Source organism: Rattus norvegicus, chromosome 6 (genome assembly GCF_036323735.1).
Source record: "Rattus norvegicus strain BN/NHsdMcwi chromosome 6, GRCr8, whole genome shotgun sequence".
NCBI lineage: Eukaryota > Metazoa > Chordata > Mammalia > Rodentia > Muridae > Rattus > Rattus norvegicus.
Window position 1 is genome coordinate 127,536,962 of NC_086024.1, and position 243,793 is coordinate 127,780,754.

Below are 243,793 nucleotides of genomic sequence, written 5' to 3' on the forward strand. Positions count from 1 at the left end.
GACAAACTCCAGGTTCCAGGAGATCCTACCTCAAAAAATACGGTAGAGAGTGGTCAAGGAAGATAGCTGACTGGCATCTACCTCTGGCCTCCACATGCACAAGGATCTGCATGCACACACAAACAGAGCATGTACACACAAACAGAGTCAGACACCTACACAGGTATACACACAGAGAAAGAGAGAGGGGAGAGACAACAAAGTCATCTTAAGAGTTGTAAAAAACACAGCCAGACACAGTGCCACACACCTTTTAATCCCAAACTTGAGAGGCAGAAGCTGGCAGACAAATATTCTACTGGATAAAATAAATCTAACAGAAGTGAGTTCAGGGCTGGAGAGGTGGCTCAATGGTTGAGAGCACTGACTGCTCTTCCAGAGGTCCTGAGTTCAATTCTCAGCAACCACATGGGGGCTCACAACCATCAGTAATGGGATCTGATGCCCTCTTCTGGTGTGTCTGAAGACAGCTACAGTGTACTTACATATAATAAACAAACAAACAAACAAACAAACAAACAAACAAAACAGAAGTATGTTCAAGGCCAGCCTGGTCTACATAGTTAGTTCCAGGACAGTCATGGCTACTATGTAGAAACCTTGCTTTAAAAAAAAAAAAAAAAAAAAAAACTGAAAAGGAGCAAAAGCCCAGTACCTAAGGGCCAAGTTAACGAACAGTCAGAATGCCTACATGCCATGCTTTTGTCTCAGAATGCCCACTCCCAGATGGCTACGAAAAAATCCACATGGACAAATGTGAAGACCCGGAACTCCTGTGGAAAGATAGGGATTGGCTGTACAGTGGTGGGCATGCCCACCTACCTCAGAGAGATATTGGGAAGCCACCAAGATGGCAGCAAAGAGGTTTGGTGGAGACATCTGCTGTGGGAAACTGGAATAGGAAGGAGGAGCAAGTCCCACCTCCAGGATACAAAACAGCATAGCCCCTGGCTCACCAGGACCAGGAGCAATGAGCTCCGGCCATTTGGGAGGAGGTTTAATGAGTCTCCCACCTTCCCTGATGGCCCTGTCACAGGTGGAAGGAGCTTGGGGGAAAGGAGGGGGTGTCACTGTTTCAGTCTCCAGGACCTCAGGTCACCTGACAACCCAGAACTACATATCCACCTGACTGATAAGCAGGAAGTTCCCCCACTCCATCTCTTCCTTCATTTACTGAGAAGAAAGACACGTTCGATCTAGCATGTGGGGGGCCTTGTGGGGTTTGGAGGCGCTTTTAAAGCTATAGTTTGGAATCTGGATAGAATAAGGCCACAGAGATTTATCCTGTAAGAAAAGAATACTTCCTGACGCTTAAGGATCATTAGGCTGAAAACCTGAACAAGCCACACATGAACCTGGCTGTTCTACAGCACTCAGGAAAGCCCCACAATCCCCTCCACCTGCCTGCAAGACCCTGATGGCAGCCATTTTGGCCTAGAGGACAGTTCATCTTGTTGCTGTTCATGGGACTCAAGACAGCATGATGGGAAATAACACACATACACACACACACACACACGCACGCACGCACACACACACACGCACACACACACACACACCCCAGGCAATCTCTCCCTGTCCTGAGGAAAGGCACACATCACAAGCTGGCAAATACAGACAAGACCTAGCAGCACTATCCAGCATGCAGGGAAGTCACAGGCCACATCCAGGTCTAGCTGTCCTCCGAGTGTGCACTGGGAGACTGGGACTGGAGAAAGGCTTCTGGGGTCCTCTTACCTCAGCTCCCTGACAATTATCTTCCTTCCGAGCCACCCCAGGCACAAGGTGGCCCCTCCCAAGCAGGAGGACACTAAAGGATCAGAGAGTGGGGCTGAGTGTCTGGATGCACACAGGCCCAGGCCTAGGGAGAGCGTATCCTTCACCCTCAGACTGGTTTCCTCACCTGCAAAGGGAAGATAAGGAAGCATCCTTCCACAGCACATACCAGACATCAGGCAGTCACTCTGGGCAGAGCCAGCCCACCACGCACAAGTCAGTGGCAGGGATTTCAGCTGAGATCACGTGAGGATAGATTTTTTTTCTCCAGCTTCAATGTAATCCTTGTTGGCTGTCTGCCAGGACGATCCACGTAATCCCTTCCCCAGAACTACAGGAGCCTGGCCCCATACCAGGTGCTGAACCGAGCAAATCACACATATTATTTCCCCTAATCTCCCGATCTGAAGCAGCTGAGACCCAGTGACCATTTTTATGTGAGGTCACTCACATAGGAAGAAGATTCCAGAAGCCAAACAGTAAGCTGAGATTGGATAACCAATCAGCAAGAGGAACGGCCAGCCTCGGGTTCTGTCCTGTGCTCCAAAGAGCAGTTTCAGACACCTTCTGCTCTCCTCAGGTGGTGGTGGCTAGACACTTTTCCTGGAAGTGTCAGGCGGTAACAACACAGCCCGAAGATTATGTCTGAGGCAAGTTCTTGCCTCCTGGTGGTAAGTTTGATGGGAATCTCAGCCAGTCTTAGAGCTCTAGACTGGAAACTCCGGTAGGAGGGAGTGACATCTCCAGCAAAACACTACTTCCCGATCTCTCGTCCCCAGCCCTCCATCCCAATGGAGGTATCCTGTAGCAAGCACAGCACTGGGACTCTTGAGTTTCCCAATCTTGCTGGCAAGCCAGCACACGGGGCATTATTTTATAACCACCCAAAATTAATAAATCAAATCCACCGAGACGGGGGTAGTTATATATCAAGCTGCCATAGAAAAGCTAGGAGGTGATCCAATGCAGTATGCTGTGGAGTGTGTGGGCAGAGGGGAGCTCCAGACATCCACCTCCCTATGCCCATAGCATCTCAGTGTACCCCAAGGGACCGATGTAAGTGATAATCTCCCCTGAGGAGAGCAGAGGGGGTTCCTACGGGACTAGTTAAGATGAGTCTTCTCATGCTGTGCTACTAGAGGGTTTCAAACCAGGGTAGTATCTTGTTTTTCTGACTTTATGTTATCAGGTTAGCAGTATGTAGAATGGGTGTAGAAGAAAAGGGTCTGGGTTCAAATCCAGCCAGTATCTAACATCTATTGGAATCTGCTCTATGCCAGGCACACCTACAAGCACTGTACCTAAATCATTGCATTGATGAGTCAGAGGGTCTCTCACTGGGACCCCCATGACGGTAGTGGCCTTTGTATCTTGGTGACTCGGACTACAATTGATGAAGGAGGGCAGATAGCTGTAGGCAGTGACCTTCAGCCCATCTAAGCCTGTTTCCTCATCTGTCTGATGGAGCCCTGGCATCGGCTCCTACATTCCTCATTGGACAAGGCGACATTGGCAAAGCTTCAGCAATGAGCCGGCCCAGAACAGGCTCTCAGGAGGCCCCACCCATGGAAGATGCCAGCTCGTGTCCTGGGGCCTCTCTGTTCTCAGTCCCTCTAACACTTCATTAGTCTCAGTTCTTGGGGGCGCCTCCACTTCCAATGACAAACAGGAAGTGGCTTTTTGGTTCAGGGGCCTGGGCATGATGCCAGCTCTCCAAGGCACCCTCAGCCTCCTCTTTCAGAGAGGCTGACATAGTCTGGCTTGGCCAATCATGCCCACTGTGAGCTGTAAAAGGAGTCCTTGGCCTGCCTCTGTGACCTCTCTAAGGTCACATCTGTGACTGGTTGCTCCCTTTGGCCTTGCATGGCCTAGGAGTGCCTGCTTGCCCCCAGGGCATCAGAATGCACTAAATGAGTAACTGGGGACAGGAGAGACTTGCAACATGGGCCCACCCGATGCACCATTCCACCCATCCCTCCACATAACCGGTACCAGACATGGCACGTACACGACCATAACTCCAAACAAGTGTTACCCTATCGTTCTCAGGGGGGAAAAAAATGAAGCTAGAGAAAGATTAGGTCAGTCCTAAAATGTCACCGCCAGAAAGGGACAGACCCAAATGCTTTCTGATCACAAATCCTTACCCACTACCTTCTGATCTGCCTATATTCTCTCCATAACACTCGCAGATCTGGACCGCTGCACTGGGCTTGGGTGTACGGGTGGGGCTGAGGTGCTTCTCTGTCCGTCCTACCAGAGAAGTTAACAAACTTGAGTCCAAGGTGGCTCCAGAGTGAGTTGCAGACTCCAGCCTAATGAGGGCAGAAGATCCCAGGATTTTCTGGGCTATGGAGCAAACAAGGACTTGGGAATTACCTTGTTCCAGTCCTGTGGCCATCCTTAGGAAGGAGACACGGCCACCGGTGTTCAAGAGGCCCAGAGATTTTCTACGGCAATGCTCGGTGCCCACTAACAGCTATGATCCTGGCTCCCACAGACATAACAGAAGAGCACACACAGCAGCCTGGCCTAAGTCTTGTCGCTGCGGGCCAGCCATGAATATCTGGGGAACACTCCCTCTCAGCATCTGTCTGGAAGACTGGACTGTGTCACACACATACAAGACAGGGTAACAGAGCAAGCAATCAGCAGTCCTCGGGGTCGCAGCTTCCTCGACATAATCAACTGTCAGAGTGAACACGTGGGTCATGGTAAGCCGTGTACTTCAGTCCCTGGCCAGATAAACTCAGGATGGGCCATATAGACTCCGCTCTATACAAGACTGCCTACCTTCCCTACTACCCGTCCTCTGCAGCCTCACACAAACCACACATATTCTCGCTCCGGTTCACCAGGAGGTGCAGAGACTGAGGTCAAGGGACACCATGTGAAAGGACGCCATGTTTGTACTGAGCATGCTCCTGGAAGGCGTGCACAATACTAATCTGGAAGGGGGTCTGTGCCCACCGGATGAGCACTGGGAACATCGAGTGTTCACCGCAGCAGCCCTTTCGCTCCCGACCTCTGTCTAAAAGGCACAAAGTAGAAACACTCACGAGTCGCACAAAAGACGATGCTGTGTTCTGCTTTTTCTGAATCCCAGTACCACCCCTGGGTGGCTGCTTTGTGCTGGCACTGCCCCAGCGCCGCAACTCAAGAGGGAGGGTGTCAGCAAACAAGGAAATATGGTAAAGTTAGAGAGCCGGGGTGCTTGGTAAGGAGAGTGGACACACTCATCACAGAAGGCCTAGTCCAAGTGGAACTGGCTCCACGAAAACAGCTTGTCCAAGGCCTCACCTCCATTATCCCAGAACGTGGCCTTGTCTGAAAGAGCACTTGCATATTTGACTATGGTGACATCATGCTGGAGTGGCGTGGACCCTCAATCCAAAAAAAACTACTATCCTTGTCAGAAGGTGACACGCTGGGAGAGCACACTGGGAATATCCTGGAGAACACACTGGGGACATTACACTGGGGGGGACACACTGGAGACATTTGGGAGAACACGAGTTGACAGTGAAGGCAAAGATGGGGTGTCACATCTGCAATCGAGGAAGGCCAACAATCCATCAGAGCTGAGGAGGCTTCAGAAAGGGCCTGCTGCAGGCTCCCCTCACAGTTCAGGAAAAAGCCTGTGCCTTGACCTGTACTATGGCCTCCTAAGCCTCGGAACATCCTTATTTCAGACTGTGGCTCTTTGTCAGAGCAGCCCCAACAAGCAAATGCAGGCCCCTTTATGGAAACAGCACTTGACAGAGACCCAAAGAGAGGGATCCAGATGAGACGGGCACATCTGGGCGCTTTTGGAATGACATGGTGAACGGTGTGGGTGTGAGGACAGGGACATGAAGGGGTAAGAAGGGTAGGAAGCTCAGAGCTGAGGACATGATTAGAAGTTGACTAGACAAACGTGGTGGCACCTATTAGCCCAACATTTGAGAGGTGAAGTCAGGAGTACTTCCTTGAGTTTAAGGCCAGCCAGTGCGATACAGTGAGACACTCTCGAAAAATAAAACAGCAGGCCAGCGAGACGACTCGGCCTGATGGCTTGAGTTTGACCTTCAGGAGAGAACCAACTCCTGAAAGCTGTTTCTTTTGAGTGCTGTGTGTACATACATGCACACAAACGTGTACCGACACTAATAAAACATTTTTATAATTTTTTTAGATTTATTTTGAATTTCTGTGTATGCGTGTTTTGCCTTCATGTATGTCTGCATACCATGTGTGTGCTTCATTCAAGAAGAGGTACTAGACCTTCATGCGGGTGCTGGGAACTGAACTCAGGTCCTTTCCAAGAACAAGTGACTCTTAACCAGTAAGCCAACTCTCCAGCCCTAATAAGATATTTTAAATTAGAAAGTATTAACAGCTGGGCGGTGGTGGCATAAGCCTTTAATCCCAGCCCTTGGGAGACAGAGGCAGCCAGATCTCTGCATCTGAGGCCACCCCGGTCTACAGAGAAAATTCTAGGATAGTCAGGGCTACACAGAGAAACCCTGTCTCAAAACAAAACTGGAAAGTATTTACAAGCTGGCATTCCAAGGATGGTGGGAAGGTGCCGATGGCTCAGAGGGGTATTTGACAGTCCTGTTTCCAGAAAGTACTCTGGAAGCTGTATGAAGCAACTCGTGAGCTATGTGGTTGCTATGCCTCAGGTAAACACATACGAGCACGGTGCTCAGAGCTGACACTTCATGGCTCCATAGAACAGAGGGCCCAGATAAGAACCCCCAAACCGCAATGCTGTGAAGGTGGCAGCGGGCAGGGGATCCCTGTGTGAACCTGAACCACCATTGTCCCTGTTTATAGCCTGAGGTCTAAGCTTGAAGAGGTGGGTCCCCAGAGCATGTTCTGGGTCTGGCTCCAAGTATATCTGGTGGTATGAGAACAGCTAGCTGCCCATCCCCATCTAGATCCTGCTTCATGCTCCAAGCTTTCTCCCCTCTCCTCCGCCCTGGCTTCAGGCCCAGGATGCTTTTCTGTGCTGACGAGGGAAAGCATCTCAGTGTCTCAATGCTTCATTTATCTTTCCATGTTCCTCCCAGAGAGCAACTGGCAGCCCCCACCAAAGTGCCTAAGAACTCCCCAAGCCCCAGACAGTCTCCTTTTACCCTTGTTAACAATAAGGAGTGAAAGCTTGGGAGTCTAAGTTCTACAAAGTCTCCACAGATTCCTTCCGAAGCTTCAGGGTAATGCTCTTTCTATATTCATTTCTCACCAGTCCAAAGACAGCATCCCTTGAGGCAGTGCCAACCTGGTATTTGACATAATATCAAGGAGTATTAATGGTCTTCTTTAACAGGCTGCTGAACTAGAGACAGGCATTGCTGAAAACTGCCTCATTCATCTGGGAGAATTCCAGAGAATGAAGTAGAATTCAAAGAAATGTTGAGATCCAACTAAACCTTCTGCCACTTTGCCTCTCTAGGCAGGGAGGACCCCTGTGGAATAGACACAGACACACACAGACACACACAGACACACACAGACACACACACACACACACACACACACACACACACACACACACTCAGTGCTGTGAGAGCAACTTCCAATTAGCCTCATCCTAGATGACTCTTGTCAGCCTGGCTCTAGCTGTGACCTTGACAAATCACTAAGATTCATGGGGAGGAGGGTGACTGCTGACTCTACAGCCATGAGACAAAGTGTGGGAGCTCAGGGCAGCAGGTAACCAGCAACAATTGCGTATTCTGGGAAGCTAGTCCCTTTTCCTAGGAGTGGTCCCGGGGCCTTTGGTAAAGGCCCTGAAGGGTTCTGTCTCACTGGTCACTAGTGTGAGCCACTAAGAAGTTTTGACCCAGGGATGGTAACAACAGATGTGCTTGTGCCCTGGGTCATCACAATAGGCCAGGCTTGAGGTTCTCCGGGTCCACAAATGACATCCACATACTCAGCAGGAAGGGCCCCAGTTGACTCTGAGAGGTCTGTGACTACGTGTCATTTGTTGTCATGGCAATCAGAGTGTAGGACCTTGGTTGATCTCACTAAGCTGAGGGCAAGCAGGGACAAGGTAGATGGGTTCTCATGAATGGAAGCTGAACCAGCAAAACTATGCTGGGGGAGCCATGGGCCTCACCAAGAACTTGGGGAGCATGCCACAGAAGCCATAGGCCTCACAAGGACTGGGGGAGCATGCCACAGAAGCCATGGGCCTCACTTCAGTACAAGGAGATGGGGTGGCTTCCCATCCAAACAGTAGCTAGAGAAAACTGGAGCTGTGAGCACACTGGGAGGGTACAGCATCGTAACCACACTGACGACCAGATGAGATGCCCTGAGGAAGGGGGACCAGCCTGCAGTACAGGACAGGGGGCAGGAGGGCCCTCATGCAGCCTGGATAGATCTGGGACAAGAACACGAACAAGGGGAAGGAACAGAAAGGGACAGCAGAAACAAGGACACACAGTGCCCGCACGGCTAGAACTATGGGCTGGGGTCAGTGTGAAGGAGCTCAGGGCTTGCTCCAGTCATAGGCTGGGATACAGTCTGGCTCCTGGTCTTTCTCCACTGTGGTAAACTGAAGAGGAGTGGTCTCTGATGCTGGGGTCCCAGGTCCCCGTCCAAATGTGAAGGCCAAAAGTAGGCCAGTGCTTTCCAGTTTCCTAATCCATAGCTTCATGCCTTTCTCCCACGGCCCCTCTCAGAACCCTTCACCAAGCAGGCTGGAATGAACTGGGAGGTGGCTTCAGCCACACACCACCCGCAGAGACCAGGAGTTTCTATGGCAACTACCTTCCAGGGCCCTGCAGAAGCAGGCCGACGACGACGAGGGGAAGTCGGCTCCATGAAGGGCAAAACCATCATATTCACCGGGATGCAGATGGACTCCCAAGTTTCTCAATTCAGACTCAGAACCTCTCTTTCTCAAAAATGTTCCTGCCCTCTGGAGATTCTTCAGTTGCCTCGAGAAGGTGGCCTCAGTCCCTCCATCTTCTTGTTCACTTGTACGCTTGAGGGAGCTTTCCCCTAGGGTGGATGATGAGGCAGGCTCCTCCATGCTGGACATCGGAGGTACTGAGCTTTCTTTCCCCTGGAGGGCAGGGCCTGTTTCGGGGATGCCTTCGGAACCTTTGTGTCATGTAAGAGGCGGTGGCTCAAGGAATGTCTGTGCTGGCTGTGTAGACTTGTAGTGGCCCACCCACCAAGAAGGGCCAAAAAGTGAAATGGGTGTCACAGCACTCACATAAGTAACCAGTGCTCCCTCCTTACACCAGGAGGACGAATGGTGGGGGAGAAGGCTTCAGACCCTCCCTTCAGAGAGGACACAGTGTGCCATTGAAACAAACACTGAATGCCCAAGGATATGGTAGGAATAAGACAGCAATTCAAGCTGGGCTCACGTCCACTCAGGAGGTGGATGCTATTGACCACACTCACCATTAAGTCCCAAGTAAACATGGAAATGTTGCCTATCAGCCAGGAGGTTGGGGAGGTCAGCAGACAACTTAAAAAAAAAAAAAATCAGTGTTGCCTGGGAAACAGGAAGAAGGACAATCCCACAAGGCCACGCCAGACCCTAGTGAGTAGGAAAGCATGGTCTATCAGGCACATTCAGTGCTGCTGTGGGTGGGAGCAGGCCCAGCTGGTGGGAGCCTGGTGCCCTGTAGCACCACGTACTGGTCCTGCTTGGCACCAAGAGACGGCAAAGGCAGGGCTCTGCTAACTTGGAGTAGTCTTCTGCCAGAGCCTTTTTCTTTGGTTATTAGCTCCATTGTTCCCTATAAGAAACCAGAATGTGAAAGGAAAGAAGGAAGGAAGGAAGGAAGGAAGGAAGGAAGGAAGGAAGGAAGGAAGGAAGGAAGGCAGGAAGGGAGGAAGGCAGGGAGGGAGGGAGGAAGGAAGGAAGGAAGGAAGGAAGGAAGGAAGGAAGGAAGGAAGGAAGGCAGGAAGGGAGGAAGGCAGGGAGGGAGGGAGGAAGGAAGGAAGGAAGGAAGGAAGGAAGGAAGGAAGGCAGGAAGGGAGGAAGGCAGGGAGGGAGGGAGGAAGGAAGGAAGGAAGGAAGGAAGGAAGGAAGGAAGGAAGGCAGGCAGGCAGGCAGGCAGGCAGGCAGGCAGGCAGGCAGGCAGGCAGGCAGGCAGGCAGGCAGGCAGGCAGGCAGGCAGGCAGGCAGACCCGAACCAGCATGTGGGAGGGCCAGCATCTTGGGTCATGTGGGTAGTGAGCCTAGACATTTCAAGTGACCACATGGTTCTAAGTGGCCTCTTTGTCCCAGCTTACCTTGAACACTGGGGAGGCTAACTCAAAAATTTCTCCTTCCTAAGTAACATCCTTAGAGTCTGGAAATAGACAGCTGCCCTGGAAGGTGTCCACCAAGCCCAAATCCACCGCTTCCTAAGTGAACCTACCCTTCCCAGAGGAACCCATGTCCAGAGGGCTGTGAGAACAGATAAGAGAGCCATGGAGTCACTGCTGGGAGCAGCCATTCCTAGCCTGGGTCACCTGCCCCCATCTGAAATGGTCAGGGCTCCGGGATAGCTTCTCTAAGTCACTATGAGAAGAATTTCAGGCACCTCTTGAAACTCAAGATAAAACCAAAGATATCAAAAAAACAAAGGGTAACTAATGTGGGCTTGGGCTCCCAATATCAGCGCCTTTCAAACTAACATAGCCAAAACAAAATGTGACAACCACGATGCTGGCAGGGATACGGGCCCCATCTGGCCCTAGAAACCTGTCATGGCTGGTGACAGTCTCCCCATGCACCCCACCCCCAACCTACCCTCAGCTTTCTGAGACCCATGTGGCTCATGACTCATCAGACTCAGTCCCCGACCAGCTGAGGGCTCTCCCCGAGGAGCACTAAGCTGCTGCCCAGGGATCATCACAACAAACTGCCTTCTCTCCCACTCAGTGCCTCAGTACTGAGGCAGGTTGGGGAGGGGAGGAGCTAAGGAAAACCTCTCCAGACAGAGAGGGATTAGGGATGAAAGACGCTAGCTGGCACAAGGGACCAGAAGAAACCTTGCCACGGGGTGTAAGTTCCAGTGTCTCAACGACAGTCGGGAAAGCCTCCGGGCACACAATGCTTCCCCCTGACAATGCCCCTGTAAATTAACAATGCTCCTTTTTTGCTAAACCAATGACCCCTACTTATCAGAGGAGTCTGCAGGGCTAGGCTACCAGACAAGAGGACCCCTGAGGCTGCTGCCCTGTTCCCCTACCCTCTGGGTGGTTACTATACTGGATCCAGCCAGTCCCAGATACTGGGAACTGCAGAAGAAGCTCCTATCCAGAGTAAATCTCCTAACCACCTGCTTTACACTGTAAGAAGCTGACAGGAGAGGGGAAGGCCACCACTTAGCAGTGATGTGGTAGTGGTAGTGGCACAGGCCTTTCATCCATGCAGGTGGATCTCTGTGAGCTGAGGCCAGCCTCAAACACAGGTCTAGGTCTACATATCAAATTCCAGGACGGCCTGAGCTACGTAAGGGAGACCCTCATGTCTTTAAAAAAAAAAAAAAAGACATCAGATCCCACCTGCATGAAAGGGAGGGGACGGGGACCAAAACAATGACATGATGAACAGGAGAAAATATGCCTCTTTTCAGAGATGGCTATGGACCAAACCCATACTGACTTCCAATTAAAATTCAATGTCTACTAAAAATCATTAAAAGTATTTCAAGACCCACAGAGGTTGGGCCTCACAGTAGAAATGGCAGTCAGAAAATAAAAGCCAACAAGGCTCTGGGGCCTGGCTCTAGGCCCAAGTAACCGGGACTGGTAATACCCTCTGTGCCCACTTGGACAGTCATCTGTGAGTCAGCCAGTCCCTTGTGCCCTCAAGGAACTGAAGGCCAAGCTGGAACTCAATGCACAGGGCTGGGCTGAGATTCAAACCCAGCTCCCAGTTAAGGGCAGATCTGGGGGCTGAAGCCAGAAAGGACTCAGGTGCCACTTCCTCTGCAGGCCTAGGGCTCAGACCTGAGGTTTCTCCTGGGTTGCTTGGCAGAGTCCCATGCCACTGTAAGGAAATGCATGTTACAAAATGCTTTTCCTCCTCCTCAATCCAATTTACAGCTGCTGTAAGGGGTATAAAACCCCCACTTACCTATGCCAAACGATCGATTTCTGAGACCTTTGGTAACATCTTGTTATACATCCTTCCAACTCCTTTAACCCCCCCCTCCCAAGGGGAAACAGGTTTGGATGCCACTTCTAGATAACAGGCTGTGAGGAACATGTTCCTAAGATACTTTGTATCTTCTAAAGCGCTACCAGCAAAAGGTCAATACAATGTCATTTATTGAACCAATTCCCACCATTTAACATTTGGCTGCTTCCAACTGTACAATTATAATAACACAGGAAAAGGAAATTACACCCATATGCCCTTGTTAGAGGGGAAAAGAGAGTGGAGTAAGTTTAAGACTGAAAAAGCACTTTCCACAAAGGATCAGGCTCAGGGGGAAGGGGCGTCTCCCTCCAGAGCACAGCAGAAAATAAGGCCCCCTGAGAATTCTTCCTAAAAGTTATGGGCTATTTCCTGCCTTTTATTCTCACCTGAACTGAGGTGGCATCCTAAGGAAGACGTCCCCTGAGTTTTAGAGAATTCTCTGACACCCTCACCTTACCCCAGTGTCACAGTATGCCACCATGGTTAACACCACAGACTTTCCCTCTCTTACCCAATGAAGCCAAGGTTCTGGGTGCCAAAGTCTAGTGCCCCCCCCCAGCTCTGCCTTCACACCTTGCTCTTTGCTCATGGTTGTGTCCAGGAGAGTCGTCCCCCAACCTTACCCTCCCACACTGTCCCCTTTTGTCACCAGAGAAAGAAGGTCTAGAAGTGGTTAGGCTGTTCCTCCCACTCAGACCATAGGTATATTTATGAATCCCAGCGATGCTGATTTCCTTTGGGGCTGAACTGCCTTGGTTTTTAAAATTGCGATCTTCATTACCCAGAGAAAAATACAACACAGGATTCGTACCCATTTCATAGATTGGAAGACTGGGGACTTAGAGGATACATGTTGGGAGACACGGAGCTCAGACTGGTTTCATGAAGCAAAGTTGCTTTTCCCTGTCAAAGTAGGGTCTGGGGGCCCACGGCTCTCTGGAGGTACAAAGGCAACACAGGACTCGACAGGAAAGACAAACAGTTATTTGCCCACCAGGTCTACGGAGCGAGTTCAAGGTTAGCCTGAGTACACAGCTTCTCCACCATTCCTGCCCAGCCGTCTCACAAAGACACCAAGTTCCCCCGAATACCAGCATCTACACCACCCACACACCTGCCTCTCCGGCTTCAGCATGAGGTTCCTCTAGTTCTCGCCTGCTTGCTGCCTTCTGCCTCTCTGAGGGCCATTTCAATGCCCCCAGCACTCTGGGAAGCCGGAAGCTGCTTGGCACTCCCTGAGCAGGAAGTGGCTCTGTGCCTACCCTGGATCACTGCCACGCTCACTCTCTGTGACCGTCACCCTCTGGTCAGGCCTATGAAGTGGTGGGAACCAGCCAGGCCTGGGAGCCAGGAAAACTAAAAACAGCCCTGGAGGTGGCTACTGGCTGGCTGGCCTGGGAAGAAATTTACTAACTTCCCAAAACCACACATCCACAAATATGAGAGGAAACTGAGGCCCACTACACAGACTACACTGTAGGTGAGATGAGATAGGCACCCCACCTCATGCTGCCTGTCCCAAGCTACACAGGTACACAGGGCCTGACCCAGGGCTTAGGGGAGCCCAGGCTTGTCACTACAGTGTCATTTGCATTCACTGTGAGGAATGAGATTCAAAGAAGCTACTGAGCCAGGGCCAGGCTGGAGCTAGCAAGCTCGGATGTGAGGGGGTCTGACCCTACTCCATAACTTCTGTGAACAAATGAAGACCATGAAAGGAGCAGTCCTCTGTATGCACAAAGGCCGTGTTCTCTCACCACAATAAACAGGATCCAGCCTCTTCCATAACCCCCCTGGGGCTCTGAGTCCTTGTGCTACAAAATCCCCCTTCTCTCCTTCCCAAACCCTTCCATGATCTTCCCTGCTGGTTTGAAGGCATCCCTTCTCTCTGGACCGGGTTCCCTGTGCACAGCAAGTGTTATTCTAAATCCTAGGGGGTCAGCATCTAGGGTGTAAGCAACAGAGCTCACCAGGCTGGCCTGAGTAACAAGGGGCCTCACTTGAACGCTACTGTGCAGCTCAGGAAAAGCAGGGAGCCAGAAGAGGCCTGCTCAGAAACCAGGCACTTCAACAGAAGCCAGCAGGGCCCAAGGGTACGTAAAATTATTCCCAGCAGCAGCTAGTGAGGCCCAACGCCCTGCCCAAATCCAACCACAGTGTCCACCATTCTTCACCTACAAGTTTCCCGTGCTGTAGAGATACCATGACAAGTGTCCCGAAGAACCCACTGAAAACAAGGTCCTTTGGGTCTGGCCTCTAAGGCTAGAGGGGGAAAAAAATCTAGAATACAGAAGAGAATCCTTGCGTGTAAACTGGGAGGAGTCAGATGCTAGGAACCCCCAAAATACAGTGCACCTCTACTATAGTCCTTGACAATGTCCTCTAACCTTAATCTCCAGGAAGCAAGACTCTCATCTCACTGTGTCTGTGTCCCCCATTGCACTGAATGCTATGGTGCCTACAAATGAGAAGTGATGTCACCCACCCCACGAAGTGCCGAAGGTTATGACGCTGAACCTCCATGGATTTAATCTGTTCCTCTCATGCGCTGGGCATGGTAGTGCGCACCTTTAATCCCAGCACTTGGGAGGCAGAGGTAGGCAAATCTATGAGTTCGAGGCCAGCCTGATCTACAGAGTGAGTTTTAGGACAGTCAGGGCCTCACAAAAAAACAAAAACAAAACCCTGTCTCAAATGAATGAATGAATGAATGAATGAATGAATGAATGAAAAACAAAACAAAAATGTCTCTCTCTTTATAACACCCAATGCAACAGGGCTAGTTAGTCCTTTCCCCCTAAGAATGCAAATACATGTCCTGGATTTCACAGTAACAACCCAAGCTTCAAACACAGGCAACAACAACAACAACAACAACAACAACAACAACAACAACAACAACAAAAAAAGACACCTTTCTACTCTGCTATTCCCAGTGATCAGCCAGTCACTGTTCATCTGTGGCTAGTAACAAGCACAGGTCCTCTTGCCTGGATGACCTGATACCACAGGGACGTTCATTTTCAGGTCCCCTGAGGTGCCCTTGCCACAGAGTCATTTGCCAAAAAGATAGAGTGTGCAGTCCCACCATTTACTCAAACACACACCCTGGATGGGACAAGAGACAAGGCTGGGAACAGAAACAAGATGAGCTGGGTCCTGACAGCACAGAGGCAAAGATCCACACTCAGGCCTGTGCCGGCCATCTCCATCTCCCATTGGGGCTGCCAAGCCTGCAGTTTGTGGGAGATCCAGATTGGACAGGGAACTCGGAACAGAGGGAGCTGGTTGGGCAGAGCAGGGTCCCCCCCCACCACCTCCCTCCCCCCACCCCGAGGAACAGAACTTAAATCCTCTCTCAGATTTCACTTCAAAAGCAAACTCTCAGGCAGCCATGGCTAGCTTCCCACCAAAGCCTACACTTTGAGAACCTTTGACACACCTTGGCATCAGCTTAAACATTGACCTAGGATGGCCAAGTAGGCCACAGGTGAGTTTGTTGCAGTAATTATTAAAAAATGGTTCCCTCTTGACCTGCTCTGGTGCCCGCACCCATAGGGCCACATGGCACTGCAAGGTACTTTTATCTCAGTGACTCCACGCTGACCCCAAGTACTCTCTGACCCAGGTGGTCCAGGGGCCATACCAGCATGGCAAGGTACCACGCCGGTCCCTAGAGTTAGATCCAGCACCCATGGGGCCATATGGAACTATCCATGATTTATCTCTGGTTAGTATCTCTCCTTGCGGCTCTCTACTAGCCTCGAACTCTCTGGTTACAGCTACCTGGCAAAATCAAGACTCAACAATCAGATTTAGATGTTAAATTCTCAATTCACACAATAAACTCACAACCAAGTGATAAAGATATAAACCGCCCACCTAAATAAGGTAAGTTTGCCTACAGAAACCCATCCCAACTACCTTGGCAATTCAAGACCACCCAGATCCAGGTCATCCTTCCCCATCTCCATCTTGATTCTCCTTCCCCTTCTCTCCTGCCTTATAAAAGCTTTGTCCCCATTTTATTTTTTTATTGTCCAAACATGGCCTTGACCTAACTTGTGCCAGCCCTCACCTGCATATAGAAATCAACCTACATGAGTTAAGACACAAAGGCGAGAAACAGGAGCTCAGTGGATCACATGATCAGGGTGCCAGCCTGCAAATCTACCCTGGTATGCACAGAAAGGGTTCATGCTTACTCTTCTGACCACTCTAAAACTCCCAACACCCACAGTCGCCCCACCGACCACTTTTTCATTTAGGGGCGACTTCCAATAGGAAATCCACACACATCTGGCACACGGGCAATGATATCCGGGTACAAAATGCCCTCTCTCAGATGAACAGAGGGCACCAGAAGAACTATGTGCCCACAACTGGGCAGCCTCAACTAAGCGGTAGGTGGTAAGTCCCATCTAGGGCTCAATGGAAATCTGCCATCTGTGACCAATGAACCACAGGGCTGCAGGGCTGCTGAAGTGAGGCCCAAGTCACAGAAGAGTACAGAAATTCCAGGGGGCACCGTAAGCCACAGCGTCTCTTGACCCCCAACAACAGAGGGTGGTATCATGACTGAGCCCTGCAGGGAACACTCTCCAAGTTAGACTGCTTGTTAGTTCTTCTTTCTCTCTCTGACCCCTGCATGCACCTTGTTACCATCCTGGTTGAAGCTTTGTTCCTTAGATATCTCTAGCCACCAAGTCTGCTAACCCATACTCCTTCCCACACCCAAGGTTGGGACAAATAAAAAGCCTCCTCTATCAAACCCAGGTCCTCAGCTCTGGGGAGCAATCAGCTCTCACTTCTCCCTTCTGCTGCCTCGACACTCTGGACGTCAGAGCCAGAGGCTGCAGGGGCGCCTCAGAAGACCCGGAGAGCATCAACCTGAAATGGTCACAGCAGACATGGCCATGAGGCTGGCCAGCACAAGAACAGAACGATTGGTGTACATGTTGACAGTGAATTTAAAGAAAAACGTAAAACATTTGGTGGGGCAAAGGCCTGGCTCCGTCTGAGTCACCGGTCTGTAACAGAGTCCAACCCCTTCTGCACAGAAAGGGAAGCTGAGGCCCAGCCAAAGGGAAGAGGACAGTGACTAAGTAAGGCTGGTAATTACCAAGAAAGCCAGTGTGAAAACTTAACTCACAACCCTGGCCAACGAAGTGACTGCAGAAGGACTGACAGCTGCCGGACAGATTCTGGGGCTGGAGTCACAGGGCCCTGCAAACACAGGACTCAGAGCCACCTGGGGTCATTCACAGTATTAAATGACTAAGCACTACCATGTCGGGGCCACAGATCCTGGAGGAAAAAGAAAGGAGGAAGAGGAGGGGAGGAGCTGGCCCAAGGAACGCCAGCTCTGTAGAGTATGAAGAGGGGCGTGGCCTCTGGCCTCAGTCCAACCAGAAGAGAGTCTTGCTGAGCATGAAACCAGCCCCAGATCCAGCCCCAGATCCAGGGCAGGAGCATTAGACCCACCCTGGTGAGATCTACCTAATTTTAACAGCCCTAAATTCACAGCCCATGCCTAGAACCTTTGCCTAAGCTTACATTCCAAGTCCAGCAGTAGCCTGCCAGGCATCATGGCCTAGCTAGTCACACAAAGATAGTACAGAACTGAAGGATAAGCAGGGACCAGGTCCCTCTCTGCGCTCAGTCCCACTGAGTGCTGGACCCACCGGCCAGCCTGGAAGGCCAGAGGGCCAAGTCAGTGAGGCCTTTTAATTCAGCTCCCTTGAGGTCCCCAAAGGGCTCTGCTGAGGACAAGAAGGCCTGAGCTCCCTATGGTGCTCCCACAGGGCTCTGCAACCAATGACTAGAACACAGGGCGCAGAGAGGTGGAGAGTGGGCACCATAACGCTCAAACCACGAGAACACCAGGGTGTCTGCCTGTGTGCAGTCAGTGAACTGGGTCACAGGACCAGAGCTAAATGGAGGACTTATACTCTCTAGTTCAGATGTTTTGTGGTTGTTTCAGAACTAACTTCAGAATCTAGTCTCCACTTTGGGCAAAAAAGCCAGTCCACCTTGGGTAAGCACCGACAAATTACCTTTCCTCTTGAAAATGTTCTAAAGCAGCTCACTCCCCTGGGTGACCAGGACACAGCACACAGCGGGGTACCCGGCCCCAGGCTCTCCACAGTGCATACAAAGAGCTCTCGGCCACCAGCCCTTCCACTGGAGGGGGTCCACCCCCTCGGAGCAATCATTAGCTCAGGCCTGAACACTCTTGTGGCCTGTGCTCAGGCTCTGAGGTACTCATAAAGCAGCCTGCAGGACATCGACCCAGGGACATCCCAACCCCTGCACAGGCTGGGGGCTGTCCCATTTCCTGTTTGTAGGGAAGGAACAGGCATGGAAAATAACACTAACTCTGGGGCCCAATGGTAGCACCAGGCTCTGCGTGGGGCAGGCCTGGCTGCAGCTTCTTCTCCCACATGGCACCCCATGAGCTCTAAATAAAAGGAAATTGTGAGCCATGTCCTTGTAGCAAAGGTGATAAGGCCAGCATACAGGAAGTGGTAAGGGTGCAGAGCCCAGGTCATTTCTCAGGCTTGAACAAGAGCTCTGGTGCCCCACCCAGGACCTTCCATAGTGGGTTAGGTAGGAAGAAATAAAACCCAACAGCCAAATGTATCACCAAAAGAGTGCCCAACTGGAAAGGGAGAACCTGGGAACTGGGATTTTTTTTCCACCAGCTCCGTCACCTATACACCTGCCTCGTGGCATCTTCACTGCCTTCCGAGGTAGATGGAGACCACATCAATAAATAAGACTGTCAATGGAGTGCCCGTCAGTTTCCAGCTCTCTGATGACATCACCTACCCGGGCTCTACCGCAACAGCGCTCTTCAAGAGAGCACTCATAAGGTGCAAGGTGTACACGGACGCACACAGCACCAAGGCTGGCCTCGGTCCAGGCCTCAGCCAGTGAGGACAGGGCAGGGTTGGGGGTGGCATGAGAGGCTTCTACTGCGTTGGGCTGGCTTTCTTCTTCTGTCTCCTACCTAAGTGCCCTTTTCCAAGTCAAAGGATAGAATTGGGGGAGTGGACTATTCCAGGGCAGAAGAATGGGCTGATCACAAGAAAGATCACTCAAGCCCTCTCCCCCCCACAACACCCCCCCCATGCTGGTGACCCCTCCCTGCTGCTTCTAATAGCCTTGAAGCTGAGGCCTGTGGCCATGAAGTTCCCTCGGAGGGTCTTCCTCCCCAATTTAAAGGTATAGATACGAGATACAGGCTTGACCAATGAGAATATCACATTGCATGGACTAGTAACTGACACATGGGTTGAATAGTGTCCCCCGGCAAGACAAGCTAAAGTCCTCACCTCCGGCAGCTGAATACGTGACTGTATTTGGAAACAGGAACTTGCAAATATCAAGTTGAGGTAACGCAGGTCGTAGAAGTCATGCTAATCTAGGTCTCCTCAGAAAAGGAAAAATCAGGGCTGGAGAGACAGCTCGGGGGGGAAAACATTTGCTTTGGGGGCCCAGGACCTGAGTTGGATCCCCAGAATGCATGTGAAAATTAAAAGAGGGAGGGAGGGAGGGGGAGAGAGAGGAGGGGGTATGTGTTTATAATCCCAGCTCTGGGGAGGCTCCCTGCCAGCTACTTTTAACTAACTAACCAGCTATACAGGCCACCCCTCAAAAGGAGGTAGCCAGCATTCCTAAGGGCCTCTTCTCTTCTCTTCACTTTTCTCTCTCCCTCTCTCAAAATAGACCTACACACAAAAGATGGCTATGGGAAGACAGAGAGGCAGAGACTAGGCCAGGAAACCATGGCACCCCTCCCTTTGCAGTTGGAGGAGGAGAAGGAACTACTCTAGGAGGTTCTGGGGGCAGTCTGGTCCTGTCAACACACTGACTTCAAACTCCCGGCCTCAGGAGCTGAGAATAAGCTTCAGTTCTTTTCAGCCTCAGCTGAAAGTTACAGGACCTGTCAGATCAATCAGGGCCAACCACCCCAGCCAGCCTCGAGCCTCAAGCCGAGTCCTGGCTCAGGGAAGCTGATAAGCCAAGGGGATACAGTGCTGGCAGCCACCTTCTCCTGAGTTGGCAAGGGCTTACCCAAAATAATTTTCTCAGAGAGCCTGAAGAAATATTCCCAATGCGTCTTCAATGACCTGAAACCCCTCCGCCCTGTCTCTAGACCTTCTCTAGACCTTCAGCTGTTGACTGAAGCTCCCTTTCCCTTTCTACCTATGTTCAAGATAGGAGTGTCCGATGGCCTCTCCAAGACCTTTACACTTCTCGTGCACCGGCATAATTTGCCTCTAAAGCATGTCTAAAAGAGACTGACACCCAGCAGTCATCCCCCAAAGGACCTGAACTATCCACACTAGCACTGAGATCCTAAGTGCCAAGTTCTCTATGACCAGCAACTTCACCCTTCAAAGTTCTGCTTCAGTGATCGATAGCTAGTCTTCATCCTAATGACACTTTCTCTGCATAGCCGTGGCTGTCCTTGAACTCAGAGATCCGCCAGCCCCTGCCTCCTAACTGCTGGGATTAAATGTGTGCATCATCACCATGGCCAGATGGAATTTTCTTATAGCAAAAAAAAAAAAAAAAAAAGGTTCCTCCAAGCTCAGAATGGTAAAGTAAAGAGGTGCTTGGGTTTAAATGAAGACCCAAACCAGCTCCCGTCATAAAGCAAAGTCCTGGAGGTACGGATCTCAGGTGCTTCAACAGCTTGATATCAGTGAAAACTGAGGGTTTTTTTTTTTCAAGTTCCCATGCTGCCATGTTTTCTATGACATGGTCCACTTCTTGGTCAGAAAATGGCTGACTGCCACAGCTCCCTACTGGAAAGCTGAAGGTACCTGGAAAGGAGAAGGGGATGTGGCCAAGGAGCCGTGTTTTCTGTGAGACAGTAGATGCTCTTTTTCCTGCTACCTCATTAGTGAGAAGTAGGTGAAACAGACCACTTGGTGCAAGGGGGACTGTCTGCATGGAAAGCCAATCCAAAGCTGCCCAAAGGGGACGGTGAGACGGAAGGCAGGCTGGGAAGCTAAGTCTACAGAGAAGAACAAGAGGATCGCCAGGTTTGGACATCCCAGCTGCGCAGGACACTGAGGAGGGTCATGAGTTCGAGGCCTGCCCAAGCTACAGAGTAACTTAATGAGAGCTTGCCTCCAATTTTTACAAAAGGATTTGAGGTGTAGCTCAGAGCATTTGCTTAGCATGTGCATGGAAGGTCCTGGGTTCAATCATCCCCACCCAAAGAGCAAGCAAGCAAACAAACAAAAAAGAGTCAAGAGTCCACTAGTCCCTTGAAATATTAAAAAAAAAAAATCATTCTGTAGCTTCTAAGTTGGCCCTAGGGTAAAGTAAACAAGTTCACAAGAATCGTTTCCCAATGCTTCTTCTGTGCCAGGTCCTCTGCTAGGTACTGTGGTGAGTGCCAGGAGCCCACAAGACTTGCAGAGAGTGCTACAGGGCCGACTCAGGAAGCACCAGCAGCCAGGAGGCAGGAGAGTTGGATGCTCTGTGCCTGGGTCTACAGAGGGTGGTGTACTGGTACTGAGGTGGGTTCCGTGCGGCATGCAAATAGAGACAGTATGTTCCTGGACTGGTTGGGCTCAGGTACCTCCAAACCCAGCAGGTGTCCCCAATATGAGAAGCTTGCGGGGAGCGGTGGCTGAACCCCCTCCCCAGAAGGCAGCTCGCAGCTGCCTCACCCAGCCCCATATGGTCTCTGTGAGGAATGCTTTCCTTGGACAAAGCAAAAGCCAGGGCAGCAGGCCGGAGGAAGCATGCTCCCTGCCTTAAATAGAAGCAAGCCAGGGCTGGTAGAGAGTTTGCAGAGGAGGATGGGCTTCGGGCTAGAGTGCTTTAAAGAAAGCTCAGTGGTTATACTGTCTTACTGCCTATGCCCGTAAGGCAGAGGCGGGGCTCGGGGCTGTACATCTTACGAGAGATCTGAGGTGGCTCTCTTCTCCACCACAACCCTGCAGAGCGGGGGCTGGGTAGCAGCTTTCTCTCCTGCAAGCGCAGTGAAGTACCAATGTCTTGTAGGCATTGCCAGTGATGCCACACACGACAGCAATTAAGCAACACACCACACATTCCAAAGGAGTCTCCGAGAGCCCCAAGATGAGCAATTCCATAATATAGGAGAGGTTCGGAGACTGAGCCAGCACTGAAGGGTGACCGAAGGGTGACAAGGCATGGTGATGCTGGCCTCTGAATGCATTCAAGCACACTCTGAAGGCCTCCCTGGGGCTCCCTCCTGTCGGCTTCTTAGTTCCCTCATGCAGTCAGAAAGGTGGCAAGTCACGGTGTGGCTGGCTGAGCTCCACCACTCAGAGAAAGATGGGGTCAAATGAAGAATGCTGAGAGATGCTTAGCATAGAGGACATGAGAGGAAGCCCCCTCAAGAGGACCCATATGGGAGAAGTCAAAACGCTTTGATCAAAGTGTCCAGAAGGTGCTGACAGAGACTCCAATTTCACCCAAAACATTCTGGTCTCCTCACCAAAGTGGAAGTGCCCGGCGGAAGCCGGTGGGCCAGTCTGTGTATCTCCGCGCTACTGGGCAGTGAGCCAGTCACACCACTGACATTGCCCCCTGGGGTATGACACCAAGTAGGCTCCCAGCAGTTTACACACACAGGGAAAGAAGCCTTTTATCCTAGGACCCTACCTCTACACCACAGGACCCCTTGGTTTCTGACCGCAAGTCTTTCTTGACAGAAAACCCGGCATGGAGACTCCAGACCACAGACAGACCAAGAGCTGTCTGTTATAAGGGGTCAGGACACCCCAAGAATGGGTGCCTCCTCCAGGATCCACACTATCCCCTCTCGGTCCCCTCATCAATGAACTTAGAGAGCACTCAGGCCTACAAACTCCCCAGCTTCTTGACCGGCTGCAAAGCAGAGCAGTTCCCCGGTCCCCGCCACCGCCCACACGGGTACACACTTCCATGGGTCTCTGTACAGAGAGGTGTCGAGAACCACCACCACCCACTTCAAGAACTGTGTCACAAGAAATTCTACCACATCCCAGGCGAGAGAGCACCAGCCCCCTCAGCCTTCTGTAGCCAGAACAAACGTGGGCGGAGCCTGCATCCTGGCAGGAGGATGCCACCCAAGAGGCAGCCGAGTCCTGAGGCAGAAGGCAACAAGAGTCCTGGGTGCCAGTTCCACTCTGCCGTCACCACCTCTGTAATCAGGTGAATCTTTCTGAACTTCAGTATCCACAGCCACAAGGTAGGACAGCCTACTGTCCTTGGTGCTTGTGGGACCGGATTTGGGTTTATAGGAGGGATTTTTTTTTCAAGTGCTTTATAAAGCACTCTCAAATGTTAGCTATATTTACATTGATTTTATTGCTGGACTCCCAGGAGCCGACTGGGCATTTATTCAAGGCCTTTTGTGACTGATGCCAGGCACCCTCACAGGCTGGGCAGAGGGACAGGCTGCTGCTCTCATGGGACTGCCAGACCCCAGACACTGAAAGGTCCAGGTCTCGTGAATTCCTGGTTTCCACCCCTAATCAGGAGGACCTATCCTGATTAGAAGTTCTATCTGGGGGTTGGGGATTTAGCTCAGTGGTAGAGCGCTTGCCTAGCAAGCACAAGGCCCTGGGTTCGGTCCCCGGCTCCGAAAAAAAAAAGAAAAAAGAAGTTCTATCTGTCCAGGTGGGGGTGACAGGGGTCCCTAGTAAGCCTAGAGATGGCCTGAGGGAGACTCAGTGGGCTGAGGCACACCCCAAGTCTCACCTGACCTCCTGACTCAGTCTGCCCTGCCACAACCCTCCCCCCAAAGTAAGTTTCCCAGGACTGGTGACACAGGAAACACTGCTGGCTTGGTCCCCTACTAAAAGCAATGCAGGCTGGGCAAAGGCTCAGCTTCCAGACAGCAGGCCTGAGAACTTGGGAGGCGATGTGGAAGGAAACAAGCAGAAAGTGAGCCCGTCCTTCCCCACTGCTGCTCAAATCTGTCCTGAGGCAGGGCTGCTCAGATATGCAGCACCCTTACCTGGGAGTAGACAGAGACCCACACTCTGAGCCCTCACTCTTCCGTGCCGGTGCAGAGACTGGGGGGGAAAGGGGATGGCCACCATGTGAAACGTGTGCTCTGAGCCTTCAGAACCACACTCAGCTTAGTTAGAACCACAGCTGTAGTCTATGCCCTCCCTTCAGCTGCACAGCCGTTAGAACCTACTGGGAACTTTAGGGTACAACAATGTCGGGGTGCATTCCACAGAGAGGTACTCTACTGGTGCCCACCCCTCCGCCCTGTGCTCCTTTAAATGTTCTTGGAGAGAAGCAGGCATGGAGGATTCTCAGGACTGAAGAAGTCCTCTGTGGGACACTAAGATGGCCGCCGTGCGTCATTATAGTCCTCCCATGCCCACTGCACAGCACCAGGAGTGGACACTAAGGCCAACTGTGGACTCTGAATGACAATGATGTGTCCAAGAAGGTTTGTCCACTGACTGCAACTGCACTACTCCGGGAAGATTCTGGTAATGGGGGATGTACGCGTCAGGGGTTATGGATAGCAATTGCATGATGTACTATGTTCTCTCTAAATGCTGCTATTTTATTTAATCTGTTCTTTAAAAATCCCCCAGGTCAAAGGTTGCAGATATAGCTCTGCAGATAGTCTATCACCAATCATCCATGAAGTCCTGTGTTCAATCCCCAACACTATGTAAAACAGGTGTGGTAGTACACGTCTATAATCCCCGAACCTGGGAGGCAGAAACAGGAGAGTTAGAAATTCAAGTCATCCTTGGCTTAACAAGTAAATCAAAGGGCTAGCTTTGGCTACAAAAGATCTTGTCTTGGAAGGAAGGAAGGAAGGAAGGAAGGAAGGAAGGAAGGAAGGAAGGAAGGAAGGAAGGAAGGAAGGAAGGAAAAGAAGTAAGTAAGTAAAAGTAATCTTCCAGGTAATTCTGGTGTGTGAACCCTGGGATGACATCTGGAGTGTGGACAGGACAATCGGGCTTCAGAGACAACAGGTAAAAAAAACATCATGACCTTTGAGCTTAACTGGGATTCAGTCAGGCCCAGGATAACAAAGAACACGCAGGTTATGTATTCAGAGTGCCTGACAGGGATGAGAGGCAGCGTCTGCTGGATGGAGTGAAGCATCATCTAACTGACCGCCTCAGCTCCTGCCCGATCCAGGTTGAACTGGAGGCCGGACTGATACTGATACAAGAGGGAATTGTATTACCCACCACGAAACAGGGCCTACCCTCCCCAAAGGGGCAGAAGTAACTGGAACCCAGATCCCTTCATCCTGTAAATACTGTCCATTTGCTCCAAAGCAGGCACCAGGCTGGAATACAGGCTGCCCCTCCTGACTAAGACTTTCCCTTCCCGTCTGCAGAGAGCAAGAAGGATGCCTTGTGGCTGAATCTTGAGGAGGGGAGGGGCCTTCCCAGCAAGCAGCCTCAGGAAGGAGGCACCCGTGTTCTGATGGTGCCGGCTGTGTGAGAACCACCAGTACAAACAAGACTGTTCGACAACCATCGTTTCAGATAACCCACCAGTACAAACAACAGAAAACAGCACGCTGTCTCCAAGGGTTGCCTTGCCTTGATTCTCTATAAGCCTTTTACTGAAGTATACACATGTGATAAGAACAGGCCTCTGGGTTCAATCCCCAGTACCACAAGGAAATAAAGTGTGTCTTTTAAAGGAAGGAGGAAAAAAGAAAGCGTGTATGTAAGTGGACACCCAGGACCAAGACTGAGACACAAATATTTGCAGGTACCTTGTGTTCCCATGCAGCGCCCTCTCCCCACGGTGGTCCATTTCTGGCCTGCCTCTCACCTCCAAAGCACAGATCTGAAGGCCTCGACCTTCGCCTACATAGAAGGTACACTGAGTACACTCACTAGCTTAGGTCCTCCATTAGATTCTGTGAGACTCAGCTATGGCAGCAGACAGTTCACCCTCACAGATGCATCTCCTACACTCCTCTGATTGACATAAGCAAGTCTTTCCCTGGAGGCAGAATCACAGGGTCAGAGTGACCAAGCCACTCTCCTAAACCCCAGTCAGACTCTTACCCTGCTGGGCTCCCCTCCACCCCCCAGCCCTATATATCACATGCATTCATTACTGTTTCAGACTCTTGCCCTGTAAGTCATGCATGCTCCACAAAGACAGGGTGCTGTGCTGTGTTCCCTGGATACAGCTTGACCTAGAACAGATGCACCTCTGGCTAGCCAGAGAACTCCTGCCCTCACTTGTGCACACAAGCAGAGGGCTCTGCTCTCAGGACCCCCCGGCTGTCAGTGAGGCCTCTGTTGAAGCTGAGGGCCCCCAGTCACGCTTGCAGACACAAGAATCAGAGATCACAGTGGCTCTTGGGACAAGTCTAATTAGTGGTGGAGCACCAGGAAATTGGTATAGCACCCACTTAGGGGAGGTGCAGTGAGGAAGGTAGAGACGGAGACTCTGCTTGGAGAGGAACTCAGGCCTCGTGGGCTCTGGTGAGTAGCATTGGTACCTCTGGGGTTGCCTGTTCCAAAGCTCCTACAGAGAGAAGGCAGGGAGGGCAGTGCGAGCACACACTGGGACTGGACTGAAGGCAAAGACCAATCCTGGCAGACAAGAACGAAGAATGACTATAGTATATGGCAACGACAGAACACAGAGTGACAAGGCAAGGCCTGGGGTCGTCCTTGGCTGTGTGGCAGGTATGGGCTTCGCTGTGCCCATACTGAGAAGGTCCCTAGGTTACAGCCGCCAGGTCCCTGGTTCTTCACTGGTGAACTGACCGCACACGTGTTGGTTCTAAACCACACTGCTTCGGCAAGAACCTAGGGGACAGACCAAGCTGACAGTCAAAGCACCCAACCGGGGGGAGGGGAGGGGGGGACAGACAAGAGGGTCAGAGTTAAAATACTATCACACGGCATCTTAAACAATTCACTCACTCCAGCCAAGGCTGGCCACAGCGACACTTTCCGCCCAGAGCTCAATCCAGAACCTTCTACACCATGTGAGAGCAAGCAAGGCCTCTGCTTCAGCGCCTCAGACCCCAGTGTCGCTGTGGCAACGGGCCACAAACACGGGGAGCCCAGGCTTCAGCACTACAAACAACCCTGACAGATTCAATAAATAAAAACGCACTACGGCAATTCGTGGGGGAATTTATGAGAAATTAAAATTTCGACTTGGACAATAAACAACCCGTTTCAGAATCTGCCCCACTTAAAGCTAAATAAACCGCGTACAAGGATTTTTGGAGCATGAGGAGGTGAGGCTAAAAGCGGGCCTGGCGGGGAGTGCCTCGTGGCCCTCCACACCAAGAGCACTCTGCGGAGCACACATGCCTGCTTCTCCTCTGCAGCTCCATGCCTGGTCCTTCCAAAAGCCACCTGGGCCACAGAAAGGCGAGGACGAGGAACTCAAGTGTGCACGAACTCAATCAATCGGTGTCACGTGGTGAATGACCCAGGGTCGCAAAGCCCATCAAGGTCAGAGGCAAGAGGCAAAGCTGCAGGTCAGCCCGATTCCAATGCTCCCGTGTGCACAGGGGAGAGCCTCAAGCAGATCAAGGAAATTCTCATTCATTCACCACACACAGGCGGAGGGGCTCAGATCCCAGGATTCTGCGGTATGAGTACACACAGCATCGAGATGAAAGGCTGAGGGGAGACAGGGATGGATGGTTCTGTGGGGATATCTCCCACTCCTGCTTTCTGAAGAGTCAGAGACTCTGGAAAGGCACATCAAAGATGGGACCCAAGAGACACTGCACAATCCTCTTTACAGAGAGGAAACCAAAGGGCAGCCCACACTGCAAAGGCACTGGATAGGCTGTGGCTCAAGCAGGGAGCCAACAGCCTTGGCCTGATGCTTTCTCTTGTGGTAGGTGCCACATGCCCAATTCTCATCTAGGTTTGGTGCATAAGGTCCTTGATGGAGAAAAGGGATCATGACCTGAGGTTCAATAGACTGATGCCTAATCTCTTAAGGGACCACCTGATTGTGGGTGGGACAGATTTGCCAGCAGGTGCCACATGGTTCTGGCAAAGAGACCTGCTCAGCCACAGAGACATGGACCAGAAAGGAACTACCCTTCTTCCCAGCTCTGTAATGCAATCCTATGGCCATCCATGTCCCAAAGTCTCTGGTGAAGAGTAAGTCAGAGGCTTGGTCATCTCTGTCCTTACAGGACAGCAAAGGACCTGGCAGGGAGTCCTGGGAGGAATCTAGGAACAAAAGGATTGTAGGGGGCCAACTACCCATCACTGGTTCACTCCTCAGCTTGCAACCTGGCAACCCCAGGGGTCAGACGGAATTCAACTGTGAGAGACACCATGAGGGAAAAGCAAATGTCACATACATCCCTGTAGCACACGTGACAACAATGTGCTGGGCCTAGAAGGACAAACCCAATGCAGTGTTCAATTCCCCCAGGTACCCAGGCCATTTCCCCTAGGAACTTTGTAAAAAGTTGGTTTGAAAAGCTACAAACCAATAAATATTATTCATATTTATGGAGAGCACAGTAATCATCATAGCCCTGCCCCTACAACACGAGAGCTGGACACTCATGGCAATAATATTTACAACAGCAACAAAGGAGAAACCAGGGACAGCATCCACTCATGGCAGCTAGGTGCCATGATTTGCACCATAAGTTGTTTAAAATACAGCAATGAACAGTCTATCTCTGTTTACTATCACAGTAAAAAGGGACCACATGCATGCCCCGAGTATGAAGAAACATATTTTGCTTCTCCTATAGGTTACAAAGGAGGCTCTGGATCTTCTAGAAGGCCATTTAAAGAAGCCCTCTAGAAGGTCAGAAAATCACAAGGACAGAGAGACAACTCCAGAAGGGGCCCTGGTCCTATAGCAGCTTTGTGCTATCACAGAAGTAAAGGAGGTCACTAGCGGTCCAGCTGGAGGAGACCCTTAGCTTGTCTTTCCCCTAGAATATGGAAGGGCAGGAATCCCCATCCCCAGTGGGAAGAGAAGACACTGAGGTTGCGGGTAGCAAAGTAACAACGGCCTGTGCGATAGGCCCTGAGGCAAACAGCCTCAGACGTTGCTCTTCCAGGCCCTGCTGCCTGGGCTGAGAGGCAGCCCTGGTCACTAGCCTATCAAGCTCAGTCACTGTAGGCACCAACACCGTCCATCATGCCAGGCTCTAATTCTGCCCTACTCCTGGGCCCTCAGCTCAGACCCAGAGGCTAACTTGGCTCCTACTGATCTTGGGGAGAAGACAGCAAACCAAAAGACCTCCTCCCTACCAGAAAACCGTACCCTTTTCCCACCTGAGATGAGAGAAGCACAATCAAGGCCAAAATTCCCTATTAGTCAAGGGTGGGCTTCATAAGACCAGAATTATTCTGGTAGACGATGAGGGTCTACAAAGTCCTTGCCCAGTACAGCCCTGCCTGGCCTCCTGAGCGCCTCCTGGCACTGGAGCTAAGCTGCATAAGGGTCTCCCACCTGTCCTCATGTCATCTCAAGCTTTGGCCTTGCCACCATCTGATCAATGGGCCCCAGAAAGGTTGTACCCACTTGCCCAGAACTGTACAGCTATGAAAGGGTATGGCTGGAACTACAGCTGAATCCTAACTGATGGCGTGTGGAGTCCAGGCCTCAGGAACCCAAACCCATCTTTGCTGCAATTTACTGGACAGTAGACGGTAAAGCTGGCTCCACATGGGCAGCCAAGTCTTGCCTAAAAGTAGACAATATCAAAACAAGCCAGCAAGGGAAAGCGCAAACAGTGGATCTCTATTGCTACAGGGCTGGTCATGGAGGCCCAGCCCAATGACAAAGGCATTCCGGCAGCCCTACACAGGTATGCCCTAGCTCCCAGACTCCGACGTGGTCTCCTTCTCCCATATGTCTCTCCGCAGCCTGGACAGATTTTCCCTGCCCAGGCCCTGCACCTCATTTCCACTGGATCAGCAGAGCTTCCCAGGGAAGCTTCTAGAGTGTGACTAAGCCCCACAACACCAAGTTTCTGGGACACAGCTGCTGGCTGGGCCCCAGCAAGCCGGCATCGCCTTATAGGGCATGCTCTATGGCTGTTCTACAAAACTCAAGACTTGTAAGATGCAGACAGTGAAGCTAGAGAGCAGGCTGGGAGGGGGGGGGGGGGGCAAGAGCTCAAGTCCCTCGAGCGTCTGGGTCCAGAAAGGCTGTCCCGGCCTGCTGCCTGTACACAGCATCCGGGATCTGTGGAGAAGGAGGGTTCCCAAGGGAGTCTCGAGTCAGAGGCTGGGCAAAATGGGGAGAGAAAAGCACAGCCAAGCTACAGCTCGAGGTCTGCAACCCTGTTGTTAAAGAGACTAGACTTGTGATTCCCTGGGACCCCTGGGACAACCATCAACGGTATGTCGGTAAGGCTTACAGGCTTCCAAGGCTAGGGCCAGAGTCCATATCTCCCCGCCCCATCATTGCTTGACAATGGAAGAACCAGCGAGAGAGAGAATTGAACTGGCCTCTGCCCATCAACGTACCCCTGAGGAAAACCCATTCCAGTCTCAAAGGGTGCTGCAGGCCACACAGCATCCACACAAACAGGAGAGAAGGGACCAAAAGCCAGGGCCACTATGGAGAAGTCACCCCTGCGCATCCCTACTCTGAGAATGTGTACCTGGCAGGAGAGTCCGGTATGGGGATACCTCATACGGAGAGCGCGCTGTACCATGACTCATTATCATCTTCTGCAGGTCAGTGACAACAACTACATCAGCACTTGAGAACGGTACTAAACCACTGTTTCCAAGACGGTACACATACCGAGCTCTGCGCTCACCTTACCTGCATTGTCTCTACTCTACACTTAGAACCGGTGAGGCTGAGTCGATCGATACTGCCATTTTACGGAGAAGGAGATGGAGACTCAGGGACATAAGCTGCCTGGCTTTATGTGAGAGCCCCGGCAGGGCTTCATCTTCTGGAGGCTCACCAACTAAAACCCAACACCCATTCCCCACCTCCCCGCCCTTCTCAGTAACAGAACCCCGAGGTCATCCGGGGTGACAATGTGCTCAATGAAAACATCACACTCCTTGCCTGTTGACACCAGATGCGGCTCAGTTCTAACCCAGGCATGGTCAGAAGCAGTATCACAAGGGATTTCTAGGAAGGCCACCAAGGGAGAACAGACTGGGGCGCCATGTGGGGTCTGTTCCCACACTGCCTCCGCTGCTCAGAAAGAGAACAAATATAGCTGTTAGTCCCGACAACACGGAGCCACAAGGCCAGCAGAGAGGGTAGAATGTGACAGACAGCGGTGTGCCCTGTGCCGTCTACACCTGGCATCTTTGATGTGGGAGACAAACACGCCATGTTTTCTTTGGGCCACTGGCATTCTTAGTCCCCTATTGACAGATGGATTCAAATCCCACCAGTCCCCTAGTAAAGCTTCAGGGGTGCAGGATGTCGGAGAATTGAAGCTGGCCAGACCCAGCAGGAGAGTGCGGCTAGGACCAGGAAGAGCCTTGGCCCTAAGGTGCAATAGCCTTGCACAAGGGAACCACAGTGGAGGAGGCCACGGTCTCCTGCTTCTAGTATGTCTTCTCTTGTCACACCGGTGAGAACCTCCTCTCTGTAGCACGGCCGTGGTCCCTCAGTGTACTGAAGCCTCGATCGTTTTCATTTTGGGTGTTACGTTTCGTTCTGCTTTGGTGTTCTTCCTACGCCGTCCATGCTGGCCTGGACTTTGCAATCTTCCTGCTTCCTTCCACCACCTGACTCCTGGGATTACAGGCATGTGTCGACACACCCAGCCTGGCACACCCAGCCCTCTCCCTGGCTTTTGTTCTCCCTCCTGGGGACTTTCACCATGGCAGCTAATCTCACTTTCCCACACGCACCGGCTGCCAGGAGGTTCAGCTCACATCACTGCCCTGATGTGCACCCACAGCAGAGGTGTTCTTTTGCCCCTGCCCTATCATCACTGTATTTACTAGAGTTTCCTCGGGAGGAGGAGAAAGTGAAAAGTAAAACAGGCAAGAGCGCTGGAAACCTAGTCGTTCTAGACCAGAAAAGCTCAGGCACCCCCTCCTGAGTACAGTTAGATGCCAATTCACCTCACAAGTTAGAGCTTCACAAAAGTAAAGACATGAGATGGTTCAGTGGTTAGGACCACTGGCTGCTGTTGCAGGGGACCTGAGTTCAGTTCCCAGCATCCACATGGTGGTTCACAACCATCTGTAACCCCAGGTCCAGGGGATTCTACGCCCTCTTCAGGCCTCTATGGGCACTGCGCACACATGGTGTACACACACACACATGTACACACACACACACACACACACACACACACACACACACACACACTTTTTTTAACTTAAAGAAATAAAATTACTTCCAGTTCACAAATGCACTTGGCTCTCTGTGCTTGGCAGGCTCTGCATCCACGATTCAACCAACTTCAGATCAACATTATTTGAAAGCATGCTTACCACATACAGAATGTATCTGTTCTTATTCCTTACTTCCTACATAATGTGTATACTGTACTGGGTATGATAAGTAGCAAGAGCTGGCCAGAGTGCATTGGCGATATGCAAACACTACATACTCTTTATAAGGGACTTAAGCATCCCTGGATTCTGGCAACCACAGACATTCCTGGAAACAGTCTCCCAAGGGACGGACCTCTGAAAACGATGCCGGATGATACATCCACATCTGACCAGGAAAACAACAGCAAGCTTCCCCAACCCCAGGCTACACACTCACCAAGTACAGGCCACGGATTTCCCACGGCACATAGACACATGCCCACTATCTCCAGAACTCAAGTTGCTTTCCCCATGGCCCAGATGGTAGATCTGAACACCTCAATTTTAAATAAAATCACTGAAAGGCATAAACGGGGCATTGCAGAACCAAAGAGAGAAGGGAAAAAAGAGACGAGCTAGTGGAAGTACAAGCAAAGCAGAAGGAAATGGTGGCTGCTTTGAGGAAACGAGACAATGGAGGGCGTCTCCAGTTCGCATATCTCCGTAACATTAAATTATTTTCTGCTGACTCCCCAAGAGTTCTGTGCAAGACGCTTCTATATGCTAAATGTACGGTGGGCAGCCAGAGCCCCCAGAAGAACGAGATGCAACCCACGCCCCTGGAGAACTTACACAGAAGGGCAGGGAAAGGCTCTAGCCTGATGACACCCTGAGATGAGAGCTCGGATGCTGCAAGGCGAGGGCTCAGGGAAGACTCCTGGGACGGGAGAGCATGCAAGGCCTTGGAGCTGGTGCCTGTGACACTGAGAGACAATTCATACTCACCAGATGGAAGAGAGGGGGGACGTGGCCAGCTGCAGGAATAGAATGTCAGGGAACAGGGCATGTCTCCAGGATACTAAGGGACACCGGGGCTCTGCTCAGTGTGCTGTAAAGGCACACTTGGTTGAGGCTGGAACTGGGTTCCCTAGAGCAAACATCAACCACAAGGGTTCCACTGATCAATTTCAGGAAGGGGTCCATCAGTCGACACACAGCGTCGCAGGGGCCAACGGTGACAACATGGGGTTTGCATGAGAAAGAACATGTAAGTGGTAGCGCGGTGGAAGGGACCAGTGCAGGAAAGGGACCTCAATGCCTCCGGGAAAGGGGACCACGGGAAAGCACTGGTTTTCAAAAACGCAAAGCCAGCAGTGGAGTATGAAGATCAGGTGACAACTGGAAGACACACTAAGTCAGCCAGCCCATACGAGTGCGGGAAAGGCTGAATTAGCAAACACAAAGCCAAGTGCAGAGGGACAGAGCAGCAATGTCCACTTACGATCAAAGCTAGCCTCAGTCACTTAGGACCCTGTTTTACACATGGATGCGTGTGTGTGTGTGCATAATGGCTTTCTGAGTCCGTCTTTCATTCTGCGTGTGTGTGTGTGTGTGTGTGTGTGTGTGTGTGTGTGCGCGCGCGCCTCTCTCTCTCTTCCTCTCTCCCTCCAAGTAAATGTAGTACAATAAATTAATTAACTGAGGAACTGGTGAGACAGCTCAGTGGTAAGAGTTGCTTATGCTCAAACCTGATGATCCCACAATGACGTAAGAGTGAATCAACCTCGGAGAGTTGGGCTGTGGCCTCTACAGGCTCTCCCTGGCACACTCACACCGCATTCATACACACACATACACAAACCACACATAATACATTGAAAGTAAAAATTTGGGGTTTGGGATTTAGCTCAGTGGTTAGAGCGCTTGCCTAGGAAGCGCAAGGCCCTGGGTTCGGTCCCCAGCTCCGAAAAAAAAGAACAAAAAAAAAAAAAAAAAAGTTCACCCTGTGCTTCACAGCAAGTCTGAGACCAGCCTAGACTAAAGAATATAATTCTGTACCAGTATATACTTATATAATTATCACTACTACTGTCTTAAAAGGGGGCGGAGCGTAAAGACAATGTACTAGGTCTGAATGCCATGGCCTTCTTGCTGTAGGATTCTCTGCTCATCTGTAAAATGGGGGCGATAATGAAGCATTATCTACCAAAGAGAACGGCTTACGAGCGAGGCTGCCTGCACACTTGCTGGGGCCAACTCTCGCCACTATTGAGCAAACAAGTGTTCAGGACCCAGCGGCCCCACCAAGTCTCTGACTGCCACTCCAGGGGCCGGTGCAAGACATCATCCTCTACCTTCTTCCTGGAGGCAGGGCAGCCCCACCCCTTCCCGAACTGACGGCCCAGAGGTGAAGAGCAAGTCTTAGTCACTATCGTTCAGAAACATTTACAGGTGACAAGAAAGAATGCTGAGACCCCAGCGGGAGCGAGGTGTCCCTGAAGCAAGGCTGGCCATATGTGGAGACACGAGCTTCAGGGAGGAAACCTGAGATCCCACTCTCCCAACTTTGGAATGTTGCGTGGTTTTCCCATAATAGAAAGCTTTAATAGTAACAATGAACCAGCCTTCTGGAACCTTACTGCCTGCCTTCCATGACTTCTCCTCCACCTTCCCCTCTCCCCGACCAAGCAACTTTAGGTAACGACTTGCCTTTTCTGTTTCCTGGTTTATAACACAAGTGACAACCTTATAAACATAACTGGACTATATATAAGGACAAAAATAAATGTGTGTGGATATTTACACCAGAGCACAAGACACGTGCTCAGTCAAGGTCATTACACAGAGGGCAATGTGCTGGAGGTGGTGACTACAAGGCATCCTAGGAAGCAGCTGTTCAGTGCTGGCTTGTGTCACCCCGGGTTCTCTACCAATCTACTTCTAGTATAGAATCAGGCATGAGGCACACTATGGGCGTAACTGGCCTGAGACACAGCCTGTAGGCACTGTGACTCAATGCACAGATCTGCAAACAAGCCGTGGCCACCAGCAGACCTTAGGGCCTTTATGTCTCCAACTCAGTGAGGTCACTTCCAGACACCTATCCATAGCGAACACTGAGATGTGTTCTAAACCTACAAACACCTAGGTTCAGACATCCATGGCGACACTGTTAGCCACTGTAAGCCAGAAGCGACCTTTAGCTGAGCCAGACACATACATGGAGACGAGCAAAGCAGCCAGCCAGTGTAGCAGTCCACCTACCTCCCCCAAAGCAGGTCCCAAGTCAAGCATCCAGACACGCCATGATCTGTCTCTGGGTTGACATCCCAAGACTCCAGCAATGAGCACACACTACTTAGAAGTGCAAGGAGAATAAAGAGCTGCTGTTAACGAACCAGGGCTGGCATGGCCCGAGAGAAGCAATGGCTTCAATACCTATCCACTCATCCTGCAAGCACATACCAAAGGCTAGACCCCTGGAAGGACAGTTCTAGTTGCAGGGGTAGGGGGTCTGTGTGAGAAGTAGGGCGGGGTCACAGGCAAGAGCAGCTCTGAAGGCAAACAGCAGAGGGGCTGGGAAGAAAGATGCTGCCTTCTTACCTGATAGAAAGACAAAGTTGGGGGGTGGGGCTGGAGAGCTGGCTCAGTGGTTGAGAGAGCACTGACTGCTCTCCCAGAGGTCCTGAGTTCAAATCCCAGCGACCACATGGTGGCTCACAACCATCTGTAATGGGATCTGCTGCCCTCTTCTGGTGTGTCTGAAGACAGCTACAATGTACTCATAAATAAAGTAAAGTAATCTTTAAAGAAAGAAAGACAGAAAGACAGAGAGACAGAGAGACAGAAAGACAGAGAGACAGACAGACAAAGTGCTTTGTGTCCTCTGGAGGTGAACAGAAGGCTATGCATGTCTCTTGCCTGTGACTGTGATACCTGTCACATCAACACACCATTCCCTCAGCTGCACGGCTGCCCTACACTCCCCAGTGTTCTTAGCTCCAAGTGTTTCCAGTTGCAGCATGCGCCCAGATCACAGACAGATTCCAACTGGACTGGAGCACTCAAAGCCTCTCACAGTACCAAAAATGGTGGTAGCACCTCAGGAACCATCTTTTGAGTAGCTGTTTAACCCCAGAACTGGATGCTACCTGCTACCTTCCAAACGTCGTCTTTGCCTCTCTCCGTCCAAACCCTTTTCCATTCCTTCCTTTTCCTTTGTCTTGCTTCTCTTTCCTTCAGTCTCATGTGAACTTACTTGCCACGGTCCATCAAAGGACACCAGGAAGCTCTGACAGTAGATCCTGTGGAGGCTCCGTCCCAGCTCAGCTCAATGCAAAACAGGAAGGCCTGAGAGGGAGAACACACACACAGGCAAGCACAGGGAGCCTGCTTCCCTGGTCACCTCCGCCCGTCTAGATGGTGAAGCAGAACTTTTTGTTCCAAGGATTTGCTCCTGTTGCCTTGGTGAGTCAGAGGCTGGGGAAGAGACAGGCTCACAGAGCTGAAGCCTGCTAGCCACTCAGGAAAGCACCTATATGCATCCATTCAAGGAAGCCAAGAACAGGGGTAAGATAAAGGTGGATGTGATTAATGCATAATTCACTAGCAGGGCATCTGCTGGAATGATCAGATCCTGGGTCCATCCTGAGTCACCCACGCGCGCGCGTGCACACACACACACACACACACACACACACACACACACACACCCCAACTAGAACAGAAACTGCTTGGCAAGTGCTTCAGCACTCGGCAGCCATCTTTAGAATGTTCTTGTACTGTCTTCCAAAATGGGATTCCTGTTTTGTTTTGCTTTGTTTTTGGAGACAGGGTCTCACTATGTAACCCTGGCTGGCCTTGAGCACACAGGGATCCACCCGCCCCTTGCTTCCCAGTGCTGGTACTAAAGGTCTTCCAAAATGAGATGTTTTTAATGGCTACAAAAAACCTGATAAGAACAGACACTACTAATTTACATAACCTTCCCATCCCATGTGTCATTATTATTAAAAAGAAAAAAAAATCAATTCAACATATCCAAATAAGTGGCTGAGAGTGAAAATAATTGTCTGCATTTAGAGGGAAAAAAAAACCCTGTACCTTAGTTGGGAAAAAAATCCACGCAACTTGTCTTTTTAAAAAACAACAACAACAACAACAACAACAACAGAATTCGCTAGCTTAGTAACTAGAAATCCTAAGTTCTCTCTGCTGAGGTCGTACAGCCCAGGCCACATCTGTCCCTTCACAGGCCACACTGTCCACAGCAAATGAGGAGCAGGGACTCAGACTCCGTCAGCATTTATCGGGACAACAAATATCGTCCACTTTAAGATAAAGAGGATGAAATCCCACAGCCAGAAAACACAAGTTAGGACTCCTCAGAGAAGAGAGCTTTTGTGAGCACTGGCCTCTGATGACCACAGAAAACCTCCAGTGCGGAGCCAACCAGACCGCGGTGATCATCTTTGGAGGTAGTAGTCTGCTGAGGGCCAGCTGTGGTCAGGGAGTCCCCAGAAAGTCGCTGCTTACAACGGGGGTAACTTTTCCCACCAGCTCTTCCCACTCTAAGGGTCAGAATCCTATTTAAAAAGTCCATGGAGGGGCTGGGGATTTAGCTCAGTGGTAGAGCTCTTACCTAGGAAGCGCAAGGCCCTGGGTTCGGTCCCCAGCTCCGGAAAAAAAAGAACCAAAAAAAAAAAAAAAAAAAAAAAAGTCCATGGTACTTAGAGCACCAGAGAGGCAGGGAGAGCTAAGAGCTGAAAGAACGATGCCCCCTTTATCTGGAGACAGTCTACAAGACCAAGGCCAGCTGCTGGGGACACCGGAGAGAATGGAGCAGCAGGGGGACCTGACTGGGCTGGTCACTCTATGCCGGTAATAAACCTACTAACTACCAGAACTAGGCAACAACACTATACTAATTCCCACCCCTGGAACTAGGCAGAAAATGTTCTACAAGTAATGTTTGCAAAATTGAATGACTCGGCTCTGTGATATCTATAGAGAAGGGTATACTATGCAACCAGGCAACTGCCCCAGCTCTCAACTGGCCAGTGACTGAGGACTTAGTCTTTGTCCCCTAAATTCAGTACACCACTTTGTCTTCAGCATCTTTCTCTCCCTAGCTGGTCTCCCTTCAGCCTCTGGAACCCTGGAACCCAGAAAGAAACAAGGACCACCTGGACCTGACTCCTCAACTCTTTCTTCCTCCCAAATCCACCCAGGCACCACATCTGCCACCTGACCTACCTCCCTTCATTGCCGTGGTTAACTACAGCCCCACTATCTCCTCTTGCCCGGCTACAACCCTAACTTCCTGCTAGAGATCTGACTCTTTGCCTTCCAAATCAGCTTTTTTTCCCCCCAACAGCTTCTCTGTGCTCTCCAGGGGCCTCTTCCTCTCCACCACTCTCAGCCCACCACTTCCCTGCCAGACTCTGCCCCCACCCACATTTACCCAGCCCCTCAGAAGTCTGGGCTCTCCCATTCTCTCCAGCCTAAATTCAGGACCCAAAGTCCAGCCTACCTAGACCACTAATCATCAACAGACACCTCTCCCAGCCTCCAGGTCTGGATGCAGGCTACTCTATGCCCTATCATGCTAACCTGATGCTTTCCCATAAGAGTGCTCTGCTCATTCTTCTTCAAGAGATAGCCCTCTCTAGTGAGCCTCCAAATGCCACCTCCTCCTCCTCACATCCCCTCAAAGACCCTAACCCAGCAAAGAGAGCCGGCATGGTTCGCAGGGCTTGAACATCAGCTCCAAGCAGGCATCACCATGGTTACGCCCCACCCTGGAACTGAAAAGGTACAGCAGCAAGTTCCACTCCAATCCTGAGCACACAGCCTGCTCTTGGAGGTACACAGCCTGCTAATGTCTGCTTCTTACTTGTGCCTGTCCTTGGAGGCTTTATGTCTGCCAGCTCTTGGGGCAGGCTGGTTGCTGTTCTAGAAGACTGCAGTACAATTCCTGGCACCTACATGGTGGTTCACAACTATCTGTAACTCCAGTGCCAGGACATCCAACACGCTCTTCTGGCCTCCACGGTGCTGCCTGCATGTGTGGTGCGCAGACAAACACACAGGCCAAACACCCATATACATTTTTAAAAAATTATTTTTTTTTTATAGTACAGCATCTCAGTTGGGTTACAGCTCAGGAAAGACCAGCCCAGAAAGCCCGCTCCCTCTCGAATCTGGGGAAGTGACTTGCCAGCCTGAAAAACAGTGGCTGTCCCAAGACTACACTTCATAATGTCTGAATTTGCCAAGAATTTGGATGGAGGAATCTGTAATTGGCTACTGTACTTTTCACACTCGTGGCTTACTCATTTAAAATAAAAGCCCAGGCTAACAGCCCTTGCCTTCTCCCCCGTGGGGTGGAAGCCAGGCTTCTGCTGTGGCAGGGGCTTTGCCAGCATGTCGGCTGCAGGCAGGACGGGTAACAGCCCAGTCTTCTCCACAGGCCGGACCAGAGTAGCACAGGGCTTTTGATAAATCCTCAGGGAAGCCCAAGGCCCAGCCTCGAATCCAATAACTCTCCCCGAGCCGTTTCCAAAAAGGATTTGTTTCTCCAAGAAGGTGGCTACCGCTCTGTGTTAGCACGTGATCAACTCAGCAACTGTCTGGCTATGTTTGAGGCTTTTGGACTTGGCAGAGGGTTAAGTCCTGATGGACCCAGGGTTTGGACCAGGCCCCTCAGGCAGGCCCTCCTGGGTACATACAGCTTACCCACCCCACCAGCCAGACTCCTTACCTGGGCCAAGTTTCCTGTCTGACCAGACGGGGTGAAGACATCAATGTCTCTGATCCTCTGGGCCCCTGGTCACCTACTGGAGACTGGACACACAGGTGCCCAGGCTGCCACAGAGAGCGATGTCTGTTCAATCTGCACCTTGTACCTCGACCCTCGGGTTCTGCCCAGTGCCTCAGAGTTAGGCAGAAAGCAGGGTTCTTGCTCCCCACATCAGGCTGGCTGGCAGCCCCCTCCTCCTCAGTTAGGCTGAGCAGAGAGTGATACAGCTTACAGTAAATCATGTCATGAGAGGCCAGGAGGCCAAGGAGACCTCACGGGTCGGGTCCCCTGCGGGAAGACTTGCAGAGCCTCGTGATGGCTTGCTGCTGTCCCCCTTCAAGGAAGTACCTGGTTCTGAGATGTAAACAGCCTTCAAAACAAACCCCAAGATTAATGTTTAAAACTGTCTCCAACGGCCCGTTTCTAAGCTGACATCCGAAATGTCCCGCAGTTTAAACACTTGTGGAGGATGTCATATCCAACATGTTGTAAATTATTGACATTAGAAAATAAAACTGTTATCATTCCTCTTTTAAATGGCTCCAATGTGGTCTGAATACCCTGGTGATCTGCGATCCAACATCATCCATTTTCTGATTACATAATCAGCTGCTTCTTAGACAGCTGGAAATCAAACGCTGCTCCTTTTTCTTCCTCCCATCTTCCCTTGGAGACGTTCAAACTGTCAGGGTATCTTCCCCTGGAAAACCTCTTACTAATTATTCTACAGCACCGCTGAGCTAAGGAAGTATGTGCACAGAACTGCTCCTCCCTCAGACTTTTTATGTGGTAATAAAGCTCTCGCACACATCAGAAGTTTCCTCGGAACTACATCATTATTGGTTATGAATATATAATTGAGCAACGGGGCCAACGTACACTCAAAACTGCGCAAGTAACATGCATAAAAAGAAAACTTCGTTAGAGATGCAACTTTGAATAGGCAAATGGGACTTTTTAAAAAGTCATTTCCTGCATCTGCAGAAGAGTCCTACCTACTGACAGAAGAAAACAGTTTTAACTCCAGTTTCAGCTTTCAGTTTTCAAGGAAGCAAGTGTTAAAAATCAAGGGAATGGGGAATGGATGTCAAATTCAGCACCCATGTGCTAGCCAGTTGATAACTCCATCTGATCCTCTCTCTCGGTTTTGTCACTAGCATCAGGGAACTAACCCCAGTCACTGTCTCCCAGGGTTACAATGACCAGCTGCCTTTCTTGATGACAGGGCCTGTGTCCTGTGGTCCCACACCAAGGTACAGCTCTGCAGATCATCAGCCTCTGTGGGCCAAGCCCAGTGCCAGACACGTGACCTGACCTGACTCAGTCCTCACAAGCCTGGGACAGGCCTGCTGTCTGTCTCACTACAGACTGGCAGACTCATAGCACAGCCAGAACCTGAGCCCAGGCCACCTTGTCCTTTATCTCCACACACACTTCCCTGGCAGGAATGGCTGGGGCAAAAGAAGGGATCTGCCAAGCTCTCCCTGTTGTGCATCACACGCTCACACCGCACCACACCAACTAGGCTTTAGAATAAACAGCCACTTTCTGGTACACCACAGTCCCCATAAATGCCCATCACTGATGCTGCCACTGTTGCCAACGGGTAACGGGAAGAGAATTGACTTCCGTGACCTAGATAAACAGGCAAGATCGTCCCTGGGTTACTCATGCTTAGGTCTTGAACCCAGGTCTTATATCCACTTTGACAACAGCAAGAGGCCAGCAACACTAGGTGGGAAGCATCTCTTGTAAATGGGTCATTCGTGAGCACAGAAAGGAGACCACGCTGCTGTAAACAAGCCAACCCAAAGTCAACCCTAATTCTACCACCAAACAGCTGACCTCTCCAAAAGGCCACGACATCTTGAGCCTCGGTTTCCACATCTCTGAAAGAAAGATACCTCCTCCCATATAATCAGGACCTGACAGAGAAGGTGGATGCTGGGGTGGCTCAGATATGGTCACCCTAATTCTCTAACTCATTCACATACAACCTGATGACTGGCACCCTGCCTATGTCCAGCTTCCAGGAGCCCACATCCTGGAATGTGGTGAACGAAAAGCTCAACTGATTTTGAAAACCCAGCCAAGTGGTTTGCCTTCCAGTTTCTGTAGACTCTCTCCCAGTGTCTTCGAATCCGAAAGCGCTCAAGACTCTCCTGGATGCCAGGAGGAAGGAGGTACAGGGAGAGGCATGGCCATTGACTTTATTTTTAGATGCCAGAGTAGAAAGTGTTCAGTTTGGCTTCACTCGGTGCCCAGACACCATTTCCTCCCCCAAGTCGTCGTCCAAATGAACAACAGACACATTCTGAAAGTTTTCAGAACCCTTGTCTGGCACACTCTAAACAATGGCTGCAAGGCTCCTGTCCACCCCAAGCCAGGGCACCAGGAAGATCTGGGGCCTGCCAGGTATGGGCCGCCTGCCTTGGGAAACCCTTTCCCACAGCTGCTGAGTAGGGCCCTCCTGAAGTTGAACCATGAAGAGCTCTAAATATGTACGCCCCAGCAGGCTTTCTGGAAACTTCCTCCAGAAGTCCGCCATCAGCCTTGATCTGGTCCTCATCCCAGGCGACCTTCTGCTGCTGCATGAAGAGACAACCTTCAAAGCAAATCCAAGAGTGGACAGCTTGGTCCACAGCCAGATTCGTCTGACACGGGGACAGTGACACAGGAAACCTAGCCCAGTCCCTCACCATGGGTCTATAAGTCTGGGTTCACATGGACGTACCCACCATTTTACCGTCCATGGAAAGGCATAACCATGGGGGAATGGGGGCAGGGGGGGTGGAGGGATGTCTCCTATCAGAATATCAACAGGGAATCCGAGGCCCAAGCTCTCTCAGACAGGACAAACCTGCCAACCTGGAGATAGCGGCTGCTAGAGCCTGGGTATCCACTTTGAGGCCATCTCTGCATTGTTTCTTCTCCCTCCTTCATTGTATCCATGCTTGCTTACCCTCCCCCTCCTTCCCTTCTTCCCCCTACCACTCGTCCCTCTATCCAGCCATCCCTCCTTCTTTTCCAGCCAATGAGCACAAGACTAAGCACACAGGGGACGGGATGACAGCAGACATCCTTCCGAGCACAACCCGAGTGTCATGACCTCCGGGACCCCTGACCCTTCCTATTCCTCATCCACTGTCACTCTCCAAACATGAGCAGCCATTAGCCAGTCTGTACCCAGCTAGGGGGCAGAAGCTATGTCAGATCTCCAAGGGGATGTCACAATCCAGGTGCCCGTAAAAGGCAGTCAGACACCCAAACTCTCCCGAAGACAGATTAAGTGCACGCTTAGATCAGCACGAGGCAATGTGGAGAAGTGGTCTGGACTCACCTGCACGACCTCGATCCCTCGCTTCCTGCAGAGAAAACAAAAAGAAAGAGCATTACTTCAGCAGCAGCCAGGGAAACACCCTCTCCAGACTATCCACTACAGTCGCTGAGAACAGGACCAGTTGGAACGGCAGGCAGCATGGGGGTGGCTCAGGCCAGGCCTCTCCTGCCAGCAAACTCAGAAGAACCACCTTTCAAGGACAAGGTTTATGGGCTCTGAGCCCCCAGTTCCCCTCATAACCTAGAAGGGATGGCTGATTCTCAGGGGAACTCGGCTGGTGCCCTGTAGAACTGACAGCAGCTATCACCCCCAGCCCCAATCTGAACACTCTGTCCTGGTTTCCCGGCCAGGCACAGCCTGCCACACTGGCCAGCCATTTCCCATCTGTGCTAAACCAATCCTGGCCCCTTCTGCCACTCCCTGAACTCTAGCTGACCATCCTCCTGCCTCTGCCTCCCAAGTGCTGGGATTAAAGGCACCATACCTGCCACTAACTACTTCTCTGTGTAACCATTATAGCTCTTATAGTTTTTGTTTCAGACATGGCTTCTTGACATAGCCCTGGCTGTCCTGGAACCACCTCCATAGACCAGACTGGCCTCAAACTCAGAACTCAAGAGATCCATCTGCCTCTGCCTCCTGAGTGCTGGGATTAAAGGCCTCCTCCCCTGCCCAGCCATTATCGTGAACTCTTAACATACAAGGAAGTAGGTTTCACTGTGACATTTCACTACACACACATCATCATTCTTTGCTGCTAGCCCTTCATGCCCACTCCTGTCTGGTCACCTTCCTCCCTCAAACAGTCCCCCTTCCTGTTCCCATGTCACACGCATCCGGCTACCCTCACTACATGGCCTGTCCTTTCCCTCATCTAATCCTCAAGTGTAAGCCTGAAGGACTCCAAGTCAGCACACCCGAGTTTGTTGCTGCACCATTCACAGCAGGCAGGCCACGGGACCGATCTACAGCCCTGTCACCAGACAAATGCGTAGAGAAATATACGGGGTGGAATTTTATCACGCTGTGAAGAGGAAAGAGACCGTGGCACTTGCAGGGGAGTGAACAGAGCTGAAGTTCACTGTGCTAAATGAAAGAAGCCAGACACGGTAAGACAAATATCTTTTCTCTCACGGTGGAATTACCCTGGGCATTGTGTCCTCCATCTTTCTCCCACAGCCGACTATCCATCAACCCTTGCCTCGCTCACCCGGTTTACTCGAGTGGTTCTGTGCACAGCTTTCTGGAGCACACCACACTAAGGCTCCCTGCTCCATTCATTCATCAACCTGCCTCGTGCTTCGTACTGGAAGCCCCAGCTAGGACCCATCTCCATGAGCTCCAGCGTGCAGGGCTGTCTCAGTCCTCTCCGGGGTGTGTGCCCTCCCCATCCAACCTTCCCCCACCCACTCACACGATACAGCCATTCTTCCAGTCCCTGAGTATAGACAGTTGTCACTCAGGGAGAAATGGCAAAACCAAGACCCACGGAACCTCAAATGGTCCATGCGAATATTTACTGAGAAAGGGGCAGATGCTTACAAAAGGCTGGGTCCAAGCAAGGTCAGGGGGGCCTGCAGCTTACTCGCCTGGGTGCCCTGAGATGGAAACTCAGTAAAATTAAAAACTGTGCCCAGGCCTAGTCCTGGTGCCTACCAGCCAACAGCCGCTCATAATGGGCCGCTGTCCAGTAGAGTTATAAATATGGAAAAGCAGCTTAGCTCCTGGCCCTGGCACAGCAGTCAGAGGGCACAATAAATGCCACAGCCAGCCTGCATCCCCAAGGCCTCAGGAAGCAGGCAGGATCTCCCCTCAACTGAGGTCACCCTCATCACTTCTTACATGTTTACCAGCTGCTTCCTGAGGACCAACAGAGGAACTAACAGAGATGAGACGGTCGGGCTTAAGGCCACTAGAACCAGCTGGGTCAACTGGAGGAAGCGAGGGCTAGCGTGCCCTTTAACCCTATGTCCCAAAAGAACCTGGCCCCAAAGAACCCAATGAGGGAATGCTACGGTTGTTACCACTGTGGATTCTCGGGTCATTTCATCTCCCTGAACTTCCTGAAGGAACGGCAGACAATATTCACCTGCTCTCAAGACTGCACCAGGCACAGGCCAGAGACACACAGCAGCAAGGCCTCAGGTCACCTATGCTCACAGCAAAGGGACAAACAGTCATGAGGAGCCTCTGCAAACTGAGAGCCTAGATCACCTGGCCCCAGATCATTCCAGCCCAGTGGAGAGAGAAGAAAACTGTAGCTGGTCTCATGGGTGAGAGAAGCTGGCCAGGCAGGCCTTGAGCTGCTCAAAGATGAACTTTTAAACATCGACATATGGATGGGGAAAGCAAGTGACAGAAAGGCACACATCACCCACACCTGGAGGGGCTAGTTTCCCTATGGCCTCAGTTTCCCTCTGGGGAAATATTCTGATATCCAGATGATGTCAGCAGGTGGCTCTCACCGACTAAGCCTCCTGAAGTCACTTCCTATCACCCTGATCCTCGAACAGCAATGGGGAAGTCGCTAACTTTGAAAACAGATGGGATGCAAGTGAGAAAGTCTGACCAACTGTTTTCTCACAGAGGGCTGAGCTCCCGGGAGTCCAGGCAGCTTATCCAGCTCAGACCTCTAGGGAGAAGGACTTTTGAGAGGGAGTCCCCTCTCCTAACACAGGCACCTTCATTGTTCACTGGTAACCTGCAGCCCACAAGGACAAGGTCCAGGTTACTGTATTACTTGAAGGAGAAGCAGGAAGATGTTCAGAGGCCCGGGGAAGGTTCCAGACTGGCGTGACAGAGTTGACATGACCTCCAGGTAGGCAAGAAAAGTCTTCAGCCTCTGGGCAAAGTTCTTGAGCCTCTGACACCTTTACGTACTAGGGAGGAGGCAGGTGACTCGGGGGTTGTGGGGGATGGAGGGGAAGGGAGGAGAGCTCCATAGCAACCACATCTCCTTCCACCTCACAGGAAAATCAAGAACCTGTTGGGCTCACTTCGGTTCTTCATCAGGGAGCCCCAAAGAGCAGACCCCTAAGATCCTGCCATAACTGGAAAGTTCAGAAAGGAAATCACGGGCCTAAAGCAAGGGGCAAGAGAGGAACGTTAAAGGCGGGAGAGGGAAGAGAAATCAGGGAGCTGGCTGTAAAGTGACTACCATCCCACCTTCTCATCACCCAGACACACGATCGATCGTATGAAACATGTGGGCTCTGGGATGACAGCTGCCAAACTGGAGTGGGGAAGAGCTGAGTGAGGTACTTGCCGGGAGAAAGAACCGCCACTGACAAGCCACATGTCGCCCAAACATACAGCATGCATCAGTAGAAAGAATTGGGCGGGAAGCTGTGCGTTTCCCTAAGGAACAACACCAAGGCCACAAGAGAGCTTCGGGGAGCAGGACCCTGTGGACTTGTGTGTACAGAATGAATCCAAAAGCACCAGAAGATGACCTCAGCCAGGCCTCCGAGCAAGGGCAAGGGCAAGGGCAAGGGCAGCTGAGAGGAGGGCTGGAGAGAAGGCAGACTCCTCCTCCACTGTGTCTTTGACAGTGAATGAAAGACCAGCAGCCTCCCAAGTCCTTCCCAGAGACAAGCTGAAGTGACCCCACGGCAGGGTCACACAATGGTCACAGCAGACACTCAGAACTGAGGTTCTAGGCCAGGGTTAACATCCGGGTCCTTGCGGGGGGGCAGTCAGAGGGCCCAGGCTACAGTATTTACTGGGGCTACGGGGCTGGGGCAGCAGTGGGTGACCTAGAGGTGTTTCCTGCTTTCTGTGTTTCCTACTACTACGGGCAAATCCGTTGCCTTCAACAACACCGGAAAGTAGCAATAAAAGGTAAAGCTTAATAATTTAAATGTTATTAAAAGCCTGTACCTAGGGGACTCTTCTTGGTCAAATTCGGTAAGTCTAGGGCAGAGGCATACTCAAACTCATAATCTTGTCTTCCAGCTGGTCCCCTCCCCAGAACTCCAGGGAGGGTACACCCTTGGGGAGTTAAACATTTGCAGAAAGAGGAAGGATGGCCCCTCCTTTGGAGGAAGAAGCAGCTCCAGGTTCAAGATGGTGGCCGTCCACACCAGTAGTCCTCTTCCTGGACTCTAAGTGGCACTAAGGCCCCTCCCTTGTTCAGCCGTGGGCAATGAAACATGAACAGACACAGCATGTACTTCAGGAAGTAGCATTCGGCTGTGAGCACTAGACCCTCTAACTAGTCCTCCTGACCAGGGCAGCATCAGTCTGGAAAGGTGGTTAGTTACCAGGTGGACCCTCACCAGGTGGAAGGCTGAGGCAGGAGGATTGTGAGTCTGAGACCAGTCTAAACTGGAGAGATGCTGTTCCCTCTGTAAGAGCAGGGGACTATGCCATGGGGGCAGCGCCAGGGCATCCAGAAGACAGAGGCTCCACAATGTGCAGGATAGGATTACCTGGTCTAAAGTGATCAGCGTGCGCAGGTAGGGGGACACTGCGGGGGGAACATAGCGCTGGAAAGTAGGTGTAGCCAGAGTGGACTCTGAACAAGCTTGAGCTAGGTCTCTGGTGTTTCTTGAACATCTGTCCCTGCAGCCTGACCTAGCTTGTCCTGACTGACAACTGCCGTTCAGGAAGTAGAGTATGTCCTATCGCTACACCTCCTGGCCAGTAGCATATGAAAAAGCAGCTACAGGGTCCTGAACAGCAGTAACGCCAGACCCTTCCCTCACCCCCACACCCCCAGTCCCCTTCTCTCAGTCACCTAAGCCTTGCCTACATCTGGCCTCTCCCCCGTGTGAATGTCTGTCTTCATGTAGCGAGCTGCAGCTGGCCCGTAAGAACAGCTCTCATGCCACATACACCAAGGACCCTTCCCTCCTCAGTGGCTCTTCAGCTCACCACCAGCCAACATTGCCAAAGCTCCCGTGAGGCTGCAGGCAGTGAGGCCCTGGACCTAGAGGCTGGTCGTGATTTTTGCCTTCCACAGCCATGCCCAGTACACAGTACTTTCCAGACTTCCAGTGTCAGGAGCCGCCTGTCTGCCTGTTCCCTCCCCGGAATCCCCGCCGTTCCCTTGCGACTGCTCTGTGATTTGGACTGTCCTCCTGTTTAACGGTGCCAGGAACTGAAAATGGCCTGATATAAAGACAACATATGAACAGAATTTTAAAGCCAGTACAAACATATGAATTGTCTGGACAGCAGCAGCAAAGAACCAGATAAACTGGAAGCTGCCATCTGTCTTTCTTTTTCTGGGATGGGGGTTCAACCCCTTAACTGAAACTCAGACCCCTGAAGACCCTGCCCATATCGTGCGCCTCCCCCAAGGGAGGCAGTCAGGCCCAGGTGTGGGTCTCTCTCAGCACAGGTGAAGCAACCTGACTCGTCAAACCCTAGGACCTTGAACAAGCCCGTGGAGCCCGGAAGAGGCTCTTCTGGTGAAGCTACACGGGCAGAGTTGGGTGGCAGACTCACCCAACTTCCAGGAGTGGCAGCATCTAGGGATGCACTGCCCACGCAGTCCACTTTTGTGATTCCATGCTGGGGTGAGCCACACGGCCCTCCAGGATGTGTTCCAAGAGCATCCACAGTGTGGTCAATCCAGCCAGAAAGGTCTCGGGGTCTATCCCTGCAGAGCTCTGACACCCCTAAACTCTTAAGAGCCATAAGAAAAAAAAAATCTCACCTTGAAATCTTTTGGGCCCTCACCTGGGGGAAAACCAATGTGAGGAGACCTAACAGGAGGGCTCCAGGCTTCCCTCAACCTAGCTGCCAATCAACCTTACTGAGACCCACAGTGCAGCCTGCTTCCTGGATTCAGTACTCAGAGCCCCAGGAATGCAACTTTCTTGGCCTGGAGAGTAAGGTAAGCTTTGAGCAGGGAGGCTCTGGGGCTCTGAGAAGGAGAAGTCTGCCGTCCACGGTTCACGCTTTTCCAAATACCTACTTTCAAGGTGCACCCACTGTTTACGGAAGCAGGCCTGCATGTATGCAGCAAGCACGCAGGGTGCTGACACTTGGAAAGGCTACACACCTGTAGCTGAACTGTCCGCTGAGCAGCCAACGCACCATGTGACTATAAACTTCCTCCTGGCCCCCAATCCCAGGAACGCCTGGGGATTCTGAAGCCACACACATTATGGGGGCTCTTGGACATAGATTTCCCTCACCTGACTGTCACTATCAAATGCTGGGGTTCTCTGTACAACTCTGGCACAAGGGAGCCCCTAAACCATGGGTTCAGCCAAAAGATGTTAACAGTCCCGTGAAAGCTGGAGGAGTACAAACCATGAGCTGGTGCATGTGCCATGGAGTCCCAAGCTGAGCCAACACCCTCACCATCCTCACCAGCAGGAGGCGCCTGAGTGTTCACCGCAGAGCAAGAGTCAGAGTTGACTGACCCTGGCCACCTCAGAAAACCGTCTACATGCTACCCAAACCTTAGTCCCCAGGTGCACGCAGGCAGTGACTTTACCCTTTATCCTCTGGTCTGCCATAGGGTAGAAAGCCAAGAAGCCTGGCTCCAATACCCACATGACCACAGAGAGCTCTGACCTTGACCCAAAAACTGCTTCCTGAGGTAGCAGTCTCATCCCAGAGCCCAAGATGAGCATTGTGAATGAGTCCTGTATTCCTAGTCTATGGCTTCCGTAACGAATGAAACACCACAGCGGATAACTAAGAGCAACAAGAAACCTTCCACAATGTGGGTAGGTCCGGCCATTCTTCCTTCCGTGTGGGAGGACTGCACCCTGGCCTGGCCTCTCCAGTTCTGGAAACTGTCACACTCTCTGGCCCCCAGCCACATCGATGACTAGCCCCATCTCCTCTCTTTGGCACTCCCTCCTCCTCTTATCAGGACCTTTGTGACCGCCCTGGGTCCACCCAGCTAATCCAGGGCAATTTCCCTGTCTCGGGATCACCCCTGTCGTGGCACTGTGCCCTCTGACCACGCAAGGCAGCCGGGTCACAGAGTCTGAACTCAAGGGCCTGGCCATCTCTGGTAGGCTCCTTGTTCTGTCAGCTACAGCCCCAAGGATTCAGCAGTGTTGCCACCCTGTGACACTGGACACTCCCTCCAAGTGCCCAGGGTAGAGAAGGAACAGAGGAAAACCTACCCAGGAATTCAAGGGGAACCTAGATGTCCAAAGGAAGAGTTCGCATGGTTCCCACAGAGTCAGTGAGCATTACCAGACATTCCCATAAGGATTCCAGATGAGAACAGAGGGCTGGGGAACAGGAGGCAGGAGGTCTTGGACCTAAGAGGCCTAAGAACCCAGGCCTCAGACCTGGACTATGAACTAGGAAAAGGGGTAATAATATTGATTGAGGTCAAGGAAAGACATGAAGGCCAACCATGTCCAAATTCAGGGCTCCCTGCTCTGAGGCAGGACCCATCCTGGACTCTGCCAACACTGTGTAGTAACAGACTCTCCAAGCATGGAGCCAGTTGGAACCTAAGACTGGGCCAGCACCCAGGCATACCAGGGCCCTGCCAGGGCCAGTCGAGCTCACCATTTATAGGCCTGGGGGTGTAGTGACCTGGCCCCAGTCCCTGTCCCAAATGCACGGAGCCCCCTGTCCTAACAGGCAGCAACTTGATCTGATACCCGAGACCCTCCAGTTTCCAGAGATTCTGAAGGCCTGGATATGACTCAAAGAAATGCTAAGGCAACACCTGCAGCACCTAGGCGGCCTCATTCCCACTCGGCCTGCTCCCCAGAGCCAGATGAGGGAGGGGACGAGGAGGAGGTGAAGCTAGAGGGGCCTGTGAGTGCCAGGCACTGCTCACGTGCTGAACTTCTCCTCAAGCTGACCTCCCATATCCCCCTGGGGCACCCTGCTGCATGGGACTGACACACACTCGGGTCCCAAATTCACTTGTCCAAGGCTAGGAGCAAGCAGAGAGCAGAGCCACAGGTCTGAATTCAGGACTGTCTCTCAGCAATGGCCTCCTCAATCCACAGCAACAAAATGTGACCTGTATGGGACTGTTCACCTGGCAGAGGCTCAAATCTGCTGGGTGAGGCCTCGGGGATATTTGGGAAAGAGAGAGCGTTCTAGACAGAGCTGCCTCTGGTCCCTCAGCCCACCCTTACCCCAAGTTTGATAAAATCCTCTCTTGGAGCCTTGATCCTCGAGGGCAAAGTCCTCCACAACTGAGGACCAGCCCTGACTAAAAGTCAAGGGCACAGAAGACACTCCTTAAGGCGTGACCGGCCGCAAACATCTGGGCGTACAGAAGCCTGGGCATGACCTACAGCATCCAAGGTTCAGAATTAGGATAGACCCAGGTCCGCTTGGTCATCTCTCAGCACAGGGCTGGCTTCTCAAGCAGAAGGAACCTTCTAAGAAACAAAAGGGATGAGAAAACAACAGGTTTTCTAAACCACAAAAGAGATGGTTGTTAGCTCCCAGAACAAGACTGCCGGGTAAAAGGAGGGTGAATGCCCATGCTGAGAGAAGGCTGTGCATGCCAACAGTCAAGAGAAGAGGTAGACAAGATGACAGAAGTCTAGAGGGTACCACCCAACCTCCAAAGAAGCCTGAACCTGCTAACAAGAGAGAAATCAGCTGTAGGGCAGGACAGTGGAACAGGTGGGAAGGCCACTGGTGAGGACAAGCCTGAAGCCTCAGAAGCACCGCTACCCAGAGGCAAGCTCCAGGGAGCACATGCCCCCAACACCTCCTTCCTTCCAGTGTCCATGCCCTGCTGCCTTCAGGCTCTGCAGCTGGGAGTCATGGCAACAGGCCCCAAACATCTGCAGTAATCCCTCAGAGCCCCACATGGGGGTCACAGCAGCCAACACGGACCAATGCCAAGAACCAGGGCCCTGTGCAGAAGAAATGACAAAAACAGAAATATCTTTGTCCAACTAGAAGAGAGGAGAGGGAGAAATGCCTGCTGGGCATCAGGAGCAACATAGGCAAACAGCACGGACCTGTGTGCCTCGGGCCAGCCAGCGGGTCTCCAGACCGTCTTCCTGCTGCCCTGTGTTGTCCACCCTCCAGCCTGTGACCTTCCACTTCAGAAGCATGACTCACCTCACCATCCTGCCCTGTCATGCCTTTGTGTAACTTCTCACCACCTGGCCCTGAGGCCCCTTAAAGACGCCAGCTCCCAACCCATGGAGCATACCCAGTTTGCTGTGCCCTGCCTACAGGTTGGTTCACACACACACACACACACACACACACACACACACACACACACACACACCACCTGCCTGTATTTCACCCAAATGTCAGACACACCCCCTTTCTATAATCTACCACTAAATCCCATCCCAAAAAGAACCCATGAAAGGGAAGAGAAGCCGGGATACCATGGAGCCCAGGGGGCATGCTGGGGCCATCAGCCGGCGGCCTGCTCCAGATGTACCTCTTCCTCCTGGACCATGCATAGGTCAGCTGTGTCTTGCAACCCACTTAGGAAGCCAGTGAGTGTGCGAGAATGACCCCGGACATCAGAGTGCAGCTTGAGAGGGGGCTGAGAAGCCAGTTCACGGCAGGTCAATTAGTCTCGATTTCTCAGACTAGTATCCTCCACATGACTGGCCTTCCCCTTTAGTCCCTACATTAAGAGATGGTTTTACTCATCCTATACTTCCTATGTGCTTCTGAGGACCGGTTAGGGGCCGGGCGGTTTCACCAATGGGACCTACCAGTTAAAATAACAGGAAAGGCTCTTGATCTCAAGGAGGGTGAATAACCAAGCCCTGAGATGGGTACTGGCCGAGACCACGAGTCTGCAGGAGAGGGCGAGCCTGACAGGTACCAGAAGCCGTGGACACACACAAAGGACGGAAGCTAGGAAAAAGCTGGAGGTAGCAGAATTTGGACCTGAGGAGAGATCCCCAGTGGCTGGGCCACAGAAGGGAAGCACAGAACTAACAGTCTGAGGCCTTAGAGGCCAGTCCTTTTATGGCCAGACCGCCTGAATCCAGGAATTCACCTTCTGGCTTAAGCACATCTGAACTGGGCTTGTGGTCACCCGCCACTCAGCATCCAATGGAAAAGTCACCTGCCATCAGCTGCTCCACCAGCCTGCCTCCTGATGAAGACATACACCAACCTGGAGCCACGCCAGAGTCCAGCCCCATCCTCCCGCTTCTGTCTCTCATCCCTCTCTCCCGGAAAGGACTCACTGTGGTGTCCTGGCTGCCCAGAGCTGGAAGGGAAGGCGAGAGGAGAAAGAAAAGCAGGTGCCTCTCAGCTGAGGAGCAGAGGATCCCAAGAGCAATAGTTAGCAGACTGCACTAATTAGGAAGGGGGGTGGGGGGAGCTCTTGAAAATTAGCTTCCCAAATGCAGATATAATTGCAAGTGTCCTTGCAGAGTGATTACAGCGTCCGCCCAATAAGCGTTTTTACCAGCAGCCCAAGCCCCTCCCTGCAGCAGAAAGAATGGAGCCAAGGAAGGTGCCAGGGCCAGGCGGCACCTAGACCAGTGCTTCCAATGGCCCAGGGAAAAGCACCAGCACGGGAGCAGCACACACCCAGGTCAGGCCCTTCCCTAGAAGGCACCCGGTCATCTCCATTCTTCCTCACGGTTCCCTTCTTCACAAGCTCAAGCGCTACCAGCAGTCAGACGGTAAGAAGGCCAGCCTTGTCCCCTCCCCCCACATCTCCCACAGCCAGGTGTGCTCTATGCCTCAGTCTCCCTATCTGCAAATGGGTTTGCCGGAGGAACACAGCTCAAGACGTTGATGGGATCCGAATGAGGACCGACACAGGGGGCCACCAGCCCCTCCCACTCAGCTTCCGAAACAGCAGTAACCCATCCTCAAATATAGAAGATGGAGTCTAGAAAGGCTCAACAGCCATTAGGTCAGACAAGCAACATGGATGCAACCTAGATCTGTTCAAATCCAAATCCATGCTGTCATCACACCGGGTCCTTGTTGGGTTCTAAATGATAAGAAAATGTCTCTCTGGGCATCTGGGCCCAAAGTCAAAAGACCAGTTCACAAGGCCTCAGTGTCCTTCCAACCCTCCCAAGCCAGGGTACTTGGGCCTCTTCAAAAGTCTGGGTTGTGGAGTTGGGGATTTAGCTCAGTGGTAGAGCACTTGCCTAGCAAGCTCAAGGCCCTGGGTTCGGTCCCCAGCTCCGGAAAAAAAAAGAGAAAAAAAAAGTCTGGGTTGTTAGACTGTGGGTCTGGGCCTGTGGATTTGAGGTGCAGGGACACTCTAACTCTTGTGAACGCCTAGAATGAAGGGGTCCTGCCTAGACCATACCCTGAGCACCAGAGTACTCCTAGTAACCTTGGCCACCTTAGCAGCCTGTACCACAGCAGTGGCTCCCATCCTCAGCCTTGCTGTCTCACCTGTCCTCCAGTGGCAACAGGCTTTCCAGGCCTGCAACAGTTCTCCTTAGGACAAAGCCGCAGATCCACAATGTCCACAACCATAGTGAATGAGATACTGTGTAACAGGCTCACTCCAACAGACACTTGCTCAAAAGCCAAACTCCAGGCTGACTGACTAGGATACTCCCCCTAGCCCACATTCCCAGCATGGGGTGGGGTGGGGTCTATATCACTCAACTCCTCTGAGAAACCTTACTTTCCCCCACTGTGTATGGACTACCTGAGGACAGTCCCTGTAGGAAAGGACCAAGTTAGGATCTGGGATGGCCCAGCAACTCTGGAAGGAGGAAAGAAAACCAGCTATTGTCACCTGACTGGAAACCAACATGGGCTAGCTAAGGAGTCCGGGGTAGCCCAAGGACAACCTGTGAATGCCACAGCTAGCAGAGAGAGGCTGTCCAGGGGACATATCTCCCAAGATGGACTTATCTAGGAATATTTCATCTGTCCTCATACTGACCCAGGATACAAGGACCGTTTATCCGTATCCTGACCCCACGCAGGGCACTCAGGGTCGGTCTAAGCCTGACCCCATGCTCTTTGTCAGATGTTATGTGAGAACTACACCTGCCATTCGAGAAGAGGTTTCAATGGCACACTAGTATCTCGAGATCAGGGCAATAAATCGGGGGCTTTACACCTGCCATCTCCACGCACATTAAAAAAGTGGGAGAATAAGAATTCCCCCCTCATATCCTTGAATGCCTGTCCGCAGGAAATGGCACTTTTGAAAGGATTAGAAGGATTAGGATTTGTGACCTTGTGAGAAGAAGGCTGTCATTGGTGAGCCTTGTCTGCCTGCCATCCTCCCCACCAAGATGACAAGGACCAAGCCTCTGAGACTCTAAGCCAGTCTGTAGCAGTTAAATTTAAGAGTTGCCTTGGTTGTGGTGTCTCTTCACAACAACAGAACAGTGACACAGAAATTGGTACAAGGAGTAGGGTGTCGTACCCCCACACATGAATATGCACTATAAGTCACTATAAATTATTTGAAAATTGCATACATTGCATTTTGATCATATTCATGCCCCTTCCCCAAGTTCTCCTAGATCAGATCAGACTCGTTCCAAACTCACCCAACTTTTTTCGTTCACCTAACCCAGGTAGCCCTGCATGCATATGCATGCATGCATACACACACACACACACACACACACACACTCTTTGGTGTGTGGCCATCCACTAAAGTATCTTTTTTGACCTACCAAGTACCACATCCTTAAAGAAAACTAACACCAATATTCCTCAAACTTTCAACAAAATAGAAAGGAAAGGAACCCTATGAAGTTCAGTTACGAAGTCACTATGACCCTAATACCAAAACCAGGTAGACACAGCAAAAGTAGAAAACTATACAATATTTAATATCCCTGATGGATACATATGCAGAAGTCCTCACCAACCTTATTACAGAGAATAAGAGCTTACTAAGGCCTGGCATCGTGGCACAGGCCTATAAGTCTTAGCACTCGGGAAGCTGAGGTGAGAGGACTACCATGAGTTCAAGACCACCTTGTTCCAACCGAATCATGTCATCCCCAACACAACTGCCAGCTCCCCTGTCATATCTTGGGGCTCTTGAACTTAATGTCCCTCCTGCCTTGGGATGCCCCACCCCAGCCTTTCTGAAGCTGATTCCTCTCCTGCTACTCAGACAGCAGCAAGGATTCTAGTCTTTAGAAAAGCCTTCCTTGGCCTGGAGAGATGGCTTGGTAGTTAAGGTCACTGACTCTCTTTCAGAGGTCCTGAGTTCAAATCCCAGCGACCACATGGTGGCTCACAACCATCTGTAATGAGATCTGATGCCCTCTTCTGGTGTGTCTGAAGACAGCAAATCTTTTAAAAAAAAATCATTCTCTATTGTGCTTTGTCCTCAGGCAGGCCAACATCCCTGGAAATGGTTTTATACTTTTTCACAAGTATACATATGAAATACATGTGAAATCAGATGTCAGGATTTAATTCAAATATACCAGAGCAATAAAGTAAATCAGGCATCAGTTAATACTTAGTAGTTTTTAAGGCTGATCTCATCAATCTTTCTGTTTATGTTAGAAATTTTTATAATAAAAAAATGATCAAAATAAATTCTGTATTTGTTTTGTTGGTTTTTGTTTATTTCAAGGAGAGATCCTCACACTGTAGCCCTGGCGAACCTGGAACTCAATACATAGAACAGGCTAGAACTCAGAGACCAGCCTGCCTCTGCCTTCTGGATGCTGAGATTAATTAAAGTATGGTATGCAACTACGCCCAACCCTCAAAATAAACATTTAAAAGACCATTCTACTGGGCTGGGGCCAGTAGTTCAGTGGGAGATGGTTAGACCTCTGGTCACTAAGACACTTGCTATTAGACTATGTGCTTAACGTGTGCCAGCAGCAGCACCCGAAGGAGGGGGAGAAAAGAGGGGGGCGGGGGCAGGGCACTAAAGCCAGGGAGCAGGGTGGGGATGGGGGTGGGGGAGGAGCGATAAAGCCAGTATAAAATATAAATATGGACTCTGTTTATACCACAATGCCAGGTGCAGAAAGCAGAAACCAAAATGCTACATGTACAATGACTTGTGGAGTCTATGATAATTCTACGCTAAAAGAGAACACACGAGAAGGAAATGCGGACAGGCGGGTGGTTTGATGCTGTCTGCTGAGGGCTGATTCCAGGGAGGAGATGACACCCTCAGTCTCCTTCAGCTGGGGCTCAGTGCAAGCCGGGGCAGCTGGGGCCCTTCTCACAAACAAATGGGATAAGGGTGGAGAGGAGGAAGCGTTGGTGAAAGGGGGGAGGGGCACTGAGGAAGTCACCCTGTGGGTCTTCACCACAGGCTGTCTCTCCCTGAACCTTCCCTCCCCAACCCTCCACAGGCCTCAGCTCCCCACCCTGGCTGGCATAAGGCAGAAGACATGGCCTCCAGGCTTAAAGGGCCACACTAGCCACGGGCCTTAGACCAGTTCGGAGACTGGCGATAATAATCGAACGCATCTTCAGCTGGGGGAGGGGGAGGAGGGTTGGATGGTTAAATGAGAATAAATCAGAATCATACCCCCCACTGCACTAGAACCCACCTCCACCAGTTCGGTGGAGCCTCCTCATCCCCAAACTGCCTCAGAAGGACACTGATAACCCATTTTACAGAGCTCAAGTTTGGCCATGCCCTGCATGCTGGCCCGCCTCCCCCACAGGACCCAACGGTGATGAGCAGATCCTCAAGTCCCTCCCAGTCTGATGAAGGCAGTGTCTCAGCCGGCAGAGCAAGAGGAATGTCAGACTGAAAGCAGGTGTCCGGCCAAAAAGCCTCGGAGGTTGAAAAGCCTTACTCTTCACTGAGACAGCGTTGGACAAGTCTTTGGGAAATAATTAAGTTCTGGTGTGATTGTAAGGAAGGGATCCCACATGGGGTCAGCACCCTTATTTAACAAAAGGGAAAGATCAGTTTGCTCCTCCTGCTGACACCAGTGGACATACCTAGAAAGCGGCTGTCTGTGTACTAGGAAAAGGCCTTCCCTGAACTTCCAGTCTCCAACCAGGACAACTGTGTGTTTTGAGCCCCCAGGCTATGGTCCCCCAGGTTGTGGTATTTGTTACAGAAGCCAGAGCTGACTAAAACAAAGGGAAAGGGTGACCATGAACCCCTTGGGAGGTCAAGCCTCCAAAAGAGATTGACCAGAGCATGGCCAGGCCCAGTGTTACCCAAGAAGAGCAAAGGTAACCAACCTATCTTCCTGAGTTATTTCCTAGAGACACTGACAATTCAAAGTCAGCACAGAGAGGAAAAGTGCAGAAGAATCTCAGGTGCCTACACACACACAGACACACAGAGACACACACACACACACACACACACACACAGCGCAGCCAGGGACTGGGTTAGTATAACTCACTTTAGTGCCAGTTAATTTTTGAGCATGGGTAGTCCCCCCCCACACACACACACTTCCTCCCTCCCTCTTTTTTTTCCAGGTGAAACAGGGTCTTGCTACATTGTCCAGGCTGGCCTTGAACTTGAGATTCTCCTGCTTTGACCTCCCCAATGCTAGGGTTCCTGCATGAACTACCACACCCAACTTGTGGTGGTTTGTTAATGTGACCTCCACCCCCACCTCATCCCTCTTTCCTTTTGGAGTAGGACCTTTTAACAAAAGCTGTTTGGTATCTTTTCACAGTCTGCCTGAGCCAGGCCCCCAGAGGCTTCTCAGAACCGCATGGGCCAAGTCACTGACTTACTGAGCCTGGTTTCAGTTTCTAGAGCTCTGACTTCAGTTGATCAAGCTAGGCCTTCTTCAAGACCTCCCATGGCCTCCAACACCAGGGCTGAACCTGCCCTGGGGTTCTTCCTGACAGCAGGAAGCCCCATGGCTAAGCAGAAGTGACTGGCAAACTCCCTTCCCAGGACCTCTGAGTGGGTTGAGCTCTGACCCTAGTTTCTGCTTCCCTGGGCAGCTCAAGGCCCAAGAGGATTCTTCCCAGCCGACGGGACAAAGGTCGGGCCAGCCCTGCTGTCCATCCATGGTGGCCACAGTGAAGCCGGCTGGGAGCAGTCCTTTTTTCAGAGCTTCCCTGGCAGAGCCTCCGCTTAGCAGCCAACCTGGCCATTATCACAAAGGTCCACACCTGGGAATCTGGGCGGCCCGGTGGAAGTGCCCACAGAGGTTGAGCAAGCTTCAGAAGGGTTCCAAACAAGCCTCCTCTTCCTCTGGCCCCAGGAAGGACCATGAGGCCCCAAACTCTAACCAGGCCCCATTGGCCTGAGCTTCCCCGACTGCTACCTGCCCACTTTGCACAAGGTCCTCGGGTAGAGAGACTGCAGCCTAGTGGCCAACTTTTCCAGGCAGCAATGTTCCCGGGGGGCCTCCCACAGCTCCCATGGGACTTGCTCAGTAGCCAGATGCCAGGACCCGGCTTGACACACCATTGGAGGTGAGCGTCGGACAGATCACTGTCCCCCCCCCCCCCCCCAACCAGCCTCTCCTCTGGATCCAATGACCCAGTTGATTGGTCAAAGCTGCTCCTGGCTCAGGGATCCTCAGGGATCCTGGCAGACACATAACTCAACTCTCCCCAAGCACAGCCAAATGGCAACAGGCCGGCCTGTTTACAGAACACGTGGACTGTTTCACTCCAAAGCACTTCAGTGTCAATACCCCAAGGTCCGCTCAACAGCCTCCACTCTAAGGTGCTGGGAAGCCTCCCCTAGACCCTGTGAACACGGCAGGAGGAGACCAGCTCAAGGGCATCCATCCACCAGCCTTTGACCCCAGCTCCTTGAATGCACCTGTGTAGACTGACCATAGGGATAAACAGAACCAAGCTTATCTGAGGACAAAGGCAGCCAGTACTGAGGCTCTGACTTATGGGGGGCATTCATCTTTCTTTCTCCAAATGAAAGACCACTAAATTGGAGCAAGGCCTACGGCTCACCGTGGGCCCATCGACAAAAGTCACTCATCAATGGCAGGGATGGGGTCCACCAGCCATGGCCGAGAACAGAACAGAACTGACTCTGCCCCAGCACTGTTCGGGTCAGAAGAGGGACACCTGAGGACCCCAGAGTGGTAAAGGCCAACACCAGCACACAAACCTGCAAGGCCTGCCCCTCCGAGCCTGCACCTGCAGAGACCTCTTTGCATGTAGCTCAAAGGTTCTAAACCAGTGTTCCTCACCATCATGTAACGTGCCCTCCCCCCCCCACCCTTCACCCTGCAGAACACGGTGTGACTCGGGTGGCTCAGGGCAGCTCCTCCCAGGGCTAGCCTCTGGCCTGCAGGACACAGGAGGGAAGCCTACGAATGCTGAATACCTTTGGCACAGGTACCAAGAGCAAGTCCAACTGGGGAGGAAATGAAGACCCCAAGAAGACCTAAACACAGCCGAATCAGCCACCTAGAGAAGAGGTCCACAGGGGCTGCGATCCCCAGTGAGCAACATGCCCACTGTCCCCTGCTCTGACAGGAATCTGGCCAAGAGGCCTCTGAGGCTACATTCTTGATAGAGCTCCTAGAAAGCCTAACCTTCTTAGGCCGATTCCAGAGTAATCGTTCCTGCAGGGCAGTGGGGGTACATGCCTTTAATCCCAGCACTCGGGGAGGGAGAGTCAGGCAGATCTCTGTGGATCTGAGGCCAGTCTGATCTATAGAGTGAGTTCCAGGACAGCCAAGGCTACACAGAGAAACCCTGTCTGGAAAAATGAAACAAACAAACAAACAAAAAAGAGTTCACGGTTCCCACTGGCTGGCAGAGCAGGACAGTAAGATGCCCTCGCTCACCCCATCTGCACAGAGGTTAAGTCGGCAAACTCACACAGTCAGAAAGCCGTCCGTTGGCCAACCCAGAAACTGCCCTGATAAGAAATATTACCAAGAGACTGCCAAATTTGGGAGATCTTTGTCAACATTCCCCAAACTTTCTAAGGATCTAGTTTCAGCGGATAAGGTTCCAGGGTCCCCAAATCAACCCCAGAAGGAACACAATCAGGGCTTAAACAGAAAGTGGACCTATGGCCTATGCTTGAGCTCAGGTAAGGACACCAGGATCTCCCCAGAGTCAGAGTTCAGACAGAGCACTTCACAAACAGGGCAGCCATGCATGGCACCACAGGATAGCAGCTATACTGTTGGTAGGGCTCCTTGGCAGACCCAGCATCTGACCAGAGTGGATCTAAGTAAACCAGTACCTGTCACCCTCCGGGCAAGCAGTGCGTAGTCACCTATACGGATGTTAAAATTCCACAGCATGGAGGAACCAACCATGAACAATCTCCAGAAAGGGATCTTTCTGGGCCTCGCTTTCCAAAGAGAGGCTGAAAGCAATGGCTGGCACTGCAAGCATCCAGCTGCGTGGCTGAGAGCAAACGGAGGCTCTGTGAAGGGCCGCTTGTGTTCCAGGAAGCCCAGCTTCCAAGACTCCTGATCTCACACACTACAGGCAGCCCACGATGCCCCTACCACCCTGTGAAGGGACCACACGCCCGCAGCTGAGGCACCTTCAGATCTCCAAAATGCCAGAAGTTACCTACTGTAGGCCTCTCTACCTATGCCCACAGTCTCAGCCTTCCCCAAAGCCTTAAAGGGACTAGCTACCCAAACCTCCTTGAGCACAGGCTACGCGTGTGGCTGAATTCGGTTCAAGATAAGGAAAAGTGTGCATGAAGAACAACTTCTGTTTCTACACCGAACCACTAGGTAGGCTTGCTTCACAAGGAGGCAACAGGCCCGGGGGACCCCATAGCGAATAGGACCCCAATACAATTTTTAAGCTGTGTGGTCAGTCAGGTCAGGCTCAAACCCCCGCCCCTCCCACCGCCACCCGTGGCCACGGCCCACCAGCTCTATAACTGGTGGGACTAACGGCTCCATTCTTCAGAGTCTCCTTCACATTTCCGAGGGACGGGTGTGGTGCTTTAGGAAGATGCAGAAATTTCATCCAGCCCATGTGGCCTGACTCCTTGTAAAGCAGCTCTGATCCAAGGGTCTTAGGAGGCCCCCAGCTTGGAACACGGTAGTCAAACAAGGGCCCTAAAAAGACTCTCTCAAGCTGTTCTGACCCTGGGGTGGCTGGCATGCAGCAGTCAGTCATGGGTACCTATCCTATGAGCATGTAAAGGAGTGAATGGGATACCTTTAAAAGAAAGACACTGGGGCCCACCCCCACCCCCACTCCGGTCCATTCCAGAGGGAGGAATGGCCTGGGAACCTCACTAGGACAAATGACCCATTTTATTTGTCCCCTGTGTTCCCTCACCTCACTACAGGCCTGGCAGCTGAGTGGAATCAAGAGTGAAACAGAGAAACGAAAGTGGAACTGCTAGGCAAGAGGCCTCTGACCCCTGACCCCTGACCCCAACGGCCACCCTCAGCCCCTCTAGAAAACAGAAGACAGCAACACACACACACAGGCAAAAGCCTTCAGGAGAGAGGGCTGTCTGCTGGCCTCTTGTTTAGTCCTAGGGGAGGACACTCACATCTTCTCTTCCCCGAGCACCCCTGGGAGGCAGAGCACCCCTGGGAGGCAGGCGCAGAGGCAGGGGAGGGAAGAACAGCAAGCACAGTCATCAGAGCCAGCTGGCCAAGTCTTGAGCTCTGAGCTCAGTGCCATGCCCACCGCCCTCTGGGACGGCAAATGCACACCAACGATGCTCAGCTTGTAACACTTTGGTTTTCTTCGAAGCTGGGTACCGAGTGCATGGGGGATGGATATTACATTTAAGACAAGGTGACCCGGCGGCGGGTGGAAGCCGTGTGGTTTTACAAGAGTCAACCAGCCCCCAAGGGGGAATCCCGACTCTCTCTGAATCTAAATTCTCTCATCAGGCAAACATAGATGCACCGCCCACCTGGGAGAGTGGGTTTCCCATCTACAATCATGCCAGGCCTGTGGAGGTTCCCAGCAGCCTCTCTGATCCAGTGTGAGCTACTCACATACGAGGGAGGAGAGAGGAGGTAAAGTACAAACTTTCAGAGGCTTGGCAGCCACCTGTCCAGCCAGCTATCCCAGCTTCCCAGCTTGGGCCTAGGAGCACCGTGAGGAAAACATCTTGGGGCTGTGTCTCCCCCACCTCTCCCTTGGGCCTTGAGCCTCCTCTGATATCGGCTACTGCATGTGGCCAGGCCAGACCTCTTCCAGCCTGCCTCACCAGTATACTCCAAGGCAAACCAGCAGCCAGAGGCAAGAAATCTTAAAAGGTGTGGAGAACAGATTTCCCAGAAAGTGGCAACCTGGTGGCCCTGCCTTCCCTCTCTCCTGTGGGCTGGGGCTCCAACGAGGCATCAGATGACCGCTAGTTCATGGTAAGCCTAGTGTGAGCACCAGGGATAGAGACTTAGGCATCAGGAACCTGCAGCAGACAGCTGTGTGCACAGACCACCTGCCTGGGAATCTCTGCTTCCAATGGGCCTATCTGAAAAGGCCCCGCCTAAGAAGCAGGGCCCTGCCCAGCCTTGGTTTAGCCTACTTAACCCAGTGCTACCTACATGTGAGAGTTTTGTTATGACGCCCAGTAGCACAGTAAGTGAGACTTTTGTTTCTTTCAGAAGAATCAACAGGACATTCCACAAGATCCCCAGCCTGCTTTCCTGGAGAAGCTTCACCTTCTGGGATGGCTGGAGGAAGATGAAGACAGATGTGTGCCTGGCCAAGAGCCCAGGTGTCTTCCGCTAGGCAAGCTGACACGCACAGGCCGGTAGCAAACCAATGAGGACCCAAAAAGCACAAGCATCAGCTGGGTTTCCCACCAACCCCAGGCTCTGGGCAAGGCCACTGGCCTGGAGCCCACTCATCCCACCTGCCCTGGGCCCACAGTTCCTGGCTTCCTCAACACAAAGGCAGAACTGAGCCAGGCCAGAGGGGAGCAGGTCTTCTCCTGTCCTCAGACCGGAGCACGGTGGCAGCTCCTTCGGATGGTAGGAAGGTCACAGGGCCAGCCACGTGGCCTCCATCACACTTCCAAGGAACAGGCTCTGGATGCCGACATCCAACATCCGCCTGGAATTATACCCAAAGCTGCCCTTTCCAAGATGGCTGCCTTCAGTCAAGTGGGACCCTTCAGGGCTGTGAACGAGGCTCTGCACCCCTAGGCAGGGGACCCTGCCCACTCCGTGGGTCCTTCAGCATCTCCAGGGAGTGCTCAGTCCCTGTCAGTGAAAACCACCTCCCAGGAGAGACCTTCTCTGACCAGACCTCAGAGACCCCAGCACTATCCTCTCCAGTTTGCGAGCATCCAGACTCCTTAAACTTTGCAGTGTGTGTGATGTGCAGACAGACATGCTGGCTCACCTTCCCTTCCAACAGGCCCAGCAAAGGAAGGGCAGAACCCAGCACAGGGGCACTGGGCAGATGCTGGGCCAACGAGTGAGGCTAACCCGGGACTTATCCCTTCCTCCTTCCACCTCAGGTGCTTCTCTCCTGACCTGGAGGACTTGAGGGTCACGAGGCGCTTTGGCTGAGCCAGAGATCAGCAGGGGCTTCTGAAAGCACCAGGCAGCTCCTTGACCCCACCACATGCCTTTGCCTTTGGGTACCTGTGTTCATTGTGCGGTGTCAGCATTCCAAATCTCTCCCCCACTTTTTAAGAAGACAGACAGGATGCAAAGCAGAATTAGTCAAAGGAAAGACAAGCCTAGCAGTGTGTGTGTGTGTGTGTGTGTGTGTGCGCGCGCGCGCGTGTGTGTGTGTTTGTGTGTGTATGTGTGTCTGTCTGTCTGTGTGTCTGTGTGTTTGTGTGTGCGTATGTGTGTGTTTTGTGTGTGTATGTGTGTGTGTCTGTGTCTGTGTGCGTACGCGTGTGTATGTCTGTGTGTGTGTGCATAGCGGGTATCTCAGAACATCACAGAAGAGCAGAGGGAGCGAAAGAGGAGGAAAGGCATCTCTCAGTTCTTGGGGGGAAGGCCTTTGGCCTGTGTATCCTGATTCACCCTCCAGGGACAACTGGTGACTTAGCATAGTCCATTAGGTGTGCCCAGGGACACTCTGAGCACTTTACGGGGTGGAGCACCCAGCGTGCACAGGCTTGGAGGGGGAGGTGCTGAGGCGGGAACCTTGTGTGTGTGGGGGGGGGGTTCCCTCCTGGGAGTGATTCTCAAATCCTCACATATCTGGAGACAGAACCACCCTAGTGAACCTTAAAAACAGGTGGTGGCGAGAGGGTAATGTGGGGTGGGGGAGGGGGGGACATCACAGGCTTGCAGCTTGGTACCATAAGGGGCCCAGACACCAGCCTGTGAGGCCCTGCTGGGGAGGCGCAGGCCACAAAGGCTGCTTTCTGAGAAGGCTGGGAGCAGGCAAGACAAAGCCCCAGACAGATTCAAACAGGAATGGCCCAACCTTCTCTAATACAATCATGTCCTCCCTCGCAGCCCCCAGAAAGGGCCTGTTCGCTGGGAGACTTTAGTTCCAGACGTTAGGAGGGGACTCCGGCCTTAGAGCAGGACCTACTGTGTGACCTCGTACCAGCTACTTCATCCAGGAGGTCTTGGCTTCTCTCTCCAACACCTTCTCCAAAGCTGGCTCTCCAGAAGCACTGGACGGGGAAGGCTGGTAAACAGTTCAAGCAGAAAGGAAGGCCTTCAAGCTCTTCTGGTGAAGGACCTGCTTTCTAAATCCAGCATTACTTTCTAAAAGGATGTGCCCAAGCATTCTCTCCAAATGCAGGTTTACCGAGGTGAACAAAAACAAAAGCCCTCTTTAGATCCTACCAGGCAGAGACCACATCTCAAAGTTTCCACTGAATGCCCAAAACCTGCTAATTCATATGAGAGGAACAACCAGGGGAGCCTGGGGGACATGATGATTAGGAACAGGGAGGAGCAGGGTCATCAGCCCCGCCGTGTCCGGTACCTGTGGGACCCCTCAACCTCACTATTCACTATGGTGAAAAGAAATGCAACCAGGGTATTCCTTCTCACCCCTGCACCCGCCAGGCCACTGTGTGCTGAACGTGAGTTGTATCCCTCCCACCCTGTCACCCTCTGAAACTGAAACAGTAAAATTGTTTCAGGACTGCAAGAAAAAGTAGAATGTCTGCGGCCTCTGACCTAACACGTGTCAACGCACATCCAGGCAAGGGATGGGGGCACCCACTGTCAAACTGTCTAGGGCAGCAGGAGGAAACCTCAGGAGAAGAAAAATGTTCCGTCCTCTGGAGAGCTGAACCACAGTGCATATGCATAGATAGGTAGACAGGGCAGAGAGAGGGGGGGGGAGGGAGGGAGGGAGGGAGGGAGGGAGAGAGAGAGAGGGAGAGAGAGAGAGAGAGAGAGAGAGAGAGAGAGAGAGAGAGAGAACACACATGATACAGAAGCTCTAAAGGAAGCAGCAATGTGGAATTTCTCCAAGGAAGACAACCCCATGCATCAAGCAATTGTACCACTGTAAGGGGAGGCTGGCTGCATGCTCCCCTTTGGTCACATCAATGCCCGTGGAGACAGCCTGCTGGGTTCCCTGAGCAGCTGAACTCAGGGCCAAGAAAGGACAAGCTGGCTTTTCATCACATGCTTTGGGCCCTCTGGATTTTGCAGCACGTGCTTGTATTTTAAGAGGGGGTGTGGGGAGGGAGGCTTGCTGGTGCACACCTTAGATCCCAGCACTTAGAAAGCAGAGGCAGACAGGTCTCTGTACGTTAGAGGCCAGCCTGTACTACAAAGTGAAATCTAGGTCAGACACAGCCCAGGATGGCTTTGAACACTCAGGGGCGCCAACCTTGAACCTCTGATCGTCCTGCCTCCACCTCCATCGTGCTACGATTGCGGGGGCATGCACCACCACACCCAGTTTTATGTGGTGCGGAAGATCAACCCCAGGTGCTCATGCATGCTAGGTAAGCATTCTACCGACTGAGCTTCATCTCAAGCTCTAAATATTTAAAAGGGGGTGGGAGGCAGAAATGTTAGCTAATAACAGTAATGGGATTATTAACGAAGATGGCATTTTCACAAAGCACCGAACGAATGAATTCTTTGGAATGGCCAAACCAAAAAAGAAAGAAAGAAAGAAAGAAAGAAAGAAAGAAAGAAAGAAAGAAAGAAACCGAGACCTCCTCCTTGCATTTGTAATTCCCTCAGATTCTCCAGCCAGGAGGCTGCAGCACCCTGCCAAAGCTAGGTGGTAAAGAACTTCAGCCACCAGGCAGGGTGGGCCGCCTCTTCAGCCCGATCCAATGACCTGAAGTTCAGTTCCACAAAGCCCACCTCCTAGCAAGAGGATCAGTTAGTAAGTATCCCAGAGCATACCTGCAGAACAACTAAAACGTAGTCCAAGGTCACTAAATCTACAGAGCCAAATGGGCATCACATGGAGGGTAGGCTGTGAACCTGGCCCTGGAAACCTAGGAAGCTGTTAATCAAAGACTCGATGTCTACCCCCACAGCAAGTCCAGCCTGCACCCAAGAGCTGGAGAAAGGTTTATTTGCAAGGCTGGGTACATTTTTCGAGAGCTGCCGTAAAGTGAACCTGACCGGGATGTCTCTCTCCATTAGAGCTCTGAGATCACAGCAAAGCCAGCAGCTGAAATCTACAGAAAAATGCTGGGCTGCAGACCAGCATCATTCAACCCCGGTAACAATCCTCTTTTCTCTTCTTGCAGAATCTCCTAGAATTTCAGCCCAGAATACTAAGCTATTTCAGCAGAAAGCAACCTCCAGATGGCTTTGTTTTAAAGGATAAAATAGGGTTGGGGGTGTAGCTTAGCGGGACTTGCCTACCATGCACAGGTTCAATTCTCTAGCATGAACACAAAGGAAGACTGTCAGGTATGCTTGGGAATGCCTAGAAATCCAACACTGGGGAGGAGGCCAAGGCAGAAGAAACAACAGTTCAAGGCCAACCTAGGCTGCATAGTGAGACTTTGTCTCAAATCATGGGGGTGGGGTGGGATGGGAATGTACAACCTTAGAGGAAAAGACAGGCCCAGAAGCATTCTCCAAAACCAGGTTACAGCAGACACCAAATTCCAAGCCCCATGTGCACTATGCACCAACACTGTGCATTGTACTTCAACCTACTGCCTTATACCTGCCCTGGACTCCAGAAAGCACTTGGTGCACATAAGTATCGACACAGTCCTGGGTCCCTTCTGAGACAAACAGGGGTCTTGGTGGGTTAGGACACATAACTTGGTCTGAGATGTCCCCCATGAGTCCATTTCCCAAAAGCTGAGGTAGACCAGATGGCCCCCAGGTTTCTCAAGGACAAGAGTCTCCCAGATAGGCAGCGGGAGCCTCTGAAATGGTTCATCTTAGCTTGGTAAGAACACTGAACAAACACGGAGACAGCTTTCATGCAGTAAAGACTCAGGCTAAGCTCCCATAAGCCCTCCAACCAGTGGCACAGTCCCTCGCAGGTTCCCAAACCTCAGTTTCCCTGATTCTATTAGAGAGCTTGCAGGAGATAAGACATGTTACAATCTACAGTGTAAAGTTTGGTGTGGTGGTTCACACTTTTAATCCTATCACCCAGGAGGCCGAGGCAACAAAGTCATCAGGTGTTTGAGGCCAGAATGGGCTAGAGGGGACAATGTCCCAAAGTAAACAAAATTACAGAAGACAGGCAAGGCTCACCATCACCTTATGCCAAAGGATCTTCCACCTACAGCTCAGGTCTCCTAGAATAAGGGTCAAGGAGGAGAGGAGATGGAGGAGAAGCTTAACCACCAAAGAAGGAAACCCGGGCCCAGCCAGCTACCCTCAGCTGAACACTCCCCAAGGCCCAACCCAGTTTCTCCCCTTCCCCTGAGAACCTCAACTGCCCATCTTGGAAAAGCCACAGAGAGGAGGGATGAGGGAGCTTCCAAGTCACTTCTAGCTAGAGGCAGAGAGGCAGGCAAGGATAAATGAGCCTAACCAGAGCGTATTCTTGTACTTGGGAGGAGACACCAAGGATGGGTGGAAATAAACAAGGCCACTGGAGACAGGTTGGTCCAAAGCCCATCTGTTGGCCCCATGCTATCAGGGCACATATGTAAAAGGTTGGCTTTTGTACCTGCCTATGATAGGTAGGGAACCTCCCAGGAATTGGCTCCAATGGCCTATGGAAGGGCCCTGCTCACTCCCCTCGGGAAAAACAGAACCTGTTACATTGCAGAGGGCATAGCTTGACCTGGAAAAGGAAGGCACCCCTAGAGACATTTAGCAGCAACTGGACAAGAGTGTCTGAAAAGAGGCTCTGTTCTCTGAGCAAGTCTCAAGGTCTCGGGGCTGGACTGTGAGCTCTTAAAGGAGACATATGGATCATTCCCCCTTTGGTACCCCCAACCCCAACCCCCACCCCAGTCTGTAAACCAAGGGCTAAATGAGATGAGCTCCCGAGAAAGGAGTTTTACAAGGCCCGACCGTCAATTACACCGGTCATTCCACTGCCCTGGTGGATGTTGCTACAAATGCTTGGAAGACAGTTCAAGTCATTTCCCAACACCCCTGGCCCTTTTTGTCAGGAAATTCATCGACAATTCACCATCCATCAATACCCAAGCGCTGCACCCCCAGCTTCTGAATGTCAAGAACAGGACGGTACCCATTCACAGTGTCCCCGGAGCCACTTAGACCACTCCAGCGTTCACAATAAACAAAACACAGTAGAGGGAGGGGTGGGGGTGGGGTCACTATCTCAACAGTTGTTTCGTTAATAATGTGGCCACCAGGGGGCTCTGTCCTGAAAGTAAAGAAGCAACAGAAAAACTCTTTCTGGTGTTTTCTTTTCCTTCTTAAGCTTCAGCTACAATGCACTGAAAGCTATACTAATAAAAAAACGCACATTAGGACTCCTGGGCTGCTGAGACAGCCCAGAGACTTTCTGCCATCTCTCTGAAGCCTACCTGTGTGCAAAGGGAGGTCTGTAGACCTTGAATTTAACCACCTTCCTGAGAAATGAATGCTCAATAAAGATTTCCCTGAGATGGGCTGACACCCTGGGGTGCCCTGAAACACACACCCCCGCCCTCTTTAAAGGAGGGAGGTCCCACGGGAAGGGCAAGTCAACCTGTAGGTCTGCCAGTGAATCCTCATTTCTTAAGCCTCTGCTAGGACTCTCTTGCTACAGCCTGCTCACTACAGAGTAAAACACACCAGGCCAAGGACAAGCCTCGGGCTTAGATAAAGGTGACACAAACCCATATCAATAAAAAGGATGAAAGGGATGAACTGGGGTTTCCCAAGAATTATTTGACAGCAGGGGGAGCTCTGGTCCCCTCGAGTCAGAACTGGACTTCCAGAATAACCACAGAGGGGCTTCTCCAAATTTTTCTGCTGTCTAGGGCAACCTTTTCACAGTGTGTTTATTTACAGTACAAGCGTCCAACTGTCCTTTTTTAAAAAAAAATATTCCATAAGCCCTGGGCTTTTCCAAAGCTCTGGCTTCAAGTTCCTCTTGATTTCCTTGTGAATTCTGGGCTGCACTGAACGCCCTGCCAAGCGTGAAAAGCCTGCTTTCTCCTAAGAGGCCTGTCTGGGAGACTTGGCCAAACCCACAAGGGAACTAAGGGGTGCAGAACCAGGACCCCCTTATAAATAGGCATTATCCCATCCAGTTGTGGTCAAAGAGGGCCTGTAAGGCTCTCCTGGGGCAGAGAAGCAGCAGGCTCTTGGACAAGCAGCAGGCTCTTGAGGGGCAAGGCAGTGCAGCCAGGGCGGCCTCTATGTATCAGCTCAGACTGCTAACGAACCTCTGTGCACCAAGGGATATGGAAACCCAACTGTTCAATTCTCCAAAATTTGGGGCACCCACCAGGGACAGAACTACAAGTGACAAGTCCATCTCAAAAATCAAATCTACCAAGCGAAAAGACTACTTAACAAAAGGTTTCCGCCCCGAGTTTGCAAAAGGCTTTGGGGGCTGGAATCTCTAAGGCTTTCATTGAGAAGCAGTTACCAAGAGCTCTGCAGAGAGGCAAGGCACACATACCTAACTCAAGGCACTTCTGTAATGTATTAAGAGCAAGATCTACCAAAGCCCTGGGTCTCTGTCACTGAAGCACCAGTGCTGGGAGAACGAGGTGCTCAGCCCGGATGGCAGATGACAATTCTACCCTGCATGGGTCCACCCATCACTTTCTATGCTCTGCCACTCCTTGGCCCCGGGACCACAGGCAGGTATCCCACCTCTCTGCTGATAAGTGTCCCTCTTCTCAGACACGTGGCCCAGAATCACCACCCTGGCTAATTTGCGAGGCTGCTGCGAGGCTCTAATGAGACAGCAAATCACCACATACAAGACAAGTATCGCTACTCATTCCAACTGGCTTTAAGCCGGCTGATGTGCAATGACAGCTTCAGGAGCTGTGTACACGCGAGGCACGTAGTAGGCTCCACACAAACGCGGGTACCCTGTTCGACTAAAGGGAAGGAGAGGGAGGAAGAAAAACACACCGGTCCAAAAGTACCCTCAAGCCCTTGACTGCTGGCATGGACTCCCGGATTTCCCGGGTCCCACCACACTGGACGGACAGGGATCTCCCGGCACGACCCCAGTGCACCTGAGAGCCGCGGTCCGAGCCTAACGCCCACAGCCGCCACGCTCCCCTCGGACACAGCCCGCGGCCCCCCGCGGCCACCTTGCTGCTGCGAACCAGCCTCCGCGCGCCGCTCCTTCCCGGGTCGCGGTCGTCTGCCCCGCGCCCGCCGAGGGTAACCGGGCTCGGGCCGCCGGGGGTCCCCGAGTCGCGTCCCTCCTCACCTGCACAGCTCCGCGAAGGCCTGGAAATTGAGCTTCTTGACTTTCTTCTCGCTCAGCCAGTAGCCAACTCTCTTCCCTTTCAGGAAGGTCTGCATCTTCTTCCTCCTCGGCCCGGGAGCCTGGGTCCGGAGGAAATCGCCCACAGGCCGAGCGTGTGGGGCCGGCGCGCGCCGCGAGCGTGCGGGCACCTCCTCCGGCGGCGGGGACGCGGAGCGGGCTTCAGCGCGCGGTCCTACCGGGCGGGGCGGCGGGCGGGGCGGGCCGGGGCGGGGCGGCGGCCGGGGGCGGAGGCTCAGCGCGCCGCGCCACTGGCTGGGCCCCGCGGGTGGGCGCGCACCGCCGCCGCACCGCCCCCCTCCGCCCCGCGGGGCTCGCCCGCGCAGGGACGTGCGACCCGCAGCACCGCGCGACGCTCCAGGACTCTAGGGATCCGGGACCGCCGCCCGTGACCTCACCCGTGCCTCGAGCTCGAGCAGGAGCACGCCCTCCCGCGGCTCGCGTTCGCCCGCGCGTGCCTCTCGGGCGCGCGGGGAACCCCTCGTGGCGCGCGCCGCCGTGTCCCCCGCCCTTCCTGCCCCGGCGCCCGCGCACACGCCGCGCACACGCGGGGCCTGGGGCAGAGCTCCCGGAGGAGGAAACGCGGGTTGCCGCCAGGGGGCGCCGCTGAGTCTTAAAGGCGCCGCCGCTAGTGGCGGGGTGCTGGATGGTGGCCAGTGCAGAGTGTGGGGTGAGGGAGTCGTGGTGTGGGCGCCTTGTGTCTATCTTGGAAGGCGGCCAAACCATTGGGCTTCGTTGCTCCCTGGCAGCACAACGGGTTTGCCCCTGAGGCAATTCGTTGCAATTGTCCTGTAATATCTCCACTGCTGCCCCAGGTTCACTCTCTGGGGTCCCTTTCAACTGAGGGAGAGAAGCAAGCAGGCTGCACGTAGCATCTTCAGGAGAGCCATTTCTTTGCCAGGTGAAGGGGCATAGGTCGGCGTCTGCCTTAGTGCCTGGATCCTCCGAGCCACCTGCCCCACCCTAGCCTATGGTGCAGTACTTAGCATTCTAGCTATCTCCAGCCTCTGCTCCGGGCATAGGGAGAAGAAATTGGAGGCTCTCCCCAGACACAGTCAGGAAAAAAATGGGTTCCCATGTGTAAAGAAAGACATTTAATCTGACTTTAGAAATAAAGACAGTTTTTGAAGGTCTGATATGAGAAAAGGGTTGGATTGAAGGAGAAACGAAAGTTGTTAGTGGAGTGCTAGAAATAGGCCTTGACCAGACTTGAGTCAGACCAAGTCCCTTTTTCGACTTAGATCCTGATCTTGGGCGGCATCTTTGGTCCCCCTTAGTTCAGTTCTAGCAAGAATCCTGCGGAGTCAGAAAAGTTCACCATCCTTGGTATCAGATCACTTCGGCCTGTCTACAGTAAGAATGCTGTCAAGTGGGGCTGCCGAGATGGCTCAGCGGGATAAAGGAACTTGGGGCCAAACCTGACTACCAGAGTTCGAGTCTCCAGGACTCAACATCTTAGATGGAGAGAATTAAGTCCCGTGTTTTTCTGTGACTGACACTCGTGCTGTGGCATATGCACACACAGATAAATAAATGTAAATAATAATAATTCTGTCAAGTAAATTGAGCCGGAATCTCAGGAGCCCTGGCGGTTTTGCTCAGTAATTCTCCACCCACAGAGGTTCCACTCTGCTCCTTGGCAGTGACTTCCCATCTTTCCTTGTAGCCAGAGTGGAGCTGGGTTGCTCCCCTACTGTGGAGCCTGGGTGCTTCTTTAAATAAAATCCGGTGAGTTTAATTTTTCTTTAATTGGAGAAAAGGATGAGAGAGGATTAGAAGAAGCAGGGTGTCCACGTGGTCCTAGAAAGCAGGGAGTTTGTATTCTGGACCGTGGGAGAAGGCAAGGTTTTTTGTTTGTTTGTTTGTTTTTTGTTTTTCCGGAGCTGGGGACCGAACCCAGGGCCTTGCGCTTCCTAGGCAAGCGCTCTACCACTGAGCTAAATCCCCAACCCCAGAAGGCAAGGTTTAACAGCATCTTTTCAGCTCTGTGCCTTAGGAAGATTGCTTCTGTGGAACATCATGACCAGCCTAGGACTGAGGGAAGAAATGGGGACAGGAAGTCTAAGAGGGGGGAAAGAAAGAGGGCTAAGGAACAGACAGATGGCAAGTGTCTCACTGTGGAAGTCAACGGTAGAAATTCCCACACCCTGGCCTAGGCTGTGGGTTTCTCACCCACGTCTGGGTGGTTCAGGATACTTGCTGGGGTTCCTTCCTTCCTTCGACAGAAGCAGGGAACCCAGGGTGTGGCAGGATAGTGCTGGCCTTGGAGTCCAGAGATGAGTAAGGCAGAGGCACACAAACCATTGACTCCTGGAGCATGTGATGAGGCCCCGTGAGAGATGCAAGGGACAGGGCAGTCTGTCCTGCCTCGCTGAGTGCCTTGAGACTAGGACATTGAAAGATGAGGAGGAGGTTGGGGTTAGGGGTAGCTTTCTAGATAAAAAGTCAAGGAGATGAGAGGGATAACCAGGGGGATTGCGTGGAAGGGGGGCGGGCTGAGCGGCTGCCAAGCTAGACAAGTTACTATGTTGCTTTCATCTGTAAATTGGGCAGGAAATGCTCCACCTGGAGTTTCCTTGAAGACTGAACGTGCTAGCCCGGACCTGGCTTCAGGGCACGCGTTGTCCCCACTCACCCACCACCAGCCTCAGGACTTGCTGTCTTCCCCAGATCACTTTAGGACCCAAATGATCAAGGGAGGACCCACTGACTTGCTGGGTAACTTAGCGAGTCCCTACCTAGACTTTAGGGCTTTGGATCCTCTATTCTAACTGAAGAGAAGATCGTGTTTGTGCAGAAGCACTTCGGAATACAAAAGATTGGTTGTTGTGCTGTCTAAAAATGTGCCATGCGCTGACCGTGTAGTGGGGACGGGGTAAGCAAGGGGTGGTGTCCCCCCCACACCCCCCCGGGGCGATGGCTTCAGGAAAACCCATCTTAAGACTCCTAGTCCATCTCTTCTCAGCCTCTCCCATTGTCCATGTGAGAAAGAGGATGTTGGGCTGGAAGCACGGGGCTAAAGATTTGAACTGAGGTAGACACCATAACGAGGGGGATATTTGAACAAAAGTTCAAGAAGGTGAGTGGGCAAGTCATGCAGATACCTGACTGGGGTGAGGCTGAGGAACAGCAAGTGCTTGGGTCTAAAGCAAGGGGCAGGAAGAGCTGAGTAGGGGGGTAGTGGGGAGGGGGGTACCCAATTACTAAGGGCTGTGGGTCTCCTCTAAGTGTAAAGGGAGTCTCATAATGACAACAGGTCCTTGTCTGGTTTTTACCCAGATCTTCTCTGTCAAGGAAGCAAGACTAGGGGAGACAGAACAACAGGAGGCTGTTGCAGAAACCCAGGCCAGTAATGACTATGGTGAAGCGAGGAAGGTAGGGAAGAGCTGGAAGTGAAAGCCAGTGGTGTCGGCTATGTACGTGCAACTGCGAACGAGAGAGAAGGCGTCCGTGTTCAGGATCCTGGCCGGCCTGAATGACTGTAGAATGGAGTCACCCAGTGTATAGACAGGGAGACAAAAGGAGGCACCGGTTTGGGGCCTCAAGTCAGGAGTTCCACCAGCCATTCAGGGGAGAGACAGCACGAAAGCCGTTCGATGAAAGAGGCGGTAGTTTGGCCCGTGACTCAGGCAGGAGATAACATCGAGACGGGTGGCGTGAGTGTTGAGATGTTACTTGGAGCCACAAGACTGGATGAGATCACCTAGGGTGTAAAAGCAAGCAGAGGAAAGGTCAAAGATGGAGCCGGGGCACGGTTCAGAGGCCACGAGGAACGGAGGGACGGGCGAAGCAATGAAGAAATAAAAGGAAAGCTGAGAGAATATGCAGCCCAGGGAGCCACTTCTGGTAGAAAGGGGCCACCAGCTGGAGAACAAAGGACTGAGGGTGACTCTGGACCTTATGGCAGGAGGGCTAGTGGTGACCCGAGGAAGAGCAGGTATCAAAGTATCTCTCAGATATGTTATTTCAAAAAGAAAAACCTGGGGCCGGAGAGATGGCTCAGTAGTTAAGGGTGCTGGCTGCTCTTCCAGAGGACCAGGTTCAGGTTCCAGGACCCACGGAGCAGCTCACAGCTGTCTGTAACTCCAATCCCAGTGTTTCTGACACCCTCATGCAGGCATACAGGGAAGCAAAATACCAATGCCTGGAATATAAAAATAAATTTAAAAACCTTCCGGGCATGGTGGTGCACCCCTTTAACCCCAGCCTGGTCTACAAAGCAAATTCTTGGACAGCCATCGCTACACTGAAAAAACCCTGTCTCTAAAAAACCAAAAAGAAAAGGGGAGAAAAGAAAGAAAAGTCATTAAGTGTAATTGAAAGCCTGGAGTAGGCTTCCTATAGGAAAATCGAGGAAGGAGACTTAGGAGATGGCTCCGTTGTAAGGTGTTTGCCTCACAAGCATGACAATCTGAGTTCTACCCCAAAACCAACAGAAAAACAAAAACAAAAACAAACAAACAAACAGAACAGGTGTAGTGAAACATCCGTGTAATCCCAGGACCAGGGAGGCAGAGGCAAGAGGCTCCTGGGGCTCCTGAGGCTCACTGGCCGCCAACCCACCTAGCCTAACTTGTGGGTTCTGGCTTAATAAGAGAACCTGTCTCAAAGGATTTGGAGGGGTTTTTGAGGAGTCTGGTGGCCTCCACAAGCATGCCTGCACACACACACACACACACACACACACACACACACACCCTTAGTTTTTTTCAGGGAAACGTGAAACCTGATACAGAGATAGTCTCATTTCTGAAACAACAGAAGAGAATACAGACTGGGGTGAGAGGAACTCTGGTTTTTCACGGAATATTTATTGAACTATTAAAATATTTTGGAGGGCAGAGACGATGGTAAAAGTTCTTGGCTTGTACCATGTTCAGATCCCAAACATCCATAAAAGAGCCGGGCGTGGGAAGGGGCATCTGTAACCCCAGCTTTCAGGGGTGAAGATAGGAGGATCCCTGGAGTTTGACTGACAGCCAGACCAGCCAATTGGTGAGCTTCAGTTTCAGTGACGATGCTCTGCCTCAAAAGAAACAAAATGAGAAAGAGGTCATCTGGCACTGACTCAGGCCTACACACATGCACGCACACACACATGTACACACACATGAACCTGCACATACACTACATATACACAAATACATAAATAAGTAAAAAGTAATTTTTCATCGTATATTACTATGTTAGAAATAGAGCAAGGGGAAACACAGGGCTATCACAAAACAGGAAAGTCTGTCAAGGGCTGAGTACAGCGTGAGTCCAGGACACAGCTACTCTGCAGAATGGCCGTTTGTAGAAACATCTGAAGCACTCAGGTGTGCGCTTCTGTATCTTTTTCCCTTAAAATTTATTTTATTTTGCTTTGAGTGTAGGTGTGAGTGTTTTGCCTGCATGTATTTCTGTCCACCACCCGTGTGCCTGCTGTCCACAGAAGACAGAAGAGAGCATCACATCCTCTGGAAATGAATTTACAGACTACAATGTAGGTGATAGGAATCAAACCCAGGTCCTCTGGAAGAACAGCCAGTGCCCTTAGCCACTCAGCTGTCTCTCCAGCACCCCCTGTTCCCCCCCCCAAGATTTTACTTTTAATTATGAGCCTATGTGGAGGGATGATGTTGTAGTCATGAGAAGCAGAAAAGGTCACTGGATTCCCTGAACTGGAACTGTGGCTGGCTATGGAGGATGAGAACTAAACCTGAATCCTCTGTAGGAACGGCCCGTGCTCCTAACAGCTGAGCCATCTCTCCAGCCCACACCTTTAAACGTTACAAGCAATTCCTAACCATCATGCAGAACTTAATGGCTATCACCTACATTGAGTGGGTCCAGTGTGGTGTTGACTCTTTAGAGGGTGGAGCTTGGTGGAGAGTGACGAGGTCACTGGGGTGCTGACCTCTGAAGAGATTCAGTACCTTTCACTTGACCCTAGCTGGTTGCCATAGGAACTGCCCGCACAGAAGAAACATCTCCTTGGCCCTGAACCTCTCCTGCTTCCTGCTTCCTCTCTTCCCATGTGGCCTCTCCCTCTTACACGGGGCTCCCCCCATGATGCCATCTGCCACGTTGTGATGAAGCCAGAAGTCTCTTGCCCAAACCAGGCAGAAGCCGGTGCCATGCTTTTGGACCTCTGAAAGTATAAATTAAATAAATATCTTTCCTGATAAAGTGCACAGTCTCAGATATTTTGGAATAGCAACAGAAAATGGATGCGTAGATCAAATATCCCTCCTTGCCTTGAAAAGTTCTTGATAAAATACCTTGAAAAGTTACAACCGGTTTGTGCGATCTAGATCCCAAAGCTGTCCCTCTGTAGCACCTGTCATAACGTCTCCTGACTTCCTCTGATTGAAGCCGATTCTCCTTGGGAAAAAGACCGAATTGGCTGGACTGAAGAAGTTGCGTCCTTCTGATTTGGCTGACTGGCGTTTCCCAGCACTAATTAGCTAGTCTCTCTGTCCCCAACGCTTGCTGTAAATTGGACGTTGGAGCTAAAGTCTTAGTTAGGAACAAGTTAAATGTCTCTGACTGAAGGAAATGCAGACAGTATGACATCTGCTGGGGACTGCGTGAGGCCTGGTTGTGTAAGATATTTTGCTGTGCGGTGCTGGAAGCCCAATCCAGGTTCTCGACCACAGGGCTTCCCGCCTGGCTCCACGCTAAGGTGTTTACATAGGTAGCCATCTCATAACCACCGTTCCCGAGCTGGGCTCCTCCCTCTGTACTCCCTCCCACACCAAGCGCCTCTTCTCTGAATGGAAGGAGGTCAACCCTGTTCAAAAGTCACAGATGTGGGTTGGGGATTTAGCTCAGCGGTAGAGCACTTGCCTAGCAAGCGCAAGGCCGTGGGTTCGATCCCCAGCTCCGAAAAAAAAGAAAAAAAAAAGTCACAGATGATTTGCTTTCTTTTGTACTGGACGTGAGTGAGTGGACTTTTCACACCAAAGTGTCTGTGAGGTGCGATCATTACAGTGTTATTTCCACAAGTATGTCATGCTTTTCTCTTTTAAAATTTTTTAGATTCTTACATTTTATTTTATGTTTTGCCTACCCACACGCGCGCACACACACACATCACGTGCATGCCTGAAAAGGCCACCAGATCCCCTGAAACGGAGGTTACTGATGGTCAAGAGCCTTCATGTTGATTCTGGGAATCAAACCTGAGACCTCTGCAAGAACAGGAAGTGCTTTAAACAATCAAGCCATCTCTCCAGCCGTGTGTCACACTTTCCTATATTTCCTTGCTGACGAGAGTCTTGCTAATGATCTAAACCCCAATGGATAATGTTGCCTAAGTCGATGATTTCCCTGAAGGTAGCAAGACAAGGCAGATGCTAAAGTTATCCCTGAAAAGTGTGGGATAAGAGAGACTTAAATGGGCACTTGGAAACCCAGAGGGAGAAAGGTAAATTCGTTCAAAAGGTGATCATTTAAGGCGCTGGTAGGTGGAGATGTTCGCCTAAGTTCGAACTCCAAAAGCTGGTGAAAGGAGAGAGCCAGCCCCTACAATGTGTCCTCTGACTTGTCCTCCTGTACTGTGGCCCTCACCCACACAATAAACAAACTTTAAATAGGTGATTAAAGAGCATTCATTTAGGGCTGTGAATGTAGCACAGAGGTAAAGTGCCTAGGCGGGAAGGAAGAGCCTTTGCTGAGGCTGTCAGAGTATGCAACACACAGCCCTGTGCTCTTTCCACACAGAGCTTGACAGAGCCTCAAGCCCAGAGCCCAGAGCTCAAGCCTCCTGGGCTGCCGATATTCTGCCCTAACCACTGCTTTCAGCCTGAACCCAAAGAGAGCAGACATAGCAATGGAGACAGTTCTCCACAAGTGCTCCTCTGTGACTGATACCGTTCCCAAAGTCTGGGAAATAGCCCTCGCAAAACCGTCACTTCCCTCTGTGCCAAACATTTAGTGACATTCCTTCAGTCCTCTGTGGCACTTAGAAAACACAGTTACTGACTAACTATGTTAAGAAATACCAACTACTGCCCACCCCCAGCCAGCCCCATGGGCCTTGGTGACGTCTACCCTATAGGGTCATAGGGGAAAGAGGTCTCTGGTGGCCTCTTGGGTCCTAAATTGCTTTTCCTGGCAGAGCCCTGCCCTTGAGCTCTTGCAGACAGGCCTCTGCAGTTTCTCTTCACTTTATGAGAAAGTTAGATTCAAGAGAAAAGAAATAGAGAGGCTCACAGCTCACGAGCCTTGGTGATCAGAGCTTTAACTGGTACCTGCTACTGTCCAAACAGTATCCATTTGTAGCTATATGACTCAAACACTGTGTTCGGATTGGAGGCAGTCTGCCTGCGCCCAAGAGCTGAGTCTCTTCGCTTTCTTGGGAATCTTGTTACACTGTGGGTTTGGGGACCTACAGGTGGAGCACGGAGTTGTACACTGAGCCTGTTGCTGGCTCTATGGGCTCTAGAGACACACCTGGGAGAGAAGCCTTTAGGCATGACCGAGAGGAATGCTTGCTTAGGGCTATGTTGATTAGGTTAATTGGTGAGAAGACAGCACACCCCCAAAGGTGGGCAGCACCATTCCATGAGCTGAATTTGAGAGAGAGAGAGAGAGAGAGAGAGAGAGAGAGAGAGAGAGAGAGAAGAGAAGAGAAGAAGAGAGAAGTTTCCAAACACTGAATATAAAAAGAAAGACAAGGGGGCTGGAGAGATGGCTCAGTGGTTAGGAGCACTGACTGCTCTTCCAGAGGTCCCGAGTTCAAATCCCAGCAACCACATGGTGGCTCGCAACCATCTGTAATGGGATCTGATGCCCCCTTCTGGTGTGTCTGAAGACAGCTACAGTGTACTTATATATAATAAATAAATCTTTTAAAAAAAGAGCAGAAAAACTGCATTTAGTAGACCAACTATAAAAAGGACATAAGCAGGGGATGGAGAAGTTGGGAGGGCGTGTGATATGCTCGAAATTATTAAAAAGGAAGAAAGAAAAGAATCAGAGAGGTGGCGGCACACCCTTTAATCCCCAGCATTTAGGAGGCAGAGGTGGGTGGACCTCTGTGATTTTGAGGCCAGCCTGGTCTACTGAGAGTTCCAGAACAGTCAAACCCTGTCTTGATAAAACAAAAGAAAAAACAATGAAAGAAAGGAAGAAAGAAAAAAGGCAAATCCATAAGAAAGCAGGAAGGAAGGAAGGAAGAAAAAAAGGGAAATCTCCATGAGCTAAATAGAAAGGAAAGAAAGGAAGAAATCTCCATGGGCCAAAGCAAATTGGGAAAAAAAAAATAAAGGAAATTCAAGAGAGGCACCCACCACCAACGCCTCCCTCCACTTCCTGGCTGCAGGTGTGACGTGACCGGATGCTGCAAGCTCCTTCTGTTGGGACTCTTGTATGCCTGACAGAACTGAGCTCAAGCAAACCCTTTGTCTCTCCACTGTTGGCACAAACTTCCCCTGCTGTCTATGGCTTTCCTGCAGCCTTCAAGTTAAGAATGTTTTACATATTTAAATGGTTGGGGGTGGAAACCAAAAGTGTTACCATCAGCCCTAGTAAGGAAGATCCTGAAAGAGACCCCAACACGCACGGTGCCGGTGCCGAGCTTGTTCAATCAGCTCTTCCTTTAGGTCCTCTCTCGTGCTGATTTTCAGCCATAAGGGAAGAGGCCAGGGTGACTGGCAGGGCCTAGAATCTCTGGCCATCCCCACCTCCTCAGAACAGGCCTGCCATCCCTGCTGAAAACGGTTCCACTGTTCATTCTCGACCTTCCTCTCTCACACATCAGTGGGATGACAAACACTACTAAATTTGAACAAAGATAGATGTATAGAGTCGATCGGGGGCCAGCAAGATGACTCAGAGGCTAAGGATGCAGGCTTGCTACCAAGCCTGACAACCTTGTGACAATCACAGTCAGACCCCTGAGATCCACACCGTGGAAAGAGAGAACCGACCTTCAAGTTGTTCTCCGACCTCCACACACATATTGTGGCATGCATGTATCCATATCTGTACTTGATTGATTGACTAAAACAAAATAAAAATAATAATAATAATAACAAATAATAGCCAACTAGTTGAATGTCCAAGATCTTTGGTGGGTGAAATTGATTCCAGCAATACAAATGTTCTGAGTGTCTGGATTTATAAAACTAGGACACATTTACAACAGAACGAGGCCTCAGGGCTTACCTTTGTCATAGACACAGCATATGCTAGTTTCCCGCCCTGGAGTCTGGGTCCTACCAGAGTCAGGCAAGCAGCTGACTTAAAAAACCAAATGTCAAATGAAGGGAGAGATACTTAACCCCCAAGTTATGGGCACGCCTTTCCAGGGTCCAAAGAGTGCTGACTTAGCACCGTGGAGCCCATTTCACACTCTGGAGAGGCAGAGAAGGAGGGTGTCATCTCCAGAAGCTAATGGTCCAGGGGTGGGGGTGGGTGGGAATCAGGCAAAGGCACACTGAGCTCCATGGGACCCTGAGATTGGGGTGGTGGAAGACATCTTGTGCATTAAGAACAATTATGAGGGTTAACGGTGAAGCGCTGTGGCCCAAGTTACCCTTGAAGTCAGGCCTGTGTGTGTGTCTCAACTTCCTATCTCAACTGCTCTTGTTTGCAGGACCTGGTAGCTAAGAGGGCCTTATGAAATCTTACTTCGGTTCAGTGGCAGGAACAGCAAGGTAGGCATCTGGGAGAGAGCTGTAAGTAGATTCAGGATTCCATCCTGCTAGAAGGGAAGGAAGATTCTGGAAGCTGTTCAGTGTGTGTGTGTGTGTGTGTGTGTGTGTGTGTGTGTGTGTGTGTGTGTGTGTGTGTGTGCTGGAGAGTGACTCCAGGGCCTCAGGTATGCTAGGCACACATTTTTACCACTGAGCTGTGTAGACAGCACTTCTTCTGTTTTGAATGTTGACAGGGACAACGCATTCATTAAAGGATTCTTGCAAATGTGGGACTCGGAAAGTGAAACTTACCCAATGTGATTACAGTTAACAGGGTTCCTTCTGTGGCTTTTCTGTTAAGTAGACGATGTGTCTTTAATCTTATATCCTGCTTTCTCTCTTCTTGTTACTGTTCCTTGCACGTCTCCTGTGGCACAACAACCTTAATAATCATTAGCTTTAATGGATACCTAGTGTTTTTTCTTTTTTCTTCTTTTTAAATTACTCATTCCATTCGTTTACATCTCAAATGATATCCCACTTCCCAGTTACCCCTCCACCAGCTCCCCATCCCACATCCATCCTCCCCCCGCCCCCCCCCCGTCCCCTATGCCTGTATGAAGGTGCTCCCCTACCCACCCACACTCTCCTGCTCCAGCATCCCCCTACTCTGGGGCATCGAGCCTCCCCAGGACCAAGGGCCTCCCCTCCCAAGGCTGTCAGGCAAGGCCATCCTCTGCTGCCTATCTAGCAATGGGTCCCTCCAGGTACACTCCTTGGTTGGTGGTCTAGACTCTGGGAGAACTGGGTGATCAGGTGCCTAGTATTTAACCTGCTCAATTAATTCAGTGAATGAGGCCATCGTCTTACTTCTCTTGTCCCAGCATACTGAGCACCTGGCTGACTCCTGTTATTTCCATGGGCTGGAATCATGTGAGCTGAGCAATCGTTTGCAGCACAGCATAGCTCTGTGAGCGTGTGTGATTATTCTGGATAGTGTGGGTTGGGCACCTTGACCTGGTGTAGGTTACCTATGACTCCATTCTTGAAAATAGCTCCTCCTTCATGGATTACACGGTCAAATTCCAAGTCACAGGTATTCTCTGAAGGCTCAAAGTGACGCTGACTTCCTGAGTGGCCAAGCTTATTCAGCAAGAATCATTAACCGCTTCAGTTGCCCAGGGGTACCAACCCCACCCTCTGTGGTGCTCAGGTCCCTGTGAAGACACCAGCTATTCTAGGTCTCTGGCCATATTTATACGCAGCCCAGATGGTTGCAAATGAACGTACAAGAGGACCGGTTATATCTGAACTCTGATAAGCAAGGAATAATTTTTAAGCTTGAGTATATCCCCAACGAGAGATACTCACATTAGAAACGTCACTAAGGGGTTGGGAATTTAGCTCAGTGGTAGAGCGCTTGCCTAGCGAGCGCAAAGCCCTGGGTTCGGTCCCCAGCTCTGAAAAAAAGAAAAGAAAAAAAAAAAAAGAAAGAAAGAAACGTCACTAAGGGTAGGAGATTCAGATGAACTGGTCCTCGCGCACTGTTCCTGGCAATTCTGGTCTTGAAGACCCCCCATCCAACCTCTGACGCCTCTTAGCTTGAGTGTGACCTTCATGTGCCACCTGGGATCCGTCCCCTTTCCTCTCTTGGGAGTGGGATGGCCATGTCTACTGTGTCTCAGGGAACAGTCCGAGTTGCCATATTAGGAATGCCGGGCACGGTTTAGAGGAATTGGCCTGTTTGTTTTACTGGGTAAAGATATTGCCTGCTTACATTAGTGAGTAAAGTTTTGTTTTCTTTTGGGGAGAGACAGAAATATCCAGGCAGGCCTGGCCCCAGTACAGTTGGAGAAATAAATCACAGAATTGTCTTCCTTGCTGTCCTTACGAAAGCCACTCAGGGACTCGGAAGGGCCGGTCAGAAGAGAAGGCCTCTTACCCTTAAGAAACACGCAGGCAGCCTGCTCAGGAATGTCTAGGACCATCTGCTCCACATCTTGTTGACCAAAAGGACTTTAAAGACTTTACTAAAGCCCCTGGGCTACTTTCCTGACTTGACGGCCCAGCTCTTGTCACTACCAGGACAGCCCGTTCTGAGCCTACTTCCTTGGCTTCTAGAAAGTTCTTTCTACCTTTGCGCCCCACCCCTGGTTGGTTCCTTCAGGGTGGCACCAGATCTTTACACTTCTAACTGGAGGCTGAGGGCACTGTGAGGAGTGCGACAGCCAAGGTGTGGTCAGCGACCTGGAATCTAGCCAGTCAGGGGCCGTGACCACAAGCTCCTGTTCTGTGCACCCTTCCTACGGCCTCCACCTCCAGCCTTCTCTCTAAAGATTGGAATAAGACATTTCTGCCTTGGGGGCTGGGGAGATGGCTCAGTGGTTAAGAGCACCGACTGCTCTTCCAGAGGTCCTGAGTTCAAATCCCAGCAACCACATGGTGGCTCACAACCATCTGTAATGGGGTTGGGTGTGTCTGAAGACAGCTACAGTGTGCTTATATACATTAAGTAAATAAATAAATCTTTAAAAAAAAAAAGACATTTCTGCCTTGATGTTGTCCCCAAGCTCACTCTCAGCTCTCCTGGATATACCGTGAGCACACCTGGGCACATCTGGCTGACCCACGGCAGACCCCAGTTCTCTCCTAGTGGGGTGGATTTGCAGTGTTCGTGGCCTGCAGTCCAACTACATCTCTGAGTAGCTCTCATGCTTCACCAGCAAAGGGACTGCGGGTAAGTGACTTCTCAAAGCCACACAGCAACACGGAGGCAGAACTAATATACTGAATGCAGGCCTGGTACCCACAGCATAACCAAAGGGCGCGCATGGTCTTGGTCTCTGCTGGTGGACAGCGAATGCCTCAGGCATTGCACCTGAGTGTGTGACCCCAGTCTTGGCTCCCTCCAAGTGTAAATGGAACATGATGAATGCTAGACTGCAGGGGTTTCCTGAGGAAAAAGTGGGACCACTCATCGGAATGTGTGTGTCGGTGCAAATGCCAGTAACTATTACCACAGCCGAGCTAAAATATGGCGTGAACAAAGAGGCAGCTGAGGTCAGGTCAGCCTGTTGGGAAACGTCAACACTCAAAGTTAGAAGAAAAAAGAAAAGGACCTCAGCGTACAAAGCTAATGGGTGGGTTTTATTTTTGAGACAGGGTCTCACATATCCCGAGCGGACTTCAAATTCCCTAGGCCTCAGAGGATAACCCTGAACTTCCTACTCTCCTCCCCCCCCCCCCGGGGGCGTATACTAGAATTATAGGTATGTGTCACCGCGCCCAGTTTTCATAATCCCAAGAGTAAAACCCAGGGCCTGGAGAATGGCAGGCACTCTACATTTCCCAGCTTCCCCCCACCAGGGGGTGAATTTTTTTTTTTTTTTTTTTTTTTTGGTTCTTTTTTTTCGGAGCTGGGGACCGAACCCAGGGCCTTGCGCTTCCTAGGCAAGCGCTCTAACCACTGAGCTAAATCCCCAGCCCCAAGGGGGGGGGTGAATTTTAAAAAGGACTGAATGTGGGTCACCTTGTCTGCCAAATCTGGGGTCTCCTAGAGTTGAGTCTGAACCCTTTCTACACCGAGTTCTTAAGGAATTAACTGAGGCAGCCTCTCCTTCATTTAGTGCCCCCTGCCCCCGGCATTGTTCTAGGCATTGGGGTGCGCCTCCCGCTCCACCTCCCGCAGCTCACATTGGAGGTACAGAAGCAGGCAGCACACAAATAAAAAAGTGTTAGATACGGAGAGTAGTGGGTGGAAAGTGCGTGGGTGGAGGGGGGAGTGTTGGGGGGGGATATAGTGCCAAGACCTTACTGTTTTTCCCCCAGTGCAACAGCGCTACCTAGTGGGCATCCTGGAAATCTGCATAGGCTAGCCATTAATTACAGAGTATACCTGATGTTAAGTCACCAAACGTCCTGCGGTGCACAAGAGAGTTAAAAATATAAGGAATAAAACCAACCTGCTTTTGTCCCTCTAGAAAGTCTCAGAAGGTCAGTTTTGTCGATAAGAAGTTTGCTCACATTGGCAGAGCCCACCTCAGTTTTATCATTGATTATGAAGAATTTTATACTCACTGAGAGAATTCAAGAGTCGCGCACACGGAGGGAACGAGAGTTGTTTGCTGTTGTAAGGAAGAGGGAGGGATACTCAACCGTTCCCCAAGTCATGGGCACCCCTTTGCAGGGTCCATGAGCGCTCATTTAGCACTGCGGGTCCCAGTTCACACTCTGGAAAGGCAAACAAGAAAGATGACATCTTTCCTCAAGTTCAAGAAGCTAATGGTCGGGGGAGGGGGCAGCAGGTAAATAAGCACTGAGCTCCATGGGACTCTGAGGTTGGGGAGGTGGGAGACATCTTGTGCCTAGGGGCATTAAGAAGAGCTATAAATGTATAGCTATAAAGTGTATAGATGTAAGCTATAACCTCTCTATGGAATTTGATTACCTGTCAGCCCACCTGTGACATTGCCGTAACTCTGGGTACCGGTGTAGACAGCTGGCAGAATAATTATATGTAGAAATAGATATTCAGTCAAAGTGGATTCTTCTTCATCCTCGTGGTTTTTGAAGTGTGGGCCTGGGCGGCTTTTGTTGGCCGGGAATGCATTTCATGCTGGTGAAGTTGAGGGGTTTTGCAGAGTGTTTTGAAGAAAGAATATTCAGTGACTCTGACAGGAAAGCTAAGAAGCAGGGGCCAGGGGATCACAAGCTGAAGAAAGCAGGGAGCTGAGGGCCTGCCAGAGAAGGGCTCCCCCGACAGCAAGGATGGGTGCAAAGATACAGGAGGAGATGGGTGTGGGAGATGGGGCCACTGGTAAAGTGCTTGCAGCACAAGCAAAGGGACCAGAGTTCTGATCCCCAGACCACAGAAAAGCCAGTGTAGTTCCAACACTGGAAGGTGGGGATACGTGGATTCCACTCCAGCTGGCCAGTGAGCTCACCAGTCAGTGGACAACAGTTTAAAAATAAATAAAATGGTGACTGGAGTTGAATTCCTGAGTCCCACATGGTGGAAAGAAAGAACCAACTTCCCTAACCTCATTGTTCCCTAACCTCTACGTCAGTGTACACACACACACACACACACACACACACACACACACACACACACACACACACGCATAGTAAAATAAACAGAATTTAATCTTTTCTAAAATATAGGATATGAGGTAAGATGTTTGTTTTTTTTTTTTGTTTTTTTTTTTCTTTTTTTCGGAGCTGGGGACCGAACCCAGGGCCTTGCGCTTGCTAGGCAAGCACTCTACCACTGAGCTAAATCCCCAACCTCGATGTTAATTTTTTTTAAATGGCTGATACATGCACGGCCAGTGCTCAGGAGGCCAACCCTGGAGGCTCACAAGTTAAGAAGCCAGCATGAACCACATAGTGAGATCCTATCTCAGAGAAAAGCAGTAGTCAAAGGCCCCTCCAGGAAAAGGTGTCGGGGAAAGCTGGGTTCTACTTAGGATGTGAAAGAGCAAGAGGGAGAGATCGAGGGATCGGGGAGAGGGTTGGGAGAGAACAAGAGAGGAGGGAGGAGGGAGGAGAGAGGAGGGAGAGAGGCTGTGTGTTTTAAAAATAGCAGATGTCTAAAAATACAAAAGAGTAAATCCATTTTTAAATTTTTCTATTTTCTTTAAAGTTTTATGTATGAGTGCGCTGCGGACACACCAGAAGAGAGGGCATCAGAACCCATTACAGATGGTTGTGAGCCACCATGTGGTTGATGGGAATTGAACTCAGGACCTCTGGAAGAGCAATCAGTGCTCTTAACTGCTGAGCCATCTCTCCAGCCGCCCCCCCCCCTTTTTAGCCTATTTTTAAAAGAAAGATTCATTAGGGTTGTTTTTTGGTCTGTGGACTTGAGCTCCGTGTCTTCTGTATGTGCTCCTGTCTGTGCATATTCTATACATAAGTACCTTTTCATATGTATTCCATGGGTCCTGGAAGATGTCCCATGATTGAACAGAGGGAGGACTGTGAAGACTCTCACATAAGACTTGGGTCCTGGAGTCAGCCGATTCAAGACAGGAAACACGGGCTATTGTTAAACTAGAGGGTATCGTCAGGAGGGTTGGGTGGAAAGTTGGCTTTTAAGGAGCCACCAAGTAAGTTTAAGGGCCCTTGCAGTGGGGTTGGTGCTGCCCCAAAGTCAGCACTGCTGTTCATAACCGACTGCCCAGGTGCTTCTTTGGGGCTCTCTCTCTGAAAGGAGACAAACCCAATCAGGGATCCAGGGATGCAGTACTGCTTCTTTGGGGCTCTCTCTCTGAAAGGAGACAAACCCAATCAGGGATCCAGGGATGCAGTACAAACGCTTCTTCCAGGAGCTGGTTCTGGGGCCCAGAGTGTACAAGATGTGTTGACGAGCAGGCGCGTGAGGCTCGCCCTATGCCGCTCCTCCGGGCTCTTCCTACATCACTGGGTGGTTGGCTGAGGACCAGCTGGAGTACCAGTGAACTGTGAGATGAGGGTTGGCTCAGACAAGGGGGATGAGTGAGTGAGACGGCCGGAAGCAACAGGATCCAGCTTCTCACTGCCACATCGGAGAATCGACTTCCAGAGGAGGCAGGACTGTGGCGACCCCATGTGTGGGACAGACTGGAGATGTTGGCAAGAACTCTGGGTTTGAGAGATAGATGAATAATAGGCTTAGACACGGATATAGATGATGTGCAAACACACACGTACCACATACATTTCCAGTCCCTCCCTGATGGGGACCTAGGGGGAACAACAGCCCCGAGGAGCCTGTATAGCCTGGTGCCAGGTATTTAATTTTCGTTCCCCACTGACAAAATAAAATCCGCTTTGACAGAATGAAAATCCAAAATTCCGGGCCTGGAGATTTACAAGTTGGGCCCAAAACCCTGTCTGGGACAGAAAGTACTCAAAACACAAAAATGCTGTGTGGATGTCGGATTATAGCAGAGCCGTTGAAATGAATGTAGCCCTGGTCAACCTGGAACTCACTGTGTAGATCAAGGTGGCCTAGAATTTACAGATCTGCCTGTCTCTGCCTCCCGAGTGCTGGGATTAAAAGCGTGCACCACCGTATCATCTTGCTTTCTGCTTTCTTTTTGTCTCCACTCCAAACCCCATCTTTCCTCATAAACCAACATGGCTGCTCCCCTCCTGTCAGCATATCCCTGTTCTAGCCAGAAAGAGGAGAAGAAATTTTCTTGTAAAAAGGAAGATAAAAGAATGTGCCTTCGCTTTAAGGATATGACCTAGAATGAACACATATGTGTGTGTGTATATATATATATATATATATATATATATATATATATATATATATATATATATATATATATATATATCACTTCTGTTCACACCCCCGATGTCTAGAAATTAGTTGCAGAACGTGTCAATCTGTAAGGGAGACTGGGGAAGGACGCAGTAATTAAGAGATTCTGAACATGGCTAAAAATAATCTTACCATGTAAGAAAGGGGTAGCGGGATCTGGGAGAAAGTGAGCACTTCTGCTCCTGTGACAAATTCCTCATTTTGCTTTCCTTAAAGAGAGCTGTTTCTTTTACACACGACCAGAGAACACACACGAGTAGGCAAACGAGGCAATTTTACCCACCATCCTCGGTACCAGGCACTCCAGATTGACATCTCTGTCTTCTTTAGTTGTCTTTTTTTTTCATTATATATATTTAATTTTTAATATTTATTTATTTTTGAGACAGGGCTTTACTATGCAGTCTTGGCTGGCCTTGAATGCTCAAAGATCTGTCTGCCTCTGCCTCCCAGGGTGCTGGAATTAAAGGTGTGTGTCAACCAGCCCCAATCCAGTTATTTTACTTTTAAAATATTTATTTATTTATTTATTTATTTATTTATTTATTTATTTATTTATTTTTTTGGTTCTTTTTTTCGGAGCTGGGGACCGAACCCAGGGCCTTGCGCTTCCTAGGCAAGCGCTCTACCACTGAGCTAAATCCCCAATCCCTATTTATTTATTTTTTTTTTATGTGCATTGATGTTTTGCCTGTATGTATGTCTTTGTGGAGGCGTCAGATCCCCTGGGACTGGAGAATTGAACCCAGGTCCTCTGGAGAGGCAGCCAGTGCTCTCAACCACTGAGTCATCTCTCCAGCCCCAGACTTACGTAGTTTTTTTTTTTTTTTGTTTTGTTTTGTTTTGTTTTTTTTAAATCTTTATTAACTTGAGTATTTCTTATTTACATTTCGATTGTTATTCCCCTTCCTGGTTTCTGGGCCAACATCCCCCTCACCCCTCCCCCTCCCCTTCTCTATGGGTGTTCCCCTCCCCATCCTCCCCCCATTTCCGCCCTCCCCCCAATAATCACGTTCACTGGGGGTTCAGTCTTAGCAGGACCAAGGGCTTCCCCTTCCACTGGTGATCTTACTAGGCTATTCATTGTTACCTATGAGGTTAGAGTCCAGGGTCAGTCCATGTATAGTCTTTAGGTAGTGGCTTAGTCCCTGGAAGCTCTAGTTGCTTGGCATTGTTGTTCATATGGGGTCTCGAGCCCCTTCAAGCTCTTCCAGTCCTTTCTCTGATTCCTTCACCGGGGGGTCCTATTCTCAGTTCAGTGGTTTGCTGCTGGCATTCGCCTCTGTATTTGCTGTATTCTGGCTGTGTCTCTCAGGAGAGATCTACATCCGGCTCCTATCGGCCTGCACTTCTTTGCTTCATCCATCTTATCTAGTTTGGTGGCTGTATATGTATGGGCCACATGTGGGGCAGGCTCTGAATGGGTGTTCCTTCTGCCTCTGTTCTAAACTTTGCCTCACTATTGCCAAGGGTATTCTTGTTCCCCTTTTAAAGAAGGAGTGAAGCATTCACATTTTGGTCATCCTTCTTGAGTTTCATGTGTTCTGTGCATCTAGGGTAATTCAAGCATTTGGGCTAATAGCCACTTATCAATGAGTGCATACCATGTATGTTTTTCTGTGATTGGTTTACTTTACTCAGGATGATATTTTCCAGTTCCATCCATTTGCCTATGAATTTCATAAAGTCATTGTTTTTGATAGCTGAGTAGTATTCCATTGTGTAGATAGACTTACATAGTTTTAATTTTTATGTGTATGCGTGTTTGCATGAATGTATTATGTTCACTGAATGTGTGCCTGTAGTCCATGAAGATCAGGTTTCCTGGAACTGGTGACTGTAAATGAACATGTGGGAGCTGGGAACCCAACCTGGGTCTTCTGCAATAGCTATGACCCAATGGGTCATCTCTCCAGGCCCCCATTTAAAATATTAAAATATTTATTCATTCAGGGGGGCAGGGCACACATGCTATAACATCCTGGTCGGTAGTCAGGGGACAACTGGAGTCAGTTCCCTCCTTCCCACTCGTCTCTCCCAGAGATTGAATTCATATTGTCAGGCTTCGCTGCAGGCGTATGACCCACCGAGCCATCTTACTGGGCCATCTTTTATAGTACTAATAGCAATTCAGTAAAAATAGTTTGGACGAGTGAGGAGATTGATTATCAGGGTGACAGCGTGACTTTCTTTTAGTCTCCAACCATGGGGCATCTAGAATGGGAGCCAAGATTTCTAGGAGCCTCACCTTCGAGTTCTTGGCATTGCCCTTGGCCTGCAGGTTCTCTACCTGTAACCCCAGTGCTGGGAATACATCATCCATCGCTATCCCCGGTGTCCGTTTTCTGCTGGTGCCAGGCCTGTCTGTGGGCAGCATCTTCCTTTAACAACGTCAATGCCATCCTGGGTGACACACCTTTATGCTTAGCCAGCAGCTCCACCCTGATCTCACGATAAGCACTTGCGGTTGGGGACACATCTTGTCATCCTTCAGTCATCCGATGCCCAGAGATGTGGCAGTGCAGGCATCCCCTGAGGAACCCCCAGCAGAGTGAAGATTTAAAGAGGGACATTGTTAGAATTCTGTCTAAGCTCCACCCCCACAGTTACCTAGCAACAGCCAGGTATGCCTGACACTATAAAAGGGGCTGCTTGCCCTCTCCTCACTCTCTTGCTCCTCTTTGTCCCCTCTCTCCCCATTCCCTTCCCCTCTTCTCTCCACATGCTCATGGCCGACCTCTACTCCTCTACTTCTCTCTCTCTCTCTCTCTCTCTCTCTCTCTCTCTCTCTCTCTGCCCCTACTATCCTCTTAACTCCCCTCCCCATGCCCTGAATAAACTCTATCCTATACTATACCTCCTGGTCTCTCGAGGGAAGGGACGTCTCAGCATGGGTCCGCTGAGGCACCCCCTTTCCTCATACCTCACCACACCTCCATAGAACATACCCCCTTCTCTTTATCTTTTTAAAAACACAGCAGACATGGTGACACAAATGCTCTAGTTCTAAGGCAATGGTGTGTCGGGTTCATGGACAGAGTGGTCAAAGTGGGAAGTGGGTAAGGGACGCTTCAGAGAATCCTGAAATGAAACTGACCAGGTTCCAGGGGGAAGGTCCACCATCTTCCCTGATTTAAAAAAAAAAAAAGCCTCATACACCGTGTAGAGGGTGGGACAGCTGAGCAGGTCAGGGTGTGGGGGATGGAACTGTTAGGAACCAAAGGAGATGTATCAGGAGGACGAGGGACACCTATCCTGCAGTGTGGACTTCAGCCCCAAGGACCTTGGTCTTTATGGCCTGGGTGAGTCCATGCCCACCTACGGCTGAGACCCAGAACCTCAGGACTCTGGGCTGGTTTAGGATGTCCTCTTGGCACTGAGAACAGGCATCAAACTGGCTTGCAGCCAGCATTATGAAAGGCTTCTTCAGCTCATCAGCACTCCAGGCACATAGGCATTCGCTCAGCAGCCGATCTACTTAGAAGGTCTGGGCTGTAACTTATGGGATTCTCCAGGAAGTGGCCTGGGCTGGGGATGGAGGGGGCAATGCTGGGAAATGCTGTCCCAGGAGGGGTCCCTGCTCCATAGAGCTTCCCAGTAGTGTATGCTCACCCTGTAGCTAGCTGACTGCCACCCACCAATGCCATGTAGCTATGCATAACGGACTCTATTTGCTAGCCTGGGCCTGCCTCCGTGCATGAGTGCTCACACCCTGTTTATTATAAAAGCATATAGAGGTGCGTTTTGAGGTCTGAGACTGGAGAATAATGGAAGTCTCGGTCTGCCTGGAGGTAGACTGGGACACTTCTGCAACCTAGGCTATCTCAGTCTCTTCCTCTTGATTTGCATTGTTCTGGGTCTGCTCTGTCTCCTGTTGTAGCCGATTGGCATCTGGGCCTGGGTTGAGGAGCAAAGAATCCCTCTTGCTTACATTTGCTAGGTTTTCGTGTCTCCTGACAAGAAAGATACCTGGCTGCAGCCTAGCCTCTTTCTGTCCCAGTTTCAAATTCCCTAGAGGAAGCCCATTGGTCCTGCTTGGTTCAGAGGCTCAGTCAGCTATGACTAGGGAACAAGAAGCTGTTATATATAGCAAGATGGTAGCCAAGGTTGAGGAAATAAAAAACAAGACCAAAGCCCTTGAGAGAAGCACAGTTGGTAAAGACACTTGCTGCCAAGCCTGAAGACATGAGTTCAAAACCCAGACTTGTCAGGATAGAGAGAACCAATTCCCACAGGTTATCCTCTGACCTTCACGCCCTCTGCCTCTCTTTCTTTTCCTCTTGATCTCTTGTGATGAGATTGGCCTCAGATCACCATTCACCTGCCTCAGATTCTTGGTGCTGAGTTTACAAGTTTGTGCCACACCACATGACCTAGCCTATCATTGAAGTGTTTTAAAGTGTAGACAGATAGACATGGTGGTGCATGCCTTTAATCCCAGCACTTGGAACACAGAGGCAGGCGGATCTCTGTGACTTGGAGGACTGGTTTATGTAGCAAATTCCAAGCTAGCCAGGACTACATAGTGAAGCCCTGTCTCGGAAACAAACGAATGAACTTGAAAAGGCAAGCACAGACATTACAGAATTTCACGCTAAGCAATTAGTCATGCCTGAGGATGGCATGTGTTCGTACAGCAGAGGCAGTCCTACCTACAACAGCAACACCCCCTCCTCTATGCAACCCAGCCCCCTCGGTTACACCCAGACTTACATAAAGGTCCTCAAAATGTCTTTCATGGGTTGCTGTCTTCAGATCTGCTGTTCAGAGGGTCTTGGCCTTCGGGTCTGAATCAGCAACCAGAAAGTCCTTCCTGGCTTCACTTACGTTGCTGTGATAAAAATACCCTGACAGTAAGCAACTGCAGGGAGGAAGGAGTTTATTTCAGCTTACAGTTCCAGGCTATAGGTTATCCCTGTGGGGAAATCAAGGCAGGAACTCCATACAGCCCGTCGTAGTACACAATCCGTCGTAGTACATCCATAATCAAGAGCAGAGAGAAGTGAATGCATGCTCTCTTGTTGGCTCAGTTCAGTTTCTTCACTCATACAATTCAGGACAGACCTCCACTTCTGCACATGGCCTAGGGAATGGTGCCACCTACAGTTGGATGGGTCTCCCCAGATCACTCAATAAGACAATCTCCCATAGACATACCTACAGGCCAGGGTAGTGTGGACAATCCCTCATTAATACTTCTTTCTTACCCTGGGCTCCAACCTCATAGGTAGCAATGAATAGCCTAGTAAGAGCACCAGTGGAAGGGGAAGCCCTTGGTCCTGCCAAGACTGAACCCCCAGTGAACATGATTGTTGGGGTGAGGGCAGAAATGGGGGGAGGATGGGGAGGGGAACACCCATAGAGAAGGGGAGGGGAGGGGGTTAGGGGGATGTTGGCCCGGAAACCCAGAAAGGGAATAACAATCAAAATGTAAATAAGAAATACTCAAGTTAATAAAGATGGAAAAAAAAAAGAATGTCACAAAGTTGACATTTCCACTTCAATTATCTGACTGAACCAGTGATTTTTATACGTGGTTACACATTTGCTACAATCATCTCTAATATTGAAAAGAAAATTTATATTATAGCTGTGCTTAAATAAAACATTAGATAGTCTGTAAACTTACATGTTCCTGATGATAAATGTCTGTCACTGTAAAAAAAAATCCTTCCTTCTTCCTCAGTGATTTATAGTAAGTTGACAGCCAGCACTGACCACTGTAAAACCCACGAACACTTTACAATGTTTTCTTTCTTTTTTTTTTTTTTTTTCTTTTTTTTCGGAGCTGGGGACCGAACCCAGGGCCTTGCGCTTGCTAGGCAAGTGCTCTACCACTGAGCTAAATCCCCAACCCCCTTACAATGTTTCCTTTACACTGTTTTCTGTGAGCATCAGATCTTGGAGTGTCAGATCTTCTCGGGCATAAGAAAATGAGAGCTGCTGGTGGGGGCACGTGGGAGGCAGAGACAGGCGGATCTCTGTGAGTTCCAGGCCAAACCAGTCTACAAAGTGAGTTCCAGGACAGCCAGGGCTACACAGAGAAACCCTGTTCTTGGAAGAGAGAGAGAGAGAGAGAGAGAGAGAGAAATATGAACGCTTACCAGCTGGCAACTCACGGATAAATGCTGTGGCAGTGTGGGGAAAATAAGGAAACATCAGAGGAGAGGCAAGAGCGGGAGATCAGAAAGGTTGGGAGAGTGGAGCCAAAGAGCTGGCAGACGGCCCACAGGGGAGCTGCTGGCCCGAGACCTCTGGGAAAATCCTGCCGCTCCTTTAGTTGGTGACTTCCTCCGGTGTGGTCTTACCAATATCCCTGCATATCTCCCTGGGGGAAAAGGGCTAGGTGCCACATGGATGACAGCCTGTGATGAGTGAGGACCCCACAGACAGTGTCTCTGTGTGGCCCCTGGCTGCTGAATCATGGAGTTGCTTGCTCCCTGTTTGAGAACCTAGTGACAGATGAGGTCCTTGCCCAGGCTACAGAGTAAGAAATGCCAGGACCTTGCTCACAGAGAGTAGCCTAGGCCAGCTCTAGCCTCAGGCACTGTGATAGTTACTCTTCATCTTCTACCTGATGGGATTTAAAATCACCATGGAAACACACCTGGGAGGGCGTTTCCAGAAAGGCAGAAGGCAGAATAGGGAAGATGCACTCCGAGTGCCGGCAGCACCGGGAAACCTAAAAGGACAAAAACTTGAAGAACAAGCAGTCAGTGCTCTTAACCACTGAGCCACCTCTCCAGCCTGGAAAGGGGCATTATTTGCACTTAAGGACAAAGTGGAAACTTACTATTGTGTCTCACACCCGTGATCCCTGCACTTGGGATTCTGAGGCAGGAGCATCCCTGTGAGTTTGAGACCATCTAGGACTACAGAGTAATTAAAATAAAATAATAACAGGGGTTGGGGATTTAGCTCAGTGGTAGAGCACTTGCCTAGCAAGTGCAAAGCCCTGGGTTCGGTCCCCAGCTCCGAAAAAAAAAAAAAAAAGAAAAAGAAAAAGAAAAAAAAAGAATAACAAAACAAGGGACGAGAGAGACAGCTCGGCAGTAAGAACACTGACTGTTCTTTATTCCCAGCACCCACAGGGCAGACCACAACCATCTCCAGTGCCAGTCGCTGAAGAATCCAATGTCTTCTCCTGGTCTCTGTAGGCACTGCCGGTATATGTGGTGTACAGACATACAAACAGGCAAAACAACCATGTACATAAATAAAAATATACACATAAATATAAAAATAAATAAGTCTTAAAAAAAAAAAAGAACAAGCTGAAACCGGAGACAAGCTTGCCTCTGTTTAAGGAAAATATAAACGAAGAATCAATGTGGAGAGGAGGACCCAAAGATGGACAGATGGGGAAGCTGCCATCACTGGAGAGAGGGGAGGTCCTATGCACACCGAGGCACTCTTGTGGAGATCAGAGGACCAACGATCTTGGGCGTTGGCCTCAGACTCACAAGCTTTGTGTTTACTCATTGACTTTTCTACCCATTGAGCCTTTCCAGCTCCTGATCACTGCTTAAGGGTTGTGTCTTTTATGACGAGTGATTTTTCGTAGGACCCCCCTGGCTCCCCAGGAAGGAGAACTAGAAGCAAAGCCCTGTTTGGCTCCTCCTTCATAAGGAAGAGCTACACCAGAGAGTAGGGGCAGAGGGCAAGCAAGGGAGGCGAGTTGACAAGCAGCCCCTTCAATGAGAGGATGTCTGGGGCTGGAGCGATGGCTCAGCGTTTGAGAGCACTGATTGAGTTCAAATTCCAGCGACCACATGGTGGCTCACAACCATTTGTAATGGGGTCCAATATTCTCTTCTTGTGTGTCTGAAGATAGCTACAGTGTATAAAAATAGGAGAGAGAGAGAGAGAGAGAGAGAGAGAGAGAGAGAGAGAGAGAGAGAGAGAGAGAGAGAGAGAGAGAATATGCCTGGACTTCTAGGACCCTTCGAAGGGGAACATTTCGCTTCATGGATCGGAATGTCTCCCATCTCCCATGGGTCAAACGATTAATCAATAGGGCATTAATTCCTCCTCCACCCTACTCTACAGAGGTTGTGGGGCTGTTGTTGACACTAGGATCTGGGAGGAAGGTAATAAAAAGGAGAAACTACAAGGTGATGTTGTGGGCTTTTTGTTGTTTGCTTTTTAGGGGTGTGTGCTTCTGTCTGGTGTGTGTGTGTGTGTGTGTGTGTAAGTCTTCATTTGGTAGCCCATGCTGCCCGCCCGGGTCAGAGGAGACCTCTTAGAAGGCCGGAGGTTGAGAGCAGGAGAGAATTCCCAGGCCAAGGGAATGCAGGTTACTGAGAGTCAGATTACCCGGCCAGAACGACTCAGCAGCGTTTAGGGACCTACTGTGTTCAAAGAAAAACAGCTCAGTGAGCAGTTACGGAACACCAAGAATTTACCAGAACGTGGCCCCCTATTGTTCAGCAGCCCTGCCCTCTCCCCTTTTCTGGGAACTGCCTGATTTCCTGCACTTCCCCACCCCCACCGCACATGGTTACCATAGGAACAACCTCGGTCCTACCATTGGACCGCACCCCTCTGGCCACAGTTGATTGGACTAGAAGTGAACACCTCACCGAGGCTGGACCAATCAGAGACTCGGACCCTGGAGAATTGGGAAGGTTGGGATCTAGAGAGTGATTGAGGCTCTGCTTGCACGGCTGGACAAGTTGGGTCGTTGGTTAGGCAGATCCTGCCAGCCAGCTTTTCAGTCGAATGAAGAGAAACAGTGAGGTGTTAATGAGGAAGACGAAAGATAGGAATAATTGTGGGACCTGGTTCCTGGGCGCCCAAGACATAGCTGCACCCCTACCCTGGGGCTCTGCAGAACAAAGCACTCTTTCTGCTTCAGTTGCATCCAGTGGGTTTCTGTGGATTGTGAGACAAGTCTTAACGAATACCATGCCAAGTGCTGGGGCTTTATGGATGCATGGTCTCTGCCCCCAAGAAGGTCATAAAAGCAGCAGGAGGGCCAGACATGTACTAAACATTAACTACTGGGGGAAGTGCTGTCATAAAAGATCATTCAAAGCAGCAGAGTGCCCGGGAATAAATTATGATAACAGATGTAATGGGGATGTGGAAACGCCCTAGCTGTGTAATTCTCTCATAATTATGAGAATCAATTGCATTTTCCCTTTCCACCTAATCAGGAACGTGGCCACCTTCCTTTCAGAATGACTCGATCCAACTGGGCAAACCACCCCGGGCCTGGGCTCCGCTTTCCTCATTGGCAGGTTTTGCTTTTTGCTTTTGTTTTCTGATAAATATCAGCTGGGTTTCCCAAGGATTTAGGAAACGTTGGTTTTTACTGTGGGGGTGAGAGGTTCCCTTCTCTGCGCTGACTCCACCAACCGCTCACTGTTCCGTGAATGTGAAGGCTGCTGACTCAATGTAAGAGAATCCTGGGTGTGGGCCACTGATGGAGAGCTCTGCTGATTGATATACCACTGCCTTGTTAACCTCAGGATTGGGACATTCTATCTGGAGAAAAGGTGTGACCCTTTTCATCTCTCCGATTTTAAAGCATTCAGACCTGCACAGCACTCTCATCATTCACAAAAGGGCAAGAGCACCTTATCGAGAAAGGCGGGCTGTCCACCCTCATAGCAGTCACCTGTCGCTTCTGCTGAACACCTGTCAGTTCTTCAGGCCTAGAGTGGATGCGCCTTGGCTTAAAGGAAGAAAGTGACTCCCATGTCAACCGGATCTTGTTCAAAGCACACCGCGCATATTGTACAGCATGAGACACTTTATAAGTAGCACCTCTTGACATCCTGGGAAGACTGATTTGAGGACACACACACACACACATAGACATATACACACACAGAGACACAGACACACATAGACACACACAGACACACACACAGACATACACACACATAGACATACACACAGACACAGACACACACAGACACACACAGACACACACAGACAGACATATACACACACAGAGACACAGACATATACACACACAGACAAACACAGAGACACAGACATACACACACACAGACACACACACACAGACATACATACACACACAGACATATATACACACAGAGACACAGACACACACACAGACAGACATACACACACATAGACATACACACAGACACAGCACACACAGACACACACAGACATACATACACACACAGACATATATACACACAGAGACACAGACACACACACAGACAGACATACACACACATAGACATACACACAGACACAGCACACACAGACACACACAGACATATACACACAGAGACACAGACATACAAACACACACAGACATATACACACACAGAGACACAGACATACACACACAGACATACACACACAGAGACACAGACATACACACACAGAGACACAGACATACAGACACACACACACACACACACACACACACACACACACACACACACACACAGGATCAGGCACCTGTTGACATGCCTGTATTTGATTCCTTGGGACCCACACAGGGGAAGGAACCAACTCTTGCAAGTTGTCCTCTGACAACTATAGGTGCATTGTGCGGTGACATGCACAGTAGATGCATGTGCAGGCACAGGAACAGAGAACAAATACCTCTTTAAAAACTGTGTCTTAAGTGGCTGGGGAGATGGCTCAGAGTTTAAGAGCACTGGCTGCTTTCCCAGAGGTCCTGAGTTCAATTCCCAGCAACTACAAGGTGGCTCACAACCATCTGTAATCAGATCCATTAGATCCAGTGCTCTCTTCTGGAGTGCTGGAATCTATGCAGGCAGAACACTGTATATGTAATAAAGAAATCTTTTTTAAAAATGTGTCTACACTGAACATGCATGTGTTTCCCCCTTGGCATTGTTTCCTGAAGGATACAGTGTAGTGACCATTTACACAATGTTTACATTGTATTAGGCAGTGTAAGTAATCAAAAGCAGTTTTATATCTGGCAGCTCTTTGCATGGCCTACTTTAAATCCTTTCAAGATTATGAAGTAAGACCAATTCCTGAACTTGGAGCTCATTTCTCAGCGTATTGGGGTCCAGGAAATCCTATCGATCCCCCGTCTCTTCTTCTGACAACCCTGAGGTTACCACAGTGATTCACATCCATTTGTTTCCTAGGTTCTGACACTATTACAGCCTGCTATGTGTGGGCTAACCTCATAGTTGAGCAGCAAGGACTTTTTTTTTCTCCCATTGCCCCAGCTCTGTAGACCAGGCTGGCCTCAAACTCACAGAGCTCTGTCTGCCTCTGCCTCCCAAGAGCTGGGACTAAAAGTGTGCTCCTTTATCTCTTCCAAGCAGCAAGCACTTTTTTTTCCAGAGCTGTGGACCAAACCCAGGGCCCTCTACCACTGAGCTAAATCCCCAACCCAGCAGCAAGCACTTTTAACTACTGACCCATTTTCCAGTCCTAGACTTTTTCTCCCCAAATATCTTTGATTCCCAGTAGGTAGAATGGTCAGACATGGAAGCCAAAGCTAAAGAGGGTGGGAATGGGGGATGGCTATATTTTCATGGGAGGCGGGAGGGTTCAGTCTGACCTAATCGTTGAAAGCAAAGAATGAAATTCTGGGACAGGTGTCATCTTTGGCGCTTGCTCTTGGGCTAATATCAAACACTATTGCAGTGCCTTGTTTCTCAGATTACTTTATCTCAGCCAATCTGTCTGCAAAATTGATTATAACCCCCAAAGTATTCTGCAGCCCAAGAACTTCCAAGACATCTCAAGCCAGCTGTGCTGCCCTCGCTGACGTGTGGCTATTATTTCGTTCTACCTGCTAGAGTGGCGCCACACTGTGGCCACACTGTGAATAGCACACAGCGCCACCAGGTTGCTTTGCAATTTTCCTTCCTTCCTTCCTTCCTTCCTTCCTTCCTTCCTTCCTTCCTTCCTTCCTTCCTTCCTTCTTCCTCCCTCCCTCCCCTTCCCTCCTTCCCCCCCTCTCTCTTTCTTTCTTTCTTTCTTTCTTTCTTTTTTTCTTTCTTTCTTTCTTTCTTTCTTTTTTGCTTTCTGATTTGCTTGTGTTTCCCCTCTGTTCTGCAAATGGAACTCAGGGTCTTTTTATACCAGCAGACAAACACTTAATTGCAAAGAAGTGTCCTCATCTCTCCCAGTGTGGCAGCCCATATTCTGACAACGGAGCATCGTTTGAGGCAGCTTCTTCTTCTTCTTCTTCTTCTTCTTCTTCTTCTTCTTCTTCTTCTTCTTCTTCTTCTTCTTCTTCTTCTTCTTCTTCTTCTTCTCCTTCTCCTTCTCCTTCTCCTTCTCCTCCTCCTCCTCTTCCTCCTCCTCCTCTTCCTTTTCCTCCTTCTTTCTTCTTCTTTTCTTCCCCTCTCTTCCTCTTCCTTCTCCACCACCTCTTCCTTCTCTTCCTCCTCCTCCTCTTCCTCCTCTACTTCTTTTGTTTTTAATGTATCCAAACTTGATTGTTTAACTTCTCATAAGGTTACAACTTATCTTTCATAGCTTGACAGTGCTCCTGAGTATACACACAACCCCAAGAAAAAGCCACATGCTCTGTGGTTGTCAGAAAAGGGGCTGGGGAACATCAGTTCCGGCAGGCTCTTGGATTCAGCACAATAATAGAGCGCCTCCTGTACTGAGTGAGAAAGTTCCTGAATTTGTAGCTTCCATGACAAAACAAGCCTTCTTTCTGGGGGCAGACTTGTGTTTGCCCATGGGATGACTTTATTATACATGAAACAAATTCTGAGAAGCCTCAGGGCACAGCACACTGTCGGGGCGTGTTTAGCACTTAGAACACACCTGGGTCCAATCCTTGGCACTACCCTTCAAGGGAAAAAAAGGCAAGAAAAAAAGAAAAAGAAGAGAGAGAGAGAGATTGAAGAGCTAGGTTTTTGGGTTATTATTTTTTTCTAGTCGATTTCAAGTTAAAAGGAAGTAAAAAGGCTGAGAAGGTCAGCTGTGTCAGATGTACGCAAACCTCTCCGAATCACTACACTTCACAATGCTTATGTCAGGATAGGTCTATACCTTGTTTCCATAATCCATATGGATCGGGGCAGTGTTAAAGCTCTTTGGAGTTGGACATATGATAAAGTCCTCTATCCCCAGATATGGCCGCTGGGTGTACTGTCTCCTGAGGAGGGTTTAATAGGAACTGCCCACTCTCCATTATGAAGCAAACACAGCACAGCCCCTAGGGATAAAAACCCTGGTCACCCAGACAGTCCCCGCAGACAAGGTTTTCTGAGGCCCGCGGCATCACTCCACAAGCAACTCCACAACACCGCGATAGATCCTGACCCAAAGGAACTGAGCCATCCTGAATGAGTATAGTTCGGGGAGTGGCAGGCTTGTGTAATAAGTGAGGCTTGTATACAGTAAGAGAATGTATACATGTGTGAAAAAATGGTAAAGAAAGATGCAGGGGCATAGCTGAGCAGCACGGTGCTTGCCTAGCACGCACAAGGCCCTGGGTTCAATGCCCACCACTGCAACAAAGGAACCAAACAAGAATGACTTTGTGATGAAACTGGAGTAACCAGACCTACCGGCAGCACTAAGCCGGACTAGGAGAGTGCATATTTCAGTGGGACGTTGGGAGCTGAAATCTAGACAATCTACTGCAGTGTCATGTGCCCTCTAAATCCAGGAAGAAGGCAGCTTACAGGCTGGCATCTGCCCACCTCTAACCAGTGGCTGAGTCACTAGGCTGGGGGACAAAAACCCTCAAACAAATTCTGGGGGGTTTCCTTAAGAGGGCAGCAAGCGTCCAGCAGAGTTTCTGGAAGATGGGAACACCTATTCCTTCAGCTGCCCTGGTCTGCAGGAAGCACAAAAAGACCAGGCAGTTTCCCAGGCTGGACCTGTCTCCTGCTCTGGGAGGAATCCTTGACAGCTGGCTTAGCCACTCCCTAAGGAGGAATCGGTTCACCGAGCTTTATGCGTGAATAACTCCTAACGAAGCTTAGAGGAAAGAAATTTCTGTATTTTATCTTTTGTTTCGTGTACTTTTATTTATTTGTTCAACCTCTGCAACATTACACAAACAGGAAGTTTTCACTGGAGCAAAGCAGAAATGTAACATGTTTTATTTTCGGACAGGGTCTCAACTATTTAACCTCTGCTGACCTGGAGGTCGCTGTGTAGACCAGGTTGGCCTTGAACTCATAGAAATCTATTCTGCTCTGGCTGGTCTGGATCTACTCAGTGTTCTGTACCATTCAGTGGTGATTAAATGCCTAACTTTGGAAAGATGGGTGCTCCTGTGATTCACTCTCTAAGGACTGATTGTACTGGTGGCGTCCATTCTTCTTTGCATATGAGGGCTTAATAAATGTGAACAATTTTACTTATGTTTTAAACTTTACAGAAAAGTCACAGAGTCAGTGCAGAGTTCCTACACACTCACCCACCTTCCCTTGAAGAGACAGGCTGACTCTCTGATAGGCTTCAAGAGATTAGGCCTAATCAGAACCTGCCTCACCACCTGGCTTGAAGCAAGAACAATGAATGGGTCAGCAACAGATTCCAGCCCCAGTGCCCCAAAATGGTTTTGGAATGTCCCTAAGAGACAGAGCAAGATTAAGTCACCTACCCTGGAATTCCCCTAACCTGCTTTAAACCCAGCTCAGGCGGGTGTCTCTATCTTGGTAATGGGAGACCCCAGCATGCTGGACTCCTGCAGCATAGAACACTCTTTTACGTACTATTTAAGTCCAGGGTACCATTCTCCAGTGAATGATGGACCCTTACACCCTACCATTACCTTACAGCTCTGCATTTGTGCCCTCTAGGGAGAAAATGGCAGTGCTGGTTAGTGCTCTCTGGTGTGCTGGTTAGTGCTCTCTGGTGTGCTGGTTAGTGCTCTCCGGTGTGCTGGTTAGTGCTCTCCGGTGTGCTGGTTAGTGCTCTCCGATGTGCTGGTTAGTGCTCTCCGGTGTGCTGGTTAGTGCTCTCCGGTGTGCTGGTTAGTGCTCTGCTCTCCGGTGTGCTGGTTAGTGCTCTCTGGTGTGCTGGTTAGTGCTCTCTGGTGTGCTGGTTAGTGCTCTCCGGTGTGCTGGTAAGTGCTCTCCAGTGTGCTGGTTAGTGCTCTGCTCTCCAGTGTGCTGGTTAGTGCTCTCCGGTGTGCTGGTTAGAGCTCTCCGGTGTGCTGGTTAGTGCTCTCCGGTATGCTGGTTAGCGCTCTGCTCTCCAGTGTGCTGGTTAGTGCTCTCCAGTGTGCTGGTTAGTGCTCTCCGGTGTGCTGGTTAGTGCTCTGCTCTCCGGTGTGCTGGTTAGAGCTCTCTGGTGTGCTGGTTAGTGCTCTCTGGTGTGCTGGTTAGTGCTCTCCGGTGTGCTGGTTAGTGCTCTCCGGTGTGCTGGTTAGTGCTCTCCGGTGTGCTGGTTAGTGCTCTCCGGTGTGCTGGTTAGTGCTCTGCTCTCCGGTGTGCTGGTTAGAGCTCTCTGGTGTGCTGGTTAGAGCTCTCTGGTATGCTGGTTAGTGCTCTCCGGTGTGCTGGTTAGTGCTCTCCGGTGTGCTGGTTAGTGCTCTCTGGTGTGCTGGTTAGTGCTCTCCGGTGTGCTGGTTAGTGCTCTCCGGTGTGCTGGTTAGTGCTCTCCGGTGTGCTGTTAGTGCTCTCTGGTGTGCTGGTTAGCGCTGTGCTCTCCAGTGTGCTGGTTAGTGCTCTCCAGTGTGCTGGTTAGTGTTCTCCAGTGTGCTGGTTAGCGCTCTCCGGTGTGCTGGTTAGCGCTCTCCGGTGTGCTGGTTAGAGCTCTCTGGTGTGCTGGTTAGTTTTTTGTGAACTTGACACAGCTGGAGTCATCTAGGAAGAGGGAAACTCCAGACAGAAGGTTCCCCATAGGCCACTCTGTGGGGCCATTTTCTTGATAATTAAGGAAGCCCCAGCCCATTGTGGTGGGTGCAACCCCTGAACAGATGGTCCCGGTTGTATATAAATTCATGCTAAGTAATCCAGTAGAGCACCCGCTGTGGCTTCTGTTTCAAGCTCTTGCCTGCAGTTCCCGTCTTGGCTTCCTATAAGCCAAATATACCCCTCCATCCCAGAACCTAGCTAGGACAGCCAGGACTCTGACAGGGTCTTTTATTTTTAGATTTATGTGTGTAAGTGTTCTGCCTACCACATGCATGCCTGGTGTCCACGGAGGTCAGAAGGCCTTGGATCTCCTGGAACTGGAGTTATGCGTGGATGTGAGCCATCCTTTGGGTGCTGGGAGCCAAACCCAGGTCCTTTTCCTCTAAAAAAGCAACACGTGCTCTTAGCGACTGAGTTACCTCCCTAGCTCTGGGTGTACTGTTCTCACTAGTGTCTTCTATGTGTTCCAAGGTCAGGCCCAGGGTACCTCATTACATGTATTCACTATGGTTCCTTAGTTACCTCTGGTTTGGGATGTTTTTTGGTCCTTTAAGAAAATGTCTTCAGTTGGGCTCCTGTGGTGCATTTCTCACAGCTAGCCTGGGTCATGGCTTTATTACACTGCACCAGGGGTCCAGACGGCCTCCCAGGGATACCACTGATGTTAATGTAGTATTAGCCAGGTCTTTCCAAGAAAAGTTTTTGCTGTCCCTTTCCACATGCTCATCCTCAGAAAGAAGTCACCAAGTTGAGCCTGCATGTAAAGGGGAAGGAAGATGATACATGCTGCTTCCAGGGGTGGTTTAAATGACAAATGTCTTCCAAAGGCTCAGGAATTTTCACTTGTTCCCCAGATGGTGGCACTACTTGGAGGAATCTTGGGGACCCTTGCTGGAGGGAGCATGCTCACTGGGAACCTACTTTGACAGTTCATAGTCTTTTTCTTTTTTCTGGAGCTGGGGACCAAACCCAGGGCCTTGCGCTTCCTAGGCAAGCGCTCTACCACTGAGCTAAATCCCCAACCCCGACAGTTCATAGTCTTATCCCACTTCCAGTAGCTTTCTGGGCTTCCTCAATGTAAACTGACCAGCCAGCTGCTTCCTCATCTGGCAGCCCCATGTCATAGCCTTCCTGCCATCATGGACTCTGCCTCTGGAATGGTATAAGACAAAACAAAACAAAACCAACAGAAAACAACAACAACAACAACAACAAAAAAAACAAAAACAAAAAAAAACCCAAAAAGACACCCCCCCCCCAAACCAAACCTGGGCAGTGGTGATGCACATCTTTGATCTCAGCACTTGGGAGGCAGAGGCAGGCAAATCTCTGTAAATTCGAGGCCAGCCTGGTCTACAGAGAAAGCAAGTTCCAGGACAGCCAGGGCTCCTCAGAGAAACCCTGGTCAGAACAAAACAAACAAGAAAACAAAACAATACGAAACAAAAAGCCCTCTTTCTTTCATAAGTCACTTCTAGCCTAGTCTTTTATCACAGGAGCAGAAAGTAACTAACACTATTCCTAAAGGGTAAAGTAGGCACACGAGTTATTTGACATTCTTCTGTAAAGACTCATCTTTTCTCCCATATTTACTCAATCTTTACTTACATTGACATCAACTCCCAGGTATTGACTCTGGGTTACAGCTATCACTGGGATGCTTACTCTGTAGCTGTGAGGAAGCTCTTCCCGGAAGTCCCCTGGCTGTGGCCATACTGCCTTCTTTTCATTTCTTTGAGGATTTCTTTTTTAAACAAAAAGACATTCCCCTTCAGATCCTAGTGTGTCACCATGGCATTCTAGTGCTGTTGTGTTTCAACATGGCTGTTTAAACGGGCACATGTGTTTTTATTATTCATTGACTTATAAACCAAGAAATATAGCTCCATTTTATTTCGGTTACACAGTGTTCACCAGATGCATGCAGAAGACCTTAAGAAAAGCTGTCTGTGGGCTGGAGAGGTGGCTCACAGGTAAGAGGACCCTTCCCAGCATGTTCATGGCAGCAAATCATCTTGTGTAACACAGTTCCAGAGTTACATGATTCTCTTCTGGCTTCTGTGGGTGCCCCGCCTGCATGTTTGCATATGCATGCATGTAAGCAAATGTTTATACATCTAGCGTTGATTTTACTTTCTAAAGGAATACTCCTGGCACTGAAAGAATCATCTTGAACCTTAAGCTTCCTGCCTGTAGAATGGGAACTGGTTGGGAACTGGTTTTTTTTTTTTGGACAGGTTCCAGTGAGAAGTTAGCAAGGCAACCAGAAGAGCTTGAGAACAAGGGACTCTGGGGGCGGAGGAGACGACGGTTCAACAGTGGAGAGCATTGACTGCTCTGGCACAGGTTCAGGGTTGTTTGGTATTCGTATGGTGACTCACAACTGCCTGACTCCAGTCTCTGTTCTGGCTTCTGCAGGCGCTGCATGAGTACGAGGCACACACATAGCCACATAACATTAAAAACAAATCTTTATGAAAAGATCAAGGATTGCAGTGGGCAGCCTGGATGTAAATCCTGGCCTGTCATTTTGATGAAGTGACACTCAGCAGGTGTTAAACATTATTAAAGCTCTGCTAAAAACACTGTTAATAAGTTCTTTTTTTTTTTTTTAATTGTAAGCACTCCTGCTGATGGGGCAATTTGACTTCTCAATCACCAGTTGCTGGACTCACCCACTGTCTCTTACGTCGAGCTAAAGGACTGTCAAAAGGCCAGCCAGTTATCCGTATGACATGTTTGCAACATTGCATCAGCTCCTTCGAAAAAAATCACAACTGTAGCCGATTTGCTCCAGCTCCCCAAGGTATAGCCTCAGCCAGGACTGGTCCAGCTTCTACCAGATGTTTACTAGTGCAACCTCAGTGAATCCTAGATGACCCAGCAACTGTTTTCAAGGAAGGACAGTTTCTCTGATAGCTTAGCAGTGACTGCTCGGGTTGGGACAAGGCTGTGATTGGTGCAAACACAATGCTTCATTTACACGTAAGGTTTTCTGAAAGTGGTACAAACACCTTCCCTTAGCCTGTAAGGGTCAGGCTGTTGAGCTCACCTTGTCAGCTAGGAGAAAACCTCTTGTGCTGCCTCCTCAATAAAAGATTCTCTCCAGTAGTGTTTCCTTGCCTATTTCTAATAGCTGTGAGGCTAAGGTGGTGACACAAAGTCAGGAGAATCACCATTCTGCAACAGCAGAGGGTGGAGTGGCAGGCAGAGCTGGGAAATGGCTGTGTGGCTGGCTGTTTTGACGACTGAGGAGGAGAGGTAAAGGAGAGGACACTGTAGAGAGCCAGAAAAGAAAAGCTGTGGGCCCTTGTCACTGGAGGTTTCAGAGAGCTTCTGTGATTTTTTTTTTTTTTTTACAAGTCTCAGACACTCTGAGGCCTATAAGCTTTAACAGTGGCCTCTGTCAAGGGCCAAGCAATACCAACTTCCTAAGTCTATACAACAGCTGTAATGCTTGTAAAGAGGCCTACAATAACTTGGTATTCTAGAGCAAACCACCTACTTAATTAAGGGTCCAGTAGTCTAGGCCCCTAGAGTTATAGCACTAGGGGGCGCCCTTCTCCACCTGTCCGTTGCTACCACTGCCAAATGCCATGGGATATAAGCAAAGACAAGCACTTAAAGGTCTCTGTGTCTCCCAGTGATCTACCCAGAATCAAATGACCCGGGGACAGGAGCTGGCCAGCGTGACTACCTGTAAAACCACAGACAAGTTACTTTCCTGTTTCTCATCGCATTCATAAAACGGGAGGTGGGCAAAAGACAGCTTCTTGGGTCTTCCGCTAGTACTTAGTCCCTGGTCAAGGACGTGTCCAATGTCAGTCCTTATTACTGAGTCTGAATAGACCTTCAGAGCAGTAATTATCTTGCCGAGTTTATTCCCTCAGCATAGGGTCTCACAGGAGGGGTGTGGCATTTATTAATACTTGTGTCTACACAAAATGTTAAGTTTCTCACCGCTGAGACAGCAAGTAAGTGATCTGCAGGACAGTACAGAATGTGTCTTAAGCCACTATACAAACAGGCAGAATCACAGCTCTCAAGTGTCCACATGCCATTCTGCAGTGGAGAACGTAAGGAAACTGACCATATATCCCTAACTCAGAGTAATCTACTGCAGTGCAATGCACCCCCGACTCCATGTACACATGGTGACCCAGCCTGGCCCTGACTCTTGGTTGTAGCTCCTCCCTTAGCAGTGGAGAGAATACCAGCCTTGCAAGAATGAGAACAGCTTTTATTACTACCAGCTTCATTCATCTTGGACATACACCTATTTCCCCAGTGTGATTTTAGTTTCCCTATATGTAGAACTTTGTCTTTTGAGGCAAGGTCTCACCCTGTAGTTTGGGCTGGCTTTGAAAGGCCAATCTTCCTGACTTTGGCTTTACTTGTTAAGCAGTGGGATTATAGGTATATAGCACCAGGATTAGAAAAACATAAAATTCATCTTTCCTTTCTCCCTTTGAAATGAGTATTGATGGGCCCACTACTTGCCATAATCTGTGTAGTCTGGTTCCTGTCAAACAATCAAGTTACTACCCCCTAGGTACCAAGAGTCCAAAGAATTAAGCCTGTAACCTCAGTGGCTTTCAGATTCGTACTATAAAAGCTTCTCTCAGCCAGGTGCAGTGGTGCAAGCCTTTACCCAGCACTCAGGAGGCAGATCTGAGTTTGAGGCCAGCCAGATCTACAGAGTAAGTCTGCACAGCTAGGGCTACACAGAGAAACTCTGTCTCAAAAACAATTATTTTTTATCAAATGCATTATCTTGGAACCCCCAAGGTATACAAAGATCAAACATTTTATTATTAGCATTTCTTTATTTATACTATGACTCTAAGAAAATGACATTTAGAAGCAGACCCTTTGGCAACACATCAGATATATCACAAACCTAAAGATAGTTGTAGAATTGACCACAGCACTCAGTTGTGATTTTTGATTGCACAGAATCAATAACTGATTTATAATAAAGAAACTTTAAATAACTTAGCTAGCCTTGGCTCGGGGTCTTCAGCATAAATGTGGGCAACACCTGAAAATTATTTTTAACGGACAGCACCATCACATAAGACTATTAAACATGCATATAAACTCCAGCTTTGCAGAACACTGTACTAGATGACCTTTTGATTTAAATAATTACCAGTGTAGAATGACATCATTTGTATCAGTAAAACACTGGGGAGACATTCAGTGGGGTGAACAACACGACAAAGGGCAAGTTACTTTGGCAGCACAAAGGGGGATGGGCTGATCACTTCTATGAGCTCCTCCATCATGTTCTGCTCATGACAGCCTTGCTGGTCTTGGGTCAAGTGAAATGTCCTTCTAATTCGGCCTGAAGAAGGACCTCTTCCTCTGCTGCCTCCTTATCTTTTATCAGTGTCAGCAACTGCAATAAGCCTGGGGCAGGGCTACCTTCTGGCAGTCCAAGCTCTCTTCGAACTGACTTGTGGATTGCCCCAGCAATGACTTGGTCTAGTCGGGCCTGATTCACAACTTCTTTCTCAATTGCTCCTTTCTGCACCAGCTTCTGTAATAAAGGCTCCAACCTCAGAACATAGGCAGAGAGCTTTTCACCACTCTTCTGGTAAGTAGTAAGGTATCTGACCTGCAAGGCCCTAGGATTATCAATAATCCCAAATATTGTCTCAAGCGTCTTCAGGCATTCTGCAACGGTAATGAACGGGTTGTTTATCTTGAGGACTCGAATAATTTCGAATGCTGGGCCTCTAAGGCTCTCCATCAACCGCCTTCTTTTCTCTACATCTGACACCTGCCATGTTTTCATTACTTGGGAAGTATGAAACATCCAAGATTCAAATTCTTCCTCACCTGGTCCCGGAGGATCCCTGCCTGAGAACACACTCAGCTTTTTGTACCTCAGATACTGCAGGGTAGGCTTAAGAGCCTCATCTAATGCCTGTGCTAACATGGGTGCTCGAATTTCAGGGATCATCACATTCTGGTCTAGGCAGAGAGGGTCATTCCGATTCCCAAGAACTCTGGTTAATTCACCCATTGTCATGCCCTCTCCCTTTAAAAACTCATTTAATCTGCATAAAAAGTCACTATCAGCATCTGGAGGCTTAAAGATCACTCTCCAGACACCTCCTTTTGCAGGTATCTCCTTGGGGACTAGGGCACTGCCGGTCTCTACTGTGAGCCCAACCAAGGCTACATTCTTGTTCTCATCCCTCCTAAACATCCTCCCAAGCAGTCTGTGCTCCCCTAAGGGAGCAAGGCCAACCTGCAGGGCCTCCTCGATGTCTGCCACTCCGCAGGTCGGAGGGATGCCGGCAACCAACAGTGCCTTCCGAGGGTTCATGTCCATCCCCCTGCACCAGTCTTCTAAGAGTCTCAGTGTCATGGTGTCCAGGGTATTTAAATCCTAACTCGACCAGGGCACCGCCGCCGCCCCACCGCAGCTCAGAGATGTGCGTGCTCGTCTCTCTAATACGCAGAGGTCCAGGAGCCTGAGAAAACAGAGCATCCGTGTAAGTTAACGGTGCCTTGACTCCTGAGCAGTTCCTCTACCCACCCTCTGCGCTCATATACGAACCACATGAGGTCTGCAGACCACCTGCCTACAGACGCACCGCTCAGGCTCCGGAGAGGGCGTCTGACCTTTGCGGGCATCAGGAGACACCAGGGGATCACGTCCCCAATGCGGCGATGGAGGACACGGGCTCCCTACGCCCGTTTCCCCGCCATGGTAGGAGACCGCCACCGCCGCAAACGCCCCAGGGAGCAGACAACCGCCTCCGGAGGCGGCGCGAAGTAGACAGCCTGACGTCACGAGAGACTGGCGCGCGTTTCCGGCCCAAGACGGAAGCTCTGACTGCGGCGGTATCCGGGACTGCGAGCGGGCGGGCCACTCAGGACAGGAAGGTGAGACCCGGGTTGCTCAGCTTGGCTGTCAGGCTGGCCCGGCGTTTAGCCGGGAGCCGAGCTCCGGGCTCTGCAGGCCAGGCCTGGCACCACTGCCCAGCCCAGGCACGGCGGCGGGAGCTGTGGGGGGCGGGCCCGGAGGTCCCGTGGCCAGGCATCTCCAGGTGGTTTCCCCTGCCTGGAGATCCAGAGGGCGACCGGGCCCGCCGCCGCGTGACTAGCCGGAGTCACGCTGAGCTTAATCACTACTAGCTCGTGCTCCCGCCGGCCGCGCTCACCTTCTTCTTCTGCGCGACCGAGAGGGTTTCTCTTAAGTGGCTTGTTCTGAAATGCCAAAGGCACCTGACTATTCAGAACTGAGTGACTCTTGCACGCTTGCAGGGGGAACAGCAAGATTTTCGGGACCACTGTAAGTGTTTGAAAGAGTTACCGTCTTAACTTGGGGACTCCGACACTGGTTTAATGAGCAGAACCCAACCCAGTGCTCATGTCTGAAATAATAGTGTTAAGCCAGAAAGCATTTCAACTGTCAAGTGCAATGTCCTGTGGGGAAACTCGTTTTCATTATCTGAAAGTGTACTGGGTCTACTCAAGCAAGATGTGATGATTCATTCACTCTGGGGTTCTCATAAATAACAGTACTCAATATATACGGAAACCAGTATTTTTATGTGCTCACAATTGTTATATAAAACCACCTATAAGTTGTTTACAGATGTTAAATCAAGTGCACTTGGAATACTTGGTGTGGCACCATTACTAGACCCTAACTATAATTTTCCTGTGTTTACATTGAAGGCACAGAGCATGGAGAATGATGAACTTCCGTCAGCGGATGGGATGGATTGGAGTGGGATTGTATTTGCTAGCAAGTGCAGCAGCGTTTTATTATGTTTTTGAAATCAATGAGACTTACAACAGGTTGGCTTTGGAACACATTCAGCAGCACCCTGAGGAGCCAAGGGAAGGAACCACATGGACACACTCCTTGAAAGCTCGGTTACTTTCCCTGCCCTTCTGGTTGTGGACAGTTATTTTCTTGATACCGTACTTACAGATGTTTTTGTTCCTTTATTCTTGTACGAGAGCGGATCCTAAAACGGTGGGCTACTGTATTATTCCCATATGCTTGGCAATTATCTGCAATCGCCACCAGGCATTTGTCAAGGCTTCTAATCAGATCAGCAGACTCCAACTGATTGACACGTAAAACGAGTCACCGGTTTCTCTTATTACAAGACTGTCAGTGCTGTTTAGTGGCTGACCTAAGACTGCAGTTTCTTCACAGGTCTCGTCTCAGGAAGTTGTGGTGGAACAGAGACTTTAAAAAAAAAAGGGGGGGGGGGACAAGAGGACTGACTACTTTATCCGAATAATGACTTTTTAGGTAAAGCCTGAAACATAGTACTACAGAATCATGTTGATGACTTCAGATTTTGGAAGTAAAATAGTGGCTTGTAATTTGCAGTCTTTAGAAACTTGAATAAGCACCTGAATTTTTTTAATTTCTATTCTATGTGCAACATAGTATGATTCAGAAATTTTTCCGTTGGGGAAAACAATGAATATTTCCATTGTGTTAAATGTAAAAAGGTCTGACCATGATCATAAAATTTAAATTTTATACAATTACTGTGCTTGCTTTAAAGCTCTTCAGACTAAGATACTGATCTTGTTGGAACTACTGCTTGCTTGCTTTCAATTTACAAGGGATTGATACAAGATTACTGTGGTGGCTATCACCTTTCTGTTTTTTTTTTGGGGGGTGGGTAGGGGAGAATGCTGGGGATAGAGTCCAAGCCTTTTGAGCTTTTTTTTTTTTTTTTTGCATATTTTTCAAAACAGAGTTACTCTGTGTGCCCTGGCTATCCTGGAACTTGCCCTGTAGCTCAGGCTGGCTTCAAACTTTTGTCTGCCTCTCTGCCTCCTGACACCTGGGATTAAAGGTTTGTGCCACCACCAACCTTTTGTATTTTTACCATTGAATTACATTTCCAGCCATTCCAGCTATTTAGATACACAGAATTTGTTTTCTTTTTTTTTTTTTGGGGGGGGGGCTAAACCACTAATCTATAGGTTTTTGAAAAACTATGTAGAAAATGAACAGATTAAATGGTTGAAGTCTAGAAATAACACAAAGACACCATGTGTACCAGCACAGATCACTAAAGAGAGATGTTCCTCTTCTGAGTGAGATCAGGGTATCCAGTGGTGGCTGTACTAACACACTTTACACCATGTTAATAACTATGGCTTTTGGGCCATTGCTTTAGAGCTGCAACAACCCAATGAATGTGACAGCAGCACTTAACCTGACGCAGTTCCTCACCGCTGACAACAGCCCACGCTCTGTACCAATGTCAACTATTTACCTATGTATACTGCCTACTGACTCATCAAAAACGTTTTTGACTCGTCAAAAGTTTTTTCTCAAAACTGTACCATCTGCTAGCTTTTTGTGGTGCTAAAGATGAAACTCACGTCCTTGCACATACTAGCCAACTTATAACTACTGTGCTATATCCCTAGTCCTACAAGTGGTTCAGGAACCTCACTTTATGTTGTATTTGAACAGAGAGGCTAAGATTTCCATGGCAAAATTGAATCTTTTTTTTTTGAGACATTTTCTGGCTGTTCTGAATCTTGCTATGTAAACCAGGTTGGCTGTGAACTCAGAGACCAACATACCTCCTCTCAGAGTTCAGGGGCTAAAGGAAAGACGTGCCTGTGACATCATGCCTGGCTCAAACTTTAATCTTAAAAGACCCAGTAAATTCTGATCAAAAGCATCAGAATTTACTAGTGTTGGCCCATGCACTTGGCCCCAGCACTTGAGAGCAGAGAGAGGCAAATGCCTGGTCTACATGAAAAGTTCCAGGACAGCCAGAGCTACAGAGAGACCCTGTAACAAACAAACAGCCCCCCTGCCCCCCGCCCCAACTCAAAAACCAACTCAATTTTTACAAGACTCTGAAGCATTCAGGAACTAGTAACCAGTCCATGGACAGGGTAACTGGAAAAGCCATGCTAAGAGGCATAGGCAGGGTGTGGCACATTCCTGTAATTCAGCATTCAGGGTCGGGCAGGTGGGTCTCTGTAAATCTAGTCTATGTAATAAGTTCTAGGACAGCCAGCTGCATAGTCGAACACTGCCTCCAAACAACAATAAAAAATCAGATTAAGCAAGTTTTGAACCCAGGATATCTATCTGGCTTCAGATTCCACCTCTGTACTTATGGAAAAATTACTGATTCCTTTTTAATTAGTATAGAAGTAGTAATTATTTTTATTTTTGTCAAAACAGGGCTTCTCTGTGTAGCTCTGGCAGATCTGGAACTTGTTCTGTAGACCAGGTTGGCTTTGAACTCAAAGAGCCAAGAAGCTTTTGTACGGATTAAAGGGATTTCCAGATGTAATTAATTATTAATGGTTAGCTTACAAGGTTAATCTGCTCTTTAAAAAATTATATTCACTTACCTCTGTTTTTCCAAACAGATTTCCAAAGAGATTAGGTGCCATAGTGCATATATGGAGGGCATGTTTTCTCAGGTGTTATCCACTTAGGTTTTGGAGACAGGGTCTTTCTCACTGGCCTGGAGCTCACCAAGTAGCTAAGGATACCAGTCTCCATTGGACCAAACTGCTTGGCTCTTCCCAATCCAAAACAAAAATAAGGGTCCTTGCTAACAAGCAATTCTGCAAACACTTTACCAACAGTGCCATTGTCAATCCTACCTGGAGTGAAACAATCCCATTGAAGTTTTTCACTGAAATTCTTTAGTTTTTTAAAAGTGCAGGCACAGGAAAGAGTTTACCTGCAGAAATGTCTATGGCACTTTTTTCGATAGTACACATTTTTTACTTAGCTGTCATTAACTTAGAGTAAAAATCCCTGGAGTATAGAATCTGATTCTGCTTTACAATCTTTTTAAGAACAAAAAGCTTTTCTTTGGTGGAGTCACGAGATAAAGTGCTCACATGACTAAGTCATTGCTCCCTTGAAACAAACATGTATGCTCGTACTGAATGGGTAGGGTTGGTCTTCAGTTCCTGGCAGAAGCAATTACTGTGATACTTCATTATTCAGGAATGCACCACCATGATGTTACAAATCCTCTTACACATAAAGTCCTAGATAACTTTTGACTACACGACTACAGTTGAAATCACCATGCAGTTAGTGGTGTGTGTGTGTGTGTGTAAGGTAGTGAGAAACAAACAAAAAACCCAAAAAAACCTCATACAATGTCAAGATCCATGGAGATAGGTCCAGTCCATTTTATCTTGAATGCACCACCATGATGTTACAAATCCTCTTACACATAAAGTCCTAGATAACTTTTGACTACATGACTACAGTTGAAATCACCATGCAGTTAGTGGTGTGTGTGTGTGTGTGTGTGTGTAAGGTAGTGAGAAACAAACAAAAAACCCCAAAAAACCTCATACAACGTCAAGATCCATGGAGATAGGTCCAGTCCATTTTATCTTGAACATTTTTCAGATGCTTCCTCTTAGGGTTCACAGACTGGTCCAGTGTTTTAATGTAGCATTTACTGAAGATTCGGGTATTGGAGCTGTGTTTATCTTTGGAACAGTATCAGAAAATGTTCTGTAGAAAGTTCACTTGAGCCATTTACAAATTTTGTCTACATCTTCCTCATTAAGTCCTCCCTGTGTTGATCTGAACATGCTTCTCTCAGACGTTTGCTTCCCATTCTGCCAAAGCTGCTCAGTTTCATCAATAAGTCCACAGAGTCAACTTACAACCAAGTCTGGATTCTTGAGTTACTTTTTGAGGGGTTTCTGACCTTTTGACCCTTGACATACATTCTTCAGTTGGCTTTTGGGTCAGCATTATCTAGGATGTTCCTTCATGTCCTGTACTTTATGTACTCATTCAGGAGTCACAAACCAAGAGGAGCAGTCACATGTGGCCACTAGCTGTATATATTCAGTAGTTCAGTTCTAGATAATTCTCTAGTTTTTCTTCTTCCTCATAGCTGCTTTGAGAAATTCTCCTTGGCAATCTCCTCCAACTCTGTTGGTGTGCTCCAGTTCTCTCTTCTTAGGTTTCTGTCATCTCATCCAGTCCTGTGGTTTTAAGTACCCTTCTCCAGAGTTTCACTTGAATATCCACCATCTGCTTACCTTTTTTTTTTTTTTCCTGAAGTGGAATCTCAGTAGGTTATCCAAGATGGTCTTGAACTTGGTCCTTTTGCCTCAGCCTCCCAACCAGCTGGGATCACTTGCATGCAATCACTATGCTTGGCTTCACTTCACTGCCTGCTTATACATCATCATATATTTACTAGCAGACTCAGGAAATTTAACCTGTCTAAAACCAAGCTGCGAAAGTCAACCCATCAAAACCTGTTTTTCAACTGGGCCACATCCCATAATTCTAGCACTTCAGAAGAGGCAGGAGGACCAGAGTTCAAGGACAACTTTACAAGTTCGAGATCCTATCTTAGGTCAGGTCTGCTGTCTCACACTTTTGATCCCAGCACTTAAGAGGTAAAGGCAGGCAGATCTCTGAGGCCAGCCTGGATTACAGATGGAGTGCCGGGACAGCCAGGCCACACAGAGGAAAGTCCTGTCTTGGCACTCTATACCTTTATGACGTTCCCTACTGTTCTTTCTGCTCAATTCCACTCCAGATGCACTAATCATCTTTTCTTATTTCCTTTTCTGACAAGCCTCACACTATGCAACTCAGCACCTTCCTGCCTCTGCCTCCAGAGTGCTGGGATTACAGACACCTGCTTCCTTGCTGAGCTCCACTGTTCTTGACTTTGGACTATTTCCGAAATGTTACAAAGCCTCCCTCATGCTTTATCTGTGTTTTCTTCAAACTCTGGCTCAGATGTCACCATCTTGAGCCTCTGGCTGCCTACTGAAAGCATGCATTCTTCCCAGTGTGACTTTAACCCACAGTACTTACCTGTCCTCACATGATCACATGTACATTTCCTCAGAATCTTGGACTTTTATCATGTACTGTGATGACACCTATGCTTACAACAGTAAGCGGCACACAGCAGGTGCCCAGTTCTCTTCTCAGTACTGTAAAAACTACTTGAGAAAAGCCAAAAGCTAATATTTATTATTAAGTGTGGCCTAATCTGTCATGTGTTCCAGTTTGACCCAACTCTTTCCGGTCTCAGGATTTAGTGATTTTTCTCTTCAAGGCCAAGATTTCAACTGTCCCTCAATGTATTTTTATATTCGCTGTCTTAGAATTTTCATATACAAAGTTTTTTATTAAATGCTTGTCTAGAGCTCTCAATACATGTTTCATGAAAAAGAGTTTTGTACCTAACAAGTACAAAGTGCAACAGTATTAGAACTACATAACACAATTCCAGTCACTGATGTTCAAGGCAGTACCATGGATCCAGAAAGCACTCATAAAAAACTACCATCTCCACTTGATTTGGCCAGAGTAAATTTCTATTTGAAACTATACTCCAGGTGCCTATTGATATCCCAATGTGAGCTGCTACTTTTTAAGATATAAACAGTTTATTTCTAGAATTCACTGTTTTGTGGACCACAATTTTAAAGAGAGCAATTCTGATCCCAAAGGTCACCAGAGAACTAGAATAAGTCACAGTACTTTTATGACATTCTTATACTTCTTATACTTGTACGATAACACATTAGCTCAAAATTGTTTTCAAGGTTAAGCCTAGGCATATACATTGAGAAATTCTACCCTTTATTTGATGGTACCCTACTCCATTACTAGGCCCACTTTTTCTAACCTTGCATGTTGCAAGGAGGAGAGGGGGTACAGGTCTTCTTAAGAAAAAATTAAGGGGTTGGGGACTTAGCTCAGTGGTAGAGCGCTTGCCTAGCAAGCTCAAGGCCCTGGGTTCGGTCCCCAACTCCGAAAAAAAGAAAAAAGAAAAAAAAAAGAAAAAAGAAAAAATTAAATACACCCTGGAGAAGATGTTTAAATTGAACCTTAAAGGACGAAAGCAGCAGCATGCACAGCAGTACACACCTTTAAGCCCTACACTGGTGGTCCGGGGAGACTGAGGCAGGCAGATCTCTGAGACTTCAGGCCAGCCCGATCTATAGAAGTCTCAGGTCAGCCAAGGCTACATATAGAGAATCAGTCAGGAAAAAAAAAAACAATGAGGACACACCTGAGAAAGGGTGGCAGCACTTCAGATCTTTGCCTTTGCCTCCCAAGTGGTGGGATTGTAGGTGTGCCCGCTATGTCTCCCCCCATGTTTTTATCCATGGTAAATTCTTCTTCACTGGTGTTTTTTAACTGTCCTAATACTACAGCCAAGCAACTATGCCCTATATGTGGATCTGGGCCCTCGAGTTATATTATTAAAATAACATTCTCTTTAGGCACTCTTAAACAAGTACATCTCTTGCAAGAATTTGTTCCACCTTTTAGATTATTCACTGAGGCTCATGATAGGCTTATTTTTAGGTGGAAATGTGAGGGTTGACTTTCTAGTACAAAAGTAAGTTGTTGGAGCTGTTTCAACAGGTAGCACTGTTCTGCTTGTCTTTGGCTAATTGCAGCAGTAAGAGTATTGGAATGAGTATTAAAGCCAAATAAAAGATCCATCAAACCTATAGCCCAGAACCTCAAAACATTATATAAGCACAAATACTATTAACATGCATTTATAATAAATTCACTGAACAAAGTGTAAAAAGTTTAGGAGCAAGTTGAACTGTCATTTGAAACTATCTTTACCCTTCATATATATATGCGTACTAATGTAAGGGAGTCAGGTCCCTAAGACTGGAGTGACAGAGGGTTGTGAACCACAATATGAGTGCTGGGAACTGAACCCAGGTCCTCTTGCATGAGCAGCCAGTGCTCGTAACTGCTGAACCATCTCTGCAGCTTTCTCAGTTTAAACTACTTAAAATATACTAGTTTAAATTATATACAGGCATGTCCTTTTAAGGATTATGTAAATCTAGAAGTTAACAACTGAGTATTAGAAACATCATTAAACAAGAATGTCTGGCCATTAGTAATTTTCCCTAGTTGAAATTGCTTGGATTACCTAAGAGTGCTTGGTGGAATGCTGATGCTCCAAGCAAAACATTTAAAAATGTAAAGTGTCTAAACTGATTATCCTGTGACACCATCTGTAATTTCAGGTATTAGTATAGATGTAATCTGCAGCTCTGCATGTTAGCACAGCACAGGAGGCAGAGGCAAAGGCAGATCTTCAGGAGTTTGAGGCCAGCCTGGTCTAAGGAACAAGTTCTAGGCTAGCTGGGGTAAGCAGTGAGACTGTTTAAAAAAAAAAAAAAAATCTGGGTGGTGGTGGTGGTGCATGGACGGCTTTAATCCCAGCACTCATGAGGCAGAGGCAGAGGCAGTTTCTGTTGAGTTTGAGGCCAGTCTGGTCTACAAAGTGAGTTCTAGGACACCCAAGAATACACAGAGAACCTTCCCTCCCAAATTAAAAAACAAAACCCAAAACACAGAGCAAATGATCTACCACAGAACCCAATTCTAGCCCTAAAGAGTATTTTTTCATTTTAAGACACTGATGCAACCTCAGTGACTTGTGCCTATCAGACAAGCATTCTACCACTGAGATACATATCCACAGCCTCAAAACACACTCTCTCTCTCTCTCTCTCTCTCTCTCTCTCTCTCTCTCTCTCTCAGCCAGTGGTTGGCTTTGTAACCTGAGGCAAGTAACTATTCCAAGATTGAGCGACTACTCTGAATTAAGTCATTATAGTTTGTGGTATTGATGAGTCTATGAGGTTCAGAATATATCTGTAATCCCAGCACCCAAGAAGTGACAAGCAGAAAAATGAGTCTGAGGACAGGCTGGGCTACAACTAGGGAGTCCAGATCAACTTCAGCACACAGTAAAGCCATGTCTCTAAGTAACAAAAAGCCAGGCATGGTTGTGTACACCTGTGATCCCTAATACTCAGAAGTAAGACATTAAACGGTCAAAGCCAGGTAGGCTATGCAGTGAATTCCAGGCCAGTCTAGGCTACATACATAGCAAGAACCAGCCTCAAAACAAAATATGTAATTAAAAGAATTATTCTAATTTCACTAGGTATATTTTGCATTTCAAGTGTCAAAATCAGATAAGATGCACTATAAATAAAAAAAAAAACTACTCTATCTAGTTCCACTGATAAACAGCAGAAAAGAACACATACAATATATTTTAGGAATTTATATTTTTTAAACTATTCAACAGTTCCCTTTTGACTAAAATTAAAAAAAAATGGCTACAGGAAATAGGTAAGTTACAACCAATGTATTTTATTGACTTGGGCTTTACATCTATACTTGTACAGATGTATATATATACACACAAGTCATATTTCTTATCAATTCTTTCAAATATTAATTGCCTATGAACTACAACAAGCAGCTTTTATAAACACTGAAAGATGTAGACATACACCACTTGATTCAATGAGCATTTTAAGAGAGAAAAACAAACATAAAAATTCATTTGCCAATTTAGAGTTCATTCACTGTGAGCGGTTTCATTTTATTTTAGGATGAGACAACAGGAGTTCACTCCCAAACACTTGTACTTTGTTAGGAACAAGAAAGTTTGCTCTGTGATGTTCCAGTGAAAGAAAATGAATTTCCCAGCTAGAGCACAGGTCTTCTGTAATTCCAGTGATGAGGATAGCATTGCCCTGCTGTCTTGGGCCTTTTTTTTTTTTTTTTTTGAGGCATGGTCTTGGCATGTAGCACACAAGTTGGCCTCCAAACTTTGATTATACTGCCTCAGCCTTTGAACGAACTGGGATTACAAGTACACATCATCTCACTCAGCCTGGTAGCAGTCTGAATGTCTTAAGAGCTGTGTTAAGAAGTTGGTTTAGGTCGTTTTGCAGATGGTCCATCTGAGTTAGTTCTACCAGAGTTATTTTCATCTTCTGCATCATCTTCATCACCTTTTAAAATAAATGTCTGTTGTATGATATGTTTAGTGGATAAAAGAAATACAAATAGGTAAAGAGACTGATACGAGACGTCCCTTTGGGGACTAAACAACCACACATATCTTACACTTTATAAGTGCTAGGAGCCAGTGGGATTGCTCAGTGGGTCAAAGTAAATGCAGTACAGGTAAATATGGTGACCTGAGTTCAATCCCTTGAGCCCAATAAAAAGGAGACCCCACTCTACATATGCATCATGCTAAAATGAATTTTTAAAAACTTCAGGAATTAGTTGAATGTGACAGCCTTTAATCTTAGTGCCTAGGAGACAGAAACATGCAGATCTCTCTAAGTTCAAAGCCAGCCTGATCTACATAGTAAATTCCAGGGGAGCCAGGGCCACACAGTAAGGCCACATCTCAAAAACAACGTAACTGTACACCTTTCATTACAGCACTCGGAAGGAAGCAGCAGGCAAATCTCTTGAGTTTGAGGCCAGCCTGTCTATAATGTACTGCTTTATTATTGCCCCAGGGACAAGAGAATCCTCACATACATCAAATAATGAATGATATGTGACCCTGGCTCCTTAATTTAAAACTACTGGTTGAATAAAGATGCCTACTGCCTATAGCTGGGTAGAGGAGAGGTAGGTACAGTTTCGGTTCTCTTGGTTTGAGGAGAACCACAAGAAAAAAGAAGATGGAGAGAAGACACCACGGGGGTAGGTGAGTCATGAAAACATGGCCAGGCTACGAGGGTAGGCCAGCTGGAGTTAAGAGCTGCCCAGATGGAACACAGCAAGTTGTAACTCAGGATTATTGATGGGGAAGTGGATCAGAATAGCTTATAAGGGAGGTATCTGCCCAGCTCTAGTGCATTAACAGCATATTATAAATATAAAGTTGTATGTCTTTTAATCTGAGAACTAAATGATCTAAGGTGGGATAAGAAACTTCTAATATAACATATTGGCACCCAATATGGGGTACCATTTTGTACAAGTCTGATTTCAGTTCTTCCTCCTAGACCAATGTTCCCAGAAATAAGACTCAGACTCAAAGTATATGTACAAATACTTTGGCCATATAGGCTCTTCTCTGATTAGATCATAGGATAACCCATTTATATTAACCTACATTCTGCCACATGTACGGTTACCTGTGTTCAGGTACACGCATCCTTCTCTTACAACTACTAATTTACTTTCAGCTGCTATAGATTGCCTAGTTTGGACATCTCAGACAAATGAAGAGTGTAGAGCCATTTGTGCCTGACTGTTGTCTTAGGATTCGTTACCATTGTACTGTGAATCCACGTATCATTCCTTTGTGTATATGTGTATGTATGATGTGTATATACATGCTATAGTACACACAGAGGTCACCATTTCAGTATAGGTCTTTACCTTCCACTTTAAGAAAGGGTCTCTACATACATGAAGTTTCCTGGCTCCATCTTCCAACTCACTGCAAGGGCACAAGAATTACAGGCACATGGTCTTACATGGGTTCTGGGGAGTCAACCTCAAGCCCTCATGTCTATGCAGCTGGCTTTACTTTAATTGTTAGACATTATCCAACAATTTTCACATGACTATTATTCAAAAATTAAAAGAATGGGCATTTGTATTATTTTCACTTTTCAGCTACCAATGAACAGTGCTGCTACCGTCAGGTATTGAATCTTGGTATAAACATATTTCCAGTTAACTTGGAAAACTAGTGGTTTAATTATGGGGTGGTATGGTTAAGTTTTTAGAAATTCTAAAGTGGACAAACCATTTTACACTTCCACCAACGAGGGCCTATCATATCCTAGTATGATAGCTAATCTTGGTTGTCAACCTGCCCAGCCCATGAGAAAAGATATGGAAGGAAGCTTTTGCTTTTTTTGCCTGCTTGCCCTCACTCTGACTAGCAAGTTCCTCTACTCTGTTACCGAGATGCCCACGATGCTCCTTTGTTGGTGTTAGAACCTACTTCTTTAGGACTGGAACAAAGACTGAAAACTGGAGTCCTCTTAAGAAAGTCTTAAGTCCCTGACTGGGACTGTTGAGACATCCAGTCTCATGGACAAACAACTACCAGATTCTTGGCTTTTCTGTCAGGGCTTTTTTTTGGTTCTTTTTTTCGGAGCTGGGGACCGAACCCAGGGCCATGCGCTTCCTAGGTAAGCGCTCTACCACTGAGCTAAATCCCCAGCCCCTCTGTCAGGGCTTTTTTTGGACTACTCAGACCACAGGCCATAAGTCACTCTTACTCAGTTCTGCTCCTTTGAAGAAACCTAATACATCTAGATAATACCTTTTAATGACAGCCAACGCCCATATTATAAAGAATTAGGAAGTACAGTTTAACCTCCTCCTTAGTTCCTTGATTCCTTAGTTCAGGACGATATCTATCTTGGGATTCAATTCAAGATAAGAAAAATAAATGTAGCCAAGCTTGAGTGTGGGCACATTTCTTTATTCCCGACTGCTGAGGCAGAGTCAGGCGGCTCTCTGCAACTCAAAGCTAGTCTGGTTTAACAGTTACATGGTGACAATGTCTACAAAATAATTTTATTCCTAGTAACAGGGTTGGGGCTGGAGAGATGGCTCAGCGGTTAAGAGCACTGCCAACTTTATCCCTGCATGCACAAGGCACTCTCAACTGTCTGTACCTCTGCTTCAGGGGATTTGATGCCCTCTTCTGGCCTCCAAAGGCACTGCACATAAGTGGTGTACAGACACGCATGCAGGTAAAACATCCATCTTTAAAAACAAACTCCAAACCTAACAGTTAAGTTTCTAGAACAGTAGAGGGGGTGAGAGAAAGCAAGAGCCAGAGGAAAGGAAAGTGTACGGCAGCGGTGATAACCAGTAAAAGTTGGCAACCTAAACGTTCGATCATGGAAGAGGGAGGGGCTCATGAGGCGCCTCTCCTCCCGGAGGAGCGTTTGGCAGTTGATGGGGGGCGCGGAGTCATTGTTTTCTTCAGTGGTTTAGTCACTGCTGAGTTGCCCTAGTTCCTGTAAACAACCCACCCAAGCTCACACAAATATCCTTAAATAAACTCAGTGAGTGACAACAAAAGAAAGGGCAGGAGCCCTGTTGGGAAGGGGTTCAGCGGGGGATAGAGAGAGACCAGAATGCACTACATACATGAATGAAACTATCAATTAATTTAAAAACTAAAAAACCCTTTTACTTTCAAAACAATACCTATAAAACTGAGAGGGTTAAGATTCCCTAAAACAAAGTGGGTCTCGATCATCTGAAGCTCTTATTCTGTCAAATGTTTTTCTAATTTCTAACTTCACTCCTTTTCTTCTTTCAACAATCAGCTCCAAAGTCCCGCCCTTTCGGTCTTCCTGCCAGTTAGCAATGGTTACAGACCACCACACTTTCTCGAGCAGATCTGCCTATCTCGATCCTTTGCAAGGGAGTCGAGCTGACTTCGTTCGTTGTCCAGTCCCTAATCCAACACTCGCCGCGGTGGGAGATCAGACAAAGAGGGCAGAGAGGACTAACGATTTTTAGAAGCGATTCCTCCTCCCCCAGTCTCGCCTTCTCTAGGCTGCCCTTCACACTGCCTGCCCCCGCCAGAGTCCCCCGGCGCCCCGCCCCCGCGCTCACCATCCAAAGCGTCCTCCGGATCTTCCGCCACGCCCTGTGCGTCCTGCTCCACTAGGGTCCCGAAGAACTCCGCTACCAACTCCTTCATGCGGACCACGCCCGCCGACAGGCTCTGGAGAGGGTCCGCGTCGCTCGACGCTTCACAGGACACTTGTAGCCGCTGCGGCTCCCCGTCACCACCGACATACTCGCCAGAAAGCTCCATGGCGACCGCTCAGCTTCAACAGCGCGCCACAGAGAATCGTCACCCGGAAGCGGAAGCCAGCCCGCAGCCAGGGCGGGCGGGAGAGGAGAGTAGGAGGGATGACTTCCGTTTTCCCGGAATTGCCCCGCCTATTTTCTTCCTTCTCCTTCCTTGGGATTGGTTGGCTGGTGCTCGGGCCCCTCCTTCTCGCGACGCCCCTGGCGGCCACTTTTCCCGCCGCCTCCAGGGCCACGCAGCGGAGCCCGGTGACAGTTGAGGATGGCCGGAGCCGAGAGTCCCACCGGGTGCCAGGCGGAGCTGGAGCCCGTGGTGTCGCTGGTGGACGTGCTCGAGGAAGACGAGGAGCTGGAGAATGAGGCGTGCGCCGTCTTGGGCGGCAGCGACTCCGAGAAGTGCTCCTACTCGCAGGTGCGCGTGGCCCGGCTGCTCCCGCCGACCTGCCTGTTTCCCGCTGGCCGCAGCCCGGCCGGCTCCGGGGCGGCCCTTTACTTTGTGCTTCCACAGCCGGGGCCCAGCTGCCCTTTGATCCTCAGCTTGTCACCACCAGGGCTGTCCTTCTGTCCTGCTGGCCATACACTGTAGGCTTCGGTCCTGGAGCAGCAGCTCTGTCCTCCAGTTGTCGCCTCTTGGTGGCCTGCTTTCCACGAGATTATTCTTGTGACCTCTTAAATCCAGATATTCTTCGCCCCACTTCTACCCCTAAAGAATGTTAATTAAGGGACTAGATGGGGAAACGTAAAGAAAAATTGGGCCGAATTCGAAAGTCTTCCGGTGAGGGTGGGCTTCTGGACACTACTGTAGTCTAGTTTAACTGCTAGCTGCGCCTCCCCCCCCTTCCGGTTAAATGAAGTTCCGTGTATAAGTGCTGTATGACACCCCCTCTCCCTCGGGAGTAGATCGAAGCCAGAACATCAGGTGGCCCTGGAAAACCAAGAGAGGAGAAAAGGATCTTCTTGGGGTTTCTGAACAAGAGTTTGAGGGGCTGGGATGTAGCGTTTACTGACGCTTACTATACATTTAAGTACTAAAGTGGAAAAGGGTGTGTAGGAAGGAAACTTAACAAGGATGAGAATTGGTGGAAGGAAACAGGCTAACTATGCCCATGGTTGGAGAGGAAGACTGGGGAAGGAGTGAAGGGGCTTGGAGTTAATTGTGTGGTGTGGACCGAAGTCATAATACTATTTTTCTTTGTTGACCAAGTTGGGTTTGCACTGCAAAATTGTTGGATTGTTGAATAAGTCTTGTATCCCAGAAACGGTCGCACAGTAGTCGCTGGCATTTAAATCGAAGGATCGCTGTTAGGTTTCAAACTTTGGACAAAGGGGCTGCTGTGCCTATTTAACATATCAAAGAGGATGGTGGCCTCCAGGTTCTCCCTGTCCTTCTGTCCCTTCCGGAGCCCTCCTGACTGGGGCTGGGCTACCCTTCCCTCCTCTTCCCTTCCCTAAATAATCCAACCGTTTTGTTTATCCAGCTCTCTTGGGTCTCTGGACTGTAGCACCTGGCTCCATATCCTTTCTCCCAGTCCTCTCTCTCTCCTTTCACAGGGCCCAGCTCAGGGTTGTTTAGACTCTGGACTCTCAGGTGTCCTAGCCCCGATGCTCTTCCTTTAATAATAAACTTTTTCTCTCCCACCACACCGAGGAACAGATATGTCCTTTCCTTCCTTTTTTATTTTTATTTTTTTCATTCAATGACCACTAAACCACATACACCACCCCTTCCTTGGAAGGAAAGAAAGGTCCTAAGGCTGTATGTGAGCTGTTTATTAATATACTTAGCTTTATAAAATATTCACTACAGTTGTTGGAGATAGGATCTTATATAGCCCAAATCTGCCTTGCATTCATTATTCTCTTCACCTCCCAAAGTATTACAAGTGTACACCACCATGCTTGGCTTAAAGTCTTGTTCTTTTGTGGATTTTGCTGTGTTTTTTGAGACAGAGTCACATTGTGTGGTTCAAACTAGAATGAAACTCACTATGTAGCCCAGGCTGGCCTCACAAAGATCCATCTCCCTCCCAAGTGCTAGGATTAAAGGTCTGGTCATAAGTTTCTGTATATCCTATAAGTATAGATATTAATAGTGATAATAATTATTTTCTTTTAGGTTTTTGAGACAGGGTTTCTCTGTGTAGCACTGGCTGTCCTGGAATTCACTCTGTAGCCTAGGATGGCCTTGAACTCTGAGGCCTTGCCTCTGCCTCTTGAATCCTGGCATTAAAATTGTGTGCCACCACTACCGCCCGACGGTACTTTTTTTGTTTTTAAGACTTATTTTTTAAGTATTTGTGTGGATATGTGCATGTGAGTGCAGGTACCCTTGAAAGTAGAGGAATCTGATCCCTCTGGAGCTGGAGTTACAGGGTTGTGAGCTGCCCAGTGTATGTACTGGGAACCCAGTGCTAGTTCTCTGAGAGAGCTGTATGTGCTTTTAACCTCTGGGCCATCGCTCTAACTTCAAGTGGATTTTTTTTTTTTTAAAGATTTATTTATTTATTATATATAAGTACACTGTAGCTGTCTTCAGATACACCAGAAGAGGGCATCGGATCTCTTTACAGATGGTTGTGAGCCACCATGTGGTTGCTGGGAATTGAACTCATGACCTCTGAAAGAGCAGTCGGGTGCTCTTAACCGCTGAGCCATCTCTCCAGCCCTCAAGTGGATTTTAAAAAGCGTATTTACTGCTGTGTGTGGGCATGTGTACCACAGCACATGGGCAGGCATACATCAGAGAACAACTTTGTGGAGTTAATTGTTTTCTCCACTGTTATATGGGTTCTGGAGATGGGACACAGGCTTCCAGGCTAAACACAACTAGTGACGTTACCCACGGAGCTACCTCACTGGCCCTGCAAATTCTTTAGTAAAATAGGAGCAAATTAAAGTAAAATAGACATTTGTGTAGTTGGACTGGCAAGGGTCAGTAAAGTACTTGCTGCACAAGCAGGAGGACCTGGGCTCTGTCCCTATAAGCACATAAAAGCCTGGCATGTTGGCGTGGGCTGATAATCCCCTTTCTGGAGAGGTGTGTATGGCCCCTTTACCAACGTTTCTAAGTTTTGCTGTTTTTCCTTCAACTTTTAATTTTTAAATATTTTAAATCTACTGGTAACTTGAAAGAATAGTTTGGTATCTATATAACTTGCAAATGTATTGCTTTTAAACACTTGTCTACTGAATGCACTACCCCTTTTTATACTTCATATCCTGACAGTAAGTAGTTGGCATCATTACATCTCCCCTCAAATTAAAACTATGAACTTTCCTCTTTGGTTGAATTATAAGCATTTTCTAAAGTAAAAAAGGTGTGCCGGGTTGGGGATTTAGCTCAGTGGTAGAGCGCTTGCCTAGGAAGCGCAAGGCCCTGGGTTCAGTCCCCAGCTCCGATAAAAAAAAAAAAAAAAAAAAAAAAGAAAAGAAAAAAGGTGTGCCAAGTGGTGGTGGTACACGAATTACCTAGCACTCAAGAGGCAGTGGCAGTCGATCTCTGAGTTCAAGGCCAGCATGGTCCTCACAGTGAGTTCCAGGGCAGCCAGGGATACACAGAGAAACCCTGTCTAGAAACACCCCCCCCCAAAAAAAAAAGTTTATTACTCTCTTAAACCTATGTAAACTCACCTTTATTTTCATGTGTTAAAATGATTAAACAGATTAAGTTTTTTTACAAATTTAAACTTCCTATTGCTATAAGAAAAAAATTACCTAAAAACAAGCATCAGTGTAGATCTGGGGCTTGGAATCGTGTTTTTGATCCTTTGTTAACTATGTTTTCTTTCTGTCTTGTTTTGGGCTGGGCTTTCAGGGCTCAGTGAAGAGACAAGCACTATATGCCTGTAGCACCTGCACGCCAGAGGGAGAAGAGCCAGCAGGCATTTGTCTGGCTTGCAGTTATGAGTGTCATGGAAGTCATAAACTATTTGAACTGTACACAAAAAGGTAATGCTTTCCTGAGTGTCTTCCAAGTGTTCACGTTCTTTTGCAACCTCAGTGGCTTTTAATCTTGCTTTTTATTCAGAGTAATTGTGTGTGGGTAAAATTTAATATGGGAGGGAATTTTTAATTATGGAGACTAGCACAAACTTCTCATCTTTTTATTATTTTATTTGTGTGTGAGAGTGATACAGATATTTGTACTTTTGATGAGTAGTGATGTTCAGAATTGTAATTTGTAATTGTCTCTTTTTTTGTTGGAAAACTCCAATAAGATATATGACCATCAAAAAGCCACCAATTGAATTCTAGAAATGAGTCAGAAAGGGAACTATGATTGGTACTGAAAGAGTGATTAAGTTTGAAAGAAAATGTAAATATATGTTCTTCCTTTTTTCTTAATAGAAATTTTCGTTGTGATTGTGGAAACAGCAAGTTTAAAAATTTGGAATGCAAATTATTTCCTGTAAGTAAGCACTGTGATTACAAATGTACTTGGGTTGAGGACATGTACTGTGCTTCTAGAGGACCTGGGTCCAATTCTCAGCACCCAGTACCCGGTTGTGTACAAGTGCCTGTAACTCCAGCTCCAAGGGAGTCTGACTCCTTTAGGCACTACACGCTGTGCTCAAGCGCACAGACCAAAAAGAAGTGAGCTGTGCTTGGCTTGCTCACCTGTTATCCCAGAATTGGTGGACTTCTGAGTTCAAGGTCACCGTGGATTGCATGGTGAATTCCAGGCCAGCTCGGGCTACGCCGAGAGACCCTGTCTCAAAAAAAATTTTAAAAAACTGTCCTGAAATCCCAGGCCAGTGTCAGTTCACATAAGCTGTCACACATATGATTATTTTTATGTTTTCTTTCTTTTTTTTTTTTTAAATTCTGTTTTCTTTTCTTTTTTTTTCGGAGCTGGGGACCGAACCCAGGGCCTTGCGCTTGCTAGGCAAGCTCTCTACCACTGAGCTAAATCCCCAACCCCTGAGCTAAATCCCCAACCCTTATGTTTTCTTATATGAGTGCATTAAATAAATTTCTCCCAGTTGCTGCAAAGAAGATAGAGAAAATAAGGTGATTTTTTTTTTTGTCTCTGTAGCTTAAAAACAATTATTTGTCTAATAGTGACCTTTTTGTTGTTATTTGAAAGTTAATGACTGGCTTGTAGGAAGATTCTTAATGCAGCAATTTCCTAAATGTATAAACTTCATGGTGCATGGCCTAAATGTAGACATATATATATACATATACATATATGTATGTGTATATATACATATACATACATGTATATGTATGTATATGTATATATACATACATATATATGTATATATATATTTTTGACATTTATTCTCTTTCAGGACAAATCAAAGGTAAATTCTTGCAATAAGTACAATGACAACTTTTTTGGCTTATACTGCATTTGTAAGAGACCTTATCCTGATCCTGAAGATGAGGTAAGAGAATCAGAAGTTTAAAAAAAAATACCTCAAAATGAACCGGGGTTTTACTGTTGCTGTCTGTTTTAGTTTTTGTTTATTTTTATATATCATAGAAATAAGATATTGGGACTGGAGAGATGGCTCAGTGGTTAAGAGCACTGACTGCTCTTCCAGAGGTCCTGAGTTCAATTCCCAGCAACCACATGGGGGCTCACAACCATCTGCAATGGGATCCCATGCCCTCTTCTGGTGTCTGAAGACAGCTACAGTGTACTCACATACATAAAAATAAATAAATCTTAACCAAAAGAAAAAAGAAAAGAAATAAAATATTGGAGAGGACTTTATTTTCCCACCCTCAGATATTTTCTAAGAAATCATAGGTGCTTTCCTCTGTGAAAGAAAATAAATATGCAAACAGGCTTCTTTCAAAATTTCCGTAACGGGGGCTGAGATGGCTCAGTGGTTAAGAGCACTGACTGCTCTTCCAGAGGTCCTGAGTTCAATTCCCAGCAACCACATGGTGACTCACAACCATCTGTAATGGGATCTGATGCCCTTTTCGGATGTGTCTGAAGAGAGTGACAGTGTACTCATATAAATAAAACAAATAAATCTTAGAAAAGAAAAGAAGGGAGGTTTATTTAAAAAAACATTTCAGTAACAAGTGGAAGCAAAGTCCCAGAGTTGTTCTGTGCAGTCGCTTCTTCAGCTTTTTTTGGTCAACTTCTGTAGTAAACAGAATGCAACCCAGCTGGATGTGGTCGCTCATGCCTTAGTCTTAGCACTCAGGAGATACAGGCTGGTATTCATTCACAAGTTCAAGGTCAGCCTGACCCACATAATGAGTTTCAAGCCAGTCTAGGCAACGTAAGGAGATCCTGTCTCTACAAGGTAGGAGGAGAAAACAAATGCAAGTCTGCCTTGTAGCTTCCTTAAGTCAGTTAACTGCTCTAGAGAATGGTTCTGTCTAGATGTCACTATACAGGCTTCAGTGCACGTCCACAGGCATCTACCTCTGTAGAGCACTCTAGGTGCTCTATAAAAGCATAGCTGTGGGCGTCTAAGAATCTTCTGTTTGTGTTTACAATTGTGATCATGACTACCAAAGAGTTCAGCAGTAGTTATTTTGATAATATTTTTCCCTCCCTCCCTCCCTCCCTCCCTCCCTCCCTCCCTCCCTCCCTCCCTCCCTCCCTTCCTTCCTTCCTTTCTATGGTGAAAGAAATGTATGTATTTAGACTTAGGCAGTGTAATTGGTTTCGATTGCCAATCAGTTGCTAACTTTGTTGGCAGCATCCAGAGCATCATACCAAGGAGTCACCCGGACACAGCCCACTTGTGCCTTCTCTCCCTCAGGCCTTATCAGGATATTGCCTTTGGCTAGCCACATCAGTGTCATGGCCTATTTAATCTGGTGCCTGTTGGCCTTGACATCACAGTGAACACAAGTGTGTTGTTGTCTTTCATCTTCTTGTGGCTGCCTCAGTGGTCGGGGAATTTGATGATGGCATAGTGGTCAAGCTTGTTTCTCTTGACTTGATGGTATTTGGATCTTGGGCTGTAGGAAGGAGGGTGGCACACAGATCTTCTTTTTGTAGCAGTGGATGCCTTTTAGCACAGCCAGCTTGGCTTTCAAGGCCTTCACTTTGGCTTTGGGGTGGGAGGCAGACACTTTGATTTCAGTGCTATCTTGGCAAGAAAGGGAGACAGTTTTAGTGTGTAGCCCTGTCTTGTCTTAAACTCAGCCTTGAGTGCAGGGGTCACATGGTATTTTTTCCTTAACACTCTTAACCACATGTATTATGGATCCTTTAATACCTCACCTTTCGGATAAAGGGCGTAAGATTGTGACTTGTTAGTGCCTTTAGAATAGTTTTACTTTATGTATATGAGTTTTTTAAAAAAGATTTATTCATTTATTATAAGTACACTGTAGCTGTCTTCAGACACACCAGAAAAGGCCATCAGATCTCATTACAGTTGGTTGTGAGCCAACATGTGGTTGCTGGGATTTGAACTCGGGATCTCTGGAAGAGCATTCAGTGCTCTTAACCGCTGAGCCATCTTTCCAGCCCGTATATGAGTGTTTTATCTGTGGGCATGTAGGTATACCAAGTGGGTGCCTGGTGCACATGGAGGTCAGCAGGGCTTCGGATCCCCTAGAACTAGAGTTGTTGGCCGCTCTATGGGTGCTGTTCACTGGTCTCGGTTCTCTGCTAGAGTAGCAAGTGTTCTTAACCACTGAGTCATCTCCCTAGCTGTGAATGAGAGTCCACAGTGTTCTGAGATTTGGAGGGATCTATAATGATCTCTGTGGCTTTCCATATCCTTAGCCAGTGCTCTGTTTGCATATTTACTGATCTGAAAGAGTACTTTGGCATAGAGAGGAGTTAACTTCCACCTTTCTGGTTCTTTAATCATCTGAGACTATAATTATTGAAACAAAATGTATACAAGGGGAAATTTGAAGTGTCTTTAACAAATAATATCCTTTAGAACTGGTTATTTTTAAGAATGGGATAAAATATTTCTCATGGTACTTTTGAAACAGAAGACTCCCTTCCTCCAGAAAAGTAATAAATTAAGAGACAGAATACAAAACAAAATGAAACTTTATTGTCTATCTGTCTGTCTGTCTCTTAAGAAAACACCACAGTAAAGGGACAGGAAAACAATAATATGTTAACTAGAGCTGGTATGAGAACCTAAGATAATGAGAAAATCACCTCCACACTCTACTCTTGGTGAGGGATTTTCCTAGTGTTGGCTAGCAAGGAACTTCGATAATCACTTGCGAACTCCTTCATGTAGAACAGACTCATGAGTGTTCTCAAGTGGATGGGTTTCTCATAGAGCTGCTGGACAATTACCTAATTTTTAATTTTACTGTGGGCCAGATTTATGTCCATACTCTAGAATTAAAAGCAATCATTAACAATTTTTTTGTCAGGTTCCAGATGAGATGATACAGTGTGTGGTCTGTGAAGACTGGTTCCATGGCAGGGTAAGCAAGACTCTGACCCTTTAAGATGAGTCCCACGGAGCATAATGGTGCATGCCTGCCATTGTAGTACTTAGTGGGTGAGGGAGAAAGATCAGAAGTTCAAGGCTACCCTCAGCTACTTGAAACCCTGTCTGTCTCAAATAAATGGTGCTGGGAAATTGCTCACTGGATCTGAGCCCACCTTTAATTCTAGAACTTGGGAGGCAGAGACTGGCCAGTTTGGTTTACATAGCAATTTCCAAGTCTGCCAGTGCCTACCGAGTGAGACCCTGTCTCAAAATATTTTTCTGTTTTATTTTATATTCCTTTTGATGAGGATGTGACCAGTGTAGTTTTGCTCTATCTGTTTATAAAATAAGCACATTCTAGAGGACTTGGCGATCACAAAAAGCATCTGGGTTTCTATTCCACAGCATCTTGGTGCCATTCCCCCTGAGAGTGGGGATTTCCAGGAGATGGTGTGCCAGTCTTGTATGAGGCGCTGTTCTTTTTTGTGGGCTTATGCTGCCCAGTTGGCAGGTAAGTGTTTCTGTGAGGTTGATGTGACACAAATTTGTATTCATGAATTGTGTGTATTTAATCCAGAATTTCTAGTAGCTATTTTAAACTGGACTTTAGAGAGATCTAGAAACATCCAGCTATGTCCCTCTTCCACCCGGTGCTTTTAGACTGGTTGGGAGCCTACCAGGAAGAAATGTGAACTTGAATACCATGATGCAGAGTAGTGGTGTGACAGAGTTGGAGAAAGTGCAGGAGGTAGTATTTGGATGGGATTTTGAAGGATAAATAGAACTAAAGTGTATATTAAATATATGACATGTCTTGAAGGGATTGGCATCATAATTCTTAGTGTTATGACAATGCCGTAAACTTGTCAAAAATGGATACATATTGCTCACAGTTCTTAAAGCTGACATTAAAGGTCAAGGTGACTGATGTGAAGGCCATTCTTCATACATGGGCTTTCTGTGTGTTCTCAAGCCATGGGGAAAACATACAGTCTCCTCTAGGAATGTTAATTGCAGTTGTGATGGAAGGCCCTGTGACCTAATCACCTTCTAAAAGCCATACCTTGTAATACTGGAGGACCTTTAACATTCAGATTTGTGATGTGTGTGTATTCACCCATAGCAGATGGGGGAACAGCATGTAATGAGGTAACACCAAGAAACGGAGTAAAAACACAGCATGGTAGGTAGCTCTGTTTACTGATTGCACTTACACGGGGCATATGTCCTGCTGTCCATCTTGATTTCCCGTGCTCACCTTAGGGACTTCCATATAAGCTGCAAGCGGTAGGGCTGTGCCTAAGATCTCCCACACTGGCAGCCTCAGGGTGGCTAGGTCACAGCTCTTCTTTTCTTTCCCCCCCCAGATACTGCTCACTTTTTACAGACACTTGAGCTGTATGTATTTCCCACAGGATTTCCTTTGTTCTTTTGACTGGTTGGTTGTTCTGTTGTGTCTGTAGTCCTAAGGATCAAACCCAGACCCTTACATGTGCTAGGTAGGAGCTTGCTACTAAGTCTCCCCCAGCACTGTCTGGCTGTTTTTTTTCTTTCTTTTTTATATGTTGAGTACACTCTAGCTGTCTTCAGACACACCAGAAGAGGGCATCAGATCCCACTGTAGATGGTTGTGAGTCATCATGTGGTTGCTGGGAATTGAACTCAGGACCTCTGGAAGAGCAGTCAGTGCTCTTAACCACTGAGCCATCTCTCTAGCTCCTGAGCTGTTTTTTCAAGGTAGGGTTTCTGTGTCATAGAGGCTGGCCTCAAGCTCCTGGGTCCTCATCCTTGTGTGTCTGGGTTTTCTTTGTCCTTCCCTTCCTGTCAGGAGCTTTGCCCTTGATTACAGCACCATTACCCACCATAGTTCCTTTGCCATATTCTTTCTGATTCCCTCCTTTCAAGTAAAACCTCATGTTTTTCCAAATTGTCTTTTTCCTGTTTTTAGTTAAATCCCTTCCCACTGCCTTGTTTAGGTAGCCCTTGTTTTACCAGCTGTAGTATGTTCTGTATACACGGTGCTGGTGTAGTGCTGCATGCTTTTCAGGGAACCATTTATTTGGCTAGGCAGGCGTACTGGTAAGAGTTACAAAGATTCTGGTTGCCTTGTTTCCTACTCTGAGATATTTGAATAGTGTGACTTCTTGATCGGCGAGTCCTATGGACAGCTTTGTTGTGTGTGTGTCATTGAACCCACAGTCACCAGATTACCTGCTGAAGATGATGGGCTGCTGCTGAATGCTGTTGGGATGGGAGATCAAGATGTTATCAAGCCTGCAAATGGAGCTCACCAAGATAAGACCCTGAAAGAGAATGTTCCAGAACAGGGAAGGGATGCTGACAAGGAGGTGAAAGCTGAGCGGAATGACGAGCCCTGCACCAGCTCCAGCTCTGAGGCTCACCTCCAGGTCGCTCTTGAACTTCCAGCCACACCCGAAGCCAATCTGAGGGCTACACGATAGCATAGCCAGGACAGTGCTGGGCCTGAAGTCTGATCCCAGACCCACAAGAAGGTGCTGGGTATGGGCCTAAGTTGGCAAAGTGCTTGACTTTAGTTCTCTTGCGCAGTTTGCATCGGAATCCCAGTACTGGGATGTTGGAGATGAGAGGATTCCTGGAGTTTGCTGACAGACATTCTAGCCAATCAGTGAGCTTTAGGTTCAGTGAGAGACCCTATTCAAAACATAGAGAAATTGATTGAAGAAGACCCTTGATGTCAGTGTCCTTCCTACAAACACACACACACACACACACACACACACACACACACACACACACACACACACACGCACGCACGCACGCCAGAGCTGGGAACATCCACAAACATAATAACATTATTTCTTTAAACTTAAAAATACAAAAACTCGGGGTTGGGGAGTTAGCTCAGTGGTAGAGCACTTGCCTAGCAAGTGCAAGGCCCTGGGTTCGGTCCCCAGCTCCGAAAAAAAAAAAAGAAAAAGAAAAAAAAAATACAAAAACTCACTTCAAAACTTAATTTTATTTCAGACAGTATTTAAGAATGAAAATATCAAAACCGAGCCTCAGTCTGGCTGCAGACTTCAGGAACTCCAAGCCAAACAGTTTCTAAAGAAAGATGCTGCCACCTATTGGCCCTTGAACTGGCGCAGCCGACTGTGCACCTGCCAAGACTGTATGGTGAGTGTCCAGTCTGGCTCTACTTGATGCTCACAGATTAGACACTGCAAGACTTGTTCATGGATCAATACACGAGTTCAGGGGACACTGATTTCCTATGGGCCAAATTTATGACATCATACTTGAAGACCCAGTTCTTGTAGGAAATAGGAATTATGTGGTACTTCCTGTCAAGTTTTAGTAGAAAACAGTTCTGGGGCTCACCTGGTAAGAGCACGTCTCTCGAAGAGGACCTGGTTCAGTTGTAGCATTCTCATGGTGGGTCACAAGTATCTGTACTCCAGGTCCAGAGGATCATAGCTTCTGGCTCTGTGGGCACCTACCTTCATGTGGTGCACTGACACATGTCCAGGCAAAATACCCATGCATATAAAAATAATTTTAAAAACCAGTTCTTTTCTTTGTATCATAGAATTGCTTAGAAGCCTAAGAGCTTGGAAGTTAGTAAACTAGTAGATTTTAAATTCAGACTACATAGACCAAATATCATGTGGAAGTTGGAAGATTCTGAAAAAATTCTGGGCCAAAAGTATACATTTAACAGGCAACTTTGAAGCTCACAATTTTCTAGGTGTGAATTTTAAAAATTTAGAGTTATTATTTATTCTCCTCAATTTGGCTTTCTGAAAATGACATTGTAAATGAGGGAACTGGAATTTTTTTTTAAGAAAATGTATGGAGACCTAGACGTCCTGTTCCTGACAGATGAATGTGACACAGTTCTGGCTTACGAGAACAAAGGCAAGAGTGACCAGGCAACTGACAGAAGGGACCCTTTAATGGACACCCTCAGCAGCATGAACAGAGTCCAGCAAGTGGAGCTCATCTGTGGTAAATACTGTTCATAAGGTTTGCTTCATTATGCAGGAAAACGTATGATCATCTGTTTCTGACTAACAAAAATTAGAATTACATAGTAGACCTTACCTTAGCTGCTGTTTGATCTTTAATAATGCTGAATAGTTTAGTTGTTATTACCAATGGATCATTAACATTTCATGCTAGACTAATGTTTAAGGAACTACAGTTTTTGCCAGGTAGCAGTGGTACACACCTTTAATCCCAGAACTTGGGAGGCAGAGGCAGGGGGATTTTTGTTAAGTTTGAGGACAATTTGGTTTACATAGTAAGCTTCAAGACAGTGTAGAAACTGTCAAAAAGATAGGCAGGCAGGTAGAAAGGAAGGAGGGAGGGAGGGAAGGAAAAGAAAGAAGCTACAGCACAAACTTTTTTTTTTTTTTTTTTCCTCTTTTTTGGAGCTGGGGACCAAACCCAAGGCCTTGCGCTTGCTAGGCAAGCGCTCTACCGTACAGCACAAAGTTTTAACTAAGAGTAGACATCTGAACACAGAATAATGGTGAGAGTGTTTGACCCTTTTAGAAGAGTTTCCACTGAACACCGTATCATCCTTAGGGAAGTGGTGGTTTTGAGAGTCCTATGGTGCTTGATGCTTTACAGGAAATCATGAAACCCCAGCATGCTCTGGTGATTAGGGTTTCAGTTATAGCCACTTTGCACTTGGATTCTACAACCTTTGTGTCCCCTTTATAGCATTGATCATTTCCCTTACTTGTAATCAATTGTTTTTTTTCCCCTTCATTAGATTAAAAACTTAGTTTTTCTTAGTTGATATACAAGTAATAGACTTCATTGTGATGTTTTCATATGAATATACCACTCTTTTGGGTCAGTTCTGGAAGCATTCTCTCTCTCTCTCTCTCTCTCTCTCTCTCTCTCTCTCTCTCTCTCTCTCTCTCTCAGAACCTGACTTTTTCAGTGATAGGGGCTGTGTTTAAGAGATTGATCAGCTGTGATAATACCTCAGATGTGCAAAACTTGAGTGAGCACATGAGTTTAAAGCTGTCTGATGAGGTTGGAGGAGACAGTGGTGTACTCCTTTAGTCCTAGCACTGGGGAGGCAGAGGCAAGCTGTTCTCTGTAAGTTTGAAGCCAGCCTGATCACTACTCACTACAGAATGAGTTCTCGGCCAGCCAGGATTACACAGAGAAACCCTGTCTTAAAAATAGCAAAGCAGCAACAACAGTAGCTGTCTGATGAGTCCAAGGTTAGTTGAGGGGCTTGACTTACTGAGAAATTAGGAGCCCTTTGCAGAAGGCTCAGCTAGTGTTTATAAAAGGAGGACATTTCTGGGAGGTGTTTGTAACCAGATACCAAAATGAGGGAAGCCAGACTTGAGAGGAGTGGGGAACAAGATTCTCTGGATTTTAAGTAAGAAAACATTGGTATAAACTGTTACAAACTTGCCTAGCAATGGTAAAGTTTTTAAAAGTATATGGCCTATGTGAATTTGAGGTATTTTTGTGCTTTTGATTTAGAATACAATGACTTGAAGACTGAACTTAAGGATTATCTGAAGAGGTTTGCTGATGAAGGCACGGTATGTTGAGTTCAAGAACCTTCCTCATAGCCTTTTTAGCTTAAATGAATTGTTCATTTTCTTTAAGGTTAAAAAGTTGATAGGGGAAAAAAAGATTAAAATAATACCAGACATTGTGGCACATGAGCCCAGCACTTGAGAAGCAGAGGCAGGTGAGTCTATGAGTGTGAGGCCAGCCTGGTCTACAGAGTGAGCTCCAGGACAGCCAGGGCTTCACTGGGAAACCGTGTCTTGAAAAACCAAACCAAGCAAACAAAAGAAAGCACAACCTAAATGAGTACTTGAGTTCCTGTTCACTGCCTATCTCAGCTTCCGAGGGCTGGGGTCACAAGGATGGACCCCTGCCTGGCTGAGGAGCTGCAAGTTTAATGCAAAAACTACGTACTAGGTGTTGGCAGGCCAAGGAGGGTCAGTCAGGGAGAGCAAAATATCAAGGGCAGGATAGTTACACAGGTCTGACTGTAGTAGAGGACTACTGGAAGGAATCTGCTGATTCAGATCCTGGGAAGGGGAATGGGAAGACGACTCAGCAGAAACAGTTAAAGTTGGATTCTGAGAAACCCAGAGTTGGAAGGAGACTCACCATCATGTGCTAAAATGGTCTCCTGTGTAGTAAGTCTGTACTTTTTGTTGTTGTTGTTTTAAAGATTTTTTTGTTGTTTTATGTATATGAGTGTTGTCTCTATGTATGAATATGTACCACATGCATGCCTTATCCCCAAGGAGGCCAGATGGAGTTGGATGCCCTGGATCTAGAAGTACAGGCTGTTGTGAGCCATCAAGCGGGTGCTGAGAACCACGAGCACGCAGGTCCTCTGCGAGAGCAGCCACTGAGTCATCTCTTTAGCACCAGTAGTTTGCACTGTAAGATAGCGTGACTGCAAGATGTTTAATGCTTTACAATTCTGGGGCTGGAGAGATGGCTCAGCGGTTGAGAGCACTGACTGCTCTTCCAGAGGTCCTGAGTTCAATTCCCAGCAACCACATGGTGGCTCACAACCATCTGTCATGAGATCTGATGCCCTCTTCTGGTGTCTGAAGACAGCTACAGTGTACTTATATGTAATGAGTAAGTAAATCTTTAAACATAGAATTCTGGGTAAGTTCCCAGTCTTCACTGCCCGAGTGTGTGGCAGAGCTCACCTTCATCTCCGTGGCCTGAGGCTGCTGTTTTGGACGCAGGCAGCTGGGTGAGGCCCTCGGGTGCACTGCTGCTGCCTTCTTGGAAGCAGTCCTGCCAGTCTACTTGGGCTCTGCCTTGGTCCTCATGGATGAGGGAGGCCATGTCTCTGGGATTCCAGATAGGGGCTAACATGCTGTTTCTGTAAAAGGAGTTGTAAAGTCAGTACTAAAAGGCTCTTGTCCCAAATGGTACTGGTTTTGTTGAGACAGAGTCTCACTCTTTAGTGATGGCTAGCCTGGTACTCTTTTGATAGACCAGGCTGGCCCTAAACTCAGAGAACCACTTGTCTCAGCCTCAGTGCTGGGATTAAAGGTGTGTGTGTGTGTCATCATGCTCAGCTCTGCCTTCTTGTGCTCCAGCCCTGCTTGTCCACATCTGGTGGGTTACAGCTGTGCTTCCTTCCTTTGCTGCAAAGTCTCTACGTGATCTTCTCGCTAGAACTGAATGTGTCATGGGAGCAGTGCGGCTTTTGCCTCATGTGTAACCTCTGCACTCTTCAGACCCTTAGGGTGCTGAGAGAGCCAAGCTCTCCATCTGATTCTGCTGTACTTTGGTCGTAGTGCTCTTTGTTGATTTTATGATGTAGCATGGCGATGGCTGAGCAGGTAAAAGCCCCTGCTGTGTAATGCTCGTGGACCTGAGTCCGAGTTCCAAGATGCGAGGAAAAGGCTTGGTATACTCGCACGCATCTGTAACCCTGTTCTGTGGAGGCAGAAACAGGAAGACTGCAAGAGCTTCTCAGCTTCCAGCTAGCGCAGCTTCAGTGGAGATCCTGCCTCAAAGGAATACAGTGCAGAGTGATTGTTGCAGGAGACCTGATGTTCTCCTGGGGCTTCTTTCTGTATGTATATACACCCAGGAACACATACCTGAGAATGCACCCTACTTCCTTTCTCTTTCAAAATCATATTAGAAAAAAAATCTCTTTTTCAGTTTACAATTTGAGAGAAAATTTTGCACTTAATGTGATAATTTAAAATAACTGAAAATGTAATTTTAAAAATTATTTGGGGCAGGCCAATGCTGGTGGCACATGACTTTAATCCTAGCACTTGAGAGGCATAGGCAGGTGGATCTCTGTGGGTTTCAGGACAGTTGGGGCTACATAGTGAGACCCTGTGTCCAAAGGAGGGGGCAGTATTTGGGGGGGGGCTATAGATATGGCTTAGCAGTTAGGAGGGCTCCTCTTCCACAGGACCCAAGTTTGCTTCTCAGCATCCACAGGGCAGCTCATAACTGTCTGTAACTCCAATTCCAACACTTTCTACTGGCTTCTGTGGGCATTGAATACATTTGATGCACAGACATGCAGGCAAAGCGCCCATACACATAAAACAGTATACACATATTTTAATTATTTGTGTGGCCAGTGAGATTGTTCAATGGATAAGGACATCTGCCATTAGGTTTGGTGATCTAATGGGGCCCACACAGTGGGAGGAGAGGACTCCTGAGAGTTGTTCTCTGACCTTCGTACATGCGCTTCCCCTAGTAAATAGGTGAGCGTGACTGAAGACAGCTAGAACTCGGAATTTGACTCTGGTGTGTGCCAGCTTTGTCTCCTACTGTGCACAGCACCTGGGAAATAATGGCGTTTTCTCTCATGGCTTACTGTTAATGTTTGTAACTCAAGGTCAGGACAGATCCTTTTGCTCACGTGCATTCAAGTGCATCTTCTTCTGTTCCCTTCCTCTTCCTCCTTTCCCCATCCTTCCTTCCTACCAATAAACACATGTGTTTGTATTTAAAAAGATAGGAAGAAACCTGTCTTGTGATGGCCGCAGTAGACAGAAGGGATAGGTTTTTCTCAGCTTAACCTCATTTTAACCCATGTTTCCCTTAGTCTCAGTATTAGACACCTTTGCATATGAAGCTTTAAATCCTCTGTTATGACTTAAAAGCAGTGCATCCATAATTCGACTTGGTCTTGAGGGGTTTTCTTTATTTTCTCCCCAACCATCTTTTTTAGACTCAAGGTACATTAAAAAGACATTTTTTTTTCTTTAAGGAAAGATATTCTTCCCCATCAGTATAGAAGAAAGCACAAATCCAAGCTGAGTGTGGTGGTACAACACCTGATTCCCAGCACTTGGGAGGCAGAGGCAATGGCTCTATTTGTGTTCCAGGCCAGCCAGGGCTACAGAGTACTTTGTTCTGTTGTGCTGTGAAGACCAGAAGGAGCACTGTGCTGCTGAGCATGTGCAGTGACCTTAGGTCTCTTGGATCTGATGGGTCAGCTGATTCTTACTAACCGTGTACCATGTGCATGCATCGTAGACTGTAGCTCACCTGATCTTTAAGAGGCTCTGTTAGATGGATGCTGCTTTTATTAGTTTTCATGGGCAGATGCTGACTTAGGTGATGTAAACTGAGGCTTGAGCCATTCTTCTCTGCTGCCTGGCTGTGTGACTGAGTAGTCAGCTTCTGTGGGCCTTGGGCAGCATTTCTGTAAAAGGGGGCTGTTAACTATATGCTGAGACACAGAGGCCTCCGTCAAATGTAGTTTGCCTTAGGATTTGTCCCACTGCTGTGAAAGGAAAACATTGCCACTGAGTCAAAACTGCTTTGAGTTGTAAATCTGCAACTCTTGTCAGTGACAGTCTCAGTTTCAGATCACCACAGTTTCAGAGGGCAGTGAACCTATCCACATTTAATCCTGTGGTGAGTGGAGGTGTGCCTGCAATTCTTTTTTGTTTTATTTTTGTTGTTTTTGAAACTTTCACATTAGGTAGCCCAGGCTGGCCTTGAACTTGTGGCTGTCTACCTACACTGGATCATAGACTGTGCCCCCAGGGTAGCCTTCCTACCTCAGGAATTAACCAGTGGGGTCCTCTTGCTTGTGAGTGCTCTGCCGACCTTGACCTCTAGTTGCTATTGTAGAATGTAGTTCCCTTTCAAATTTTGCTTTTCACCAACAGGTTGTTAAGAGAGAAGACATTCAGCAGTTCTTTGAAGAGTTTCAATCAAAAAAGAGAAGGCGAGTGGACGGGCTGCAGTATTACTGCAGCTAGAGTGGAGGGCTATGCTTCCTCAGTCAGCTTCACGGAAATGCCACTGTTCCGGAATAAAGAGACCTGTGTCACACTTGGTTCCCTTTCCATCCTCCCGTGGCCTCAGGCCCCCTTCTCCTTAACAGTAGCTGCAGTGTTTACGCTGGCCTCTCAACAAGCATCCTCTATGACTCAGCTCATTCCACCGACTGCAGCTTTCCTGTCCAGGATACCCAGGAGTTTGCTTATGTTTTAAGAAGTTTGATTTGATCTTGAGAAAGCAAATTAGCTTCTTTTTTAACAGTGTGTTCCATGACTTCCAAATGTGTGTCCATAGAGCTATTGCTTCTGGGTCCTCTGTGTCTTGCAGGTTCTCTTCCTGTCAGCCTGAACCTCTGTGGGAACAACCCTCTCTGCCCCCATGATCACGGTGCCTTGGGTCAAAGCTTCCTCAAGCCTGCTCTGCCAGTGCTCTCAGTGCTTTCTGAGATTTGATCATGGCTTGAAGTGATGGGAACTTTCCTCTGTACCAAACAACCTTCAGAGTGGCCAGGACTGATCTGATTGGAGGTTGACTGGCAGGATTGAGGAAGGGAGCCTTTGTTCTGAGTTTCGCTGATTAGTTTAAAGTGAAATTTCATTACCATTCTAATGGTCCTCAAACCCCAGTGTTAGTACTGTAATGCTCCTCGGGCTTCCGGGAAACCACTCATGTGAGAGCCCCTCTGCTGCTGCCTAGAAATGACTAGATCCTACCCTTGACAAGTGGGTGCTTTACAGAGTCCTCTGGTTTCTTACATTATCAGGGATATGCATACGCATATATTAAAAATGGACCTATTTTGATACTGTTCTGTTAGGAAAATGTTATTGGAACCCTAGTAAGTTATTTTTTCCCTTGAATCTGTGCTAAAGGCAAAGAAGTATACTGAGTGACCTTAGTGGTGGTAAGTGGGGCAGAGGCAGCCCTGCAAGAGAGATGGAGGACTCCAGCCAAAGCCCTCAGTTATATACACATTGAGTCTTTGTATGCAAACAGTGTGCCCAGCCACTCCCCTTCTTGCTGGTCTGAAGGTCTTCCTGGATTGTATAAAACCCTGTGTTTGAGGGAAGTCTTTCAGATGGTATGAAGTCTTTTTAAAGTTCCCTCAGTCTATGTGGAAACATCTTTTGATCCACAAAGACCTAACTTGTACCCTCAAGAGGAACAAGGTCTTCCCTAGCACACTGAGATACATTAAAGACATTTTAGGCCACGCGTTGGTGTGTGAGCAGCAGTTGTATGCATGAATACTCTTCAATTCCTGGACAAGATGAAGTAGTCTACAAATAAGGCCTCAGGAAATGGCATGGCTCCTGTACTGTGTAAAGCCTGCAGCCTTCTAGTGACAGATCCTGTGAAGACTGCTACGTGGAGCTGGAAGGTTCTTCAGGCTGCAGGCAAAGCCTGTGTGCACTGAGCTGGCCTCCTGGATAGGGCTCAGTTAAAAACCTCCGGTGCCTACAGCCTAGGGATCCTCCAAGTCTGAGGTTGTTTTGAATTTGAGAGTTGCACTTTTCATGTTACCAGCATGTTGTCCTCAAAATTTGTATCTTCCCAGATATCAGATTTAACTACCAAAAAGTTGTCTGCCCTTTATAGGTCAGCACCAAGGTGTAGCAGTAGTGTCAGTGAGCAGCAAAAATGCAAACCGCCATTGTTGAAGGGCTTGCCTAAGAAAGGTTCCCCACTTAACCAGAAAACCTCTTTTTGTACCTGTTCACAACTAGTTTTCTTACTATTCTCATAGAGATGGTTTGGGTCAACATGTGGCAGTTGATATTAATGCATGTTTTATGCAGAAGAAAATGTGATACCAGTTGCTTTTAAGGAATTCTGGCATTGTATGTACATTTTTGTAGAAATTATTACTCAACATACTTCAATCAGGTTTCTGTAAAATCCAAATTAAATCAATTCAAAATAGTTGTTTTCTGATTGTTCTTGATCCTGTCTGTTTTTAACTCGTTCTGGTCTTACCCCAAGTCTGCGAGGCCTCTGTCTGCTGGTGATGTGTCTGCCTACAGCTTTCTGACCCTAAGTTCCCAGTTCAGGATTGGAGGCAGTTCATTTTGTGCCCGCTACACTATAAAATGGGTCCTGGCACTGGGGGAATGGCTCAGTGGGGTTAAGAGAGTTTGCTGCTCAATTGTGACCTGAGTTCAAATCCCAGGACCTACCCCAAAATGAGTATGGTTGTACTCAAATGTTGGTAGCCCCAGTCACTGTTGAGTGGTGGACATGAGGGTTATAGGGCTACCAGCCTAGGTCCAAGTTCAGTAATGGATGCTGTCAGAGAGATGGGGGAGATACTGTCCACAGTCAGGTGAATGAAGTGTTCTCTCTCATTCTTGAGCTATTCCTATAGTTGAAACCCTGATGGGCATTCTTGGAGCCTGGAAAGGTGCCCTCGGATGTAGCCAGGAATTACTACCAATCTGGATAGGATGGCTAAAAGGGACCCAAGCCTTAGAAATTAACAAGTTTTTTTTTTTTTTTTTTTTTTTTTTTTTTTTTTTTTTTGAAGATTGTGAGTACACTGTCACTTTCTTAAGACACACCAGAAGAGGGCATCAGATCCTGTTACAGACTGTTATGAGCCACCATGTGGTTGCTGGGAATTGAACGCAAGACCTTTGGAAGAGCAGTCAATGCTGTTTACCGCTTAGCTATCTCTCCAGCCCTTACCAAGTGTTTTAAATCACTTGGTTCTGTATTTGTAGTAGGGGATGGCAGTCTGGAAACCATGTGCTAGTGATGTGCCAGGCATCCTGACCAAGGAACAGCAGCAGACGGACATATTGTACCTGTCAAACGGCCTTGCAAATTCCTAGGTTTCTGGTCAAACATGAATGCTATAGTCAGTTACTGCAGAGACATGTTAAGTGTTCTGAGTGCTGAGAATGTCAGCCCTAATGAAGATGTCTATTGTGCGCCTTCTAAGGGTTAGGCAAAGAAAGGGGTAGAAGGAATGAGCATGGAGGATGGGGTGGAGTGATGTGGAATGCTATCTTCTGTGACTCTTGAAACAAAAAACAATAGATGAAAATGTTTTGAGAAATGAAGTAGTATTTAGTCTTTTTCCTTTAATTTGAAGAGGTTAATATAGGTCATGTGAAAATTTAGCCATGGCTGGTGGTTGAGTAGGTGAAGATGTTTATTGTGGAGCCCGACACCCTGAGTTTGAGTCTCAGGTGGAAGGAGAAAACTGACTCCTTTAAGTTGTTCTCATCTCCACAAGCTCTATGTGACCTTGTGCTCCTCAAAGTAGCAAGCGAGAGCAAGGGTTAATGGGTTTAGCTTGGTAATGGAGCACGTGCATAACATACAATTCCCAACTCTGAGCCCCATTTAAAAGAAAACAATATAAAATGGTACAATAAAGACTTAGCAAGCAAGGGAGAGAGGCACACACCTTTAATCCTAACGCTCAGGAGGCAGAAGCACATCTCTGAGGCCAGTTGTTGTCTCTATAGTTTTAGGCCAGCCAGGGCTACCAAGAAAGACCCTTAAGAGAGGCAGAGAGGGGCTGGGGATTTAGCTCAGTGGTAGAGCGCTTAGCAAGCGCAAGGCCCTGGGTTCGGTCCCCAGCTCCAAAAAAAAAAAAAAAAAAAAAAAAAAAAAAAAAAAAGGCAGAGAAAGACAGACTACATTTCAAGTCCCCACCCCTCCACTCCATTACCACCGTAGTCTCTGACGGGCAGCCATGTAAGCACTGTGGGAACTGTCACCTACACCTTATTTTATCTCATTCTGTAGATGGAGACCAATGCTGTAAGCTAGAACAGACTATGTCCAACTCAGCAGGTTCTATACAAGCCATTTATTTGAAATGCCAACTATATGGAGGATAAAGTCAGTGTTACATGCGTATCAGTAACAGTAGAAAAATAGAACCAGTGAAAACCTCTGTACAACTGTGATGGTACGCAAAAGAGAAACGTGTCGTTTACAGTGTTTCACACAGACGGATTCAAGTTTGGAGGTACCTAAATAAAAATACTATATATTTCTTTAAAAAACACTATGTACAATTGAAGCGTAAACAAGTTTTACAAAGTACTGGTTATGCAGGTTGTAAAAACACTTGCATAGGACATGAAATCAGTTTAAGAAAGATTTCTGAGCCTTTAGCATTGAAGGCACTTGACTTTACCATTAACAGCACAACCACAAGAAACGCAGTGGTGGAGGCCAGATGTGGCACATACACGGACAGCAAGGGGAGCTCAGGTTTTCCAACTGCCTCATCTAAAAGCACAATTCCCTAGCGTCTACCCAGATACCCAGACAGTCATGTGCAGGCATACCTGAGGACTCTTCCAGAACAGATCTGGTCTCAGAGCTCACATACACACACGAGTAGAAGATATTTCCAGGACACAAACTTGCAGTCGTTCTATAAAAATGGCCGCAGCATTATAATGTTCTGAATACAGAAGATTGATACAGTCATGGACATACTTTGTAAGGAAAACAAAATCAAAAGACTTGCCCAGACAATAACCACATGACAGCTAGTAAACTGATGGGACAAAGAACTTACACTTTACAGAGCACGGCTCAAAGCAGTGTTGAGAGAGGACAGTAAAACACCTGTGGGGAGTGCAGACCAGCTCTTAGCAAGATTATCTGAATGAGGCTTGAAAGTAACTACACGGTAGACTTTGTGACCACTGCAGACCCGGGGATAGCACCCATCACTGCGGCACTGATAGTCTTCACTCCAAAGAGCTTAACTCAGCCCTCAGAAACATGCAAATGCCTTATCACTGCAAAACAATGGTATTATGCAAATTTCATGAAAAGCATTTTTCCCTTAAAAGGCCAAGTTCAGTATGATGAAGACGTATCTCCTTGTTGTAGACACAGGGAGTGTTGATCCTTCAACTCCAGAGAATGCGCCTGAGGCCAGCTTCCACCGGTTGGCGCCAAGTGGCGTTCACTGGCTCGCATTACATTCTGTAGCATCAGCTTCATTTAAATGTACGAGAGTTATACCCATTGCTATCACTGTCAACAAACAATGAAAGAAAACACAACAATGGATGGCAAATGTTAACACAAAACCTGAAACCAAATACAACAGCCAGTGAGGAAGCAAAGTCAAAAATTAGGTTGAGTTATAGAAGAGGTACAGACGACATAAATTTAACACTATAAGCCCTAAAAGCCCAACAGGCTACTGAAATGCTAGGCTAGCGCTGGCCTAGGGACTACACTAAAGAACCGAGTCAATGGAGGAATGTAAAAGGGGGACAGTACATGGAAATTTAAGGATCTATGTTTTGAATGGTTTTAATTGATTTCTCCTTATGAGCCACTGGCAACTTTAAGTTATTTTTCAAGATTACAAAACTAAAACAAAAATACAAGAACAGGATCAACAGCATCTTGAGAACCTAAGAGGTGGTTCTCCAGCCTCAGCACTCGGTGGGACTGGAATGGTGATTGTCCGAACGGCCTGATTGTCCCCGGCCTCAAAAGGAGATCTGGGATTTTTGTGATTTGGTTCTTATTAAATTTTTACACTAAGAAAAATGCCAGTTCCTGTGGCTTAAGGTTTATATTATACATAAATACCATCTTTTCCGAGACCAACCCTACTCACACTTCACATTTGTAAGTACAGCATTAAGAAACTTCATAGGTCACAGCCAGAGGCACGCGCTTAGCTGCCCATGAACACCTATCCTATCGCACACAGCCCCACATCTGCTTATCTTCTGTAAGTCACACCAGTCCACACCCACAGACCAAAGCAAGATTTCCCTCTATACACAGTTTGGCCAGGTAACCTGCTAAGTCGCTAAAAACAAACCTTACAAATTAAATAAGACTACAAACAGTGTCGTTTACTTGTATAATTACACCATATGGATTAGAGAGCACATTTAATGAATTTTCAGAAAAAATAAAAAGTGTGAGATCAATGGTCCTAAAATGTTAAAAAACAAAGCCTGTCAAAGGTGAGGAAGCTTTGATGGACTTGCCTCTCTGCAGCACCTGCACAGTACAGTCTGATCTGGAACAATCTCAATCCACATCAAATAATGAGGTCCCAGAAACAGGTAGGACCAGAATGGAATTGCTTTGCTTCTGCAGCCCGAGACTGTGTGCTTCAGAAGACTCCACTTGTAAAGATGAGCAGAGCCCTGTGGGTTTCTACCTTAAGAAACAAAAAAGAGCCACCTTACAACAGAAATCTGCCTGCCTTGTCCAAGCCTCTGAGCTCAGGATACACATTGCCAGGGTCGTCCAGTACCCAGACTCATGAGTAATCAGCCAGACAACAGAACCAGTGGCAGCGATTACAGGGGCTGGCAGAGATGGGCATGTTCCCGTCTATGCGATTATCTACTGTTAGGATGGTTTAAATGTCAGATCATTCCTGAGTGTATATCCACAGGGTAAAGAAGGAAAAGATCATAAGAGAAACTATAGTTTCAGGAGAAACCAGAGTTGCTGATACCCAATAGAAATCTATTTATTTCAAAGTGTGTGCAATTCACTTCTCCGATAGCTTGTGAAGGCTCCCTAGCCCTGCATAGTTTTAGAGTGAGTGTAAGTGATTCCTAGTTAAATGTATACACACAGAGGAGAGGTTCCCAAATATCTCTTCCATACAGAATGTTCAGGAAGTCTCCTTTCTTCTAGGTGCTACGGCTGTATGTGTTTATAAAAATACAAAAATGAATGTTCAAATGGTGCTGAAGTGATTAAAAAACTTAAATACTAATATATTTACATAGGAAAGTAAGAAAAAACAAAAGACAAATAAAAACAGTCCTTAGCTCACACGTTGCCCTTGAACGAACCCACATGCTCAGTGATTCAGTGAATACCAAACCAGCATCTCCAGTGGAGTTCAAGTAGGACATGTAGTGTTTTACTGAAAACAAAATCAGTTTTTCTGGTGGTAAAGCACTATGCATTATTCACCTTTATAGAAGACACCAAAATCCAGATATACTGACAATATTAAGAAAAACGTATGATTACAAATACCAAATGACGTACAGAAAACTGAAGCCCTTTCCCCCCCCACAAAATGCAAGACAACCACAGGCAGTCATTTCCCCCAGTATAGTGAGTCATATGCAGAGCCAGGCACCCCATCAGTGCAGTGTGCCCTGTGTGTGATGTCACCACCTCTGCTACTGTTTTTGGAGGCAGAGCTCAGACATCCAGTCTAATCTTGAACTTACTACGTAGCCTGAAACAACCTTGAACTTCTGACCGGCTGTCTCCACTCCCATGGGCTGGGACTGCCAGTGTACACATTTCCACTGAGCCCAGCACTACTGTTTTTTAATACTAAAGCCTACTTTCCTTATGCCATTTGAGTGAGTAGCTCTACTCCAGAATCTACAGGGTTCCCGACAAAACCGCACTGTAATTAAATAGCAGCCACAGGCTGGATATCAGGGCTTTCCTCCTTGTTCTTTACTGAATCAAAAAAGCATCAAGACCTGGACTTCTGCTGTGGGGAATGAAGACTGGCTTTCAAGACTTATAAAAAAGAATGACATTGGATTTATGGAGACTGAGCAGGAAGATTTCTCAACGGAAACAATCACCAAAAAAGAGAGGAGCGATTGATGTGCTGTTCTTTGGAATTTCTATAATTAAAAAATAAACACAACTATTTTGTAAGAAAATACATCTTAGTGTGCAACCCAATGCACATGGAAACTGGTAGATGATAGGTAAAATGCAAAAAGTATGAAAATACAGTCCTTTAAATGTAGCAATAAAGTTTAACACACTGTTATAAAATCAATACAAATAAAATGTACAAGTGCAAAAAGTCATCTGTAAAGAGAAAGTGCCAGCTTGCTTGCTCTTGAAGATGCTCCCCACACAACTGTTAAACACGAAAGACAGATGCAGCGTTCAAAACAATCCCCTTAGCATGCCATGTCTAATAAACACATACACACAGAAGCTACGATAACATGTGAAACTGAGCTGGCATCGACAAACCGGTCAGTAAGTTGTTGGGTTACATCATAAGACGGGATGTTTCACATCTCAGGCACAGACTTGGAAGCTACTTCAGAGGGCAGACTTTTTGTAGAGGAAGTCTGGTTTACTTGGCGACCTCCTCCCTCTGCTAATGGAATCGTCCCTTTCCAGATCTGCATTTCTCTGAGCTCCATGGCCCAGGGACTCACTGTCTGTCAGTCTTCTACTAGATCGCTCTTCGAGAACTTCAGAGCTACATGCAGAATGGGAAGGAGGTCTGTTAGGTGTCAGCCCAAAAGTCAAGTCAGTTTCTACTGCAGTTCGTGCCCTGACATGGGCTGGACCATTACTAGCATTTTCTGAGGCTGCTGAAGGGAAGTCTGGCCTCTGTGGAGGCTGCTCAACAACATCCAGGCGTATTGGCTCGTTCTTCTGCTTATGTGGATGCCCATCAGGAGAAAGTGGATATTCTCTCCTAGTGTCTTCCTGCTTTTTAGGAGAGGTCTGACCAGGTAGGTAAGCTGACTTTAAGCCATTTGGTGATGCCTTATTGTGGCTGTACAAGTCCGGACCAAAATATCTACCACGAGAAGGGGAAGGAGTGCGTCTGCCAGGAGCAGGAGTGGAAGGCCTGCAGGCAGCATTTGGGAAGTCATAGAGATCTGGGTATTCCTGCTGACTTTCTCTACCGTCTGGTTTCTGCTCTAGTGTGTGTTTTTTCCGAGACGTGTGTGTATGTCTCTGTGGAATACATGAGAGATGCTGGGGAGGCCCTGGTCCTGCTTCGGAAACTGTCTGGCATAATTCTGTGTCTGCAGCAAGCTCTGGGAGCCTCCTGTCCTTGAGTGACAATGTAGACACCCCCATGGCGATATCTGGCATCAGATCATTCAGCACAGGCTGTGGACACTGAGGCAGAAACAAAGGAGCATGATCAAAAAGAAAAAAAAAATCCATGCATTTCTTTAAAATCACATCATTGTACTTAGGAGTCCTAAACCACAATTATACATATAAGAACAATACAAACCACTGCAGTCTCCTAAGAGGTTGCCCTTCCCTGAGCACCAGGCAGCTCTTCAGCTCTCTGTCTATGATTGGGATTGTACCCAAGTCCAGTGCACACACTTCTACCACTCAACTTCCTTTGAGATGACTTGAGATCACCACGTTAACATTTGACTGTATTGTTGAGATGTAATTTAACCATTTGCTTACTCACCTCGCCCCTGTGTACCCATGTCTCTTTTCTCTCCTCTACCCTACCCTCCTCTGAAGGTCTATGTATCTTGGCTGTCCTGGAAACCTTGTAGACCAGGCTGGCCCTGAACACACAGAGATCTGTACCTCTGCCTAAGTGATGGGATTAAAGGTGTGTGTCACTATGCAGAACCGAAGCAGATTCTCTTACTCAAGCCTAGAACTCACTGATAATGGTTAACCTGCCTAGCCATCTTAGTCTGGGGAATCCCTTTCAACTTTCTGATGCTGGGATTCCACGTGGGCTGCCACAACCTCCTGGCTTTTATGTAGGTTCTAGGAATCTAAATTTAGGTGTGGGGCTAGAGAGATAGCTCAGTGGTTAAGATCACTATCTTCTCCTCCAAAGGACCTGTGTTCAATTCCCAGCACCCACATGGTGGCTCACCACTATCTGTAATCACAGATCTAGGGGATCCAATACCTTCTTCTAACTTCCATGGGCACCAGGCATAGGAACCAAGTATGCATGTGGTACATAGACTATACATGCATGTAACACAATCATACACAATTAAAAATTAAAAAAGAAAACCAAACCTGGGTCTTCTTGATTGCACAAGAAAACTTTGGACAGCTATCTCCAACATTCTTGGGTCGGTTCTGTGAGAGAGGGTGGCCCTAGCTGGCCTGAAATTTGCAGCAATCCCCCTTCTTTGCTTCGTGTGCACAGGTATTACAGATGAACCAGTATGCTCAGCTTGTTTATTTTCATTTTCTTATGTTTTTGGTTGTGAGCCTAGCCTTTAACTGCCAAGCCATCTCTCCAGCCCTTATTTTCATTTTCTAAGTGTCTAAGTTGAACCCATCTTTCTACTTCAGACTGTACAGTGCCACAGTGTGTGTCACCATACCCAGCTCTATTATTAGAAATTTGATTATTTACACTTTTCAATATAGTCAGGATTGTATCAGTGAATATATTAATAGATAACCTTTAAAGAGAATTGTACTTAAAATATAAAATAGGAAGGCTAGGCCATCGGAGAGCAGGGAGGGACAAAGGGACAGAAAGGAAGGATAATGATAAGGTATGTACTAGCTTGTCACTTCCAAAGAGGTCTACTTTAATGATGTTTCCCTGAATAGGGTCACATTTAGTTTTCTCCATTGAATGCTGCTGATAGCACATGGCAGAGTGTGAAGAATTAGAAGTCATTGCTGTTTTTCTCAAATGTATTACATAAAACTGAAGTCCAACCTCTAGAAGCTCGAAAATGAGGTAAAAACCCTCTGTCAATTACTACTTACTTGCCCTGGCAACCAGAGCTGAGTCAATGAGGCTCTGACAAACGAGCAGGCTGGAGGTGGAGATGCGCATTAGGACTTCTTTCTGCTGCTTTTCTCAATGGGGACTCTTTGTCACACACCCTGACACTAGTGGTCACAGTGCTTAGGAGCACACAAGATTCTACAGATATGTTTGCATGGAGGATCTGGACACTGGTAACCTGCATGTGCACTGCTCAATCACTGTGCTACAGCTAGTGGGCAGGGCTCAGCAGGAGACTGCCTGCTGCGATCTCACTCACCTCAAGTCTCTCCTATCTATGCTTGCCCTCCTCTTTTTTTTCAATCCCTTGAAGAGAAGCTTGGAGCTAGTCAGTAACCCTTCTGGGTGTTGCTAAGTCCCATCAGGATCCCTGGAGCTGAGGGAACAGCTCCTAAGGCCCTATGCCTTTGCTTTAAAGAAAATTATCTAAGTGTAGACTCACCACTTGCTTCTCAGATATTACTGCTGCTGAGGCAGCAGCAGCGGCAGCAGCAGCAGCAACCGTCTGTCTCCCCAGAGCTGTGGTGTTGGTACAGTCGGGAGGCGCTACTTTAACACCTGGCAAATAGACTGGGGGAGGGCCAGGTTTAGGAGCTGTTCTGGAGTGAAACAGTGAATGATTACAGGGGTAAGAAAATGAACGGGAAGGGTGATGACTGGGAGGCCTTTGTTTCCAGCCTGCTTTGAGCTGGTTATGGATTGGAGTAGCTGGAGGGTGGTATGGAGGGGGAGGAGGGGGAAGAGGTGGATGGAAGGCCACGAAAGAGTCTAGGTCTGTAAACATGGTTTCTGCAGTAGGGGTGCTGTTGACACGACATCTCCCAGGCTGCCTCATTGTCAAGAGCGGACTTTCATCCCCAAATCGTTCATCAGGAAAGAACTTGTGAGGATTCTAAGAAAGATTATAAAAAAGTAAAAGTTAGCATTTTAGCCCAGGCTGCCCTTGAACTCCTAACTGAGGATGACCTCGATGAGGATGAGCTTCAGACTCTCTGGCCTCAACCTCCCAAGTGCTGGGATTACAGATATGAGCACTATGCCTGGTTGTGTTAGATTTTCTTTTTCCTCTGATAGCACAGGCTGGTCTCCAACTCACTATGTAGTAGAGACTGCCTTAAACTCCTAATTTTCTGGCTTCAGCATTCCAAGTGCTGGACCACATGCATGCCACTTCATCTGGCTTATGTCTGTAAATGGAAATTTACAGGTTGAGAGAATTAAGTCAGGTACCAAGGCAGAGCCAGGAGGCAGCACAAAGCTGCTCCACTAATATCCTAGCAAGCGGCTCAGGCATCTTTAGCAAGATCATGTGACAAAGCCAAACTCCAGTAGTAAAATGTAATTCAAATATGCCATTGCTGAAGAAATTAACACGGAAACCAAGAAAGTATCTTTCTACAAAGTTTCTGATACAACATCTTTGTATCTATCTGAAATAACTACAAAACACCATGCCTTACACATTAGGCATTAGTGAGTTACACGAAGATACTGATAAATGTAGAATGTTTCTGTACAATTTATAAAATTAAGATACTGTTATGAAATATATTCTGTAGATCAGACTAGCCTTGAACTCAGAGATCCACCTGCCACCACCATCTGGATATATACAGGGTCTTACTATATAGTTCTCACTGGCCTGGAACTCCCAATGTAGGCTGGGCTGGCCTTCAGCTCAGAGATCTGCCTGCTAGGATTGAAGGCATGTGACCCCCACACTCAGCCAGAAAATACAATTTAAAATGGCAAAGGGAAATGTTGCTAAGAAGAATGATGCCAATAGACAGGCTAACACTGAAGGGGGAAAATCACAAGGCCATAGCCCCAAATAAAGAACTACAGGCAACTAAGGAATGCTTAGAGTGGGAGAAATATTCTTCCCCAGGGAGAGGATACCAATTGGTCTTCCAATACCAAGTGGTCAGTCCTGGAAGCACGCGCGTGTGCGTGTGCGTACACACACACACACACGCACACGCGAGCGCACACACACACACACACACACACACACACACACACACACACACACACTTACTTCACTGTAAGGTCTAAATCATTCACTGTAAGGCCTAATTCATTCACTGCTTTTTTAGGAGCACCATACCACACAAAACCAGTTGCAACTGCGGCTAAGGGTATTTGAAAGCAAGGCAAAAAAGTTTGCATCAGTTGGCAAGATGAAATTAAAATTTATTTAAAGTTATCATTTAAATATTTCATTAGACTATTTTACAAGCCCAACTTTAAGTGTAAAACCAATGTTATTGGGTTTTTTTGTATCTAATGACTACAAATGAGGGTTTGTGTTTTCTTGCTAGGTTTAAAAAAATAGAAGCATTTAATGTATGCATGTATGTATGCATGTATGTATGTATGTATGTATGTATTTATTTTTTATGATTCTCAGGTTGTGTTCGAAAACAACTCCTGAGGGGAAAAAAGTGAAGAAACAAGAGACCTGGATGACCAGTGTGTGTAACAGGAGTCAAACTGCAACTGTAGTGGCCATTGTAATCAGTGAGGCCTGGCATTTCCTGCTCCCTCCTCTAATCTCTCTGAGATAGAAGTCTGCTTGTTCTGCCTCAAGCACGCAGCTGCTTTCCATAACATCCTGTCTACACTTCAGAGGCGAGGAGAGAGCCATCAGCGTGGGTAAGTGACTTTATCTGCTTAGCAGATTACAAACAGCAGAGCCAACTCTGTGTTCAGGCTGCTCTACCAAGTTGTTTCTCACAGGAGAAACCTGAAGGCTATTAAAGACACCAAGGAACTATTAAAGACGCTAAGGAACAAGTAGGAAGAAAAAGCAGTAGCTGAGGGCTCCTCAGGAAACCTGACTGATATTCCAGGCTCCCTCTCCCCAACTCAGTATTGTGTCCTACCTGCAGGAGCTCTGCAGCAGCATCTGCAAGACCAAACTCTCTGAGCACTCGGATCTGGATCTCATAGCTGACGGTGGCGCCTTCCCCACAGTTCAGTGCATAGGCTCTCTGCACCTGCTCTGTGTGCCGCAGTTCCTGCAGGCGCCTCACCATGTCCTTCATAATGAGGAGACGAGGAACTAGAAGGAGAGAGACAGGACCATTCCTGAGCTACACAAGAATACTCAGCAAGCGCAAGGAGAAGCATATGCTGTAGCAGAGTCTCCTCAGACATTTTTTTAAAGATAATATTTTAATTCCTAGAAAACTCAATTTATATGTCTCCAATTATTTTCCAAGGTTTTAAAATTTCTCTGGGTCCCAAAAGCTCTTGATTACATACTCAACAGCTCTTAAAATCTATCACTTTCAGCCACAGCTCAAATACAACTGTACTGGTATGTCCCTGCACTCCGTAGGCAGAGGCAGGCGGATCTGTGAGTTCAAGGTCAGCTTGTTCTACAGAGTGAGTTCAAGGACAGCCAAGGGCTACAAAGAGAAATCCTGACCAAAAGAACCAAAGCAACAAAAACAAAAAACCCAAGCCACTTTATTTGTACCTGCTCTTCTCAGAAGGTGGAGGGCATTCCATGTCTTCCAAATATACAGAAGAGCTCACCAGAAGGGCTGCGAGGCAGCACAGTGAGGCAGCGCTCACCTAACCTTATTTCCCACCACAAGCAAACAAAATATAAAGTAAATGTTTTAAGTTCTGACAAACACCAGGGGTTGTACTTGGGCAATTAGGGTTACAAAACAAAAGGCATGAACCCTGTTCTCCAAAACTTCTGGCTTTAGACACTGTAAACTCAGTATGCAAATAGAGTGCAGGAAGCAGCACCCAGGCTGGACTGAGGGGAAGGAAGGGAAGGAAAGGTCCTTTAGACAAGAAGATATTGACCAAGGAGGATTCTAGAAAGCAGGCAGGAAAAGGAAGCAAGGGAGGCTTTCTGAGCAGAAGACAGGTGCATATAACATATGCAAGTGGGAGAAACCATGACACAAACAGCTGGCTTGACAGTAGAACCCAGCGCTCAATGGTACAATAGAAGTGTACTGACAGATGACAGGCAAATGATTTAAACACATTCTGTGTACACCAGGTACTTGTGTTTATAGGGATTAATAGGACCAGAGCTGTGACTCCCTGACAATCACTCTGTAACTACTTAACACAAACATGCTGGCTAGTTTAATGTCAACTTGACACAAGGGAGCTTCAATTGAGCAAATCCCTCTAGAAGTTTGTTGGGCTGTGGGCCAGCCTGTAGAGCATCTTCTTAATTAGTGATTGATGTGGGACGGCCCAGCCCATTGTGGGTGGAGCCATCTTAGAGCTGGAAGTACTAGGTTCTATAAGAAAGCACACTGAGCAAGCCGTAGTCTAAATTAATCTCTCTCTTCATACTGTTACCCAATGTACATATAAGTACACATATAGTAGCCAAATATGAAAGCAACTTATGGAAGACAACAGTTCAAAATAAAGCTGTGAATGAGATGGAGTTGTGTCAGCACATCACTCATCCTTCTCCCTAGCTGTGTAAGCAGAGATGCACGGTACTACTGCTAACGCCATACTCTGCTAGACTTACCCTGAAGTCTGCAACCACAAGTGGTGAGGGCTGGCAGGCACTGAGTTTCTGATCACTAGTCATCGCTGTCTTTGGATGTGACAGTTCAAAATCAAGGTCTGGCCAACCATAAGCCCAAACTCCAGTAAACTTGGGTGTGGTGAAAAGGTCTCTAGGAGCAAACAGGGATTGCATTTGGGAGAGGAGGACAGAGCAGTCGCCTCCTGAAGGTTTTTGTTTTTGAGATGGGTTCATTATGTAGCTAGGATCTCCTTGCCTTTCCCACTTAGGTTCTGGGACAACAGGTATATGCCATCATGCCTGCCTCAAAAGGGTTCTTATATGACAGAAATAAAATCTGAATCCTCTAAGGCAGTCATTCTTCACAGGAATGATTCTGTCCCACAGTGCATATCTGGCAATGGAACAATGCACAAAGGGCACTGAAATGTGGGGAGACTCAACACATGTAAGAGAGAGGTTCAACAGGCAATTGTTAAAACTAAAGAACTGGTACTGCCTTACCTGGGATTTCATTGGCTACAACTGATGGAGGGCTTGACTGGTTACTGCTGATCTGCTGGTGGCTGATCATGTGGCAGCACTGGGGCATGGCATTGCTGACCATGTAAAGTGTGTCTGGAACGTTGGACATTCGCACCATTCGGAGTCGCACCAGGTCTGTTTGCTCCACCATCATCTCATCCAGCACCGACTGGAACATTGGAGCACAACTGGTCAGCAAGATCACCACCACCACCACCACCACCACCACCACCACCACCACCACCACCACCACCACCACCACCTCATAATAGAATCTTGTTGGTGATTTAAAAGAGTATTAGTTTCTCAAACTCCACACCAAAATTATGTGTGTGAACACATCTAATAAAGCAGTGTTCTGTTCTCATATTATCTTAGTTTCTCAGAGAGTTCTCTATATTACAGTACACACAGGGCCTGCTATTTACTAACAAGATCGAAACTTTGTTTAAATGCTTATCTTAAAACTAATCTGAACTCAAAAGTCAGCTATTCTGGAAGGTTAATCCGAGGAATCACATGTCTCTTAGTTTATGAGGAAGATAAGCAAAGCAGCTTGCTTCAGTCCTCTCCCACTCTGCAGACTGAAGCACAGCTGTCTTGCAGCTATAATAATTTGCAAGGCAAGAAAATGCATCTCTAAGTTTTAAAAACATCCTTGAAAATTAATTAAACACTGCAGAAAATGACTGAAAAACTAGAATTGACTTTCATTTTCCCTATTACTACATGTATGGGTGGCTTACAAATAATAAACCTCTGTGCATGTGGTTGGTAATAAACTCATCTGCTACCCTCCAATGTTTTCATTACCTTCGCTTCTTCCACATACGGAGAAAACAGCCGAGGACGAACATATATGCCAGCATTTTTTTGCCGAAGCCAGGCATTTGATTTCCCCCCTTCTGTTGTAGGAAGCATATCTGATGGGGGTGTACTGATCAAGCCTCTTTTCATCTTAAAAAACAAAATGAACAAATCTTTTTAATAAATAAACAAGATATATGCAGCACTACAATACTAGTAACACAACAATATTATAGCTATAAAACAACTGCACAAACTACCACCATTTAAATAAGAATCTAGGAGTGTTATGTAACCTTACAATACTTTAAACGTTTAGTAGCAGTACAGAATATGGCAGTATGAACCATGACTGTCTCCTCTCCTCTAGAAGACTGGTCATTTTACAAAGACACATAAATACAAATTTATTAATTTGGACTAATTTGGGTAAAATTTGATGAGAACTGATTATTTTTTCCTTGTTTATTCTGCCCCCAACACTACCCAAGACAAAACAGCATGGAGTTGGTCTTACTCACAGCACAGAACACTAGCAGGCTCTCTTCTCAGGGAGTGTGACCTGATGCCAACCCCAATAGCCCAAATCAGAAAACGTGTGAACGCTTTTCAGTTTACTGGGGAGATCTCTTTAGATGTGGGCCTAGTAACAGCAATGTGATCACAGATGACTTGTTTATTAACCTTAAGGGCCCCACTGTAGGGCTGCTGTGTGGTTCTGGAGGTGGGGAGCCACAAGACTAAAAATTTTAAGTGTCACCCCATGGTTTCCTTAATGATGCTAGGAACCCATAAATAAGCCCCTTAGGTCCTCCTATAATGGTAAAGATTAAACGAAAGCGACACAGCGTGGTCTGCACTAGCAGTTACTAAGAGAACACAGCAATGCAGTCATAAGCAAATCTAGACTGGGCTAAGGATGGAATGAAGAACAGATGAGTACACATCCTAAACAATGTCCACTATGCCTGGGTATAGTGGTCCACAGCCTTCTTCCCAGCACTCAGGAGGCAGAGACAGGCAGATCTCTGAGAGTTTAAGCTGGCCTCATCTATAGATTACCCTATGTTGGAAACAAAAAAAAAACCAACCAAACAAAATCAAAATAGAAATGAATTTGGCTTGAGTCTAGAGTTCTAAATAGAACCAGAAAGTATTTCTGCAAGTTTACGTTTTCTTTAAGTGTAACATCTACCCCACACATTAGCTTAGATTATTTTAGAATAATAAAACATAGCGCAGTATTTAAAAAGTAGAGAAGATAAAGACAACAATCCAAACAATCTATTATAACTGTTTCTTTTTTTTTTTTTTAATGAATGAGAATATTTTATTTTAAATGGAACATGAAGAATTAAAGTACGGCCTGAAGGTTTCAATTTTGTACTGTGAACATCAAGACAGCAATTACTCCTAAAAAAAATTCACAGAAACATGTTGAACTAACTGAACAGAAACCAGAGTGGGTATTTAAGTCATTACATTTCTCATCATTGTGAAAACAGATGTCCTCTAACAACTCCAGTCTACAGACAGCACACTTCATCATAACACTACATTTAAAACACTACAAACGTTTACAAAGAACATTTGGATTTCACAATTGCTTATAGAATATCTTTCAATATTAAAACATCATGATGCTTTATATGAAAATCAATAACGACAACTTAATCTTTCTCAGCAAAAAAAAAGATTCAGTATCACAAAATTTAATGTGTAAATTTATACATGAATTCAAAAAGGAATCCATTTAAACACCACATGGTCACATAAGTACACTGTAAACTGATAAAAATGATGTACTTTTTGAAAACACGTACATCAAAACCAAAAGATTATTAGTGTTTACTTTTCCCTTTATTAGCCACTTTTGGTGTGTTTTTTGGTTTGGGTTCCCAGAGTGCATTTTTGACAAATCTCGACGCGGCCCCTCTGTCCAGCTTGGCAGCCTTCTTCTTGTCTGTTATTTCTTTGACTCTGTTCATGTAGACTCGGATTCTTTCCAACTCCTGCTTCACTGGATGCTCCTTGGGATTAACTCCTTGAGTTGCCAAGTAAACCCAAAACATTGAATTTAATGTATATGCAGAAACTAAATCCACCTTTGCTTGTTCCAGTGGGTCCAACTTCTGCAACAACTCATTTCTAGAAACAGACATCATGGTCTTCAGCATGTCATCCACCGCCCCCAGGGAGCTCTCCAGAGCTGTCAAAGAATCGTGAATTTCTACGGGATAGTCTTCATTCATTTCTTCACCTGCCATTGTGACCAACTCAATACCGTGGACGCCTGTCTCCGGAAAAGAGGTCGCGCAATGATGACGCCATGACACGGTTTTTGCCTCCCGCGCATGCGTCCTTATAACTGTTTCTACTGATATACTGTAACATCCTTCCTCTGCTCCCACAGTGTCTCTGTGTAGTCTGGCTGTCCTCCAACTCAGATCCATCTGCGTTTGCCTCCTGAGTGCTGAGACTAAAGACTTAAGCCACCACGTCTTTCTTTTTCTTTTTCTTTTTCTTTTTGAGGCTGGGGACCGGACCCAGGGCCTTGAACTTGCTAGGCAAGTGCTCTACCGCTGAGCTAAATCCCCAACCCCACGTCTTTCTTGAGACCAGTTCTCACTATGCAGCCCTGTTTGGCCTAACACTCATGAAATTTGCTCTGCCTCTGTAGTGCTGGGATTAAGGGCATGTGCTATCATGCCCAACTCTTATAGCCTTTAAAAGAATTTATCATTAGCATTTTTCCCATTGCTATATTAGTTTTTGTTTGTCTTTGAGGCATGGTCTCATGATGCCAGTCTGGAACTCTATTTGACCAACTGGCCTCGAACTCAAGAGATTCACTTGCCTCTGCCCCTGGAGCACTGGGATTAAAGGTGTGCACCATCCTGCTTGGTTCTGCAATAGTTTTTATACTGTTATTCAAGGCAGTAAAATATTCTCTTGAATAGTCATATTTTCAGTGTTATTAGAAATTTAGGATACTTCTAAATATTTAAATAGTATTAAGCATCTGATTGCTTATATATACATACATGAGCACAAATTTATTCCTACTAGAGATAGCATTTGAAAGAAGAAATGACAAGACCAAAGAGTATGAACATATTGACGGGTCTTAACATGTCTAATTGCTGTACCCCAGACTGCTGCAGTCAAGTGTTACTAAGGTGCCTCTGTATTTCCCTGTAGCCAATCTTTGGCTACTTTGTGGGTTCTTCTCTTTTCCACCCTTTTAACCCCCTAATGCTAGATAGGGGGAAAAAAAAAAAAGGAATAGAGTGGAAAGGAAAGTGATTGTTGTATAATGTCAAGGGTTGGAAAGGGGGTGACATTGTTACACTATTTCCTGCTGATTATGGGCATCAAGTTCCTTGTGGCAAGCACGATATCTAATTTCTTCTTCTTGTTGTTTCTCCTTTGCACATGACTACTTAACAAACCATGGCCAACAGCAACTAACTACCAACCCTAACAATCCCCAACAGCCCCCTACAACCACCCAATAACCCATCCCACCACTTGAGGAGTTGAAACTTACATACCCTCTGAATAGCCCCCAGAATTCCAAATGTCATGCAATCGCAGATATCTGCAGCTGGTAAAAATTACACCTCTGCTAGAGCATGAGACATCATAGTCAGCTGCTGTGAAGCATGGCTGTAGCCATTTTGTTCCATGCCCACCAGCTATTTTCTATTGTTGTTATATGCCTGCCAGTCATTGATGCAGAAAAATAACTTGACTCAGACCAGAGTCCTGCTGACCTTGCTGACCCACACACATACCCTGTAATATTTTCTGTATGTTATGATGTTTTTTTAATCTTAAGAAATTTCACAACTATAAGCTTCATGTAGGACCCATCAAATTAAAGGTCGATGTGAACTACTATGGTTTTGTGGTTTTAGCCTTTATAAGCTGGCCCTGAGAAATGTCCAGTGCGCACAGCTTTGAGCTGCTGCCATGGTTGATCAGTCTTGGGATGTACATACAATAAACCATCTCTGTTTAACTAAGCTCGGTATTTGGTTTGTGGGGTGACTCCTGGACCCCAACAATATTAACATTATTTACTAATTCTTTGACAATTTTATACATATTTACAATTCTTTGACATGCATATAATGTATTTTGGTAACTGTCAACTCTGTTACCTTCTCTCATCTTCTTCCCAACAAACTCTATTTTCATGTCTTTTTCGAACCACTGAATTTGAACAGGGTTGCTTGCATGAACATGAATGTGGGGCAATTTCTTGGAGCATGAGTGACTTAACAGCAGCCATGTCTCTGAAGAACACAACTTTCTCTCCCCTTAGCAACCACTAAGTTAACAATACATCTTCAGGGGAGGGGTGGGGCCTCATAAGCCCCTCTAACAGAAACCAGTTTCATGTGCAACAAAATAAATTTTGTTTTGCTAAGGAGCTAATTTAGTACCACACTTACTGATGATGATTGGCATGCTTTTTCTAGGCTACTTTTTGCCTTACTTGCTTGATATTAGTGCAAAATATGTTTACGTCTAAAAGAGTTATTGCTTTTTTCACTGTGCTCTTTTTTGAAGAACTCTAGGAATGGTTTCTAAACAATTTAGCATCATACCTCAAGAACATAAACAGAGCAAAAGAATCCCATTCATTCACAGAATCTAAAAACAATCTCAAGGAAGTTAAGATTGGATTAGTTGTTACTAAAGGCAGAAGGAAGTACATGATGTGAATATATGTCACAAGAATGTTGATAGAAAGAGTAAGTCTTTTGTTGTTGTTTTTTGTTTTTACATAGTAAGGTGACTAGGTAACAATAATATATAAGCTATACTTCAAAACAGCCAAAGGGGCGTTCTAAAGTTTCTTATTATAAAGAAACTGCAAACATTTAAGGTGGTAGGTATGCTAAGTAAGCAGACTTAATCATCACATTATACATAATTGCTCTGAAAACACTCATTACATTACACTGTATATATGTATAATTGTTATGTAAAAACTTGATAAAGAAAAATTGTTTATAATGATTTTCAGGTTCTATATAAAATATATAAATGTATATATATACTATATTCATTAATTCAAGCAATTATTCTAGGAGCTGGATAGATGGCTGAAGAGCAGTTATGAGGACTGCAGTTCAGATTTCAGCATCCATATAACCAGCCAGGTTTCCTGCAAAGACCTGTAACTCTAACTCACAGGGTTCTTCTGATGCCCTCTACTGGCCTTTGTGCCTAGGTGTACACATGGACACACACACCTCTTTAAAAATTCATTTAAAAATTATGAGTAACCTAATCAACTCCATGAACACATATTCCCCAATTTCTCCTCTTTTATTTTCAAGACAAGGTCTTTCGTTGTAGACCTGGCGGTCCTAGAGCTCACATGTAGATGAAGCTGGCCTTGAACTCAGAGATCCACCTGCCTCTGCTTCCTGAGTAATGGGATTAAAGTTTGCCCAGCTCCATTAATCTTCGACTGAATTAAAATGCATTCAGATGACTCATGTAGTGTACATATATGAGCCAATGTCCTTTATTTACTACTGTTCTTGAAACGTCTCCAGAGGTAATTTCTATCTTTTCATACAAACCAAACTGATTTACACTGATAAATGGCCAAATTAATTCACCTGAAAACCATTTTCTTGAAACAAGACCCACGTACCCACGGGACATTAGCACTGAGCAGCATATTTTCTTGTATTACAGGAAACACTGGGGACATAACACTGTACCATCAGACATCTGTTTGTTTCTGTCCTCTGAAAACCTAGTTTTGAGTCTTTTGCTAGTAGGAAAAATTACGTAAAAGAACTAAAGCAGGGTAAGTTCGGCACTTACTGCATCGCTTAAGACCTCACTGTTCATAGGTAAGATGTGTTCAATTCGCACAAAAGGCAGGAGAGAAGAAAGGATCTCTCTGAGTTCTTCCATGTCCAGGTCTCTTCTCTTCACACCTCTTTTGTTCACACTATGTGCAGTGCCGCTCAGGAGGTTTGGCTCTATGAAACAGGAAAGGAAAGTCTTCAGTGAAATCCCAATTTTCATAGACACAGTCTTTTTACTTTTAAGGCATTTTTTATTTGTGTGTGTGTGTGTGTGTGTGTGTGTGTGTGTGTGTGTGTGTGTGTGTGCGTGCGCGCGCGCATGCACCATAGCACTGAATGTGAAGGCCAGGGCCACTTTCAGGATTCAGGCTCTCCTTCCCCCATGGGATTCAAGGATCAAAGATAAGTCATCAGGCTTGGGTAGCAGGCACTTTTACCCACTCAGTCATCTTGTTGGTCCTAAGGACAGCCTTGTTTTCCTCTCTATTATGTAAAGACTTAGTACCAGACATTGCATGTAAGTGTATCTGCTTTAAGAAAAGTTGTAAATAAGTTTAATTTAGTACACAAGCTTTTGGACAAAGAGAAAGGGCAGTGTCTGGAATACAGGAAGATTATTTATGACTTCTGCACTAAATTCTTTTTATGTATAGTAACTCAAAGTAAGAAAAAATGACAATCAGTTAACACCAAGGCTGTGACTAGTTTTAATACAAGAGGGACAATGCACTGCAAATGCTCCCTCTAGTCAAAGAACCATGGACGAGAAGGGAACGCAGGGCATCCCAAGCAGTCCAGGTTTGCTTCTAATTTGTTACATAGCCAAGGATGAGTCTGAACTTCTGACCTTCCTACTCCTATTTCTTAAACTCTGGGATTACAGACATGTTCTACCATGCCCAACCCAGGCTACTTACATTTAACAGTAATAATATATCAATCATCTGTATCCAAAGGAGCAAAATCTAATGTACATTCTACCTAGTTCTAATCTTCTAAGCTTCCATAACATGGAAATGTTACTGCACACAGGTAATCTTTAATATTTGACATGTTAGTCTTCTGAGCAAGAAATAAAGTTTCTCTTCATTAGTGTACCAGGTCTTCCTAAAGAAAGAAAAATAAGTATGCTTATAACACTGAAATATGAAGAAAATTATAAATTTTGGAAATGATTAATTACAACTTTAATTTAGGGAGCTATATATTTTTTAAACTTTGGTAATTTTTACAACAAATACGATTTATATTGTTGGTAATGAAAGTGCTCATCTTTTGAGATACGGTGTCTCTACATAGCCCTAACTATCTTGGAATTAATAACATAGACCAGGCTAGCCTCAAACTCACAGAAATCTGTCTGCCTGTACCAAAAGCATCCACCACCACACTCAGCCTACATTTTATAAAGCAAATACATCTTTCTTAAATTATGTGAGGAAAATATATATAGAGAAAACAATTTGTATGTTTGTGGTGTTGAGGATAAAATCTATGGTTCTGTATGCAAGACAAGTCCTTTAATATTGTTCAAATATCTCTGACATTTATTTATTTTTTTAAAAAAAGTACTGGCATCTTGTTTTCATGTAAAGTCTTACAATAAACATTCAAAAGCAAGGGCAAAACCATCTACACACAAAAGTGACTAGAGAAGAATTGCCTTTCTTATTCTTGCAGGAGAGCCTTACATTTTAACTTTATCTGACATCTTTTTCATCTATTTTCTTATTTGTGTTTTTAATGTATATGGCTGTTTTGCCTGCAAGTATGTCTGTGCACGTGTGTTTCTAGTGCCCTCAGAGGGCACAAGAGGGTGTTGGATCCCCTGGGAATGGAGCTGATGTGAGCTACCATGTAGGTTGTAGGAATTGAACCTGGGACCTCTGGAAGAGAAACAAGTGCTGTTAACCACAGAACCCTCTCTCTAACTCCCAAAACCACTTTAAAGAAAATCTTATCCTTGAAATTTTTTTTTTACCTGTCCAAATAAATAATGATCTTTCATCATGACCAACCTTTCCTTATTAACCTGTATCAATGAGAGCACCAATGGACTCCAGTAACTAGGCAGTGTGTGTGTGGGAGTTATGCTGTATGTAATTCACACACACTAAATTAAACACTTCTCCTAGAGGTTAGTTTTCTGTGGGCCTCTGGGCACAATCATTTTGCTAACTCATCAAGACATAACTTTGTGTGCTTCTGTTTAAAGGCACATTAATACATATTTATTGACATTGAGCTCATGGCCAATGAAGTTTATCGAACATGCTCTACTTTCTCCACAAGCAAATCCCGCCTTCTTGCATTTCAGAATCTGAGACACTGGCACTTCACTTGGCAACCATACTAAACTGAGATTATGAATGAACAACCAAACTGTAAAAACTTATTAGGCGGGGTGTAGAGGTAGCTCAACGGTTGCAGAGTATTTGCTGCTCTGGTAGAGGAGGACTGGGTTTTGATTCTGGGTACCCACATACTGGCTTGCAACCCTTTATAAGTACAAACATGGTGTACATATATAGCTGTAGGTAAAATACTTATATACATAAAGTATAAAAATTTTTATTAAAAAATAATTAGGTAGACTATGAAAAGGACAGGTGTTCACAGTAGATCTTGGTAACTCAAAAAGCTTGTCTTGCAACTCTGTTCATGTCCATGAATAACAATGAAAGTGTGTGAATAAAAATTTGAGGTTACTGTGCGATGTGATGTGCTGGGACCAGAGCCTAGCATAATCATCATGAGAGAGACCAGAGGCTTCATCCAGCAACTAGTGGGAACAGATGCAGAGTCCCAAGGCCAAATACTAGGCAGAGCTTAGGGAGTGCTGCAGAGGGAGGGGAATGAAGAACTGGAGGAGCCAGAGGGATCAAGTACACCACAAGAACATGCCCTAGAGAATCAGCTGACTGGGAATCAAGTGGGCTCACAGAGATCAGGAAGCCTATAGGGGTCTGACTTAGGTCCTCTGCGTTTATGTTACGGTTGTGTATAGCTAAGTGCTCTTGAGGGATTCATAACAGTGGGAGTGGGGGTTATCTCTGCCTCTTTTGCCTGACTTTGGAACACTTTTCCTCCTACTAGGTTGCCTCATCTAGCCTTGATGTGAGAATATGTGCCTGCAGCTTGTTATGTCATACTTGGTTGATGTTCCTGGAAGACCTGCTCTTTACTGAGGGGAAGTAAAGTCAGGGGTTGGATCTGGGGGAAGAGGTTGGTAGGGAGGGACTTGGGGAAGGGGAAACTGCAGAGAGAAGAATAATAAACAAAAAGGAAAAAAAGAATTGAGGTTACAAATACATTTTAATAAGTTGATAAACTTATAAATACTGAAATCTATAAATGAGAATGTATTATATGTTGCTATTCAGAAATCCTTCTAGGGCTGGAGAGATGGCTCAGTGGTTAAGAGCACTGACTGCTCTTCCAGAAGTCCTGAGTTCAATTCCCAGCAACCACATGGTGGCTCACAACCATCTGTAATGAGATCTGATGCCCTTTTCTGGTGTGTCTGAAGACAGCGACAGTGTACTTATATAGAATAAATAAATCTTAAAAAAAAAAAAAAGAAAGAAATCCTTCTATATTAATTATAATGGTTTTGTAGTTAAAATTTTTCAAATTTGAAAAATGTTGAAGGCCTTAGAAGGTCATAGAAGAGTAAATTAAGAGAAAAATAGGAAGACTGCTTCTTCCTCTACTGATTAGGTAGCAACACAGGAGAGAGCTCAACAGTTAAGAGTACTTAACTGTTCTTGAGGACGACCCAGGTTTGGTCCCAATATCCACACAGAGGCTTACAACCATCTGTAATTCTAGGTCAGGAGATCTGATGACCTTTTCTGACCTCTTCCAGCACCAGAAATATAACACAGTACACATACATATGTGCAGGCAAACATACCCATAAATAAATCTAAAAACAAGTTTTAAAGGGTTTAATGCAGCTTACACAAAATCTTTTGAGATTTTAGAGAACTGTAGACATGCTGGCTTGAATATTTTAGCTGAGCTTCACGATAAGTAAGTTATACACAAACAAAGCTTTGAGGCTGAGGATGTGGTGGTTGATGTGACCTTTGACCAACATTCAGAGAGCTCTGTGCTGGGCTTCACTCCTAAGAACTCATAAAACTAGGCACAGTGGTGCACACCTGTAATCCCAGCACTCAAAAGAGGCAGGAGGAACAGATGATATACAGGCCTGGGTCACATGAGATCCTATCTCAAAATGGAATATCTCAATAAAACGCTGAAAAGCGACAGGAAAAAGACATTTCCCTAACTGAAGTTTATTGATTTAGGTTCAGTATATAGAGGAATAGAGCACTAGATGGGGGGAAAGTGATAGGGCAGTGGTCTAACATATAAAAGGACAGTACAGAATTCTGTATTTCCAGGTTAGCAAGATAAGCTCGGTGTATAGAGGCACCTGCCACCAAGCCTAACAAGTCAAACTCTGGTGGAAGGACAGCCTTACTCTTGCAAGCTGTACTCTGAAATTACATTCATGTACTGTGATTAATGTGTACACACCTGTGCATGTGCATATACATGAACAAAATCAATAAATGTGGAAAAAAGGAAAGGAAAATGAATTGTGTATTTCCAAAACCAAAAGTCTGTATTGTGTATGAAACAACCCAGCAGTAACCCCAGCTGGAGGAAGTTTTATTAAAAACAAACTAAACAAAATACCTTTGTTGGTCCTAGATGTCCCACATGTTAGGGCCTCACACATACTAAATAAATGCTTTATCACTGAGCTATAATATATATTATATATTATATATAGTCCCTTATATAACTCCCTCTCCCCATTTTAGGCTTTTTGAGACAGGGTTCTCTAAATAGCTCTGTCTGGCAAGGAGCTCACTATGTAGACCAGGATGCCGTCAAATCCATATAGGCTGGATATCTCTACTTCCTGGGTGCCAGGATTAAAGTTGTCTGCCCAGCCTTTGTATCTTTCTTAATGAAAGTAAAATTTATACAACATAAATTTAAACAGTATGTTCACATTGAATATTCATTATCTATTCCAGAATATCTTTAATGATGTTTCTTTCTCTGACACCTTAATCACCATACTGCATTTTGTTGTTGTTTTCTGTTTTTCAAGACAGTGATTCTCTGTGTAGCCTTGGCTGTCCTGGAACTCGATTTGTAGACCAGGCTGGTTTTGAACTCAAGAGATCTGCCTGCCTCTATCTCCTGAGTGCTGGGATTAAAGCATGCACTCCTACCACCCCCACTACCGCTGTGCTCTACATAACATCTTTTTATTCTAGCACTCCATGAATCACTTAACATATTATCATAGATGTAAAATGTAATAAAAGCAATCTTTTATAATCAGGATTTTTTTAAATTGATATATTTATTTTATCACCTTCCCCTTAACTCCACTAATGTACTTTACTTTTGATTAAAAACAACAACAAAAACCCCCCTAGCTTCTTCAGTCTGGTGTGCTTCCAAGACTGACGAGAGTGTCTTCAGCAAGCTTCTAGGACCACTGAAACCATACAGATGGTGACTGGCACCATCTGAACTTACCTCTGTCTGCTATTCTCTTCATCAACTGATGCTCACCCCATTTAATCAGATATTTAAGGATATCTTGTTCGCTTGCCTATAATAAAAATGAATTATTATTTATTTTACTGAAGTTAGAAAAATTTTGTTTCATTAGTGACTCTTCCTAAATCATTATGTACACATGGAGTGCAACTTACCATATTGATTTATTTGTACTAGCTGTGTGAAATTTTAGAGTTAATCCCATGGTCTAGCAACACGGAATATACAAGATGGTATTCTTTTATTCAATATGGTTTTATTATAATGGTTTTACTCTAATCATATTTTTAAAAATAATATATATTTCCTACTTTAAAATCTATTTTATTATAGGGGTTCTGTAGGACTAGTCTTTTTTGGGACATGATGGAGACAAACATTATTTTTTCCGGTAATGGAAAAAACAAAGTGATGATTGTACAGGCAGGCTACAAGGGTTTCTGTAGGTTGAGGAGTGGCCCTTGCAGGACAATTTGTGAAATGGCAATGTGTCTATTATCTCTTTGTATTTTATTTAAAGTCTTATACCACATATAAGCTGATCCTCAAGATGCTTTATTTGTTATGAAGGTGTGCATTGCTCAAGACCACCATTTTAAAGCACTGGCAAATCCTGACTCCAGTAGACAATGAGGCAGAGTGAATGAAAAAGATCTTCTACAAATGAAGGCCAAATGTTTCAGGACATATTACTGCAATTAAAGCAATACTGAAGGAGAAGCACAGTGAACAGTCTGGGTTGTTTTTTTTTAATTTAGTATTTTTCTAATCATGGTGATACCATTTTATAGTTTATCTGGTACACACACAAAGACACAGTGGCTCAAAGGGTCTATAGTCTCACAGCATTAAAAGCTGTTGTATAGTTTTTTTTTTTAGTATGAACTTATCCCAATGTAAACCTATTAAAGTTAAAAACACTTTACCTTATACTATTTTTTTTTTGGCAGTATTTAAAGCCATTACTTAATTACAAACTAGATTGACACTTAGGCCAAAGACATAGAAATAACTGAAAATTGCTCTACTTAAAGATAAACAGTTGGAAATTCAATTCTTTTTTAGCAGAACACACACTGAGTTCTGATGAGTTGAACAGATCAGTAATGGAATTCCACTTTTACTCTGAGCAGCTTAGTCTATGGTCTATAATCTAAGTATCTGATACAGTACCAAAAGAAATCATTGTACCAAAAGAATATTACTGGAGAAAGGCAAGACAATCACTGTCTAAATGTTCCTGACCTGGCTTGTCTGCTTTGTAGTACAGCTGGTTATGTCTTGGGCTTGTTCATGATGTTGAGTCATGACAGCAGTGTCATGGAGACCCAAAGTGCCAGAAGGCTTTTAGTGTACAAATATGGAGCAGGCATTCATTGAGCAAAGTCTACTTCTCCCTGCCCAATCCTCTAAGAGTTGGGGTATGATGAATTTTTCCTCATGTACACAGGAATGACAATGGATACGGGAGATATATAAATGATTACCTGTAGGTAGTCAGACTGGATAGCAGTAAGCAGATGGTCTTTGCTGAGTTCATAAAAAACATCTGAAGTCATGACCTGGGATAATTCCTCACAAAGGAAATGCAAAGCTTGTCGGTGCACCCACTTAGAACCATACGGATGTGAGCTCCACTTGAGGATAGCAATTAAGGTCTCTAAGGAGATGCTCTCAGCAATGATATCCTCACAGCCTAAAAGAGAAGGCAAATACTTAAGATTAATCAAAATATTACTTATTGAACATCCGTGTGTTAGGCTACACAGTTAAAAAATGGCAATCGTTAAAAAAAATCAAGGAGATAAAATCTGATAGAAATCATCAAGACTGATGATAACAACTAAAACTTCTATAGGAAATCTGATGGCCTACAGAGTCAGATCTACAGGAAAAGGCAGAGAATCTTCCTAGCTACTGAAGTCTGTAAGTGCCAATCCAATAATCCGAGTAAGACAGTACAACTGAACAGTACAACTGAATCACTGAATCAAAGGGGAAGAGAATAGACTGAAAAGACGATCTGGGAAAAATGGAAATGACAGAAGGATATGGACAACAGTTGACTGGCAGAGCAAACCAAGATCTAAAGAGATGGTTAAGCCCTGAGAAAACAGGTGAAATACATTTGACATTCTTTGAGTTTAATTCTGGCAAACTGAAAAAGAAGTAGTGAAATAAACCAAAAACCCAGAAAAGGCAATTGTGCCATTTTAAGAGCTCAAAGAAAAAAGTAAGAAAATCTGAGAATAGTTATTCTCCTTAGGAAAAATTACTTTAAAATATAAAACTACATGGCCAGGCATGGTGGTACATACCTTTAAACCCAGCACTTGGAGGCCCCAAACAGGAGAGTCTGTGGGAGCTTGAAGCCAGCCTGGTCCACATTGTGAATTTCAGAGCAACCAGAGCAAACAAAACACAACACAACACAACACAGAAACCCTGTCCCACCCTATCTCACCAAGTATGAATGATAAAAACTGTGAAAGGACAGAAATGACTAAACAGAAACATGTCAGCTTACTATAGAGTCCTGGGCTGGAGAGATAGCTCAGAGGTTGACAGCACTGACTGCTTTTCTAGAGATCCCAAGTTCAATTCCCAGCAACTACATAGTGGTTCACAGCCAACTCTAATGGGATCTGGCGCCCTCTTCCGGTGTGTCTGAAGACAGCAACAGTGTACTCATATACATAAAATAAATTATTTAAAAAGTCTTAATAATATGAAAACCAAAATCCAAGCATTTAAACCCCACCACTGATAAAAGAAACAAAAGGCTACCCAGACTGTACTGTACTCAGAGCCTTATAAGATAAAGACCAAAGATATCAATGATGATATTTTCAGAGTTGAACATTCAAAGTTCAAAGTGACAGAGATGCAAGACCATTAGTGGCCATTTGGCACCTACTTACCTCTTCCTTTTTTCTGATTCACTACTACTAGATGAGAGATACATCACAAATAACTGTGCTACACGATTTCCACAAAGCATTTAACAAAATATTTCATGATGCTGCTGCTACCACGAACAGGAATGTTATCTTCAATTTATCTTTATAGAACCTTTTGCACATGGTAGGCAATAAAATGTACTGGATACACAAGTCAGATCCTTGCAGATATGAGGTACAAAACAGAACAGTGCCTAGAGGAACTGCTTGTAAACAGCACCAATTAGAGGGGAGTGGAGCAGACATGAGTGAGACCATGCTTGCCATGTTGCTCATGAATTTGGATGAAGATCTGAAAACTATGTTCAAAACTTTCAGATGACTGAATCTGGAAAGCACTGTTACCAGGACACTGCACAGCACGATCACAGCTCGCTGTACAGATTGGTCAAAATCAAGTTAAATAAAGCTAAGAGAAATGATGAATGTCTACATTTAGAATGATGAAAATTGCTACACAGTGGATGATAGAAGTAAGCTAGCTTAACAAAGTGCAGTATCTGGTATTTTAACTGCATGAAAAAGAAATGTAGTATGGTTGTTATAAACTGAAGCATACTTGGGCTTCAGTTCTCAACAGAGCCTAACATGGTTCTGCTCTCTGGTGTTGCTCTGAGCTGTTTTAGATGGGCACTGATCAAATCACAGAATGCTAAGAGGTGGTAACAGAGTAACAGAGTTTAATACTTATTGCAGGGAAAAAGCTCTTAGTAAGCACATTACACAATTTACATAAGAGAAACCTGAGCAGAAATATAAGAGATGTTGTTACACGCACAGTGGGCCTTCACTAAGAGAAAAAACACTGACTACTATTGCTGTAAGGACAGACCCCAATAACCAGCTGGATGTCAAAAGAAGGGAGACTCTGGCTCAATAACAAGAAATTATTACAACTACAATTTCTTCTCTGTTTCAGAGATCCTTCTAGAAAAGTAGAAGAAGAAATGGGCTTTAGCAAGTTAGAAACAGAGTACAAGGAATCTTTATACTGAACAGGAACCAAGGTCAAAAAATATCTAAGCCACTTCAGTTTTAGAAAATAGCAACAGAGCAAACCCAAAATTCAGTTATCTAATCTAAACATTAAAATAACATCTTTGAGGGAGAACCATGCTTTTGGAGTATGTGTCCATTGACAGGACCCCATGCTTCACTAGGTTGCCCCACATCCAACACATACTGGTCTGCACTCACTTAACTGAGTGAGCTGTTAAACACAAAGACGTGAAAATGGAAGGGCCATTTATTAGGAGGGTATGGGAGGAGAGAGCAGGAAATAAATGGAGGGGGCATATATGATCGTATTTCACTGCATACCCGTATAAAATTCCCAAGAGTAAAAGATTATCTTAAGCACCACTGAGAAGACACAGTGAGATCAGAGGCACAGACATGTGCTGAGGAAATGTACAGAGCATGGAAAAGTTCTGAAGAGACGCCATGATTTCATGGTGAGCCAAGCTGAGGACAGCTCTCATCTAAAAGGCAGTGGGGAACTTTTGCCAGGATAGAGTTTAAATTTAGAGATTGGAGTAGAAGTTAGTCGAGAATCACATCGACAGGAAACACTACCACAGATATGTCTGGAAATGAAGCAGGGGGGAAACAATCCTATTAAACCAGGATATTGGTAGAGGAAAAGAGAAAGATGACATCATTACCCTAAATTTAAGATTAAGATTACAAAGAAGCAGATTAAAGAAGGAAGAAAGGGTTTTAAAATCAGGCAGGCTAGACTTAAAAACCTCAGCTATGGTCAGGTATCATGGAACATGCCTTGAATTCTAATATGCAGGACACTGAGGTAGGAGGATTGCTGACAGTATGAGGCCAGCTTGGGATATAGAGCAAGATTCTAAAGCAAGCATATAAATGAACAAAATCACCTTGGTAATTACATAATTTTCTGAGCCCAAAATTCTTCTATGAAAGTGGGCTTATAACTATATCCTAACATTCTTCACTCATTCAAGCATTCTGGACCACCTAGGTGCTGAACATTATGGGCACATAGCTCTTACTCCTGCCCACACTCATATTAACTTTGTCAGGTATAGCTTGTACTGACAAAGCTAATATGTTATGGTAAAGAAACATGCCTTTGAGGCTGCCAAGATCCTCAGCAGTGATGGATCGTGTATAAATCTGTTAGCCTAAATTTGATTCTAAATCCCATGCGAAAGGTGAAGAAAGTTGCCTCTGAGCTTGACACATGCACCAGAGCATGAATCCCCATCACAAACAACTTAAACAAAAAGAGACATGGCTTTAATCCCAGCACTTGGGAACCAGAGGCAAATGGAACTCTGTGAATTTAAGACCAGGACAGATCTTGTCTCCTCTCACCTCCAAAGGAAAAAAAAATGCCTTTGTCAAAGTTAAAAATCAAGGGACCAAAAACCACAAATAAAGCAGTACGGCAGGGCCACTAAGTGAGATTCAAGGGCTTCCCACAGTGTCACTTTTCTGGTGTATTTGCATTAGACTTCTAGGGTCCAAATACACATTTAAAGATGGCCAATTTTTTTTTTAAATGTTAAAAGCAGGTTTATTGGGAAGCTGCTCTCATGTGGGTGCGTTCACTGGCCCGAAGGACCAAGGTCAGGAAGTTGCCATGAGGAAAAGGGGGACATGGAGGGAGAAAGAGAGAAGGGGGTGCACACATGAAGAAAAAGAAGAGAGGGATTTTTGGGGGGAGAGGACGGTCAGATTCTTGAGGACAAAAGAACACTAACACAAATCTCTGCAGGTCAAAGTGAAAATGACTGCTAACAGTGCAGGCACTCACTCAGAAACAGTAGAATGGCACACACGCCACCTTCACAGTCCTCAAACCATCTTCTGCCAAGGCGCAGGCCTGCTTTTTTTTTTTTTTTTTTTTTTTGGAGGGGCAGGGGTGGTGGGTAGGGCAGGGGTGAGTGTATGTATGTGTGCATGCGTGAGAGAGAGAGAGAGAGAGAGAGAGAGAGAGAGAGAGAGAGAGAGAGAGAACGTGCACACAAGATTGCTTTCCTTGATCACTTTCTATTTTGTTTTGAGATAAGGTCTTTCACTGAACTTGGACCACACAATCTGGCTAATCTGGCTGGCCAGCCTATCTGTATCTGCCTCCCCAGTGCTGGGATTTTATATGGAAGAGCTGCTATGTGAGGCATTTTACATGAGTACAGGGCTCATGACTGGAATTTCCATCCTCACACTTGCATGCAAATCACTGTTCTGACCAATCTAAAGGGGATGGTGAAGTTTTGTTTGTATAAAGACAGGGCTCATATGGCTCAGCCTGGTGACTTTGAGCTTCTGATCTTCCTGTCTCTACTGTTCAAGTACTAGGATTACAGGTATGAACTGTCACACATAGTTTTAAGAAACAGGGTTTTCTTTGTTCAGCTTCTTTCTGAATTTTCATTCTGTTAGAGGCTAATACTTAAAACAGTCAGCAAAAAAACACTGCTCGGATGTGGTAACATTAAATTGCTTGAAAAGACTTTTACACTTACACCCAAATTTTTATATTCTTTTTCCACTTTGAACACAGTTCAGAGAGTTTTGGTGAGACCCTTTCTCTTTGGGGGACTAGCTACTTGCCCTTGTCTGTAGCCAAGAAGACCACTCTATTGGTGGCTTGTTAATCAGGAGGACAATGAGCAGCACTGGCAACAAACTACTCTAGCTGACCCAGAGTGGCCAGAGCTGTCTACTACCCCACAGCTTGAGAGAGGCAGCACAGGGTGTTTACGCCACTGTGGTTCTCAGAATGTTTGTTACATGACAATGACTGACCAATAACGCAAGTTACTTTCCAGATGAACTGAAAAACTTACTAACAATTTCCTGGTAAGTGAACAACTCTATCTACAGTGTTACTGAACAACAAAAAAAAGAACAATCGACTCAGGTAGACTTCAGCCATGATGTTGCAATGACAGCAGACTACATGAAGTCAGTTTCTTTAAATTATTTTGCTTCTGTGACACCCACACTATACAGATCCAGTTCCTACTTCATTAAGTCTTTCTTTTTTCTTTCAGATTTTTTCCTCTTTCATACAGACTAGAAAGTTCCTTTTAATTAAGCTACAAAATAAAAATGAAAGAACAAAGGCAACAGTACGAAGTATAAAATATAGATCTGAACAGCTGTCCCTCTGGTCACCGTTCATTGTCACCCCTTGAGAGCAGTCTCTCCTGTACACCGCAGTAAACTCTGTCTTTTAAACTCACGCTGTGTGTCACATCTAAATCCTTTTGACAGAGATTACAAGGACCAAGGGCCCAAGGGGGAGGCCAGAGTGAGATCTCAAGGACACTCTGACCTCAGTATCTAGTCCATGCGTTCCCATGACTCTTATGGGCTTTTTACCTTTCCTCTTATCCGCTTAAACATTCCTACTGATATCACCTATTTTCAAATCTTCAGAATCTCCAAAGTACCCACACCACATGGTTGAAAGGTCTGTGGAACACTGCTACCATCACACTGTCCCCAAGTACTTTAACTACTTTAAAAAGGAAACTAGAAATTCCAAGTCCAAGGCAAAAAATGAATCATACATGCAGGCTAGAAGACAAGCTAACCTATGCCTCTGCTTTAAATGGCCAGTCTTTGGACTCTAAACTGTTTTAAGAACTGGAGGGGTATTTTTCTTTACTCTTCCTTGGGAGGACAATTCTTAAAAGAGTTCTTCCGGGGCTAGGGATTTAGCTCAGTGGTAGAGCGCTTACCTAGGAAGCACAAGGCCCTGGGTTCGGTCCCCAGCTCCGAAAAAAAAAAAAAAAAAAAAAAAAAAAAAAAAAAAAAAAAAAAAGAGTTCTTCCACCTTCCCAGTGTCACTCCTTCCTGGTCTTGGGAAATATTTACCAAATGAACATCCTGCATGCAATTATTTGAGCTATGCTTTTGTCAGGGACTGTGGGAAACAGGAGAGATTCCCAGACAAAAACAGCAGTAACAAAAAATATCCTAGAAAACCAAATTTCTTAAGAGAAATTCTAGAACTAAGGATAGATGGCAAAAGGTTATCACCCTATATGTAATAGGGTGGTGTTCATGTCATGCTGTGTGAGCAGAAATGGAGAGTGAAAGAGCTCAGACCCTGGTAGTGGCCAGCTTTAACTAAGTTACAAAAGCCATGATGAGGGAGGGAGGAAGGGAGGAAGAACAAACTAAGGGCTCCAATCAGCCAATTCTCAAATGCACACAGTGAATCTTTCAAAGTCTGAAATTTCAAGGTCAGTATAAAAAAAAATCCACTTTCCTGCAGCTGCAAATGTAGACTATATACCTTGAGATCAAGCTTGGCTCAAGGCTCTCAACTACAAACAACTCACAGGAAACTCTCACAGTCACCAAGGATAAAGAGTTCATGTCTTGATAGGCATACTTGGACAAAGAAGCCTAGACCAGGAGTGTTTGTATGGAAGAGTAAGGAATGCTAAACCCTGAGACTCACCCTATATTCTAGGCCAGTAGAATGAACTCTTCTGTACTGGCTGGTTGTGTGTGTCAACCTGATACAAGTTAGAGCCATCAGAGAAGGGCCCTCAGTTGAGAAACATGTCTCTCTGAGATCCAGCTGTAAAGCATTTTATCAAATAGTGATCACTGTGGGAGGGTTCAGCCCACTGTGGGTGGTGCCATCCCTGGGCTGGTGGTCCTAGGTTCTGTAAGTAAGGGAGCTGAGCAAGCCAGAGGAAGCAAGCCAGTAAGCAGCATCCCTCTTTGGCCTGTGCATCAGCTCCTGCCTCCAGGTTCCTGCCCTCTTTGAGTTCCTGTCCTGATTTCCTCCAATGATGGACTATAAACTGGCAGTTTAAGTTGAATAAACCCTTTCCTCCACAATTTACTTTTTGGTCACGGTACTTGACTGCAACAATCAAAACCCTAGTAAGACATCCTTCAACTCCACATTTGGAATCAAGCACCTGCTTTTGTCTGGAGACTGTGCTTGATGGTCCTCTTCACGATCTGCTGCCTCTTCTCACTACCTTGTACTCCCCAATCTGAAACAAGTTCACAGTGAACAGACTGAGTGGGAAAATCAGTTTCTGTTTTGTAATGCAGTTATGCAATGCAAGAGTCACCCACATACACTGGCAGGTATACACCTGTTAGTGTGTTAGATCAGGAAAGAGTTCATGCAGAACTCAAAGGCTTCATTAGCGCATCTTCTGGTGCTTTGCTGTGTGGTGCCAACAAAAACCTAGCAATGATGTCAAAGAGAAAGAGCTCTGAAACCTCTGGGATTAAAGTGTAGGTTAGCCCACCTGGAAGCTTCCTTAGATCGGCTAAGTATTGGCAAAGGAAAGCACAACTCTAAACAGATGAGGGAAGAGGCTGCACTGATTTTCAGTGTTTCAACTAGAGTAAGACTGAACTATTTTCCTCAGTCTCCAACCCAGTACTGTACTAAGTTAGTCAGCCAAAGGAGGAACATGTAGCTTGGAAGCAGAGTAGCCGTCAATACTCTCTGAAAGTCACCACAGCAAGGTACCAGGAAAGGTGGATGAAAACATGCCATGAGTACTGGCTTGTGCTTGCTTCCTCTCTTCTTTAAGATCAGCTCTTACCCCTTGTAACTGTTGGCCAGCACTAGATGCATGGCAGCAGTCCCATGGACAGACAGACAGCTGTCCTTCCTCATAGCTGCACTTCAGCGGCTGGCTGAGCTTGGCTTCCTGGGTCCACAACCCATGCAGTCCCTGTTAGCCTTCCTTTGGTACTTCAGCTTCCCACACAACTGTGTAAAGTGTGGTTCTGATAATTAAAAGGAATTCCAACTCCCAATCAGCTTTGGAAACTGAACTCTGGCTAATTCTATCATCTTCCCCAAACCAAATCTTGATGAATTGAGTTTAATTAACCACACAAATTGATATGCACTCACAGATACTGAATTGTAGCAACCCTGTACCTACCTCACATCCGCTCTGCCTTCTATTACAGTGAGCCAGTTTCGAAAGTCTTCCAGACCTTGCTCCAGCCATACCTTTGAACATTTTGCTTTCTGCTATAGAAATAATCACATCCTGGAGTAGCTACCTCCAGGAATCTGCTAGATACCTACACACAGGCAAGCTGCAAACACTTTTCCAACAGGAATGATGAATAAATGCCCCCTTTTCTTCCCTGTGGACAATTCTGAGTGGTATACCATCCCCACTCCTCCTGAGAGGGTTCCAGCCATATTAAGTCCAGTTAGCCAGATCATCATCTCAGAACATGTAATTATATCCTTTCCTAACCACACTCCTATTCTCTACAAGAACTTCTCAGAATAAACTATCTTCAAGCAAGACTTTATCTAAGGACCAAATTTATGGAGGGAACTTAGATTAAGACACCACAGACACAAAAATTGAAAAGGCTGGTGAGTGAGATCAGTGGGGAAAGGTGCTTGTGACATCTGCCTGACCAAATTCAATTCTCATAGAACAAAAGTGGAAGGAGAGAATCACACCACACCACAGGAAGACTACCATTAGGTTCAAGTTCAAAGCAAGTCTGGGCTGTTGTGGAACACTGTCTCATGACACTGCTTAGATTGCTTCAGCTGACTTGAACAGTTTAATTACCAAATGAGTGTGATTTTGAGTTGGTGGTTGTATTAAAATTCCTCTGGAAGAGAGGTCAAGCTAAACATTTCCAGATACTGGAATAGCATGATTTCACGGACATGCTATTTTGGGAGAAAGGCTCTGTACTTGTGTTGACAGGAAAAGGAGAAAAGGCTCTGGACCTCTTCCAGAATGATATGGATCAGATATGATGGGGAAGACCCCTGAAGAACTAGAAACATTCAAGAGAATCAAACAGGACAGATAAAGATTCTTTGTGCCATCCTTCACATGGTATACATGAAGCTTATGATTGGTTATTAATAAAATTAACTCATAAAAGGACAGCTGTCTCTCACGTGCTCAAGCAAGGAGCAGAATTTCATCCTTAATCTGTACAACCTGAAAAATCCGTATTAATATTTTAATGGTTCTAAAATTTTGGTTGTTAGATTTATATATTCAAGAATGTAGTTAGAATGTACAGTTTTGTCAAGATTCATCCTCAGAGATGCTAAACTGACCTGCTTGGATCCCTGCTGCTGCTGGTTGCTGCCCAAAACAGCTTCAGGGATTGCCATGGATTCCAGATCGTCATGCATCATCCAACCTTTCATATGGATCCCGTCAGAACTTCAGCCAAGCCCTGAGCCTTCTAAGCATACAGAGACTGGATAACAGATGCTAACGTTAGTTTTTTAAAGTCTAACCAAAGTTTCTAATCTTCCTACTACTCTCCACCTCTTTAAAGAATTTTTCATTGCCCTTATTCAGCAAGAAGTTATGGAGAGTCGTCAGCTCAATTCCCTGGGCTGGGGGGGGGGGGGAGGGGTGTCTAGTAATGGTTATTTTACAAAATATAGAAAAGTTGTCATTTTAAGGGATAATTTGGGAATGGTCATAATTTTGAACAGGAAGGAAATTGGTGGGCTGAATTACTAAATTTTATCCTTAAACAAAGCATTGTGTAGCCATAATCTTAATTGATAGAAATTTTTATAATTGATACAAAGTTAAAGTTATTTCTTACATTGGTACAGAATTTATTTTGATACAGATTTAAGGTTTTCAATTTCTTATATCGATTAAAAATTTAAGATTAATAGTTACTTTTAGATAGGCATTGTGCCTATGCAACTCATTTAAGAATACAAGGCTTAGACCCAGTCCTTCTAATAACAACTGTTTTTAGATGATAAGTAATACAAATTAAGGGCCAGATAGCAAACTCATGGTTATGTTAGATTCTGATTTAATTATACGAAGGTGTTTTTGATATTATTCAATTAGAAAAGGCTAAGAGTAGTTCAGCTTTAACAGTTCAGATTACCATATATATATATATATCTGTATATATATTCATTCTTCAAAACATCACAAACCCACAGAATGTGACATTTAATGTTATTTAATCATTTGACCATGAGACATGTTTGCTCCTTACAGTACCCCATTCTTGGTTCAAAGAAGAAATTGAGTATCTTCACCTCCAGGCGAGGCTGTTCATTGTGGCAAGACAATCACGGGGCAGAAATTGCCTATTTCATCTGCAAACAAAATACTGTCCGGGAAAAGGACACACTGTGCAGAACAGTTAACTGATAGCTCTGCCAGCACAGGGTAAGCAGTCCTTCATAATCTTGCTTTGCAGGGGTCTGTCAGATGATCCTGGGTCAAAAGGCTGATGCTCTGACGTTTTGAGGAATTAGGGAGGCTGTCTAGGTAGTCAGCTGTCTCTGCAACTGTTTAAGTTTGAGAAGCTATGTTTGATGCTTCCTATATACCCAGGTAATGTTTAAATTGTTCTCAGATTTCTGATGGGGTTGAAGACTAATTAGTTTCATATTCAAACTCAAGTTATTTAACATTGAGAGGTTATAAAGTGGAAGACATGGTTTTCAGATGGCTAAAATCTAAACATAATCTAGGGACAGAATCATAATTCTTTAAGTTAGGAATGATGGGAGAGTACTTTATCTAATTGATAAATATGATGAACTGGATGTCATTTGTATATCTTACTGTGTAATTTAAATAATTTTAATGGTTTTGTTCAATTTATGTCTGGGAGAAGTTTATTTTTTTAATTGGACAGAAAAGGTGAGGTATAGTGTTGGTTCTTATGCTAAGGTCCTGTTCCTCAATTGGTTCTTGATCTGTTAGCAAAGAAGCCATGGGCCAATTGCTGGGTGGAAGGGATAGGTGGGACTTTTGGGTTCCTGGAGGCAAGAGACAGATGTAAGGAAGGAGAGTTTGCCATGCTTCTGATGGAGAAAAGTTGACCAGACACGTGAGATACCGAAACAGAGTAGTCATATAGGCCACTTCTATAAGTGGACGGTCAGAGATGTTTAGCAGGGACTAGATGAAACTGGCCACTAAAGTTTAGGGCAGGTAGGAGGGGCAGAGCTAAGAGTATTGATAAAGGCATACTAGCTATGGGAGTTGAATAATGCCCAGCAATTGTGCCAAGAAAGGCAAGTTGAAAATGAACAACTGTGTGTCTGTGTCTTTTATCCATGGATTCAAGGGAAACTGGGTGGGGGCTGGCAGTGTGGCCCATTCAAGAGCTTAGGTGGGGTAGCAAAAGCTAAACACAACATAATACCAATTAACAATTAAAATTTTGTTTGTCACTTGGGATTTTGGTCAAATGAATGGATCATTTGGCCCTGGATTCCAGGTTTCCTTTCTAGACTTTCATTTTAAAAGACCTGATTGTTGAGCTGTGGGCTAAACTCTATACCAGATATGCCATCGACACTATAGATCATAATCTCAAGAGCCTAGCCATTTTCTAGAAGAAATAGGCACAGAAGTGAATGTAAGCCTATATACTTCTCACATTCTGAGTAGTCTGTTTTTTTTAAAAACATTTTAATAAATCTGTAGCCGAAAAGTTGTCTCTATTTCTGTTCCCTTTATAGAAATCTCTGACTAGCTCTTATGAAGACTCCTTTTTCATTTTTCACAACCCTCACTAACCCTGTGCTAGGTTTTGTATTAGAATATATCAGTACAGCAAGAACACTTATAAAGAAAGTCTGACATAAGAATAGCCATTGTCTATCCCATATTTACCATAAATTACTCAATGTAGGAAGCACTAGGTGTCTAATATCTAAGCCTAAGAGCAGTCTCATAAACAAGATGGCATTATCCACATTTTTCAGATCACCAAGCAAAATTTTACACTTATAGCTAAAGGCAATTGGAGATGGGTCTTAAACTAGGCACATAAACAAACTGCACATAAAATAAAATAAAAACAAATCCTTTTTAAAAAGTATCTCTCTGGATGTACAAGGAACAAATCCTTGTACAAATCCTGGCCTTAATATTTTACCTGTAACACCTTCTACTTTCAGTTTATATATGGCAAAAGGACAGTCACTAGTAAGTAAATAAATGTTCCTGAATAAATGAATACAGTACACACAGAATTAGTTGAAGCTTAGAGTCTGGCTCATTGGTACAGTGCCTGATAGCATGTAAAATGTCCTGGGCTTGACCCACTTGGTATACATACACATAAAGAGGAAAAAAAGGGTAATTTTGACCTATTTATAGATTTGTATCTACTTATAAAATTATGCATCTAAAAAAACCCATTTCTAGAACACTTATGATCTCTATATCTTGGAGACAGAGAGTTTTCCAAAAATGCAAATGCTTTCAGTCCATAAGACTGTTTAGTGAGAGGAATACTCTTCATGGTCTACAAAGCTTGTTACATCAGCCTTGTCTGCCTTGCTTCTTGTCACAGCTCTCTCATCCTTGCAAGGTCAATGTCCTTTGACCTAAAGTATTTTTATCCTTTTCCTGCTTTGTCTCTAGACCTTTCATCTGTGGTTTCTTCTACCCTTAATCATCATGGGACTACTCTTTCTCCAGGTCTTGCTTCTCTGGGAAGTTCTTGTCTCTCTGCTGAGGTCTGCAGTTTCTTTGCCTCCCACCATTCTCCAGGAGTATCACTGCTCTGTGCTCTGAAGGCCCTTTTGCTATAATTAACTAGCGATACCACTGGACTGGGTTTTCATTCCTTTAAGGGCCTACCGTATAGTAAGTCTTCAATAAATGTGCTAAATGAAAAAAGAATGGGAGTCATAATGCTTATTTTACACTGGGACCCTGTATGAATGGAGAAGCTAGAATTTTTTTCTACCTCAGTATCCCCTTTTTATTTTATTTGTTTGAGAACTCACATAGCAGTAGCAGATTCAGATTTAGAGGCCCACACTATCTACCCACTGTGCGTGTAATACTGAATAGCAAATGCAGCGACCTGCTCACACTGGGCAAGTGTACCAATGGACTCTTACTCCAGCTTCAGCTACTTGTAGCTAATTTAGTACTTCTTAAAAAAATAAAATAGAGAAAGAAATCTGGCATAAAAATGTAGATGTGGAATAGTCACACCATTAAACACTTGCAATGCTACTTAAAAACGTTTTTTAAGCTGGATGTGGGTGGCATACACCTTTAATCCCAGAGTTGGGGAGGCAGTGGCAGGAGGATCTGTGTGAGTTCAAGTGCAGCCTGGTCTACAAAGTGGGATCCAGGACAGCCAGGGCTACACAGAGAAACCCTGTCTTGAAAAGCCAAAACAAAGAAACAAACCCCGCCAAAATAAGCAAATAGATTTTTTACAAAAATGTACTGTTTTATATATATGAGTGTTTTGCCTACAAGTATATACATGGTGCCTGTGGAGCCCAGAAGAGGATGATGTAGAGTTATGAGCCACCAATGGGTGCTGGAAATGAAATCCAGGTCTTCTCCAAAAACAGCAAATGCTCTTAACTACTGAGCCTCATCTCCAGTTCGAGTGCTTACTATTTTTACTGCTCACACTTACAAATCAACAAAACCTTTATCTAGTTTATTTCTTCTTTAAAAAGTTAATGCTATGTGCACGAGTGTACATCTAAGTATGTGTGCAGGGGTGGAGTGGGGCCAGAGAGCAGCTTGGAGGAGTTCTCTCCTACCACACGAGTCTCAGGAATTGAACTCAGGGCTTGACAGCAAGGTACTTTTAACCCACAAGCCATCTCTCTGGTCCTATTTACCTAACACGAATAAATAATAATAAACTAATTATATAGTTTACCTAAAGGCATTTTTCTAAACCTATTATAGTAAGATAGAAGCTCAAATAACAATATATTTAGAAAATAAGATCCATTTATTTCCTGGAATTCTAGTCAAAAACAGTTTTAAAAAACAGCACTGTTTTTTTGATGCAAGCTTCAATTAGAAAAGAACACAGTGTAAGCCTGACAGTATAAGTCTAATTTTATACTAAGTCAATTTAAAAGGCTTATTTATTATATTACTATAGTTAAAGAGAAGTATGTTTGATAACAGACTGTTTTGATAATAAAGATATTTAAGTGTGTAAATGTATTTCTGCTTTCTGGTGCTAGTTCTAGATATGTAGATAGTTCACCTTCAATACTAACATATAAAACACAGCACATAGGAATGAACACTTAGCATGAAGTATATAAAAATGTTTTATATACATACATGTATAAGCAAAGGCCAGATGACAACCTGGGGTAGTGTTTCTAAGGTCCTTCTATTTTGTTGACCTGGAACTGGCCTGGCAGGCTACTGAGCTCCAGCTTTCTATATGGTTTCTAGAATCAAACTTAGGTTGTAATGCTTGCATAGCAACAATTTACCAATCGAGCCTTTAAAATCTTAATATACAAAGTCATCTCCTTCATGGAGATATATTTAGTGCGAATAGAACCATGTCAATCTATACTAGAAAAATGTTTGAAGCCATTTTTCTGGCCAACTTATCATCACTGAATGTTTTAGCAGTTCTATAAACACACTTGGAGACATTCACAAACAGTACTTTTGTAGTGGTAGTTATCACTATAGATAGAGTCTACAAGTTCTTAAACATCTTTTGTATTACTTGTGTTATTTGAGTCTAACCAACTGTGCTTTTATTTTTTGTATATTTAGAAAGTATCTTGAAAATGTATTAAAAATAAATATATATACTCACAATTATTATCAAGTATGAAAAAAGGACAGCAGAGTAAGAATTACAGCATGATGCTGTTTACAGGACAGAGTAAGACAAACATATAAAACACAGACAGAGTAATGGCCGTGATGAAATCAGCTTGGGCCATGCTTGCTCATTCTCCTTTTTTTTCAACCATCAGCATAAATTGCTTTTGAAACAAACTTAAAGTTCAAGATCTGGCATAGAATAATTATATAAGGTAACTAATAAATGTTACCAAGCATCCTACTTGAAGTCCTTAAAGTGAAAAGACACTAGAGGCTTGGTCCCCAGGTGGATAGCAGTACTCAGTACATCCCTGATCTGAAATCCTTGTTCACCTATGAGGCAGTCTCAGGAAGGAACAACTCAAGCATTTGCCTTTTCTCTAAAACAGAAAAAAAGACATTGCTTTTACACAGGTTAAAAGTGTTGTATTCCTAGAAATGAGCTCAGTTAGGTGCCTTTTACACTTTGCTAGTGAAATAGTATTATTAGTATAACTTAATTTTGAAATACTGTGTTCAGTCCCTCTGAACATCTGAAGTGGATGAGTATTTACGTTCGTTTGGTTAGAGTCCTGCCCTGGATAAGAGCATGTCTAGGTTTAAATGAAGAAACTCTGTACCTTGATCCTGGGTTTGAAAAGCTATCATACTTGCAATGTTGAAGGTTTTTTTCAACCCCTTCTTGTACTCCTCTCAGTCCTATTTTACTTATATTAAATAGCCTTCCTTCTTTCCTTCCATTTTTCTATTTATCTCTCTCTGTAGCCTTGATTTGAAATTCTCTATATAGAACAGGCTGGCGTTGAACTCACAGAGATTTGCCTGCCTCTGCCTACTAAGGGCTCTGATTACAACATGTAGCCCAAATCACTTTTAAGTTTGCTTATCCACTATAAGCTAAGCCTGATGTCTATGTTTCTATGAAGAGAGAAAAATAATCTGAGGTTGAAGAAGCTGGATGGATTTTACAGAGTTATATGTGGTAGAGATAGGATTGGAACCCAGGTCTAAGTGCAAGTTTTTTTATGTTTACAAAACACTGAATCTGACAATGTTTACCTATCGCTGAACCAGGATAAGCTTCACAGGATTTTTCAAGATCAAGTGAAATGATTTATATCGACTGCTGTCATAAAGCTAGGTACACTTTGGTGTCCAAATATTCTCTTTCTCCTGTTACAATCTTGAATAGCAATGTGTCATTAAATGTTAACTCGAAAATTGAAAATAGTTCATGGTCTTTATTTTATGACGAGCACCAAAAGTTTTGGTTACAATGATGGTTTTATTTTTTGTGTTTCACTCTGAATTATAAATGGTACTATAAAAAAACTATAGTGAACAGATCTTTCAACAATTCAAGGCAAAATGAGACTATATATTATCTACCAGTCTGTTATTTGACCTCCCTCTACCAATCCTTGAAATTTATTATATATAGAGGTTTTGTTCATTACTGAAAAAGGGCTTCTGATTAAACATCACACAATTTTAAATAAACATAGACATTAGACATTTAACTGGATCTGCTGGAAGCTAACTGTACATATTTTAGATAGCGGTTATGGCTACAAAGTGTCAGATGCACACTTCTGTTAAAATGCCTTACTGTAAGTCATACTATTCATTCCTGTCTTTTAAGCAGGCTGTAAGCTCACAACTCTCTGTAACTCTAGTACCAGGGATTCTATCCCTTCTTCTGGTCTCTATGGGCATAGCACGCACATGGTACAGAAAAATACATTAAGGCAAAATGCCCATACACATATATTTTTTAAAAATCCAAAGAAAAAATATTACTTAGCTCTCATTAGCTCTTCGGAATAATTAAGAGAATGGAATGATGGCTCAGTGGTTAAGAGCATCTGCTGCTACTCTTCCAGAAGACCTGGGTTTGCTTCCCACAACTCGTAATCACCTGTGACTCTAGTATCAGGGGACCCAACACCCTCTTCTGATCCCTGTAGTCACAGTATACATGTACAGGCACTCACACATACACACATAAAAATAATAAAACAAGTTAAAAACTAATCCACAGTACACAGCATAGTGAAGAGTCTACTAAGAGTGAAGTACTATTTAAGTCTAAGTTCTTGGGGTGTTTGGAATAGTATCAATATTTTGATTTTCTCTTTAGGAAACATACGATATTATGTGATTAGAGAAAATGAGACAGGTACATCGGCATTTCTAAAGCTAAGTTAGAAAAAGGAAATACCTAACAAAATCAAATGTTTGAAAGTTCTTAGAAAATAGATAACTTGGAGTAGCGAATATAAAGCAAGGCACAAAGCACCACGTTTGTTCTCAAAGATTAGGGCAATATTTGGAAATTTAGGCAATGAAATATTAGGCAATAAACAAAAACCAAGTGCAAAGGTACCCTGCATAAAGGTAACAGTCTACATTTAGAGGGAAAGTGTGTAATATATAACAAAAATTATTTAAAATAAGGTATGTAAGCAAATGTTATATTCAGAACTCTGTTCAAACTTGCAGTAAACTGTAAATGTTAGCTCTCTTTGATTTGACGTGCATCATCTCAGTCACTTGAACTGCCTCTCATGAAACTAAAAGTAATTCTTTCTGTCTCATGTTTAACTGACTACTCTCATCTGTTGAAAATGGTCTTTAGCCTAGTTCAATGTTCTTCTCTCAGAATCATGCTCAGCCTCATCTGCTTTAGAAGGAAGAGAAGTAAAATGAATCACCAGCTGTGACAAGAGGAAAAGTGTCAATGTGCAGGACAATGGGAAAATGGAAAGAGGAGACAAGGATGGGTGAGTGGGGACACTGGCTCTCTCTGTCCTTTGTATGCTTCCCAGTTCACACTTTTGGAAGCTGGCCAAGTTGTTAAGGGAAAAAACTAGGTCAATGTTTTCGTGTCTTGTTAAAATTTTTAATTCAATAAAATACATTCATAATGACTAAAATATGCCAAGTACAATATACAGCCAACTTTAAATGAGGATTATAAATAAATTTCATCTTCCAGAGGTTGAAAATGTAATTTTTGACCCAGATATGTTTAAGGTCTGCAGTGCAATGTCTGACATTAAAAGACACATGTGGATTGGTACTACTTCTGGGCTATTTTGTTCTGAGGTCAGCAATATTTACATGTCAAAGACAGTAGTAGGTCTGTGGATTGTTAAAGTTATGAGAAAGACATTACACGAGGAAAGTGGATTTTTCTTCAAAAAGAAAAAAAAAAAAAGGCAGTAGCAGTAGTACTCTTTCATTTCTGTTTTCATAGCCTTAGAACCACTGCCCAGCATATGCTACTGGCGTAAAATGTCACAGTGGTAAAACACTTGTTTTTCTTTCTGGCTTCTTCCAATTTAGTAAGCTATTTGGGAATTTTAATTTTATATGCTCATTTTGTTTTTTATATAGGCACTGCCATCAATCAGGCTTCTTGAGTAGCTACTCCAGAATAATTCCAAGTGTCAAGAAAAAAAGGGGGCTGGAGAGATGGCTCAGAGGTTGAGAGCACTGACTGCTCTTCCAGACATCCTGAGTTCAATTTCCAGCAACCACATGGTGGCTCACAACCATCTGTAATGAGATCTGAGGCCCTCTTCTGATATTCAGTATATATGCAGAATACTGTGTATATAATAAATAACTAGATCTTAAAAAAGTTAGTGTACAGCACTGCTAGGAAGGCTAGTTACTGAGCTAATTCACCAAACAGGCAAGATCAGAGAAGGCTGGAGAGTGAGCACTCTTCCATGTGCTGTCCTGGAACCTGAACCAAGACAGCTCATGTTCTGTGGCAAGTCAGTGGTAATAGTACCTTTTCTCTTCTTTCTGTAGATATTGTTGCTCTCCCCTGCCCAGCAAGCATTCTCAATAGCCTCTGCTTTCTGGGCTACTAGCCCCTAACCTGAGGCGTAGGTCACATATTGAAACCCATGCATAAAAGGAAGCCAAGGAGCCTTTTTCAGTTTTTCTTCTGGGAGGTGGGTTCTCTCCTCTGTTAATACTTACACAAAACTGGAGGGTCCCAGTGCTAGGACGCCAAACACTCCAATGGCCCAGAGGAAAGCAGCCTTAGTTTAGAAAGAATGGCTGAAACACAACAGAAACCTCTGTCCTCTAAGTAAGTGCTCTAGACTCCATAATCTGGGGCATTCTGAGCAGCAATCTACTCAAGTTCCTGCTCCCAACATTCTTTAAACTTCCTGGCTGGGGTAACAATTCCAAGTGGCTTCCTGGTTTCAGGAAGAAACTGGACTAATAATAAAGACTCCATCAAGATGATGCTTCAGTAACTACCAGTCTGCCTACCTGGGCCACTACCTCCTCCTAGATCTGTAAAACTGGTTCTCACATTGCTCCCCTTTCCCACTATGCCTATATTCCTGGGTTTATGGGTAAGAAGAACTAGTATGAGTTATCAGCACAAGCTAGTTATTAGTTTCTGAACCCATTAAACTCAGAGGCTATCAGGATGGTCAAATTAGTCAAACCAAAATTATAAGCATGACCTCATTTGTTACCAATCTTCATAGATGAAGCCAAGAATGTGATTCAGTTGGTTGAGTTGTCCAGTGTACATATGCCCACCTTTTTAACATCAAAAAAAAAAAAAAAAAAACAGCAGGTGTAGTGGCACATGCTATAATTCCAGAACTTTGGGAGGTGGAAATGAAGTTGAACTTCTTGATTAGAAGTTCAAGTCCATCCTCAGTTAGTGACTACCAAAAGAGCCCAAAACAAACAGGCAAAAAACAATGAATATTCACTTAACGGCAAAACAACAATCTTTATAAACGATAAATTCTTATTTTTTTAAAGGACTGTGGCCTTCATGAATGTCTGTATTTTAAAAATTAATTTTGGGACTAGCAAGATGGTTTAGTGGGTAAAGATACTTGCTACCAGGATTGACAGATCTGATTTTGGTCCTGAGGACCCATTTCCATAAGTTGTACTGAACCCCATTCAAACATACATGCTTGGTGCCTATATACTCATGCACAAACATAAATATAATAAAATTAAAATTAGTTTTATAATCAAGCTTAATATGCTTGTAATTTTAAAGTTGAGCACTAATAAAATATTTATTCTAAAAAAACAAACCCCTATAGTATTTAGTCCTGCTCCCAATTCTTTAGCTCTTTCATGTACTATGTACTTTTATGTATTTTCATTTTTATTTAATTAATGTTCAGTGTTCCTATTATAGCAAATATATAGCAAATATTTAAAAACTACTTACTGTAGCTGAGCTAAGCTCTAAACTAGAATTTTATTTGCTTCAGTGTCATTTAAAACTTTACTTGGATATTAACATCTTTACACATTTACTTCATTGTCTGTATTTCCAATTCTTCCTAAATGCACTAAGAGTCATAAATTTCAGTGTAGTTTGCTACTTTCTGTTCAAACATTAAGTAACTGATCTAGATCTGAAGATTTTTGTTCTGGTCCAGTCTAGATCAACACGTTCTTTCACCTCCTTACCTAACTCTAACATGACTGGTACCGAGGATGCACTATGCTTTCCTCTTGCATTGAATGCTATTTTCTGATCCCATTTCTCTCTTTTTGGTTTGCTTTAGTATTTGGTGAATCACATCTTCAGTAGCTTCCTGAAGTGGGGATGCAGAAGTGTAGATATCTAGACTACGGATTTTTCTCCTCTATTGTTGCTTTTTTTCTTTCTAGAGTTCTTCAAATTTACCTCTCAATCCTATTATATTTTTCTTTTCTGTTCTAACTTTTAAGAGCTTCTGCTACTCATTAATCCATTCATCCACCCATCCGTCCATCTGTCCGTCCGTCCATCCATCCATATTTGATTTTTTGAGAGAGGATTCCTCTGTGTATCCCTGGCCTCTGAGTGCTGGAATTAAAGGTGTGTGCTACAACTGCTTTTCCCCTTCTGTTTTGCTTTTTGAACTCAGAATTTTGTCTGTTCAAGTGATGGGAACTGAACATAGGCCTTACATACATTGGCTGAATACTCTACACTAAAAGCATACTATTTGTGAGCTTCCAATATCATTTGCGTGTGTGTGTGTTTGCAAGGTCTAACTATGTAGCCCTGGATGGCCACAAACTCAATATTCTTGCCTCAGTTTTCCAAGCTCTTGGACTATGTCTCTAAGAAGAAAGTTAAGCAAATCATGATTTTACCTTCAAGTTGTCCAACAGTCCTAGTTTCACGGTCTTTCTTAACTGAACATCCTTGTTTGAATCATAGAACAAAAAATATAGACCAGGGCCGAAGAGATGACTCATAATGATTAAGATCATCGCCTGCTCTTCCAGAGGACCTGGGTTCAAGTCCCAGCTCACAACTATCTGTTACTCCAATTCTGGAGGATCCGGAGTCCTCTTCTGGCCTCCTTAGACACCGGGCACACACACAGTACATTTACATACACACAGGCAAAACACCCATATACATAAAATTAAAAAAAAAAAACAGACTACTCAATTCTCTCTAAAATGGTATATAGCTAGAACTATGAAAGATGTGTGGGAAAATTTAGGTATTTTCACGTACAATAGACACCTGAGTGTAGGCATCACGGTATAGACTGTAGGACGATGACTGGAAAGTAACAAGTAGGCTGATCCTGAACAGTGTGATAAAAACCACTGAAAGAGATAGAAACCAGCTTAAATTTGTGGTTAAATTATAAAAAAATCTAAACACCAATAACTTTCTAAAAATCTCGGAAATATACTGAATATTGAGCTTAATTGGCAAAATTACTTTTAAAGAAGACTGTGTATTTAGAGGTAAAGTAGAATGCTAGCCTTAGCCGGGGGCAGGAGAGAAAAAAAGTATGGCAATAAAGATATACCAATCAGAAAGATGTGCAGCTGACATTTACTGAATGCTTACTACATATCAAGCACTGTTCAGATGAATTAACATACAAAGCTTTCTTGATCTTCAGAATGATAGGGTTATTATTCTTTCTGCAAGTCAGCAAGACAGGGAATTAAGTGGTATATGACTTGCTTAAGGTCAAACATGTTAAGATGATGTAGAGGAGGATCCAAAACCAGTCCACCTGGCTCCAGGCCTGAGCTTTAAGCTTTAACACATGAAATTCTTCCACAAGTAACCAAAAACTGTCCTCATGGAAATGAGGTAAGGCTATGCTGAGGGTATAAAGGGCCAGGAATGAAATGTATCACAGATATGAAGGAAAGGTATGTTACACATAAAGCACAAGAAGCTAAAGTAAAAACCATGACTGTGAATGCTTTTTGAATGAGAGAAGAGCCCTTACTTGTTTAGCCAGACTGAGACAACATAAGGGACATTTTAGATCTTTAAATGTACTGTACAAATGCAATTTCTCTGTAAATGACAGGAAAAATTAACTCACTTAAGAAAATAAATGAGCTCCAGGTACCACCAAGTACAATCCTTATCTCACAATTTCACTTTTCACTCAAAACTGAAAGAATTACTACATTAAGGTATGCACTCTCACGTTTAAAAGCAGGTAAATATATAAGGTACACTTTTGGATTTTATTATGTAAACCTCTCAAAATCTAAAAACGATTTGAGAAAAGAAAGATTTGTCATACCTTTTTGATGCTGTGGCAAACTTCAAATTTTTTCTGTAGTAGCATTTTCTCACAAATTTGGCTTTATAGAATAAAGGAATGGTTGGTCAAGCTGCTAGGTCATTTCTGATATTGTCCCTATAGACTGGCATCTAAATAGCTATTAACATAATGACTATTTTAAACTAATAAAAAGTTTAGTAATACACTGGCTGTGGTAACAAAAACAAAACTAGTCTGTTACTGAAAGACAAAAGTAAATTAAATTTTGAAAGATTATATATAAGAATGTCTTATATATGTCTGTTCACTTTTCAATGCCTGATTCTAATCTTACCATCACTATCACTTACTAGGGCTTAAAAAACTTCAATACTTTTCAAGATAAAAGCCGTCTTAGGTTTTCCTTACTAAAACTGTCACATTCTCTTTTAGTTGGCAGCTTTTAAAATTCTTTTAGTGACTGCACTAGCAGAATAAAATTTCTCCAGTAATATTGGGTCATGTAACATTCCTTTTTATTTTACAGCCACAGAAAGCTAAATATACACTTCCCCTTTGTAGTGAGAATGATCTCTTTCCAGCTCTGAAATGTTAGTGATTCTAATATTTACCAACAGACATGTATTTATTTAAAAAAATGTATATATTCATTTTTTTAGAACACAGAATGTATGACCTCTCTCTCCTTTTGCTTGGTTGGTTTGTTTAAAACAATTGAAACGAGCTTGTGGGTCTGACTAACTGCTTTATAAGCTAATATTTGATGTACAAACTGAGCCTGAAAGATGCAAACTATTTTAAAATGTAAGTCAGAGACTTATTTCAAATACATTTGTTTAAATATGCCCTACCTTTTATTTCTATACTGAATTTATTCTAACTGTAAACAAATAATCAACGAGGTGTTAAATGTAAGTACAGGGATACTTGAGATCTGGGAATTGGGCAGGTTCAGTCAGAATAGACAGCGTCGGCTGCTCATCACACACACCCATCATCTTACATTAGGGAAGAGCAGGCTGTAGTTTCACCTCATGTTCTTTATCATCAGTGATGAATGCTTGATTTTAATATTAAATTAAGAGCTATATTAATATTATCCCTGCAGTTGTTTCAGCATTCATAATTACAGACTGAGAAAAAGTAACCCTGTATTTTCTAGACATTGTTTTAGACAGTAGCTGTTTTCACATTAATAGAAGATACAATTCATACCTTGTGCAAGCATGTTAAATTCCAAGAACAGGGCTATGTGGTAAAGCTCCATGGCTTCTTCTGCCCTGGTCATGTTTGGCTTCCCTGCGACGAGAGCTTGAACTTCACTGAGACTCCCCACAGAGGGGCTGCAGTGCAAAACAGAGAGGTCCACCACATCGGTATACATACAGTGTAATATCACTTTTGCATATTTTTTTGGTATAATGGACTCATCTAATATAATTCTTGTAGGAGTTCTCAAAGTTCGGTCTGTGATTTCTTCACCAGTCCGTATTCTCCTTTGTAATAAATTTCGGAAAAATGGGGACCGTGCAGAAATAATAGCCTTGTGGGCTTTGAGCTCTTCATCTAAACAGTTCTGATTTCCACCAAAAGCTTCAACTAGTTCAGAATCTGAAGAAAAACTAAGGACAACATCATAATAACACATGTAATCAAAGAGTCCACGCATATCTACATCAAGGGAATTTGGTGTTCCAAATTCTTCACTAAGCTGAACAAGGATATCGACATTCTGAAATCTTGAGTCCTCCATTCCAAATTCTCCTGTATAAAGGTAGTGTAACAAGGCAGAAAACATGGGCATATCAATACCAGCTGTACTGATATCCATTATTATCTCTGCCCCATACTCAGGTGAGGAAGATAGCAGTGTTTTGAAAAATGGACACCTGGCTGCCAAAATGGCACGATGAACAGGGAAACAAGTTTCTTGAAATATTAAGTCCACATCAGTACAGTACTTATACTCATAAAGGTCAGCCATGTCCTTCTGCAGTGTCCGAGCTTCTGGTCTAGCCAAACTGGCTTGCAGAGAAAGCTCCTTTAAGGCTGAAGTCCCCTCATATTCTTCCACTAGTGCATTGACATCTCTAACATCCCACCCAGACAGGAGTTCTCGCATCTGCTTCGCATGATCAGCCGATCTATTAGATTTTCGACGTTTAATGAACTTCTTTTTGAGAGTAGCAAGGCCAGAGGTTCTCTTTTTTTTGTCTTGTGGTTTTTCATGGCCGTGGTCAAGGCTATACAACTTTGACTCACAACCATAGCCTTGCTGAGAATAGGAAGATGTTCCTAAGAAGAGAATTAAACAAATCATGTTTTTTTTTAATATTCACTTTCAATATATTTCATGCCTAAAAAATTTTGCAAACACATTCCTACAAAACTCGAGTAAAATGCAAAACTAAATGATTTTATTATGAATACAAAGAACTCGTTTTTATATTAAGAAAGAGGGCTGGGTACTATGGTGCACACTTGCAATCCTACCATTTAGAGGCTAAGGCTGGATGGAGGTCAAGAGCATAGTAACATCCCAGGCAAGGAGAGTTCAAACAAAGGTGGGTGCATGTGTGCGTATGTTCTGTGCACATGCACATGTGTGCATGTTTGGAAAGGGCAGGGAAGATGGCTTGGTGTTCAGATATCCATCCACCAGCATAAAAGCTGGATACAATGGCACGGTGCTGGAAGGCTGGATACAAGCAGATCCTAGGAGATCACTGCCCAACCAGTGTAGCTAAACCATGAGCTCCAGGTTCACTGATAAACCCATCTTTAAAAGATGCTTGAGAGACGGCTCAGTGGTTAAAGCACCCCTGTTCTTACAGAGGTTCTCAGCTGGGTTCCCAGTCCCAACACAGACAGCTCGACCACCTGTAAGTCCAGTCCCAGGGGATCCAACATCCTTTTGTGGACTCTAGAGGCACTTAGCACACAAATGTATATTTAGGCACAGACACATAAAAAACAAAATCTTAAAAGCCAAATAAGGTGGAGTGTGATTGAGAAAGATACTTGATGTCAATCTCTACATACCTTTGTACACATAGCAACTGCTCACACGTGTTCATATACTACACACACACACACACACACACACACTCAAATAAAAGATATAAATCAAATTTAAAAGGGCCAGAAAGATGGTTTAGTGGAAAAAGTCACTTTGCCATCAAACCTCTTACCTGAATTTGATTCCTGGGACCAACATGGGGATTAGGAGAGAACTTACTCTCACAAGTTGTTCTTCGACTTTCACATATGTGCCATGTGCACATAGACACACACACACAGACACACACATACACACTTGTGTAAACACACACATACAATAAAATGTTCTATAACAATTTTTAGGAAAAAGGAAAGTAAGGAAGTTAAGGAAGGATGAAGGAAAAAAATGAGAAATAAAATAAAAAATTTGTTTAAATTTTAAAAAATGCCCTTGGTTTTCTAGCAAACAAGGACTGTATTAAGGGTTTGGTCATGGATTTTTAAGAAATGAGAGGCGATTTGCAAAATAAGAACACTATATAATTTTGAAATGTTTTTCTCTTCAATCACACTAAAGCTACATTTATAACAAGCCAGATTAACTAACATTGGGGTGAAGATAGGGAACCTGGGTAGCATAGAATTATTACCTGTAATAACTTTTCTATGGCTCAGTACTCTTTTCATTTACAAAGATAACTGTTAACACATTTCTATTTGCAATCATAAGAGAAAATAAAATTAAGGAAATGCAAAGTTACCTATGAAAGTCTGCTGGGCCTGTGAATTTCCCCCTACCCTTGGGGAACATGAATGAGGATAGTTAGATGCATTAGCACCCATTTTCTTCAGTCACTCTGGCATTCCATCTGCTGGTTCTTCAGAGGGTAATCCCAGAGGCCTTTACGAACCTTCAACCCTGGATCCAGCAGCCTCTTTTCATCCATTTCTTGATAAAACAAAAATAAATTATTTATTGTTTCAAATGTAACTGAAACCATACAGGTTTTTTTTTTTTTTTGTTTTTGTTTTTTTTTTTTTTTGCAAAAAATATACTGTTAAGTTCACACACAGACTTAAGTTTGAACTATGAATATGTGTCACCTTCCGTTTTAGGCCTAACATTATGTACTTTTCAAGATGGCAAGAAACATTATACTTATATAGTTATAAGAAGAGTATTTCAAAACAAAGGAAAAGTATCTGTACTAAAGTGAAGGTTCCAGAGGGGGCTAACAGTCAGAGGCAACAACAGCCATCATCAACAAACAATCTACAAGGAAGAGGCTGGTCAGCACCTTCAAAGAGCAGATGTTCAAGTGACTGACTGGTTCCTTGTGTTTCCGTTCTAAGGTAAAACGGCTCAAGTTATCTTTAATATTTATAATTGTATATTTTATAAAAGAGAGGTTAAAAAAGTAGATAATTATCTCCTGGCATTTGTAAGCTACTTATTCTGTTTAAATATAGTAAGCAAAGTAAAAGCCAAATTTTGTTAATTTTGTCTGTCTTTTTTGAGAATCTTATACATACAGATACATCATATCCAAATACTACCTTTTAAAAAATTTGACGCATGGTATGGCTAAGTAGTTCAGGCTGCCCTTGAACTTGCAATCTTCCTGCCTCTGTCCAAAATACCATGTTTTAGTCTATCTTTTCCATAAACCCCAAAATAAAAACAAAGCCTTTATTATCTAACACTGTACTTTCAACATGTATAGGTCAGGTGCAAAAACAGGTTAATTTTTAATGACTACACATTAATTTTGAGCTAGGAAATTAATTTTCAGGGTTGAAAGGAGGAGATGTATGCTTAGAGGAGAAACTAAGATAGAGAACAAGGTAAGTAGGAATATTTCTAATTCTGTATACCCATTTGGATATACATATAAAACTTATCTAACCAAAAAGGTAATGGTTTAAGAAAAACAACTTAAAATTATTAGAATTGTTAGGATAAATGAGCTAGCAGGTAATCTAACCTCAGAATAAAGGATGAAATATTTAACAATAAAACTAGAAAAAAAAACCATACAAACACTTTCATAGAAAACCTGGTGGTATACCTTAGAAATTTACATTTAAGAAAGACCACTATTACATGTCTTTAATCTTAGCACTTGAGAGTCTAAGGCAGGAGAATGTCAGGTTTCAGGCCAGCTCATCTGGGTTAGTGAGACCTTGTCTCACAGAGAAGGGAAAAAAACAAACAAACTAACAAACAAACAAAACCCCAAAAAACACTTGTGTTTTCCTCTGATCTTTTAGTACACATTCATACACATTCATTCATAGACAAACATTGTCATATACATGCATGTACATATAGAAATCTAGTTCCAGTGTTCAGTGCAAGGTTAGAGATTTCCTAACTAGATATAGATACTGGATAAAGCAGAAATAACTGTGGTCAAACCACATGCTTGTTTATGATACACACAGCTTCTCTATACCTACAGAACTATGAGAACATTGCATCTTAAAGTTTACTTCAACACGTTGGATATGTGGTTAGACATACATGGACAGGATACATCCCAAATCAGTCTGTGAAAACTGCAAAGCAAGGATGCTAAAATGTTAATGTTGCAAAGAGTGAGCCCTGAGATTATGTTGTTTACTGGGGAAAAAACAAAGCCTAGTTCTAGTTGTGATGTGGTTATCACACACCTTTAATCCCAAACAATGAAGGTAAAGTTAGTTTGTAGAAGGAAGCACCCATGTTTGAAAGTGATGTGTAATTGAGTAGCAGGCAAAGTGACAAATAAGAGAAAGGTTTGACAGAATAGGATATGCCCAACTCATGGGAAGAGACAGGAAAGGAAACCTACTTAAATGAGAGCAATACAGAGAAGAGAGTGGTTGTACAGAGACAGAACAAGCTAGACACAAGTGAGGACAGAATGAGCCAGAGAATTAGGAGCCAGAAGATCAGAACAGATTATGAGAGTTAATTTAAGGCCAAGAAGAGCAGTTTATAGAGAAGCTAAGAGAAGTCAGCCTGAATCAGTCAGCTTGAAGAGTAGTTTTGAGCTAGAAGAGCTGAGCAGAACCAACCAGTGATCAGAAATAACAAGGAAGGGGTGAGCTTATTCAACAGTTAGTCTCAGAGGCTGAAAACATTCTAGGCCCAGATAAGACTGTATAGAGGCTAGAAGATTCCAGGACAAGGCCTAGGTAGGCAGACAGAGGCAGTAAGCTTTGGAGATGATAATTACACCAGGCAAATAAAAGTTACATTTATATGTTTAATATAGTATTTTGTAAACATTAAATAGTTTAAAAATAAATTCTTTCATCAAAGTACATTTTAAAATACATGAATAATCAAGGTTGTCAAAAGTTTGATGCTTGCTGACATTCCGATTTTGATAGCTCAGTGGTAGACTGTCTATGTGCACAAAGCCCTGGGTTGGAGCTCTAGCACCAAAATTAAAACAAACAATCAAAAAATTATATTGCTAAACAAAAATCAGTAAGTTTAAGAGATATTAGTTTTCACAGAAGCTTAAAACTTCTATAAGCCATTTTCTACAAATTATTTTTATTACTTTTAATTACGTGTCTATGTGTGAATATGTGCAGTGAGTGCAGATGCCTGAGGAGGTCACAGGGATTGGATCCACCAGAAGCCATAGTTACAGGAAGTTGTGAGTTGTCTGACATGTGTGATGGAACTCAAACTCAGGTCTTCTGCAAGAATTGCACATGTTCTTAACTGCTGAGCCATCATCTCTTCAGACCTACCTCCTAGCAATTTGTAATTATTCTTTGAACTGAAATACTATCCTATAAACCAAAGTTGTACCCTCTGATATAGGTTAAATCTTACTCTTCTTTCTCATTAAAGATTTAATTTGAAGCTAGATATGGTGTGCATGCTTTTAATCACAGTACTTGGGAGGCTGATGCAAATAGATCAGTCTGCTCTACATAGTCACCTCTAGACCAGCCAAAGAAATATGTATTAAGAAATTACATACAGAATAAAAACATCATGCAATATAAAATCTACCGACATACACGGGAAAATGAAAACCTTTAAAAGATCAGTTTGGAATGTGGAGAAAAGAGGGTGTGAGAATGATAGGTCAGTGCCCACAACTACAATGACATGATGTTGCTCTATAAGCTGAAACTGCTTCTTGCTTCCTTTGCTCATTCCTGAAGTTCCACGTGGGCTCTATTTTTGTTGTTAGTTCTGCTAACTACTGAGCACCACTGACACAATACAGAATATGCTGAAGGCAGCAATATTGTGAAATATAGGAGAGTGAGACTTGCTTCTGGACACATGTGTCAGTGGGCACAGTTCATTACTTTTGCTTTAACACACTCATAAATTATTTTCATCTAAGAACCTAACATGCCTGTTCAAGACACGATACTGCTGGGCTCTGTGGTAGCCACTTGTGGCCCTAGCTATTTGAGATGAGAAGCTGAGACAAGAGGATTTCTTAAGCACAGGAAGTTAGTCCAGATTAGAGAACATGCCTTAAAAATAAATAAATAGAAAAGTAAGTAAACGGGTACATTAATCTATGTGATATATAAACTAAAATTTAAAAACAACTTAAGAAAAAAATAGCTAAATTTATTATGAACATAATTAAAGCAACCTATAGATCATAAAAAAAGACATCAGTTATGCAGGGTGAATGGGCGTATACAAGGCACTAAGATCACAGGCTGGCTAAAGGTGAATGGCCATCACCCCTTCTTTGAGAACAGAAGCAGCAGGGATTTGTCTTTAAACCAAAATGAAATATCTTTGAAATTCCAGGACAAAGTCTCTGATGGTGAGCCCCTCATTTATGGAAGCACAAGCCTTGAAAAGAAATGGTAAAGAACTGAGGATCAGATATAACCTGAAGTCTACCGGTGTCCTACAGCCATTCTAAACCCTTGAGGTAACCCTGGTTTGGTTGGTTTTGTCACTAAAGCCATAATTAGTCTTAAAATTCTTGAAGAACTTCCTTACTTTTCAGGTAATCAATAACCTTTCCCCAAATAGTACACAGAATTATATTACTTAGTTCTTAATCTACTTTGTTACCTTTAGATTCTGGAAATGAGAAATAATCAGAATTCTAATCTCTCAGGGATTGTTTTCTTTCCAGGCAAGTCTGGACTATCATCTACAGTCAACAGGATACAATCAAATTTTTGGATGATGTGAAAGGAAGGGAGAGAGAAGGCTTACAGGGCTGGGGAGGCCCAAAAGATGGATATAAGTCTAGAAAGCTGATACATCTCCCCACTTCTCCCCTCTTCTCTTCCCATCTGCCTCCAGACATGGTTTCTTTGTTTTAACAGCCCTGGCTGTCCTAGAACTCATTCTGTAGACCGGGGTGGACTCAAACTCATAAAGATCTGCTTGCTTGCCTATGTCTTTCGAGTACTGCAGTAAAGGCGTATGTCACCACCTTTATCAGCTCAGAGGAGAAGTTCCTTTTCTAAAGTCACCGTTTTTAGGAAGTATCTTCTATTAACCCTCAATATGATCAAACCTCATCAAAAGACGCTAACATGCAGGCTGGGTGGGAAAACTCACACAGAATAAACAAACAATTGAATGAAAATTTAAAAAAATGCATATACACCAACTTCTTATCACCCCATCATCCAACAAACAAAGTCTAAATAAACATTTCCAAAGAGTTTCCCTCAAATTTGGAAAATACAGGGTTAAAAAAAGCCAGAGGTTTTTTGACCTCAGGACTTTTCTGTTGCTTGAAGGTGTTAAGGTACACTGTGAGGAGGAAGTTTTCAGCATGAAAATTACCCTATTGCCTTACAGAGCACCAAAGAAATGAAGTTCAAACTGCAGCCTGGAAAGAAATGCTTATTGCAGCCTAAAAACACTTTTTACTGCTTTTAGCAGAAGCCAGAATGGTAGAAGTTTACATTACCAGGGGCTGGATTTCATCACTGGTTATCACCTACATGAGACAAGTTACTCTTAACTCTGATGGATCTTAGGTTCTGCACCCTTAAAATAAGAAGGCTGAGATATGGTTTCTAAAAGTAACTTGACACTGACTTGGGAAATGAGGATGGGGTTAGAGACTTATTTCTATATTAAATGTTAGTCTATGGAGAAAAAAGGACACTTGGACCTTCTTCTTTTGAGCCTGGGTTTCTCTGTATAGTCCTAGGTGTCCTGGAACATTGTAGACCAGGCTGGTCTCAAACTCAACTGCCTGCCTCTGCCTCCTGAGTGCTGGGATTAAAGAACATGCACCACCATGCCTAGCAGATATTTAATTTTAAACATAATTTTTCTTAGTCTGGTTACTAAGGAGATAGAAGCATTGAGGTACAAGGCAAATACGAATATAAAAAGCAAACCATAGTGAAGCAAATGCACAAGTACAATGAACCTCACCTGTCAAACTGAAGCTGATCACACAACTACTCACCTATCCTGATACTTAAGGATATAAGGGAGCACAAACCACTGACAGGATTCAAGTCTACCTTTTTTTTTTTTTTTTAGGGAAAAGTCATTCAGGGTAGAAGAAACATAAACAGGTACACAACCAGGGATGGCTCCTGTCTCAATCAGTCCCACTCCCAGTCTTCATAATGCTATCCCATTTATGGATTAATTCTGCGGCATAATTGCATTATTACTTATATTCTCACCAAACTGTGAGTTTACTTATAGGTATCTGTTCAATTCATCTTGGGATACTCCATAGAACCCAAGGTGGGTGTGAAATCCTGAATGAATGAATGCTAGTTATATTATGAATGTTGATAAATATTATCTCAGACTAAGTCCCAAGGAGTTTACATGTTATGATATTGGTAAGCATTAGATTAAAAAAGTTCACACGGTACTGGGTGTAAGGCCGGAACACAATAGGCTAGCTCCTGGAGCACAGATCAGAAGAAAGCTGCACATTACGTGTGTTTTGTAAAGACTACTGGACGGCCTGAAAGTAGAAGACATTCGTGCCGAGGACTTATTAGAGAAGCCCTGCGACTGTTCAGAAAGCGTAAATAAGGACCTGGTTTTCCTTTTAAAATAAGGATAACACTATTTACAACACAAGGTTATTTGAAGAATTAAGGATCTACACACGCTCGTGTGCGTGCACTCACAAACACATACAATTGCTGGAAAATGACAACAGTAGCTTAGCTTAAGAGGAATGCCAGGATTTATGCTGTGGATGTGTGGAAAGGATTAAATGTACATTGAAAACATTCAAGCAGTCTAAAAAGTTCACCAAGACTAAAGAGCACTTTCTAGGAAGTGAAGAATAAAACTTGATTTTGTTGTAAGACTCCCCGAAGTGGCCCTACATCAGGAGTGCAACCCACAGAACACAACTTGAGAGACCACTGCAATGGCAAGAGGTTTAAAGATCCACATATGTGGGGTTGTTCATCCACACTGGGAGAGGCAACCCTGAACCCAAAAAACACACAACTTTTATTCTTTACAGAGGGCAGATTTCAGCAACAGGTGGTGCACAGGACAAAGGACCTTGCCAGGTATTGGCTGGCCTGCTCAAGGGGCTGTTCTTGGCTTAGTTTGACACTTTCCTTATCCAGCCCTGCACCTGGCCTTGGAAATTTACTGGGAAAGGGCTAAGTTAGCACATACATCCCTTAGAACAGGGGTGTGAGAGGGGGAGGGGGGAGTGAAGGGGGCAGACTGGGTGGTTGGGCAGGGTCAGGATGACATCTTGTGGTTGTTCTCAGGATTTACCACAGGGAGGGGTGGGGGTGGGGGTCTTTCCGAGAACAATTAGTTTTGTTTTGTCTTAATTAGCTTGGCCTTGGTCAGTGAGGCCTGATCATTCTTGACTCAATATCTTGATCACCAAAACTTTGTCATAATATTAGGCAACCTGACGTCAGATGTATTTCTCAAAACCTTGTTTTTACAACTTTGTTTCTCATATCTAAGAAACTTTATTTCTTCAATTGCATTGTAAAGATCTGGTGATTCTTACTCAGTTTATACTCAACATGATTCATCTCAACCCACAATCTTGGAACGAAGTTCTACTAAAGTGAGGAGAGTGTAGAGACTGCCTCCATATACTGCTTGCTACCCTCCTTATTGTCGTCTTTGGCAGATGGTTTTAGTGCAGAATTCTACCAGACATTCAAAGAAGAGCTAATATTAATAGTTCTCAAACTATTCCACAAATTAGAAACAGAAGAAACATTGCCAAACTCATTCTATGAGGCCGCAGTTACCCTGATACCAAAACCACACAAAGACTTAACAAAGAAAGACATTTTCAGAACAATTTTCCTTATGAACACTGATGCAAAAATACTCAATAAAATACTTGCAAACCAAATCCAAGAACAAACACATCAAAAACATCATCCAGCATGATTAAGTAGGCTTCATTCCAGAGATGCAGTGATGGTTCCACATATGAAAACCCATCAACTTAATCCATCATATAAACAAACTGAAAGAAAAGAAAAAAAAAAACCCACACTGAGATCTCATTAAATGCTAAAAAAAAGTCTGTGGTAAATTCCAATACCCCTTCATATTAAAAGTCTTGGAGAGATCAGAGATATAAGGTGTATACATAACACAATAAAAATATACAGAAAGCCAATGGCCAACATTAAATTAAATGGAGAGAAACTTCAAACAATTCCACTAAAATTAGGGACAAGGCAAGGCTGTGCACTCTCCCTATTTATTCAATAGTACTTGAAGTTCTACAGAGAGCAATAAGATAACTAAAGGAGATAAAGGGGATACAATTTAGAAAGGAAGAAGTCAAAGTATCACTATTCATAGATGATATATGAATACATAATACATAAGTGATCCCCAGAAATTCTACCAGAGAACTCTTAAGCTGATAAACACCTTCAGCAAAGTGGCTGGGTTAAAAAATTAACTCAAAATAATAATAAAAAAAAATCAGTAGCCCTCCTATATACAAATACTAAATGGGCTAAGAAAAAAATTAGGGAAACAACAACTTTTACAACAGCCACAATACAAAATATCTTGGTACAATTCTAGCCAACCAAGTGAAAGACCTGTACGTCAAGAACGTCAAGTCTCTGAAGGAAGACATTGAGGAAGATATCAGAAGATGGATCTCATGATCATGAATCAGTAGTATTAACATAATAAAAGTGGCCATCTTACCAAAAGCAATCTACAGATTCAATGCAATTTCCATCAAAATTTCAACATAATTCTTTACAGACCTTGAAATAGCAATTCTCACCTTTATATGCAAAAACAAACAGACAAACAAACCCAAAACCAAACACCCCAAAACCTAAGATAACTAAGATAATCTTGTATATAAAAGACCTCTGGAGGTATCACCATCCTGATTTCAAGTTGCACTACAGAGTAATAGTAATAAAAACTGCTTGGTATTGGCATAAAAACAGACAGGTTGATCAATGGGATAGAATCAAAGACTCAGAATTAAACCACACACATCGATGGACAGTTAATTTTTTGACAATGAAATAAAAAAAAAAAACAGAAAAAAGAAAGCATCTTCAACAAATGGTCCTGTCTAACTGGATATCTGAATTAGAAAAATTCAAATAGATCCATATTTGTCACCCTGCACAAAACTCAAGTCCAAGTCAATCACAGACCGTAACATAAATGCAGCATTGGTACAGGACACAATTTCCTGTAGCTAAGCCACTAAGATCAACAATTAATAAATGAAACCTCATGAAACTGAAAACCTTCTGTAAGGCAAGGTCACCATCATTAGGCAAAAAGACAGCCTACAAATTGGAAAAGATATTCACTAACCCTACATCTGACAGAGGGCTAATATCCAAAATATATAGAGTTCAAGTAGTTAAGACACCAACAAACCAAATAACCCAATTAAAAATTGTAGTACAGAGCTAAACTGAGAATTCTGAACAGAGGAAGCTCTAATGGCCCATGAAACAAAGACATGTTCAACATCCTTCAGGAAAATACAAATCAAAACAACTCTGATATTCCATCTTATATCTATCAAATTGGCTAGGATCAAAATCTCAAACTACAGTTCATGTTAGCGAGGCTCTGGAGCAAGGGGAACACGCCTCCATTCTAGTGGGAGTGCAAACTTGTACAAACGCTTTGGAAATCAACTTGGCTGTTTCTCAGAAAGCGGATAATAGTTCTATCTCGAGACTCAGCTAAATAAATCACTCCTGGGCATACATCCATAAGAAGCTCCATCATACCAGATGGACACTTGCTCAACAATGTTCATAGCAGCTTTATTCCTGATAGCCAGAAACTGGAAACAACCTAGACCCCTCTCAACTGAAGGATGGATAAAGAAAATGTGGTTCACTTGCACAATGGAATACTACTTAGCTATTAAAACAAGGGCATCATGAAATGTTGCAGGCAAATGGATAGAACTAGAAAAATATCATCCTGAGTGACGTAACCCACATGGTATGTACTCATTTATAATTGGATATTAGCCATAAAGTACAGGATATCCATGCTACAATCCACAGACCCAAAGAAGCTATGGGAAAATGCCTGAATCTCACTCAGAAGGGACTATAACATAGACACTGGAGGTAAATGGAGGAAGGGAACTGGATGGAAGAGGGGAATGGGGGTGGGGTAGGGAATGTTGGGGGTGGGGTGGGAGAGGGCTGGGAGAAGAGAATGGAAATCAGTGGGGGACTTCTCTGGAAAGAACTGGAGACCTGGGATGGGGGAGGCTCCCTTGAGTCTATGGAGTGACCCTAGATGAGACTCCTAGCAGTTGGGAATAGAGATTGAAGTGGCTACCTCCTGGAGCTAGGTGGAACTTCCAATGGAGGAATGGGGAGACCAACCCATCCAACAAAACCTTCGATCCAAAATTTGTCCTGCCTACAAGATGTGCAGAAATAAAAATGTAGCAGTGATTGAAGGAATGGCCAACCAGTTATTGGTCCAACCTGACACCCATACCGTGGGAGAGAGCCAACCCTGACACTATTAATGATACTCTGCTAGGCTTATAGACAAAAGCCTAGAATAGTTGTCTCCTGAGGAGCTTCATCCAGCAACAGATAGAAACAGACCCTGTAGTGGTTTGAATATGCTTGGCTCATAGGGAGTGGTAATGCTAGGAGGTGTGGCCTTGTCGTAGGAAGTGTGTCACTTTGAGGGTGAGCTTCGAATCTCCTACCAATTCAAAAGAGCCAGTCTGCTCCTGGCTTCCTTTGGATGATATGTAGAATTCTCAGCTCCTCCTGCACCATGCCTGCCTGGATGCTGCCACGCTTTCCACCTTGATGATAATGGACTGAACCTCTGAACCTGTAAGTCAGCCCCGACTAAATGTTGTCCTTATGAGAGTTGCCTTGGTTATGGTGTCTCTTCACAACAATGGAAATCCTAAGCATGATAGGCCAACAGCCAAACATTAGGGGAAGCTCAGGGAGTCTTGTGGAAGAGTGAGGGGAAAGACTGGGAAGGGGGTAGGGCAAGTAAATCACAAGAAGAGTCAACTAATCTGAGCCCATGAAGGCTCACAGAAATTAAATCACCAACCAAAGAGCATGCAGGGGCTGAACCTAGGCCCCCTATACACATGTAGCAGACGCGTAGCTTGGTCTTTATGCAGGCCCCCTAACAACTGGAGTGAGGGCTGTCTTTGATTCTGTTGCCTGACATTGGATCCACTTCCCTTAGCTGGGCTGCCTTGTCTGGCTTCAGTGGGAGAGGATGCACTTAGTTCTTCTATGACTTGATGTGCCAGGGTGGGTTGGTGCCAATGGGGGGGCTTCCCCTTCTCTGAGGAGGGAGGATAGTGGGGAGAGGAGTATGAAAGGGTGGGACTGGGAGGAGAGGTGGGAAGAGGAGGTTTCAAGCAGGATGTAAAGTGAAAAAAAAAACCCAAATGAATAAAAATAATAACTAAATAAAAAAACAACAATGAGATAAGTTCTTAAAAAGTATTTGCTGACTGTTAATCATAATGACCTTAGTCCCTGCAGCCTCAAAATTGTTTCTTGAGAACCATATTCCTTGTTCATCGTCTTTCTTAAGCCTCTTAGAAAAACATTTTCAGGGAAAGGACCCAGTGCACAAAAAGCATCAAATGTGACTGCTGAGATGTTTCAAATACACAGTTTTAAAGGCACAGTTTCCTCAACATAGAATTATCATATAATCCAGCAACCTTACTTGTGGGAAACTAGTCCAAAAAAGGTGATAAAAGGGGCTCAAACAGGTATCTATGCATCTATGTTCACAAAAACAATCTTCACAATAGCCAAAAGAGAAAGCAACTCAAGTGTCGAGTGCAGAGTGAACAAAAGACGACGTGCACATAAAAGCAGGTATCTAAGTAAGAAGAGGCATGGCCTCGTGATAGAGCTAAGTGCTCACCTTTCATCTTTGGGGGCCGGGCCCAATCCTCAGAACTAACTAAGCTACCTGCCTCCCCAGCCCCGCACTGGATGGCAAATGTAGACCAGGCAGGTCTTGAATTCAGATCACCTTGAGGGTTGAGATCAAAGGTGTATGCCACCATAGCCGGCTGCAGTAAGCTTGTTCAATGAATTTTTAAAAAGGAAATTCTGACCCATGCTAAAGCACTGATAAATTGAAAGCACTGTAGAAAGTAAACCTGTCACAAAAGTACAAATAGTGCATGATTACATTCATATGAAGTATAATCAAATTCAAAAACAGAAACTAGAATGGTGGTTGCCAGGGGTTGTGGAGTTAGGATTTAATGAGCAGATTTTCATTTGTGGAAAATGTGTTTTAGAGAGGATGGTGGTAATGGTTGTACAACTATGCGAGTTATTTAACTTCATAAAATATATACTAAAAACTAGTTAGAATGGTAATTATGTATTTTATGTTACATAGAAAATGAAAAATATTAAAACAGAACACAGGTTCGTGTTTTTAAAAACATTCTCTCTGATGAAAAATTTCTTTTCATAACTGTGGTGGATTACACACTGGAATAGGGATGCAGAATTTTCAAAGAGCTTTTCATGCGTTGTAGCGATTACTTTCAAAATAAGCTCTTCATGCAGACAGAACAGGTACCATTTTTTATTTTCTGAATGAACATGCTAAGGTGGAAGTTAAACCATCATCTAGTTTTGGTTCTATTGCTGGGACAAAGCATCTTTAAGGGAGAGAGGGAGTATTCCAGGTTACCGTCCATCACTGTCAGAGATCAAGGCAGGAACTTGAAGCAGCTGCTTACATCAATAGTCAAAAACAGAAAGAGAATGAATATACACATGCTTACTGCTTAGTTTGCTTCCTCTGCTCTTATACGATTCAGGACCCAAGCTCAGGGAATGAATGGTACACTGCCTACTTTTAGGCTAAGTCTTCCCACATCAATTAATACAATCAAGATAATATCTTACAGACATAACCACAGGGTGATCTGATCTAGACAGTCCCTCTTTGAGACTCTCTTTGCAAGTGATTTTAGATTGGGCGAAGATGACAATTAAAGCCAGCCATTACAACTATCTTACTCAAAGTTAGAGCACAATGGCAAAGCCAAGACTGGATTCCAGCAACAGTGATTCTAATCTTGTGTTCATAAGGCCACTTCAAAAGGCTTCAATCCAAATAGGCTTTCTGAAGGGCAACACTGTGTCTTATGCTATTCACATTGCTTTTATTAGTCCACTATTTTTATGCTACTAAAGTCTGCATTTTATCACCCACCTAAGGTTAAAGGGACTCATCTTTGTGTGGGTGGGTACGTATCTTATGTGAGATGATGTACGTACATGTGTGCACAGGTGTGTATAGAGATTAGAGGATACTTTCAGGTATCATACCTTCCATCTTTTTTTATTTAAAGATTTATTTATTTTATGTATGAGTACACTGTCGCTGTCTTCAGACACACCAGAAGAGGGCATCAGATTCCATTACAGATGGTTGTAAACCACCATGTAGTTGCTGGGAATTGAACTCATAACCTCTGAAAGAGAAGCCAATGCTCTTTACTGCTGAGCCATCTCTCCAGCCCCTTCATCTTTTATTTGACACAGTGTTTTCATGGGCTCAGAATTTCACCAAGAAGGCTAGGATGGCTGGCTAGGGGGCTCCAGGTATTCACCCATCTACCATTCTTTGGATTAAAAGGGCAAATCATATTATCCAGCTTTTCATGTGGATTCTAGGGATCCAAATCTCTGGTACGCATGCCTGTAAGGCAAGCAGTTTAGTTGAGTTCTCTCCAACCCCAAATGGACTGATCACAATCTTTCTAGTACTTTCAATTATCTATGAATGGTGAAGTTTACTGATTGTGGATTAAAACACTGTAAGCATCACATTCAGACATAGACGACAATTTTCAGTTCTTCCTCTTTTGTAGGGGATATTTTTGCAATTTCTATAGGAGGAATTTGTATAAATATACACAAAAGTAGAAAGACTTTTCATCAGTAAATTAGAAAATTAGTTGAATTGTAGCAATGTCCTATCAACTCTACTCAAAATTTCTCCCTCTCCATCCTGAATTATTTTGACACACTCTCAGGTGACATATATTTTATTTGTAAACCCTGTGTATATCACCTCTGGAAGGAAGGATAAAAAACAACTGCAGTAGCCTCACCTAAAACAATACTAATTCCTTAATAGGAACTTCACAGACTTACATTTTTTTTCTTTTTCTCACTTTGAAACAAGGTCTAAATATGGCCCACACATTGTGAGAGGAAGAATGACAATTAACCTGAAATCTCTCCTTCAAGTGTCTCTCCTTTTGTATCTCCATTTCCTCCATGTAATTTTCTGATGTTTATTAAGAAATGAGGTTATCAGCCAGGTGGTGATGTATGTCTTTAGTCCCAGCATTCCGGAGGCAGAGGGGCAGAAGAGCAGAGGGGCAAAAGGGCAAAGAAGTAGAGGGAGTGGGACAGGCAGAGAAGCAGATGTCTCTATGAGTTCCAGGCTAGCCTGGTCTAAAAAGCTAGTTCCAGGACAGCTAAAGCTACACAAAGAAACCCTGTCTTGAATCCCTAACCCCAAAAAAACAAAGAAAAAAAGAAAGGAAGGAAGGAAGGAAGGAAGGAGGGAAGGAGGGAAGGAAGGAAGGAAGGAAAAAGAGGTTATCTGAATGTCTCAGTTTAGATTTTGACAAATAAATCACTTCACTGAGATTGAATAGAATGTTTCTCTGGTTTCTTTTAGAATGAACTGACACATCTAGAAATGTGGTCAGATTCAGTATCATTCTTGGGTTTGAGTGTGTTTATGTGTTTGAGGGAGTGAGTGTGGGCACAGGCAAACCAAAGCAGATGTGTGTAAGACCTTGTATTGGGTGTTGGTCCTCCCCTTCTACCTTATTTGAGACAGAGTCTTTTCTTGTTTTGTTGTTGAAACCAGGCTAGCTGCCCTGCAGGCTTCTATCATGGACTCTGTCTCCACCTCCCACCTCTCAGTAGGGACATACCAGGATTAGAGATGCCTATGCGGTAGTCACTACTAGGCTTGAGTAGGCAAGTTCTTTACCTACTGAGTCATCTCCTCAGCTCGAAATCTCATTGCTGTATGAACACACATGTGTATTTATTTAGCCAAGACTGCCTCATGGGTAACTGTCAAAGTTAGTTTTGTCGGCCTGACATAAACCTTGACATACTTCAGAAGAGCTTTGGAAGAGCTAATCTCCATTGAGGAACTGCCTTCATCAGATGGGCCTGTGGGCATTTTCTTGATGCACATTGATATGGGAGAGCCTGGGATATATAAAAAAAAAGTAATTGGACAGATAGGGAATCAAGGCAGTAAGCAGTGTTCCTTCCTCATTTCTGCTTTAGTTCCCACCTTGAGTTCCTGCCTTAGCATCTTTCGATGGTAAGACTGTAAGGTGTAAGATGATATCATTCCTTTCCCTCCAAGTTGCTTTTATTTATGGTGTTTATCACAGCATCAGAAAGCAAAGTAGAACAATTATGGGATGCACTTCAAACTGTTGGTACAAAATTTCTACTCAACTCTCAACATTTTAACAGTCACCAGTAATCACTAACTAGAATCATTAATTTGTTAGGGTTTGCAAAACCTATTTCTTCTTCTTTAATCATTAGCTGGAAGAATTCTGTAGAGCTTGTCAATTATTTAATTGGCCGATTCTATAATTTATATAGAAGGGGCAGAATTATTTTTTGTTGATGCTTACTAAGTTTGAAAACAACTAGTTACAAACTAGTACATTTTTCTGTAAAGGTGGTCAATGAAACATCCTTTAAAACATTTAGAATATACTTTTAAGAATTTGAGTTCAGGTTCATATATTGGACACGTTTTAATTCCTTGTAACTATCATTCCATGTTATTCATACTGGCTACTAAGACCTTATAACACAATTCTGCCTGCTTCTGGCAATTTTTTTACTTTCTAGGTTCACATGCTGTGTAGCAAGGGCTAGGCTGGAGCTCTTAATCCTCCTGCTTCAGCTTTCTGCATGTTGTGGTTACAGGTTGCACCAATAAACCCATTTAGCTAATTGACTATCTGTCTCAATATTAAAGCTATAAATAAGATATTTCCAAAAATGACAAGGTACTATCTTGGTCTACTGTATCCATACTCTTACTCGTACTTTTATGCATAAATTTCAAATCCCCTTTTGAGTACTATCTTTACGATACTAAAGTTAGTAAGTCCTACCTCTCATGTCCTATACCAACACCTAAATATATTTTTATTTACAATTGCTGGATATTAACAATTAGTGTGCTTATTCTATTTTTTTTACAAGTTTTCTTTTTTGATATGTATAAAGGAAGCATGCCCATGTGTGGATGCATGTAGAGGATTCTTCTTCGATTGTTCCCCCTCACCACCTTTTTTTTTTTTTTTTTTGGAGACAGGGTTTCTATCTCTGTGTAGTCCTGGCTGTCCTGGAATTCTCTATGTATACCAGGCAGTCCTTGAACTCAAGTAGATCCACGTGTTTCTTCCTCGCTAGTGCTCGAATTAAAGGTGTATGCTACTATGCCCAGTTCTATTTTTTTATGCAGGGTGTCTCACTAAATCTAGAGTCAGTGAGGCTAGTTGGCTGATGAGTCCCAGCGATTTCCCTGTCTTCACCTTCCCAGAGATGTAACTGCAGACACCTGGCTTTTTACATGGGTGCTGAGGACCTGCACTCAGGTCCTCACAGCTGAGCCATCTCTCACCCTTGTTTACTTTTCTCATTAAGCAGCTTTGTTTTGGTACCATCTTGCCATGATCTGTCTGACTCTGCCTTTTGAGTACTGGAATTATAGGTGCATGTTCCCATGAACAGCTTTCTCTTCAGTTTTGATAATTAAACTTGCCATCCTTGACTACAAAATGGCTTAAAGCCAGTCTAGTCTACATGAGACCCTGCCTCAAAAAAAAAAAAAAAAAAAAAAAGAGAGAGAGACAGAGAGAGACAGAGAGAGAGACAGAGAGAGACAGAGAGACAGAGGGAAGAAGGGCAGGTCTTTTCACTTATCCACTTCTCATTGAACAAAAAAGTAACCCAAAAGCCTTTTAAATTCATGAATGTTAAAAGTACCTAACCCCTCCCTGCTTTGAGACAGGTTCTTACCATGTTTCTAAGGCTGGTCTCAGACTCTTAAGCTCAAGGATTCCCTGTGTCTTCCACTTCTAAAGTGCTAGAGTAACATGAGTGTGCTACCACACTCAGCATTAGGAAAACCGTACTATGCTCATATGGGCTTTTCTTATTTTTTAAATATAGCCTATTCCATGCAAAACAGCTGTCAATCCCCCTAGTGATACTTTTTTTTATTCTATTAAAATGCATTTTAAAAGAACATAAATGTACATAACATCCCACTTAACTATGTGACATTCTTGTATGTGTAATTTTAAGAATTTTTTTCAAACCAGAGGATGAGGGAAAAGACTGCAGAATATGAGGTGAGTCTGGCTCTTAGATTCTTGGCTTTACAGAAGAAACTTATTTTAAATTAGGGGAGTAGGAGGTATTTGAATTTTTGGCTGACTTCTCCTCCTAAAATGAAATTATATATTCTTAGTGTTCCTGATTTTTCTAGTTATGAAATATTTCTCTAATTATCAGTTACAATGTACATGATCTGAAATTTGTTAGTTCTTAAAGTATTATTATTATTATCATTATTATTATTACTATTATTATTGAGACAAGGTCTTACTATGTAGCTTTGGCTGGCCTGGAGCTCGCTAGATAGATCAGGTTGGTCTCTTAACTCAGAGATTGACCTGCCTTTGCCTCCTTAGTGCTGGGATTAAAGATGTGTGTCGCCACACTGGGCTAATATTCTTCAAAGAGTCACATAGGCAAGAGTTTGAAGACAATCCAGGTTACCCAGTGACAAAAGAAAGTAATGAAAAACCTAGGGAATAGATGCTAGCAAAGTTTTATAAATCATTCTTTTTAATTTTTATATAGAGTTGTGTGTGAACATGGGCACATAGCATTTATGTGTGCATGTATGTGTAAACATTAGAACAAGTTGACAGTGGGAGTATTCCTTTATGACTTTCCTTTTTTAAAAAATTTATTGTGTATGTGGATATTTTGCTTGCATGTATAATGGAGTTGGATAATCTGGAACTAAAATTATAGGCAGTTGTTAGCTGTTATATGGATGTTGGGAATTGAACCTAATCCTCTTGGAAAAGTTGACAGTGAGTGTCCTTAACCATGGAGTCGTCTCTTCAGTTCATCTATAACTTATTTTTTGAGTCAAGGTTTCTCACTGAACTTTGAGCTTGGAAATTTGGCTAGACTGGTTAGCAAGCAAACCTCCAGGAACTACCTGTCTCTTTTCCTCAATTCTGCCATCATACCTGGCTTTTACTAGGTTTTGAAATCTAAATTCAGGTCCTTACACTAATTCACCAAGCACTTTATCCATGAAGCCATTTCCCAAGCCCCAGATCATTCTTTTATTTTTTTAAAAGATGAATTATTTATTATATATAAGTATATCATAGCCGTCTTCAGACACACCAGAAGAGGGCCTCAGATCTCATTACAGATGGTTGTAAGCCACCATGTGGTTGCTGGGATTTGAACTCAGGACCTCTGGAAGAGCAATGGTGCTCTTAACCACTGAGCCATCTCTCCAGCCTGCCCCAGATCATTTTTAATAGGGTTAGAAAAAGTCAAACCAGCAGGGCATGGTAGTACATGGCTGCAATCTTAGCTCTTGAGAGGTAGTGGCAGGAGATTCAGGAGCTTCAGGCCAGCCAGGGATACATCAAACCCTAGCTCAAAAGGGGGGAGGGGGGGGAAGAGGACTTCAAAACAACGAATCTTTAAAAGAGATATATAATTATATTAGTAGGAATAAATTTTAAATATAGTTATTTGATTTATAAAAATTAGAATTTATTAAAGCTCAGCCTTGAAAAGTATTATACATTCAGATGTACATTAAAATATAAAGCTAGTGTGTGACTATTGCAGGCTATCCTTAGGTTTACTGAAGTGTTTCAGTCTACTATAGAGCTTGAAAGTACTCTGCTGAGTCAAGAGAATCTCAAAGGCTAGGCTATTTAAACAAATCATAATATCAATGTTCTCTTCTCCCTTCATCTCAGAATCAGAATTGTTCCCTACTCAATTATAAGAATAATCTGTTGTTTAAAACTGTTTCCAAATATACAGAGCAATACATAAATAAAAAGGCAATTCCCTATATCTGCCTCTCCCCCAACCCCTGAGAAAACTTGAAATAACCCAATTCTTCCTTTACTAGGATTTGAACATAATTATTATTTGGGGAGATAGGACCTCACTGTGTAGACTTCAGGCTGCTCTCAGATTTGTGATCCTCTCACTGGGTTAAAGCATGTGGCTCCATGGCTGTCATAAATAGTTTTAAGTAGGGTATGCTCACAGGTAGTTCTGTAAATAGCTAATTTCATTTCAAAATATATCAAGGTTGAAGAAATAGTCACATAAAAAATTGTTCTTTGCCTTTTAAAAATCCAAACATAGAGTTGCACTGTGAACATGCTATAATGTACTTAATCATAACCATATGGAGTCAGCCACCTCTTCATTATTATAAACAGTGTTGCTATCCTTTTACATGTCTTTGACCACTCACAGATAAAGACTACTTACTGGGTTAAAAGATATATAAGCCAGGCATGGTGGCACACACTTTTAATTCCACTTGAGAAGGAGAAGCGGGTATGTTCAAGGCTACTCTAGTCTATATATGCAGGTACTGGCCACAGAACTGGCCAGAGCTATAGCGATATTGTGTAAAAAGAAAGGAAGGAAGGAAGGAAGGAAGGAAGGAAGGAAGGAAGGAAGGAAGGAAGCAAGCAAGGAAGCAAGGAAGCATGCAAGCAGTTAGGGAAAGAAAAAGGAAGGCAAAAAGGAGAGGAGAAGGAAGGTGGAGGAAAAAAAAAACAATTTGGAGATACACTGTCAGAAAAGGTGCAATTTCTCAAAGTTCTAGCCAGAGCAATCAGACAACAAAAGGAGATCAAAGGGATACAGATTGGAAAGGAAGAAGTCAAAATATCACTATTTGCAGACGATATGATTCTATATTTAAGTGATCCCAAAAGTTCCACCAGAGAACTACTAAACCTGATAAACACCTTCAGCAAAGTGGCTGGGTATAAAATTAACTCAAATAAATCAGTTGCCTTCCTCTACACAACAGAGAAACAAGCCAAGAAAGAAATTAGGGAAACGACACCCTTCATAATAGTCCCAAATAATATAAAATACCTCAGTGTGACTTTAACCAAGCAAGTGAAAGATCTGTATGATAAGAACTTCAAGCCTCCGAAGAAAGAAATAGAAGAAGATCTCAGAAGATGGAAAGATCTCCCATGCTCATGGATTGGCAGGATTAACATAGTAAAAATGGCCATTTTACCAAAAGCAATCTACAGATTCAATGCAATCCCCGTCCAAATTCCAACCCAATTCTTCATAGAGTTAGACAGAACAATTTGCAAATTCATCTGGAATAACAAAAAACCCAGGATAGCTAAAACTATCCTCAACAATAAAAGGACTTCTGGGGGAATCACTATCCCTGAACTCAAGCAGTATTACAGAGCAATAGTGATAAAAACTGCATGGTATTGGTACAGAAACAGACAGATAGACCAGTGGAACAGAATTGAAGACCCAGAAATGAACCTACACACCTATGGTCACTTGATTTTTGACAAAGGAGCCAAAACCATCCAATGGAAAAAAGATAGCATTTTCAGCAAATGGTGCTGGTTCAACTGGAGGTCAGCATGTAGAAGAATGCAGATCGATCCATGCTTATCACCCTGTACAAAGCTTAAGTCCAAGTGGATCAAGGACCTCCACATCAAACCAGATACACTCAAACTAGTAGAAGAAAAAGTGGGGAAGAATCTCGAACACATGGGCACTGGAGAAAATTTCCTGAACAAAACACCAATGGCTTATGCTCTAAGATCAAGAATCAACATATGGAATCTCATAAAACTGCAAAGCTTCTGTAAGGCAAAGGACACTGTTGTTAGGACAAAACGGCAACCAACAGATTGGGAAAAGATCTTTACCAATCCTACAACAGATAGAGGGCTTATATCCAAAATAAACAAAGAACTCAAGAAGTTAGACCGTAGGGAGACAAATAACCCTATTAAAAATGGGGTTCAGAGCTAAACAAAGAATTCACAGCTGAGGAATGCCGAATAGCTGAGAAGCACCTAAAGAAATGTTCAACATCTTTAGTCATAAGGGAAATGCAAATCAAAACAACCCTGAGATTCCACCTCACACCAGTCAGAATGGCTAAGATCAAAAACTCCGGCGACAGCATATGCTGGTGAGGATGTGGAGAAAGAGGAACACTCCTTCACTGTTGGTGGGATTGCAGACTGGTACAACCATTCTGGAAATCAGTCTGGAGGTTCCTCAGAAAATTGGACATTGAACTACCTGAGGACCCAGCTATACCTCTCTTGGGCATATACCCAAAAGATGCCCCAACATATAACAAAGACACATGCTCCATCCATTATGTTCATAGCAGCCTTATTTATAATAGCCAGAAGCTGGAAAGAACCCAGATGCCCTTCAACAGAGGAGTGGATACAGAAAATGTGGTACATCTACACAGTGGAATATTACTCAGCTATCAAAAACAATGACTTTATGAAATTCCTAGGCAAATGGATGGAACTGGAAAATATCATCCTGAGTGAGGTAACCCAATCACAGAAAACCACACATGGTATGCACTCATTGATAAGTGGCTATTAGCCCAAATGCTCGAATTACCCTAAATGCGCAGAACACATGAAACTCAAGAAGGATGACCAAAATGCGAATGCTTCACTCCTTCTTTAAAAGGGGGACAAGAATACCCTTGGCAGGGAATAGGAAGGCAAAGTTTAGAACAGAGGCAGAAGGAACGCCCATTCAGAGCCTGCCCCACATGTGGCCCATACATATATAGTCACCAAACTAGATAAGATGGATGAAGCAAAGAAGTGCAGGTTGACAGGAACCGGATGTAGATCTCTCCTGAGAGACACAGCCAGAATACGGCAAATACATAGGCGAATGCCAGCAGCAAACCACTGAACTGAGAACGGGATCCCCGTTGAAGGACTCAGAGAAAGAACTGGAAGAGCTCGAAGGGGCTTGAGATTCCATATGAACAACAATGCCAAGCAACCAGAGCTTCCAGGGACTAAGCCACTACCCAAAGACTATATATACATGGACTTACCCTGGGTTCCAACCTCATAGGTAGCAATGAATGAATGGGTAGTAGAGAGCAGACAGGTAGAATGCAGGCAAGGCAGTAAAACCAGGTGGTGCACATCCTGTAAAGAGCTAGGGTCCTCAAAGAACTGCAGCAAGCCTTTTCATACTTACTGGTACAAACCTTTCAAGCAAAGCCCAATAAGAAGCTATAAACAGTGCTCCATGGAAGATACTTTCAATTACACGATGGAAATCAGAAGCACTAAGCTAATGTTGATGTATTTTGAAAGAAAATAATAAGTATGAAAATTGATAAAAAATAAATATTATGCAGAGCTCAGTGAAAGTAGATAGCAGGCTCCATTCAGCCTAATAGTCCCCCGAAAAGCTTGTTTACAGGTTAGCCCTGGCAGTGTTTGAGTATGGGGGTCATGAGTGTTCTCTCTATCCTCTAACTGTTTGACAGGGTGATTCACAGAACCCCAATAGTTTGGGAAGCAATATGATACATACTAAATTGCTGTTTTCCTCTTGTGAACTTAAAATTTAGGCGGAAGTCAAGTCAAAAGGCCTCTGTGACCAGACCTCAATAAAAGCTCTGTGCACTATGTCTCTAATCAACTTCTGTAAGAGACAACACTTCACATGTACAGCCACATTTCCACACTGGTAGGATGAAATATGTCCTTCCTGCATGTCTCTTCCACAAGAAGACTCAAGGAAGCCTTTGTTTATCTCCCTTGGAACTGTGCCCCATGATTCCCTTCCCTTTGTATCCTTGTTTTAATAATTCTTGGCCACATAAGAGTTATACTACGTTGGTTTTGAGAATCCCAATGCAGAAACACCATGGTGTACCATGAAATGTCTTTTAACTCTCTCCCTCAGCTCCCCAACTTCAGACTATATTGTTCTGAGATAAATAGTGAGCTGGTGTTGAGGTCCAATGCTGTTTTTAGCCAGCATGATGGTATACACTTTGGGAAGTTGAGACAAGCAGCAGCTTATCATGCGAGCTCAAAGCCAGTGTAGGCTAGCTACAGTGAGAGTCCTGGTCTCAAAAGGTTTTTTGTTTGTTTGTTTGTTTGTTTTTGTTTTTTAAAGAAATTGGGACGTTTCAGCTGAGACCTTGAAACTATTCTGTGAAGGGGGCAGAGAAAAATGAACAGGCCTTTATGTGTTGGGGCTGAGAAAACGAGGAAAAGTATGGAAAACATCAATCAGGCTGGGTGAGGCCAGAACAGAAGAAATGGCATTAAAATGAGGTTCACTTACAACTCTCTGTTTTAAGTGAACCTCTCCTCGGCTGCCAGGAAGTTTACACAGTCTTCAGCTGTGGTGCTTGTTTCTCTGTAAGGGATACACTGTCTAAGCCCTCTGCAGACTATGTCCCCACTGGATTAGAACTGCGTCTTACTTCATTAACTATATATGCCAAGGAGCTTCAAGAATGCCTGGCTGGTAATGCATACTTATTAATAAATGAGGTGCTTAGAAATGGAAACTCCAATCAGGAAAGACTCACAGAAAACTGGGGAGACAAGAGCACATATGAAGAATTCCATCTTCAGTTTTGAATTTCCTTCAATTTTCCTTCCTCTGCTCTTTACTAATTCCTACTGTCTCCTTGTCATAATGACATAAACCAACACCATGTACTCAGGTACCATGTAGCCAGGTAATTAATGTTGGAGAGTTAAAAAAAAAAGGAAGATCAATTTCATATACAAAAATGACAAGGTACAGTGAATACAGAAAGAAAGACACAAAGGTTATGGCATGGAATTAGAGAAAGTCAGCCTTTCTCTGGCTGTCTCTAAACACTAAGAAATGAAGATATAGGCACTTTAACACAGAGGTCAGCTTATGAACAACTATCAGGCCCATGCATTACTAAAACTTGCTGGAGTAGAAGATTTAAAAATTTTCAAGACAACCTACTTACTTCTTCCACAGGCTACTCTAGAGTAACTTCTTGAAGTTTTGATCAGGCTATCACAAATGCTTAAACCCCATTTTGACATGATTTTTCCTACAAAAAAATTACCAAGAATTCAGCAGGCTTCTACTGAAAAATGTTAATAAAGGTCCTTCATAACCTTTCATAAGGCTGAGGTCTTAGAGATAAGTTCCTTACCCCTCTACTGAAAGCTCTGCCCTGGACCCTGGACAGAAGTGAAAGGATCTTGCGGGAGACCAGAGGTAATTAGTATTTCTTATAGGCAGACAAGAGTGAACATTAGTATCTATGTAGTCACAGCAGTGTCAAACTTCAGATCTCCTAAGCAGCAGTTATTCCTGGCTTGAAAGAAAACAACAAAGAAGCACAGGTCTTATGGAGAAGAGAGAAACCAAGGGAAACCTTCAGATATACTTGCAATTCTTAGAGGCCCTTCCCAAGGATGCTAAAACACATAATGGTATGATAAAGGGTGACTTCAGAAAGTCTTACACTTTCTTTCCTCCTGCTGGAATTTCACGTAGCAAGCTGAGAAAGCTACTCTGCATTATGAAAGACTGAACAGAGTTCACTTTGAGTAAGATACATACACTGAGTTCTATGATGAATCTCTCTCTTCTAGTAACTTCCCCAACTCTGTGCTCTTAGGACCTCTTCCTACCTTGCCACTAGTTACTGTGTAGCTTGAATGTAAATGAAAACACTTCAACATGTTTCTAGCTTTTGATTTGACCCAAGTAAGTGTCAGCAATTCGTGGGGTAAAAGTGAATTTAAGAGATGTACACCAAACAGTAGTGTCTTAGTTAGGGTTTTACTGCTGTGAACAGACACCATGACCAAGGCAACATGTTGTCTTACAACATTTAATTGGGGCTGGCTTACAGGTTCAGAGGTTCAGTCCAGTATTAAAGGCAGGAACATGGCAGCATCAAGCAGGCATGGTGCAGGAGGAGCTGAGAGTTCTATATCTTCATCTGAGGCTGCTAGTGGAAAACTGACTTCCAGGTAGCTAGGGTCAGGATATTAAAGCCCACACCCACAGTGACACACCTATTCCAACAAGGCCACACCTCTACATGGTGCCACTCCCTGGGCAGAGTACATACAAACCACGATGAGTTGGTAGCTCAGTTACACTACAGTAATTATGGCAATTTGATTTTCTGGTTTTCAGTAAGAGGAAATCTTAATGAGTTACTTTTCATTTAATTTTCTTTTCAGTAGCAAATGAAAGTATAGAGAAGACTTGGGGTAATGGGACAGGTATTCTAAGAACCAAGATATGCAAACAACTTGAATGCCCATGAACAGATAAAAGGCCAAGAAAATGTAGTACATATAGAAAGGGGAACTATTTGGCCTTAAAGAAGGAACCATTTGGTAGCATAGATGAATCTTGAAGACATTATAAGTGAAGTAATAAAGTCATATAAAGAGAAATATTGTATAGACTCATTTATATAAGATTATTCATCTAGGTTTGGTCATTACCCAGATTGACTAGTAACTATCTATACTAGTTAAACTCACAGAATCACAATGGCTATTAGTGGTGGAACTGAAAGAATTAAAGTTTATTAGTTAAGAGGAATAAAGTTTCAGATAACCAAGAAAATTAAGCTCTAGAAATCTATAGTACAACAATGTACCTAAATCAATGCATCATACACTTAAAAACTTAAGATGGCAGATTTCATATTGTTGTTGAAATAAAAACATACTTTTAAAATATAAATTTGTTGGGGCTAGAAGGATGGTTCGGCTGAGTAGTTAAAAATGTGTATTGCGGGGTTGAGGATTTAGCTCAGCCGTAGAGCGCTTGCCTAGCAAGCGCAAGGCCCTGGGTTCGGTCCCCAGCTCTGAAAAAAAGAAAAGAAAAAAAAAATGTGTATTGCTCTTGCAGAGGACTAAGGCTTTGTTCCAGGACCCATGTCAGGTGGCTCAAATACACCTGTACCAGCTCTGCAAGATTTGATGTCCCTGACAGATATAATTAAAATAAGTCTTTTAAAAAACAGGAATATGAATGACAATATATTAAAGGCTAGTAAAGAGGCAAGACAGGAAGAACTAGAGAAAAAGAAAAAGAAAATGATGTTGTCATTGTTCTTTTAGGTGAAGCTTAGTGGTAGTTTTGTCCAGCATTACACAAGGCTCTGGTTTGATCCCAAGCACCCACCTCCTACACACACACAAATTGAATATGAGATACATTTTAAAAAAGAATTCTATATGCAAACAGAAAGTATATCCACTAGAAAGGTTAGTACAGAGCTGAAGATGTAGCTTAGCAGGCAGAGTACTTACTTAGCATGAACAAAGCCCTGGATATGATCTAACACCACAAAAACCAAGGAGGATATATGCCAGCATCTAGGAAGTAGAAGCAGGAGGCTCAGAAGGTCAAGCTCATCCTCAGCTTCAGAGTTTGAAACCAATCTGGGCTTCAGAGGAAGATACTGTCTCAAACCTGTTCACTCCCAAGAACCTCTCTGCTCTCAAATTAAATATAATTTTTAGCCACATGTATAAGTATATATCTGTGTGTGTGCGCGCGCGCGCGCACACACACACACACACACACACACACACACACACAGGTCTAATGGTAAGGCATTTGCCTAGCTTATGTGTGAGGGCCTGGGTTCAAGCACTAAGATTATCAAAACTAAGTAAAAGGATTTTCTTTTAACTAAACGTTTGTCTGGATATCTAAGTGCTGAGCACTTGGGGATATAAAATGAACAAAAAGTAGCATAATTTTTTGCTCCAAAGGTACAAATGTCTAGTAGAACACAGCAATAAACAGACAACTATACTGCCTGGGAAGTGTATATCAGTGAAGATGAAGAACTCTGGAAACAAGCTGCCTGAATGTGGATCCAGTTCTGCCATATATAACATTTATAAACTGCACAATCTTGGGCAAAGTTTTTGTCTTCTTCTTGATGATAATGAAACAGTCTGCTTTATAAGGTTGCTAAAGTGACATGTGAGTTGATAATGTAGGATCAGCAGTTAAAAAGTATGAACTTTATTCTTAAAGAGACAGAAAAGGAAGACATTAGAAAATAATGCTCCAAATAGCAACAGAAAGCATATGAAGACCCAAGCAAGGACAAAACCTGGTTGCTGAAACAAAAGTGATTTGGGAAGGAAGGCAGAGAAAGCAGGATGCGACCTAGGTGATCCATCACTGGCACTATACTTACATGGGCATGGGCTCACAGGCACGCGTACATACTTACTTCACTACGGAGTGGGAAAAAAAAGGAGCTTGTTAACGTTGATTTATTATTTTCTGTGAGTATGGGTTGTGTTCCTGAATGTATGTATGTTATGTGCACAACATGCATGCAGGAGCCTGTGGAAGGCAGGAGGGCATGAGATCTCCTGGAACTGGAGTTCTTGATGAATGTGAGCTATATGGATGCTAGGAACTGAACCCGAGTCCTCTGCAAGAGCAGTCACTACTCCTAACTTCTGAGCCATCTCTCCAGCACCTTTGTTTTTTGTCTTAAAAGTAATAGTGGGCTGGGAATTTAACTCGGTGGTAGAATGCTTACCTAGTATGTGTGAGGCCTCAAGTTCAACTTCTAGCATGGTGTTATGGGAGTGGATGACATGGGATACATAACCCACAAATAATACTAATTCTACTGCCTGAAATCAGTGACAGGCTTTTTCTTTGTCAAGAGGCTAAGAAGATGGCTCAGCAGGTAAAACCACTTGCCACCATGCCTGACAGCTTAAGTTTGATTCCCCAGGATCTATCTACATGGTAGAAAGAAAGAACTGACTCCAGCAAGTTGCCCTCTGACCTTAACACACACATGTAAACAAATACATAAATAATAAAATACCAAGGACTCCATACCCCCTGTACCTCCATGTTCATTGGCGTTCTAGTCACAAAATGGAGGAAGTAGAACTAGATTTTCATCAACTAATGAACTAGTAATTAAAATGTGGCACATACACAGAGTGAAACTTTATTCTGTAGTAAAGAATGAACTCTGCAGGAAAATGGATGAAACTAGAAAATATATTGACTGAGGTAACAATGGCCTAGAAAAACAAGCACTGCCTATTCTCCCTCATATGTGGACCCTAACTACACATTTTTACAATAGTATGATTTAACATTACTGTGTACTAGTAGAATCCAAAAAATTCAAAGGGGTCATCAGAGGGAGGGAGTGGGAATGGAACACATTGAACATAATATAGGAAGGGGGAATTACTAGGAGAATAAAGGTATACCAGGGAGGTAAGAGGGAGGATAGGGATGAGAAGGGGCAACTAAAGCTGTGGATGGATGAAAAAGCCATATAGAAATCTACTTTATAAGCTCATTGAAAAATGATATTGAATGGGGGTACCCTCCACGGGTATTTAATGTTCCTCCCAGAAGCCAAAGGTGACGAAATGAAAATCCTAGAGCCAGGTATAAGACACCTACTAGGCATTGGGCAGTTAAGTCCCAGATGTTTCTGAAACAATACAGGATACTGTCATTGCTCTTGGTTAGCCATCAGAACTTTATGGTAAGACCGTGTTGTTGAAAACACATTATACTTTTGTTAAAGGACATGGAGAAATCAAGCTGGAGCTGAACTGAAGTTTCTTCCCTACCCGCTAGCTTTCATGATGCTGGCCCATGCAAGTTGCTGGGGGAGAAAAGTCATCAACAGTTTTAATGAAATTTCTCTTATCATTAACAGATCTAACATTTGCCACAAACTTACCTAGCTCTGCCCAAAACATTTTGCTTTACAATAAAACTCATGCCTAGTCTAAAGCAAACAAAAAATATTTTGGGAAAGACAGGAATATTTAAATCTAATAAAGTATATTATAAAATTATAAATTATAAAATTTCTTAAAACACAATTCAGAAATGAATCCTAGATAGAACAGACCTAACTACAATTTTCAAAACACTTACTATCCAATATAGATGAAAATTAAAACATTATATTGTACCCCATAAGTATGTATAAATATTATGGCCTTTTAAAACAACAAGGACTGGGGAAATGTCTCAGTCAGAAAGGACCTGGTTTTAAAAAAAGCCAGGTGTGCTTGTAATCCCAGCACTGAAGAGACAGAGACAGGCACATGCTCAGCACCGGATGACCAACCCATCTACCCTATCTGCTGAGATCCCAACTGATGAAAGACTTTCTCAAAAAACACGGTAGATGTCTCCTATGGAACAGCGCCTGAAGCTGTCCTCTGGGCTTCATACATGCATGTGTGCAGACACATGGACACACACACGTACATACAATACATTGGAAGTTAGTTCTGCCGTATGTTTCCCACTTAAAAAAGGAAAGAATAGTACTATAAAAGTACAATTTAATATTGCTCCTTCCATAAGGGACTATGACAAGATGAGACCACAATTTCTTTTTTAAAAAGACACAAAACAAATGACTTCATGTCCCCCAAATTTATTTTACTTGTAAATGATTATGTATGTAGATATGTGCATGTGCGTAGATATGTGCATGTGAATGTGGGTGTCTGCAGAAACCAGAAGAGGGCATCAGGTCTCAGGAACTAAAGTTGCAGGTAGTAATAAGCTGTCTCATGAGGCTACTGGGAAACAAAACTCTGGTCCTCTGTACTTGCTTTTAACTGAGCAATCTCTGTAGTCCCATGATCCACATTTTCTACCTAAGTGAAATATATATTCAGGCACAATAGCTCACAGAGTTAACTCTAGCACTTAGGGGACTATGGCAAAAGGATTCCTTTGAGTTCAAGACCAACCTTCATTATAGAGTGATCTCTCTCAAAAAATAAATTCCAGTTGATAATTAAGAATCATCACAGGGCGGTGGTGGTGCATGCCTTTAATCTCAGCACTTCAGCACTCAAGAAGCAAAGGCAGGCAAATCTCAGAGTTTGAAGTTAGCCTCGTCTACAGAGCAAGTTCCAGGACAGCCAGGGATACACAGATAAACCCTGTTTTGTTTTGTGGGGATGCCAGCAAACAATATCTAAAGTTTTCATTTTAATTTGGCTTAAAGGTCATAATACACCTTACATTTATTTTAAACTTGCTTATCCAACAATTATACAGTCATCATGTTATTTTATCCCAAGGACACTTGGTGGATATCTATCATGAACAGACATGTTACATTCTATATACTTTGACTTACAGTCAGAGACATCAAGTGAGTACTTACAATATGCTGTGATGTAGATGGGAGAGAGGTCTAAAGTGCCAACAGAGTAGACAACTGTTGGTAAAGATAAAATAACTAGACCTTGAGAATAAAGGGCACTGTACCAACCAGAACATTTTTAATTCCACAGAGCTTGTTTAAAACAAGAAATTTGTGGTTGAAGAGATAGCTCAGTGGTTAAGAGCACGTGCTGATTTTCCAGAGGAGCCAAATTTCGTTTTCTGCACCCACATGGCAGTTCACCAAGACCAGTCCCAGAGCCCTCTTCTAGCTTGTGCAGATACATAGTACAAAACTTACAGTCAAAGCACCCATACACATACTTACATAAATATGTGGTCTCATAAATGTATCTGTTATAAGAAATCCTGTAGTAGGGAAGTTCAGGGCATGATATAACTAAATGATGCCACCAAGAACTCTCTTTCTACCTCTGATCTGCTATCTTCAGGAAATGTTTTATCCCTGTGGTTAGAGGACAACTGCCAACAGCATTAAGGGCCTCATGTTCTCATGTTCTTGAACATGAAGAGAAAGAAGAACCATTTTCCTCAGAAACAGTCTGTCTCCTTTAGTTCAACCTGACTGGGGCAGGTAACAGTTTACAAGGCAATGCAACTGATTGGATTAGACTAACCAAAACCTAACCCTGGAGTTGGTGATGAATCATCTCTAAGTGCCCTATATTTAAGAATAAAAGCAGATTTGTCAGGAATGGAGATACATGATGGGCAGCTAACAAGAGTTGATGACAAAGAATAAGGAAACTCCGAGCACTTGGATAAACACATGAAAACCACAGATGGAAGGAGAGGAAATAAGAAACAGCTTGGTTCAACTGGAGTGATGGGAAATGTAAGATTGGACACATTCTGCTGTACTTTTTGGAAGTATTATCAAGAACAGTCAAGGGCTGGAGAGACAGCTCAGTGATTAGGTGCATGCAGGTAGCTCTCAATCAACTGCAGCTCTAGCACCAGCGGGTCTGACACCTCTGGCCTCTGCGGGTACCTGCACTCATGTGCATATTCCCGCCCTTATCCCTCCCCCATATAATTAAAATAATAAAAATAAGTTAAAGAGACAAAAATAGCCAGAGATAGGTAGGGAGAGTAAGGAAAAAGTGGCCTGGCCCAGCCTCAGCTAGCGGCTATTCAACAACAGTCCGACTGGTGAGGAGAGGAATAGAAAAGAACAGAACAGGGTTTAAAATCCACACGTAGATTTCTAAAAACCTAGGCAAGACAATTCTACTTTTGTTGCCGTTGTTTTGTTGAGGCAGAATCTCACTATGTAGCCTTAGCTAGCCAGGAACTCACTATTTAGACTATGGCTGGCGTGGAAGTTATGGGTGTCTGTCTGTCTCTGCCTCCTGAGTGCTGGAATTAAAGGTGTATACCAAACATCCAGCACTATCTTTTCTTCTTTTTTTTAATGCGTGTGTGTGTGCACTCCTGCATATTAGAATACATGTTTAGGTCAGACAACAGCTGTGGGAATCAGTTCTCTTCTTCCGCTATGAGGATCTCAGGGATTAGACTCAAAGCCATCAGGCTTAGCAAGTGTCTTTACCTGCTAAGCCATCTTGCTGATCCTTATTTCTTTTATAACAAGAGAGAAAATTAATCTTCAAACAGATTAGGTAACTTACTTGAGATTGCAAAGTGATTAGAGCCTGGTACAGTGGTGTGCATCTATAGTCTCAGCTGCTGGGGAGGCTGGAACAGTAAGATCACTTGTGCTGTGAGTTCAAGAACAGTCTGGGTAACAGTGTGATGCCATCAAAAAGAAAACAAAATCAAAAGACTATAAACAGTAGTCAGACTATAAAGAGAGGTTTGATGCCCAAAGTCAGTTTTTTTAACAGCATAAATTCAAATGAAAATGTTTTTTAATGTTTCATAAATAAGGCTGATATAGTGGCTTGCACACAGTACTTGGGAAGCTGAGGTAGGGTTACATCACTAGTTAAAGGCCATCTGGGCTATGCTGTGAGTTCTGGGCCAGCCTGGGGTACATAGCAAGACCCTAACTCAGAACAAAAATAAAGTATGTGTATAAAGCCAGGACTGCCATATTATTTTGTCAACATCACAATTTTCTTATTCACCAGGCTAGAAACTCTTGCAGAACTTACATTTAAAAAACAAAACCAAAAAACAGCTAAAATACCCAATAAATCCTGAATGTAAAAAAACGATCTCAATGTAATAAATGCCATACACAAAAACTTGTGCTAACACCAGACCCTGTTTCCTTCTGTGTGTGTGTGTGTGTGTGTGTGTGTGTGTGTGTGTGTGTGTGGTGTGAGAAAAAGAGGGAGGGACAGGCAGGCAGACAGACAGACATTTCCCTCTAAGAGCTACATTAGACTTAACCAGAATTCATTTAAGTGGGAAGGAGAGACATGACTCCTACAACTACACAAAAGCATTGACATACATGTGCACCCACAATCTTATACATACAATCATACACACAATAAATAAGTGCAAAAAGGTTAATACTACCCAAAGCAATTTTCATTATTTAATAGAACAAAATCCCAATAGTTTTTATTAGCGAACTCTATTTTAAAATTTCTATGGCATCTCAAAAGATTTCACTGCAAAACAATCATTAAAAGTGCAGAGGTCTCATATTCGTTGATTTCAAATCTTAACTACAAAGTAGTTATTAAAATAGCCTGATGCCAATACAAAGAGACCTAGAGAGCCACAACCAAAACATAGCACTTATGGTTCAATGGTTATTGCTCCCTCCCTCCTCACTCTTTCTCTCCTTTTCTTTCTTAGTACATGCTAAGGATTCTCACTACAACTACACTACATACCCAGTCCTCAAATGATTTCCATTAAGGTGCCAAAGCTATCGAATCAGACAGTATTTTTAAATAAATAGTACTGGGAAAACTGAACTTAACTGGGAAAAGTTAATCTTAAAAAGATAGAGTATTTATAAGTATAGAACCCTTAACAGAAAACAAAAGGAGAAAACCTTTATGGCAACCATTTCCACACCACACCAAAAGTACAAACAATGAAAAGAGAAATAAGGTAAACAGGACTTCATCATAGCTAAAAACTTTCTGACAGACTAGAGGTGTTGTTGTAGTAGTGGCTGAAGTTGGGATTTTGTCCCAACATCACAGAAAAAAAAATTTCTTTTAAGTTCTTGTTGGGTGTGGTGGGTACATGCCTGCAACCCCAGAGTTTGGGTTATAGAAAGAAGGTCCCTAGTTCGAAGGCCAACCTGACCATGCAGTAAGACCTGGTCTCAAAAAGCCAACAAATAAGCTGGGTTTTTTTTTCACATCGAGGAAGAAAAGGCAGCACAGATAAGTAGAAAACATTTGCATTTTGTTGTAGGTGTAGGTGTCAAGTCTGATCTGGGTTTGAATTCAATCTCCCCCATATCTCCAACCACAAGACGAAAGGACAAACAACTCTTGCCAAGCAGTTCTTTGACCTCCATACATGTACTACGGAATGTCCTCAAGCGTGCTAGCACTCCCACACAAGTGTAATTTTACAGGATCATGTCTGATAGGAGATCAATACTCAGAAAAACCAAAGAACTCCGACAACTCAACAACCAAACAGAACTTTTGATTGAAAACCTAGGCACAGGAGCTGGGCATGGTAGGCTGTGCATCTAACTCCAGAACTAGGGAAGCTAAGCATTTTGATGCTAGTCTGTGCATCAAGACCCCTCTCAAAAAACACAAAGTGACAGATGAGGTGACAAAATGCCAGTAAGTACAGGAAAAGATATTCATCACTAAGTAAATGTACATTAAAACACAATGATAACCACATACACTCTCTAGGATGACTTATTATAAAAAGAGAATCCTTCACACCCCAGAACACAATCTTTGTGCACTACTGGTGGGAATATAAATTTCCTTTGGCTCGATAAATACCCAAACTGAAGAGATATCTTGAACAGGTCATTTTTACCATGTTCACAGCAGCATTTTACATAGTGATCAAAAGACAGGGGTGTCCATGACCACTGAAGACACAACATGTAGTATATACTGAGAATGGGTTTCTCAGTTTTAAAAAAGGAAGGAAATTCTGACACCACACAACACGAATGGACCATCAAGCCAGTCACAAAAGAAAAATACTGAGTTTTAGATTCTATGATTGTACTTCTACCTAGTCAAGGTCATAGATACAGTAGAATAACAGATTTCAGTTGCTGCGGTTAACCATGTTAGTGTTTAAAGAGCACAAATTTTCAGTTTGGATGAAAGAATTCAATTCCTCAGATTGAGGCTGTGTCACTTTGTCTCTGAAACCAACTCAGCATACATGGAACCCTCAATTCAAATCTCAGCACTAGGGGAAAAATAAATCCTGACTATGTGGCCGGCAACATCATCCATCACATAGAGCTATCTGCTGCATGAGCTGGTGAGTCCTAAGTTCCATCCCTGGGAACCCACATAGTAGGAGAGAATCAACTCCTCTAATAGTCCCATGACTTTCACCTGTGATCTTTGGCTGCATGCACATGCATGTATATGCACTAACAAAAAATAAAATCTAGTAAAAATAACATTTTTTAGGGCTGGAGAGGTGGCTCAGTTGTCAAGTGCCATCTTAACCAAGAGCATCTTCCCCTCCAAAGGACTTGAGTTCAATTCCCAGCATCCACATCAGGTGCTCCTAACTACCTGTGACTCTAAGTTCCTATATGCACACTCAGAGATAATTAGACACACATACACACACACTACACAAAGTAAAGTAAAAGAAAAATAGGGGGTGGTGGGAGAGATGGTTAAGAGCACTGACTGTCCCTCCAGAGATTCAATTCTCAGCATCCACATGGCAGCTCACAACTTTCTGTCACTCCAAGACCTGACATCCTCACACAGACATACATGTAGGCAAAACACCAATGTACAAAAAGTAAAAATAAGTTAAAAAGATATATATATATATATACACACACACACACACACACACACAATTTAAAACTAACTCAGCAGATAGCAATGATAATGATGTACAACAATGTAAACTTGTACAGAACTGTACAATTACCAACAGTTAAGATTTTATTACATATATTTTACTTCAGTGAGTGTATAAGACACCCACCTACCTGCTAGGTAACCCTTCTTACTAACTTTACCTTACCTAGCTCAGCAGTACATCATCCTTAGATCTGATTTTCAGCACTACAAAAAAGTATTTTGAGATAAACTTTGCTGGGTTGTACAAATCTGTAACCTTAATATCTGGGAAGCAGAGGAATGATCCTAGTTTAAGATATCATCTCTGAGTCAGGTAATAAAATGGCTAGCTACTATCTTTTTGGCTCATTTTATTCTTGCCTTATTTTAACTTAACCTGTGGTTGACAGCTTTTAACAAACATCTTTAAAGGTTTGTTAAAACTTGTACAAAACTTGAAATTTCAATTTAGCACTCATATCCTTCTACAGAGTCAGCCTTCTGGCTAACGTCCCCTATGGAAAATACCCTCTAGAGAGGAGACTGCCTGCTCCTTTTGTCTCCCTCTATTCCCTTTCCCTAGCATTAATCTCCAGTTTAGACTCTTGCTCCCCCACCCCACCCCCAGGTCACAAAGCAACTGGCCCAATCTCTCTGTAAATATAAACACTCATTGGCCAGTTAACATTCCAAGTGTCCCAGGAAGTTATTTAAACTCCCAAGGGCCAGCTAGAACTCCCTCTCCCCTGACCTCCCACATGTGAGTGCATCTTTTTCCAATAAGAACCTCGAGGCAAAGTCTATTATACATTATATTTCTTACTCCCACCCCCAGGTCTGGAATAATGAAAACACAAAGCAGACCTTCAATAATCTGCACCCAGTGATTAAAATATGAAAACATAATCATTTGATTCTATTTCTGAAAGTTAAATTCTGAAGCCCTACAGCAGGAGAGAAGGGGGACTAGGCAGTATAACCTGGAAAACCACTGTGTTTTAAATCCTAAGGTTAGAGCCAGATACAAAGAACTTGAGATGCTAATCATGTTGGGACACAGAACTCTAACAGGAGTTAGGTTTTACAGAATGAACCCATGCCAGAGTGAGCCAGGCTACAATGTGATGAAAATCTAGTTATGGACCTAAGAAAACTTCAAATGAAATGTTACTCAGGTTTTATTAAATATGGTGTTGGGTGGGTTGGCCTCTTTGCAGTTATTTTGGGGTAGCTGCCAGGTTCAGAGAGAGATGCTCATTTCTGCTTTCAACTTTATTGTGCAAAGTCCTACTGATTGGGATGAACAGTGTGGTGAAAGCAATTCACAAACAGTAGTGCAGGAGTGGAGTGAAAAGAGCTCTTTCTCACCTGCAGAAGCCTCGATCCTAGTTAGGTCTCACCCCTTCCCAGGTAAGACCCATGGCCAGGCACCTTTCTGTGTCCCCCCCCCCCAAAACACACAAATCTCTAAAGGTTTTTCTGACCCCAAAATTCCAAGACAAGCCTAACCTCAGCTGCTATTAAGTTCATATAACTTCAAGTCTTTCTTCCAGACTTACAAAGAAGACAAGGTGTGTGATATGAGATGCTACTCAGAGACAAAAGATAACGTTTTCTGGAGAAGCTAATTTATCTGCAAAAATGCTTCTTCCTAGAGCTAACTTATCTGCAAAAATGCTTCTTCCTTGCTCATCACAGTAAAATGTTTGAGCTGAGGAAACAGTGCACTGGGAAAGAGAGCCAAGATTGCTCTGTAAAGTAGGCCTACTCCAGAGTACTTATTATGCGTGCTGGTATGTGAGAGGCGCTGTGGTAGTTCAAAGCAGATACAACACTCCTCAGAGTTTCTCCTAAGACGGTGAGAAAGTTCTCACCCTAGAGTGTGAGAGAGTGAGTGTGAGTGCGTGGAAGGGAGTAAACAGCAGAGCAGCAGAAGAAAAGGCACGCCTTTCGCCAAGTACTCTAGGGAGCTCAGCCTCCGCGTCTCCATCAGACGCTCGGTATTGTTTCCCCACCTACCTGTCAAAGCTCAACGCCAGTTTCTTTCCTCCCAGAGCACTCACCCCGGACGATTTCACTTCGCCCGTGTGGAGTGACCCTCCCCAGGCCTACACCTCCCCAAGCTCTGGCCCTCCCTGAGGCCTCACGCCCACCCGTGGCCCCGCACCCCGTAAACAGGAGTCCGCGCCGGGAGCGGATTCCCGAGCGCAGGGTGCGGCGGGTCCCGCCCCTCGAAGCCCGGTGCTAGGAGCGGGTCCGGGCGGTCACCGGGGCGGGGGTGGGTGGGATGCGCGCCCTCCGGCCCCGAGCGCCGCGCCTCAGTCACAGCGGGGCCGGAGGCGCGCTGTCCGGCCCGCCCCTCAGGGCGCGGGGACCGGCCGGTCCCGCGCCGGCGCTCTGGGCCCTAGACGGCCGGCTGGTCAGCGCCTGAGCAACCCCCACGGCGTCCGGGCCTCAGCCAAGGAGCCACCACGCCCAACCACCGCCCCTTCCTCAGCCGGACGCCTCGCGTCCGCGTCGGACGGCGAGACGGCTCCTCTGCCTCAGACACCGAGGGACACTCACCTCGGAGGCTCCTCCCGCCGCGACTGCTGCTGGGACCGCTGCCGTCGCCTCCGCCGCCGCCGCCCCCAGCGCCGCCGTCCGCACTGGCGCCAGCCCCCGCGGCCATTCTCCTCCAGCCGCCGCCGCCGCCGCCGCCCTCCCCTCTCCTGTCAGTGGTTTAGGCTCCGGGACCACTCCAGGTTCCCCCCGTCGCCATTTTGACTCCGACAGGGAGCAGGAGGGGCTCACCTCGGCGTGGCCCTGGCGCGCCTGCGCCGCTCTGCGGAGCCGGACGGCCCCGCCCGCCCCCGCCGTCGGCGCGCCCCCGTCACGTGACCCGACGTCGCCGCGCGGAGTTGGGAGAGGAGGGGCACGCTAGGGAGGCGCGTTCCCAGGGGCTCAGGCCAAGAGGCGAGTGCGCGCACATTCTTCTGGCTAAGTCTGTCCGAGGGAGGTGCGAAGGGGCGCTGGGTACTTGTTGCAGCATCCTGCACAGCTCTTGAAATTGTAGGGTATTATTCGTTGTATCTAAATGGAATAACCAGCACTACGCAGGGGAAGGCCAGTTCCACTGATTCGTTTCCTCTGGGCAGCCGCCACCCACCGGGTGTTGGCATAAAATGCTTGCCTCAAAAAGAACTGCGATCCGGAGGAAAATTCCTTCCTGGCCGACTTTGCGTTTCAGTGGCTTCCTTTTGTTTGGAAACTGTTTTGTCCTCTTGGTACTTTTATAGGTAGTACTTTGCTAGTTACCTAGTATTTGAGAAAAAAGATACCGAAAAGTTCCAACAACAAAGAACTAGGCTGAATTCACAGTGTCCCCCATGGGGGAGCCAGATCTCTTTCATAAACAGCCCTTGTTTGTGATTTTTGCGGTAATTACCGCAAGACTGTAACAAAAACGACTTACATTTATAAGCCCTACAGTTTTCAAAGCACAGTTAAATACATGGTTTCTGTCTGAATGCCAAAACCGCCCTTTGAGGTAGTTGGGACCGGCGTTATTATCAGTTTTACAACTAGGGAAGCGGGCAAGCCAAGACAAGAATCCAGGCTGTGTCCTTCAGGAATTTGCGTTTTCCGTGTTTCCCCAGTCTTTCCGAAGCAAGTTTTTTGTCACACTTCTTTTTGATGGTGTTAGATTAATTTTTTTATGTGTGTGAATGTTTTGCCTGCATGTATGTGCGCCACATGCGTGTCTGGTTCCCACGGATCCCCTGAACTAGAAGTCATAGATGGTGGTAGAGTCATCATGTCGGTGCTGGGAATGGAGCCCGGATCCTTCGCAAATGCAACAAGTGCTCTAAATCACTGATCCATGTTTTGGGCTCTTTATGGCCCCTTTAAAAGCACCTCAATAAAAGGCCCTGTCCTTAGTTCCTGAATAAATTGACTCGATTTAACCTAATCTTTTAAAAATTTAACTGGCCCGTAGCATTTACTTTAACTTTCTCAATTGATTTGAGGGTGGGGGGTATTTGTGCTTTAGGTAAATTTCAAAGGATAAAAGCAATGAAAGTTTGTCACGGGTTTGGCTTCTGGTTTTTTGTTTTGTTGTGTTTGCTTTTTTTCTGTTTTGTAGTAAAAAGGGTCCTGGCCCTTTGATATGTGCTTTTGTTTTTGTTGAGTATATGGTGTGCGTGTGCATATGTGGTGTGTTTGTGGGGGTTGGGGGTGGGGAGGGGGTGTGCAGGGCAGAGAACAAACTCAGGAGTCAGTTTTCCCCTTTCACTTTTGAGGTAAGGTCCCTTTTTATTTCCGTCCAGCTGACCTGTGAGCTCTGTCTCCCATCTCTACAAAGTAGCAATGAGACTAAAAGATGAAGAGACACCGGTTCTGAAGATTTAATTCAGTTGCGTGGCAAGCACTTTACCCCTATCTTTCTAGTCTCTGTTTTAAAAGGAAGTTTGACCTTTATTGTTTTACAGATTTGGCCTTCAGTTAAAGGGCATAAATTGTTTCTGTCAACTTTTTTTTTATGATTTATTTATTTATTTTATGTATGTGAGTACACTGTCGCTGTCTTCAGACACACCAGAAGAGGGCATCAGATCCCATTGCAGATGGTCGTGAGTCACCATGTTGTTGCTGGGAATTGAACTCAGGACCTCTGGAAGAGCAGTCAGTGCTCTTAACCACTGAACCATCTCTCTGGCCCTTCTGTCAACTTCTAATAAAAGAACTTTTATTTCTTTGAATATTTTCCTGACTTTTTTTCGAACATTTTTTTTCTTTTTTTCGGAGCTGGGGACCGAACCCAGGGCCTTACGCTTGCTAGGCAAGTGCTCTACCACTGAGCTAAATTCTTCGAACATTTTTAAGTTTATTGTATTTTCCTTATTGAGTCATTAACTGCTTTCTTTCAAAAAAGAACTCTTCCTGGATGTATTAGTTTACCATTTCCTCGTGCATTGTATATGCTGCCTCTATTTTAATCTCTGAAGGTCTGTCAATTATAGCAGAAACTGTAACTATTGTTCAAAAAAGGATTCTGTTTGCACAAGGGCTTCTTCCTGCTTCCAGAGCTGCGTATACGGTGACTGTAATCTCCTGTGAGACATGGCTGCCCCCAGATCTCTGGGAAAGACCATGATCACCAAAAAGAGGGCACAGAGCTTCACCCTGGTGACCAATATGTCAGAGTTAAGTACAACTGATGGAAACCCAAAGGTGACAACAGGAGGTGTGGAGATTCAAGGGCCAGATTCTGATGCTCAACATTTGGTTATGAAACAAGAAGAAAACTGGGTACCTGCTGCCCACTGGTTTCTGGAAGTTCCTGATTCACAGCATCAAGAAGCTGGATGAGCTCCTGGTGTGCAGCTTACCGAGCTGAGCTTAGTCACCATGTTTTCTCCAGGCACTCAAAACCATAGGAAAAGCAGCACAACCAGCCATCAGTCACCAAACCTGACACCATGCTGCGCAACAGCAGCAATAACAAAAATGGATAAAAAGTGTTCCCTTTGCACTAAGGTAACTCCAGAAACTGCCACAGAGGGGAGAGGGATTCCCCAACAACTGATGAGCGTCAACCGGCTACACAGCTGTGAGCAATAGCAAATGGTGAGTGGAAAAGAGTCTTGAGGGAAACCGCTCCATCTATTTGGAGTTGATGAGTAGCTCTTCATGCTGACCTCCTAGCCCCCCTCCACTGTAGCTCTAGTCCATAACTGCACGATATCTACAGTCAGGCCCCTCCACTATTTTCCACAACTTCAGCTTCGTCTATATCCATTGAACACATTAGGGGATGGAGAGATGGCTCTGCAGTTAGGAGCACCGGCTGCTCTTTCAGAGGACCCAGTCTTGCTTCACAGTGCTCACATTGCAACTCACAACGAGCTGTAACTCCAGTTCTGCAGTATCCCATACCCTCTTCTGACCTCTGGCAGCACTAGGCATGCATGTGGTGAGCAAACATATTCAGACGTTAATACACATATGCCTTTAAAAACCTTTAAAGTGAGCCATCTCTAACTTGCTTTTACTTAACCATAAACATAGGAAAAGGACTTATTTCAGGGTTTCCACCAGCAATCTTTGTTTTCATGGATTCTGACCTTGTGATGAGGCACAATTCGGCAGAAGTTTGTGGCACTTCCTCATGATAGCTAGGAAGCAGAGATAGGGAGAGACTGGGGACCAGAGGTAATCTTCAAAGGTAAACTCCAGTGACCTTCTTCCAGCTATGGCCTACTTCCCACTAGTTCCCAGAACAGCATCCCCGATAGACACCAACTGTTGAAAACATGAGCCTGTGGACTGTATTCAGTTTGTACTTAAATGAAAACAGAGTCAGATAGATGAACATGTGACACAATCCAGCCAATCAGAACCTTTCCTGAAAAATTTCCTGAAGGAAGTATTTCCCCTTGCTAGATTTCTTTATAATCATGACCTTAAAAGACTGTGTTAATTGTTTTCCTCCACTAAGAGGGGAATGCACAGATGCACAGGCATCAGGAAAGAAGAGCAGAGACAGAGACAGACTGGGAGGAAAGCCTCGACCTTTGAATATGTGCTCAGATGTCTCTGAATCTAAACCAGCCCCCTCCCCCCATTTTAGTGTTTTAGGAGCCATTAAGAGGTCCTAACTCCTCATTTTATCTTCAACTAATTGGAAGTGGATAAAAGCAGCGGGCTTCTGTTGTTTGCAGTCAGAGATCTGAATTCATAGCCAGTTTCTCCTTCCCTTCCTCCTCCTCTTCCTCCTCTTCCTCCTCTTCCTCTTCTTCCTCCTCCTCTTCCTCCTCTCCTCCTCTGTTTCCTCCTCACAGTTCCACATGGTTACAAAAGTTGAAAACCTGATACATTTACATCCATGAATTCCAATTTTTGTCACTCCAATATCCTGGTTTTCTTTTTAATTTTTATTTAATTTTAAGTTGTGTGTGTGTGTGTGTGTGTGTGTGTGTGTGTGTACATATGGATGGGGATATGTGCATACCACAGTGTGCACGTGGAAGTCAGCAGACAACCTGAGGAAATCAGTCATCCTCCTCTACTGTGTGGGTCCTGGGGATGGAGCTTCTGTTGTTTGGTTTGACTAGAAGTACTCTTATGGTTGAGCCTCTCACCAGCTCAAACTCTAATAGTATTTTCTTCCCAGTATACTTGCTTTTTTAATATTCATAAGCCATGGAAGCCCCTTCTCAAGCCCCTTCCTGTGTGTACCATAGAAACAGGGTTTGGTTTTTGTTGCTGTTTTTTTTTAAAGTCTCTGATTGATTTAAGAAAACAAGACCATTGGGCAGGCAAGATGATGCCGTGGGTAAAGGTGATTGCCACCAAGCCTAGAAACCTGAGGTTCCCAACATCCTGAGTTCAATCCTAAGAACCCATATGGTAGTAGGAAAGAGACTCCTCTATAAATTGTCCTCTGATTCTCATACATATACTATGACACATGGAGCAACACACACACACACACACACACACACACACACACACACACACGAATAAAAGTAAATAAACATTTAAAAAAAAAACTAGCTGTGAGCTGAATTCAAGGCCAATCTGTGACCTTATCTCAGAAAAAACCCCAACAATTTTTAGTGTGAGGTTTGACTAGGATCTGAATGTTAAATTTTTTTCCTATACTGCTGGTGGGAGTGAAAATAGAAAAAAATGCTTAGGAAAGCAGTTTGGCTTTGCCTAGGAAGGATGAAACTCTTTAGTGCTACCACACACCTAAGATAGGCCACCCAACCCTCCCTAAAGGTACCCTTAATTATCATTAGGCAAAATTTGAGAGCTATGCTAATTTCACATTAGGTCTCTGTCAAAGTTATTCTTGAATGTGTTTGTCTCTTTAAATGATTAAAGACGTTATAGCCTAGCAGATTAGCCATTTAATTGACAGCTGTCAGGCCCTTCAGGCAGCAGTAGCAGCAGTAGCAGCAGTAGCAGTTGCCTAGGAGCCTGACTGAGTAGCCCCCAAATCAGAAGATTGGGAACCAAGTGTAACTTCTGCTGTTGGGGGCCATGGACCCTGAGTCTAGGACAACAGTGAACAAGATCACAGCTGCCCTCAAAGGTGTGTTGGGGTAGTAGCAACTGCAGTAGAGTGTGGCAGCTCACAGACACCTGCTTATTGAAGCAGCTCGACATTGTGACCACTAACTGTTATATACCTCACGGCTGATCACAGAAACTTTAGTGCAGCCAGAGATGCCGAGCGGAGACTTCTTTCTAGCCCCAGAAACTGTCACAATGGTCATGTCCTCCTATGTAGTGACAGCTTTGCTTTGGGAACTCGGCTTCCCTCAGTGCTGTGGTGGCGCTGAGACTTCACCCTGCTTTTGACAGCTTCAGGTAACCCTTGTGTGACCTTGTCTGCAAGGACTGCAGGTGTCTCCCTCCCCCTCAGCAGCTCGGGACAGCATAGCACCTCCTCCACCCTTGACAGCTAGTGTTGCAGCCTTAGGTCTCAGGAAAGCCTTCTGAATGGTCTCATTGCCTGCCCGAGCTGTAGCTCAGGCAGAATGAGCTGGCTGCACCAAAGAGCAGAAAATTCTCCGGGCTGCCAGCTGCAGGCACAGCCAGAAGCAGCAGCTAGAGGGCAGCGGAAAGGTTCAGAGAGCAGCAGGGAGCTCAGAAGGAGAA

The 243,793-nt window shown here is 45.3% G+C and overlaps 8 protein-coding genes and 1 long non-coding RNA gene across 23 annotated transcripts in view; 3 read left to right on the forward strand and 6 right to left on the reverse strand.

Annotated features, from left to right (window-relative positions):
• The window catches only part of Itpk1 (inositol-tetrakisphosphate 1-kinase), a 133,732-nt gene extending 61,373 nt beyond the window's left edge, over positions 1 to 72,359 (reverse strand). Inside the window, exons 1-2 of one of the 6 annotated variants that reach the window (XM_017594304.3) lie at positions 71,808 to 72,354; positions 43,308 to 43,332 (exon numbers count right to left, since the gene is read on the reverse strand). In XM_017594304.3, the coding sequence (XP_017449793.1) occupies positions 43,308 to 43,332; positions 71,808 to 71,902 (120 nt within the window). In that variant the 5' untranslated portion in view covers positions 71,903 to 72,354. Of the gene's footprint in view, positions 1 to 13,037; positions 13,340 to 36,424; positions 37,774 to 43,307; positions 43,333 to 71,807 lie in introns of those variants that run through there. The other 5 variants (NM_001191985.1, XM_039112755.2, XM_063262334.1 and 2 more) reach the window with 5 other exon arrangements.
• On the forward strand, positions 22,826 to 25,611 carry LOC102548189 (uncharacterized). Its single transcript, XR_005506210.2, has 3 exons — positions 22,826 to 23,147; positions 24,835 to 24,906; positions 25,281 to 25,611. It is a non-coding gene; the product is annotated as an uncharacterized LOC102548189 (long non-coding RNA).
• An 8,074-nt stretch (positions 72,360 to 80,433) lies between the features above and the next one.
• Positions 80,434 to 106,254, reverse strand: LOC102548370 (uncharacterized). Of its 3 annotated transcripts, XM_063262702.1 has the most exons (5): positions 92,050 to 106,254; positions 88,411 to 89,113; positions 86,567 to 86,719; positions 83,861 to 83,949; positions 80,434 to 82,916 (listed from the first exon to the last, which is right to left on the reverse strand). In XM_063262702.1, exon 1 carries the CDS (start codon positions 100,526 to 100,528, stop codon positions 99,560 to 99,562), a length of 969 nt encoding a protein of 322 aa, XP_063118772.1. In that variant the 5' UTR covers positions 100,529 to 106,254; the 3' UTR covers positions 80,434 to 82,916; positions 83,861 to 83,949; positions 86,567 to 86,719; positions 88,411 to 89,113; positions 92,050 to 99,559. The 3 variants fall into 3 exon arrangements, with proteins under 3 accessions (XP_063118772.1, XP_063118771.1, XP_063118770.1); XM_063262701.1 differs by having other exon boundaries at positions 80,434 to 86,719; XM_063262700.1 differs by having other exon boundaries at positions 80,434 to 89,113.
• Positions 106,255 to 110,427: 4,173 nt separating this feature from the next.
• Positions 110,428 to 112,363, reverse strand: Moap1 (modulator of apoptosis 1). The gene is made up of 2 exons (NM_001013101.1): positions 112,225 to 112,363; positions 110,428 to 112,101 (listed from the first exon to the last, which is right to left on the reverse strand). Exon 2 carries the CDS (start codon positions 111,993 to 111,995, stop codon positions 110,937 to 110,939), a length of 1,059 nt encoding a protein of 352 aa, NP_001013119.1. The 5' UTR covers positions 111,996 to 112,101; positions 112,225 to 112,363; the 3' UTR covers positions 110,428 to 110,936.
• Gon7 (GON7 subunit of KEOPS complex) lies at positions 110,428 to 126,315 on the reverse strand. 2 transcript variants are annotated; one of them, NM_001142942.2, is made up of 2 exons: positions 126,057 to 126,315; positions 110,428 to 112,101 (listed from the first exon to the last, which is right to left on the reverse strand). In NM_001142942.2, the coding sequence occupies exons 1-2, from the start codon at positions 126,259 to 126,261 to the stop codon at positions 112,079 to 112,081; spliced, it is 228 nt and encodes a 75-aa protein (NP_001136414.1). In that variant the 5' UTR covers positions 126,262 to 126,315; the 3' UTR covers positions 110,428 to 112,078. The 2 variants fall into 2 exon arrangements, with proteins under 2 accessions (NP_001136414.1, NP_001136413.1); NM_001142941.1 differs by lacking the exon at positions 110,428 to 112,101 and adding an exon at positions 121,780 to 122,449.
• On the forward strand, positions 112,440 to 114,182 carry Lyset (lysosomal enzyme trafficking factor). Of its 2 annotated transcripts, none has more exons than NM_001398553.1 (2): positions 112,440 to 112,516; positions 113,315 to 114,182. In NM_001398553.1, exon 2 carries the CDS (start codon positions 113,331 to 113,333, stop codon positions 113,724 to 113,726), a length of 396 nt encoding a protein of 131 aa, NP_001385482.1. In that variant the 5' UTR covers positions 112,440 to 112,516; positions 113,315 to 113,330; the 3' UTR covers positions 113,727 to 114,182. The 2 variants fall into 2 exon arrangements, with proteins under 2 accessions (NP_001385482.1, NP_001385481.1); NM_001398552.1 differs by having other exon boundaries at positions 112,502 to 112,925.
• Positions 126,316 to 126,492: 177 nt separating the features above from the next.
• On the forward strand, positions 126,493 to 146,341 carry Ubr7 (ubiquitin protein ligase E3 component n-recognin 7). 3 transcript variants are annotated; one of them, XM_006240475.5, is made up of 12 exons: positions 126,520 to 126,669; positions 130,072 to 130,205; positions 130,605 to 130,665; positions 131,552 to 131,647; positions 134,586 to 134,639; positions 135,053 to 135,158; positions 135,771 to 135,830; positions 136,847 to 137,055; positions 137,654 to 137,803; positions 138,472 to 138,634; positions 140,141 to 140,202; positions 144,304 to 146,341. In XM_006240475.5, exons 1-12 carry the CDS (start codon positions 126,520 to 126,522, stop codon positions 144,394 to 144,396), a joined length of 1,338 nt encoding a protein of 445 aa, XP_006240537.1. In that variant the 3' UTR covers positions 144,397 to 146,341. The 3 variants fall into 3 exon arrangements, with proteins under 3 accessions (NP_001007706.1, XP_006240537.1, XP_006240538.1); XM_006240476.5 differs by having other exon boundaries at positions 135,774 to 135,830; NM_001007705.1 differs by lacking the exon at positions 135,771 to 135,830 and having other exon boundaries at positions 126,493 to 126,669.
• Positions 146,342 to 148,223: 1,882 nt separating this feature from the next.
• On the reverse strand, positions 148,224 to 237,986 carry Btbd7 (BTB domain containing 7). Of its 4 annotated transcripts, none has more exons than XM_008764818.4 (11): positions 237,707 to 237,975; positions 200,072 to 200,259; positions 197,526 to 198,605; positions 173,690 to 173,898; positions 172,179 to 172,254; positions 166,621 to 166,781; positions 160,774 to 160,917; positions 159,940 to 160,129; positions 157,802 to 157,980; positions 155,359 to 155,808; positions 148,224 to 153,292 (listed from the first exon to the last, which is right to left on the reverse strand). In XM_008764818.4, exons 2-11 carry the CDS (start codon positions 200,151 to 200,153, stop codon positions 152,474 to 152,476), a joined length of 3,390 nt encoding a protein of 1,129 aa, XP_008763040.1. In that variant the 5' UTR covers positions 200,154 to 200,259; positions 237,707 to 237,975; the 3' UTR covers positions 148,224 to 152,473. The 4 variants fall into 4 exon arrangements, with proteins under 4 accessions (XP_008763040.1, XP_008763041.1, NP_001102190.1 ...); XM_008764819.4 differs by lacking the exon at positions 237,707 to 237,975 and adding an exon at positions 237,161 to 237,662; NM_001108720.1 differs by lacking the exons at positions 155,359 to 155,808; positions 237,707 to 237,975 and having other exon boundaries at positions 151,460 to 153,292; positions 200,072 to 200,261.
• Positions 162,064 to 166,560, reverse strand: LOC100912037 (nuclear nucleic acid-binding protein C1D-like). The gene has a single exon (XM_039113352.2). It carries the CDS (start codon positions 163,218 to 163,220, stop codon positions 162,609 to 162,611), a length of 612 nt encoding a protein of 203 aa, XP_038969280.1. The 5' UTR covers positions 163,221 to 166,560; the 3' UTR covers positions 162,064 to 162,608.
• Positions 237,987 to 243,793: the final 5,807 nt, after the last annotated feature.

Bases quoted from the DNA above. Each gene is read 5' to 3' on its own strand.
- LOC102548370 (XM_063262702.1), bottom strand. From the start codon at position 100,528: ATGGATCTGATTACAGATGGTTGTGAGCCACCTTGTAGTTGCTGGGAA.
- Moap1 (NM_001013101.1), bottom strand. From the start codon at position 111,995: ATGACACTGAGACTCTTAGAAGACTGGTGCAGGGGGATGGACATGAAC.
- Lyset (NM_001398552.1), top strand. From the start codon at position 112,846: ATGCCAAAGGCACCTGACTATTCAGAACTGAGTGACTCTTGCACGCTT. The intron at 112,926-113,314 runs GTAAGTGTTTGA...TTTACATTGAAG, and splicing joins GCAAGATTTTCGGGACCACT to GCACAGAGCATGGAGAATGA.
- Gon7 (NM_001142941.1), bottom strand. From the start codon at position 126,261: ATGGAGCTTTCTGGCGAGTATGTCGGTGGTGACGGGGAGCCGCAGCGG. The intron at 122,450-126,056 runs GTGAGCGCGGGG...TTATTTTAAAAG, and splicing joins TCCGGAGGACGCTTTGGATG to GTGATGAAGATGATGCAGAA.
- Ubr7 (XM_006240475.5), top strand. From the start codon at position 126,520: ATGGCCGGAGCCGAGAGTCCCACCGGGTGCCAGGCGGAGCTGGAGCCC. The intron at 131,648-134,585 runs GTAAGAGAATCA...TTTTTTTGTCAG, and splicing joins ATCCTGATCCTGAAGATGAG to GTTCCAGATGAGATGATACA. The intron at 137,804-138,471 runs GTGAGTGTCCAG...TTTTTTTTTAAG, and splicing joins GCACCTGCCAAGACTGTATG to AAAATGTATGGAGACCTAGA.
- LOC100912037 (XM_039113352.2), bottom strand. From the start codon at position 163,220: ATGGATCTGAGTTGGAGGACAGCCAGACTACACAGAGACACTGTGGGA.
- Btbd7 (XM_008764818.4), bottom strand. From the start codon at position 200,153: ATGGGTGCTAATGCATCTAACTATCCTCATTCATGTTCCCCAAGGGTA. The intron at 172,255-173,689 runs GTAATCATTTAT...TTTTTATTATAG, and splicing joins TCCAGTCTGACTACCTACAG to GCAAGCGAACAAGATATCCT. The intron at 155,809-157,801 runs GTAGGACACAAT...AATCTTTCTTAG, and splicing joins CTGCTGCAGAGCTCCTGCAG to AATCCTCACAAGTTCTTTCC.